General features: G+C 40.0%; 1 protein-coding gene and 2 long non-coding RNA genes across 3 annotated transcripts; 1 reads left to right on the forward strand and 2 right to left on the reverse strand.

Annotated features, from left to right (window-relative positions):
* Positions 1-15,177: 15,177 nt before the first annotated feature.
* LOC127475833 (uncharacterized) lies at positions 15,178-110,434 on the reverse strand. The gene is made up of 4 exons (XR_007906348.1): positions 110,322-110,434; positions 107,542-107,632; positions 38,619-38,762; positions 15,178-15,310 (listed from the first exon to the last, which is right to left on the reverse strand). It is a non-coding gene; the product is annotated as an uncharacterized LOC127475833 (long non-coding RNA).
* Positions 36,964-222,797, forward strand: CA10 (carbonic anhydrase 10). Its single transcript, XM_051798013.1, has 10 exons — positions 36,964-37,210; positions 37,849-38,337; positions 72,787-72,861; positions 110,399-110,541; positions 182,576-182,761; positions 210,622-210,717; positions 212,377-212,449; positions 218,221-218,375; positions 220,586-220,760; positions 221,589-222,797. Exons 2-10 carry the CDS (start codon positions 38,277-38,279, stop codon positions 221,609-221,611), a joined length of 987 nt encoding a protein of 328 aa, XP_051653973.1. The 5' UTR covers positions 36,964-37,210; positions 37,849-38,276; the 3' UTR covers positions 221,612-222,797.
* Positions 131,021-234,849, reverse strand: LOC127475834 (uncharacterized). Its single transcript, XR_007906349.1, has 3 exons — positions 234,640-234,849; positions 132,767-133,441; positions 131,021-131,517 (listed from the first exon to the last, which is right to left on the reverse strand). It is a non-coding gene; the product is annotated as an uncharacterized LOC127475834 (long non-coding RNA).
* Positions 234,850-288,358: the final 53,509 nt, after the last annotated feature.

The following is a 288,358-nucleotide window of genomic DNA, read 5'->3' on the forward strand; positions in this document are numbered from 1 at the left end:
CAGCATTTCACATTGTATGAGCAGTCTCAGCCCCAGACAAAATTCACACAGACTGGTATCCCAGTCTCTTCTTTTCTGCCTTATATTCACACGTGATAATGAAGGAGGAAAGAGACTGTCAAATGCAATAGGAAATCAGGAAGAATATCTTCATATTTCAATTACTTTTACGTATCATTGGGACTGCTTTGCAAATGTCTCCCTTGCAATTTCAGGAAACCATTTAAATCATCCCCTTCCAAGAGCACTAATTCAGACATTCCTACAGCCAGGTATCCCCAGAGTGACTATCTTTGCATTAAACCACTGAAACTCTGAGTGAGGAATTTAGAGCAGCTAAGCTATAAATCTCTTGTTGCATTAAGGGGTTTCTTGTTAAAAAAAGAAGAGGCTTGTTTCTCTCTTGTGATATGACTGAGCACCAGGATCCTTTAGTTTAGGTAATTAACATACCAGTATAAATCTATTTTTTGCCATTCAGTTTCACTCTCAATCCCTGTGACACAATATGAAGATCAGGGAATTTCACAATAAAACTGTCAGTCAACTCAAACAAACTTATAACAAATTACAGGACAGTAAGGGTGCATATAAATGTTGGATAATAAAACTATTTCTAAAGAAGTTCTGAACATCATTAAAAACAACAGATGTGAAGCTATTTTATGCAATATATAAAACATTTTGCCTTTGACAAGATTAATGTGAGGGCTGAGACTTTCATACAAGTGGGTCCAAGAAGCCTTCCTATAAAAATGTCAGCTCCAGTGCAAGAACAACTAAACATGTGAAACACTCTGCTCTTTGGGAAGAACAGAACTAAACTGAAGATGCTGAATAAACCACTGCCAGTTTGGAATGAGGGTGGGGGAAAACAGAACACCTTTCCCACAGTGCTTCAAACATCCCTGGGTTGTGCCCTGTGCTCTTTGGTCACAGAGGCAAACAAGGCTCATTCAACACCTCTGACCTTTGTCAGTGCTATAAGAGATCACAATATTGTTTTATCCATGTTGCAGTTAATCAGATGAAAGGAAGAGGATCATTAGGTTAATTAGGTGAACAAGGCTCCCTAATGGTGATAAGCAGACTGCACTGAGCAGACTTCAGTGGATAAAATACAGTGGCAGCTGCTGGCATGGAGTATCCACAAGTATTTAAATCAGATTCAGCTGAAGAAAGAGTGAAGCCTGATCTAGTGGAGCACATAAGCTAGATACAGCCATCCTGACCTCAGTACTTACCTGCCAATGCCAAAGTCAGGCCTGAAAAGAATTCGTGAAAAAGAGCACAGATTTCACAAGCTTGTTCCACAAACCTCTTCAGAACTTGGAGACACTTCCATTAAGTTCCATGGGCAAAATTTATAGACCTGAGTTACGTCAAGGAGAAATTAAAAGTTGCCTAATTTACCATGTGCAGCTCAGCTTTGACTCAGATTCTATTCTTGAGCATTATATTATGCAAACTACTTCATAAAGCTCTATAATCCCCTTAATGCAGCCCACACTGGTTTAAAAATTAAAAAATCACTATTGTTTCCATTATCCTTTTAATTGGATGATGGCATGACTAATATACAATATAAAAGTCAACTATTTAATCACACATAATCATCCTGTTTTACATTTTATTCATGCCAGGTATTTCTAAATTCAGATGTTATATTGTCAATTAACATAAAATTTGTAGCTCTCAGCTTTTCAGACACACATTTACCTCCGAGTCAGGGAAATACTGAAGCATGACTGAAATGCACGGTAGGAATGCAGTGTAAAAATCAATAATTGCATACCAGAGACTAGAGGTTCTAAACATTTTATTTCAGATTGTTGTGATTCCTCTATGTGTGTGAGAGACACAGAGAGAACACAATGAGCATTAGCCCTAATAACAAGGCTTGTTGCATTGGCATCAGCTGCAACACCCCTGGGAAACCCAGAAATTCCTTTCTGCTTCTCTACAAGAGGTTGAAGGAAGGAAAGAATGCACATAAGCCCCTGCCTTACTAAGCAATTTGATGAGCTGATTCCTATGCTAAATTGAGCACCATATAGTGATGCAGGAAAAAAAAAAAAGGCATCAGAAACTCCTCTAGCAATGCTCAGTCTTCAAGAGAAATTCTTCCTGGCTGAAGCAATTCCCCCATGCAATATTACATTGACTCTGTAAAGATATCATCTGGTATTTTACAGTATTTAAGTGACTGACTACATAAATTATTTGGTTAGAGAAAGGACTACACATGCATCGTAGCAGACAATATCAAAACAGAACAAAAATATCCAAGATTAAGGTACACAGGCAGTTCTTTCTGGATTGCCAGAGAGACCAGACAGTGTGTTCCCAGTTAATGCTCAAGTGTCTTGTCTGAGTCATTTTCTAAAGCATCTCAACTAGAGCTGCTCATTAATTTTTTAATCATTCTTAATAAATATTGATTTGCTAATCACTCTGCGGAAACAGTTATGCTTTTTTTTTTTTTTTCATTTTCTTGTTGTTCAGACAAATTTTCTGTTCTGGCAGAAAAAACATCCAGAACAGAAAACCATTAAGTTGCTGTAAAGCCATGTTTTGACATTTTATAACCAATTTCTTCACACAGACTTCAGAATTACAGAATGGTTTTAATTTTTGTTCTAAATGTAAAAGGACAATATCTCAATGAAATGCCTTGATTAACCCAGTCCCTACCTTTTTATATTCAGTTCACAAACCATTCCAGGGTTTGAACTTTACATTTCTGCTCTGAGAAAAGAAATATTTTTCTTTTTATTATTCATTCTCGCTCCAGCCTGTATTTCCCATTTAAAGATACACTTGTCTATGGTGAAATATTCATGGATCACAATTTATACAAAGAAATTAAACAGAATTCTTCTAAGTTTGTATAAAACATGGTAACATTTGAATGGCAGAGGGAACACTGGATCTGCAGAGCACTCATTTATTTGGGAGGTCAGTGTATAAAACATCTGAAAGACTCCAGTATTTAATAAGAGAAAGTCGAGGTTGAAATATAGAAAACAGTTTGAGTAAGGGAAAGAAGGTAATATTTTTCATAATAAAGTAAGAATAAGTTACATGCAATTGAAACTGTAAAGCCATTACAGAAGGGAGTTGTTAATGTCTATATAAAATTGTTATTAAAAAAAAATTAATTGGCTGTTATTAGAAATAACTAGTAACTGGCTGAGCTGTACAATTCCAAAGCAGTCAGATAAAATTAGTCTTTTCCAAACACAAACAGCTACCATCTACAAAACACATACAACCACATCAGATGTGCAGAGTCGAAGTGCAATCTGAAACAAAACAGAAGGAAAACCAAAACACAGTATTGAGAAAGTAAGACTGCTGAAAACCAGGAAGGCCAAGAGTCTGTAATATTTGTCAAACACAGTTTGTAGAGTAGTCCATCACACAGAGAAATGAACCAGGCTTGGGTGTCACCAGAACTAAAAGAATCAACTACCTAGATGGAGCTGCCATTTAAGAACAAACAAAGAAAAAAAGCTTTGATTGCATTAGGGAGCTTTTGGGGGGGGTTGGATTGTTTTTTCTAGAAACAACTGTATAGCACAGCACATGTAGTTTGTTTTTGAAACTTTTAGGTGAGAAGTGCCTTGAAAAATAAGAGGTTTGTCCGTAAGATATTGGAGCTAAAATCTGGCAGCAGCTCCTGCACAAGCTGTGAAATGTGTGTGGTACTTTTTATGCTCTAGTTGTGCTGGAAGTTCTAGGCTGGTTCCAAAAATGGTTGTGTGAAAGCTAAGGCCTGTGTTAGGCAGAAGGTCAGACAAGATGATCATAGTGGTCCCCTTGGTCCTTAGAACCCCAGAGCAGATGGGAATGGGAATAGTTATGGAGTGTCAGTAGCTCAGACCTTCCCCTGACATGAATACGGAACACAGCCTGTGCTTACAGCTCTGTCAGTGTGTGACAACTGGAAACAGGGCTCAGAGTAGGTGATTAAATTCCCTTGTGACACCAGCATTGTGTAGAAATCAGACTCAAAAGCCACAATTCCCCTTTCCTTTTTGATCCCAGTACTGAAGGTTCCTTCCAGGTTTACATGGATATAAGGGGTCAGGCCCTCTGGTTCCAGAGCCATGTCAGAGTGACTGGACTTCCCAACACACAGAGGTTACCAACAGGATAATTTCCAATCCATTCTGACCTAATCTCTGCCCAGGCTGAAGGAAGAAAAGGAAATTTTCTTGTGCTTCTGTCTGCACTCATTCATTTCCTCCCCAGTCTGGTGCACTCCCTGCTCCACGTGTTCCCCATCAACTGATGGGGATCATCTCTGATCATCTCTGCTAAAAGGGAGGTGAAATAATTGAACTTTGGGACTTTTGCACAGATCAGCTGCCAAACAGCCCCCCATCAATGTCCTCATGAATGTAAAAGCTAAATAACTCCCCCAAAGTACAAAAAAACCCAAACCTGCTGCGACAGGGTTGCTGTCCTGAAGGTAGGTTGTAGAAACCTGAATATTGTTACTGTGCCTGAGAAGGAACAAAAGCCTTCCCTGAGACTGAAACAAATGGTTGTCAGCACCACCACAACACAAAAAAACCATATAATTCTTTGCTTATCTTTCATCTCTTGCAAGTGAATTGGAAAGTGGTCCACAGCATCCTTAAGTACCTTTGTATACAGTTTCTGTTTGCTCATCTGGTTTTATAGGTATGGTGTTTTTCAGAGTGCTACTGTGTTTTGTAGATGCAATAAATCTAAATAAGTATTCATAAAGACTTTGGTTTCCCCAGAATTATTCCCTTTCACAAGCCTGCCTGAGCTCTACCAGAACCATTTTGCCCTAATTAGTATCTTCTGTAAATGCTACTACATGGTGTTGTTTAAGAACTACACATACCATTGACTTCTCCCACTAAAAATATGAGGAATAAAACCAGCCCATGTTGAATCACAGATATCTTAAAACTTGCTCTGGCTGCAATGACAGCTTTTCTCACAACTTCTACCAGTCAGTATGATTTTTTTTTTAATTTAACAATAAGAACAGCCTCAATTTCAAGTTGCAGGCACTGTTCTCGTGTTTGGTGGGTTCTGCTTTTGTTTCCTCAAGAACAATTTTAAAGTATAATTAGTTTTTTAAAAATTTACAGTTTACTCCATATAAGCTTGCTTTCATTTTTGTTTCTTGCTTTGCAAAGTGTGCTGAAATGAATAATCAAACTGTTTTCAGTAAGACTTTCAGTAGGGAAAAATACTGTAAAACTGCACAAACAGTTATGTAGAAACAGACAAAAAAATATTTTGAGTTTGCTAAACAAGCACTGAACTCAAGTCTGCCTCTGCATGAAAAAAAAATGTGAGTTTTTAATAGAAAAGAACTCAAATTTCCTTGTTTATGTAATATAATGTTTAAATCAAAGAGAAAAAAAAATCTATACCATTTTTATGTGAATCAACAGCAGCCAGAACCAGCAACTCCTTGCTCACATGTCAGGCATTCTGGGGCTCCTCTGGGCTGCTGGACTGGCATTTCTCAAGGGTCATATCAAATCAGCAATTCTGCATCCAGAGCCTACAGGAGATCCTACAGGAGATCCCTGAAAAGCCTCCTAGCAAGTATCTCATCACACTGAGATAAAAAGGGATTTGGGTGTCTCGGGCTTGCCTTTGCCCAGGGCATCCACTGGGAGTTCAACAAGTTCTTTTGGTCTGGCTTTATGTTTTGCATAAACTCTTCTGTGCCCTGTGCCTCTTTCCCTCTCTCTCCTCAGCCTGGAGCAGAGGCTGGTACAGTCTCATCACTGTTCCTCTGGGATTATTCCAGGAATTTGCCACACAGTAAATATTCACAGCTCTTTAAGACATTTCTTATTATGTCCAGCATCAGTAAATGCAATTGCACCACCCTGCCTTGATAGCTTTCTACATGCTCTTTCATTCATAAAAATGCCACAGATATTCACAAGTCTGGTTTCAGTGCTCAGAAGAAATCTCATTTCTTTGTGCCTCTTTCTGAAAGTTTAATTTTACTGGGAAATTTTGGCGTTATTTCCCATAAAGCATCAGGAGCAGATGAGAGCAAGTAAAGGTGGCAGGGTGGGTTTAATATCTGCTTCCATGTATAACTTCTGTGAAAGCCATTAAAACACCAAACAGAAAAGCCAAAGTTTCAAAGCCCATGCTAAGAGAGTGCTTCTGTTTCTACTGGAGAAAAAAAAAAGGAGAAACAGGGTTCATCTCTCAGACTGCTATTTTCAAAGGGGTTTTTCTTCACCTGAAAGCAGAGGACTCCTTTGAAAAGGCCAGATTTTAAAATTTATCTCTGAGTTTTTACAGCAATAAGGGTTAATTTTTCTATTGATTTTTCAAGTCAAACCACTTGGGGTTTGACTTTTGGGATGAAGTCAATGACAGAAAATAAACACTGTAAATAAAACTTCTTAGAGTCACATTTAGATACAAATGTGCTATGCATGCAGGGTAGTGAAGTATTCCTGCCTTGAAAATCTACTGCAAAGAGGGAAAAATACAATACATGAACTGAATCAAATAAATACTTCTTTAAATAAATGGCTCTTTTCCTCAGGTCCAGGGAGGAATTAGTAAAGGTTGGGTAAAGGAATGGGAAAAGAAAAAAAACCAAACCAAACCAACAAACAAACAAAAAAAACTAACAAAAAAAAAAAATGAAAAAAAACCACCAAAAAACAAACAAACAGAAAAAAACCATCAACAGAAGAGGCCAAGTGAAAGACAACTGAAGAAAGAGCAGGTGGTACGAAAAGAAAAATATTAAGGAAATATTCAAGGAAAGTGTCAGGAACAGGGTAGAGTCCTGCCTGGTTGCTTCTGCTCCTGCCAGCTGGGCTCTGGCCAGATTTCCTCTCTGAGGAACAGAAACAGCACTGCAAGGAGCACACACAGCCTCCTATCCAGGAAGGATATTCCCAAAGTTTAGCCTTAGGAAATCATGAAGTCTTTGCATGACAAAAATACCACATAGGTCGTCTAGTAGTTTATAAACTATCTCTACTAGTAAGAGACTCTGAGTAGCATGAGCAGATTTCAGAAAAATATCTTGGCTGGCTTCCCCACTGAAGTGCAATTGCCCAAGTGTTCCTTCATAGGAAAGGCACAATTCAGAAAAAGTAATTAAAAAATACATATATGAATCAAAATGATCCTTCCCCTTCAATGGATCCTTAAAGCACCTGTACCCTGAGTGCAAACCCCTCTGTCTTCACTCCAAGGTTGATGTGTTTGCAGGCTGGTGAAGGTTCAGCCACTTGCTAATGCAGTAAATTAGACTGTAGGGAAAAATGAGGGTGACAGCAACCAGCTGTAACAGCAGGCACACAAAATGTAGGTAAACAGTTTAATTACCCAAACATTGTCAGCTCCACAGAGAAGCTGATGAAAGATTAAATTTCTTTTTTAATCCCCTTCCATTTCCCCCATGTGAACATTCACCTCCCAGAAGTTAAACAGACACAAACACAGCCTGACCATTCCTCCTCAGCTTCACCTCACTTCAAATCCACCTCACCCCATCCCCAGTCTTTCTCCTTGTCTTCTGGATGAACAAACGTGTCTGAGGTAAATCAGATTTCCTCTCTGTGCTATGCAGTCGAGTCAAGGGGAAATCAGTCTCTGTGGAAGCTCTTTGCAGCTTGAAAATAGGAGTTTAAGGCTTAAACAATCACACATCCTCCAAAACACCAAAGTGCCACGAGACCTACGGCAGCCACAGGTTCAGGTTTGGTTATACTGATAATTAATTGGCTTCTGGCAACTTCAGCTGAAACACAATTACTTCCACTGCCCTTGTCCCTCCAAAGCCACTGTCACCTTTGAGCCCCTTGCACACCCTGTCATTCCCTTTCCCCTGAGTGCCACCAAACAGCAACAGGTCGTACACTGTGAGTAAGCAGAGCCCATTGTTCAGAGGAAAAAAGGCTTATGGCAAAGCCTCTGCAGAGCTGAAGAAGTAGATTTTACTATGCAAGTGGCAATTGCAGCAGTCTTTACAGAGAGGCTGTTGACAAGCTTTAGGCAAGGTAAAAACAGACAGAGGAAAGCAATTAATTTATTATTTTCCTCAGTAAAGAACAGTGTGTCGGTAATGGCCCATTGTAAGCATGAATAATACTGAAGCTGTGAGCAACATGGTATAATTTTAACATTCTACAGCCTTTTTTAATCAATCTTATTGATGTTCATCACATCCATAAAGCTGAAAAGAATGGGTTTACTAAACTTAAGGAAAATATAAGATCTCATTTTGCGCCTTTCAGTTTCTTCATTATGTTGCCATAATGTCGTCAGTGTAATATATTTCACCCTTTTGCCTCTGTTTTAGCATTCATTTTTTGATTCTGCTGTGATCATGTCTGGTTCTTTGAAGCCATGAGATGAATTATGAATAGTGCTTTAACTCCACTACCACCTCCAGGAGAGGAGCTGAGTGGAAAAGCGTTACCTGCTTTAGGACTGGGAAGCCAACACTAAAAAGCAGAATATCTCACCAGCCTACATACTGCCCCCTAAAGAACTGTGGGACACTAACAGTGAGAGCTACAGTTGGAACCAGTAGAACTGGCTGTAAGAGCCACATGGCTTTGCAGGAAGGCTTTGGCCAAAGATTTGCCAGTTTAGGAACAGGATCACAGAATTGGCAAGGTTAGAAGGGACCTTCAAGATCATCTAGTTCAACCATCAACCCAGCACCAAAGGTGACACTCTGCAGTATAAAATGAGATCCAGGGAACTGTGTTTTTTCTAGAGCAGAGAGGACAAAGAACCTATTGCATCTTTAAACCCCCTGATTACCACAGGACAAAGACTGCAAGAAAAAGTTTACCTAAGCCAGTTTTTCCACAGAAGATCTGCAATGTCCTAGTCTAAGAAGGTAGATCAGCAAGATCTACCTGTAATGGCCAAGATCAACATTGCACATTCTTCTGAGCCAGCATCTCACTCTGCAGTTGAAGGTTTTAACTAGATTATCCAAGGTGGAACAGCTCCACTGGAGGCACATAGATATTTTGTTTATGAATTCAAAAGAGCAAGGTCCAAATCCCTACTTCAAATCAGGCAGAAAAGGCATTTAAACTGGGAGCCTTAAGCCACTGTGGTTTAAGACACTTTTGCCAAAGTGTCTTTCAGAGTTAGGTGGGAAAACAAGTGACTTATTATTGTGCTCATCTCATGTCCTCAGATCTTCTTTCCAAATGCCACCCTCCTCTCACAAACCCAAGAGAGATCACTGCACAGGAGCTGAGATTTAATTGAGAAAACAAACAAAGTTTGAGAACTGAAATATATTGGACTTTGTCAAAGCTTTCTGCCTGAATGGAACATCAGAATCATTTCAGACTTTCCTTGCAACAGACAGAACAGAAATGGGAAAGAAACAAAACAAAATGAAGATGCACACACAGGGAATTGTTGAGTTGATGGATTTTGCTTTACTCAAAAAGTTTGTGTATTACCTGCAAAGTTTTCAAAGTCATCACTGTGCATCTTAAATGAAATTATTCAGAAGCTGTTTGTAACCACATGCTTGCCCTCAATCTGCCTCATCTTAGTTTGTAAATCCTTGGGGAGAATGACACTTTTCTTAAAAACAAAAAAAAAGGCAGAAAACAATGTATTGGAATCTTGCCACTTTCTTATTAAAAATGAGCATCTACGCCCAAGTAGTTGTGTGCAGACAACAGAAATCTGTGAATACATAATTTGAAGCATAACTGCATGCAAATATATTCAACAATTCATCTTGCTTAAGGAGCCTTAGGAAAAAGGCACACTAAACAAAAAGCGTGTGAAGCATTCCAAGTGCATCCTGCTATGTTTGCAGGGATCACTTTTTTTTTTTTTTAAAAAAAAGGCAAAGAATGGGAATTAAATCACCCATTTAATCGTGACTCTGTAAAATGGTGATCCAAAGAGAATGAGACCACAGTTGGATGTTCAGCATCAGTGCTGCTCACAGCCACCCACATTATCCATATGGCCCCACCATGAAAGGGAGGGATGAACACCTCGGGCAAGGAAAAAAAAGGCAGCAACAGTTTATCCCAGCAAAAAGGTTTACATGTAACTACAGCCTAACAAACTACAGATGAAAAATTAAACCCCTAAATGAGCGTTTGAATTATTTAAATCATCCAGATCCATGAGTTCATTTACTTCCATATCAGTTTAAATTGCTACGATTCACTGGTAGATTTTTATCAGCACTTCATGAATTTTAAGGAAATATCATGAAGTTCTGAAGTTTTGTTTGTTAAATCAGGTATTTAGCCTGCTTTTCAATTGATAATATAGGGAAATATGTAGAATTACAAGCTTTCTATACAGGGCAATGAGCAGATTTATGGATTATCTGCCTTGTGCCTGAATCACACAGGCACAGCCCAGTGTCTTTAGTGTAACACACACTTATCCAGACAAAAACCCAAACAAACACATGCATTTCCAAATTAGTACATGCCAACAACCAGTGCCTATCAAAGCTCAACTAGAAATCCAAGCTTTGGGTCCAGCCTTAATACAAATTTATATGTGTTCATAAATGCAATTGTTACATAACATTTATATACCTGTTAGCTTTAGTAAATAACCAGGTGAGACCTCAGAGACTCAAATGTGCACCACATCCCTGCTCTAACAACTGGGAAGGAAACCCAAAAGTGCCCAAAGTCAGGGAACAATTATCACTTTCTACTGTGACCTATCATATGATAATGAAATGTTCCCAAAACTGCACAGGAACTGTTTTTATTTAATCAAAATGCATCACAGTCCCCAAGACTAAAACATTCAGGAACCGTCTGCAGGAAATCTTTCTCATTTAAAGGCAGATGTTTGTCAGACGGTTTTTCATTTGGATAAAGGTCACTGGCTACAGTTGGACAGGTCACTCCGTGCCACACAGCAAATTGTTTCTTTGCCTCCACAGAAGATTTAATATCCTGTGAATCAAAGCATAACAAGCTTTTTGTTTGCTTACAGAGAGCTTTATCACAAGCACACGCCGGCGATTACTGGCAGAACAGACCATGACTGCAGTGAGACAGACAAACCTCTCTGCCCTAAGAGCTCCAAGCAATGGGCTCCAAGCACCTCCTAAGTGGTCACAGCACATGGAAGAAAAGGGATAACTTGGACCATAAGAGTAGGATGGCATTTTTCTGCTGTTCATAACTTTTAGCCCCCGGGGCTTGTCCCACTTTCTCATTCAGTAACCAGAGACCAAACCAGAAGCACTCAACTCCAGGGTATGTGTTTAGACCAACATCTCCCCCTCCTTCACCATTCAACTGCTCTAACCAGAGAGCCATTCACAATTTCAGTGGGTTTGGGATAGGTGGGCCTGTAGGTGACCCAGGTGAGATAACCAGGTATGATATTCTTCTTGGCTGCTTCATGACCTTAATATGTGAGTGTAGTTTGCCCTGCGAGCCACAAAAGCATATCTGGTTAATCCATAAAATGTAAGCACATTCCTCGTGTGCCTGGACATTTTCCTGTCTAAATTTAGGGTAAAAAATGTGTTTAATACTCCTCAAGGAACTCTCTACTCTGGCTTTTACTGCTGGGATTGCAGTGGAAGAGCAGCTGTGAACAAAGGAGAGTTGGGGCTGCTCTTCCTCAATATCTCAACAACATCAGCTATTTTCATGAGTATATCTTACTTTTGCTTATCTTTATTGAATAGTTACATGGAGGGTAAGACATTTCTCTCCCATATCCTCTAACTGATCAGTTTGAAATGCATCAATCTGAACAGCATCAAATGAATAAAACCCATGACAGTGACATTTGTGGTATCAGAGAAAGCACAGAACATCAGAACTTGATGCAATAACAGTGGTTGATTAAAGGCTTAACCTCTCCATTATTTTTGCAGTTGATACAAAATGAACACGAGAACTTTGCTGGCAAAGGCAGAAGACAGAACTCACCCCCAGGTATTCCAGATTAACTACAAAACTTTAAGCTTCCATGATCCTTTACTGCCATTTCTATCCTGTCTCCGTCTTCCCCACCCACCACAAATTCCTGTGCTGTAAGCACACCTGGTGAAAATTCCAGGGAAAACACACCAGTAGAAGAGGCTGAGTCTGTCCCTACTGAAGGGCCACAACCCTAGGTATATGTTTTGAGGTGTTATCAGTCCCTTTAACGCATCAACATTTGGGTTAGATATTAGAAAGAGCAAAAACAAGAGCAAGAGAAGCTTTCTAAAAATGTGCAGATAAATGCAGCAGGTCCTGCTTGTCAGCAGCTGCAAATCCCACATGGGTAGCTGCTTCTCATACTACATTTTGGAGCCCAAAAATCTGTGAACACCAAGTGCCTGTTGAGAAGCTGAAGGCACAGAGATCTTCATGAGCAGAAAGATGAAAGACACCTCCTTAGTCTGCTGCTGAGTGCAACAGAGCAGAAAACCACACCAGCACACAAACAGGGAGAGGGTTTAGAGCAGGATGGCAGAGAGAGCTTTAGGAGCTAATTGGCCATAAATCATCTCATCACACAAAACACCCAGAGAGCAGAAGAGAGTCTTAGTTTAAAATGGTTTTGCAAAAGACAGTAATAATAATCCTACTATTCAATTAGCAGCGTTCTTTAATGACCTTGTGTTCAATCTCAAGGTCTTACATTCACAAAGTGTTCTAGAAGCCTCAGTTACACTCACTCCTCAGACATTTCATCTCAGACATTTTACAGGCAATCACTGATCTCAATTCCACTTGAGTTATTTTTTACAGCACCACGCACTTAAAAGGTATCAAAGTATTAAATATAGTACAACAAACACTGGTACTTAATTCTGTTATATAAAATATTTTCACTGCCATTCCAAAGATAATGGAGATAGCAATTATGATAATAGTGCAGATTACAGACTACAGCACTCATCATTTACCTGCTACAATTTTACCAAGGCAAGCATTCTCTAAGTCTCCACACTGCATGGCTTTTGCAAATCCACTGTTCAGCCTGCTCTGTCTGATGTTAAATGTATTCATACATATTCAAATGAAAACTGAGAAAACTAAGTATGTGACCATGACTGCCTATTGGAATGTGTCTCACACCAAATATATTAACAGGGAGCTTTGGGTTATTTGTATTTCCAGGGCAGTGCTGGGAAGAGGAGCACTGCTAGCCTGGCTGTTCTGGACAGGTTCCAAGGCTGGTAATTGCTTTCTGCATACTGGAATCATCCCTGCATTTAGAGTCAAGACCTCCAGTTCCCAAACACTGTAAGCTAAAGAAGTCTTTGCACCAGCTTGCTGGAAGGACTATCATGTGTTAAATGACTTACAGCATTACAACAGAAAGCAGTGTCACAAGGCACTGTAGTGTGTATTGCAGAGATCAGAAGTCACTAAGAGTAATTTTAAGGTGGCAGTCTAAAAGGGAAAAAAAAGGCCAAAAAATAATAAGGAAAAAAAGGCACCTTCAGTTCTCAGAAACAGCTGTCCTTAAAATTTGTACTATTAAACCAGAAGTAAACCCACAGAGAAAAGGGATTAAAAAAAACCAAAACAAACCCATGTTATCCTTAATGATTTAGTGGACACCCATCATACCGGTCTTGTTGATTCATATTCTTGATTAGCTCAGCCTCAGCATGGAGGAGGAAAACTAAAGAATGAGGGAAAGAGAAGGATTTCACACTTCTCTCCCAAGATCTCTTGTTAATCTCAGGCTTATTGGAGTTTTATTGCCTCAGTTTTAAAGAAACTAAGAACAAAGAAAATGTCCTCATTCCACATCATCGTGTAGGCACCAGATTCTGTCAAAGTGATGTGCCTCTAGGATTTGTTACACAAGTTGACACTTCAACAGGTTTTGAAATAAACTTTAAATGAAATAAGCTGGAAAAGAAAGAAAGAGATTGCAGGGAATGGTCTTCAGTTAGATGAATGAGAGCAGCAGTGCTGGAGATTCCAGAACTAAGTTTCACTTGAGCTAAAGATCCTTCATATTATTTTTTTAAGACAAGAGAAATTCACTGCTCAAAGGAAAAGATTTTTAAGAGTATTTATAGCAGCCTATTTGAGCCATCTACTTGTCAATGGAAGTGGTTCAGTACAGTGCATTTTTTCCAGGCTAATCCTAGAAGTCAAGAAACCTCTTCTAGAAACAAAAAGCAACACCATAACTTAATACACCTAATGCAATTATTAAGCCTCTCTTGGATGCCTGTGTATGTTAAAATAATCTTTTTCCTCCCTGGTATTTGCCAAGCTATTTTTATTGTCTCTTTTAAAAGGTTCTGGAATTTCTAAGTTCACTCATGTTGACCCGTTGGGTTCCAACATCAAACATCTGTGGGGACACAGCATTTGTCCAGCAGAAAACTCTGTTTATCTTATTCAGCCTCAGAAGAAGCAAATTAAAACACTGAGGGAACTCAGTTCCCTTGTCTGTGAAAGGAAGGGAATGACAGAGAAGTTTAATACTTTCTGTTAGTTTTTTCCTTCAGGAAGATCCACTCCTGCTCCTTCCCAAAGAATCTTGACTATATATCAGGGAAGGAAAGAACTGCAAATACAAAACCATGAACATAAGAAAGAAAAAAAAAGGTACCAAACAGCTTCTTTGGGAATCAGTATAAGACAGGACCCTCATCTTTTAATACCACTTCTTTCAAAACAAGTAAACCCTCTTTTAGATCAAGTATCCAAACATCTGCAGCCAGTTAAACAAACTTGACAGTACCTGCTTTGGGGAGCTCTAGCACAGGGAATTTAAATTTTAAATTTCTAAGCAAAATTAAATCTGTTTTCTAGGTACACTTCATGACTACCTGGAACTACACCTCTGAGTAAGAATAGAAGGAATCCACCCAATTTGGGTGGATCATCCAAGATGATTCAGTATGTGTATTGACAAGAACTATGCTAGATGCACGTCCTTTCCATTACAGAGAGAATTATTGATTTTTCCCTGGTTTGTTTAATTTTCTTCCAACTTTATTAGAAAAAAAAAAAAAAGTAAGCTATTATCCAAGGGAGACAGCTGCTGCTCAGAGCAGCGACCACAAAAAAGCATCTAATTTGGTATTAAGTATTCAGGAGGATAACAGTCACTGCACTCCCAGCATATCTTGCAAAGGAAAAAAATATTAAGTGTGCATATTGTGGGAGAAAATGCAGAGACTCACCTACTGCCAATGGCACATCAGAGCAGGGGCTCACAGTGGTCAAAGCAGGATGTAAAACAGCAGTGCAGCTCTTGTTAAGCTCTTCTCACCTTCATGAGATTGTAAAACACAACAGCCTCTTCCTGGGTGGGCAGGTACCTGTGCACACAAACATCAGAGCTCACTTACTCTTCTGCACAAGCCTTTGCAGCCCTCCCAAGGCAGCCTCTCTGTCCCTGTGCCCTCCTCGAGATGTTTTCTTACTTCCATTTTCCTACTTCGAGTAGGACAAGCAGAGAGCACCAGTGTGAGTCCCACACTCAGCAAAGCCTCCACAAGAACCACCAAGAACCAACCCTGCCATGAAATGCAGAGCACTCTCATTTCCCTCATGTGCTACACCTGAGTTCAGACTTCTCCCTTTGAATCACACACTCCCAGATTAGCTTACCATCTTTAAAATGTAAAAAAAATACACATTCACAGAGAAATCCACACCCTGCAAACACTAGGACAGATTTCTTCTAAAATAGCACTGTCTCCTGAACAGAAGTTTTTAAAATATCTGTAATAATAAAGCATTAAGAGAACCCTGCACTGGATAGTGCTGTTTCTCCTCTCCCTCAGTGAAAACGTCCTGCTTAATGGTTCTTCAACCATTTTTCACTTATTCTTTACTCACTAGGCAATTCAAAAGCAGAGCAGTAGAAACCTGTGCCAGGACATCAAGAGACAAAAACTTAAAAAGAAATATCACATATGCAGTACAGAAACTTTTCAATAGCATTTAAAAAGGTAAATACAGACCCAACTCAGGTTGCAGTTTCTGCTTTCCCCACCATGTCATGTGGCACTGAGGACCCACCTGAACCCAATCAAAGCCTTGAGCAGGTCCTCAAAGCCTTTTCCCCAGGTGTTCTGACCCAGAAAATTAACTCCATAACTGCCAAGATACTTAGAAATGCCTGTGGCACCACCTCCAGCTGCTCACCATTCACAGCACTGGGAGAATCCACACCTGAGGAGCCAGTTAGGGCATTTTCCTTTAATAATAACTCAATTCTGCAATAAAATGGGACTAATATGCAAAAAGAAAAGAGGGCAACCTTTTAATAATGACTCATCCTGAGACTTCATATTGCAAAATATTTCAAAAATCTTACATGACAGTGAGAGGTACATTGTAAAATGGCTTCACAATGTTCTTTGAAAATTTGCTCTGTGTCTTTAAGTATTGCAAATAGTGAACTTGCTGCTTAGACTGCAAGAGAAAATTGGCCTCCTAAGGATGTAGGTGGGCATTCCTTTGAGGCTGATGAAGCCATCCAAGCACTTTAGGTGCCTTACTCCACAGAGAGCAGATTCCCAGACTATTTATGCAAATTGCATAAGGTGCTGTCTGCATCTTTTCATGTTTCATAAACACCTCTGTGAATTTAGCCTTGGGTGTAGAACAGGAAAAAAAAATCAACAAAGCGAATTAAAATGAGGCTTCCAAGTGGTATTTTAGTTTTCTTTCTTTTCACATAAAAGTGGGAGATACAATGCTTTACCTTCCTCAAACAAATGCATTCTAGAAGGGCAAAGCATTGTACGCTCTGCTTTTATTGAATTGGATCTCAGAACACTCTCCAACCATAATTAATGAACATCGCCTCGCTGCTCTTCTTTAATCTAGATAAGCATCAGCAATATTTTACACAGCAGGGAATAGGGGAACACAGGTGTTAAGTGGCTTGCCCAAGGTCACACAGCAAGGCTGTACCAGAGCTAGGACTGCAATCAGCTCTGCAGGGCAAGACACCCCTCCACAACTTTTAAAAATGTTGCTGAAGTAACGCTGCTCCTCTGAAATTACAAAGCCTTAAAAGTGCTTCTGTGCAGTCTGTGAATGTCTTTAAAATCCTTCTGGAGAGAAGACCCTCCACTTATATGTTGTACTGCCCTGACATGGGGTTCAGGGCTAAGGAGAATGGAAAGGGCTCAACAGGTGTCCAACAGAGCTGTACCAGCCCCTTCCTGCACCTGAGCATCTGCCCTGACCCAGGAGCTGTGCATGGGAAGAAGGGCAGACCAGAGAAATGGGGTGCACTGAGATATATCACACCACCCAGTAATCCTTCAAAAAATAAGATTCTGGACTGTAATAATTTTTCTATCACACCATCCTGCTTGTGAGACTCCTTTCTTAAATGCAATCCTAATGACCACAGAGAAGTGAAGGGTCCCTGGAAGTTAGGAAGAACTGGCAGATTTGGGGGCCCCTTGTGTCTATTGCTTGGAAATGGGAGAACAATCTACACCAAAAGGGAAAAAAAATACCAAACACCTGTCTGTTATATTTTCTCTCTCCTAGACAGCTTCATGTTATATTGTTAATATAATGACATAGCTTGTTCCATTCTTCAACTGCTTGTCACCTGAACTTGGCAGACTTCAGAAGGCCAAAAATGGAGAGAAGGCAGCCAGTAATTACCTGAAGCAAACCCACCATCTTACAAGCAGGAGAGGTAGAAAACATGAATTACCAAATATCTATCTATCTGTCTGTCTATCTATCTATCTAAAGAAAACAGCAACAGACTAATGACAATATGCTTCTGTTGTTATTATATCACATCAACAGTTACCAGAACCATCCGTTTTAATCAACATTTTTCAAGCAAGAATAAGGAATATGTGTATTCCTTATGATCTTCCAGTCACATCCTTTGTTAGCTGTCCCCTCTTACCCAAATAGTGCTGTATCAGTGTTGGGTGTTCAGTGCAAATGGGATGAAAGCATTTTGTCCTACAAAGGTAAAGCAGGGGGATTTTGTTTTATCTGCTTCCCAGCTACCAGGTAGTTTTTGATACACAGATTTATCCTCCTTTAGCAGTTCCATAATATCTTTCTATACTTCATTAAAAAATAACAAGACTAATTAAGCATCACTTTGAAAATTCATCATCTGCTAGAGGGAGAAATGTTTCCAAATACCATGGAATTATTCAGTTTTCCATATTAGAAAACTGACAGTGTCTGACAGAGGGCTGAGTTTTCAGCTCATTTGACTGGTATAGCTATAACCAGACTGTAGCTGTTGGCATTATTTACCATTGTTTACTACAAGCTAAAACTTTATTCACAAGAATAGTTCTTCATAAATACAAGTAGAGATGCCAAAAAATTAGATTTAAGGCCCTATTGCCTGGAACTGAGCTCTTTATGAATAAGGATTACTCGCAAGAGCAGAAGGTGCCCAAGGAGATCACTAAATCAAAACACAGACTCAAACCCAAAAAGGAATATATTATAATGAGAAGAACAGGAGAAAAGTAAACAGGGCAGACATTTGGAGCTGGAGAAGAGTGGTAAGAGAGAGTAAACTGCACCTCCCACACTCTCAATTGTCTAAAAAGAATAACTTTGCCTGTTGCTGGTAAGAAAGTGAAGTTACTGCTCTGTTAGGACCATCCCATGGTCTCATGCCTTGTCCCCTGCAGAATTCCTCCAGCCTTAAGCCATCTCCTCACATGAATGTCAGAATCAGGTGAAAGGGTGGCTGCAAACAGCTACTTCCAGCAGCTTTTTATGGCAGAGATTTTCTCTTAATCAGGAAAATTCCCCAGTACAGTTCTTAGATCACTTCAACAGACTTTGCACTCTCTGATTGCCACTTGCATCACATAAATTTGCCTAGTAAATTTAAGAGTTTGGTGCTGCATCGTGAAAAGATGCGAATCATCAAAATGAAATGCTGAAAAGCCTTGCAGGTAGAGTAGACAATAAAAATTTAGCTTGTCAAATCCAGCAGGTCCACAAATGCTACATTAGCCTCTGTCATATGGCAAAATTCACAGAAAATAAATTGCAGATGTTGGAAATGTGATCTCTAAGAGGATACTCTTTGACAAGCAGTAAGGGGATTAGAATAAGAAAAATGAGGTTAGGGGAGCTGCATTTCAATCCTTCATAGTTTTGTTGAAAGTAAAAGTCTCCAAACTGACCTTGTGGTTGGATTACTGGGGCAGGTACTGGATCCAAGATGCAATGATTACAGAATGGCTTTTACCCACTTTTTTTCTTCACCAAGACCCCTTGAATCTGAGCATCTAGTTAAGAAACTACAGGAAAGAGAAGTGTGGGAGAGGACTACAGAGAGAAAGTGGGATGCTGCTGGCCTGTCACCCTTGCTGGTAATGGGTCATATCCATTCTCTAGGCACCACATCTTAATGGCAAAAAAGGCACATTTTACAGTGAGAACAGTCTGCTCACAGCCAAACCAGGAAACTGGACAAAATCATGGCTCTTGCTCTATTTGTGGGTTTTCCTCTGATGAAAATAGGGAGTAGAAAGCAAGTAAGAGAGTGTGGAAGCATGCCTGGAGCTTCAAGTTCAGAGATATTCCCAGATCCTTCCTCTCAGGTGCAGCTGATGATAAAACATCACAGGTCACATGCATTAAAAAAATGCACGTATAACTTAAGTCTGATGAAATATTTAATAGGACTGCACTGGAAACCCTAATTACGTGTGGAGAGTTTAAAGTGAACTGTCCAGATTGTGAAGTGACAATTAACCAGCTGTGATGGGGAACAAAGGGAAAATAGCCTCTACTAAGGAAGAAACAGCAAAGGCATTTACATAATTTACACACATTCTGATCATTTGTAAATCAGGGTTGGGAAATACCAAAGCTATTGGCTCCACACAGGGTCACCAGGCATTTGTGTTTATATCCAACACTTGATTCTGAAGCAATATACACAGGTGTAGGTGGGAATGAAAGTCATCCAGAACTTAAGGAACCAGAGAGATGCTGTAAAAATAAAAGAAATCAGCCTTCTATTTACGAGATTAAAAGCTCCCCTTCAAACTGTAACACTCAGACACAATAATATGTTCTGGTTATATCTGAAAGGATTGTGTATTGATACTGAGCATTTCCTAAGGAGATTTTTTTAAAGAATGGTCTCTCATCCTCTTGATTACATCCCATTGGGATAACTCAAAGAATCATGGTTAGTAATGAAATACTAACCGAAAAATACCAACCTTTGTCTGAAAGAGTAATCAGAGTGGAACCATTTGCCCATTCTATATAAAGAATATTTCTTACCTCTCAGCAACTGTCCAATACTTGATTTAAAGCAGGATTTTTTTTCCTCAATTTGATTTGCAATTGGCCAGATCAAGAAAGAGATTTTATTCTTTCTTACTCCTGTGGAAAATTTCTGCCTTTGTACCACCTTCAAATACAGTATCATATTCCTTTTATCAATTCATAATTCAAATAAGGCACCCTTTCTTCTCTATAGGCTTACACCGCCACAATGCACATTAGTTAGAGATGTCAATGTATGCTTTATTACAAAAGTCAAACTAGGCTTTACCCGTAATTTTCTAAATCTCATTAAAGGTTCTTTCATATTGCAGACAGGATAAAGCAGCACTTTAAACTTCATAAATCTCTTTCCGCCGCACAGCCAATCTTTTGCCATCGGTGGCTCCGGCGTCTGACAAAGGGCTGCCTTGGGGGTGAGGCTGCTCCGCTGCAGATAAGGTGCCCTGCAATGAATCACTGTCCTCTGCAAGGGGCTGGCTTCTTAATGAAAGGTCAGAGACCACAGCATGGCTATTTCTCCAGCAGAAAGAGAAACAGGGGCTGCGTTTTCTTTCTCGCTGCCTTCTTTTCCCCGTCTCCTCGCTGAAGGGCTCTCAGGTAGCTGTTCCTGTTCTGGCTCTGTGCTGCACAGGAACGGGGCCTTTGGAGGCTCACCCTGTGTAATGCATTTCTAACGAGGCAGGGCTGCCACAGAATGGGACTGTACACATTCCTGACTTCTTGCAGGAGGGGATCCAGCTCCACTTTTGTTGTTAACATACATTTCTCACAGTAACACAAAGCCTCCCTATTTTAAAATTAGGCTAATACCAAAAGATGTGCCCTGGAGGACATTTCTAATCAGGGATTATCCTGTAGGCCTGTCAATTATGGCACTTTTATTGCTCTTGACTAATTCCACTGCCTTTTCTGAATGGAAATATAATAACGAAAGTTTATCTATATAACTTACCAATTTATATGTGGCAGTCAAGGTTATGTTTCCATTTAAAATTTATTTAGCTTCAGGCTCCTTTTGTAAAGAACTTAAGATCATGACCAAGTACTTTGCAGCGCCAGCATTTTGGTGAGTGCATCTTGGCTCCAGAGTCATTTCACAAGCTAAAATTCCATAACCACTAATCAGAACTAGTTAATTCTTCTCATATAAGTTTGTATTTGCCCAGAAGTCTGGGCACACCTCAAATACTCAGATATGTTTTTATCGTGATAATTTACCTAGTGAAATTTGCAGTTAAAAACTCCAGGGAAGCCATTCACATATCTAGACCAAAAAGACAGTAAAGCTCTAAGAGCTCTAGCTAGCCAAGAAATATTTCCCAACAACATAGTATATAATTGGTATAATCCTGTTTAAAATTATCAAATGCACTCTAGGGAGCCTGCTCCCAGAACAAAGCAATCCAAAACAAATAGACAATCAGGTCCCAGAGATAATCCTTATTGCATTTCACAGCAATTCTTTTTCAAGGGGATCCAAAAGCAGCAGGGCTGCAGAAGTCAACAGGATAAAGGGGAAACCTTCCCTGAGAAACCTCCTTGACTGACAGATGGGAGTGAAGGGGAGATACAGCAGAGCTGAGATTCCAAAGGAAGCAGCTGGTCACTGCTTAATGGGTTTTATCAGGAGTGGAGGATTAGATTTCATTAACCTACACAGATACAGCAGGTACCATTCACCTGAGCAGAGCAGTACATTTGATACTATATCAGACTTACAAGACTGTCGAAGTGTTGTATGGGTCTTGTCCTGATATGAAATTCAAGGAAGAAAGGGAAATAATAAAGGAGAATCTTGAAAGGCAGCTTCTCTCACCTGCTTTTCAATTTCCTTGTTAGAAACTTATATTACATCCCCAGCTCATCTGACCTCATCCTTCCCCTAGAGAAATCTCACGACTTTAAAAGCATCTTTCTAGGCTGGCCAGCTGTTTATTATGTAAGTAGAGAACACACTCCACACAGTATCTGGTGCTTCTGATACCTAAGAATTGCTGCCACAGAACACCAGCCTTTCAGTCTAGAAAGCAATTGCGGAGAGAATCTCTCATTAAAGCATCCTTTGGTCTCAGTGCTCCATCAGATGAGTCACCTGGAATGGCAGCCACAGATCCTTTGCAAGACAAGACAAGAAAGGTTAACACTTTTTAGGGACTGGGATTGTTCCTTCTTTGCTCACTTTTCAAGGGGCATTCCCTTGAACTGATCTATACCATGTCAGACAGCACAGTCTGAGCCTCTCCTGCAGTCATAGCTGAGCAAAGGTGGTGAAAAATTTTAACAGTACAGTTTGGCAGCATTTTCACTGCCCTTAGGTACTGTCCATACCTGTATGAAGGGGAAAGGTGTGCAGTGAAGCCCCGTGAAATTCTCCTACACACAAAATGTTGACTCTGTATTTTCCACAGGGGGAGATGTCCCTGCCACTTTTCTTGCTTAAAATTTTAGAATGCATTCGAAATTCAGAGGAACAGGCAATCTACACCACACTGAACTCAATTCTCATTTATACAATGCTCCATTTATACCAGTCTGTCAGCTTAGGGGACCTCTGCAGCAGGAGTAATTACAGTTATGCACACTTCATGGTCCCATTATTCTGACAAAGTGGCGTAAGGAAGCTCCAATGCAGAAGGAAATCAGGTCTACTTATTTTTTAATACAGTGACTTTAATATGGTTGTGTTTTATCTTCAGTTCTGTCTATATATCTCAGTCCTCTCCTGTGCTTTTGTGTGGTATTTCTATTGCTTGATACTATACTCAGTCTTCTTGGAGTATTGCATCTTTAATAAAATATGAGAACGTTAGGGATGAAGAGTAAGCTCTTAATTCAAGTCACATACTGAGTGACAGGGGAATGAAAGCCTATGTGTTTTGAACTTAGGCCATTTTCATTCTTTCAGATGTACTTGTGGTTCTGCTCTGACTTCAGGTCTGTTCTCAGTACTTTATTTATCAACAGCAACTCCATACTCACTGCATGGTACAGATTTCTTAACTCAGCTCCTGTGTCATCTTAAAGTTTTGAACTGATTTGATTCTTCTTTCTGGCAATATTCCTTGCCATTATCCTCCCCAGTAACAAGAAACTGAAGAAAAAAGTTAGTTTCTCCCTTTAACAATCTTTCTTTCATAAACAAGTGACAGTGATCATGGGAAACTTGATGGGAAATGTTTTGGACTTTTTTTAGCATTCATTCCACCATAATTGCATTTAGGAAATGCTCTTCAAAAATTCCTAGAAAGATTCTAGATCAGTGAAATCCTAGGAAAAAGTCTGCAGCTAGGAATTATTAGAAAGTACTGAGGAAACTCTAGAAAGCTTTTTGACTGGGAAAATCCTAGAAAACCCAGAAAGGTTCTACACTAAGGAACTTCTGAAAAAAAATATGGAGAAATTCAAAGAAAGTAGCAGGGAATTGATCTCTTCTTCATCTTCTGGAGTGCCATACAAAGACATATCTGGGTTATGCATCTTTAAGGAAAATGGAAAAGTTATGCAGCAAAGAGACATCAAGAATAAAAGGGGACTGAAGGGTAAATGAAGAATTAAGAACAGTTACTTTATAAGCATTCTTCATTCTTGTAGGAGAAACCCATTAGTTGCACTTGTTTTCATGCTGCCTTTCCAGGATCCTTAAGTCTCCTCACCACAGAACCCATTTTCTGTGTTGCAGTATCTAACACTGCTTTCCAGTCTCTTTGGTGGAAGCCCACAAACCCACGGGGATGAGATCAGACAAAACTGTGGAGGGGGCTTTAACCACCACAGCTTTCATTTGCATCATCTCTGTGTCATGTCTGGTTCTTGATGAATATCTTGATGCATAACAGCTCTGTAATTACTGTACTTCAGAATTTATAAAGTGTTATAACAGTCCTGGTAATGCTGTGGCCAGAGAGAGACCTTTCAGAAAGAAGAACTGTGCTGACAAAAGAAACTTGACTTCAGCGAATGCAAAGGTGAGGAAGGGCCCTACTTGACAAATCCGAGTTGGCAGCATAAACTATTTTAAAAATAAAAACATGTGAGGGGAAAGCATCTTGGAGAAAAGCTCAAGAGGGAGGCAAGAGAAGAGAAGCAGGTGTTTGACTTCGCCTTCGGTCATGGCAGGCTATGTCTCCTGGCAGATGTTAAAATTTCAGGAGGCTGAAGGCTACTGAGTCAGCCCCTGTGCATGACATGCCCCAAACACTGAAGTAATGGTAAGGAGAGTACTCCTGACAGAGGTCATTTGGAGGGTAAGCATCTCCAGGAGGGAATAAATTTCCCCTAGCTGGGGGCCAGCACACCCCCACCAGGTGGTGAGCAGATGGAGTGTACTCTAATGATCAGAGCCCTCAGTGTGCACCAGTCCACACCACACACCCTTCTGGGGGTGAAGCAGCTCAACACAGCTTATCTCTATTTTCAGAGGAAAAATCCACAGGTAAGAGGCAACGCTGCCAGAAGACAGAACATACACCAAGTGTTTGTCAGGGAAACACAGATCAAAGCCACAGGATTTCCAGTTCCAGCAGTGGAAGTTGTATTTCTTACAGGGTCAGATGATGTGGGGTCCATCTGTGCCAGACTTTGTACATCAGAGCCCATCACCCCGAGAGACTTCGATGCAGGCAGAAGAAATAAAGCACAGGTGAAAGAACTGCCTCAGCCAAGCAGAACAAAAATGCCATGGTAGGAAAAGCCAGGTTGGCTCTGTAAAGCTGGCTTATTCGCTGAAAAAAAATCAGGGTTCTTTTCCTTCTTATTTTCCATTGCTTCCTAAAGAAGAATAAATCCTGTGCTAGAAGCCCATTAGCAGCAACTGTGATTTAAATGACTGCAGGAAACAGGATTCAGATTCAAGAATGAAGGGCATGAATTCTACAAGGCATATTCATGGAAATATATTTTTGTGATGCAAATAGACTGCATGTGAAAGCTTTGCTTCCTGCTGTATCTAAGGGCTCATATCTGACAATTCTGCTAAAGAACAAGGTAATTAATTATCATGCCAGAAAACACTGTAGTGGTGCTGCCCTTCTGCTGCTTCTGTCTGTGGGCAGTTCCACACCAGTTGTTCCAGTTGTCCCTGTGCAATATTTGACTTTTTGAAAGCAACCTCCCAAATACAAATGAATATTCCAGATTAAAATTAAGATTTGAATGGAAATGCATTGTTGAAACGTGACTGTTTAGAAGTGATTTCAGGGGAAAATGGAGTCTTAAGGTTAACCTCATTCTTTATAAAGAGATAAAAATCTTTTTCCTGTGTTCTGGTTCACTACAGGTTCCCTTTTCCAAAGCTTTCTAGCTGCATCCAGGGAAAGAATTTCCTGCATATATATACACATATATATATTCCATTATATAAATACATAATATATCTATATACATACATGCTCCATGTGTAAACAATCAGAGCTCACAGAACATCACAGAAATCAATTTTCCATGAGTTGGTAGCTTTTTATTCTGATTGGCCTTAGATGTCATTGGACATTTAAGTATGTAAATGTTATATGAATTCATAGGTACATCTTCTAATACTGCCATCCCTGAAAGCACATCTATGAGGTAACCTGGTGAGGAACTAATATTAAAAAATAAAAAAATATATTTTAGATTTATCTCTGCTTAAGTGAATACAAGTATACTACACATAGTATATATATTTTACAACTGCATCTTGGGCAGGTAGTAAAAAATACTCTCCTCCATGCATATTTCATGTGTGCAAAGCTGCATTTGTGTATGCAATAAAATAAAGGACCTGTCTATGTACTTCAGCTATAACAGTGTTAGACCATCTAGTCTAGGGCAGGATGATGGTACATTTGATGCAGATTTATATTTCTGGAAATCTGGGGTTGGATCCTTAGTAAAAAAATGGGTGTGGGCTTTAGTAGTCAGAGCAAGCCAGCTCCACTTCCCGGGGCCTGAATGTCTGTATGGAACTGGTTTGTGGTGTGGCAGGAACACTGTTCTCACCTCTAAACTGTTTCTCAGTGTAGAAAAACCAGTAACAGTGGCCTTGACTGTAGACATTTCAGCAGGAGTTTGAACCCTCAGTCATTCCTTCTTAGGCTAATAGGAATTTGTAGGGAATCAGCATGTTAGTGCTGGAATTTCCTGCTGCACTTAGGAGGTCTGTCATCCTAAATGACTTCCTAATATCAGGACTCTGGGGCCCTCCCCTGCTTTACCACTGTAGGCATCATCAGCAAGCAGAAGACAGGACTTAGTTCAAAAGATTTGCTGCACGTTTCAACTCTTTATAACTAACTTAGTAACAAAAATATGTTACCAATCCCTTTCAGAAGGCTATCTACGAGGGTGACTTCACAGCTCGCTGAACCATGCACGACACATTTAATAGGTGGGACAAAAGAAAGACAGGAGTGCTGTAATAGGAACCAAAGGATTTGGATGCATGAATCACACTGAAAAATGTTGCTATTATGGTTACTAAATCCTCTATTGCCTCTTTTTTTTTTTTCCCCAAAACCAGAATAAATATAGAAATGTTTCACTTACTGCAGCACTATTAATATACACGGCTGGAATAGCAACAAGCTGCCTCCTTGCCTTGTCTTCCAGTTGTGCCCTTCTTTACCAATTCTTGTCACTACAGCTCAGTTCAATTGTTACAGAGCCTTCCTCACAATGGTGTGATTTCAAAGTAATTCCCCACTACATCCATAAATTACCAGCCACTGCACGTGCTCCTGTATCTCTGGGGGGAACTAACCAGCGAGTTAATGCGAGAGCGCCTTGCACACGGGAAAACCACCGAAACAAACTGATGCATCTTAAACTTGCTGGTCAATCCCTGTTTGTTTTATGTGTCTGAGCTGCTCAGCTCAGACAGGACAGCAGTTGCAGGCAGAATTTTCAAGGAGAGCTCTCTGCTTGACATGTGAAAGACACCCCTCCTCACCTCGACGTTCACTTCTGCATCGACACTGATGCTGATGAAGGGACTCGTCCAGTGGTTCTAAAGGTTCTAAAATGGATGATTTCTGTGTAACATGCAAGCAATACAGATCATGTTCTATGTGGTATTTCACAGAGCAGTACTGCCCCAGAAATGCACATTTTGAAGCTGTTTCCCTCATGGTGGCAAGCGGTGTTTCAAGGAAAAGAGGCAGAAATCCACACAATGGCAAGACCACAACACCAAGGAATCCCTAATGAGGGTACAGTACAGAGGAGAAGCAGCTGAGAAAAGCTGGCAAGTAAATGCAAAGATAGAATTATTGCAGTGCTAACAGATTGAATGAAATGTGGTGGAAAATGCAACAAATTGGGAAATAAATATTGAAATTCTCAGCTGCTCAGATAGATATGAGTAATATCTATAAATTGGGAATGTATGTAATTCAAGTCAGCTAGCAGCAGATAAAATCCTTAAAAAGACAAGGCTTTTAGTAACCTTTTTACCAGTTAGCAGGCCACTGATCCCTGAGGTCTTTTGCCTTGATCTGCTAACTCATAAACTGCTGTGGCTTAGGATTTTACTTCATTTTACATTTTCCTAGTGACATTTTACATTTTTGTACTGAAGAGGCAAAGTGTGCAGAAAGAAAAAGAGTTTAACTGCTTTCACTAGATGGATCTAGAAATTTTAATAAACTCATTTATAAATTATTGTCTGTAATGCTACTGTACAATGCATAAAGAAATCTAATTAACCACAGTGAGTCTAACAGCACTTCCACTGTCAGTCAACAGAGCTGCTCTATATGATGAAATTATTATGTGTGCTATTTGCTCTATACACAAATTAACATTTTGGATGGTTGCTACCATGATCCTTTTACAGGCTGCCCTTCAAATAAAGTAAAACACATAACAAATGGAATTGAATCTAATTGAATAATGTAATACTAGCCTCAGTGCATTTCTCCCCAATCAAAGATGTAATAGGTTTTGTAATACTAATTATTAACAACTTGCAATTTGTAGAACAGATTTTTAATACTTGAGTTAGGATACCCACCAGCCTGTAGTTTGAAAATTATCTTTTAATTTACTGGGATTACAGATTTTAATATGTGATGAAGTTTCATTCCAACTCCTAAGGCATTTAATAAATTTTGTTAAAACATGGTTCCTGTATTCTGCACCTGCAGCTCTACTGAGAAATTATTGTTATGATTCCATTCAATAGCAGGGCATTTAAATAACATCAACATCTCTGACCCCAAAGAAGAGTCCAATGGCTCTGCAAAAAAAATTTATGTGAGCAAACCATACAAGAAGAGCAGACTGGTGGCTCTTGGTTTTGGTAAAGCTAAGTGTAGAAGAGATGATTGAGATGAAAAAGTAATAACAAAGTTCATAAAGACAACTTAAAAGAAAATGGGATTTACCTGAGGTACAGGAAAACAAGCAGCATGTTCTCCATGTCCCACGTGTGGCAGGGATTGGCTGTGCCAGAAGACATTTAAATGTCCTCAGGCATTTAAAGCTCAGGCATTTAAAGCTCCAGGATCTCCAGCTCCCCAAAAACGGCCTGACTGTGCAGTCAGGACTGTCATGTCATCATGAGTGATCACAGGGGCAGGGCCCAAGAGGTCAGAATCTGATGTTCTTAATCCATTTGCCTCTTTTCTCTTCAGCAAAGTTCTCCACTGCACACTGAGCTGATCCAACACACAATCAAATGCCTAATCTTAATCATATGCCTAAAGAATTCACTGAATGAAAACTTCTACAGGGGCAAAAGTTAGCCCTTATGTCTCCAATACTTGGTTCAGTTTACCACTTATTACCACTTCTATTGATAAAGAGGAAAATTTTCATACTATTGTTAATAAAGTGATTTGCAACATTATGCATGTTTGCTCCAAACACCTTCCAAGTCTTTTTTTCTTGATGCAAAGTATAACTGAAATTGTCGCCTGCATATGCAGCTCACTCATATTAAATGAGGTTTTTTTGTTTCAGTGATACAAAGCAAAAGGACAGGAAGAAAATTGTGGGACATGAAATAACTTGTTCATGGAGGAGTTAAAGTATTCATCAACAGGAGCACTTTGAAAACCCAGGAAATTCTGATCCATCACTTAGCTGTGGGCTTATGTGACATTTACAACAAGCGTGTATATTTTGAGATAGTTGACAATGACATCTTTATGTTTTTGTTATCAAAGCTTCCATCTTACAATCCCCTTTGGTCCTGAGTATTGTTAAAAATGTGCCAGGGTTATGGCTGTTCATACCTTTCCACTTCTAAGTGGTAAAATGATCAGAGAAGAGCAAAGCTTTATGATCCCTTCAAGGTATTTGAAAATGACATTAAATGACGTTTATAAAGATTTCTAAAAGTCAGAAGAGTCTTCTTTTCTTTTTGAGGGTTTGTTCTTATCCTTTTGAATTGTGTTAGATGCCAATTCCTGCACTCTCCTTCTAGAAAAATACAAAGCATAAGCTTCACATGTCCCATAAATCCACTGATAGCACCTGCACATCAGCCATCCTGGACTTCTCTGGAATAACAGCTTTTCTTAGGACCTACAAGGTATTGATCTGCAGAGCTCTCCGAGAGCATTAACTGTTGTATTTTTGCATCTTGCTGAGGAATCTCCCCATTTTACAGAGGAAAAGTGAGGGAGATGAAGCCAATTTAGAACCAGGGCATCAGCACAGGTAATTCATCCTGGAACTTGGAAGATTTAGAGGATGGAGTTAGGATAGGGCTGTTTTCTTCTGCAAATGAACACAAAAGTTCAGTTCACACAGGAGCTGAGGAAGTGCCATAGACTGCAGCTATTCCAGTTTGTTGACTTTGTTGACTATAAACTGCAGTTGTGCCTCTGGAAGCCTCTTACAAAAAAAACCAAAAAAAACAAAAACAAACAAACAAACAAACAAACACCCAAAACCTGAGTGCATCTCTGTTTTAAGCACATGAATGATTCCATTTGCTCAGTTACTTTTGGGATGAATGTTATCCAGCTGGTGAAAGGCTGAATTGAGGCTTAATTCCAAAGGAAATGTGTTACAAATCAAAAGGTTAAAAATCCCATTCACTTTAACGGGAAGAAGCCCAGGCCCACAATTGATGCTTTATGGACATTTGCAACATGTGAAAAGTTGCAGGAAACAACATCTGATGCTAAGTTGAGCATATTAATCTCTGGTTTCAGAATCTTCATATTAAATGATTCTGCATAAAAAAGTATGTACTGGAGAAGTAAGGTATTTTCTTGGAGAATAAAGATCTGTTTAAAGAAAATCTTCACTACAAAATATGACAAATCTAGAGTGAGACATGAAGGACACCAGTTACTAAGTGTGCTTCTCTTCCTTAATTGCTATTCTTAATTGCAGAAAAAGACAGCAATGTATTTCCCACAAAAAGCAAAGTGTTTCATGCATTAATACAGAAAAATCGCAACTAGAAACAGGCAACAATTTTGACAAGATTGTGCCTCATATTCCACATGTGCACAAACCTAAACTACATCCCCACAGAGAAGCCAAGAAATGTGACATTTTTTCCCAGATATACATCCTTTGGCTCCTAGTACAGAGCTCAGGAGAGAACAATTTCTGATGAGTTCATGCACCTCTCCCTGGGCAGTCAGGCAGGAAACAACCTGTGCTCAGAGTTCACCTTTTTCCTGCCAAATGTCTCGGTAGCAAATCTTACCCCAGTGGAAAAGGTTGCCAAGATATCTCTTACATCCAAGTGGGAACATGAGTTTCCAACTCAATCCACCCTGAGAGCAGCATAGCCTTAAAATTTACAGCAGAGCTGCCTTGACTCACACATACATAATATTAATATGGTATTGCAATCACCATTTCTCTATGTGGCATAAGAAATTATATTAAACAGGCACTAGGTGACAACTAGCTGTCAAAATCTGTAATGAGGAACCAGTAAGATCCTTATCAAAATAATTTTCAAGATGTGTGTTCTTTTCTTTTATATTGAGATGACAAAGAATTCTCAATATCAAAAAATACATATTGCTTTTGATCTTTTAATTAATTCAAACTTGCAAGAGACAAGGATGGAGGCAGAAAAACAGAAAGCAAGAAGTTCTCTTTCCTGCTTTGTAGCTACTGCAGGTGGTTTTAGAAATAATCTCCCTTACACCAAGAGGAGTTGCCTGAATGGGGCAGAAATTCTTGCAGAGGTCCTGGGGGAAGGTGTGAGTGCAAAGAGCATCTCAAACCAGCCCACCTGTGCCTGTGAGGCTGAGGGGGCTGGTAAATGAAGGGGACATTAAAGAGGCACCAACAGAGACCAAACAGCCCTGTGTGCCAGAAGGACCCTGCTGGAACACCGGGAGTTTGGCACAACTTACATCCCTCCAGAGAGTCTCTGCTTTGAGTCAAAGGCAAAAGCTGGACTGAAAGAATGTCCCTTCTCATCATCCACCACTCTTGGACTATACTGCAGCCAGTTATTACAAAAAAACCCCACCCTCCCCCAAAATCCTACATTTTTCTTCTTTTTAATTATTTTTAACAGGTAAATTCCTTAATCTACTCCCCAGCTGTGACAAGTACAAATATTTCAAGGACTGTAATCACTGCACCACCTGAATTCAATTTTATCTGGTGACTTTGATACTAGCAAAAAAAAAAATCAGTTTTCCCACTCTACATGCCTGCTCAGAAAAACCCAATTCTGTGGGTGCCAAGCTGCCAAAACTCCAAAGAACCTCCTGAGGTTTATTGAGGAACTGGAGGATCACAGGACATTTTAAACACTTTTGTGATTAAATTCTCACTTCCAGAAAAGCTAAATTACTGAATTTTACCTATGTCTTTTTGAATTGGAGGAATGTTATTTCACAAATACTTGATGTCTTAACACTGCTTGCTGGAGTTCAGACATGAAAAAGGGGTTGGACTGAAAATAAGTCTTTATGACAATGAATAGACTGACTCACATGAAAAACACATTGACTGACTTAATAGTTAAGTGCAAGTCATCTTCCTTCTTATTTTGTTGGGGGTGTTTTTAACTTCAAATAAATTGCATTACTCTACCAGTAAAATGTAAATTCCCCCTCAGTTTTGATAAGGACCATCAATACAAGAAAAGAATTACCTTAATGCCCATTGCACTGATGGGTTCTCAGCGACTGTATCTTTACAATGATATGTTAAATTTTTTATCAGTTTCCTTAGTGAGGTCAGCACTGTTTATAAGCACTGAAGATACCAGAAAATACAGGAAAGCATGGCAGAAACAATACATGTAACAAGAGCACTAAAAATTAAGTGGTAATATTATCACTCAGTATTTATAGTTACATTCTCAGAACCCACCTGTTGATAGTGGCTTTTTAATACTCACTTTCTTAACCTCTGAGCCAAGAAGTTACTTAAGCATCTTTGTACTTTCAGTGGGGCTACCTAAAAGCTTAAAATGAGAGATATGACTGAAAGGACTGAGTTCAGGCATAAACAAATAGGAAGTTGTGGGCACAGACTGCTGACAGGGATGAATTCCCAACAATGCTAAAGGGAGCTTTGAGCCCCATCCTCCTTGGCTGACTGGGACCACTAAACCAGCACATCCCACACATCCAACGAGCTGAGCAGGGAGGGCTGGAACTGGCTGAGTCCTGTGTTTCCTCACCATCACTTCAAAGGAGCCAAGGCATTGGTGAATATTTGCACTCCTGAAGTGGCACAAGCCAATACTGCCTTTCTTCCTGCAAATTATTAACCTGCTTTTACTGAATTCCTCACTGAATTGTAGCCCTTTTTATAAATGCAAGTTAAGGAGATACAGACAGCTTGTCAGAGACCATGCAGTCAATGCTGGCACAATGAGCACTATAAATTGTTTCCTAATCCCATACTTACTTAGTTTGCATGGGATCCCCAGAATTTTTTCTTGCAGTTTTTTTGGAAGTTATTATGATATTTTACTGTCTCATCTAAAGTTGAGAACTTGCATAGAAAAATATTCAAATATAGAGTCTAAACACAAAAGCCCTTTCTGTCTTCTCCAAACAATTCAGTCAATTGTAATAAAAAACTACTAGTGCAAGTTCTACCTGGAATATAAGTGTAAATATAAACATGAGACAAGGAGGCACAGTGTCATGTTTATATGATTTATGGCAGCAAGGTTCAATGCTATCATTATGATAATTTATTGCAGACAACCACTTTAATTTCAACAGTGGTTAAGGCCCAGGTCTGGTACAGATTGGTAAAGTTCCCTGGGCTGGACAACAACAGACTGATGGCTTGGATGATCTTCAAATGCCCATTAGGATTTGGGTGAGCATTCCTTCACCTTAGTGAATCACAGCATTAGCCCTTTCTTTGATTTTGCTGGAACATTGATTTGGGTTCATGCTTGTATCCCAGGCTGTTCCCAGTGGTAATTCAGCAGCTGACTCACAAGTCCTTCCATCATCCCTGCCATGGGGCCAGCAGCCCCTGGGACAGGGGGAAGCAAGGAAGAGCAGGAGCTGTTACAGCTCTGCCAGCTTAATTGCTGGAGACATGCCAGAATCTTTAGGCAACTAGAACAGAAGGGCCTTGCTGATCTGACTTATTCTGACAGAAATGAGCCAGGGAGTGCACAGGAAAGCTGCTGTACCTGATCAGGGGGAACCTTCAGCAGGGCAGGAGTGATGGATGGCAGCAACCTCTCCCATCAACACAGGGTAAGCCACAGTTCAAATCATTTTGCTCAGAAGTTGCCCAGTTCAAAACTGTTTCTACAATTGATCTTTTTTGATCCAAGCTAATTTTGAGTCAAATGAGTCAAATGCTGGCTCTCCTGAGAAGGTATGAACCTTAATTCTGCTTTACTGATCTGGAATGTGTTATGTTGGTATAAGAACTAAGCATGTGGATTTAGAAAACACTTTTTGAACTCTGTTCACGTAGCTGAACTGAAGATTCTTTCTCTGGTCTGAAGAAACTAAATGTCCAGCTTGTAATTAATATATTGAGTACTTTAAACTGACAGGAATCCCAGCCACAGCTTTGAGATAGTAAAATCCTCACAATTAAACTACACAAACATGCTTCAGAGAGCTGTCTAAAACCACTTTGCAGTCATTTTTACCTCTAGACACATGAGTAGTCCAGTGACTTCAGTGCAGCTTAAAGGTTACCAAGATTAAGTTTAAGAAGTTTAGCCAACTGTATAAATTGGAATGGAACTCAAATAAATGCAGTAAATATCAACCCTCTTCATTTTAGTGAGCTACAGGGGTTTTGAATGGGAACTCACACAGTAAAACCTGGATGCTGCAGCCAGCATTTCTGTCTGTTTGGAATGTCCCACCAATGTACACAGGAGAGTGATATTCTGCTCCTACCCCAAATACACCCTACTACATTAAACCATTTCTCTTGGGATCAAATACACTGTACCAAATTCTACAGTGAAAGCCTGATCCAAACCTCATCTCAGTCTGCAGAAATATTCCAATTGATTTCAGTGGGCTTTGGAATAGGCCTGTATTGACATCCATTCAACCTTATTGAACTGAGCTTTCCTGTGGAACTGCAGCAGCCAATATGGCCACAACAACTTCAAAACCAAGCGTGAAGGCCACTGCCAGTCAAATAACATCACAGCAAGTAAATGACAGCAGAACGAACTCATTATCATTTATCTAGATTAAAAAAACCCACAAGTTTCTGAGCTCACTACTCTGTTTTCCAGGTGAAGAAAACTTTCAAGTTGCCTTTGATCCCTCATAGATTTTTTCAGTCTGAGTCATAAACTACTTATTCATCACAGGCCACTGAAACAAGTATAAGGTTTTCATGAGGATGATAAGCTTATCACACTAAAAAGATTCACAAAAATTAATATACTTGGGAGTTTTGGCTACCTGCTAGCAACCAACATCCATGTAATTATTTTCCCTGCCATTAAACTCATATTAAAATCCCACTGACATCTGTAGGATTTGGCATTCTCTCATCACCAACTCAGTTCTTTGCTCACTAAATGGTCAACACACCCTTTTACAACAGATCATCTCACTTGCTCGAGACATTTGGTTTTCCACATGTAATGCCATAATTTCAAGGAGACTAGTCTAGGAACAAGGATGTCTGTGTAAATATAAAAGACAAAATCTCTTTGCGGGTTTCTTATGTTCCGGATTGGGATGTTATTGTAAGAAATTAGTTGGGAAAACCCCAAAAGAGAATGTATAGGCAAATCCATGGAAAACCTTAATCTGTTTGAGCAAAGCAGTTTAGTAAACATCAATGGTAATTTCACTGAGCATTTCCTAAAGCGTGCTTAAATACATCTACACTGGAAATAGAGGGTGCCACTCATGCCTTTTATAATGCCAGAATAGGAGACATTAACCTGGATTTTAATAAGGCATAAAGACGAGAATTGCATAGAATGCTTAAAACTTAAGCACCAAAATGATGCCCATCATTCAGCAATCCTCTCAAGGGAAGAATTCCCTCTTGCTGCACAGCCTCATTGTTTAATAAAAATCCATTGATACGTATGGGAATTCTTTAAGGTAAGCCATTTGTCCCTAAAGCCTTGAATGACTGTGCCTCATGTCCAGCCTCACTCTTCTCACTGGGCAGATGATGGCAATTAATTTGCTAAAATCCTGAGTCTCTTTATAAGCCATGAGAAGAGATAGAGTAAACATCAGCAGAGATTGCTGCAGTGCAATGAGCACTTACACCACCCTGGGAACTAGCAAAACGAACACAAGAATCACACTGACTATTAAGTGCCTGCAGTTCAATTCTTTCTTTCAAAATAGTGATGATTTTGTCCCATCCAGTTGCTTTGAAGCACTCAAGAAATCTGATCTACCACCATTAAATACCATCAGGTATATTTGAAACCTATGACTCCAACACATTTCCCAGAGACAAGGAAAATAACAACGTAGCCTGTGGTTTCTTCTCTTAAAGACGCTCTCCTTCCCCATTCAGAGATCCGGGCATCCTCATTTTGCTAGAATACATACATGTGTTTTAAAAGTATGCCCTAGTTTGGAGAACTGTTTATAAACCAATCTATTTTCAACCCATTATGCATGCATCCCCCGCTGGAGCGTTTGTAATATGACCTCTGCACACCTGCCAAGAGCTGGGATATCAGTTTGATACCCAAAGCATCTCTCTCCCTCCCCCTTCCCTCTGCCTTGCTGGGATCAATGAAGGCACCCGCAGTCGCAGGATACACCTTTTCACACCTGCCCTGAGCCGGGATTTTCGTTCGCAGCCCAAACCCCGCGTCCCCTCCCTTCTTCCACGACATCCCGAGCCACCCGCCGGGCACCGCGGCCCGGGGCAGCCCCTGCCCACCTCCCCGTGCCGCGCAGCCCCCTGACTCCGCCAGCGCTGCCTTGCTGCGCCCACTTTCCCCATCCGCAGCGAGTGGAAACCATCCTCTCCCCGCGCCAGGTGCCCCTCTTAAAAAAAAAAAAAAAAAAAAAAAAAAAGGAATGGGGGAGAAAAATAAAAACCGGACCCACTTTTTTTTTTTTTTTTTTTTTTTTTTTAAACAAAGTGAGCAGCATCCTCTGGAATGCGCTTCCTGAGAAGAAGACAGACCGCGAGGGAAGGAGGGAGGGAAGGGAGGGAGGTCGTGCCTCTCCCCCCCGCCGCCCCCGCTCCGGGCCGGCCCCGGTCCCACCGCAGAGCGGCCCCGCCGCCGCCGCCGCCCGCGCAGGCACCGCCTCCGCGGCGGAGCGCGCCCGGCCCGCGCCCGTGCGCGCCGCCAGCACAGCCCCGCCGGCCCCCGCAGCACCGGCTGCGGCTCGGGGACATGGCGGGACGCAGCCGGGATTAGGGGAGGAGGGGGAAGCCCCCCGAGGAGCGATGGTACCTCCTGACAGCTAAAGGTGGAGGTAGCGGCGGCCGCAGCCCCGGCGGCGCGGAGCGTGACCTCGACCTGTTTTTGGGACTGCGGGCGGGAGCGGCGCGTCCGATGAGCCGAGGAGGATAAGGAGCAGGAGGATTTGGGGGTAAGTAAGGGATTGCCCCAAAACCGACAATTCTTTTTTGTATTATTACCGTTATTCTTTTTTTTTTTTTCGGGCGGGGGGTGGTGGGTAGGATCTGTGCAGAACTATTGTGCCTGGGGGATGCCATCAGCTATGCGTTGCGGCGCAGGTACTTCGCTAACTCTCGGCTGGAGCCTCTCGCTGCCCTTCCACCGCCAACCCGACAAGAAGTTTGGGTCTTATTCTCTTTCCCTCCTTGTTTAAATAAGTTTTAAAATATCGGCGTTCTTAGCGAAGCCGGCCGGCGATGCGCTCAGCCCTCGCTGCTCGCAGGCTCCGGCCGCCCGCCGATGGGATTTAGGGGGACACACACACACCCCCACACACCCACCGTCAAACAACCCCGACCCCGCGTTCCCCGGGGGCCGCGGGGGTGGGCGCGGGGGGCGGCGGGTCCATCCCGGCCGGGGAAGGGGCTCCGTGAGCGGGGCAAGCCCGACCCCTGCAGTCGCCTGTCGGAAGCCGCCGCGGCGCGCCGGGATTGCAGCATCCGCGGCGGGGCTGGGGAGCCGCGCTCGGAGCTGCGGGAGCGGCGGGAGGGGCGGGGGTGGCGAGCGCGTTGCAGCGGGTATTAATCTCTTTTCCGCTCGTTCTTGTAGCAGCAGGAGGGGAATCCCCCTCCCTCCGCCGCCTCCCTCCCCCGGCGATGCCGGCACTGCCCCGCTGAGACGTGCAGAGTTTGGGGTTGACTTGCACCTGGCCGCCCTGGAATAGAGACTCTCCGGATCGGATCGGTTGGGGGTTTGTTGTCTTATGTCGTGTTGGGAAATCTGGTGGATTTTTTTCTCGCTCGTGGAGGAAGAGCCCGGTGCAGGCAGTTGGCTTCGTGGTCTTTTTTGGAGGGCGAAGGAAGGGAAGGGATCTCGCTTGAGCCGTGCGGAGAGAGAGCCCGGACATGTGTTGTCAGCACATCTGGGGAATACAGTCTGCAAGTCTGAAAGGAAATTTGCTGGGATCGTTCAAACTGCGATATTGATCTTTGTTATTTTTTTTCGCCGAGGGATGCACTTGGCATGAGAATCGGAGGATGGAAATTGTTTGGGAGGTGCTTTTTCTTCTGCAAGCGAATTTCATCGTCTGCATTTCAGGTACGCAGCACAGAAAGGGCGAGGGAGGGGGGGAAATACCGTACAGGGTTCCCAGGGTTCCCAGGCTTCCCCTTATTAAGGGGCAAGAGGTACAGTTAAATCAAAATTGTGGTTGAAAAGCACATGAATGATGTGTTGTGAGTGAGTCGTGACAGAAATCCACAAACATCACTTCCCTCTCCCCCTTAATTCCAACACCTGTGTTGTAATTATGATACATTGGTTGCAGTGAATAACCACAGTGTACTGATAAGGAAAAAGGGTGATAATTCGTAATGTACCTGATTGTGATAATTATTCGCAGCATTGCTGTGATCCCGGAATTTCACAGCTCCTGAAGTTCTTAAACTCGGCTGATCTGCAGATCTTAAAGGGTTTGCGGTTTGTTGATGGACTTGTCATGCTCTGCTGCCATAGTTCAGGGTCTGCAAAGAGAGGGATAACAGTGAAGAATGTGCCTCTGCTTTTAAAGTGAGCTTTACTGTGGCTGTGCTCTGAAAATGGATTTTTTTTTTCCTTTAAAAAAAGCCCCATTCAGACAGCTCTGTGGTGGCTGGGATTTCCACCTTTATTTTAAGCTTGCAAAGATCTCTCTCCCCTCCAGTTTGTAGAAGTCAGGTAATTTCAGTTGTCACCAGAGCTTGTCCAATTAATGAATAGGCACAGCCGGGTGTCGAGCATAAAGGATTGGAACAATTTATTCTTGGGGAAAACACTCCCTTCGACTGCAGAAGCCCTGGCTCTCTCGTTAATTTGTCACGTTGGTCGTGCTGGAATAAATATGTTGTGGGAGGCAGGAGCGGGGAGGTGGCCAGTTTTCTAGTTTGGGACACTCCAGGGAGCCCCATGGGGATCCAGGCTGCCTGTGTCTCCTGCTGTTCCACTTCTCTGCAGGCTGACTCTGCCCTCCAGCCATTGCGTAAGTCTGGAAATGGGAACGCAGGCAACGCAGGCAAGGCACTGCCGGGGAGAGCTCGGGGGTCCTGGTGGACATCTCGATGTCCAACCTGGAGGTGTGCAGGGGGAGGGAGCTCCAAAGCTCCCCTGGGACCATGCAGAGGTTGGCCTGGGCCATGTCCCCTCCAACAGCACCTGCAGCATCTCACCCTGGCAGCGCCGGGCCCCACTGCGCTTCCTGCAGCACTTCCCAACCCATCCACCCTTACAGCCCTTGACTGGTGACACTTACACCAACACTGGAGGCTCAGCACCTCTGTTCATTTGTATTGCCTGCACCTGCCCCAAAGCTTTTTTATTCCTGAGCAAATAGCTTTGCTGTCTGCTCACGGTGTACGTCAGCCCTGCTTTTATCCCCACAGACTGGCACCATCTGCTACCGGGCACCCGGGTGACACTGGCAGCACCCCAGGCTGACCTTCCACTTGTGCCCATTGGTACCATCAGAATAATTCACTCTCTCACTTTTTAGAACAGCAAAAACCTGCTGCCTCTTGTCATTTAAATCTCACACTTATCTATTTAGCTCAGCGTGATGTGCCACCTGTCCAGTTCTCCTCAAATTAGGCACTTCCTAAAGTGCCACAGTGAGAATGGAAAACTGAAGCTCATCGCTTTCTTGCCCATTCTGACAGTAATATCCTGAGACAGAAAGAAGCTGTCCCATTCTGTGCAGCTCCTTCTGCCATGCATTCAGCTGTCGGTGTTCCCAGAGCTCCCCCCCTCCTTTCCTCCTCTTCAGAGCCCAGGCTTGTGAACCAGTGGGATCAGTCCTGCAGGGGCTCCCATCGCTCTCCATCTCCCTCTAGCACTAATACCTAACACTGTACAGACTGATACCATCTCTGCTTGCTTTTTCTCTTATTTTGTTCCTTTTTGGGGTGGAATAAAGTGGATAAGTGAATGGTGGGATGCTTCTGCTGCGTGGTTAAAGCTGTGGTTTCAAATAATTTTAACCACACAGAGGATGTGTACATGTTTTAGCCTTTTTTTCTTTTTTTTTTTTTCTTCCTAGGGATTTTTTTTTTTTCAGGAATCCTTACTGTTTGTCATCTTGGTAAAAAGGATTAAGATCTGTAGATATCTGACTGGCACTAATGCTTTGTATCTTTCTTCTGCTCTCCTTTTTACACTATTTTTTCTAATATATGGGATGTCTGGATTACAGTACAAGTGAGAGAAGGTGGTGCAAAGCCTGTTAAGGGTTTGCCTCCACACTGGATTCCAGACACTGTGTATTTTTAGCGCTTCAGCACTGGTTATTCATTCAACATGTTACTTAAAAAACCCATTAGTTGAGCTCTAGTGCTGCAAATTACCAGAATGTAAATTAGAGTGTGTGGTAGTATTTAGTTTCTTTTTTTTTTCCTCATTAAGTCAGTAGTTCCAGCAGTGAAGCCACAAGCCAGATCTCTCGTGCATGGATCTTTCCTGAACATCAGCAAATGCTTGATTCAGGGTCTGTTTAAACCTGTGATGGCCCTCCTACTAATTCCAGTGGTTATTTGGATTAGGGTCTATTAAGGGCTGCTGTTCAAAGGGATGATGTCAGTCACTGAATTCAACAGACTATTAATTTATCATTGCTAACAGACTTATTTATTAAGCAGAGGTTCAATGTTATGTCACGTTGTCTTTTGCTCTGTATTTACATAACATTTAAATATAAATTAAGCTGAATGTAGCACTTGTGCTGTCTTATTTAAAGTAAATAATGAAGTTATACAATTGACTTTTGGTGTCTCACACATGAATTTCTTGGAGACAGTATATGGAAGGTAGTTTAATCTACTAAAAAGAGATGTGCATATATTTTCAAAATATTTTATACCTTATAATTTTATCAGTCAGCTGTGTGTATGAGAGGTTGCTTGGTTTGGAAGAAATGATACTGAGATTTAGGATTTTTTTTTTTTTTTAATTACTGGACCTTGTGTTTGGGAAATAATTTATCTGTGAACATCGTAAACTGAATATTTTTGTTTTCTTGGCATACTGGATTCAGGCTTTTGCTACTTCAAATTGCTTGTTTGAAAAGAAAATGTACTTTCTTTGTGCAGATGCAAATGAGACACAAGAACATGTTGAAGGACCACGAAAACCATTTCTGTCCTTCAGAAAGAAATGAAAACCCTCGTCTACCTTCAAAGTCATATTCCTATGACTACAACTCCTATGAGTTGTAGTCTCTGAGGAAAAATAGTCATGATTTGTATTATGACTTCTGAGGTTTTGTCCTTTTAATTATACTGTTCAGCATGGAAGGAACACAGGGGAGTGGAGGTGAAGATGTCCTGTAGACACAATGCTGGAGTAAGACCTCAGTGGTGGTTGTTCCTTTGAAGATGCAGATAATCATGGTAGAGGGATTACACTGTTTGTATACAAAGAAGATAACTGTTGTTGATACCAGAAGATAACTGGTATGATGTCCAGAATTTCCTCCCTGAGTAATAATACCACCAAAGATTAATTAGCATCAGTGGGGTGGGGTTGTGGAGCCCATAGTGGCAACCACATTTCCTTGCATAGTCATTTGTATGAACCATGAGGGATCTTATTTTTTTGGTGATTCTAGATATTAACAATCAATTTCAAGTAGAAAGCTAGAATGTTGTTTTCAAACCTTTGCAGGATACTTGAATTAAATAAGAAAACGAAGCTGTCATGGGCATTGATAAAGAAGGTCTCCAAGTGTATTTTCTGTTAGTCCATCAAAAAAATAATTTATAAAACCTTAATGGTCAACATCTTTATGCCTTCCTATGAATTGATATACTACCTCTTATAGTTTTGGCTTTTGGCTACTAATATGGAAGTGTTTTATTTTTATCCTTTGCCAAGTCCCCAAGTCACAGAGGGGCAAATCCCCTTCATGATGCAACTTCTTTGGCCTGCTTGGCAGCACACAAGTGTCATAAATCATGTATCATGAGCAACTGAGATGGTGTAAAAAAGGCCTTGTCTACCCAGGAATTGCACTGTGTATTGAGCATCCAATGTGGCATCTCCTGGCACTGAGGGCTGGAGGTGGATTTGGAGCATGGTTGCACTTCATTTTCTGTCTTGCTGCTTCTGCAGTCTCTGAGCTCTTATTACCTGGCATAACACAGAGCTGTCCTGTAGGAACTCTAAATTATGCCAGGGCTTGAATTATCTGTTGAGTGATGGTCTGTAAGGTCTGATAACTCTTTTTCCCATAGTATTGCACAGCCTGAGTAATCCTGTAGAAGAGAAGAATATCAAGGCTCTAATGTCCAACATGAGAAGAGTGAATGGTTCATTGTTATGTTTGGACAAAAATGTTGAAACCAAGTTAATTATCCTCACATAGTGTCACAGAAATAGCTTTTTCTGGCACTTTTAAGTAAGAAATGTAATATCCTAGGGGAAGGAATTATTCATAGCACAGATATATATATATATATATGAGAGAAGGTGATCACTGGGCATACAGGAGGCGTAACATGTACCTGGTAAGGAAGAGCTTTAATCATTAGGATATTCTTTCCTGCTTTATCCCATCTCCACAACTTCATGTATGTGGGCAAACCTTCATGCCTGCACAGAGTTTGTTGATAGAACTGAAAATCCACGTGGATTCACTCCCAAGATGGAGGCCATAGGTTGTTTCCAAAGACTCCCAGTTCCTCATCACTCCAATGCTTTCTCACTTCAGAGTCGTTGCCGCCTTTTCAAAAGGTGTGAAGATGTTTCTACTTTAAAATTCCATGGAAATAGCCTCCTGCAAATGTGTGCTTCACTTCTGTGTGTGTGTGTGTGTGTCTTGTATTTTTCATCATTTTATTTTTATTGTTGGTTTTACAGCTCGAGCGTGCCCAGATAGGCGTTAAAGTGCCAAAAAAACACACATATTTTTAGCTTATGTAAAGGTAGTAGAAGGCAGCGTTTATGAATAGTTTTGCACATATTATGCTGAGCTATTTTCTAGCCAATACACTGACAAAAGGAAACTGGTTATTGCTGCTATTCTTTTCCTAGGTAATGCAGATGCCCAGTTTTCAAAGGGACCTCTTCACCTGGTTGTGTTGCCTCATTGTAATGCAGTTGAACCAGATCCCAAGCCTCCAAGATAAAATGATTAAAATCAGGAATAAACCCCCAGCTCAAATAAGCAGTCACAATTAAAGAGTGTTCTTCAAGATGCAACTGATGTTATAGAGGAGTTTTGCCCTTGATATTCTTGGAAAGTTTGACGTTTTAATTCTACAACAGCTAGATTTTAAATGTAGCAAGGACTGAAATGGCTTTGAATTTGCATTATGAATATTCCTTACATACCAATGAACAAGGAATTCCTGCTTTCCCTAAAAGTCTGTTTTGCTTCTTTGTTGCTATTGGTCAAAGTCTCTCTTTCATTCTTGGTTGAAAGGTGGTAATTTAGCTGAGGAGGAAGCTGCTGTTTTTGTTGTTATGACTGTTTATGGCTAAACTTTACATGGCAAAGACTGAAGTGGATGATTGGCCCATCTGGGCTGTTAATAGAAGACTATATAAAACTGTTCCATCATTATCTCATTACCAGCTCAAGCAGCAGACAAAACTAGATGACAGTTAGTTATGGACAACACTGACATACTGTGATAAGTGTTATTTTGCTCCCATCTTGTTTTTATCTTCACTATACATCATGTTGGAAGGAATAGAAACTAGGAATCAAATTTTAATTGACTTATTTAGAGGCAACACTGCACAGTGGGACTGCATTTCCATTGAAATGCCATCAGAAAGTACAAAAGTGCCTGTCCATACAGAGGAGAATTATCTACCTCAGTGGAATTCTTTTTTCCTAACTGATAAATTGAAACATTAATGGTAAATAAATAGGAAATCAAATTTTTAGAAGGATAATAATCTGGCATTTGAGAGAGGTGAGAATTTGCAGCCACACCTCTTTACAGTTGAATTCAAAGTAGTAGAATACTTTATTGCTGGTTTAACCACTGACAGTTAAAAAGCTGCCAAGGATCTTTTATTGGAATTTCTAGAAGATAAAATAGCAAGTTGTTGTTGTCATAAACATAGAGGACTGAAACACTGTAGACCTATACCCTGTGTAGTGCCTTCCTGGGGATGTAGTCGAGTGCTGGGTGGCTCATGCACATGGGTGCATGTAAGTGCAACCTTTTAATTTGTCCATATGGCAAACATTGTCCTGCAGTGCTTAGCAGGGGACAGCTGAGGTAAGAAGGTGGAGGAAGACCTATATTTACACCCACCTTAAAAGACCTTGGAACTCCCGAAAATGTTATAAAGGGCTTTAGTGTTAATAAGATTTGGGACTTAGAAATTGCAAAAATTGAAATCTTGACAATGAAACGAGCTTGAGATGGCAGATGGCAGGTGTCTGTGCCCCTGTGGAGTGCCAGGTACAGCCTATCCATGATCACAGCCCTAAAATATTTAATTTTCATTTACTCATCTTGAAAAACGGAAGGTGATCAGTTTTCACATATATTGCATTCTAAAATCAACGGTCAGAACTAAAGAAAATAAATGCTTTCATTGTTAGATGTATTTTTCCAGATGAAAACATTTCTGGTTTCAGTTCAAGGATCTGTAACATTTGTATTTCTGTACTAAAAATAGTATTAAACTTAAATGCACCGCAGTTTTATCTTTTCTAATACTGTTGCCAGAAAAATATCCCAGCAGCTGTAATCCACAAATAACTAATTAGAATGTACTTTTTAGCAAGATTGTAAAATAAGTATAGAGATCAGATAATATCAACAGTGGTATTTGTTCATTTGGACAGTCCTTTTTCCTCCCTTTATCATTACTGCTTAATTTTATCAAGCTTGGAAGAGTGAGATGTTTGTCATCTGGGTTTTAAGTGTGGAATGGATGGAGCTGTGCACTGACTGGACCAAAGTGGCTTCTAAGCACAGTGCATGGAGGAGAAAGCTAAGAAACATTATCCTTTTTTTTTTTTTTTCCCTCTAAATGTGTTGACACCTCTATGTTTTGGAAGCAGCATTTGAGTAGATGAATTTAGAGGGAAACATGGGTTTTGAAAAATCATCCTCTTGTCAGTTTTGTGGGTTGTTTCCAATTCAAGTTCTTTCCTGCTGGTAACTACTTTAGTGCCATGTTCTGCTTCAGGAATAATCATCAGAAGAGGGGGTTTTTTTCACTCTGCCTGGGAGCACAGCAGGGCTCCTATGGAATTTAGATTAATAATGCTAAAAGAAAAAGATAATGAGTACTAGTGAAGGGTCTTTTGGTATGTGTGACTGTGGAAAACTGCACTGTTTGAAGTGATGTGGAAATGACCAAGCCCTGTCTGGAGCTGTATTCCCAGTAGGATGGTGGTTGGATATCTGAAGGAGCAGGTCAAGAAGAATTGCTGCTGCCACAGCTAAAATTTGCTTGGCAAGGTGACACACTTGGGCTGCTGGAAAGAGCATTAATTTGCATTTGCCATCACAGCAGAGAAAAGAAACTTTCGCTCTTCAGGAAAAAGACAGAGCTGAAGATTTCTACTTGCAGGTAGAAAAGGATAATGATACTTCACTAGTGTTCCTGGAAGTGAAATTTTATGGAGAATGAGCCATTTGTTTCCACACTGGTGGAATGCCATACAACTTGCAGCTGAACTGTGCTATCTGCCATGTGGGAAGCTGTGGTTATGGAAGGGGAGGGCTGCTGCTGCTGGAAAGGAAAGGGGTTTGATCAACCCTATGTGGATCCTAATCCTGCTGCTGGAAGGGAAAGGTGTTTGATTGACCCTGTGCTGGTCCCAATCCTGCTGCTGGAAGGGAAAGGAGTCTGATTGACCCTATACAGGTCCTAATCCCACTGCTGGGGAGTGTGTGAACAGTGCCTGACATAGAGTTCTCTGAAAGGGAATGTCAGTTTGGATTTATCTAAGAATGAAAGGTATGAATGAGAAGAGCTTTGCATTACATTTCAGTTAAAAAAAAAAAAAAGAATTTTGTTGGCAGAACTTGGAACAGAATGCACAGTGTTGGCCACACTTTCATAGATGGAGAAGCTGAGGTCAAGTGTCGTGAGAAATCAGCAGGAATTTAAGTAGCTGCAGTCCTTCCACTTCACCCTCATTTCTGCCTTGTGACTAAAGGATTATGGAACACCTTGTTTCTGGTCTGGGTATGAGGCTGGATCACCTCAGGCAGTGAGTGCCTGGCTGTTCCTCACATCCCCTGCCTTGCTGACTGCACTATCCAGGATGGCTTTCCAGCCTTTCCGTCGCTGACTGGAGGGACTGGTCACAGCTGGGCGCTCTCAGCAGGTTCAGTGGACAGTGAAACCTGGCAGTCTGGCCTCAGGAAACATAAACCAATGCCTTTCAAACCTCTAGAACTCAAAGCCCAGCTGAACAGTGATTTATGGTCATTTCTGCTCCCTTGGCCCCCTGACTTGGGGCACTTTCCTTCAGCCAGATTTATCCTCAGCCTTTAAGCTCATGTGGCTTCCCCAGAGTGAAGGGTCACAGAATGGGGTCTGGTGTGTCCCCTCAGAGATGGATCCTCCTTTTCTTCCTCTGTACTCTGTAGTTTTTATCCTCATTGTACTAGCAGAGAAGTTATCATGAGGTATAATTATGGTATATTTAACAACTATATCAATCAGCATTTAACTTAAATTGGTTTCCAGGAGGTAGCGTGATATTACGGCAAAATTCAGATCCAGACGAGGTTTCTCCATAAGTCTGTGTTATTTAAATTCTGTTTAAATTATTAACATTCACTCAGTTGGCCTCTTTATGGTTCTGTCGTGACTATGAGTAACGAGTGGGTTCCTCAGAATGCAGCACTTGCCTCCCTCGTGTTTCACATCCCCTCCCTGTGGGTGTGAGTGACAACACACAGTTAAGGGCACTAGAGGTTTTGGCCCTAAATTTTCCTTTGAAATTCGCTCTCTCAGCATCCCAGCAGGTTCCTTTACATCCTGGTGCAGCTGCTGTATATGCAGTGTGCACACATGTGAATTTTTCAGTGGGTGAAATCCTCACCCCAGGGCATTTTGCCCATCATATCTGAACTCCCATTTTTTATTTTCCAGGATGTTCACCTGGATTCACCATTTCTGCTGGGGCTTTTTCTGTTCACATTCATATTGCATATAAGCATTATCTTATTGTCATATTGGGTTTTGTGCCTGATGGAAAACAAAGTAATCTACAAGGACTTCACAGTCTCCTCTCGTTTGCCCAAATGATCCTGAGGGTACTCTGTGGCAGTTAGTAATTCCGAGTGGGATTTAAAGTTATCTGCAGATGCATAATTTTTATCTTCACTGGCCCCTCTGGCATTCTATCCAAGTTGTTAACAATTCATCTTTGCCAGTCTGTAATTGTGCCTTTGCTCTAGAGTCACAGGTATTTAGCTCACTGTGGAACAGGGTGTAAAATAGAGTAATAAATAATATGATTTATTTTATTAGGTAGCATAAGTATGTTTTCATTCTTGGGAGCTAAAAACTGAGTCATCCTCTTTCCATTTTATTGAGATATATTAATACCCAGATTCAGCAAAATGCAAAACTTAAAAAAGACATGTTTAAGTGTTCTGCTCTATCTGAGTATTAATATGTAATTGTATAAAACAACTTAGATTAAGTATGTGCTGAAGTGCTTTGCTGAAGCAAGAAGTGGCAGTGGTATAATTCATGAATAATACAAAATCTTTGGAAAAGACCAGCTAAGATGAGCAGAATTTTTCATTATCTCTCTTTAAATACAGTTGTGTAGCAAATAAGTTTCTCTCCAGGTAAAATCATATCAGTTCTTTGTGTGGTAAAGTGAAGATGCAGACTTTTCCAATATGACTAACATAGTGAGGCTCATAAATAACATTATGAAACAATTTCTACCGTGGGCAAGAAAGTTTGCAGAAGTATTGCACTATTTATAAAAACAGCTGGACAACTCTACAGTCCATTTACATCGTGTTCATGTATTTGGGCTGTATCTACCAAAGGGCACAGAGCCTGCCAGCTTTCTGCTTTCCTCCAGCCATTGTCCTGCTTTGGCTCTACTTGTTGCTTCAGAGACAGCAGCAGGTAACTCTCCCATTTTTAGATCCTTACTCTATGTATAAACCGTACAGACCTTCTGCCTCTACTCTGGTTTTATGTTTTTAAGTACTTATTACTTTGCAATAATAAAAGAGCATTTCTCACTACAAGGTAGTCAGCATCTTCCTTTTAATGCTCCTGAAAAAGAACCTGTGTCTCAGATTTCAGACCACAACTAGTAACAGCTGAATTTAAATCCTTCTTGCAAGATCTCCCTTTTTAATGGCTTCTTTACTGATAGCCTGATAACTGCTGTGAAGGACCAAATGATGAAGTGTGTCTTGATCACATTATATCATCACATTACTGGCCACCTAAGAATTGATTCTAGGCACTGAATAATCCAGAACTTAGAATCTTTGAAATAGAACGTTCTTATGTATAAAAGCAGACTATATGATGTAATACTATTGCATTATTTTTAAAGCTCTTAAATGTTTTGGATATAACTTTCACTGATATTATATAAACTGTACAGAAATAATCTCCTGGCATTTGCTTGGAATGACAGTCATCAATTCCTACACATTTATTTAAAATCTTATGTAGAAACAAAAAGGTATTTGTTTTAGACAGCTTTGTTTTGGACATTTTGCCAGGAAAGAATGCAAGCTTTGCTAATATAGGCTGAAATAAAGTGTAAAATAAAATCTTTGAACAAGCTGTTCACAGAAGGAGCGTGCAGTGGAGTTACTCAGCCCAAAATGTTGGCACTGAGTTTAGTTAAGCATTAAGCAGAGGTCTCTTGGTAAATAGTCCCAGCAGGAACATCCTGTGACCTCTGCTGTGGGGATTCAGGTATGTGAGGGAACCGTGCTTAGGAGCTTTACTAGTCATGTGGTCACAATGATTTTCAATCACTTTGGTTATTGCTGGATTAAAATTGAGGCTGCAGAGATTAATGGTCTGTTGTTACTAATCCACTAAACCCCTGTTCCTAGATCTTTTAAATTGACTGAACCTATAGATTGTTAAGTAACTGAGAGATATGGATTTGTAATGGTTTTAACTATCTTTCTTCATGTTTGGTGTTAGCAGTATCCTGTTATTTATTGCTCTTTGAGACAGTGATCTTGGCTGTTCTTGAGTGGGAGTGAACTTCATAATTTTTTATTTACACTATTCTTTAGCACAGTAAAAGTGTGTATCACTTCTACTGAATGTGGATGGAGAAAGCTTTACTATCTTTAAATATGAGCTGGTATTAGTAGAAGCTAAAATAAGAACTGTAGAAATTAAATGTTGTCTTTACTTTGTTGATACAAATGGTGCCACTGTCCCTAACTGTCAAACCTGTCACTGTCTGCCCTTAACAGGGCTCATTGTCCCCTCAAGTGGGTTTTACTGACATTTGAAGATGATTTGGACAAAATCAAAATGGTTGTTCAAGCTTTTGGGAAATTGTGCTTTCTAAACTATCACAGTATTTGGAGTATCAGGGCCCAGGGCTTTTCCCAGTGAAATTAAAAAGAGGTTGATTTTGGGTCCTTGAAGAATGTAAAATATATTCTTCCAAAAATTATTTCCTTTGATGAAAGGAGTTGAGTACCTGGTGCCTGCCAGAGTGGCGTGGACACACACAATGTCTGCATGACACACAGGAGTTGTTTATTTTGGTTTTGATTGAATAAATAATGGCAACAGCCTAGCTCTAAACAACTAGGTTTGGGTGTTTATTTAAACTGCAATGTGACTATCTCTTTAATAGGAAAGACAGTTGAATAATCATCTAATTACACCTTGCTCTGAATGTGGTTTTGATACCTGTCTTTCTGAAAATAAGCGGAGTGTTCTTGCCTTTGTGTTCACTGCAGGAGATGTGAAACAGTCAAAATAAAGTACAGTTCTGCATTTTATTGCACTTGCATTAATCTGCTTGGGAAAGGGGAGCAATTTACAGTGTATTCTACATGTTTATATCAACATACAGCAAGGTAAAGGGGCTTTATAATTGACTTAAACTCTGACAGGGAATTCCTGTGATTAAAATAAACCCCTTATTTCATGCAACCATCCCTGTTTCTGAACCCTGGTGACTTGGCTTATTCTTTTGCCTTCTGGTTATCTCAGTAATAGTATGTCTTGATTAAGGACTGCAAGGAGCTTTTACATCTGTTCTTGTCACAAAGCTTTGTAGGATAAAGTAGGCCAAAGATACCTCATCATGCAAACTATGGACCCCCAGTTATTTCTTTCCCTCCAGATTTAATATTGTGTTCAAATAAAACTGGCATGGTGGAAGTAAACCCAAAGTACATAAATGAATTTTTGGCAAGCTGTCTTGAGGAAGAAGAAATTAATAATGAAAAAATGAAATGTATATGACTGGATGAAGAAAAGGAAGTTATTGTCCTGCCAGCTAATACTGTCCTTATCCTGTAGGAAATCAGAGTTCACTATCTCAGTAAAACAACAAGCACTTATTGAGGTGAATAGATCAATGAGAATATTCAAAGTTACTGTGAAACTGAAAGGAAAAAGTGACCTCTTTTTTACAGTAGAAATACCCAAAACAGCTAAACACGAGTCTTGTCCTCAGGTCATGTTCTCCAGGAGACTAATTGCAGAGAACTGGACATGAATTCAACTTGCACCATAATAGACTTAACGTTCATAGCCAGGCTTTGAAGCTTCAACTGCACTTTGCATGTGATTTTAGACCTGGGTCTAAGTTCCAGGTCCATGGTGGGGTGGAAAGCACACCCCTGGTCTCTTGCAACTTTAATCTTTCTGGGATTCTGTGAACCCTGGCCTTTAGCTGGCATTTAGGTCTGCCACTGAGCAGTTCTTCCTACCTGACCAGGTCCACAGGGGCTTGTCTGTCCCTAGTCCAGCATCCAGAGTAGTTCTTTATAACCACTGGGTAAGGGAGAAATACTCCTCCATTGGATGGACAGCAGTTTTTACCTGCTTAGCTTGAGTGCAAACTAACAAGCAGCCAGACCCTGTATTTACATAAATCAGCATAACTCAAAGGAGCTGTTCTAGTTTGCTGGAGAAAGGAACGACTCCAGGACGTGGGTCCTTCAGATGTAGGTCCTGGGATGTGGCATTTTGGTGAGTTTGACATTTCCATGAGAAGTAACAGGCCCACTACTCTGTTACACTGAATGTTTTTTGCACGGTTCTAATCCAAGTTTAAGACTGACTTAAATATTGTAACAGTTGCAAAATAAATATGTAGTCTGCTCATTTGGGGGGATTTGTTTTTACAGAGAACCCCATTATGGATGGTCCATTTTTCTAAAGCTCCTGCCATCTCTTGCACTTTTGGTATTGCTGTTTTTTTCTCAGTTGCTCTTGGAGGCAATATTAACAGATGGTATGCATTGCTCATTAAATCTGCATCTACACCTCTCCAAGGACTGCAAAGATGTTGGGAAACAGACCAAGTTACTGCAGTAAATGCTTAGAAGCTTGGAACTTACTGTGCTATTCATAAACAGTTTTCACTGTCGGGGTGTTTTGACCTGTAAAGTAATGAATATATTGGTGAAATAGTTATAATTTAGCCAAGTCCAGGTACAGGCCACTTTCTCACAGACTGAGCAAAATCTCTGTGTTTTCCTTCCTAGTTGCTGTAGTTGTGCTTTGGTAGTGTCATAGCCAACAGCTCTTCCCTTTTATGTTTTAATGCTGGACATGAAACCTATATTTTTTTAATGCCTAATGTTCCACCTCCATTTACATGTGTCACCTGAGGTACCTTTCCTTTTCCCTGAGATCACTTTCTCTGTCATGTTGAGCTCTTCTCTATGTCCTGTCTGCAGTGATGGCCCTTCCAGTGGATGAAATAGAGAGATGTTACTTTTAGGCTTTCTCACCCTGAATGTACCTTTGCTGAAGAGGCAGAGCTCTGATGTGTGAGTCAAAAGGGCATCGTGCCAGTGTGGGATTTGCTTTCCTTGTGCTTCAGATTGCTGGTGAGAGATGCAGAAATCCAACCAGCAGATAAGAATTCTCATTTCAGGCTTCTTTATTACTCTGATTTGGAAGTGATGGGATCTGACTGGCAATCCCAAACACATCAGTGTAACCAGAAATAGGGCGCTCCCTTCTTGTTTCTCTTAAGCTTTTCTTTTCTTTAGTGAAGTGTTGGATCAGAAAGGTTAAGCTGTTGTTGATTCCATGGTTCATGGAAAGTTAGAATTTAGTTCACATTTCTTTCATAGTTGACCCGTGTTAAGGAAGCTGAAAAGTACATTAAGTGGAAGTGAGACCTACCCCTACCACTTTTACAGAAAGAAAACAACCCTTCTGTGTTTGAACTGGTCTAAATGGGCACAGCAAGAAGGAAGAACTCAGCAATCTCTCCTAGTATTTTGTATTTGTGTTTATGATTTTCTCTTGGCTGGGGATATTTCATATTCTGAAAGCAGAGTCTAAATAAAAAAGGGTATTTTAAAATAATCGGTTTCAATGAAGGGCTGCAAAATGCTGTGTAGGCACTCCTAGCATGATATTAACCTGGTTTGTGTTAATTTAGTTAGTTTATTTGGAAGAGGCTGAAGTGAATCCAATAAACCCAGTCTAAATTTAGCCCATACAATTTCTGAGCATAGACAAGAAGACTGTCTACCTTAGATGCACATTTTTTCCTTGTGTTTTACAACAGGCAGATGTTATACTCGTGGAGATTTGCAAAATGAAGGGCCAATATAAAGCAGCATCAAGAAAATAAGAGATTTTTAAAGTTCCTAGTTTAAGAAAATGAAGAGTGGAACAATCAAGAGTGGGACAAAGTGCTCTTTCATATACAGTTAATAGAAGTGATATCTCTAAGCATGAAAATACACCATTGTGTTAATTATCTACATGCCACTGATACTGTATTTGCCAGGAGCACAGTAGGGTTGATCCTGATCCATAGTGGTGCAAGGTAGTAAATTTATCAGTGCTCCACAATTTAAAGTAGTAAAAATGACAACTGAAGCTGCTCCACTGAGTAACTGGAAGACTTGAGCTGTGCTTAGTTCTCCTGGGGGTCCTGCTTCTGATCCCATTAAAACTGCTGAAGTTTTCACCACTAACTTTCACTCTACCAAAATCAGACTGTAGGGGCAGCAAGTGACTTTCCCCTAAGATATTTCAAAGCTTAGGCAGTTTGAGGTTATTCACTTTTGGTCCTGAAGATAATTTTCTTCTCCTCTTTCACCCTCTGTCATTGCTTACACCTGTTCCTTAGTTCTGAGTTAGGAGGGGAAAGGGGCATGAGTAGATCAGTGAGGGATCCACCTTACTGAGAAGCAAAGAGTACTTGGTTGTGAGGGTGGGAATAAAAGAAGAGTGAAGGACCAGATAAAAGAATGAGGATACAGACTAATGGGGAGGATGCTGGCAGTGGAGGACAGCACTGAGACTGGGTGTTTCATTGTGCACTTTGCCAGAAACAAAGGAGAAAGGGCATTGATGGTTCTGCTCCTAAATAGGAATTGTGTTGGTAGCTCCCATAGGAATAAGACAATCTCTTTGTCTGAAGAGTCACAGAGATACAGAGACCTTGACTTTCCAGTCACCAAATCTCCATTATTTTTTTAAAGCCCTTAACTCAGTGCACAGAAACTGTCAGAATATTTGAAGACAAAATTGTTAATAACTTAAATGTGGAAGTTCTCCACTATGTAGCTGTTGACCTTTGAGGAGTCTGACTGCTTACTGAGATTATTTCATTAGTATTTGCACATTGACTTCCTGCCAAAAAGTCAATCTGCTTTTCCTTTGCATGGTTTTGTTATTTTGAAGGTCTTCAGCTGTGGAACAAAATCCACTATGTAACAAAGAGCTGGCAGAGTTGGAAGCTTTCCAGGAAGAGCCTTCCAGGTTAAACTCTGGTGATGCTGAAATATTACAAGTGTTTTATGTGGCCTCCTTTCCCTTGTGCCTTACCCAACATAGCTGTTCCTGAAGAAGGGCAACAGTTAGTTTTAGTTCCCACTGTCCTCAAGAGAATCTTCCACTTGTTACCTACAGGATGGAATTTATTTGAGCTTGGGATCTGGACTTTGCTTTTTTCTTTTATCAGCCTCGAAACAGGTTGTTTTTTCTTAAAGATGTCTATGATGAGCTTAATGATCCCTCTCATGGAGCTGTTTAGTTGTGATATAAATGACAATATGGATCTCATGTCACGTTTAGGTGCTCAGAATTTCTGCATTGTTGAAGACACTTATACAAGGTGTCTAAAATAACATGTAAATGTCCCAATGAACAAAGCACAAGGAAAGGCTGTTTCAGAAAGGGCTGATTTGAAAGCAGATTTACTACTAGTGGCCACCAGGCAAATGTCAATTCATTTCTGATACAGAATCAAAAAGGAGAAAAACAGATGTACATCATCTTTTCTTTTTTCTCTCCTTCCCCTGATTTCCTCCCCAAAACAAAGGGAAGGTCAAAATGTCACCATAAAGATCAGGATGGAGGTAGCAACTTCCCATAGGCAGTTAAAGATGTCTGAACCATGAATGTCCTATTTATTGAGCCTACAGGGCTGAGATCAATTTTTTTATGCTAGACAAAAATTGATGATCCTGTCAAATACTTGGAGCCTGGAGGACAAAGGTATGTTTTATAACTTATCATTAGACCCCGAGTTCCATCCTTTAGTAGATTGGCAAAGCCTGCATTTCACAGGGGACACACTAAAGTAATTCTCATGTTCCAGTCCAGTGGAGTAAACAAACAGCTGCATTCTGCACATGCTGCAGATTCAGGATCAGCTTCCAGGAAAGCCCAATTAGAAGCATATGAAGGCAGCCTGGACTGTCTCCCTGGGATAGGGAATGCATGGCTGGGGGTATTCATCTAGTGCCTGACAGGATGGAGCTCTCCTCCTAATTGGAGCTTTTGGATGCTACTACAACCCAGATGATATTCTGCCCAGTCAGTCAGCACAGCTCCACTGATCTTACTAAATATACATCTGGCTCTAGGCTGTCTCTTCCTAGAGGAGAGGGCCGTGGGCCTTTATTATTCTGTTATTTCCAGGTTAATACAGTGGAACCTCTGGCTCAGGAGTTTCCTAAACCTCCAGCTGTAATGGCTGGAAGCTTTTAGATGAAGGATCTGTCTTTGCTGCCTATTTTTGTATTCTTTTTTCTAACACTTTTGCTGCTTAGTATTGCTGCAGATCAGCAATTCCCAGACTTGTTTGCACCTGCATCCAGGATATGGGATAACAGGAGATAGAGTAGTTTTGAGAATACTTGGCCAGAGAAGGGAGAAGAGTGTGAAAGAGCTGGAACAAGAACTGTCCATGGATGTCCCAGGAGCTTAGAGCTTCACCACTGCTTTCCAGTCTTTCCAGTCTTTGCTAAAAAGCAGCTCAGCTTCAATGTCCCCTGGTTCTGTCCTTGCTGACTGCGGTGCCTGTCCCTGTCTTCAAGTTTCTTTTTACTGCTGCAACTGCTGATCTCTGTACTCACTTCTCCAGGAACATCCCCTCTGCTACCTCCAGAAGCTCTTCACTAACCCACTCTTAAAAGCAGCACTCATGTCTCATGTACTGGGTTCTTCCCAGGTTGTTTGATCTGACCCTGCTGCTGTTCCTTCATATGAATTACATTCCCATCTATTATGGTTGCAAATATTCTGCCCACAGATGTACACCCCATCACACACAGACACAGATTTGCATATGTAAGCACGATAAAAATGGAGTCATCATCTGAGAGAAACAGATTTCCTTGGTTAAGCTCAAAATAAGTCCCAAAGCCTACATCTTATCAAGTGAAGGGCTCTGGGCTGGGTTTTGGTGTCTGCTAAAACTGGCACTTGCTGGCTGGGTGAAGGCAGCTGTGCTGGGTCTTGGGTGGGGAGACAAGCAGACAGCTGGTGTGGAGGAGATTGTGCCCAAATGAGAAGCTGTGGAATGGTGGAAGCAGAGAGAGAAGGGGGAGAAAAATAGGTCTGAGAGCCAGTTAGGTGTTGGAAAAAGAGAGGAAAGATCTAATCTTGTAATCACTCTGGTAGGCACTAAATTATGCTTTTTGTTAGATTCTTTTTTTTTAAGTTTTATTAAAAAACGAGAGGAGAAGCAAGCAAGGAATTCATACACATTTACAATTTAAAGTTATCTTAACACTTCAGAAATACCAGTGCAAGGGTTGTGTGGGAAAAGGCACCAATTTAGCACATTTAGTTTTATTGCAGAGGTTGTGGGATGCAGTGAATAAAGAAAGGGATTGCAGGAAGAGGAAAAGATAGTCACAAAGGTATTTAAGGCTTATCTAGGGAATAGAATTTTATCACTGTCTCTGCCAGAATTTGTGTTGCTTGGCAACACATTTTAATCAAACTTTTCAAGGGTGGTCACTAATTGTGTGTTCCTTGTTTCCTCTGAGGTCTGATTTGCAGAAGTCCTGAGCAGTTACAGCTAAAACAGGTCAATGGGAGAAATACTTTATATGTATCAAATGATCTGCAAGTCTAAATACTGTAAAAAAATATTGGGGCTAACAACTGGCTAAAAAAGGTAGAGAATATCTTTTCCTGACTCTGGCATTCAAGTGCCAGTCATCTGAATTTCTACCAGCTTATCTGACCCAAGAACCATTAGCTTCTTACTTAATTATCAGGTGCTGATCTGGGTTCAGATCATGCTCTGATGAAGTCACTGTGGATTTGTCCAGACTGAGTGGAGAAGAAAGAAAATCAGACCCTTAACAAGACAGCTTTTTGCTACCCTCCACAGCCAGAGAGATCACAGCTTTGTCCTGACAGCAAGTCCTCTGGTTCACTGTGGCTTAGAATGAAGTTGGGAGACCTTTTCCAATCCTAAAGTCCAGGCAGGTCTTTTTGAGGGGAAAGAGAAAACACTGAAATTCATCTTAGTTTTGTCATGTTACTGTAGGATAACAGTAATGTGACTGTGGGCCATATGTAATGAGGTGGCTGCCTTCATCCAGCCCCTAAAGTGCTGCTTAATTTGTGTATTGAGGATCACAGACCATCCAGCTCCTCTAAAGCATGGAGGAGTATTAAAGAATTTCTATATTAGCCTTTTGTAAAAGGATACCAGCATGTGTAGGAGGTAGGTAAAACATGTCATCTTTTAATCCATTAGGAGTGCCTGTGGTTCTTAATTCAAAGCCTAGAGAAACGTAAGCTATTAAAACAGTACTTTCTGTTTCTATAGTACCTTTTACCCCAATATCTCAAAATGTTTTCAGCTCCTTGTTATAAAGAAATAAAGAGATGCTGCTGCTCAGTGTGTACAAACCTCTTTGGGGAGGTCAGAGATGGTTGACTCATAGTTCACTGCCAAATCAGAATAGCCGTGCTTTGCACTGCATTTCACAGAGATAATTGCCCAGACAAACTCTAAAGTAATGAAAAAGCTGCCTTGAGGCTTCCAGGTCCAAATCTTGTATCATTCTTAGTGCAGATTTACATGAGGCAGGGCAGCTTACAGCTGGTTGATACTTGAAGTTGAAATGGGGTAAACGATGACAGTTTTTATTATGTTAGTTAAACCCAATGCAAATGTCTGTGTTAACATTTTAAGTGGATTCTGACCTCGTTTATGTTGATTTATGGTTGAAACTGTGTCTACAAGTTGTGACACTAACCCAGCTAATACTGTACTAGTTTCTATTGATTGACTTCACACGAATTGATGGAGCCTCTGGGTCTGCAGACAAGACTTTGACTTTGTTGGGAAACAGAGCCAGGGAGAAGGATGCTGAGGAACAGATGATGAATAATACAAAATGCCTGTTTAGGATGATAATTATCCTAAGGAAATAGGCCATTGCATGTCCCTAATGTCACTTACTACTGTCAACCACGTTTCACCACAGCACCAGCCACATGAAGCCACACTGAATTCAAGAATGTGGCTGAATGCAGATGGAAGAAAAGTGGTGCTATTATTTAAGCAGTAATTTGAAGTTTAGGGTTAACTTAATTTCCTTAGTTAGTCTATGTTTAGCATTTCTGTGTCACTTTCTTACACGTGGGATGAATGAAAAGTTGTTCAAGGAAGAGGAGAAAGATCGGCACTTGAGATGGGAGGTGACAGGATTTCAGAGTTGTACTTTTTGAGACAGTTAAAATTTGCTGAGCTTCTGGATCACCTTGACATTTACTCAAATCACAGCAGTGTTATCTGTGGGTTCCTGCTGTGTTTAATAGCAACAGAATGGGTAATGCCTAACATTTTAATGTGTGCTTAGCCTCTGATCTGTGACAGGTCTATAATCGTGTGCTGAGAATTCTTTGAAGATGTCTGATGAAAAGTGATTACTGATCACTTTTAGATTATTGACTTAATTTCCGAAATGGAATGTCTGGTCTTTTGGGCTTTTGTTTGTTTTAATCCTCAGTAATGGAGCTTGATGGTCCACAAAACATTTTGTTTGTTTGTTTGTTTGTTTGTTTTTAGAATAGCTATCAAAAAATTAAAGGAAAGGATATGCTGACATCCCTATATCCTTATGTGGTAAAGATAGAGTTTGCTAAATGCCAGTCATGCTGAAGTGTCATTTTACTCATGCCAAATTCACCAAAAAGTCCTGCAATTGGATTAATTAAATGCCATCCAAAGGAGAAAAAGTATTCTTTTACTATGAGCTATTTCTGGGACAGGGGAGAGGAAGGGTGTAGATCTCCCTTCCACTCAAATCCAATCCACTGTTATCTCTACAAAGAGTATTAGAATAAATATTGCCCTATAACTGTCAGGATAAATAGTGAGAGTTATTGGATTGCCGTTGAAGAAAAGCATATTTTTACAAAGCATAAACCCAGAATTTATTAATTTTGCGTAGTCTTCTGGTTCTCTGGGAGTAAACAAACCTTACTTACTTCCCTAATACCAGAGGTGATTTTGTTTACTGTCCTGACATCTCCCACACACTCAGGCTGCTTTCTAAGGGCAGAAAATAAGAAGAAGTGGTGAATATTTGTAAAGTAAATATTGTCACCATTGGGTGAACCTGCTGCTGGAATAGCCCCATATTTAACCAGCTGAGCTGTGCAGCAGTAGTACAAGTCCAGTGCTACATTCCTCATATCTTCTTCAACACAACTGAGGGTTGCAGTTTGAAAAACCACAATTAAGAGAATCCTTTCTCAGAAAGAAAGACTGTGATACAGATGGGTCACAAACCCCCTTGTGTTTGTTCGGGAACGACAGTCAGTGAATATCTGAAGTCATCAGGAGAATTCCTATCAGTTTGAATGTTTCAGAATGCTCCTGGTGTAAGCTGCCATGAGAGCACCATTTATCAAAATGTCTTGTTCTGCAGAGTGCTGTGTCAGTCTTGTTAAATCTTATTAATCATCACTTGTTCAAGAAAACTCTCTGAGTTACATGGACTGCTGGCATTAAGGAGAGTTACAGACTCCAGCTCCTTATTCTGTACCAATAAGAAGACCATAAACAATTTGAGAACCATGAGTTGAAGTGGTGTAACTTTGCAAAATAGACACACACACAGAAAGGATTTGGCCAGAAGTCTCAAGGTCAGCAGAAGTTTGAAGCAGGTTAAACTGCTTGTCCTCCAGCTAAATAATGGGGTCTCCCAAGAGACCTGTATTTTATACTTTCTAACATATGACCTCTACAACTTTTGTGGGCTGCAAAAATTACAGAAGGAAAAAAAATAAAATAAATAAGAGCAGTCTTATCAACATATTGCTGCACTAAGTTGTGTTGGGGAAGAAACAAACAGATGCCACGTACACAGTACCATAAGGATTTAAGAAAACATGATTCCTTTTAGGTATGTGGCTGGATCAACTCCAAGCATGTGTGCAAGGGTGGGGATCAGTCTGACTAGTGTAAAGTAAGTTGGCATCTTCTGGTACTGAGCTTAGTTTCCTGTGCAGCTGAGTGAAAACTTGGCTTTATCACATGCCATTTGCAGTGAAACTGGGCTGGTATGAGGTTGAAAAGTGGATAAAGGGCCCCAGTGTAAGATCCTTTCCATGCATCCGCTTTTGTCATCCAATTTTGCCCCTAAGCATCTGTCTAACAGGGCTCAAAATCAAGTTTACAGAGTCAGTAGTATTGTTCCTTGCATAACTGTACGGTCACCCAGCCAGAGAGAGTGGGCTGTGCTTTGTGTGCATTATTCATCAGCCCTCACTGGGTTCCCCTCGTGGTTACTGTTGTTTCATGAACAGGCATTTATGCCAAGGGGAGAACTAAAAGGAATTCAGTCAGTTTCTCGTGACAATTTTAATGTCTATGAGACAAATGTCAAACTTATTTGATTTGTTTTGACACAAGTAATTGTTTGCTTTAGATTAATTTCAGTTTCCAAATATTTTTTTAAAAACTGCTGATCTCCTCACTAGTTTGCCTGGCATTCATGAGGTTATTTCAAGTAGACTTAAGAGTTTATAGGCTGGCTGAGATTCTAGGCATAAAATTCAGTGTATTCCAACTGGAAGATCAAAGGACTGGAAGTAACTTACTCCCTACAGAGTCAGACTTCTCCCATCAGCATCATCACTGACTTCTGCTTGTCCTTCCCCCCTTTCCTTCTCTACTTGTGCTTCCCAGCATCCAGATACAAAGCAGATCTGTGATCCTGCAGCCATGGAGCCACATGCTTAGCCTGGTGCTGAGACACAGAACAGTCTGTATCTGCTTGGAGACAGATACAGATAGAAATATATACAGAGAGAGAGAGAATGTCCCATGTGACTTCAGGCAAATCATGGTAAAGGAAATGGCCAGTCAGTTGTCAACAGAGTGTGGTTGATACTCCCCTTTCAGCACTGCAGATGTTTTAGGAGGGCAGTCTGATTGGCCAGGCCTTTTTCATCTGTGCCTGCAAGCCTTTCTGCACACATAAATCCAGGGCTTGAGTGGGAAAGGCTGAAGGAGGGAGGTGCAGGAGGTGCTGTGTTCATGAAATAGGTCTATAGATCTGCATATCCCACAGTTCTGGGTTCAGTGCTGGGCACATGTGGCAGACCCAGCAGGCATTTGTTTGTGGATAACCAGGTGCGGGATGTCTGTGTCTCTGGGGGGTGTGGGGTGTTCTTCATGCAGCTGCACAGCACTGGATTTGCCAGAGTTCTCCTGCATCATTCATTGAAGCATTCTCTGATCAAAACTGAATCCAGGAAGAATCTTCACTGGAGGAAACAAAGCTGCTCTGAGCCAGCCTGAATTCAAGGACGTTTCCCTCTCTTTCTGATATTTTGAAAGCTGGTGTGCTGGGCCTCTGGGAGCTGCTGCTGTTGGAGTGCATTGCTTTGTACTGTTGCACTGTGGGGGTGTTTTTGAAGTTGAAAATCTATCCATATCAATAGATGGACAACTGTTTGGTGTTTCTATAATTTAAATGATGTAGGCAATGAGTATTGTTGATGGACTGGTGTAAGAAACCTGGGTAAGAGGTGCAATGCTCTCTGGTTTTTAGAGGACACTGGAAACTATCAGGTGTCTCTGCTTTAGATATGGCAGGTTAATAAGAAAGGAAACACATATATTTAAAATCTATGAGTTCTGTTTTCAGTCCTGAGTTGGTTTTGCCCTCACTGAAAAATAATTCTTTCCTCTTGCTACTGGCAAGAATAATAGACTAAAACTTCTGGAAGAAACAAGGACCACACAGATGAAAAGAAGGAAAGCCAGGAAACCCCTGATGAAATCTTTGCAGTGGCATATTTCTTCTTACAGTTTCCTTGGTGTAGATACATTTTTTAAATTACTACCTTTGGTGGCTTTTTAATTTCTTCTTTATCTGTATCCAAAGTCTCATCTCTCAAAAGACAGGGAGAGCAAGCTATAAATAACAGATATCTAAAGGAAGGTGGTGGGTTTTTTTTTTTCTACCTGGGATTTCTGCATCAATAATTTAGAAAGTGATTAAAATTCTTTGCAAAATGAAGCAGGTACATGCATCACAGCCAGCGTGAAATACCTTCCATCATAACTTCAAAACTAAACAAGAGAGAGAAAAGAAGCACATCCACATCACTGCTTTTGACTCATGGCTGAAGAGGCTGAGAAGGATTAACTGGGGACACCTTTGCAAGGACCAAGAAGCCAAGAGATGTAGTTTGGTTCAGAAGGATCAGCTGCACTCTACAATCACCCAAGGTGGACAGAGCTGCGTTATTTCTAGTCAAGAATATTGTTGGTTGGGATTGGAATAACAGAATAACTGCATCAGAGTGCCAGAGTAGCACTGCTGTCTCAGGAATCAGTCCAGAGAGGGGGAAGGGAATAATTTCTTCCAGGATCAGTGGATAAACACAACTATGGACAGATGGATGGTAGAAGTAATCTCTGAGGGATAGTCCACAGAAATTCAGGGAAGCAAAAATGGTGTGGGGAGAGGTATGGAGAGAGATTTGTCTCCTGGAAAGGTTGGGAACATGACAAAGTAAAAATAAATTTAAAAGTTCTTTTCATCTGGCAAGTGGGATAAACAAACAACACCTCCAAAATGGTAACATTTTTAAGAATATCTTTTGAAAATAGTCTAAAATAAACCACTAAAAGCTGTATGCAGGTGCCATCACTGTAGTAACTAAGCAGTAATTAATGAATTAGGATGTTGATATAATACAACGTGGCTGGCAACTGAGATGAACAAAATGCACTCTTTTCTTATCAGTCTTGTCTCATCCTGGCAGCTGTTCTGACTAGAATGACCTTTCCCTCTTGCTGCTCCTCAGTTCCTTCACTGCAGTTCAATTTTTCCATACTGTTTTCCCACCTCTAATTTTAGAGGCCCAAAAAAAAGCTGCCCTTCCCTTTTTCCAGGTTTGGATAAGCTTTCACCCTAACACTGATGGTTACCCGGAGTAAACAGGTAGCAGTGAAATGTGTACTCCAGTTTATTCATAGGGATTACTCCACTTTGGGTGGTAAGTGGATTGAGGTATTGTAAAGATTACCTAATTTTCTTCTCTACTCTCCTAAACTGCATCTTGTGTTGTAAATTAAATTTACAAGTAAGTAAGTAAGAGTAAGTTAAGGCTGGTAATACACAGCATTCAAGTTTGGTTTGTGGCCAGTTTAATACAAGTGGGATTCTGCTCTTGCACTTTGTTTTCTTAAATGATTTTGGGTTCATCAGTGATGTAGTGGGGAAGTACAACAGCACTTACAACCTGGAATAGCTTTGTATGATGCAGGGCCAGAGTCTCTGCTTGCTTTTTGGGACTCTTAAGAATCATTTCTTTTTGGGAGTTGCTCCAACTTCCCCCAGCTATCTCAGAAGCAAATATCCTTGATTAGTCCTTTTTTCTTGCCTCCAGCGACATACACTTATTTTTCACAGATTTTCCAGGAATGTGAGTGAAGGAAATGTTTATAAAACCCCTGTATTGTTAACATGGCACTTTGTTGTTTGGTAGTACACAGAAACAAAGCTGGTGATGCTAACCCTTTTTGGCAGCTTAAAAGGAATTTAAGTTCATTGCTATTCAAGATTCTTCTATATTTGCCATGTACAGTAATGGGAATAAGCATAAACTGGGCCCTCTGGAAAATCTGCATGAGGTACTAACATTATTTGGAGCAAGTCAAGATCTCTTTAGTCTGAAACAATAATTCCTGTTGGAAAACACATCGTTTGTTAACACAAATCTTGTTAACACCACTGAAAGTACTGCTGCTTACTGGAAGAAAGGCTGTCACTTGCCAATTCAGAAAAATTAGCTACAAAGTTGGGGTTTTTTCGCCTGTTCTGTTAAGAAATGTCTGGTAACTGAGAACCAACTCTTGCTAGAAATAGCTGCAGTGGTGATGGTGAAGAGCAATTGCAAAACAGTCACGTTATGATGGGTTCAATTTTCTGTCATGATGCCACTGCCTGAAATGGATCCATATCTTGGCTTATCCTCTGACATTGGATTTCTTCTTGATGTTGTTATATGGCCAGAAAAACACTTCTTTTGACTTCGTGATCTCAGAAAGCGCCAGGACATAAAGTTTAAGCGCTGAGGATTTAGGTGGCCCAGTGAGCTGTGAGATGATCTGGATTAGTGCCCTGACTGCCAACCCCAGGATGCCTGGAAATCCAGGACTCTGAGTCCAATTCAGTGTGGTCAGAAGAATTTTGCCTCCCCTTTGCCATCAGCTTTTGAAGGATGGTGTTGTTTGTCACGATTACTTTAGTTTCTGTGGAGCTGTGTCAGCTGGGAGAAAAGGACTCCCCTGTGCATCATTTTGTGTTGACTGGGGTGGGAGTTCATGTACATACAAGACCTCCAGGCTGCCACTCCTAGTTCTGCTGAGTTCTTTTCCTCTTATTCAGTTATATGTCCCTTTGTCAAGACAGTGGAAAATGCTCATAATGGTATTACTTAAACATTTTGGATTCTCTGCATAGGATGTAGCTCTGAAATGTTTCCATGCCCCATTCTGGACTGCAAGTTTTTGTGGGCTGTAGAATTCCATGGAATGTGAGGCTGCTGTGTATTTTGTAGGATCAAGCACTTAATGTTGATGCCATGCCATTATTCCTGTGGTTAATTGGAAGACCCTGATTTTTACCCCTTGAGTTTGCCTAAGCCCTGATGAATACTTAAATTCTGGACACGGCGCTCTCATGGGAAGACTGATGAAGAAATAATTTCTCTTTCCTGAAGCCAGAGATTCTGATTGGTAACTTTGCTACTTCTGATTGGTAACTTTGTGTTTAGAGAGTACAGAGAGCAACTGGGGTCAGAAACCTGATGAGTTCAATATCACATGTGCTCCTCAGGAAGGAACTTAGTGGTTTCCTTTTAGAGGAAACACTATTAATTTAGCATTAATAATGTATTGAAACTTTTAAGGCTCCAGGATATTGAGGCCATTTCTTTGAATTTGCTGAGTGTCCCCAAACCACACTGAAGTTGGTGGGAGTGGAGGGCAGGCAGTGCAATGGAAGGAGCTGCTCTGAAGTTAATATCACAGGGCATCTTGCTGCTTCTTACTGCATTATTTTATAAAGCTCCTCAGACTTTAGATCTAGGCATAATTAAACAGCTCATCAGAGAGAGTAGGCTGTTGTGTGTGCTGATGCTCCCATCAGAGCCTCTGGGAAACACCAAATTGTATTAATGTGGTTTTGGGCCCCTGAAACCCTAAACATGCCACCAGTGACTGAGATGAAAGGTGCTGAGTCTCTGGTGTCAGAATTTCCCACCCTGTCTGCAATCAGTACTGTGTTCTAATTGCTGCAATACAGCTGTATTTTCCCCCTGCATTAATTTAATTGCTTTGATTTCATACAGTACTTCAGCTTTGATGCAATTCTGATTCTTGTGCCGTAGAAGGAAGAGAACAATACCTCATTCAAAAGTAATGCGAATCCCACAGATATGAATGGGATCTGAGGAAGCAGAGGCTTGTATCCCTAGTTGATAGTATTTGTGGGTAGAACCTTCACTGTTCTTTCATTCAAAGCTGCTCAGCTTTCCCAGACAGCAGAAAAAACTACATGGAAGTTCCCTGTCTCTCAGTTTTTTCAGAAATGAAGAAATTACAAAAAAAAGTATTGTTTTAAAAATTGAAGGAAATAACATTCAGTGTAACACTGCCCTAGCATTCCAGCCAAGCTAGCCAAAAAGTACTTGGAGAGGGCAAACTATCTTTTACATCATGTGGTCTAACTCTTGCACATGTGTGTTGGTCACATCAAGGGACAGCAGCTTTACAGGGACATCTGGTGTTCTATAAATCGAGTTAGGAACAGTGTGGAGAGTTTTGTGTCCGGTTGGGTGCAGTGATATAAAATAATTCACCCTGCAGTGCAACCCAGCATGTACACTGGTGTATTTATGTGCTCAGGGAAGAAGGAGTCAAAATGGTTTCAACTTTTTCTGACTAAACTTTAGATACAACCCGTGGTTTTGTTCATTTATATTAAAACTTACATAACAGAATTGAGCATATGAGATTTATGGGAAAAGTGCTTATTACAAGTTGGCACCCACCACCCAAGCCCATGTTGGCACAACTCCCTTTAACAGCCTGATAGAGCTTGTTCATCTTGTGTTCTTCATCAGCGTTATTGGGAATGATTCCTGCTTACACATGAGCTTATTTGAATGGTTTTGATAATATTCAGAGGTCAGAAGGCAAGGAAGTTGGTAAATAGTTATATTTCTACCCTCCTCAAAAGCCAGCTGCTCAGGGGCAGTGGCTGCAGCAGTTGGCTGTGCTGTAAATGTTGCCCCACATTGTCACTGCTCCCTGCCCACATGAGCCTGCTCGTGTGAAATCTCACCCTTTGGCCAAGGCCTGTAATTGGAATCTTATCAGGGAACAAAATCACAGTAAATAGAAAATGCACAAAATAGTCAAGTCTCTGTGCCACGGCAGAGTTCCCATGGTAGTGCCTTGCTTTTGCCCTCAGATGTGATAAAATCAGGTCACATTCATTTTCCCTGTGTTGAACACTGCTTGGAATTCACAGCAGCAGTGAGAGCTTTTGCACATGGGGATGGGGGGGAGAAGGATTTACGGAATTGGAAAGTATTAACTTAACGAAAGAGCATTTGCATGTTTTCTGAGCAAAATGTTATCCAAAAAAAAAAAGGGGGGGGGAAATCTGGCATAGCTGATGAAAGCATTTTATTTATTGATCCCCTTATAATCCTTTGTTTTCTTTTTCCTCCCTCATCGTATGGTGATGCATACAATTTATTCCTAAGCAGCCCAACCTTTCTTGTCCTGTAGCTATTAATTTATAAATGATGCTTTATATAGTGCCTCAAGTGTGTGTTGTTAGGGTCTTTTAATATAAAAAAGGCTGCATAAAAACATCTGAAATAACAACTGCAATTATGTACAGACTTGTTTTAAACAAACTAAATATTAATTACAGAGGGCTGAATCTTGAGCTAATTGCATCTGCTTAGTTCCCCTGCTGTCAGGTCCACTTTGTACATGTGTATTCCATTTGCTTTAAGAGGCATTTGTTGGTGGGAGCCAAAAGCTGGTATTTGCATGACTGAAAGTGTTGAAACTTGTATTTTAGATTGAATAAGCCTGTCTTCCCTCCAAATTTTAGGCAACCCACCCTTGGGTTTAACAGTGTACAAAATACCCACATGAAATTTAGTAATCAAAGCTGATTATATTAACTATTAAGTAGCTATATTACCTTAGATTCTGTATATGGAGTTTAGCAAAAATTATTGAAATTTTTCTTTTTTGTTGTTTTTTTTGTTTTTTTTTTAACCACCCTGTACTCTTATCTACAGGACTGAACTTCTATTAGGATTCATGATCTGAAACGCTACAGGGAAATTCCTCTAATTTAAATTTTAATTTTATTTTTATTTTAACCCATTAGGCACAACTGTCTTGGATTACTTGTCAGTGATTTGTCAGAAGACACCTTGAGAGTGATGGAGCTACTCAGAGTGACCTGTGGAACTCTGATGGAAAATCAAGTGGCATTACATAGCAATAGGCTTATGGTAGCTGGGAGAGAACCAGCATAAGGCCTATAAAGTCTGTGGGATACAAAGGGTGGATATAAGTGAAGATCACACCAGCATCTAATACCCTGTAAATATATCTTTCAGTGTTCACCACTGTAAGAGCAGATTTGAGGGTTTATTTTCCTTGTAGCAGACGCTGTGCCATTTTTCTCTCTCATATCAAAGTGTTAGCAATTACTTAATGCCTTGCATTAAGTTTAATATGAAACCAATGGCTCATAGTTGCAGCTGGTTTTCTTTTTAATCTCATAACTATGTAGAAGTGATAAAAATGTTATGTACTTAATGCCAGGGCAATACTAGTCAGGTTATTAGAAGTAAGACTTAGGATGTAACTTAAGTAGGGATGAGCATGCAGAGTGATTAAAACAGCAATCAGAAGAGCTCAGATCAATAAAATTAAGATGAAAAACTAACTGCTGTAAGCCTGATTCTCCCAGTCTAGCATTTTTCATCCATGTGAAATGGCAGTGAAGTGAATGAAGAATCCTGTTCTGGCAGGATTCTACTCTTGGCTCATTCCCAGATGTGAATGACATAAAGGATGGCATCAGATACAAGCCTTTCTATGTTTCATTTAAGTATAGAAAGTAAATAAGTAGTTGTAGAATGGCTTGTTTATATCTTGCAAATAAGCATTTTTACTGAGGGGTGTTCTGTATTAGTTACAGCATTTTATGTCCTGTCACCATCAGCATTCCAACAAGGTGAAGACTCCTTAGCACTGCAAACTGTGTGCAGGTATTGCAGCATCTGCATCGTGGTACCAGGGATCTGAGAAAATGTTATCTGGTCATTGTAAAATAGTTTTACTGACCAAGCAATAGCATCTCTTTTAAACATAATGCTATACCCATTTTAACCTCTAAGCTAGACACAGTTAACTGCTGGCTTTGTGGGATATTGGCATCTCTGCTGTTTGCATTCACTGTGCATTTGTTGATCCTGTTTCCCTACACGTGGAAGCCACTAGGAAACAAGAATGCACAACAACTTGCAGAATTTAGCCTGTAATTTTATGCTCTGCAGTGAGACATACCTCCAATAATCTGACAGGATGAAAGCAACACGTGTCATATCAGCCCCAAATAAATATCCTGTCTCCTCTACAGCAGCTGCACTGAAAGAGATCTGACATAATGGTGTTATATCAGCAGAGCTACTAATCTCAGATACCAGTGATTCCAATGCCAGGGGAGAGAACACTGCACAAATGGAGGTCATTCAATATCCTCCAGCACTTTGGACAAACGTGGCATTTTGGACTGTCCCTGCTAATGGCAGAACACAGTGCTGATGCTAAAAATTGCTGTTGCAAAGCTCCTGGTGCAGGTAATCTGCAGTGTCTGCTCAGATGGGCCTGTTTATCTTGGTACCTTGCAGAAGCAAAAGCCATGGTCTAGGGTTCAGGGGTAAAAGCAAAAGTCTCTGAGATATCACAAACAAAACCTTTCTTTTAGACATTTAACCCTCTTCAGGGAATACAGTATTGCTTTCTAGACCTTTCATCTCGTGCCAACAAGGAGGTGCCCAGGAGGAGCTGCAGTGCTGTGGTAGGACCACAGGAGTGTCAGAGGCCACACAAAAAGCCCACGTGCCTCTTTCTGTGCTCCTCGAGTGGCAGAATTGCAATAAGAGGTACAATAGCATAACTGAAATCAGGAAGATCTTGGGAGAATTTTGCTATTTTCAGTGTCATGAGGTGGCACATATGAAGAATCTTTGTCCTTGGCAACAATTCCTGAGCCATAAGGTTGAACCTGTTTACTCAGGCACAGAGCCATTCTGTCAGATGGGCATTGGTACCCCAATTGTAGAGACCCTGTGCTGTGTGTGCATCAGGTGTAAGTGTCCCAGATAGGATTCCCAGCAAGGATTGGCCATATGGCTGTTCATTCTAATTTTATATTCCCTTGTTCCATTACTAATCCAGGTATGGGTCTGATTATGTTTCAAAAATAGGGAACAGCTTTCTTTCTCCTTTCCTAAGTCCTCTTGCCCTCTTGTGTAACAGAGATCAGAGTAATGGTTTAGGAGAAGTTTTGGGAAGACAGACTTTCCTCCTTGGCCTTACCAGACCTCATCCTTCTGCATTCAGAGAAATGAGAGCTTTCTAAATCTTTTCCCTTTCTAAGTAAAGTCCCCGTAGGCTCCATCAGAGTAAATCTCTGGCACCAAGCTGGATTTCACATGCACAGCAGAGTGGAAATCTGTGTTCAGTCACTCCCTGCACTACTTTACAGGATGTTTTGCCTGAACTGGTATAAAACATTGAGGTTTCAGGGTTCAAGAAAGAGCAGGGCACTGGGGATTGTCTCCCTGGCTGCTCCCACACAACCACCACCTGCTTTGCCTCTTGATTTCTTCAGTGGCCTGTTTTCTGTAAATCAGCAGTACTGCCAGCACTGCTTCTGCTCTACTTTAGACATGGCTGGGGTACAACATCTTACTTTGCTTATTGTACTTCTTGTGTTTCATTTTCACATGAATTGAAGAGATAAGGATCTGATATCTGTGGAATGTGCAGAGTGATGCCAGGTCATGCTCTTGTCTGATAGCTGAAGCAACTGCACAGACATCCAATTACTTAGTACAAAGCTTTGATAATCTAATTTTCTTGCTCATCTCATGCAGTCTGTTCCATACTAATGCAGCAGATTTTAAAAAATTGTCCAAAAAGTCTTATTTTTCCTGCTATTCCTTTTGGAATTAGCTTTACTAAGTATTGGGGTAACACACTGAAGCAGAGCTGCAGAGCCAGAGTCTTTTGATTTTGGTTTAATTTAAACTTTGAATAATGGATTATACTTTTCTTCTGGACTTGGAATGTATCATTTAGATTAGCCACAGAGAGGGAAAAAGCAATGTATTTTTCAACTGTATATGCCTCAATGAATGCTGACAGTAAGCTACTGCATTTGAAAATACCCGTCCTACTCTAAGTCTTAACTTGCTTTTATCTATATATATACTTTTTTCACCCACTTTTAAAATGCATCTGCCTCTGGTAGGCTGAACCAGCTTTAGCTGTGTATATGACTGCACGCTGCACTTTAATGCCATGTAACTTCCTGGGATGTTTTAAGTAGAAGAATTATGGCTGTGCTTTGATGGACTCACTTATTAGTATCCTCTCCCATTGCTGGAGCATCCCAAAATCTTTGAGGACTTCTGTTGCACAGGATAGAGGCATAAAAGTAAGAGTTGAGATCAAAAAAACTGCAGTTCAGACTGGATATGAATAATGTTCTGCTCAGATATTTTGATTGTGGTTTGGGATTTGCCATTTTCCAAATGTTTATGGAGTGTAGTCCAGCACAACAAAGCCATGCACAGTTTGAGTTCTCCAGGCAATATTATAAAAACTAAAATAAGGAAGCAAACATCATCTGCAAACCATAAAGAGTACACAGAGGAACAGTCCCTTCAGTTTAACATGGCACCACTCAGTTCCTGGAACAAGCATCAAGGGCAAATCTACATCCACACATATCCCATTCCATTGGTGTGTCTGGATTTTGGTAAAGCAAAGTGTTGGTCTTTCTGTCAGGATGTTTAATTAACTTCAGCTTGACTTTTGTTTCTGCAGTTTACAGTCATTTAAATCATAAACACTGTTTTGTAACTGATAGAACAGTATGTAATGGTCCTCATCTTGTATCCTTTTTAGCCTGAATTTCATATCCTCGTTATAATTTTTAATGTCAACAACAATTTTTATTATTTTGCTGGAACTTTTCCCAGGGTAATTGTGTCTTTTGTAAATAATATGTGATTTAGAAATGAAACTGCAGCAGAAAGCTGCTAAATCCAGCATCTTCTGTGGCTGCATTTTTATGTTAAGAAATTCTTGGGCCTACTGGAAGAGGCTGAAAGTGTCTTAAAAAGAAGATCAACCCAGAATTTAATTTAATGGTGCACAAGGTAACTGAGCTTTCTGTATCTCAGTGAGAGTTGCTCTAAATAGGAACATATCAAGCAAAATACAAGTGAAGGGAGAACATATTTGCATATCAGCCCTGCTCTTATGGAGATAACTGCACATTTATCTTGCTGTGTGTCTGTGTGCCCTTTGAAAATATTTCCAACTAATGGAGATTTTACATTTTGACCACAAAATTTGCTCCGGTTCCAATTCCCTTCCAGACAAAGAGAAGTAATGACCTTATTAGACCAATCAAGACCTCTCTGCTCTTGGCTTTTCAGGAATTTAGAGAAGTCCTTCAGGCAACAGTCTCATCAGGGGCAAACCTTATCCAGAGCTTGGCCTTTTTATTGCTACAGCCTTCAGAGCATCAATCAGAGCAGCCTTTTCTTGTGCTGCTGCCCTGTGCTCCAAACACAAGTGTACAAGAGCTGCCTGTCCCACACATGGACCAGCAGCAGGGTGGCCATGGGGGGGGATCAGTAACAAGGGCTCCACTGCAGACAGAAAAGATGGAAAAAAACATATTCCTGCCTCAGCATGGCAGCACGAGCCAGGATTTGGGAAGCCACGGGCTGTGCCTTTCTGGTCTGGCTTTGGAACTCAAAGCAGCAGCAGTTACAGACACAGCTGTTGTTGCCTGTGGTTCACTCTGCCACTTCTTCCCCCTCAAAGTGAGACATTATTGGAGAACTTGGGAGAGGAAAGGGAGAAACTGCTTTTCAATCCACAGCTTGGACTCAGGTATTGACCACCGAGCCCACCCCTTTTTCTCTGCATTTTTATCCCATGTTGGAATTCTAGGTGGCATAGAAACCATCAATAGTGCTATAAATCCTCATTTTCTACTTGAATTGTTAAGTTTAGTGATCAATTCTTCAAAAGCAGAGTGTGATTTACTGCATGAGAAACAGGGACAAGGTTCTCTAAGATACAGATGCTTTGCATGATTCTATAAATTGAATAAAAATCACTTAGAAACTTGAGGAATGACTCTTCCTTAGAAGATGGTACCCTGATTAGAGTTTCCAAAGTTTGGCTAATTAAGTCCTATGTTTTGCCTTAATTTTATGGTTTCTTTGATTATTTCTTTCTAGCTCAACAAAATTCACCAAAAATCCATGAAGGCTGGTGGGCTTACAAGGAGGTGGTCCAGGGAAGCTTTGTTCCAGGTAAGTGTAATTTAAAAACTTTAGTCTTTATCGAATTTTTTTTTCACCAGAATTAATATATTTGGATTTGGGGAAGGTTTTTTTAGTTTGGTTTGTTTTATTTATTGCAAAGATTTGAAGTTCACAAGGACTCAACACCACATTATAGTGAAGTATAAACTGGTTTCTGTCAATATATCATCCAAAGACTGTGGCTGTTTTCCAGGAAAGGAATCAGCTTGATGACATTCCTGGTTTCTCTCAGTAAACCTTAAGTGATGCTACTTGGTGAATAGGAAAGGGAGGACTGAAAAGCAGTACTGTTAACTGGATTAACTTATCTGATTCAGCACTTCTAGATTATCACATTTCTACAAATTTAGGAGTACATGAGGACAGGAACCCAATTGAAAATGAGCCCAGCATGCAAGTTTCACTGCTTTTTGTTTTGGAAACAAGAAACAGTGAGTGAAGTAAAATCATAACTTGGCTTCAGTGAGATTTAGTAAATGATAAATAACAAAGAAGCAGCTAAAAGGATTCTGTTCAGTATGTTTTCAGTGCAGTAGAGGTGAATATGCATTAATTTATGTATATTGGCTGTCTCTTAGAAGGTAAAGTAGTGCTCCAAGTTCTATCATGAATGCACCATAAAAATTGCCACATGATCTTGGCTATTGTGTAAGCTATTCCTAAAGACCTGTAGATTTGATCTATTATCAGCTATTTTCACTGTTGTGAGAACTCTAAGAATCTGACAATCAAAATGCTGAATGTCCTGGTAGGAATATTTGTGCAAATGAGGGGAAATATTTCAACCCACAAGTTTCTGGCACGAAATGCCTGTGAAAAGCACGTATGAAAATCAACATCTACAGGCCCGGAGCTTAATTACATATTGGTGTAGCATAAAGTAGCTTTTCAGATTTCCTTGAGATTGGTTTGGGCTGTCAGCGACACTCCAGTGTGTTGTTGTGCATGTTTAGTTCCTAATGCTGGCAGCAGGGGAAGAAACCTGGAGAATACAATCACCTGCTTTCAAGATACTTCAGCCTTCCCAATTTGCATGACTCAGGCAGATGCCCAGGAGAAAATGAATGAAAAAAAAAATATTTGCTGAACAGACCTAAGCTTAAAGTTATTGAGAAAAATAATTCAATTTTCAGGGATGTAAGGAAACGTATGTGATCAGGTAACAGTACTTGTGGTATTCTAGTCTTAATACTGTGAGAAATTTGGGCTTGGGAACACCCTTAGAAGATTAAGGAGAGAACAGTCATGACTCAAGCTTCCAAGAAAGAAAACCTTTTAGACTGGTGTGGAGGGACACCTCCTTTCTGAGAACACCCCATGAGTGGAATATTGGACTAACCTGGCACACATCCTCAAGAACTGGTGCAGAAGGACACAGAAACAGCACCCTTAAGAAGCCATGAAGAAAGCAAGGGTAATTTGGGGACACCTTTCTTTCAGGCTGCTCCCTTTCTTTCAGACTCAGCTCTGCAGCCTGTAACCCTCAGCGGAAGAGAGACATCGCATGAGATTTTACAAAACAAACAACTCTCCTTTTTTTTTTTTTTTCCCAGCAGCACCTAGATTTTGGAGCCTTTGAAAACCATATTTAAAGCATTTCAAGGCTGCATTTATGGTTCTGCTCTCAGACTAACACATCACAAAGGAGATGTTAGTGCATATTAAGTTTACCCATCCTGGTAGCAGCCACGTATCAGATCTCGCCTGAGATGCTAATTAGCACCTGAGAGGTGAGAGCTGCAGGCAGGCTCAGGAGCTACTGCTGAAGTTGCTGACTGATGTGCACTGAAGCAAACAGCTACAGCCATCTGCTAAGATGTTTTCTTTCCACAGCTGTTTGTCCTGACCCAGAGCTGGAAGTTAACACCCCCAAAGATATGAAAAGGGAGTGTTTGTCCAAGAGTCTGTCACTGAAGCTCAAAACTGCCATCTAAGCTGATATGATTGACGTGAATAGAGCTCTTGAGCTGCTTGGGGGAGCCCCCACAAGCACAGAGATGATTAATTGGGGGCAATAGCGTTGTGAAACACAGCAGGAGGAGATGCTGGAGTTTGTCTATCACAGCTTCAGCTGGGTGAATACTTTTCGCCTACTTCAAAGCAAAGTCAGTGTCTCCCTTTGAACTATCACTCCTTTCATGTATAGCTGTGTAAGAATGCATTCAGGAGAGTAGCACAATATGCCCAGGTTAGAATATGCCATTCATAAGTTTTTCTGCTTAATAATCTGTTTCGGATGCATTTAAGTCAAGTCCTAAAAAGTGCTCCAGATCCTGTGCAAATTTGTCGTTGAGCAGTTCATGAAATCAAACCATATTTCACTACATTCCCAAAATTCCAGGCTCCCTATATTCTGGGATAGATTTTAGAAAAAAATTATTTTAAACCACTAATATTTGTCTGGACACGGGGTTTTTTCCTACTGCAAACACTTGCAGTCACTGATGTGTATCTACAGGCAGGAAAGGATGCAGGCAGAGATGAGGTAGAAGACCCTCACACCATCTTTCCCAACTTCCCTGCTTGTGCTGCTCAACAGAGGAGGCAGAAGTGGGAACTGGCAGGTTCTCTCACTACAGGAACTGGCTCAGGTCTGTCTTGGTGCCCAGCCTTGCAAGAGGTGCAGAGTCATCAAGCGCAGGAAGGAAGGTGCATCAAGGCTGGATCTGTGTGTGCTACTAAAGCATAAACCACCCTCCCATCTCTCACCTTCTCTGTAAGCAAAGAACTGCTCTTATGGTTTAAATCATGTAGGCAAACATAGTAGAAAGTAAGTAGTGCTTTAAAATGTTAATCAAATGCAAATTAGGTTCCAAATTAAACTTCAGGGAGTGTTCAAGGATGAAGAAGAAATACTTTCCTTTATACATGGTGATCTGCATAATAATCAAATAATTTATATTATTACAAACTTTCACTACATAGACTTTTTCTGGTACGGAATATCAAAGTAGTTCATGATGGGTTAAAATACATTTAAATAACCTTTTTCTTATCTTTTGTTTGGCTGAGTAGTGCTGTGACTGTGACCATGTTGTGTCACTGAAGTAGTGCAAGCAATTGCAGGGTGGCCAAGACAATCACATTTCAAACTATTCTGTACCATTTCTGGTACTTCAAACAGATGTGCAGAACCTTTGATACTTTACTCTCATGTGTCTGATTGTATTGATTCTTTTCATACTGTTCCTGTTTTTTCATAGCATTATAAAAGTGGGCTCTGCTAGGCATAAAATATAAAGGTGGTTAAATCTAATTTGTGAGCATGGAATTCACTTGCCAAAACTCCATCCCATTGCAGAAACTTTGGACTATGTGTGAGTAAGAGGGCATAAGTGTTTCTTTCCCAGGGAAGATTACTCTCTCTTCAGGATCCTCCCTGAATTACTCCAAGACTAAAGTTACTTTACAAAGTGTTAGTGCTCAGCTGAGAGGAGGAAGTCCATCAAATAAGCAGTGAACATTGCTGAAGGGGCAGATGTTCTTCTCCTTCCTTATAATCAAGGTTGTAAAACATCTCTAATCCCAAATAAAAGTCTACATCCACTATGATTCATTATTGGTTACAGATCACCACATCAAAGGCCACCTGTTCCCCTGAGATTCTGAGATGAGAAATCCCCTGTTCATGGTTCCTTTCACAACTCATTTTACTATAAAAGGGAGAAAGACTGTTGGAGTTTGGTGATGCTGTTCCTGCCCTTTGCAAGGATCACCTTGATGGGATTATGCCCTAACACAGACCAGCTGGCAAAGCTACACTAACTGGAATGAGACATGGGCAGTGATTGAGAAGCACAGAGAAATTCCCTCCAAGGAGGAGATGAATGAATTTGGTAATGATTTACAAGAAAAAGGAGGTCTGAAACAATTGACAAACTTGATAATGAGCGCCAAAACCTCATTTTAAACTTCCTGCTATCACCATGTGCTCTTGTTACGCCCCACAGAGGCAGCTCAAGTGTCCCTGGTTTCTCCTGTGTGAGCTTCAAGATTTGTTTCTATTGCAGCTTTGAGATTTCCTTTTAAACTACACATTTCTTTATGCACTTGTCCAAAAATAGCCTTTGATGGGCGGGTCAGGGTAAGAACCATGAAGTGTTTGTCCACGGCTTGAGACTGAGAGATGCAAAACTTCAAACCCACACCCTTCAGCTCTCAGTTTATGCCATCCTGCAGTCACAGAGGGCTCTGTTTCATACACTGAGACTGCCTGAATATTACAACACAAACCTGCTGATTGCTACTCCTGCACTGCTCGTTTTTCTACTAACTATAAAATTTTTTCTAGTCTTATTTTGGGACTTCAGGAGGCTGCAGCATCACTCACCATCTGGTGCATTCTGCTTGTCAGTGAAAACAGTGGTGCTGTCTGAGCTACAGCAGTGTTTTAAACAGTCTGCACACACTCTTCAAAATCATACAGTCTGGTGCTGACTCTGAAGAATTAACCAGCCATATATAATTATTTATTGGAACAATAATAGCAGTTTTTCTTTTAGAAAGCAGTATATTGGAACAGCTCATTTCTTCAGGGTGATAGAGCATAGATTCTGGAAATCATTCACTTATTGATTTGAACTTAGATTAGTATATATATTTCAGCTTTGGTTGTCAGTTAAAGATAGCTTGAAGGAAATATATTTTGTAACAAATATTTTCTTGGTTTCTTACTTCCTTTGGTGATTCTGCAAAAATTGGCAGTTTTCTTATCATGTAACTAGAAAGGAAACTAGATTTTTTGCTATGTTTTTACATGGAAGTTAAATATAATTCAACATGGACTTTCTCCCTGTCACAGCACCTGGTGGCTCTGTGATTTGGTTCCCACAGCCCCCTCACTGGCAAGGAGCTCAGGACTGAGGGTCACCCTTCACAGGTGCTTTTGTTACTGTCACAAAACTCAAAAACTTTTTGTTTCTGGGTCCTTTCATTCCTTTGAACACCCATCTACACAATCCTTTTCACAAGAGTCTTTTCAATAGAGGAAGTTACTGTCTTAACCATTTCCCAAACAGATCTCTGAATACTGCTTTTCCCTCTAAGCTGCCTTGGCTCCTTCCATGAAAAAACCAAAATTTTAGAGGGCCAGCAGTGTGAACTAACTGCAGTAAAGCACTCTGAAAACCTAAAACTTTAAACCTTGACAAACTTGTGGTTGAACCACAGTTCTTTGCTAACATGGTCTCGGATCCCTTTTCTTTCAACAGCCCAGTTATCTTTCTTAGATATGGTTTTTCCTCCTAGGTTATGATTAGTATCCACAGAAGAAAAATTGCATGTAACAGATGTATCTCAGACTTTGCCTCATTATCCCGACATGACCCAATGATTCAAATTGTCTCCCTGCCTGTTTCCAGCCACACCAGGCACTGCAAAGGTCAAGCCTTCCCTTTATAACCAACACATAAAATAGCAGGTTGTTCCTTGCTGTGTTACCACCTGTCCAGGACCTGCAGGTTCCACCCCCTACGACACAGTGTCCCTCTTCTGCTTCAGGAATGTGTTAATAAAGGAGATCTTCAAGGCAGGAATCTGCAGATCCTTCTCAATTATTGTTCCTCACACTTTGCTGCTAGGTTAGACACCCATTTTGGGGATAGCAGCATTCCAGCATTCAACTTCTTGATGAAGTTGAAAACCCTCCTTCCCACTGTCCCGAAGTGGATGCTGCTCACATCACTAAGTATGGGTTATAAGCACATACACTAAGTATGGGTTATAAGCACAAATAACAATTAAGTACCAGTAATTTTTGAAACAGTTGTAGCAGGTGGCACTACCTCAACCTGCATGGAAGGAAGTTTAAGAGATTTAATACCATTTGGGCATTTATGTCCTCAAACAGGGGAACAGGGTGCAGTATCCAAAAACATCTGTCTCACATACTGTGGAGTCTCCAATCATTACAGAATCTTGAAGACCTGTAGTTACTGTTGGTAAAGCAACTGCTCTTTCTGCAAATTTAATGCAGTTTATTTTTTTTAATGTTATCCAAGTCCACTTTAAGTCTATTAAAAGTGAAAAGCCTGCAACCAAGGGCTGGAGCTTTGGCTATTAATTATGTTTTAGCAGAAGTCTTTTTGTGTGTGTGTGTGTGTGTGTGTGCACATGTTTTTGTACAGGACAGTAGCTCACTACTTCCTACATTAAAAACCCCTTTCTATATGGATTTTCATGGTACAGTTTAAAATAAGTTAGTGTCCTGTGGAGAAAGAAGTCACTGAGAATAGTAAGGAATAGTATTTTTCTGTGGTAATGAGGTTCTTCCCCACTGGTGTGTAATTGGACTTAATCAGAGAAGGGTTACAGTGCTTCAGCCTATGTTTGCTTAAGTACTTCTCCCATAAATCAGTGTGGGATGAGATAGAACTGGAAGGGATTGCACTACAGCATGGAAATAGGGATGATGAGTGGTGCTAAGATGGTGCCTCACTGCTCCTCCTGTCATTATCCCACTTAAAAAAATTACTCTTGTAAAATGCTCTGATGAAGAGAATTATATTTTAAGAGTACTACAATTACAATTTGCAATTGTCAGGTGGGAATCCACCTCCCATTTCACTGAGACTGTTCACATCAGTGACTTCAGGAAGATTATTCCTGTGATGGACTCAGCACCAGTGAGGACTTTATATAAATAAATTTGCAGTTGTTAATTCATACATCTCATTAGTACAATTTAGTGTAGAATTGCCACTTCCTACAGGGAAGAGTATGGTCAACACAGCTACACCCTCATCTGTGTTTAAAATAATCTCCTGTGAACTAAGACCACACCACTGTTCTGGGCACAGTTCACAGAGTAACTGCTTGTTTCTTGTCACTGAAAGCTTTACTGTTCCTTACAAAAAACTTCCCTGTCAAACCCTGACCCCTGCCTAATAAAGAGGTCAAAAAGAAAAGGAAATGAGACTCTTACCTAAAGGTAAATACATCCTGTGGTGTGCAAGTACTCATAGGCTGCTGTGACTTAACTTGTACATAAGGAATCAGAGGACTGTTTGATCATACTATTTATTCAGTAACCTGCTAACCTGACTTTATTTCATCTGTGTATGTGTAGGATTACTTAAGCTCCTCAATTAGGGGACTGACAGAGACTTGATAGTCTGAAACCACTCATTTGTACTCAGTGAAAATTTCCTCTTATAACACCTCTCTAAAAAGGTCAGTTGTGAATTCACTGAACCATGAATCCACTGAACATACCTGGGAGCAAAATCCACGCTCCTCATTTACCACCTCTGCCTACGAGCACCTGGAATTATTATTTGGAGAAGTTTTACTGCTGTTACTTACAGGGATTAAAATACAGCTATCATATAACATCACCCCCACCACAGTATTTCTGGGCACATGCTATTTGTGGTCACTGAAAGATTTACAAGCTCTAACAAAGGAACTCACAATAAAATACAGTCACTTGCTTAATGCATTTCCGGGTACCTGCTGCCCCTGCCAAGCTGTAAATCACATTATGGGGAATGACTCTGTCCAAAAAAGGAACCTTCCTGAATGTTATTGATTGGGGTTTTTTTTTTCTACTACTGAAAATATTACTTAAAATCGTCACCTTTTCGCTTTCTGAATAGAGAGTGGTTTTATATTAGGCCGCTTTTTCATTTTATATTTATAAAATGTACAAAAAAATGCATTAGTGTTTCCAGACCGAGAAGTCACCAACTTTATAGGCAGGACATAAACCCTGAAAATAACAGCATAACATCATAATGGGAAAGCTGACAGGTCGTTAACTACAGCAGAGCAAATGGCACTGCTGTAATTCACATGTGCATGTAGACAAGAGCACAGCCTGCAGCCTTCCAGAGCCTGGGCAGAAGGGAAAAACACTGGAGGATGGAGCACAAAATCACCAGGTCACACTGGAAGTTGTTCACTTGACACATAGCTGATAGATGAACCCCAACACAGAGACTGTTCTTTAGGACCTTTTCCTCCTCCTAATTTATTTTCCCTGTGTGTTTAATATCTCTGAGCTTCAGTTATGGGGGTTTGGGCGAAGATTGAAGGTCTTTACACAGAGAGGTCATTTTACAAATATTAAATGAGGTGTAGGTATAGAAAGATGCATAAGGTGAGTTCAAGGCAGCAGTGTGGAGGCTGGGAGAGAATTAAACAAGCAGTTCAGATATCTGTGTCATCAGGCTGGTCTGCCCAGTGCCACTTGATTAGAAATGAAACAAGATGTGCCTGCAAATCTTTTGGAGAAACCCATGTCTTTTGGCTGACTGAAGTGCAGGGGTGCAGCTGCCCCAGCAGAGAAGCAGCAGTGGGCACAGGGTGGGCACTGTGGGCTTGGCACCTCCTCTATGTGCATCACCAGATATTCCATGGCAAGGGCTCGGGTGAACAGGGCTGAGGAATGTCCCGTGGGTATTTGCAGTGGCATTTTGGCACCATCTCACACCGTGTGACAAGCTCAGAAGTGAGGAAGGAAGGAGGGTGTGCAGGCCAAGTGACAGCCAACTGCAGGGCCACTGCTTCAGTTCAAGAACAAACCCAAAGGCTGAAAGCACTTGCAGTGAAACAGTGACATTTCAATCAGGGATTTTTCCTCCTTGCTTATAAGAAATACCTGGGTCAAGTTGGGTTTAGTAATGTCTCTGAAATCCAGGCAATACTTTGTTCCTACACTGGAATATTTAGGAAGCAAGTCTGGCTGAAGTAGTCCCTACAAAAGCAAGCTGCTGCCAGTTTGGAAAATCCTAGGTTATTACTTTTGTCTGAAAATAGGTCACACTGAAAACAGTGGGATTTGCTTGCTGAGAAGTGTTATATCCCTTGAATAAAGGCCATCAGAAGCTGATTCTTAAAAAAAAAAAAAAAATAAAAAAAAATCAATATTTACAAGATTACATTCCTTTTACAATGGTTTTATTTAAAACCATCTCTTTCCAACATCTTTAAGTGCAGCGAAATTACTTATTTACACAGCTGTGTAGTGCAGCCTCCATCTCTTTTCAAGGGTGTATACACTGCAATTACATTAATTATGTGCTTTTTGAGGAGATCACATTTTAATACCATACCCTTTGTTGCTCAAGGAGGAGAGGGACTGCATGGAAGGAATAAACCTTTGTACTGGGATCATGCTGGTGTTGCCACAGCACTAAGCAGGTACAGGATGAAGGAGCTGCTCAGCTCTGAGAGGAGCTGCTCCTCCAAATCTCAGTCAGATGCATTTAAAGCCGCATCACGGGCCAGCTGCCCCTCTACAACATGCAGCTGGGAGGGATGGCTAATTCCCAGCTTTACTCCCAATTTAGAACTGCAGGATTTAGCTGTTCTGTATGACTCAGAACACAGCAGATGACATAGGAGAGAACACATCAGATTATGTAGTCAACCTTTCTGTATTTTCAAACTGGGCTACACAGGCTGTGCCTACAGAACACTGGTGCATGTCAGGCCATTTTCCAGGAGGGAATTCTGATTCCATTTTGCTTTTCCTATCCAGCAGTTGGGCATCTTCAAATGGCTTTTCCTCCCAGCCTTAAATTAGGCTTTCTTAAAATAAAGAAAGAATAAATGACTGAAGTCTAATAGGATATGGCTAAAACACTTACATTGCATGGCCTTGGCAGGCTCTATTATCCACACACTGACATCTTCAGAATTACTTGGTATTTTAATGTGCATTTAAAATTGGTTAACAGGAGTATAAATTAAAGTAATAGTGAAACTAGTCTCTCAAGATTTTATTGCTCATTGTAATTTTATGTTTATGGGCTTATTGCTGTGTGGCAGGACTTGTGGCATTTTAGTTTTAGAGAGTACAGTAGTAAGAAGATGGTGCCTCACCCAGAGCCTGTGAAACCAATGGAAGTCCTTCCACTTGACTTGAACAGGCTCTGTCTCAGGACCACAGTCACATCATTTTCACTGTGAACAGCTTGGATTTAGTTTCTCAGCTAAGAACACTGTCCAGAGAAAATTCCTTTGTAGATAGAATTTTAAACACTTAATCTCAACTAATTTTACATTATTTTTCATGCAGCTCTTATGGCTAGCTTAGTTAAAAAAATTAATGAAGAGGAAGAAAAAGATGAAAATGGAAATTTTGTATTTGCTGAGATGTGACATGAGTTAAAAGTTGTGTGCAGAGATATGACTCAATTCCTACACCTCTCAGTGCAACCACAGTGGAATTCTGGAGGGGACCAAAGGAAAAGTCCTAACTAAAGTGGCAAAAATTGCATTGAATTAAAAGATGTGAAACTCTTCTCCTGTGCTAATGATGCTCAGGTTTCTGTCTTGTCCTTTGTTCCTAATTCTCTACCTACTCTTTTCACAGCCTTCTCTCAATACAAAAAGTACATTTGGGCAGGCACAGTTACACACTTAAGGAATGATACAGAGCTCCAAGTAATAGCTGTAGAAGAGAACAGAAATTCTCCCAGCTTGTTATATCAAGTCATGAGTATTCGTGTTTATTTGTGTCCATTAATTATAACAAGCACTTTACATTTGCATATTTTTTGCATTAAAACTCTGCCTAAAATACCATTAGATTGTAAAGATAAAGACATGGAGGAGCTCCAGAATGTGAATATTATGAAACACATAAGAAAAAGAAAGTTCCTCAGGTTCCTAAACAGCACCTCTTGATTTAGAAAGTCCAGTCTGAAATGCAGAATATTTTTTTCTAATACTTTCCACTTTCAGAGCTGGTTTAGCAGTCTAAGTCCCAGTGGCTTTTTAAGATTGATGGCCACATCTACAAACTGCATTTAAGTGCTTTAAAATGCAAACGACTGGCCAAGGAAAAGGAGGGAAGTACCTCAGACACACAGTTTCTCCCCAGAGGCTCTGGGAGCTGGGCATCCAACTTGCTTAGGCAAGATGAGAAGATCCCAGGAGGCACCTACTGTATCATTTAGTGCCTGAAGACCATCATAATTCTGTCTGTAGAGTTCCAAAGTACTTAAATCATCTTTAAAGAAGAACTTTAGTGCCTGCAAGAGTATCCTCTATTCTCTTAGGGGTTGAAAGTGGAGTAAATAACTGAAGTATTAGTTAACCCCCCCACCTCCCAAGCCCTTAAATGAAAATTCAGAGAAAGTTAAATTACTTTAAAGCAGAATAGGCAGAAGAAATGGGTTCAAGTGAAAGATGTTCTTGTTTCTTGCCTGCTTCTGGGAAGATTTCTGGTACTCTGTTCCTAATGGGCCCTTCAGGAAGCTGTTACTGAGATAGTGGCATTTAATTTTCGATTTCCTGCTTGACCTTGTTCTGCAACAGGAGTTTGCATTGGTTTTCATGCATAATGTACCTGAAGACACCTTCAGCTACTCAGTACATAACAGTGTTGCTGGACCATATATTTACAGGGAGGATTTTGTGGAGTGTGCTGTTCATAATTGGGGAAGGGGGGATTCTTGGATGCAGGCTCTTAAATACACAAAAGCTGCCGGAATAACATCAGCTGGCTTTAATAAGAAAACATTTTCACAAGTGTTGTAAAGATGTATTTTTGCTTACTAACCACACACCTACAGTCACATTTCCCAAAGTGTATTAAACTGCACAGTCCCATCCTCTGTGTCACATCTGCCTCTGAGAGAAGCAGAGCACTAAATCTTCTGACATGACCTGTCTGCAAACATCCTGTCTGTGGACTGGGCTGCAGAAGGGGGGCACTGGGTTCTTCTTTGCATTCTGTGTGATTTTTACAGACAGAATAGTTTTCAAAAGCCCTGCCATTCTCTGTCCTTGGGTAGAGAGAGGCAGTGAATGAACATTTCTGTCATGTTTTTCTGTCCTAGAAGGCAAAAGGATTGGCTCAAGAACTTCTGTCTTATTTTGTGTCAGTAGAGAGCTCCACTTTCCCTCCAAATAGCCCATTCTGTTGCTTGACATATTTGCTTTTAGAGCCAGAGTCTGCTGTCAAAAACAAGCCAGCCCAGTACATGTTCTATGATTATGAAAGTTTTTACTGTTGTGACTTCTAAAACTGTCTCGAGCTGCAACAGGGGTCCTGCATATTGTAGTGTTAAATATGCAGGAAATTCATATTTTTGGGAAGTGCTTTCCTTTTACAGCAGAAGTTTAACAAATAGAACCAGATTCAAGTGTCCTTATTCAGAGAATCTCTAAATTTGGTATGTGTTTTCACTCCCTAACTTGCCTCTTCGCTTCGTGACAGATATTTTAAGTAAACCCAAGATGATACTGCACCTCACCTCCAAGTGGCTGTGGGTAATCTTCTCCCAGTACAACTTGAATTTCTATTCTCTCCCTGCCATAATTTGCATGAAAGTAACTGTTAAATATATAATTTCATATTATGAACAGACGTAACCCCAAATATAGAGAGAATTTCATATTATGAATGGACATAATCCCAAATATATTTGTATCTCCTCATTTGCTATCTCAGCTAATGCCCAAATTTGTTCATTGTGAGTCTGGATGCACTATAAGCTAAACAGAAATGGTCAAACTTCAGCCTTTTCAAGAGCTCAGTTGGATTTTTCATCCCCCAAACCCCACTGCTTCAGCAGAGACCTTCAGCCACCTGGGGAGCTCCTCAAACCCACCTGCTCCAAAGAAGGAGCAGAAATGCCTTTAAGCATTGCACTGATAAGGGATCAAATTCTGCTTTTTCCTTCTTCTAAAACAACCAAAACCTCCAAACAGACCCAGCTACTGTGTAGTGCAAACCAAAACACCAAAGCCCAGAGAGGATGATCACAATATTACATTTCACCAGCCTCTAACACCTTAAATTAATTGTTCTACTCATCCTGATAACGGGTTTCTGATTTTTTGTTTTTCAAGCAGGTTTTTCATAACTGTTTTCTTTGCTACTTGGCTCTCCATTTGGGGTTCACAGACACATTTATGTGTGCATACACCTATATCTGTAGAGGTTTTTAACGTTTTTAACATTTAAGATTCAAATGTTTGATATACAGAACGTTTATCTACAGCATTCCCTATGTAATACTAGGAAATAATACATGTGTGGTACAAATTAATCTAGTGGTTGAAGAACAGCAGATATAAATTATTCTACAAGACAGAACTTAATTAGTGGATTTTTATGGTGTGTGGAGATGGATAAAGCGCTCCTGGAATGCTGAGGCCTTTGCATGAAGATTGACAAATAATTTCAGGTTGGATTTTTTAATTGCTTTTAAGAGCTGAAACAACCATTGGGATGCACAAGATGTCTTTTCAATAGTCAGTCACCTCATTTATGCATTCTTTTATGGATTTTAGCCTTGTGCTTTTTTTGTGAATATTTTTCTGATAGAATTTGAGCTTTTAAGGATCAGGTTTCTAGAAATAAGCCACAGGAAATTGGGATAATAATATCTAATTCTACATTAATGTCAGCCAAACTTATTGGGAAAACCTGTTGTCTTATTTCTAGATGCAAAAGGTGGGTCATCTTGGAAACTTCTAATGTCTCTGGCACTTTTACCCTGTTTCTTATTATTCCCAAAGAATTTTTACTCTCTTCTTTTTTGTAGTTTCACCACGCTTGGGTACCAGACTGTTTGCAATGAACAGTTCTAGTTTCTTCATATACCTTTGGAATACTCTTATTATTATTTTAAAATAGCTTGTACACTGCCAAGTACTGTATCCAAAACAACATTTTCATTGATAGTTGAATTGGGGCTTTGAGCTTATTTTAAATCTCAAACACAACATGGATCGTTGAATGCCCAAACAACAAACCAGCCTGATTCTACTTTCACTTGCAAAAATACATCCCAGCTTTACAGTTGTAAACTTTGAGAAATTTTGTACATATTTCCAGTATGGAATCCACTGCAGGTAATTAGTTTGACAGAAGATTACAGGAGTTTGGGTATTTGAGAATTACCCAGTAGAGAGCACTGGGGCCAGTCAACAAAGGAAGAAGAGGATGTTTTGGACAGAGGAACAACAAATCCATGTTGTGCAAAGGATAGCAACAGAAAGGCAGAGAGTTACCATTTTCACTCTGATTTAGCAATGCAAGTTGGGATGGGCTCAATCCAACATCCTTCCCAGCTGCTGTGTCTAAAGTTAGGAATGGACTTGTAGGAGGACCAGCAACCCACAATGAAGCCTAAGAATGTCCACAGCAGACTTAGCTGTGAGTGCAAGGTCCGTGAGCAATGGTTTAATGCAAAATTGGGTTTTGCTTTGACTGAAATAAATGGAGAATTTTATTTAGTAAAAACAGCGAGCCCAGAATTTTTTAACTTTCACAAAACTGGCAGCTAAATCCAAGAACATATGTCCAATTTACTGTGTGGGCAAGGCATTTCTACAGAACTCTAAAAATAAGTTGTTGTGTATGTTTTCTGAAGGTGGGAGTGACCTTCTGGAGATACTTGAGCTTTTAGGAATCATCCCCAACAGGAAATTAATGAATCACGTACTGAGTTCACCGTGTTCTGTAGGTATTTCTTGTTCTAAACTTAAAGTCTGTGGGATTAAGCCTCTTCTCACCATTTTTACTTCAGATTTGCCCCAGTATAAAGGGTGTGGGCAGTAATCTGGGTGTGGGGAGTTGCTTTTGGATTCTACCAAACCCAAAACGATAGTAACGAGATATAAAAACAAAACTGGATTGGAAAAATTACAACCTGTTTTTTGTAGGTACACATCATGTATAATCTTGTAAGACTGGTATGTAGCTTCCGTTCTGATCTCCATTTTCAAACTGATTATAAATAAATAAATAAAGTGAAGTAAGATTTCCTTGTTATAAAAGCATCTCAAAGTATGTCAATGCAAAGCACTGACTAGAATCTGCATGTCTGAGGTTTTCACATACATTTTTGTTTCTCAGCTCTGCATAGTGTTGCCATTCAGCCCTGTTAAATGTGACTGTAAGAGTAAAAAATTGATAGTGAGCCTCAAGATTCAGTTCTTGCTACAAGAAAGAAAAGGGTTCAATTTTTCTCTACTGTATAAAATCCTATTTGATGGAGAGAACAGAAAGGTAACATGAGAATCCATCACCTGTTCTCACAGTACTGAAGAGATTCAAGAATGTGGAAGACAGTGTAAATCAGTAGATATTCCTCAGCCATAGACTTTGGAATGGGCCATGTGGAAGTATTCATGAAGGCAAGCCAGAAAGATTGGAGAAAAGGCAAAAGTCCTAAGCAAACACTCCTAGTTCTGCTGCCAGCAAGTCTCCCGAGACTCACACAACCAGTTAGGGGGGGCCCTGGAAGTCTGAGCTTTGGAAAGAAAATCTGCTTCTCTCCAGCTTTCAGAGTGAAGAAATATCAAGCAGAACTTGTTTTGGAATACATGCTATGATTTCATGGGCAAGCTTCCCAGAGATTGTTTGATGGAACAGAGGAGCCTCCTGGCAGCAGGCCAGCTGGCACCCTCAGCAGCACTTCATGATCTTTGGAACCCATGAGAAACAAGCAAAGCTTCCTCCACAGATGGCTACCAGCCTCCTCCTCATCCGTTCCTCAGTCTGGGACTCTGAAATCAATATTTTCATAGGCAGTGCACAATTCCAGCTGCACCTTCCACGGCCGTGCACTCTTCCAGCCTCCAGTGGTATCCATTTCTCCCACTGTCACATGGGCTTAGCCAGTGGTTCCTGGTGTTAAAGTCTTCACCCCCAAATAACAAGGATTCCACTTTCCAAAGTAAGTTATTGCATCATCCAGTTTCTTTTGTCTTCAGGGTACCTTTCTCTCCTCGAGATATCGAAATAGTAACTCAGTTACTAACTTGAAGAACAAATGGTTTTCTAGCTCAAGTTTCTGTGTTTGCCTTTGGTCCTTGCTCTGAGTTCCTTGAACCCATCCTTCAAAACACAGAAAGAATCAATGGTTTCAGAGGGGGACCTCCTACTGCTGGTGAACACCTTTCACAGTGCTATGAAAGCCTAAATTTGTATTTTAGTCTGGCTGGGGCACCATCATATTTGAGTAGAAGAAAAATCAAGATCAATCCTATCTTGCAATTGTATCATGAAACAGCGTTTCAAATGCAGTATTTGCACACTTGAAAATCTGGTTTAGAACATCATAATTAAAAGAATACCAAGGGAAAGGTCACATCAAAGCAATATTGGAGGCCTTGCTCTACCCTCTAATACTAACTAAAGGTATTCTTGCAGTTTGAGTTAAGAAATATCTGCTTCACTTTGATTAGATAATGTTTTCCTTTACTAATTCACGTTATTGCACCAACTTAATTATAAGAAACTGTTTTCCTGGAAACACAGAAGTATAAGCAATAGAAATAAAAACAGAAGTCCCAAAACACCTATACAAAGATACTTGCTCTGGGCTTTGTGTTCTCCAAAGACACTCTGAAAGGACTGTTCCTCAGCTGTCTTTATGAAATAAAGAGATTACAAAGCAACATGGAATAGTGAAAATGCAGCATTTCTGTGTTTTGATATGTACTAAAACTCATCCTCCTTGATCTCTGCTACTGTTTAAATATATTTTCTGTATCCTGTCATTTGTTTACTACCGTGTTTTGTTTAATTTCACTGAAAACCTCTTACATATGGCCAGGAACAGAACCATCACTGGAAAGCTTATTCTTAGAATATTTCAAGGCTGCTTCTGAAAGGGCCCTGCATCCTCTGCCCTGAAAATAACAGAGCAGCTTTTTGTCAGACCTCCAACATGGCACATTTTAAAAGTGCTTATCATTATTTTTAACAATAGAAGCTTGTGACTTTACACACTTCACATACTGCATTCCACATTCTTTCATATATGTCAGAACCAAACTCCAGTGAACGCAATTTCACTGAGTTTTGCCAACTCATCACACATCTTACCAAAGGATAACAACTGAGACCTGGTTTTCTGAGAGTCTGGGGCAGGAGTAAACCCTCCTGCCCTGAGAATATCGAGGCTTTTGTTGTTCTTGTTTCCAAACCGTTGCCACTATCCTAATTAGCTTTTGTGGTGTTTGTCTTTGAAGAGCTAAATAACTGAGGTCTCTTTCAGCTGTCTGGTCTTTGAGATTAATTGTAAACATCTGCCAGCTGGTGAGGACAGTAATTCTTGTGCTTGTTCAGTAGAGCTCCTGATAGGACATTGGTTTATTTATTTTGTAAAGCCCTGCTTTACAATTTCTTTGTAACCTGAGATTCTCTCTCTGGATTTTCCTTTCTTTCCCTCATTAACAGAGGGTTTATATCCATTATAACAAGTGGAAGTAGAAATCAGCAACAAAGCAAAATGCAAATTGTCTTTCAATGCTGTATTTCATTCTTAAGATGGCATCAGTCAGAAGTCTGTGCTTATGCAATCTGTCGAACCTCTTTCTATTGTCAGTGAGAAGAATTAAACGAAACATTTCATTGAAACATGTTCTGTAAGGGAATAAAGTTTTTACAGTATCCCACAAACATTTGGGAAAAGCAAAAATACTTCTTTCAAAGGTCAGTACAAGTAGGAATAGATGGGGACCTACACAAGCAACCTGAGCAGATGGTTAGAAAAAATGAAAGTGGATGGCTGAGAAAAGGTCCCTCTGACATTCACTATTAGAGACAACAGTGGCTGTTAATAAAGCAGAGTTAATTCTATAGCAAGGAGTGAAATATTTAATCAGCAGTACTTCATACATAATTCAATTAACTGCCTTCACTCATCAGTATTAACGAGAGCTGGAGCTTGGATTAATGTGCTTGAGCTCCATAGCAGCACTCCCAGGCTGCTTAAACCCTGCCAAAACTTAATAAAGCACTGCCAGTCAAATTACAGTATCTGTGCCCAATGCATCAATGTGCTGATATTACAAATCATCCTCTGCTCACATCATTGTTTGCTAATTCCTTATTTATGCTGATCTCTGCACTAAACAGTTTAATTAGTGCACAATGGTAGAACAAGTTAAATTTCTTATCCCTTTCTTGGTGACGTCTTTAGGATCATCCAAGTTGCTGAGTAATAAGTATAAATGGTGCCTCCATGTGTTTCCAAACCCTTAATTTTTTAATACATAGATTGCCACAGTGGGATTTCTATTAGTCTGAAAAAGAAAAGTGCTAAATTAATTTCTACTTTGGTTCTGAAGAGCGTTTCTGTTGTGCTGTTCTAGGCATAACACAGAGCTCAGCCCTCAGTTCCCATGAACCACCCTGATTGTGCCATTCCCTGCTGGTAGTACTCCCTGTGCTTTCTCTCCCTCTCCAGGAAGAGAGAAGGGACAATGAAGGTTTACAAAGTATTTTCCTTTCTGCCACTGAGGGATTGGATTCCCAGAAGCTGATGAACCCTCCTCAGCAGAAGCTGAGAAAATGATGCTTTGGCATTGTATCACATTCACCTGTGACCAGCCTCATCCAGGAGCCTTCAAGAAGAGCTAAGCCCAACCTTCCAGAACTGCTGAAACGGGAGGGAGGCAGCCTGAAGCTGCTCATTCCACCTTTAACTCCTCTGAAATAAATCTCTGCTGCTCCTCAAAACCCTTGGCCACGTTTCAGCCAAGGGTGAACTGAGGCCAGACCGCGGCATCCAAAAGGAGATTTGAAAAGTGCTTTGAAATGCAAGTTCTGGAAGCATTACAAGCTGTCAGAAGAATCATAGTGAGATAAATGACATCGCAGAGAAAAATGTGGAAGAGCGTGGCTTTTTTATACATTTTAATCTTAACACAAGAAAAGCAAGGAAGATGTCAGAGAATTACAGGGTTTGTGTACAGCCAAGGGCACGAGAGTTTCAGGAGTCCACAACGTGAGTTTGAGGGAAATTTTGCTGAAAAGTAATTTAGAATTCTAAATCATATTCTGGGGGACAGAAAGGCATGTGCAAGTCACACTGGACTGGATTCTACCTGTATAGACTCTACTTTTTAGTTTGTCTTTTTGACATTTTTCCTGTCAGCTGGAACACATGAAATCCACGGAAATCCAAGGAAATCAATCACCATTGAGTTCCTCGACTCACGAGGTGAAACCAGTTGAGGCTGAATTGGGAGTGGTGTCCTTCTGCTGGGAACTGTAGCACTGTACATGGCATCGAGTCTCTTGAGGACAAGTGAGGATTACAGAATGCAGCACAATACATAAAAGCTACATAAAAGCAAGAGACAGCAGCCAGAATTTCTCAGAACAACAGAGAAACTGGGTCAATCAAAAACTACGTAAGGAGGAATGCTATTTATGCTATATGTTCAGCAAGATGTGCCATCAGAGGATTTAGCAATTCATCCTAAAATATTAGAGGTTAAGACTAAGTTGGATATGTTTTAAAAACAGAAAACAGTGGAGAATCAAACCCTCATTTTTTTAATAAATTCAGCACAACTCCATTAATTTAAACAGATCCTCCTCAGTTTGGCGTTTCCTTACAGTTAATATTTCTCCTTTATCATGTTTTTAATAGGGGGGTTAGCAGCAGAAAACGGAATATTAAGTTGAAAACAAGTATTTCCTGGCCCAGTATCATTATCAGAACCTGTATAAGGGTGGCAGATTTTCAGGGATTCAGCACTGAAAATGCCTTGCAGATGATAAAAGTTTCTCTTAAAGGAGCATAAAATGAGCTACATTCACATGGAAAGAAATAATTCGAATCTGCTGATAAAGTTGAAATCCTCTTTATTTATCCTTTTGCCTTCTATTTAAAATATAAGAAATAAAGACAATCTAAAGGAAAAATACAGTGTCTACACAAAATCTGATTTAACCTAACAAAGAGGCACTCGGGCTTTCAGCCATTTAACAGAGGAAGGAGAAGCACTTTCTAAATCAGTTTCTGAGATTCAGGCACTTTGGTGACATTCAAAATAAAAAATTGACCCAGAAAATCAGCAAACAATACATTATGGGAAAGTGCTAGTGCAAGTAGTATTGCAAAATGGAAACACAGGACTCAGTTATGAATGGACTGCACCGGGATGTTTCTCAGCAGTGGCTCTGTTTGTCAATGAGATAAAAACCTGGCAGCAAATACAGCACTATTGACTCATGAATGATCCTGACAGACTCAGTTTAAAACCAACAGAATAAGAAGCTCTTGAAATTCACTGGAACAAAAGAGAACGTGGTGCTTGCAGAGAGGGGACATGTAGAAAACTGTCCCTTTTCCCCATCTGTAGTTCTAATGGCAATTGTCAAAAAATCTGCAGTCTGTCAGAAGTTTTAATAGTTATATTAAAGAAAAAAAAAAAAAAGAAGAGGAATAGATCCTCCTGACAGTCTTTTCTGTGATTTTTATGCCCTGCACAGGGCAGTGGCACAGGCTCCATGCTGAATGGCACTGTTGGCCACAGCTCCAAAGGCAGCTGTAAATTCACAGATCTCAAGGCTGGAAGATGCTGCCAGATAATGGGTATGGATTTTCTGTACATCACAACTGTGTGTCATCCAGCTACCACCTGTACTGAGCCTAATAATTTGTCTGAATGAAGCAGTACTCTATAAACTTTACTGCTGAGCAAACAGCATGCTCTTGGCAACATCATACTTTGCTCTCCCTTTCGGCTCATCAAAAGATGACTCAATTACCATTTAAAAGTTTTTACTGCCTATGAAGTCAAGGACTGTAAGATTAGTAGTCAGCTTGAAGGTGTTTTGAAAAGAGTAAATGTATCTTAATGTGAAGAACTGACAGGTTTGCATGTAAGTGTTAAAGGACAAGGTGGAAGCCCGTGTTGGTGTTAATTTTAACCAGCAGAATGTGTACAGTGAATAATGGGCAGATGAAAATGAGGGATTCTGTCAGCATCTGAGAGGGGGGGATGATCATCCTGGTAATAAAGAAAACATTGGAACAAGACTGCCTAGTGTAGGCAGTTGCCCAAACTGAGAGACACCCAGATTCAGGGATTGAAAACAGAACTAGAAAGGACAGTTTCTTTTCCTGCTGGAAAAGTCAAGGCAAACAAGACTGGCAATTAGAAACATGCCTGTGAAACTTTGCCTATTTGCTTGCTTAAAACTGTGGCAGGTATTTGGCTCTAAGGTGCTTTTATCTTATGGCAAAAGTTCAGGGAAGCTGCCTTCAAGTTATATCTTGTTTAATGTTGAGCCTAAGTCCAAACTGTGGGTATCATCTTGTTTAAGGAGTGCGAAGAAGCTTATTTCATTTTAAACCTATTTACTGTGCCCAGTGCCACCTGCTCCTGAACAGTCAGTGGCCAGAACAATCACTGCCAACTTCAGGATCTGTGGAATTTGTTTTCCAATGCAAAATTAAGTAGGATTTCTATACAATGCAGAAGTGCTGATGTACAAGGAATAACGAGAACTAGGAAAAAGAAGGAAGAATTTTAAAACTCTTCTGATAAAGTCAGGAGTTTCAATTTGTTTCATTAAACCTCATTCAGGAGCAAACACGAGGATATGTGTGTGCAGATTGAGAAGCTCAGTGTACTTATGAGGTTCTGTAGTTCCATCTTGAGGGGGTTTTTTTTGCCTTGTGAGTGGAAAAAAATTCCTTATTAAATATGAGCCACAGAGCATCCTGTCAGATACTGCTTCACATAGCTGAGTTAGGGAAGAGGTGAGTGTGTATGAGAGCAGGCAGAACAAGACAAGCAATCTGCACTCATCTGACGTCAAAGTAATGCAGCAAAGCTTATCTAATAGATGGTTTGTCACAATCAAATTTTCATGCACCCCATACTACAAAAAGATATTAAATATACAAGACTCAGTTTAAAAACAAACTAAATAAAACTATCCCACGTATCTCAGATTAAGGGTTTCCTGGGTATACACACTAGCAAACTGCAGTAATCATCCTGAATCTTATGTGTTACTTAGAAGCACATTGTGACAGGGATCTGGTGGGAGTTCATATCTGAAATGACAATTATCTTCTCTTAGTTTAGGAATGTCCTCCTAAGATTGAGTGTCCTCACTAGGTGACTGTCTCATAGCTTGGGTGTCCATTTCCTTTGCAGTACCCAAATAAGTCTTCAGCAATCTTAAGGTCTAGGATTTATATGAGCATGAAGGAAATTTCCAGCAAAAGATTTGAGTAGAAGCACCTTCTCCCCCATCACAGAGGGACCAACCATGATTTTACCAGAAACTCCTGAGTAGCTAAAAGTAGTAGAGAGGTCACTCATGTGTGAAAGAGCCACCTCCACCATACACATAAGGGATAATTCCCAGGAGGAAGATTGAATCCATCAGATTGTTCTGGGCTTTTAATTCTGTTAACACCTGCTTTGATTGTGAGCTTAATGCATCTCCAGCCTATGGAGAGCCACGGTTGCCTTGGAAGTGATATGTTTGTTTTGAGTGCAGAAAATGAGGTTCATCTGCTTAATGAGTTACAGAGTGTTTTCAGGCTTTTAAGGAGTCATAAGAAGTGTTACCTCAGGGGAAAAAGAGATCTTAAAAACTGTGCTTCCTACTTCTTCAAAGAAATTTCGAGAACTGGAGATTTCCTAATCACTGGCATCTTTGGAGATGCCCAGGCAGGACTGTGATGAGTGCTGTGGACTGTGGTACATTACTCAGTCCATCTGAACTGCTGTTTCCAGACAACATTTCATAAGAACTTTTGATTTAAAATGCATCACAAAAACCCTTCCACCAGCAGAAGCAGCTTCAGATGGTATCAGAGAAGAAATTTCCCAGAGGTTACAGTTTATGGAGGGTTCTCTTCTGTAAATTGGAGTGTATTTTTTGAAGGAAAAGAAACTGAAAATGGAGAAATTCAGTTGTGAGAACAAAAAACGTAGATTATTCCTCAGCCACCTGCAAATATCTCCTCTGTTTAAAAGGTTGTGTCCACTTTGATTTTATATGCTGCATAGCAAAATTAGAACATGCATGAAACATGCCAAAAAGTAGAAGTTAAAGGGAGAATTTCAGGGCTTGTAAGAGACATGAAGCATAAATATGAAATTAGATGTGGATAGTTTGTTTAGTATCTTTTAGCAAGTGATGTGTATTCAGAATGTACCTGTGATTCAGGAAAGCACTTAAAGTTAAGCGCTAAAATTTTATTTTGTTCCCTTTTGGAGCTGTTAAGATTTTCAACCTTAGGATGTGTTGCTACTGAAATCATCAGACTGAAGTTTCAGAAGAGTGATTATTATTAAAATCACAGTCATAGCAAATCAGGGAAGTAACGAGAACCAGGCATTGTGCAGGCTCTGAAATAACTCACACACAAACATAGCAAAAAGTATCACTGCACATCATAACACAGAGGAGCAAATCGCTGGGCCACGTCCCAAGAAATGATGTATAGAGACCATTTTCCTATTAAATTGGCCACACTTAATGCTACAGAAACTAAATTAATACTCCTCTCATACATTAGGTAGCAGGCTGGTTGTAAGTGGTGCAGGAATTGTCATTATATTGCTCTGCTGGTTTCCTCTGGCAGCATAATAGATATATCTGTTACCCCAGCTGACAACAGCAAATAGTGCAGAACAAAGGAAAGGCATCACTACTGATGGAGGTGAAGCTTCCAATGACAATTTGCCTGCCTGTGAGACTCAGACTTCGACCTGTTTCTCCTGCACAACAATTAAATTGCCAAGGAAAGCTTGGGTAGTCCAGTGCAGACTTTAATAAGACAGTGCAGCCAACACCAGCCATGAGAATATTTTTGTTTGTTTTGCTGAGGGCTTGTGATTCACATTCACTTTTTTACTTAGCAAATATTTCTGAAATAAGCACCTTCCATTTTCCTTACAACATCTTCAGTCTTTTCTGTTAAAGAAATAAGGCACACTGGAGGAAGTTTAGTCACTGCATGTAGCTGATAGTTACTAAACCACTGCTGCTCTTCTGAGTGCAAGCCAAGAGGGGTTTTATTTCCATGTGCACTGCTCCAGTGCAACAAAATTTCTACAGCTCTTTGAAAACAGGGTAGGAACTTCATAAAATACCTTTCTTACAGCTCAGGCTGAAAAGTCACTGTATGTATTGTTGTGAGAGATCAACGTGGAAAGCTTTTCTTATAAGGAAAATTTCTATTTGTCCCACAAGTCTCAAAAAAAAATTCATTCCATTTCCTGCCTGCCTGGGACAGTGCAGAAACTTGGCTAAATAAACCAAAAAGAAATACAATTTTGATTGCAGGAATGATGTTTACTTCCCTTTGGGTCCTTTCAGGTCATACTGAAAAAATTTCTTGATAGTAAACATCTATAGTGAATTTGTACATGGCAATTTTAATAGGTTTCCTGATTACTGACTTGGCTTTGGTAGCTTTGTGTTAGAAATTTAAACAGAAAGAAGAACACTAAATACAGCTAATCTGTACTTACTAAGCCTTCTGGGTATTCTACTAGAAGTGTATAAATAACACTAAAGCACATTGCCATATACCTGAAACACAGACTCTTATAGAAAAATAATCATTATGGCCATGAACAACAGTCTGTCCTCTTCTCCACTGAGAGCACAAACTGAAATCATGTCACCCAACACTAAATGTATTCAGATTTGTGTTTAAAAAGGAGCACTTGGTTTTTTGCTCGTGTTAAAGCCAGGCAGGTGGAAGAGACTGGTCAGTATGTGGGACCACAACCTTTTGGCTGCTGCAGTTTCTCTGCACTTAATAAACCTACTTCAGTAGGTTTATTCAACTAATTCAAATTAAAACTGGAGGGGAAAAAAAAAAACCCAAGCAGGAAATAAAGTCAGAATAATTTTTTTCTTAAAAAAAATTACGTGGGAATGGTTAAGAGGTGGTAGTTCCAAGGCCTAAGGAATTACTGTTAACTAGTTTGATTAGTCCTATTTCCAGGATTACTCTGCTCATATTTTGATTTCTAGAAGTATTAGCCTGTGACACAGAGGTCAACTGAAACTTTTATTTTCAGTGATTATGAAGCCACAGATTTTGCCTCTGGGCAGCTTTTTTTTATTAACTGGTGTATTTGATAATCATATTCATAATAAATTTCAGAGTTGATTTAGGAGCTTGGGTCCATAAGAAGGTACTTCTAGTCATCTTTGCAGTCTTTTCCATGTGCATAGTCATAAATTTTCTAATCAATCTGGATGTAACCATTTAACAATTTTCTTCCTAAACCTCTTTTTGCAGGGCAGGTGTGATTTTAATCTTCTACTGCTAGAAAGACCATCAAATGCTGTATCCACAGGCTGAAATTATTCAGAAAATAAGATGTATTCGGTTCTGTGTGAAGGTCACAAGTAATAAAGCCTCCAAGGCACTATCTTCCAGTGAATCTCTGCTGCCAAAAAGGCAACATACATTATCTTTTACACATCTCCCTTGGAAGCAATTGATGCTCATTCCTTCTGAGCTGTTACAATCTCTGGCAGAGAGAAATAGGCTGTGTTCTGGAGCTGGGGGCCTTCTGTTCCCTCTGTGACAACACTGGCAAGTAGACTATGGTCTTTGTGCCTCTAAGATTTTAGCATTCTGCACCCTGTGCATTGCACCTCTGACTAGTGCCCCCACTGCATTGCTGAAGAGTGTTGGTGCTGCTGTGATGCCCTTCAAGGTGGAGCAGTTGCAGCTCAGAAGATGCTCATGCAGTGCTGTATTTCTCACAGAAATAGTGTCTGGCTGGCTACTGTCATCTTTCACAAGCTGAAATAAGTCACTGTAAGCCACAGGAAGGAAGTGTCACATGGTGACTGCCTTACAAACCTCGTGCCACCTGCCAGCACTGGTCAGATGAGCAGCGTTTTTTGTGGTGCCCTGTGATTGCCACAGAGCCAGGCACACACCCACAGGCTGGGAAAACAGCTGGGGAGGGGGTTCTGCAGAGATCACTGCTGTGCTAAACAGCTTTTCAGTCATAGTTTGTGGGGCTGCTAGTTGGAAATAATAGAGGGTTCTGCTTGCAGTGGCTGTTTGCTCTAACCTTGAGCACACATCTGACATCCACAACTCAGTCACTCCTGCTGGCTTTCTGCACTGAGGCACTTCCATTGTCATGCACATTCCCAAACCCTGTCTTACATCAAGAGGGAGCATCCACTCCTTGCCTGTAACCTGCATCAATCCCTGCTGATGCATTCAGAGCAGATCTGATCTTGTGATTCAGTTCCTAGATTGAGTTGTGCGTTTGCCAGCACTCAGAGGCTTCCAAAGCAATTTGGGGGCAGTCACTCTTTGTGTCTGTCCACGTGTGTGTTAACAGGGAGATCAGGCACAATCAGATTAGGAGCAGCAGTAGCAGTATATCAGAGTCACAGCAGAGATGATAGTGTCACCCTGCAGCTCACAGGAGGTAGCTCCCTGAGCCTCCATCACTAGACTGCCCACACTGTCCTGGCACTCTGGCTCACCCTGGCAGCCTCCCTGAGCTGTGGTCACATAATCCTCCCTGAGCAGCCTGTCCTGGGGGGCTGCTCTCTGACCTGATGCTCAGTCCTGCAGCTACTGGGCCCCTGCCAGCAGCTGGGAGGCTGCTGTGATGCACAGCCCTGCTTCAGTGCACAGCCCCCCTGACTGTCCTGCTCTGGCTCCTTTCTGTCATCCCTGGCCTGTTCTCCCCCATCCATCCAAAGAGCCATTGACAAGGAGACTGAAGGCACTGGACTCAGGGGAAGCACTAAATCAGGTCCTGCCCATGTCAGACTCCCAGCACAGCATGCAGACCCTTTAAGAGCACCAGATCTGCCCTCTCCTGGCTAATTTTTGGCGCAATAATTATGGCAATACTTTGACAGGGTTTAACTCTGCACTTCTGATTTAATAAGATATTGTAGCACTTGAGAAAGCCTTTCCTTAAACAATTCAAGCATTAAAAAAAAAATATCATCCACATCCTTGTCCTCCATACTACAGTTTCTTAGCACTAAAGATCTAGTCCCTGTAATGTAACTAAATCAGGTAGATACAGATACACTTTTACTTATTTTTTGCAGGGTTGGTTTAAAATTTAGAGAGCAAAACAATATGAGAGTAAAGATCAAAGTCTGTGTTCTGTGTTAAGTTCAACATAAATTTCAGCTCTACAGTCTGAATCTGTAGCTGCCCAAATTTCCAGGCTATCTTCATTTTTCCCAAAGTGTGTGGAATGGCAGTGGATCAGTGTGCACACCTGCCTCACACCTCCCACTGCCTCCCTGCACTGCTTTGTAGGGTCCTGGCCATATCCACTCCCATCATTTCCAGCACTCTCTCCTCCCTTTCTCTGCTCCCAAACAATCTGGAGTGTTCATTTTTCAAGAATTGGAGGGGATTGGTTTGTTTACAGACAAAACCAGCTTGAGAACCTTCCCAGTCACTGTCTGCTGGGAGTGCTGCAGAACATTCCTCTGCATCTGACTGCAAAACTTGGAGGTAAATGAAAAAACACTTACTAGTATAATTAAATACACATTTAGGTGAGTATTTAAGAACCTTCACGGCCTTGTAAAAACCAATATATTTGCAAAATGTTTCCCCACTGACAGCAGAACTCAGCAGTTTCCTTTGCTGTACCTCTGTCCAAAAGCAGCCTCAGCAAGATCAGCAAGGTTGTTTGGAAGCTCAGAATTCACAGCACCATTCAAAACTCAATGCATTAATGGATCAAGAGGTTTAAAATATGACCTTGTCAATAAAAAACTCGCATTACATTTGAGCAACACATATGACAGTCCAATGGTAGGGGAGTTCCTAACACTAGCAAGCTCATATACAGTTAAATACAGAAAACTTGTTTAAATAATAGCTATGAAAATTGTGAGTAAGCATGTAGTGTTTACCTTGCATTTGCTACAAAAGCCAAGAGGACCATGGACAGACCAACCTCAACAGCTCTAACAAGCAGAAGCAGGTTTGGAGCTTCAAGAGGGAGTATTTGAATAAGATGAGGTGCCTCCCCAGTTATATTTTATGTTTCATTTTATTCATTTGGTGAAGATAAATAATTTCATTTGTTCTCTGGTTTGTGGGGAATTTACGGATAGCTTTGCACCAGTGCAGTTTCTTTCCTCTTTAAGAAGTTATTCAGTATTTATGTTGTTTATACAGGATTTTTCTGGACTAGACATCACACTGATAGACTTTTCAGATTATGTAAGTGTCCCAGTTTTTCAGACAAAGTGCATCCTTTCCTATCTTCCCTTATCCTCACCTGATTTCAGAGAATACATTTCAGCCCTTCTGAAAATTTGGCCAATAATGACAAGCCTTAAACTCATCATACCAGTGACCACCTGACATTCAGCTGATTAACAATACAGGATTTTTTTGGGTAGGAATGTATTTCCTATGCAGAGTGTTTGTCCTGTGTGTGCACACAGGATACAGACACCACATAATGTGGCATGAAACAAGAAATACCCTGGCACTCAGCTATCCCTTTACATCCCAGACAGGAATTCCCATGTGAGGTGTTTGTCAGGTGTTGTAAAGACCCATCAGATACAAACACTTGTTCAGGAGGAAGGGAGAAGACAGCAAGTGAGACTTCTAGGGAAGATCCTTAGTTATTGGTATCCCACCCAACCAGGTTTATCCTGAGTCAGAGGGACCACAAAGCCCTTTCTGCTCCTGCCTGTTGCATGTGCAGGGTACCAGAAACACCCCAGGAGTATTTCAGATAAATCACTTGGTACAAGAGATCTAAATTGTCCCTAAAGATGCAGGTCTTTCTAGATAAGGATTAAGTTGGTTTGTGTGCTCAGCAGCAGCCCATCTGCAGAGGTTGGGTGCCACATGCCATGTGTACAATGTCAGGGAGGCAGGGACCAGATTCTTCCCTAACAGAAATATCAGACCTTCAGAGCCCTCACCACAGAGGAAAACCAGTAGATCACCAGTGAAAGATCAATCACTGGACAGCAATTAGCTGAACAGTTTGATGTAGCAGCTGAGGAGAGGCCAAGGTTTCTTGCCATTCCAGAATATTTTGTAGTAATGCCTCTGTGTAGAGTTGTGGCTTGGCAGCACCATGTGGAAGTTCTAAGAGATCAGTATTGCCCAGACAACATTTTTTCCCAGCCTCTAAGTGCCTCAAGTCAGCTGTCCTCAGGACTCCTGGCCTTCCCAAAATAATCAAAAGTTACAGAGTTTTGGTAATCTCACTGTGGAAACAGCATCCCCAGGCAGAGCCAGAGCCCTGTGAGATGGGGTCAGAGAAACCTAATTATTCTAGAAAACACCAGAGCACAGAACATCACTGTTCCTGTCGTGAACTGTCATTACAGATACAAACTGCAGCCCTCACTGGTGAACTCTGTGCTTGCTCCTCACTTGTCTTTGCAAGTCAGCAGAGCCAGGGCATTTCTGCATTCCCTGCTGTCATTACCTGTAAGAGTCTTGTGGGAAACCAAAATACTGCAGAGCTACAAGTCATTCTCAAGAGGCTGCCATCACACACAAATGTTTTGGAGAGTGGGACTGGCTAACCTCTGCTAGATGGTCCTTACACCTATCCCTCCAAACTGAACCCCTTAATGCCCTGCAATTTCAGAGTGGGATGCTCATTATATTCATCCTAACAAAGGAAGCACTAACAGATGCAGACATACACTGAATCTGGCAATAAATAGTTAAATTCCAACTCATTACCTGAGAGTTATGTTTGTTCTAGTAACAGGATGCTGTGAAGCACTGGGATACCCAGAAAGAGCACTTTTGATGGAATAAATACGCTGTCTTTTGTTATTTTTTATGTTCCTTCTTTCATTTATATTTTTCAGCAGAAGGATCGATAGTATCCCAGAGACATTAAAATAAAGCTGAATCTACAGAACAGAGCTCAAGGTATCTGCTGGATAAGCAGTCTTTCCCCTTTCCTTAAAACAATAAGTTCCAAATTACTTTTCTCTGAAGAACTTTCTCCTCTGTTCCGATTTCATCTAGGTGAAGAGCTTCCTTCACCTTTCTTCTGGACCTTCTTTAAAATCTTACATCTCACTTGCCCTCAGAACAGTCATTCATTTTAACAGCAGCAGCCATAGTGCCCATTTTCACAGTACAAACAGACAGGCCAAAGATGAAGAAGCACGAGGAGGAAAGATTAGAGATCGCACGATAGCCCAAAATCCAGGCTTCCTGCATTTCAATCCAAAGCCCTGTTTAAAGTCCAGAACGACCATCACAGCTTTTTTTGCATTTCATCTTTTCCCCTTTCAGTCTACACTTAAATCCAGGCCGAACTCTCCCTCTTTTCCACCCCCCAAATTACAATGAGTGTCAGGCAGATGTGCTTAGTTGTGATGCCAACGTGTTCTTCAAGGAGAATCTGTTGAACCCTGGCAGTGATTGATGACTGAGGGACTGACCAGACTTGATTAGGAAGTGCCAGCTGAGTGGCAGGTAATTGGTGCAGCTCATTACTCATAACACATCCTGGGCACTGGTAGCAGAATGAGGGAGCCCAATGTCCCACAGTGGCAGGGGGTCCAGTCCATGTGTACCCTTCTGTGTCTAGTGCTGAGAAAAGAGGGAGAAGGTGTTTCATTCCTCCCCTCCCCTCTTTCATTTTCAGCTCTTTGCCAACAAGGATTTACTTTACCCAAGACTGACACTTTAATGAGCCATTTGTGCCAACTCCACTAAACATTCCAGTTTCTTTTTAGCCTCTAAACCAAACTGTCCTTTAATCTGTTTTTATTTCCACTTCCTGCCATGGTTGTGCTAAACCTTTCAGGAGCAGGAACTTCACTCACATTACATGGAAAGACCATTTTCCCCAAGACTGTAATATCCTTTTGACTGGAATGAGAGAGAAGCACATTATATTTTCACAATAGTAGTAGCCATGGCCCTAGAAGATTGTTACTTGATGTTGCTTAGTTTTGGACCTGGATACACCACTGCCTATGGGTGCACATTCCTGCTGCCATATGAATAATGCAAAAAGAAAAGACAATAGGAAAAGCATCTGTAAGTGCCTTTATAAGCAGCTGACCTATATTTTTCAGAAGCACTAAAGTAGCATTTGATTGTATAGTTTTAATATGTGTGTTAACCCACCACAGTGTGGCAGAGAACAGTGTAATTACATACTGCTGTATAACTACTCTTTATCCCCAAATTAACATAATTTATAGAAGTGAATTAATCTGGTTTAATCACTGTAATGAACAAAGTGGAACTGTGTTCTACACTGGTATCCCAAATGTGTAGATAAAAATAAGTAAAAGCTTTGCAAGGCTAGAGGTCACTAATTGTGATTGCTAAATACTTTTTTCCAGGTAATACTCCCAATTTAAGAAAATGTTTAATTAGGCAGAAATAAGCAGCTATAATTTAAAAGGTAAATTGAAGAGGGCATTGCAGGATGCATCCATTAAACGCATAGCAGAAAACTACCACTTTTAAAAAGAAAATATCTTTCCAGAATCTTAAATCCTAATTTCCCCTTCCCAGTTTTCTGTTCTCTCATTTAACCAGTGGAGTTGTTAAACTTTTCTTGTCATTGAGAATCCTTCATAGAGAGGGAAGATGACATTTGAACAGACCAGTATGGAATTAGGAGTATGGAATTACCAGTATGTAGTATGATGCTGTTTGAGTTCTTCACAATTTTATTGGTTTTACATGTTTCAAGATTTACTGATGGAAATTTTTTTACTATCTCTTGAATAATGGCAATGCTGTCTTACTCTTGAGGATATATTTCATCTATCAACTCTTTGCTTCTCAAAAAGAAATCAGAATACTTTCAGTTCTCAAATTTGAAACCATTGTGATACTGTCTAATATTACTGCAGTCTGGAGGTTTCTGTGACCAATTACTGAGATGAATGCCATTCTATCCTCTGCCATTTCTTTGGTGTCCCTGATTTATCTCTCAAAGCCTTTATGACTACGTTTGGCTTTTATGTAGAAGCAGAGCAGGTCATGTGGTTATCCAGAGGCATTAGGATGATAATTTTCTTCAAGCTGAGTAGGTGGAAATAATTAATGGACTGCTTTATTGATGTACATAGATAGCTGATTCTCTCTGTGGTTTCAATTCCCAGCTTCAATAAAGTAGCTTGAGATTTTATCTGAGGGACCAGTAATTACACAGGGCAGGAATAAGCACTGCACAAACACAATCTGATTGTGTTTTATGCCGTTGCCAGGCCAATGCTAAAGCTTAAAAACATAAACAAAGATCTGCTGCATGAATAAGTTGATGCCTTTCATTTAAACTCAAACTCTGGGGTAACTGGGGAAAAAAAAAAAAACAACTCAGAAAAATCTGTGCTCTTGAAAGTTGAGCAAACTTCAAAGAGGAAGTTGCAGTCTTACTGCAGCACAACACAGAAATAACTTTACTATCTTGACTAGACTCCATCTCGTGTTATTGACAGTGACCAGTAGCAAATACCTTGGAAAAAATAAGCATCTATAAAAATAAACACCATAAAAAGAGGATCACATTTGCTATTTTTTGTCTCTCCAAGACTGATGCAGATTTTAAGTGAGGACTGGTAATTGAAGTCACTGTGGTTTTCATCCTGGAGTTCTGACCAACCCAAATGAATGTTAATTTTCTCAATTTATACTAAATGTCAGTTTTCTGATGCTTGATTTTGAGACAGTCTCTCAGATTCAATCCCCATAAAGAAGCTCCTGTGTGGGAATATCCCTTGGCACCTTGTAAGCAATAGGGGCAAGGATTGATACAGCTTTGCTGTCACAGCCTTTCGTGTGCTCCTCTTACAACTGGTCCTACAGACTCAGTCAAGATTCCTTGATTCTCACACTCTTAAAAAAGTTATTAGTGGCTTTTCAGCCTTTAGAAAATTGTTGTTTGATATCTTTTGGCAGGTCTTATTTCAGTCCTATAATTAACTTGACAGATTCTATCATCTTTTCCATCTTTGTTATTTAGACACCATTTTTTGAAGGAAGCTCCCTTACTTCTGGCCACCTCCTTTATTTCCCTGTTGAAGCTTGCTGCCTTCTTGGCCCTATTTAAACAAAGGCTCAAACCAACCCAGAAGACCTTAACACTTAGTTTCTAATCTGGCAATTGCAGTATCCATTTTACCATTCAGGTGTTCTTTTCTTTTTAAAAAAAAAAACCACTTCATTTTTATCTAGTTCTTCACTGGGTTACACAAAAATTAACTGCATAAGGCTTTTCATTCCTATAGAGATTCAGTGTAGTATGATACCCATGATACAATCATAGAATTATTAAGGTCAGAAAAGAATTCTAAGATCAGAGTCCAACCATCAACCCAAACTCCAGGTCTACCACTAAACCATGTCACTGAGCACCCCATCTGCACATTTTTTGACACAAAAAAAAAAGTGTTGCTTCTGTAGTTACTCCTAAACCAGAGACTTTGCATTGCTCAGACTGAATCAGTTAACACTGGTTGCCTGCCCACAGCCCTTTCACAGCCTCAACCTTTGAGTCCAGCATCATTTTTTCCCCCAAAATGAAGCAGTTAAGATGCCATACACAGCACACACCTATGTTCCCATCCTGGGAGAACTGCTGCCTCCTCTCCCAGCACGGATGCAGCCTGTTCCCATCAACACACACTGCAGGCAATACCATTATGCTTATCTGTGAGTTTGCTGTACCTGCAGAAGGGCATCCTTATGGGGCACTCATTGCTTTCCCCTGGAGAGGGGAGGCTCATATTTATTTAGGCAAATCCTTGGTGCTCATCACCAGGAGAACAGCATTCAATCCTTGCTTTATTGTCCTAGCTGCTATTATTTCACTGTTGTTATGCATAGGTTTGGTAAAAGCCATCAGAATCCCTCATTCTGTTGTGTCATGCTGATACTAGAGCATCTCCATATATCTCAATATAAATTGTTCCCAGTAAATTGAAAAGAGAGCAGCTGCAATAAGATACAGACTGAATAAAGATGTCAGAGATTTCTGCATTGCTATAAAATATAAGTAATGCCTCTCACCATATAACATGCACAAAAGTCTGATGTCCACAGTGCACCAACACACAGAGGAAATAAACTTTGAATTTCCTTTTCTGCCGTGAGAAGGTGGAAGGCATTGATCAGACAAAACCTTATCACCTTATGTCTGTGTAATATGTTTGCAAAGGCTCAGCTCTCAAGTGCTGAAAGTTTAGGGAGATTTATAGAGGGAGGCAGAGACGACACGATCGCTATATATAGACTTTTGGTACAATAACCAGGAGCTGGAGCACCTTGTTAAATGAGATTTTGAGCTGGTATGTGGGCTGCATGCAAACCAGCATGTCAAAGTAGCTCCTGTACAGCACAGGAGCCAGGCTGGTGTCTGAAATGCTTCAGAGGTCCACACAGAGAAGCAGCATATTCCATACACGACTAGATTTTTTATGGAAATACAACAGAATTGTGGGGAAGGAGATGCTGTTTCATTAATGACTTAATCCCTAGTAGAATCTTGTGGTGTAAAAAAAAATTAATATTTTTATATGTTTTCTAGATTCATGCACTGATTTCTTTAGACTAAACAGTTAATTCAGTACTTGAGTTTAATTTAAACCTTGGTTTCCTACACGAACCTCCTTAGCTTTTTCTATTGCAGTTTTTAATACTTTTAGATTACTTTGAGCATCTAAGCAGCAGCACTAATTACTTTAATTAAATGTAATCAGACATTAATATTGCTTAATATCCCCATCCACTAGTTAACTCAGGTGTGCAATCTTAGGCCAGTCATCCTTAATTAACCTTGGGTTGAAGCACCAGCAAAGTCATTCTGATCACTGGGGTAAGTTCACCATTGCTGCACTTTCTGTACTCACAAAGGAAAACCAGCGACAGGCACCTATTGGAGAGGTTGGGAAGCACAAGTGTCCAAGGCATGTGGAAGGAATCAAAGACTGCAGCACAGACTTACCTGTCTGCCCTTTGCAGCACAACACCCCGACTCTGGAACTCCTCCTGGGGACAGGCTGGTGTGACAGGCACAGCACGGAGGGCAAAGTTCCCTGTCAAAACCAGAAATAACATTATAAAACACCCCCTCGTAGCAGGTATTTTCCAGCGAGGCTTTTCTGGGTCAATGCCAGTTACATCATAAATTGTTTAACTACTATCAGCTTGAAGGTAATGGACTGGCCTGTTTGGTTTGCCATTTTATTGCACTTACCATGTCTAGTTTGTTTATTTATTTTTTAAAAGCTTGCTAAAAACTTGTTTCTTACCAATACCAACAGTGTTTCTGACCAGAATGGGGTTTTCTTTTAGTAATACCTTAAACCATTGAAGCAACAGATTTCCCTTTTAATGTTTTCCCTCTTGATCCTACAGCCCTACAGTTTCATCATTAATTCATTTTTTTTAAATAACAACACAGATAATACCACAGGGGAATTTATCAAGGGAAACCAGGCTATCTCAATTAACCTAAACTTTTATTTTAGGTCTCTGTATAAAGAGGGATTTTCTCTCTGACAAAAGCAGAAGTGAGCCCCTATGGTATTTCTCTTTAAAAAAAAAAAAAAAAAAAAACAAACCCAACAAACCACAAATAATTAAGTGCGTGCTGATTTAGTTTTAATTGCACTACACGTATTTTATTCATCTCAAAGCATTAGCCCTATCATTTGGTATACTCTGTGAACTTCCCTAGTCTTGCAAATCAGCAGTGGAAGTGGGAATTGACTGGGAGGGCAAACAGAGGAGTCAGAGAAATTTTAAGACCATGCTGCCAATTCATTTTTCTGGTCACAGAAAGCTTCACTTATTTTTAGAGGCCTTCCACCTGACCTTCTTTGGGGTGGCTACACACTGGGTTCATTATTCAAATAAAAGATTACTGACATTATTTGATGTGGGCATCTGCAATTCTGGGCATTTTTGGGTGCTATTCCCTGATCACTGCTCTCCCAGGGCTGTAAAGCATTACAGTATCCATCCCTCCTTGGAGATTTCATGCAGTTCATACTAAGAGGAGTTCCTGAATTCAGTGTCTGTTTCAGCTGTTAAGAAAAGATATGTCACCAGTGAATTTAAGGTTTTAACAGCACACAGTCACTTTAAATTTGTATGCAAGGAAGCTTTAAACTTTGCTGGCTGCACCATTTCAGTGTTGACTAATAGAGTTCACCTGCATGTGGAGCACCTGTGGCTGCACAGACAGACTGGCACAAAGAAAGGAAAAGTTTCAGCTGAAAATTGAGTTTTCAGGTATTCTGTAATAAAAGTAACATCTGTGGACAATAGCACATGAACTACTGGAGTAAGCAAATACTCAACAGCTGCAAAACACTTTCCATCACCCCTGCACAGACACTCACCCTGAAGTTCTGCTGTGCAAGCAACAGCCAAAGAATCCCCCAGAAAGTTTATCTAGTTTTGTAGAAAAGTTACACAACCCAAAGTTTCACACCTACATGCACTCCAACTTAGAGGGCAAAAAGAACTGAAATCTATAAAACACGTTAGGAAAACACTCACCCAGATCACCCGTTTTCCACCTTCCTCCTCTCCAAGGAATATCCTCCCAATGGTTAAAGTCTACAAAAATGTGAGGGCCAAATCCAGCCACAACTCCAGGTAGCTCCCACTGGAGTACCCAAAAACTGCAAGCAGGAGCACTTATTCACACTGCAAAGCCCCGAATACAGGAACCAAAAAGCTTTTTATAACCCACTGATGGGTTGTTTGCAGCTCCACCCACCGGGAGAAGCACCTGTGCTCCTGCCCCAGGGCCCCAGCAGTCCCCCAGTCTGGGTTTTTAGGCTCTGCCACACCCAGCTGGTGCATTAGAAGAATACTTTGAGGCTTGAAGGCTGTGAAAACATTTGCACCTGTGAAATTTTCACCTGCTACACAAAATTACAGAACAGTTCTGATAAAGTCAAAAGTTGCCTCATGTGCCTTAGACAGGGGCAAAGTGTTCAGACAATCTAGATGTGTCCTTTGTGTGTCTTGTAGTTGCTCTTCACTCATTTAGTCAGAAATTTTTTCAGCACCCAAAGAGAAGTTCAGGTTGATCTTGTCTATAACTGGCAGATTAGATGCAGTGTGACCTTCAGCCTGCAGTTACCTGACAAGAATTAATATGTAGCTACACCACTTTTTTTTCCAATTAGGGGTGCAGAAAGTAACTCAGTTTATCCACAGTCAGGGCCCCTCCATGTTCCAAGCCATTGCACATCCATGGAAAGAATTATTCTTCCTCACTACCTTTCCAGCAAGATTTTCTTTAGATCAAAACTTTGTCTAAAGAAGGGTTTGGGTGAACAGAAATTGGTGAAATGTGTCTGGAGAGCAGTTCTGTTCTCTGGGATCACCATGTGTGAGTTTCAGTTACAACATTTCTGTGATTTGTAATGATTTTTCCCAAATATGAAGGCTTTTAAAAAAGCTGAGTAGAATGGGACAGTTTCAGTCCAAGGACACATTGAATATATGCAAAGTTAGCATAAGGACTAGTGAGTCACATTCCTATTGCTCAGTAAATATTCTATAATAGCAAAGGAGCTATTTGTTATTGAACCTGGGATTACTTCAAAAGAGGAAAAAAAAACCAGCCCAGCCTTCTTTCTTAATACAAAACTATATGAAACATGTTTTAGCCTTTGTGTGTGAAGTTCTGAATTTCAAGTGCTAGATGGGTTCGCCTGTTTTCAGTTAAACCTCTGTGTGCAGACAATCTGACAGTTTGATTACCTGCCCATCTGCCCTGCATGTGTTGCTCCAGTCTTTCCAAACTTTCCTTCAACTTGCACTCTTCTTCTGTTTTGCAGTGCCCTCCTTTTGGGGTTTGGTGAACTCAGCTTGGAATCTTTGCTCTGTTGGGAAAAGACAGTCACCTGTCAATATTGAAACCAGCCATATGATTTTCGATCCCTTCTTAACTCCACTTCGCCTGAACACAGGGGGAAGAAAGGTAGGTGTTCATGTTCTGGTACACAAAATAAAGGAAGTTAGTAGACTTGAAAAACATTTGCTATATTTTATATTTCTAAAGCATTTACTTTCATCTGTCAGCTTTGAGGCAGAATAACAATGTAGTGCGTTTTAAGGACACTCCTCAAATAACTAAATTATCAATTCTATTTGTCCAACTGAAGGGTTGATACTTCAATTCTGAAATTGTTTTATAAATAAAACACCTCGAACCTGTCAGCAGTCTTGGAAACACTCATTAGTTTCTAATGCTTTTGCCTTGCTTCCCTTGTGTGGGGGTGCTTAAAAGGGTATTTTAAAGTTTTTATTGCTTATTCCGTGCAGGCAGTTGTCTCTTATTCAATCTGTAGCACAGAACAATGCAGATGAAAAGGCTCTGTAACTTACAATATCAGAGCAAGCAGAGACTCTAACAAAAGGTTATTTGAAAATGATTTATCTTCCTTCGCTTGTTGTCATGACAAATGAGATATCTGCTGGAAACAGCAGAGATTTTAGGAATTTGCTCTGTACATCACATGGAGGTTCTGGTGGTACATGTGCAAATACATCAGAATTGATGTAAAGCTTCATCACAGAAATGATAAAAAGGTGCTGTTGTTATTACTGAAGGACAGTAATGCTTCCAACTATGGCCTAGATTCCAGGGTAATATATACCTTTTGGTTTTTAAACAGAAAAGTGTTGAGGTTTTTCATTTTGATACCAAAAAAAAAAAGATGAGTTTTATTGACATTGCTGTTTGTGTAAAGGGTTAAATATTTCCCATTATTTATAAGTTACAGAATGACAAAATGAGAAACTCAAGAAGGTGGAAATTGTCAGTGAGTCGAGCCCAGGAGGTTCAGAATATTCAATGTCCTTAGCAATCCTAAGAATTCAACTGGGTTTTTGTACCAGCTCAGAGTGAAGCAAATGCCTGATTATTGATAAAATTTCAGAGGCACTGACAAGCTGGGAGATGCTACATCATTAATGAAGTGTTCTTACCATGCTCACAAATATTATCCTGCAGTGATGGCCTTCAACCATGTCACAAGAACAGGATTTGTGCTGGTTGTGGTTTTTTTCAGAGAGGTTTCTAAAACATTTGAATCAAAATTTTCCTTTGAGAAAAAGATTGCAATATTGATGCCTTGCTAAAAATTCTGTGAGGCTTCAGTGAGGGTTTGCTTTGGCAGGTATTATATTTGTGTTCACTTCTTGGGGAATGTTTTTTGTATGTTAAAAATAGAGGTGTGTTTCAGATGGGCTGAAGCATTTCAGTTTTCAGCGCTCTGAACCAATTGCTACAGCAGCCAAGGAATTTCTTAGACAAGACTTAACTGTGATTATGCTGAACATGAAAGGATTTTATGGAACTGATCCTAAGAAAAATGGTGAATAAATAAAAAAGGGATTTGATGTGGTTTCAAATCGGAGTTATAATAAGCTAGCTTACATGCAGAGTGAACAAGAGAGACAGCTAGATGCACACAGTCAAAATTATAAACCTCTTTTGGAAAGGGTGCTGGGAGGAGAGTCAAGCTGTAAGAGAGCACTAGATGGAAGGAAATGTTCAGTGCAGTTTTCTTGGAAGAGTAACTTCAAATTTTTAACAGATTTTTTTAAAATGAAATTAGAAATCAGCTTTTTCTGAGTTTGAAAAATATTTACTTACTTTTGAAAACAACATTTCTACTTTGTGTTCTTCACTTTTGCAATTAACTTAAGAAGGAACAGGAGTGGTTCACCCACAGGAACAGAATCCAAGACCAGTCTGGAGAAATTCAAATAATACCTGAGTGATATGATCACAGACTTAATAATTCCTCTTTCATTCCCTACCACTCATTTCCCTTGGGCTTTGTTTTTGGGCAGTGAAGAGCATTGCTTAAGTTCTGTAAACCAGTTACATGTCTAATTCTCACTTTCCACCTTGGCAGGCCAAAACTGCTCCAAGCCATTCCATTGTAGAATTTCTACCTAAAGTTTCTACCCTAAGCACATACCTTTCTAGCCTGTTCCTTTGGACAGTTTATTTTGTTTCAGTGTTAGTAATGGAAGCCTTTTAGTAAACCAAATTGAGACTTTCCTACAATTTTTTAGACCACTTGGAAATATAGTAATGATTTTCTTTTTCCTAAAGAAAAGGAAGGATCTGACAGGAGAATATGAAGAACAACATCACTGTTTTCCTGCCCCACAGCCTACAAGGGGAGAAAAGCACACTCTGTGGCCTGTTACACATCAGGTGTCTTAACAGTTACTTCTGGTCTGAGGCTTAGAAGAAAATTTTCCCCATTCTATTCAGGAGCAAAAGAGATGGCAATGCAATTTGCCAAATATTTATACCACTTTGATCCAATTTTTAGCAGTAAAGATTCAGTGAGCAATAATATATTGCTTTACATGCTGCCCAACAACTGCAGGGCGGTATCAGGTCACACGATTTGCAATTCAAGCACCATCAGATGTTATTCTGAATTGTGCTGTGTTATTTTCTGTGTGTGTGATTCTCCATTTCCTGAGAAAGTGGCTCTTCAGGTCCTGAAGGCTGAGCATCATTGATAGAGATAATTGGATTTCAAGATCCAGAATCTCAGCACAAGATACTTAATGAGTTTACATGCAGATAAATTCCCCAGAAGAAATGCTGCTTTTGAGGGAACTCCCCAGGTTTCAGTTCTCTCTCAGGCCCAGCTTTGTCTCCTGATTATCCATTTTAGTGAATTTAGCATGCAGACCCTTTCAGATAAACAGCCCTTTTTTAATAAACAATGCAAACCCTTATTAATTTGCAAATCACACTCCTTCACTCTGTCACAAACAATCACATCGTTTGACTTCCTCTGCCTTTTTGCTTTGGATTCACACGAGCACCAAAGCAATCAGCGACAGCACAACAGAATAACTTCCAGTGTGGTCTGGTGACATTTAGGCAGAAAGCACTGTGGCTTTCAGTCTCCAGGGATTTCCAGCCTGTCATGGATGATTGTGGTGGATGAACAAACCCCCTCCCTTCCCACTGAGCGAATCCTCTGCTGGAATTCCTTCCTCTGTTCACCAGTGCGAGAGCTCTGCCTTTGCTCCCCCAGAATTTGTCCCCTGTCTTACTGTAGCCCATCTGCCTTTGATCTCCTGGTTTTCTCTGGACTTAATTTCAAAGGCCTATTTCCATGATTGTTTAAAACTACACTACAGTTCCTGGCCATAATTTTTTCTTTCTCCTAAAAACCTGTTAAGCAACAGCTTTTGCTTTAGACACTGAGTGCATCCCTGCCAATTAATTAAACCTTGTCACATCAGGGACGCTGTGTCTTACTAATCATTTTAGGTCACACTCAAGGACTTAAATTGTGGCCTAGAGCAGGTAAAACTCTGTTTAAAAATCACTTTATTTTTAAGACAAGGAAGGACATTATACCTGATGTTGACCTCTGGGGAAATAAATAAATCGATGTCTGCTGGCCAAGGACTGTTACAGACATTCTAGAGCTCAGTGTGCATAAATGGAAGCTACTCAGCAAGATCCATACATCTGCCTGCTCACATGGAACATAAATGAATGCAATCACGTATTATTTAAATTAATATCTTTATAAATAATTGGTTCGTTCTGTGCATCACAAGATAACGGCAACATTTAGCAGCTTCTAAACTAAAACAGGATAGGGGAAAAGAGATTTATGAATTGAAATCAGTTAAATGGTTTCTCTGCCAGCTAGCTCTGATTCCATGCTGTTCAATCAATTCAGAGTATTACTAGCATTTTTCTCAAGAGTGCAATATATGACAACTGCCAAGCTTTGCTTTGGTGATTACTAAAAGGACAGATACTGGTGTGAACCATATTTCAGCACTGCAGGAATATAAAAAATGAATTGTTAGAAATGGTCCAGGAGGAATGGATAGCAATAAGACATCAATGTCATCTGTAAACTGACTTGTGATAAATTTTTAGAGGGCTTAATAATATGATTTTTGATTTAGAGTGGCTTTAGAAAGTCAAAAGTCTGATGCAAACATCAAAAACTTTATTGAATAAAAAATGAAATGCATTGCTGCTTAAGTAATTGTTTCTAATGCTTCTACAGTATTTCATGTTCTCAGATGTGTTAGTAAGTGAACATGAAATGAAAGCAGCAGGTAAGCTAACTTGTTTATTCACCCTCATCATTGACTTCAGAACAGGAAAACAATGTTAAGGACTATTTCAGTAGTACTTGCAAACTTTGCTGTTAGTAGACCAGATATAGGGAAAAACAAACATATGTTCAGGGTCTAGATTTACTCTCTGTTGGGACTTCTTTTTCCCTATCACTTCAGTTGCCCTTGAGACTGAATCAGTTTGGAACATGTGAGGACTCAGATGTGCATCTCAATGTGCTCTTAATTCCTGGTTGTCTTTGATAACAGAGCAACACTGAAATCATGAAGGAGCCCTGAATGGGCACAAGAATGTACTTCTACAGCTTCTTCATAGCATAAAGAGTTTTTTGCTCCAGTGTAACTACTCTGCTTGAGATTTAGCCATGTCTAGTGTCATAAAACAAGCTTACTTGTCTGTCATGGGAAGCTTCTTGGGAGATCCTGGGCTTGGCCAGAAGTGATTCAGGGGGGGCTGACTCCACAGGCTCACTGTACCCTGCTTTGGAGCTCTCAATTTGGCAGCAGTACCTTTCAAATTATATGTTAGACCATCTCTCAGCTACAGTTTTATAGTAATTCAGAGCAGCCCATGGTGTCCTTGCAAAGGTGGGTTTGCTGACCCTGGAATTGCACTCAGTGGATGTCACCTGAACCACCAAGGGCTCTGCTGTTATGGACACTGGGCAGTCAATCCATTAGAAAGAAGGGTAAAGACTCTGAGGGATTATTGAAGCTGTGATAACTGATACCAGCCAAAGGTCTTGTCCATTCTTTGTCCCTCCTCATGTTTATTTCAATAAGTTGCTTTCCAGTTTTCAGTTCCTAATGATGAGACTTCAAAAAAAGCAAAGAAGACTGGAGCAGCAGCTGGCCTCCAACTACTAAACAGCTGAGTTAATATTGTTCTTAGTGCCCTGTTTTTATCTTCTAATAGACATTGTGCATTGCTTTTATTTGGATTTATTTCATCCTGCACTTGGGTCTATTTATAAACCTAGGCATTTATTTCAAGCCTTGCAGAAGTAGAAGGCTACTTGTGTTTCCACGTGATTCTGTACTTGGGGCTGTACTCACTGATATGAAAAGACTGAAGATTTTTTCCCCTCACACTGATCCTGCTGTTATAGCAAAGGTGTGCGAGTCTCCTCACACCATGTGCTTTAAATTAAATATAATTTTGGATTTTCGCACTGTTAAAGCACATTCCCTGGTCTCAGAAGGATGATTCATTCTTAGCTTTTCTGTTGTTGTTGTTACAAACATTATTAAATGTATAACATATTGAAACTTAGTAAGATACAGTAATATTTTATTGAAAGTGGGTATTTTTGGCACAGTATCAAAGAAATGTTGTTAACTGAGAGCCCACTGTAATAAATGGGGATGTTCCATGTAATTTTGTACACAGAAGCTGGATCATATAATCAAAATCAAGATATCTGGGGAAGGTGCAGGCAAGCATAAGGTGGTTGTTCAGCTGCCACCAGTTCATCTGGTGGCAAAACACTTGCCATACCAACCAGAAATAATGAGGATCCACATCCTCTCCTACTGGTAAATCCCGGCCCCAACATTTTACAAGTCTGGGTTTGCAGTTCAGTGGCAAAAGGCTGCAACTTACACATATTGGAGACTTCTTTTCCTTTTCAGAAAGCAAATGTTGGTTCAGTTCTGTTCAGTCCTCAGTCCTTTAGGAAGGTGACATCCAGAACTTTAAATAGCTCCATAGCTGTAGTGGCTGCCATCACCGGTGTTTGAAATTGCTCTGGAATTCTGTAACAGTGTGGATTAGGGCACTTGTGTGTGTGGAGAGAGACTTTATAATGTGTGTTGGGTGTCTGCTGCCCATGTAGGCAGGAGATCACTTTGGCTGAAGGTCTGTTTGTGGCAGCAAGGTGCTGATCCAGCTTTCCCAACAGTTCTGCAGGCAGCAGGCACAGGGATTGCTGTTGGCAGCTCTGAAGGGTGAGCTGTCAGGGACTCAGTTCTTGACAAATTAAGGAAGCTGGGGAAAAGGTTTTCTTTTTTTTTTTTTTTTTTTTTAGTAACTCTCCCTTTCATCCATACTGGCTAAATCAAGCAATCACCAGATATTTGGTGGGGGTTTCTGCCTGCCTGGCAGCTGGAGCTGGTACTGTATAATAGGCACTTGTCAATTCTGCTGTGACATAAATGGAACTGCTGCCAGGGTGAGATACAAATTGCCCTGGCACTCAAATGTGCTGTTCAGAATTCTGAGTAGAACTTGGTGTTAGGGAGAAGTGTGAGTTCATTGTTTCTGCTCTCAGTGCTGTTAATCCCCGATGGTTGAAAATTGAAGCAGGCACAGTTTGCTTATAGATAGAAGAATTAAACGACGTATTTTAGGATTAGATTCTGGAAAGGAGCTTAAGGGAAAAAACTGAAAAACAGTCGTCAATGAACTGTATCTAATAATCAAAAACAAATCTGTGGATCAGCAGCTCCTCATCTAACTGGGATCTGGATGGTAGAGCAGTGGGGGCAGTTAAGCTGAGTGTCATCCAACAGGCTGAGGGAAACCATCAGCAGATGATTCTGGAGCAGAGAAGGAAAATGTGCATAAACTGGGGGTAAGAAACTGTTCTTAATGTAAGGAACATTGTATGCCACAGGGTGTTATAGACCTGGCAAGAAAATTGGGAAGATAAAATTATCCTTTGGCATGTACCCTGTTTTATTTGGGATGTGTTGTTCCTGTTCAGAAAGCCACAGGGAATGAGAGCTCATGGTAGTCCTGTTAGATGTGTGGTATCCTTGTGTCACTTAGGTAAGTGTTTGAATCAGGAACTCTTGTTTGTGTTATGTAACTTTGAACTGAATCCATTATAACTGAGCAGTTTTACCTCCAGCCTTTTTATCAAGTTATTGCTTCTGTCCCTGAGCAACAAACAGACCCAAATTATCAAGTTAGGTCTGATAATGGAAATTTTAGTCTTTAAGCTGAAAAGAGAGAATAAAGTTAAACTTCCCTACCAGAAATCACTGGGGAGGTTATTTTAAATACAAAATGTGAAGAAGATGATTAAAATAAACATTTTCTCCTGTAAACTTGCATAGAAGAAGAGTGCATACTGCCCTCTTATTAACAATTCAGTGCCACCTGTCCCAGGGAAGCTGTTCAGAGAAGAGGATGTTGCACAGAACACAGTAATATGGCCTGTTGCCACACATATATTTGGGATACACATTATAGCTGTTGCCTAAAGATCAGGACTCAAAAAAGACTCTTCTGGGCAAATGGATGAGGAGGAAGGGGAAGGAGAAGAGTGGGCAAGTGCTAATAAGTACAAATTGTGTCTCTTTGCTTTCCGTGGGTGTTTGTAAAGGAATGTTTAAAAGGTAAAAAGGAGTGGGTTTGCCCTTTACTCCTGTATCCTTTCTTCTGTACCCCAGCCAGCAGCTGGAGGCAGCATATCAACATCATCATTTGCTGCTGATAGTATTAAATCCATACACTCACATTCTGCAGTGCTCCTTCCCTGCCACACAAAGAGTGCAAAGGAATTCATCACAGGCATGACTTTAAATCACAGCACCTTCCAGGGCTATGCCAGTGGCAGCACAGCTGTGCTGAGGTGGCACTTGAAAGCTCCTTTGAAGATACCTTTTTGCCTTAATTAAGTATTTAGCCTTAACTAAGTTATTTCATCTACTCCTATTTTGTGTAGGGCTATTTAAGACCTCTACCCAAAATAGTGTTCAAATGTGCTGAGCAAAGAAGCCTTTGGGGGGGAAAAAAAGAAGAAAAAAAAGGTTAAAATGCGAATTATTTTGAATCATACAAATGTACTTTTGATGTCATCACAGCCCTTACAAATAAATGTATTTGTGTGTTTGGTTTTGTAAAGCAAATTATTTATGTGATGGACTTTGATAGCTGCTTTTGAGTGACGTAGGCTTTTGATGCAAATACACATTTGTGATCTTTTTTGTGATCTGTTACTAAAAGGGCCAGGCTGCCGTGGTTTCCATAGCCTGAAGATGGATTGGGATGTAAATCCCTGTTTGACACATATGGGGCTATGTACAATTAGAAGCACAGAAACACTGTTAAACAGGTCTCCTGGCTTGATGTTGCCCGGGGACACAGTGAATGCTCCGTGCTCAGAACCTCCCTACAAAGATGGATTTGGCATGGGCAGAAGCAGAGATGTTGGAGAGATGCTCAGATTCATCTGAGCAGGAAAATCCATGCCTCTAAATCTCAACTTTAGGCTTGAAACTTTGGCACTTTATCTTGTCTGTTTGAAATCTTCCCAATGTGAGTGAGCCACTGTTCTGCCCGTGACCAGATGGATGTTGCATCCAGGCTTTTTATAGTGCTTACACCACACTCCTTTTATAGAGATATATTTACAGCAGAATATTCTTTGGAAGCACAGGGATGCATGCCAGTTTTATGTGGAATAGTCCTCTATTATCATGCAAAGTTTTGTGCCATCTACTGACCCATTCCTTACAACCCAAATGTCCCAAGTCCTTGAAGTAGCCACATAATGGTCCTAAATGATTTTTGTATCTTGTTTGATTTTTTTTTTTTTGAGAGGCCTCTTTGTGACGAGTCTTCTGTTAACACAAAGTGTTCCATAGACAGAAGAAATAATGCAGCCTGGTTTTCTACAGAATCTCATTTTAGCTCCTTTACAGCCTCTGTCTCCCATTATCACTTCACTACCGCACAGATCCCCTCCATTAAAAGACAAAAACAGAAAATGCTGTGGCTATTTCCAAGTTCTTTGTGTCAGCAAATGCACCTGCTGACTGCCCAGTTGACTGCTGCTAAAACAGCAATCTGTAGTACCTGAGTTTTACCTGCCTGGTCCTCAGTACAAGGTTGGTTTGGTCTTTGCTTCTACCCAATTTTCACAAAATACTTTTTGACAATGATTTCTTCTGTGTCAAAACTAGAATGAAAGTGGCCAGGAGATACTGGAGTTAGTGTGGGGCAAGTAGGAAACTGTTCCCAAAGCAGTTTGTTACTATTATAATGCAGCATCTTTTGTCAGAGGCACTTACTAAAAGCAGTGTGGGTCTATAAAGGCAGGAGCTATCAAAGGCAAGGATTTAAATGACAAGCAGGGAATTTCACAGGTAAATGCACATTAAGGAAAGGAATTGCATATCCTACAGATTTCCTCTGTTGACATCATCACATCAGAGTTTGGCTGCTGTTTTCTCCAGCAGAAATGCATAATTTTCAATATTTTTCAGGGAATACAGCACTGAGGACTCGTCATCATAAGTTAATAAACTAATGAGAATATAACATTGCCTGGATAAAAATCTTAACAATGTACCCAAGGAGTGTCTCACCCAAGGAGTTTTCCTTCTAGAAAAACTTCCTTTGGAAGATCCTGCAGCATTTGCAGGAAGCACATGATCTGTTGTTTCCTTACAGTTGTGATAAATGTCAGTCAGGGAGGTAAAGCATCACAAAGCCTCCTGAGAACCACTGCAAACTGCAGTGCCAGGACACCTGTAAGGACTGAGCAAGGGCACAGCTCAAATCCTCTCCCAACTCTGTGTTAAGGCTCACAGGCCAGAGGGGCAGGAGAGAATCTGCTCAAAAGTACCAAAGCTCAGAGAACAAGCAGAGTTAAATTGTGAGAACAGGATATCTGAGTTGGCACTGCACAGCTGGCCTGGAGCCCAGCCAGCCATGATGGGCATCTGCACTTGTGTCAATGGTTTGGGGGAAACCTCTGCCCAAACAGCAGGATATTTGAATGGACTGGTATTTTTCCAAATGTCATGTTCTTTAAATGCTGTTTGAAGATGAAGGTTTGCTCAGTTCCCCTTAGAATATCACTGCAAATATCACCAAGATGCTTATATGTGTCCAGCTGCTTTATGACCTCCTGTTCCTCCTCTCCCAAAACACTGCAAGGAAAGAGGAGAAGCTATTTAGCAGGAGGAAATCTGAAGCCATTTTCCTGATGAATGCTCACCTCTGCAAGTGAAGGCGTAATATCCTCATGAAAGGACCAGTCCTTCATTCCCAATGACTGTCATGTTGTCTGTGTGGCTGCCTGGACCACTGATGATTGCCCCTCATCCCCTACAAAAGAAGCAAAAAATATAAAATCAGAAACACAGCTCTGAATATTCTTCTTCACCACAAACTCCAAAATGTTTGTCCATTTGTGCTAATGAAAACTTCCACAAGGGACTGGATAAGAACCCAGAAATAATCACAAGTCAGGAAGTATTTCTCTTGCATGTCCATCATTCTTTGGGTAAAAACCTGTTTCATTCCCAAATCTCTGATAATGCTGCTAATGATTAGGTATTCTCAATCCAGTATCTTTTCTCAGATAGTTCTGGGCTATCTGATTATCTCATTTAAAGGATTATGTATTATTTTGGCCAATGGAATTTGCTCATATCCTTTCCTCCACTTAGACTTGTCTTTTCCTGAAAGCCCTTGAGCTGTAAAACCACACATCATTTCAACATCTGAAATCCTTTGTCTGGTAATGTTGTACCATTTTAGTGCCCAGTTGTGCCCTGCATAACTAATCATGAGGAAAGGGATGTGAACTGTGTACTGAAGAGATTCCTAAAAAGAAGAACTACAGGGAGGAGCAAAAAGCCAGCACTTAGAGTTTTCTTCCTGCCTCTGCCAGATACCATCTGTTATCTTTAGGAGGTCGGGGACTGTGCTTTCCCTGTGAGCAGCATGGAGGTGATGGCTGGAGAGAGGGAGCTGTGCTGCTGAAATGAGCAGCAGCCTTTAACTGAACACTGCACACAGAAATTAGGAACAATATTACAGCATCTGGTGTGTGTAATGGGAGAATAAACCAGCTGTGCTAGGTGAAATATGGAGTACGTCAAATTATTACAACAAACTTTATAAACATTACTGTTAGTCTGACTGCAAACATTTTTTTAATAGCAGGAGAAGACAGAGAGAGAAAGGAGCTCTGCACATCAAATGCTGTGAAAAAGAATGATACTACTGTAAAGAGCACAAGAGCCAGCACCCAATTAGAGCAGACAGAAACTGGCTGCAAACAAGAAGGAAACTGGAGCAGCAATTCCAGAATGAGAAGGATAGTTCTCATCTCAAGATCTGCCATGGTAGCAAGAGGCCACAAAGCATTAAAGAGATATATTTTGCAATTTTTTGCAAAATGAAAGTTACATTTCATTGGCTTTTTATGGTATTTTGAGCCCAATCAATAAGCTTTACGACCTGCATCCTCTGTTGGCTCATTGAAGCTAACTGGGCTATCAGCTTTCTGTCTTGGTGCACTATAGATGGGCAATCACACTTTATTTAATGACTGAAATGGACATCTTTGGTGATACAGGATTCTTCAATGAGATATGTAATTGTTCCCAGCTTATGCAGCTTTTATTGAATTATTATTGAAAACATAATTTCATGCTTGGTTAAGTCATAAATTTAATTCATTTCGCTGGCAAGATACAGTAACAAATATGACACTACCAGTATTGCTTGGAGGAAAGGAGAGGAGGTTCTGTGTAGCCAACGAGTATAAATTAGCTGAGCACTCATTGGTTAACTTTTCAGCATTTTCTGCTCGTGGATTTAAAAGTGCAGGAGAAACTTGTCCATGTCCAGTACATCAGTTTTGACAGAAAGCTGGCACTTGGTTGTAACGTTTAGATTGAGTCTCGTGGGCACATTGCAACCCCAGTTAGCTGGATAAAATGGAATTGCACTGGTTCTGCTTTTTGGTGGCTTCAGGACACAGATGAGTCATTGACTAAGCAAAGGTCTTGTGTCTGCTTTTGTTAACCACATTAATTAATTCATTCATTCATTCATTTACCACAACTGAAAGTTTAACATCTCAGCTGTGTGTGCATCTGTGGGGCACTCTCACAAGTGCCTGCAAAAGGCAGGGGAAAAAGGTAAGAACTCCCTTTTGTCAAAATGAACTCAGTGAGACTTGTCTGAACGTGGACTATGTGCAAGGTACACCCTCTTTTTCCTTTTTAGCCCCAAATCCATGAGAGACTGGGCTGGCTGAAGCCCTGGATTTCTTTAGGCAGGACTGACTGCTTGGAGCAGGAGGCTGGACTGGAAACCTCCAGAAAGCTCTGTCAGCCAGCACGGCCTCGACTGTCTTTAATCCTGACTTCTCTCCAGAAACATTAACTGCTTAACTCTGCTTTAACACAGGCATCTGTGAACAGCCTGAGGAAATGCCTGCTTTTCTTGGTAAGGAAAACTCAGCTTTTAGATGCCTGCAGTTTAATGAAATTAATTTCCCTCTTATTTCTTGAATATAAAGCAATTCAGACTGTGTTTGACACCTCAGAGTAAATGCATTGTAAATGAAAGGCAGCTGGACAAATTTTCAGTGAATTTGATGAGGTGAAAGGGTAAAGCAGTTACTGGAAATACATTTTTTCATAATAGATTGGAATTTATGGAAACCCTTGCTGACTTCACAATTAAACCAGTTATTTAGCATCTGCAACATTATTTGCTTCAAAAGTCATAATTTTTATCCTACTAATTCAACCGATCATCTTAGAAGCACAGTGAAATTGCATTAAATATACTTAATATCATTTTTTCTCTAAAAAATCAAGCTTAATTAGTTTTGCAGCTTTCACAACATAAACATGTATTACAAGCCTTATGGCTTTGACTCTTGCAGGATTTGATTTTAAAGTCCAAGTCCCTCCATTTAGGTGAAGAACCAGAATCAGACACTGATATTTATGCTGCATCCCTAAAAGTAAGTAACACATTAAAATGATTAGACCTTTTATGCCATGGTTGCCCAAATTATGTTTTCTCAAGGAGCCCTACCTACCTACAGAATATTTCATCATTTTTCTGCAAAGAATCTGGTGATATTTTTACTTTAACAAGGTTTTCCTTTCTCAATTTCTGCTCTGACTCTACAGAGGGAATTTTTTTTCTGGCCTGTTGCTGTTTGCAAGTAAGTTTTAATTCAGAACTTTTGGAGGCTCTTTTGTATGGCTTTGAGTTTCTTCACTACCTTTTGAAGTTGAGGATGCAACACACCTCACTGGCCTAATCTTTTATTAACCACATTTTGCTTATTGTACTTTAACATAGAATCTTGTTGCATTCAATGAAGTGGCTTTTGGCAATCAAAGGAAACTATTTGAAGGGGTTAGCAAACAACCTTTGTTCTAGCTGAGAAATTGGTAGATATGTTAAGTAGTATAAATACTGCTAGGGAGTAAAAAACCCTGATTTTTGCCAAACAGTTGAAACAGGAAATAGCTTAATGCATAAAAAAACAGCATAACATAATGAAGCTATATCTTTTAATTATTAAATCTATGTTTCTACAGTAGAACTCACCAAATGTGGGCTTGAGAAATCACTGGAAGTTAAAAAATTATTACCGAGTCAAATACCATAATTTAATGAATTAGCCTGGTTGAAAAATAAGGTAGGTGCTAGAATTTTCCTGGCATGGAAAAGCCACACAACGGCCAAAGTTCTAACTGAAAGGAAAATAATTTTTTTTAAAAAACCACTCAGGGAGTAGTAAATTCATAATTTGTACTGAGTAGGAATTGGCAACCACCTTGTCAATAGCTATAAAACGCCTTATGTGCAGAAATATTTCAGGACATCAAAGACAAAGAAATGTGTTTGGCCCCGTGCCTTTGCATTCAGTATACAATTGATGTCAGCTTTATTTTTCCATTTTTTTAGTTAGCTTTTCTTCCCCATCTTCTCTCTAACAAAGGGCGACAGAGAAGACAAGAAGAGCAGCAAGACTGGACTTTTTATGCAACAGGGAGATGTGTCAGTACCATTGCTTTGTTTGATGTTTTACTGGACACCTTTTTGTGCCTCTGTTCTCGAACTCAGCAGCAACCCAGAAGCTGCCTGCCTTGATATTATGATGTACTTGACCAAAGGAAAAATACCTGCAAAATAACTTTAAAGATATTTGCATTGAATTCAACCATCTTTCTATCTCTGCCTGTTGCAGGAAGAAAAACTACTCTTTTATTCTAAAAAGGCATGACTACTTGCTCCTGGTCTTGCTATCCTTTTAGAAAAGGTTCTTTACAAGTGCAGGTAGTCCTTCTCTATTGCTAAAGGAAGTGCTCTATACCACATTACCTCATTTAAATACTTTCTCGGTGTTGTGCACTTTTTGTTATGTTTGCAGCTGTTTTAAAGCACCTCAGCTGAAGCCTTCAGAAGGCAAATACACACAAATGTCCTTTATGAGCCTTTCTGGCTTTGTCTCTCCCGATCCCTGGCAATTGTCTTTGAATGCATACATCTTCCTTTTCCAGTTCACAAGATTGCCAGCATGGCTCTCAGCAAACAAGGGGGAGTTTTAAAGGATCGGTGGAGTGCCTGTGAAATCATTGCCCTGCATTATTATGGCTTATCTTTCTACTTTCATGGTCTATAGTCCTCATATGGATTTATTTCATCTGTGCTTGCACACAGCCTTGTACCCGGGCCTGCTTAGACTCACCATAAAGCCTCATACTTAAAGGATAATGGTCATGATGGGGGAAGTATACAAGGCAATAAACAGCTTTTGCAGGTGATTAAACACGCTGAAGCAAAGCTGAGGCATTTGAAAAACCCCAAAAGCTGTTTACTGTAAGCTCGGCAACACGTCAGCTGTGTTCAACAAGCCACAACATTAAATAAAAGCTTTTGCCTTGTCTTGGAAGGACTGGGAAGTTTTGTTCACCAAATAGATGTTTCCTTCTCCTTTTTAATAGTGTGGGTGGCTTTCTTTGTGTCACATACAGTTTAACAGGAGATAAGTTCCGGAGTAATTGCTTGGGATAAAAGCAGCAAAATGTCTTTCTTCACATTGCTGTGGAGGTTCTTGATGATAGTCCTTTCCTCCTCTTCCCACCCCACAAGAATCCCCCTTTATTCCCAACTCCTTTTTTTGCTCCCGCTACTACTTCCTTTGTGTGTTTCATGATTTCATTTCTTGGTTGGGTTTTTGGTTTGGATTGTTTTTTTTTTTCTTCTTTTCATTTCAGTGGTATCTTCACCTCCACTCTCCCCAGCACTTCAAAGTTTTCCTGACAAGAATGCCTGAGGCTGGAACATTTAGCTGCTTGAAGGAGGAGGATAGACGCAGGAATCTTATGAGTCACAACACTTTCAGTGCTGGGGAATCTCTCTTACACAAATAGCACTGCTTTTGTAATGATGAGTTGTCTAAAACCAAACAGCCTTTTTTAGCAACAATAATTTACTAAACCGTATGATCTTGAAGAGTATTTTTCTTTAAAACTTAACGCGACTTTTCCTTTATTTTTCTTTATTCCAACTTGCGCTGATTTCTGTGGGGCTTCCTATCAAATGCAGTGAATAAAACTGCACTTACTATTTTCCAGCCCCAACTTACTGGCACTTATAATAGTTGTTAGGTACCACCACGGCTATTTGTGCAAGTCAGACACTTAAGTGATACTATAGTTAACTGCTGGCACGAACTGTATGACAGAGAAATAAGTCAGAGGCCAATAACCCTCACAGAAGACTGTAATTTCCTGTGAATATCAATGGAAGGAAACTTACAGTCTAAAGGAAAGAATATTTAGTATTTTGCAGTGGTTCACAAAGACGTTTTTGCTGTTTATTGCTGAGAATTACGGCGTAGTCTTTCTCATTTATAAATTAGACCTTGAGGCAGTATCTTCTGTGAAAGCAAAATATGAAAGGAGTAATGGAAGTTTGGTAACTAGCTGAGCTTGAAGCTGTATGCTGTAAAGCAGAATTCCTAGATAAAGTGATCGCCAGGAAAAGGTTGGCAGTTCCAGGTAGTGGTTGGTTCTTTCATTTTGTCCTTCAGTCATTTCTACAAGAGCAATGTGTTTGAGGAAAACTAAAATGTACTCATTTATACACAAAAAACCAACCATTAGCATTGTATAAAAAAACCCCTGTGTACATTACATCCTTGTCTCAGATAAATACAAATCCAGTATAATTCTGGATTTGCACCAGTATTACTGAAACACAAATCTATCCTTGAATATCTTTATCCATTGTGCCCTGTTAAGTTTATCTAGGGCAAATCCTGAACCACTGAAATTAAGGCTAAAGAGGGAGAGGTGGCATTCCTTGGCCTCACAGAGAGGTGACCAGAGTGTTCATGTCAAGGCAGCTCCTTGGGAAATGCCTGCAGATGTGTGCACTGGTCTGTGCTGACTCCTTGGGAAGGCAGACTTGGAGCAGACACTGGTGTCCTAAGGAAAGACACACACAGGAAAATGTGTTTCATCTGCAGTGGCTGGAATACACTCCGAGGTAACTGCTCATCCCTGGGTTGTGCTGCACCATCCAGGGAAACATTCCCATGCTGTGTCTGCACAGGGCAGAAAGGGTGAAGTGCAGAGGAGATGTCAGTTCCTGAATAAGGAAATGTGTAACTGACTGTTTCTGTGGATTTTCTGTCTTCCCAGGAAATCCTCAGGTGACATTTGAAGATGCTCTGAAGATTTCAAGTGTCACATTTACAGCAGGAATTAAGGCCAGTGATAGTGAACATATTGAATGAGTTGTTTGTTCCCATTTCAGGTTAGGAAAGAAGCTCTCAGAGACTGATTTGGATTGTTTCTCACAAAGGTTAATCCTCAAACTCTGTTCTCCATTTACTGTTGTCTTGTAATGATGAAGTAAACATATCAGGTAGCTTTTGCCATCTATTGTATACTTTCAGATGTACTCAGAATAATAAAGAGAGCAGATTTGAAGAGATAGAGTAGGATGATTATTTTTCTAATTTTTAAGTCATTTTGAGTTAACCAAGACTGGTTTTGTAAATGCGTTTTCCCTTTTTTTCTTTTTTTTTCAAAGTTGTTACATTTTTCATGCATGAATTTGACCTATGGATTATATAAAACTAAAAGAATCCTTTTCTAATGGACAGTCAGTAAAGCCAGATGCTTTTAGTGGGAGTTCTTGGGTTGAAAGAGATTTGGTGGGGCTTTTTCCCCCTATTGCATTTTCCACCAAAATGTTTCTTGCTCATTTTATTTAAAAACATAAATTCTATTATTTTCTGTACTCTAGGGATGAATATCACAGTAAAGACTATTTGAGGAGAAACAAAGCTATTCCCTTCTTTTAATCTGAAACATAAAGCCATTTCCATTACAGAATTTTCAGAGGAACCTTTGTAAGATTCCTGGGGCCATATTTTCAACATAGTTTCATAACTAATGAAGATTTACAAATGTTCTGAACCCCATTTTCATCAACAGAACTTAGTGCCAGGATATGTCTATGTCTTTCAAAACCACTTCAAGTGTTTATCTGCATCTCAAGGGCTGAATTAGTTTTAAAACTCTGACTCTTAGACTTCTGTGAAGTAAATGATCACTTAAGGCAATGTTGTCCTTCACTAGATTAGACTTCTAATATTGTATCTTCATCTGAATAGATTTTCACTTCAGCCACAGTTAATATGAAATATACTGCATTTTGTATTTGCTGCATGAAAGGAAAATTGATTTATTTCAGGTACTTTATAGACTATTTTATTATTCACATCAAGATCTCATCTAGTCCCTCTGCATTCATATTTTATAGCACTTTAACTGATTGATTTGATTTGACCCAACACTTTGATGGCACCTTTGCTATGGAGGCTGCACACACATAACACAAATCATTTACTTGGTTCTTTTCAAAACTATTTACCTTACCCTTGGGTTATTTTGTGAATTTCTGGGCTTTTGGTTCTGACCAGATTAACCACCAGGCAAATGCAGGTAAAACACAAGTCCCAAGTCCCCTTTCCTCTGGAGTAAAATCCGTAGTCACTCACATCACCATATTTACAGTGCTGTACAATAGGATTGTATTCATATCAATATAGCAAAGACTTCAGAATTTAACCCTGAATTTGTCTAATTTCCAAAGCACCTCCTGGTCCTTGTTTTTTTCTGTCAGGTCTGCTGGGAACAAAGCAGGTCTGGATGAAACCAGAAATGGTTTCCTCTGAAGTCACTGAAGTCAAATGAACAATATTGACTCTCATCCCTGTCTGAACTCATCTATTTTGTGACACAGAAAGGCAAGATAAGTTTTCATTCCCAGAAGCTCAGTGGTTTTCCTGCAATATCTGAGGTAACTGTGATGGTGAGGCAGAAGCAGAGCCTGGATCTCTGCTCCCAAATTAGGTGTTCTGCATTATCCTTCCTCACCATGAAACAAATTAGAAATCTGCTGCCCTTCAGACATGCACTGATCATTTAGAAGCCCTTAATAAACTCCTCAGAAATGGAGCCTAGATATCAATTCTTTAAAAAAAAAAAAAATGTTTATTTTTATAAAAAATAACAAAGTGTGTCTGGGTATATTTTATGATTTCTTTCCCTTTATTGGTTTTGTTTCATTTCTCCATTCTCCTGCATCTCACCAGTGAAGAGAGTTTTGTCTTACCTGGGGATTAGCACAGGATTTGATCCTTCTGGCAGAAAACTTCCTACTGCCTTCACAGTTGTGAATGTGTCTCTTACTGGAATTATGGCTCATTCAGGATGTTCTCTAAATTTAAACCACATTTCCATTTGTGGTTGCTCCCTTACACACACTTTGTGATTTCCCTTACAAATGCAAACCTCTGCCTTAAATATATTAATTATCCCTATAGTAGGTCGTAGTACTGCAATCCCTGAAGCAAGACTTGCTTAATGGTGAAGTTGCAGTGAACTGCACAGCAGAAAGGCAAATTCATCAGCTTTCATTATGAAGACTCACACCTGTCCTGCACGTGTGTAAAATCCTGCTCAGTGAATCTGATTCATGGCACTGGAATTCTCATGTAATAAAAAGAAGTACTAGAGGAATCCTCTAGTAGAAATTGCTGTTATTCTCAAAGCTATCATAAGCTTATAAAGAAATCAGATTATTATCCTAAATTCCAAGATAAAATTTATGCCTCTCTTGTTATGACTTTTAAACAATGCATATACTTTGTTCTAGGTTGACTTAGTAAGGAATGCTACTCCAAACTGTAACTTTACAATTCCCTTTCTAGATCAAGTTTCTTTTTGGTGTTTGGGGTTTTTTTTTCCCAAAAATCTACGTGCTGGAGTACATTCTTCAGCCCAAATCTTTGCATCACAAGGATGAAAATCTGTTGGTGACTGTGTGTTTTCAAAGTGTCGTATTTCTTTACAAATCTTGTTTTGTGTTTAATCTCTGGCTTCGCTTCGGTTTACAAACGTGGTAAAATTATTTTAAATCTAAGAGAAAGGTAAAATAAAGTGTCCAAATAGCAGGTTATAAATACTCAGGCCTTTTTGTAGTGGATGTGCTGAGGGTGGATGACTTATTTCTCTTTGACTGGAAAGCTTTCAACATCTGGCTTTGGCAAACAACAAAGGCCATTCCAAAATGGTTGTGTTTGGGCTGTGACTGTTATATTTACAGTACAGTAGATGTCAAATAACAGTCAAAGTAATTTGGGCATCACGGGAAATAATAGGAGTGATTCCAGTGCTTTCTGTGAAAACCTTCAAATTCCCATTTCATTAAAAATTCCACTCTGCAGCTGGTAGCAGAGATTACCAGGTTTCACCATCTGTGCAGATTAATGTTTCCTAAAGGAGAATGAATGCAACAGATGAGGTGGCTGGCTTTGCAGATCAAACAAAACCCCAAAGTAGAATCCCTTCCCTGACTCTTGCATCTTACACCTGTTTCCTTTTAATCACGTGACTGAATTGTTTAGGGCAAACAAGTCCAGCTTTCCTTAAAGCTGATTAATTTGAAGATTGCAGATCACCAAGATGCTTGTGGGCTTGTAACTGTGTAGAATTAGTGATGGGAAGAGTTAGATTTTATTGCAAATCGGTTGAACACCTCTAGATGTTATTCTGCTCATATCCAAGAAAAATGCCTTCACCCAAACATGCACAGGGATTTAGAGGCATCACAGTGTGTGTGGATTACAGTGAGAAACCACCATGGGGAAGCTCAGTTGCCTCCAACCCACGACCTTGTTGTTTGCAGTCTCATCTCTTTCTTTTTTTACTGGCCATAACTAATCTTTCCAGGGGACTAAGCATGTGATTCATTTAAATTGCGTTTTTAATCAATCCTATGTCACTACATACCTTACAATGTTATAATTTTCAAATTACATTGGCTTCACCGCACATCAAACACGGAAATAAATTCTTGGCAGCGATCGCCGTATTAGGATTCATCAGTAAAATTAATAGAGTTTCTGGGTTTGCCAGGAAATGGGATCATTAATTTGATTATTTCTTGAAGGCAAGAAAGGAAAGCCAGGTATCAGTCCCTGCCTGGGTTTCCTGATATATATTCCTGGCTGGTTCCCTGAAAGACAAGATGTTTTACTCTGCTCTCCAGCGTGCTGGCCGGCAGTCAGATGCTGGTGTCTGAGAGAAGGCAGATCATGGCACAGTGGGGTTGGCAGCCACTCCCAGAGGTGACACACGTTGGAATGGGGAGGGAGGGAGCTGCCCTGTGCAGAGCAGAAGTTGCCAGAGCCTCTCTTGTACTTAAAACAGGCACCCATCCATAAGGAGCAGCAGTAGCACGGGGCATTACCATCCATACGGATTAAACATTAAAAAAACCCAACACCCCAGAAACCAATTACTAATCCAAACATGAAAGTGGGTAATTAAACTCACTGGCAACGTTGGTTCTTGCTCTCCCTTGCATTTTCCTCTTATTGAAACCCAGCTGTTCTTTGGCTGTTGCCAGGGGTAACCAGCAGTGACATTCAAGGTCATCGATGAAAAGCAAGCCTTTCTCCCATGAATATTTTCCACTTTCTTGGAAACTTCATCCTAGAACAAATTTCTTTTAAAACAACATATTTTGGTCAGTATAACACTTGGTTTGTTGGTTTGGGTTTTTTTATTTCCATTCATTACAGTTCTTTGGTCAGGCCATTACTGCTCTTCTGTGTTAATTGTAAAGAGCAATATCCCAAATAGCTCAATGTTCGAGTAATATCTCTCAGAAATGTGTTAGAGTGTCACCCAGGCTGCTCTGTCCTCCTTTAGGACAGGCTGGGGACATCAGACTGCACTTGGAAAGCTTCCCAGAGTCTCCATATCACCAGAGTGCTGTGGCACCAGCAGTCCTCATCCATTTGCATGTATTCTACTTGAGCAGCACCAAAGCTGTTCATTCTGTTATTTTGCATATGTTACAATTGTCTTTTCCCCTTTCTATATCATTGGTGATTCATTTACAGAGCTTTCTGCCAAGCAAATAGTTTATAGGATTCATTAAAGCACTTTCAGAGGTAAAAAGTCAGAGTTTCACGGGAAGATAGGAAAAAGTCCATTCTTCTAGATGGAAATTTTGTGGTGATTCATCATGCAGTTCTACTTTAGATGATTTTCAAGTGGTTAGGGATTTGCTGTGCGGTTTAAACTGGGTTTTATTCTGTTTTTTTTTTAACCTGTATGGGTGCATTGCTCATTTTACACTTTTTATGTAAATAAGCTGCCTGATTGTGAACTAGAGAGAAATTAATGTTTTCAAATATGTTTGATCTTGACTGTGAGCTTCCCATTCAGTGTTCCAAACCAGTATTTTTCTCTAAAAAGATGCTGCTAAAGAAATGAGTAGTTGGGATCGGAGGAACCAAATTACAGCTTTGCTTAGGTGAACATAACTCCTTTTGATGCAAGTGGGAGTTCCACTCGTTTACATGGTGTGTAATTTGGAAAAGAGCATTTTACATCTAGTTTGACCCAGATTTTCCTACACCATATTTGGGAAATAGAGGGAACAATCACAGCAGACATCAGGGTCTGTATTTGGTACCTACCCTGGCTAGAGAGCATAAATTCCAAAGTGTTTTGCAGCCAGCAACTCGGAGGTGAAGAGACCTGTCTGCTTACCTTGGAGGGAATTCTCTGTCTCAGGCTAAGCCCAGATTTTCCAGAGCTGCTTAGGTGGCATCTAAAAGCACTGAAGTGGTTTAGGATGGATTATAGAAAGTGAAAATGACAGTATTTACCTTTTTTACAAGCAGATTATGATGATTAAGTATTAATTGCTTACAGTGTGTAGGTGGATGGGTTTTAAAACTCACCAGAGGGCTTTGCAGTGTTCCCACGAAGTCCCCTCAAAGGATAAATGCCAGGCCTCATCTTAGCAGAACAATTGTCACTGTCAAAGTGTTCCAGGTGCTGGTGTGACAGCTGACATGGCAGGGAATGTGCCTGGATGGGAGCTGGGGCTGGAGCTGTGGGATCAGCCAGGCTGGAATGTCTTTGCAACGGGATGAGTCGGCAGAGGGGTGGAACCTGCACAGGTGGAGCAGGAGGTAAGAAGGATCCAACAACCAGGCATCCCACAAGATAGATGAGATTGTCATATTTTACAGACTAAATACTGTTGTTTTATTCATTCTTCCATGCACATTCATAGCAGTCTCTCAGTGGTGGGAGTCAGAAGGTGCCTATGAAGCACAGCCTGGAGTTTGAGAGAAAGCACAGACGTCCTTCTGAAGCCCAGAGCAGCTAGGTGCAGAAATTCAGAGTGTAGAGCTTAATTGGAGCAGTGTTTGTGCTTCACTGCAGGAGTCAAGGCTGCTCTTCTCTTTTGTTTCATCTTTCCTCTTTCTTCACTTCACAGTTTAAATACTTGCAGTGCATTTTGAGTTCATTTACGTCCTGCAGAAGGTCAATGGCACAAGTTTTTCTTCCATTTCTTCATTAGAACTGACTTCTGGAAGTCTTGCAAGGAAATCTTGTCACTCCTTATTCTGTCAGGAGAGAGACATATTGCAAATACAGTTACTCTCAATTACCTGTAAGGTAACATTTCTCTGAAGGGCCTCATCTTCCACCTGGGTGAGGTGGACATTTGCACCTGTCAAAATGTGCTTGTTTCATGCTGTGAAATATAATTAGTTGGACAATGGAGCAGAGGCTTGTTGCTTTGTGTTTGCACGTGTGACTCATCCCACAAGCCTTCCTGCATCAGTGTTTGTGGGATTGGGTCCTGAATTTGAGAAAAGACTGATAAATACTCTTTTAAACACCTATGACTTCAGAACAATGGATGCTGCTGAAAGGTCAGCACTTCTGAAAATGGTAATTTGTTCACGTGCCAGGGAAATGAAAGGAAGGAGCAGCTTTTGATGGTCAGGGCAGCAATGCCTGTGTGCTCTTGAAATTTCTGGAAAATATATGCATATTCTATTTTACTTTGATTATGGTTGCCACGCACACTTGGCATCACTGATAATATGTGTTAGGAGAACTACTCCTCTGGGCATATTTTGAAAGGGTGGGTCCAACATTAATATAAACTCCATTAACTGTACCATATTTTGATTTGCAGAAGATTAATGGTGTATGTTAGACCCAAACTATCTTTTTTCCCCCCCTTATACAGATTATTGCATTTATTTCAGTGCATTTTTCAAATGAATAATGAAATAGCAGGACATGACCCAGAAACACCTCATAGTTAGCCTTGAATGCAATTCAATAAAGTGCTTTGCTCAGTATTACAGACTTTGAGTAGAATTGAAATTTTCCTGCAATATATCCACGCCTAATGTGACACAAACTGAACATCTTTGCTGACTTGTGAAACAGGATGTTTCCACATGACTGTTGTGCCACTGCCCTCTTTTTAACAAGATTAGGAAATCAATAATAGTCCTGTCAAAAGAATGTAAATGTTTCAAAAGATACTGGGGGATGTTTCTGCCCAGGACTCCATTCAGAAATGAAAAGTATTCTGACTGTATTTCAGGGTCAGAAGGAGTCAGAACCATTTAACTTCTCTAAAATTCAGGGAAGAACTGTTAAAGTACAGGCTGAACGTGACTAATTAGAAAAAAAATAAAACCCCATGAGTTAAGCCTATTTGAAATCCCTATAGACATGTAGTGTGTAAGTCCATGCATATATAGCTACAGTTTTACTCTGACACTACAAGTTTACATTGTTCATTGAATTAGTACAATGCTAAAAAATTCCCAGTGCAGATACATTTAGAAGTGTTTGGGTTAAACATGTCACATCACTGAGCTGACAGACTTCAGCTTTGTTGAACATTCACAAACCAAACCTATTTTCTCACAGCTGTCTTCAATGCCAGAAATCTGTGTTTTTAGAGTATTCCCATGAGAACCTGTTCCACTTCTCTGTTCATCCTACCACTGACTGCATTGTCTTATGCTCAGCTTCTTTTTGGTAGACAACTGACTGATTAGCTGATCAGGGACAGCTGCAAACAAGTCTTCAAGGAAATACAGGCATTTCTAACAGCATATTCTGTCCTTTTTAAACTTTTTCCTTTTATTCCAGTCTAAAATTGGTGAACCTTATGCACATTCCCACATACCCACTTTATCCCATTTAAAAATTGCCATGTTGATACTGTAATTTCATAACAGGACAGATTTGGAGTTTTCTGTATTAAATATGATGAAAGATGTGTCAGTAATAAATATGTTGTTCTAGAGGAGACATGTTCCAGACTAGGGAAAGTGGGACCATAAAAGAAAGGGAAGAATGTCTGGGCTGTGTTTATATTTCACATTCCTCATGTTTATATTTCATGTGAGAAAGTTGTAAAGAAATCTAGAGAACAGATGTAGTGCAGGGAAATGCAGACAAACAGCAAAGACAGTATGGGTTTTCAGATAACTACAGAGAAAGCTATTTTAAGTGTCCAGACATGGTGACAGAAGAACCTAATGGAAGTATTCTGGTTGTGTGGAGAATTGTACTTGAGCATTTGCAATGGTTTCTCAAGGCAGAGGCTTCACTAGCAGAGCAGCCTCGTATAAAACTTTTATATGAAAGTGTCCTGCTCCACCTGTGCAGCCTTTGCAGAGCATTTGCATTATGTAATCCCAAACCACTCCAGCACAGCACAGTGTGGACCCTGTGCCAGGTGCAGGGAGATGCACTTTAAACAGTCCCTGCAGGGGCTGTTTCTGCTTGTCTTCATCTGGGATCAAGGTTAAAGACACGACACAAATCTGCAAAAGGCAAACTATTCCCCAGTCAGCAATTCGGCTTTTAGAACTCTGGCCTTGAAAGCAGAACGATGCAAAGGAGGTCTTAGGCAAAACAGAGGGGAAATTATGGAAAAGCAGCAGTAGACAGATAGATTTGGGAAAAGGGAGCTGTTATCCACCCTTTACCCAGAATTCAGGTTTCATTGAGGCTGCATCTTTATCTGCTGTGTGAAGAAACATCAGGAGAAGCTCAAGGGAAAATACATCTGCACTGTGATTGTCCTTTTTTCCTTCATTTCATCCGTTTTCAGTGGAGTTTACAGACCCAGCACCACGAGTTTACAAGAGGCTTACCCTTATCTCCTTGCCTTTTGAGAGCTGGAACACACCTGCTCATCTCTCATCATGCCCAGCCACCTAAGGGCAGCACAGTTTCCCACTGCCAGAGCAGATCTCCACAGGTACTGGTTAGTGGGTATAACCCCCTTGTAAACCTTCCATCCCATTCTCAGTCCCTGTGTCCACACAGGACCTTCCCAGGTCCCACAGCTGAGGATGTAACACAATCCAAGAGTCAGGTGCTGAGAACACACTTCCCACCTGCACAGATGGACATTCAAGATGTATTTCTTATTACCACTGTGTTCTCAAGTACTTCTTCAGACATCTCACCATGGCAGCTGAGCCCATCCTAATAGACTGTAAGAACTGTCCTGGTGAAAGGATCCCTTTTTCCCTGCATGACCAGCTTCTTATAATCCCATCAAGCCAATACAGTTTCTCATATTTATAAAGGAAAAGGGAGATGCCACTGTAAAAACTTAAGAGCCAAGGGCATGCCTTGAGACACTAGTGGCAAATCACTGCCTTCCTGAGCAGATTTGTTCTGACAGCCCTATATAAAAAATCAGAAATAAAGCCATGAGTTTACACACCACACAGCTGCCACAGTACGTGTGATGATGGCAGGAAAAAAAAAAAAAGAGAAGGAAAGGGGAGAAATCAAGACTGCTGGGAACTTTTCAGAGATGAATTGGAAAAATAAAAGCCACCACTGTATAAGTTTGGCACTGTAAAACTTTCCAGGTAGTTCTGGAAAGTCTTAGAATGGTGAAACAGCCAACACCTGGAGGGTAGTGACGAGCTGAAGCCGTGGGTCTGGCACCCTGGGTTTTGCCATTCTCATGACAGATAGGCATCAGCTGAATATTCTTATTTTTGTCCATTTTAGAAACGAGGTTTTCTTCCATAAAGAGCAGAATTAATTGGAATTCTGCATGTAAAAATGTCTACAGTTTGATTTGTCTCGTGGCCTCCTATGGAAATGGTTTTTTGTCACTGGAACTGGCTGTGTGTCGCCTGTGCAGCCCTTCCAGTTTCATCTGAACTCGGATCAGACTCTTTATGATGTGTTCTGCAAACAGCCAAGCAGGTGTTTGCAAAGACTTCATTTCTAATAACTGGTTTGAAAAGCTACCTATACTCAGCCATGTGTTTTAGCCATAGCATCATTTATATATTTTTTTTTTTTTTTTATCTCTAGTTCCTCAGAAAGCTAGTCTGTTTTTATCAAGGTTATTTTTGGTGTATATTTATATTGGGATGCTCTCCTATGCATTTGTACAGGTATACCTTCTGTATATAATTACAGAGTATCCAAAATAAAAACCCATTTAAAAAAAAAAGTTGAATTTAGTCATGATCTCAGTTTTTGCAGTGCTGTAAAGTCACAATATTCTCACTAGCAGTATTGCTGGCCAGAGTCTGGGCTGATGTGTTCAAGAAGGAAAGGGGAGCAAAGCAAAGAACCAAAAGCACTAGAGGGTGAAATCATATACACATCAGTGCCTGCAGTACAGACATTAGGATTACTCCAGATTTATAGTAATAGAAGCAAAAGTAGTTTTCAATTTTGTGCCCTTTGTCCACTGCTCTTTGTGCTCATCTGCACTCTGCTGGCATCCCTTAAAGCTGTCTCAAGCATCAGTTTGAGAAATGCATTTCCAGAGTGAGCTGAGATGGCAGACAGCTACAGGAAGCATTTTAACAGTTGTTTAAAAAAACAAAAAAATTAGGATGATGGAAGCAGTCTCTTTGGGAAATAGCTTTACATATTTCATAGCACCTGGCTAATAGCGGTGATGCCCAATCCATGTTAGCAGTCCCCAGGCACAACAGAAACACAAACAGTGAGCAGCTGCTTTGTGCAGACCACAAACACATCATCAAAAATTAAAGCAAGGTTCAAGGCTTGTATAATGGAGATTTACAGAGATACAGCAATATTTGGGCAGTTTTCACAAATAGCCCTGCGGTCAGGCTCCTTAAATAAGCTGCTGCTTGTCCTAATTTGATTCCCATAACTACTCTTTGGACAAAGCAAAAGAACACCTAGAAGTTTTAGTTTGATATTCTGGGAGGGTTCTCACCTGGAAACAACACAGACATACCCTGGGTAGCCTGAATAAAATCTAAGGGTCACATTGTCTCTTTTGGAGTCATGGCTAAAAGAGGGAAATACAAGAGAAAAAGCCTTTTTCCCACTCTCTCTCACAAGTAAAGAACACAGGGCCTGTCCTTTAATCTCTTCTGAACCTGAAACTTTATGAATGACTGGGGTTTTTGATAGGAGGACCTTTTGAGATGCTCATCTTGGATGTGCCTCAGAAATTCCTAAACTGGGCTAATCTACCTTCTTAGGAGGGTTAAAATAGAAGCAAATCTTTCTCAGCTCTGCCTGCTCCTTCTGTTTTCCTGCTGCATCTTGGAAGCAAATTAGTGGTGATAACACAACTGAGGCAGAGCAAGCACTGTGACTTGCCCAGAAATAGCAGCATTGTTTGCAGGTTGCACCTGCTCCTCCGAGCTGGAAAACACAGGCATCAAAGCAGTGATACTGTTTATTGCTCTCAAGAGTGTTGATGCCTCCTGGCAATATTTTTCTGAGGGGAAAATGGGAGAGGGAAAAGGATGCATCCCCAAACCTGGTTGTAGGGTTTTACAGCAAAGAATCACTGCAGTGTTGAGAAGATTCGGCAGGAAATAAACTGCTGATGAAGCACACGGGTTTGGAGTGGGGAAAAGGCGAGTGACAATATTTTGTCTGGATGAATCTGTAGATTTTTCTTTCTCAGGCTTATACCATCAGTTAGGAATTGGCCCTAAACCAAATTGTCCACGTCAAACAGGACTAAGTCTTGCTGGGTTAAAATCAAACCCTCTCTAAATTTGATAAGCAAAAAGTGTAGCTCATCTTCACTGACATTTTCTTTGATTTTTGTTTAAAAAAGACTAGATTTTTATGGGATCATTTTTAACTTTTCTATCCTATTTGCTTTTTTAGTATGGCTGAGTAAAGAATGTTTGAAACATGCACTGGAACCATATTAAACTTTAATGAATAAAGTGCTAGAGTACTAGGGGTTTAGTGTTTGGCTAAAAATGTTAGGTCTGAAAAGAGGAGACCAGATTTCCATTTTTATTTACTAATATAAACACTAACATTAATAATTAATCGAGTTTTCTATTAAGGAAGACTTTGTTGTTCAGGGAAAGGATAAAAACAGTGGGCAGAGGAGGATCATGGAGACCAGTGTGACATGGTGCAGACCTGCTTAGTCACCAGTGGAAGCAGCAAGTGGGATTGTCTTCCTGATAACACAGAACTTCAGAAAAACATATTGGTTTTGCAAAAGAATCTTTACAGCTCTTTGTTTGTTTTTAATGCCTCATTTCTATACCTTGGCAGCAGAATGAATAATTGCTACCATTTTGCTTCTGTTTGTGTTTCCTTATAGTCCAACATATTCTGCACCATCAAGATGCAATTCAAACACCAGCAATAAATTAAAGTACCTGCCACGGCACCTTTATTGTTTCTGTGGATTCCATCAGTTGAGGCTGGATGGATGGGACAGGATAAAGAAAAATGCCCACACCAAAAGCTAGGAGGGGGAATTTAAAACTTTCTGACCACCCGAGCTTGTTTCAAATGCTGATTCAGGTTTAAGTCAAATGAAGTGTTACTTGTCAGCTTGGAGCTATCCCAGCAGCTCCAAGTACTGCTGCTTAATGGGTTTGTTTCTGGGATGTTCACCTACAGCTCAGAAAAGGGGAACCAAAGTCCAATTTAGCCCTAGATGTGTGTTATAACAAAAAAATTCATGCTACCTGTGGGCAGGGTTCTAGAGACAGGACAGCAGATCCTGTGTCTGTCACTGTATCCTGACTCAGAGGAGTAATGTATCCCAGATTATCCAGCCTCAGGTAACAGTCCCAAGACATTGAAATGTCTCTTCTTCTCCAATGACCCACTTGAGTAGCTCCTTAGAGAATTTTGCAGGTTGTAAATTATAGGAAGGCAGTAAAATTGTACAAGGAAAGACTAAGGCTCTGATCCTGGATTACACTGCTGAGCTGTAAGAATCATATTACTGGGGATATGGGAAGAAATAAATAGAAAATGAAGCTGAATATCAGGAAAAACTTCCCAACAGTGAGAGCTACTAGACTGTGAGAGAGTCTCCCATGTGGAACAGTAGATGATCTTCATGCTTGAGTCTCAAAACTGAGCTGGACAAAATGTTCTGGGAGGAACATCCTGAGGAAGTCTTGCAAACTGATCTGTTTTTTCTGGTGTACCCAAAGCACCTGTACCCAAAGAATACAAAAACCACTACGGCCTTGAGAGGAATCCCCTGTTCCTTTGCTTTCCTTGTCAGTGATGCTCCTTAACATTGTTATTACATGAGATTAAAAATATTCAGTTAAAATATTTATTTGCTCTCCCACTGTATCAATCAATACATGCTGCAAGAGGAGGAATCTTCATAAACATGTTGGTACATGTCAGTGTCTGAGATAAACAACACACTGCATTTATTTTTCAATCAGAAATTTCTAACACCCCTACTTTATTTGTTCTTCCTGCTAACACGGGGCTTGTAACATTCATCTTAAATGTTTTAGCCTAAAATGTTTAAGTGGGCTCTCTAGCATTTTCCTGGGCAATTTTTGGTTTTATTAATGACGTTCCAGAAACAGTTTATAACCACCCCTATGCATTTCTTTCAAGTTTGATTTTGCAGGTCTAGCCTGCATAGCACAGGGTGTGACAGTTTCTATCTGGTTTTATTTTTATTGCTGAATACAAATGTAGAGTTTGTCTGTGGATATTACTGCTGCCCTGCAGATCTGGGAGTTTTTTATGCTCTGGCTTTTTAATGAGTATGTGTAGTTTTACTTCCAAACGCCTCCTCTGCTGTTTACTGGAGTTGTGAAGTATTTACCAACTTCATGAGATGTGACCAATGCATAAGGAGGAAAAGGGGATCTGATTATTTAAATTGCATGGAAAAATATGCATACTGTCAAAACAAAGAGCATAGGATTGTGTTGTTTCTTACACTCTACAAATCAGGAGTAACTTCACTGAAAATAGTGGGGTAATATCTCTGCAAACCCAATTTAAATACCAGTAAAATCAGATCTCCCAATTTGATGTACAAGAATATAGTGGTTTTAGAGACGACAATTTAATTTGAGAACTGTTTACCTTTTACTTGCTGTCAGCAAAGCTAAAAGTAATTAAAACTGGCATAAAATATTTTCCAAATCCTGGTTACTTTTCTTTCCTGTAACACCACTTCTCACAATCAGTTTCTCTAACTTTATGTGGGTTTTTTTGCAGCAGCAGCGATAGCAAGTTACTCTTTTTACTTCTATTATTCATTATTGTGAGTATGAAACTGCACCGATTGGCAAGGATCTTAGGGAGTGTTTTCCTATCAAATCTGGTTTAAAACTTTCCTTCCTAAGCTGTGTGTTTTGAGCTGATTGAAGCGTGCTGAGGTGGGGATTGGCTCGGGTCACACAGCATAAACTGAGCAACACAGCTCAAAGTGCTCCAGATTTATACCAGTGCAACTGAGTTAATGATCTGGTTCCTAAAGTGGGATTCATCTCCTGTAGATGTAAGTGTTGAGTTTCACTTAGGCTGGGTCAAATGGGCATTTCCATCCTACCTTAACATAGTCAGCAAAGATAGGGGAACAAATTTTACCATCCCTCTCCCCTAAGGATAATGGCAGAGAAGACTATTAGTTTGAAACAAGATAATTAGGTATTAAATAGCAAAAATAAGATTACTTTAGCCCCTAACGTCGGAATAAAAGGGAAAAAAGTAAACAGGACAAACCATCTTCTCAGAAAAAAAAACCTTTTAGCCTTCATTTGGCTGATATTTATGCAACTGCAGAAGTGTTTATGCTGCATACAAGGTGGTGCCACTGGTTATCTTGGCCAGCCCACCCTCCAGCCCCTGGGCCAGGTACAAACCCCTCAGCACTGTGCAGGGGGATGTGGTCACTGCAGTCCCTGAGCTGCACACGTGTGCTGGGAGGTGCTGCTGTTCCTGTCCAGCCTGGGCTTAAATCCTGACACAGAAACATCTCTGGAATGTTACATAACTGGGAAGGGACTTCTGTTGATTTTGTTTGTTTTTTTTTAAAATGATCCAGATTTTGTTTATTAATAATTTGATGTCATTGCTGATGCACAGTGCAGCTTATAAGAAGACAAACTATTTATGCTTTCTTACAGTTATTGCAAGAAAATAAAAGATAGCATTGAGGCTCATCTGATTATATTATACTTCTGTACTTTAAAAGATTTTCCAATTTTATCTATTTATAAAATTACTTGAAGCTGAGGATTAAAGAGAAAGGTTTAAAGCAGAAAAGCTGATTTAAGACTGAAGATCTTTCTTAGCAGCATCCATTTAAAGTTAATCTTTGATCATCTGTGAAGCTGATTACCTAACATATAAAACCTATAAAAATTATCCTCTCTTTTATTATGCAATAGAAATATTGTGTTCTTTTAAATTCAGTCGATCGTGAACACCATTCAGAAAAATCTGTTAACAAAACGATGTGGGAAATGTTAAGAGAGCTGCAAACAGAGCGTGAGGAGGGAAGGAGGAGGGAGGACAGTGGGAAGCTTTGTCATTGTCACTCACAGCAGTGAAATAGAATCCCAGGATCACAGAGAGGGATTGTAAAGCAGAGAGTTCTTTCTCCCGAGATAGTGAAAGGTTTAATATTTAAACCTACTTGACAGAGAACATACAAGAGGTCCATGATACACTCTTAGAGTCTGTCTATTGATTTCACATGCTCCTCTGCCCAGGTATGAAGTGCTCCAGATACTCCTCGACGCATCATTGCCAAAGTAAAAATAAAAAAGTATGTTCAGTTTGCCAGAGATTCTCATTGGGCCTCCTGGGTATTTGCTGCTTCTTTCCCCTCAGTAACTGTGTGATGCCAGCCAACCCTGCTTCTCTAGTCCAGTTGTCCACAACAGCACCAACACCCAGCAAAGGCCCAGACCCTCCCTACAATCCCTTAATAGCAGAAAACTGCTCTACTGTGGTGCAGAGCGTTTCTGCCCCTTGGAAATTCACTTTCTGAGGTGGTCTACACAGAAAGTAGGAAGAGTTTTCTGAAGTTTTCATATCCTCAGACTTACTGGAAAAGGAAAGGTTTTCATAGAATCTTCTACTTTATTCCCAAAAAACCAAAGAAAAGGCAGAGGGAGGGAAAGATGGGGATCAAGGGCAATACTGCTGGTTATCAGAATCCAGGCAAAAATTAAATATTTGAAGAGTCATTTCTCAGTTTATAAATCACTTTATCTCCATCTCTGCACTTCTATTTTACACGTTTGTTTTGAATGATACGAGAGCTTTAAAGTCTTCTCTGCTCCCATCTTATTTATATTGCAAAGGTTCAGTTAGCAAAGTGCTGTGCCAAATATTTGTAAGTCCAGAAGAGTCTTGAGCAGTGAGGAAAGCTGCTGGGTCATCCTGTTTTCTGTACCTTCAGAGTGCTTATCTGTTGCTTTCATATACAAAAGGAAGCAGAATGCATGAAAAGAAAGGCTTATTGTTACTTGAGCTGGAAAACAAAGTCTTGCTTGCCACAGGTTAAGATTTCATCTTATCAAGACATGAAACCTTTCCATCTGATTTCTGTAAGAAGGTGTTTGTCATGCCTTCAGTCACACAAACCCATCCCACTTGGGATTTGGTTTTCATGTCTTTTATGTGCCCCTTGGCTTGAAATTCAGGGCAGACTTAGTTTTACATTTAGGCAAGCTTTGGATAACCATTCCAACATCTAATTTGGACAAAAAAGACTAAGCATAGGATATATCTGGGTAAAATGTGTCACTGGCAGATCAGTGATGTCTTTTGCAAAGTGTTTTCACGTTGTCTGAAATTGCAGCTGTTGAGGTGATTCTGGATAAATCCACTTTGCTCATTAAATGTGGCTTTGCTGGCACAAAAATCTGTCCTGGGGAGTGCATTTCCTGAGCTCAGGTACAGTTAAAGAGGTTGCAGAAGTGCAGGGATCCAGTCAAGGGAATCCAACTGCAGGACAGGGGGTTTTGTGCTGCTTACAGTGCTTAATCCCCTGAAAAGAAGAAAGAGGGGTTCCCAGGCAGGATTTACTGTTTTAAGAACAGATTTTTTCCTATGAGTAGGTCACTTTTGCTATTTTTTTCATGCCTAATCTTTGTTTCTTTACCGTTTTAGGAGGCTTGATATCAATGAGCATTAAATTTCATTTTGTGGGGTTTGTGAGACCTATTTTCTCATAAAAATGCTTCTCAAGGCCTAAAGTTGCTGTCACATCAGAACAAAGATGTACTATTTTGAAAATGCTTATCTCTTTTCTAAAGGACTTGGACTGTTTAAAGAGTTCATGTTTTAAATAGCCCAAATAATTCCGTTTGCTTGCTTAGAGAAATAAAATCTAATTTGCAGTAATTAAAGCACATTAACCTGATTAAAAATTATCTCCATCATCCTATATTTAATACCTATATCAGCTTTGCTGCTGAGGCAGTATTGGTTTACGCTGAGAAGGGATTGCTCTGTCAAATAAGCATGTTCAGCAACAAATAAAATAGTGGGAACTGGAGAAGTTGAAAGCAAAAAAGGAGTTGGTAATTTGAGAAGTGGTTATTTAATTTCTTGTGAGTTTATCTGACCAGCAACAACAGTTTCATAGGAGAAAATGAGGAATATCTTTTAGAGGTAGCTTTAAGTGCTGGAGGGGTTTTCCTCTGAGATGACAACTGAAGGAAGATTCTTGAGAGTGACACATAACCACAACAAACTACTGGAGGCTCAGAAAGCTCCAGCCTGTCCTGGGACAGCTGTTTTACAGTGACATGTGGGAGGGATGCATTTGGCTCCAGCTTCCATATCCACAGCCAGAACAACAAAAAAGAAGTGAACTGGAGTAATGCCAAGAATTTCCAAGAGGCTTAACCTCTGAACTCCAAAAGAAATTTAAACATGTTAAATTCTGTTACTGCTGGTTTAGCACATCTTATTTTTCTAAGTACAACAAAGAAGTGGAAGGTGTGAAATATGGCCCTAGGATTCCATTTTTTTAGAAATGAATGGGATCCTTCTGAGAGGAAGTGTCTATAAACCTGTGAGCTACCACCCTGTGTTAAATATGAGGCATAAGTTATGACCTATAATCACAGAAAGTTTTAGAAAGGGAAGTGGTGTTAATCTTTGTTAGTGCAATAGAAGTGAAAAGAAAACCCTTTTAAGCCTTTTAGATTCACATTCTAACTTTCTGTATTCCTTTTGGAATTTAGAGGTAGGCATTTTTCTCCTGAACACTGACAGAAGTTGTTGGAGCAGAATCACTGCACCACAGTGTGTCGGGCAACCCCAGATTATTCTTTCCAGAGATCAGATTCTGTGTCTTACAGCCTTGCAGGAACCTTACAAAATCAGAGGCATTTCAAGTTTCTGAGTGGAATTCAATCTACCATCTAATTAAGCTGTTAAAAAAAATCTTCTTGGAAGAGAGACAGCAAATAGGTGGGAGATATTTTTACCATCTACAGTTATCTACTCACTGTAACTCACAGTTCAGGTTTCAAAGGAATGTAAATTATGCTTTTTGAGTGAATGGGGAGTTCATTAGTTAAGGAACAATAGGCCATTTCCTGGAGTCATAGATCCTACCTAATACAGAGAGTAAAAAGAAATACATAACCTTATAGGTATCTATTTTTTTCTATATTTCAGTTTCCAGTGAGTAAAAAAGCAAGTGCAGTGTACCCTTCTACCTTATAAACTTGAAGTATATAAAAAATAAATCATTCTCATGCATCATATGCTACTTTTTAAAGGAAAAATATGCATTAAAAGATTTGTTCTATCATAGGTCTGCCTTCTAGCATCAGAGATCAATGTGCAGTCTGATTAAGTTGTGCTCTATAGATTTCTGCAGTCAAGTTCATCAAAGAACCCATTTCTCTTCCTCTAATGATGCTTGAACCTAAAGTTCTTCTCTGAAGTACTTTAATTTTCACTTGGTCATTACAAGAAGACAGTGACTTAATGAACTGCAAATAGGAGAAGAAAGTAACATAAATCATTTTTGCATCCTTTTTTGTGGTATTAGCATAACTCTTCTTTCATCATTTTAATGCCTCCAGTGATTTCTCCACATATGATGGTAAAAATTAAATTATACTGCATTTTTTGCAATCCAGTGTACCAATAAAAATATAAGATCATTAGAATAATCTAGATAAATTAATGTCAGCAGACTGTAATATTATTTTACCTTGTGCTACAGTAACTGTTAGAGTGAATTTCCTGCTGAGATAAAAATCACTAAACATTTATCATAAATAATCAGTAAAAATCTTTAAACTGTTCTTCTGTGAAGACCTGCTCCAAAACACTTATTTGACAAAAATAAGCCACTCATTGCTTGCCTTAGTGCTTCTGACTGAAAGTAGGATTCAGGACTCTAAAGTGTGATAGTAATTTGTTTTCTTTCTGGTCTCTTGTTTCTGGCTTCTCACTGTAGTTTTGTGTAACCTTAAAAATCATGTTGCCATTGTATTTTTCTAAAATAGCAGATTAAATCAGTCGTGGCAAAGAAAATACCTGAAGATGTAAAAACAAAATAAAAGCATGAATCACATCAAAAGGTAGTAAAAAGCAGACTGAAAGGATAAAAATAATTGAGGTGTAATTTTTCTCAGTGTAATGCAGCTGTGCTGGTCTGGAATACATTCCACTGCATGGGAAATTTGGAGCCAGCTGAAAGTGAGAGTGCTGGAGGATTTGCCCAACAACAGGCTGATGTGCTTTGTGAAGCAATACAGAAGCAGTAAAAACCACAAGCAGGTCCTTGGCCATGTTTGGCACATGATGCATGGAAAATCCCAGGGATTTTTTGAGGAAGATGCTTTGCTTCGAAGTCATTAAAACGTTCCTACAAATCCTATACTTCAATTTTTGTGCGAAAATCTGTAGTAATGTCAATAAAGAAAAGGCAGTGCCACACGGTAGGAGAGTAGAAGAGAATGCATTTCTACAGTTTTCACACTTCAATTTTGGAAAAACATTTGTAGTGATGTCAATGGAGAAAAGGCAATGCCACGTGGTAGGAGTGTAGAAGAGTTAATAATCCTTCCAAGTAATTATAAGAGTGTGAAGCACCAACTCTGTGCAAAGGGAGATCTTCACTGGGCTGCTGCCTTACTTTGTACATCCAGAGAGAGGAGGAAGGTATGAAGAAGTGATGTGATTTGGGGGTTTTCAGCTGATCTGGGATTGCCCAGAATTAGATGGTGTTCAGCAACCCCCTGAACGAGGCAGCACTTTGGTGCTCAGCTGTGGCAGTCACACAGGTTGGACCTTCTGGGCTCAGACTTGCCTTCTCTGACCGGGTAACTCATACTGGTGAGAGCAAGACAAAGTTTGAGCATATCAGCCACAGCCCAGACCATTTGAAGATCTAGTGCTGAGCAGAGATTTCCCAGTTGTTTGGCCCATGTATCAAAGTAAAGCAAGGAATTGCTCCTGGGCTGCTCCTCCTGGCTGGATCGAGCAGCAGAGCAGCCCCAACAACACAGGCCAGGGTTTGTGCTTACTACAGAAAGTACTGAGCTTACTGAAGGAAGCTAAAAAAAAACCTCCTAAACATCTGAAAAGGGAAAAGAAGACCCAAATATAGAAATCTGGCAGCTCTTTACAGCAGGAGATGGCACAGGGGTGGCCCCGGGTGGCTGTGGCTGTGACTCAGCCACCCTCTGCCACTCTTCCCTCATTCACCCTCGTCATCCCCTTTGTGCTCTGAAACCACAAGTGAATTTTTTTCCTGATGTTTTACAATATTTTTTTTAATGATGCACTATTTTTTCACCTGTATTTTTGTTTCTACAAAAATCTGCCTTCCCGTTAATGAAAAAAATGTTTTCAAAATATTACATTATTAGTACATTCTCAATACCAGTGGAGTGCTTATTTTAACTCTGAAATGTAGATTATAGGTGATGAGGTCCTTGCACTTTCCCTGTTCTGGAAAGGCTCTGACATATATGTATAAATGAATATTTCCAGTCACTGCAGCCTTTTAAAAAGCTGAAATTAAAAGCTCAGCTTAATTGCGAATGAAAGATTCAAAATTGTCATTTGCACTTTTGCAATGGAATGTTTTGAAAACAGTGAATATTTTTAGCATAAGTGCTCAGTGAAAACTGAAATTCAGTGGCTAAAAAGGGATTATATGTAACTTCTGGAAAATAGGAGTTTTCTGAACTTGGCACTGCTATACTTCAGTCTGTCTAAACAGATTCCTTATAAAACCAGGATGGGGTGAAAAATCACTGCAGTAGCTGAACAAATGGGTCCCCCAGTGGCTTTAGGCATTTGTTATTAAACACAAAATAACATTTAGAGTACTGAGCATCCTCAAAATGAAGGCAATCCTGGGCAATCACCTATACAGGTAATACTCCAACAATAATAACTGTTTAGCTTCATATGCTTTAATGTCTTTTATGCATTTTTCTTCATTTATTTTAGAAAAAGATCTTGTTTCAGTAGTAGCTCCAATGGGAGCTATCACACAGTATTAGGCAACAGAGGCAGCTTAGTCCTAAAGACACACCTTTAAATATCAGGTGGTATGTTTGAACAAACATAAAGCTACTAGAGATTTCAGCTTTATGAAACTGTGTTGTAAATGCAGGATAAACCAGTTCTTTATTAGACTTCCCAGTTACAAAGTACCAAATGTTGTTACTCTTGCTACCACCTGGGATTTGCTCTAATAACCATCAGTGAAGGCAAAGATCTTTTGCCTTTTAATTACACACAGTCCCAGATCACTGACATTATCCAGTGGTATTTAAGACTGGAATGTAATCCTAAAATATAATTTCCATCATTAAAAAATTATTGTTATTCTTTTGTGTGTTTTGTGCAAGGGAATTTTCCTTTCATTTTCAGAAATCTATGCACATGTCTAACTCTGTAATGAGATTGCTATTATTTTACTCAGTGGTCATTGTTACCCTTAAAAGAAAAAAATTTAAGAAATCACAGTCTTCTGTGTCACTCTATAGTCATTATCATAGAATCATAGAATGGCTTGGTTGGAAGGGATCACAGTGTTTCACCTCTGAAATGCAAGTTTAAAATGGTGGGGGTTTTGCCCAGCTTTAAGTGTATCTTACTGATTCTGTAATCTAACTGTAATTTAATTTTCCTGATCAGCCCTTGAGAAGAGCTGGCCAGGCCCAGAGCTCTCAAACCACTGCCCCAGTTTCGATGTTCTGATGACACATAAACACTGCTGTGGGCTGTGTGCACTTGATTCCTCTCACACATTACACTGAAGAGGACTAATATTTTCTGGCAGTAATTCAAAATATAATCTAAGGAAAAGATACTTGCTCATGTGTAATTGAAGACAGAGCTTGTCTGGCCATATCTGTGGAGTTTGTAGTCACATGAAAAAGGAAGGATTCATAGAATCATTGATAGGTTCAGGTAGTGCCCTGGATCCTGACCAATATTCTTGGCTCACTCTTATTATAACACTGTTTTGCTGACAAGCTGAGATGACAGCATTGAAATGTGAGATGGTAGAGTCCCAAAATATCTAATGCACTTACTGTGCTATGCTGTCTATGTTGTAAAAAAAAAATTAAAGAAATTAGAAGTAAAATAAATAATGCCACTTTTCCTGTCATATTTAAATACTGCAGTACATGGCCTTGGCTTCAAATCCTCTCAGGTCATTGTGAGGAGTAACAAAAGACCTGTTTAGAAAATTTCTAGCTAGGGTCTACAAGGAATGGAATAGATTTCCCCTCATTCTCTTATATCCCTCTTGCACCCTCATCAGGCAAGCAAACAGAATTTTTGAGCAAATGCCTCTCACTTATTTTCTGCTCATCCTCCCTGAGAAAAAAAAATCCCAACCTCTTCTTTCTAGGGAATAGAGCTGGCATTAATTGCTGCTTCAAACAGCATATACTTAAACATGGAAATTCGGCCTGAGATGAGACAGTAATGGAAATCATGCCCCAAAAAAGGCAACAACTTTTCTCATAAGGATTCCAGCGCAAAAGAAAAAGAGACAGAGAAAATATGCTACGGGGCACATAAAGAATCGATTCCAAACAAAATGTGTTTCAGAGATTTCCCACAAGGCATCAGCAACTTCTTAATGCAGTTCATTCCCAGATTCCTCCAGGGACTCAGTAAAATAAAGGCAGCTCATTCCACGTCTCCACAGGTCCTTGGGAAGGAGTGCATTAGCATGGACGTGAGGATGCAGAGATGCTCAGAGCTCCCAGAGCAGCCCGGGCACAGTTTGACCGACCACTCATCGACTTTGGGCCCAACAGTTGAGGCTGAGTGAGGGTCAGGAGTCCCTGGGGATGCTGGGGAGCATTTCCTAATTGAAATTCAATGGCAGCTGAGCAGCTCCCTCCCCTGAGTGTCCAAATCTGGAGTCGGGGATGGCTAAATGAGCACAAACAGTCCCAGTGACACAGAACTCTGTTCGTAGCTCTGCAGTCCCCTCTCGCTCCATCTCAGCCCTCTAAACTCGGGAACAGTGCAGAAATCCAGAGGGATTTTAAGGTCTCTCTCAGATTTTTGGCAGACAAAACTAAGCTGTGGCAGTAACTTCAGATTTGGACAAGGTGCTTTTCTCTTTTCTTTATGTTTATTGATTCAGGTCTAAACAGATCTAAAGAGAAACTGTAGGCAATGCAGGAATGAGAAGGGAAGGGCCAGTGCAGGGTGAATCCAACTACATTAAAGTCTTTCTACAATAAATGGCAATTTCTGTTGCAAACTATGGACCAGAAAATCAGTGATTTGCCAAGACCATCCACAAGAACTTATCAAACAAAATGACACATAAAGAAAAAATTGTTTTTTATAAACTTTCCAACATGGCAACTCAAGAGAGTTTTCCAAATCCTGTTTTCAGAGAGTTTAAAAAAAAAATACAAAACCTGTCCTAAATTAAAAGACTTTACAATGTGAAACAGCTTCTGAACTTGAGAAGAAGCAACAGAAAATCCATACAAATTCAAAGCACACAGTAATTCCAGACTCTTGCAGTAGTAGCTTGATCACCCACACACATTTTCTTAAGTCTCTTTAAGGGTTTGGGCTACAGACTATTGAAAATATCCTTATTCCTCATACTATTCCCTATAGGGAAATCATAAAGTGAAGATCTTGGCAAATTTTATCTTTGTACGTATGACTATCCAGAATGTACTTTTTGTTGCAGAACAATAGGACAGTGTTTTTAGTGCCAAGCAAAGAAAAAGCCAAAGCCAGAAAAAATTAATGAATATCTGTAAGTGATTGGAAAAGGTTGGTGTTGGTCACTGCACATAGGTCAGGATGGGGGTTTTCTCATGTAAAGAAGGATAATAAATCAGTACGAAAAAAAGGGTTGTGGATTTGTTCTAAAGAAGTCCAAAAGGTGAAAATACTGCAGAAAAAACAATGATGTTGCAAATATTGCATATGGTTTGTAGAACATCCACTGAAGTTATCATGTCTATCCTTATGCTTTGTAATTTGGTGTTTTTAGGATAAAGGAGATGCCTCTGTTTCTCAAGACTTCTAAGTCAGAAAAATTCCTATGTGTTAGCTAGGTTTCTCTAAAAATTGGGTGTCAAATCCCTGCTAAAGTTCAATGATATCTAATTTCCTCAGGCTCCTCTGAAAAACTCAGTTTCAGTATCCATAAAACTAGTTAGTGGTTTAAATACCATAAAAAGCTAAAAGCAATAGAAGACTTGCTGACCTTCTTGGGCTAATAATGGGCACTTCTCTTCCTGAAAAAAATTAATGAAAAATCACTTACTGATTATAGAAATAGTCAGCATGAAGCCTAAGATCTCCTACCACATTCGCAGAGGACATTATTTTACTCCTGGAGTCAGCCACTAATCAGAGCAGTGAGCAGTTGTGTTCCCCTTTACTATTGTTTAAATACCAGAGGCTCGTGTTTCCTCAGGGCAGCCGTGCATCACACACATGGGGGTTTGTTCATCAGCAGACTGAGCTGCCACTGTGCTGGGGCTCCAACAGCCCTAACTACAGATTGGTAAAGCACAGAAACCTGAACAATCCCTCCCCTGCAGAGGAAATGTGTGTGCTCTGGCAGCCTGCAGCCCCTGCTGCTGCCTCCTCCCAGCTCCGCCTGGATGAAGTTCTCTGGCCAGAGCAGCAGCACACGCTGGGTATTCTTGTAGCATCCAACTGCCAAAAAACCATCCTGTGGTGCTTCTAGAACTGGGCAACCAGCTGTGAGACAGGGATTCAAATGACCTGGAAAGAAAATTTGGCTCCACTGAAATGGATGGCAGAAGTCTCTTTTTCTTCAGCAGAGCCAGGATTTCGTTCCTGGCAGTTGTCAAGCTTCTGTTTGTACAGAATTGTTTTCCTACTGTCGAGTGTTGTTAGATTTGTGGGGGGAGGAGGCTGTTTCTCCTGGAATTGTTTCTGTAACTCAGCCAAGATCTAGAGAATTTATCTACAGCAAACCACTTCCACTTTTAATTTTCAAAGGAAACTTGCAAACTTTTCTTGCCTGGTGCCAAGGAAACGAGGCTCCTTTTTCAGCAGAAAACCTCAGCTTGGATACAATTTTGTAAGCCAAAACAAGATGTCAGTAATAAGGGCTTCAGAAGCAGGAGGATTTATGAAGTTGTTTGCTGAGCCATGGACAGGCCCCGAGGAAAGGGTTTGCATCCAAATCTCAGAGAAGTCAGAGGTCAGCTCGTCCTCCTAACCCAAATCCTGCTCGCTGACAGAACCATCAATGCAACATTAGAATTTGAGAGCTCCTGGTGTGCAGCTTTACGTGCTGGTCATTAAAGAGCTTTGCTGTTGCTGGAGGCTGCAGTGCCCCTGGTGTTATTATTGTTCCTCGTGCTGAGGATCCACATGCCCTGAGATGAGTGTCTTGGTGGCACAAGTGAAATTCTGACTGTCCCCCTCTCTCCCTCAGCCCATGTGCCACGCAGAGATAAGCAGCCCTCAGACACAAAGAGGCAGGCAGGTATATTTTGCAGCTACGTGGAAAACTGCTAAATATTGAGAATAAAATCCTGTTTTCTGTGCTGATGAGAAGGCAGAGGAGCCTGTTGTCCCCCCACAGTAGCAGAGAGCCTTCATGCATCTGGCTCCCTGGGCACTGGGAGTACCTGCAGCTCCAGCCAGGCTACAGCAGAAGTGTTCCAAAGGCCACAAGGAGGAATCACATTCCTAAGGACCCTTTGAAACCACTGGGCACTGAATACCCTTTTTCCCTGCTGGAAAAGCCACTTGTACATGTCAAAGTGCAGTTGGCATGTCTGGTGACCAAGACCTGCTTTTGTGCCACCAGTGTAAACTACCACAGCTTGTAATTCAGCCATAATCATCACTCCTGTCCCTGGCTCAGGGGTAATAAGAAGGAGAGATTTTCTCCAATTCCATTTTTTAATTATTTCAATTGGGGAACAAGTAATCCTTATGCTACTGGAAGGGGTTAAAAGAACAACAAATATTTTAATAATCTGGGTTTGCATTTTAATTTTGTAGACTATCACTTTATTATAAATAGGTTACTTTTCCCTGTTTAGGCTTTAATCCTGCAAATATTAAGGTTATTTAAATAGGTGGGAATTTTCCTTCTTTAGGCTCCTGGTTTGTCTTTCATATGCAGTTTAGTGTCTGTATGTCACAATTCACAAGAAGGACACAGAAGAGTTCTCATTATCCCAACAAATAGGCTATTTATTGCTGGATAGAGTTACCCAGACCTAGTAGACAATGTATCAGATCAAATCACTGGTGTTGACTCGAATTTTATTAGAGTGTTAACCTCTGAGCTTTCCATAGACCGTGTCATTCTTGCTGACAATAAAAGGGGAGAGTCTCAGCCTCTACCTTTATTTAGTTGCACCTACAGTGTATTTTACAAGAAATGTATTTGCCACTGAATGCAGTAACAAATCTTCAAATTTATTGAATAACTTAGGGCAACAACCACTCTCTAAGGAAAGTAACCCTCTATGGAAAAATAAACCACAAGTTTAGAACATGGGGGAAAACCAGTTGATTGCAGCTCTCTAATACTTCATTTATCACTGGAATAGTAATTATAATTCTAACAGAATGGACAGACCACTTTAGAATTATTTTAACAGCCTTTAAAAATTATTCAACTGGTGGAGCACACACTACCAGTGACTTCTATGGGGATACTGCTTTGACAACCATATGTGAGCTGAGTATGGCAACATTCACTATGGTTGGCTTTATTTTCCTTATTCGTGTGGATGTTTGCATAAGGGTTGGAGACTTGTCTGCAGTGCAGATCATTTGGAACTGAAATTTATTGTTCACTTAGCTCCTAAAAAATAATCTAATTTTTCAAGCCAATAGAAAATAGTGTGAATTATTCACCTTGCTTCATTATTATAAGATATTTTATGGTGACACCAGAGAAGTCATTATTTATAACATATAGGATCATCTTTTATCAAATGTTTTCTCCTTTATCTTCTTGTAAACATCTTGAAACTATGAAGCAAATCTTGAATCATCCAGTCAAAAGTGCCCAACAATGATAAATAGTTGCATTATGTGCACAGGATTGCAACTGCAATGTTTCTCTCAAAACTGCATATTAGCTTTTACTTCTGAGAAACAAGACTTTTGATATGAATTCTTCCACAAGTGCTTCACTTTATCATAACACTGAATATCTACCCCGTAGTTTAGAGGCAAATGGAACAAAAAATAGGGCTAGGGCTACTGCAGGCTTCCACTTTTTGAAAGAGAGTGAACCAAAATTAAAACACAGATTTAAGTGTGAGGGAAAACCTATTACTCGGCAGAAATAATCCAGCTGGAGTAGTGAGAGTGTGTGTGAGAGAGACTTGGGGAGTGTCTGTGTGTGTGAGAGATAAATTGTGGGGGTGAGTTTGACTGCAGCAGTCAGACTTTGGTAGATTAATGCAATGGAGAGAAGGTGACTTTTAAAATACCAAACCAGAATTTTTCTTCTGGAATAAGGGCTGCAGCACAACCAAGGATACTGTGACACTGAGTTGGAAAGCTCATTTTGTTTAAAGATAAAGTGCTCACCTGATATGTTACTAGAGGTGGCAAACCAAAAGATAAAAAGTTAAATCTTGGTGAAATCTTCTCGTTTAATTGTTTTTAACCTAATTCAGATCAGAAGTAATTTTCCTAGTTTCTGCAAAATATGTTTTCAGTGAAATAGCTGCTTAGAGGCATCATTCCATGGTGTTTTGGAAACACCACATTCCTCACAATATTAGAGGCTTTGTCTGAAAACTGACCTGCCAGTTGAGTCAAGCCATCTCTCACTTGTAAATTATTCAGGTCCCATTCTGCCATTGTGCTCACAAAGACACCTAAACTACAACGAGTTTTTTTTGTTCAAGTCTTGAAAAAGATGCACCAGGTGAAAATTACGCCATTTTTTCATGTTACACTTTATCATCACATCTTGTTTCTCGCTTTAAAATCCCAGAACGAAATTAATCGGGATTTTACATTTATTTGGAGGCTAGGATTCCATTCTTTGCACTCTCTGCCCTCAGACATGGAGAAAGCCAGAACACCAGGGTTTAAATCAACATTGCTGCTCTATTACTGAGAGCAGAACAAAGTGGAGAGACAGCCTGTTGTATGCATATGAGCCGTTCTGAAAGCAGAACCAACGGGGCATAAATTTAGTTAATATTAGACGAAATATTATCGCTGCAGTAAATGATGAGGCGACGTCTTGCTGATTTAAGTCTCTGAGGAGCACCAAAATTGTACTGTTATGGGCTGTATTGACAGGTTCATGTAAAATTCAGCCCGGCTGCTGCCCCTTGGCAGCCGTTCCCCGCGAGAGAGGACGTGTCAGGGCTCATGGGCACAGTGGTGGCCCTGCCTCAGTGCTCCTGGAATCTCCTCCCTGCCAGGCTGCTGGGTGGGTGCTGTAACATCCTTGTCAAACAGACAGGGGGGGGGAAAGGCCTTCCCACAGGTACTAAGGCTGGCAGATGTTTCCAGTGTTCCTTGCAGAGCGGTGACAGTTGCAGTGAAAAGGAAAGACGGTTCCTGCACAGCTCTGTGGGTGACCTGGGAGGGCTGCAGAGCCACCTCCTATCAAAATATCATGTTGGGGAGGTGGGGAGGGGGGATGTAAGTCGGTATTCCTGATGGATCAGAAAGAAAACTCCATCTTTACAGCCCGTCTTTACAGCTATTAACCATCACTGCTGAGACTCCAAAGCGTGAATAGAACATGAAGCGAAACAAGGCATTAAAATGTTGTTTAGAGTTTTCTCCAAAAGAGCTTTACTTATAAAGTATTTTTTTAAGATGGACTAAAAATACCTGGCTCTTCCAGTTACATTCCAGAAATCAATAGGCAGGAAAGTAAATTACTGTTCCTTCTCTTACATCTCTGCTATTATGGTCTCAGTGGGGTGAAATTACTTTACAGTTAATTAGATTTTTAAAAAATATCGGATGGCTTCTGTATAATTCCCCTGGGTGTTTCTGTACCTCCCCAGCTTTTTAAATCCATTTCCAGGAGATCAGGCATTGATTCTGAGGAGATTTAATAACCCATTGGTAACTGTATAATCACCTGCAGCTGCCACGATAGCACTGGTTAGACTTTCTAATAGCAATAAGCAGCAGGTCAATACTTTCAGTAAAAATATGCACAGCCCAGTCCTATAAAATCATCTGGAGTTTTTAAAATGTGCATCTACTTCAGAGTCAGTACAGCTCCCAAGTGTGCTTTCAAAGCAGATCTCCTCATCTCCACTGACTGAGATTTAGTTCACATCTGGGGAACCCCCCAGAGTGAGAGCAGAGGTGAAAAAGTCTTACATCACTGTGTGTGGGGGCAAGAGCTTTTGGTTTTGCAAATGATGAGGATGTGGGGGGGATTTCAAAGACACCTGAAAACACACTTCTCACAGCAAGATCCTTGTCCAGCAATCTAAAACTTCTGATATGTAAGGCAGTGTGCCACCTCACCCAAGGTCTTGCAGTTAGGAAAAGGTTCTCTATAGCTCGAGATCAACATCAGAGGCAGAGAAAGAGCCCAGAACCATTTTTGGAAGTATCCTGATTTCTCGTTTTTAGCCATCACAACTCTGTGGTTGACATTTTATCTGGGTTGCTTAGGTTGGTACTTTGCCTTGGATTTTAACTTTATGCCATGGATAAAACATGAACTGGGAAAAACCAGTTTAAAATAACCCTCACACAGAAATACTTGCTGCTGTGGCTGGACAGTTTTCACCAGCCATCCCTGGGGATGCCTGAGCACAGTGGTTTAGTTTGTAATACAGAATCTCCTCTTATTTCATCCACTTTCCTTTTGAGTTTGGGGTGAGCTCTTCCAGCAGACGGGCAGCAGCACAAAGACATAGAGTGCAGTTAGCACATCCTTGGGAAACATTCCCCCAGATGCTGTTATTATCCTTAGGTGTTGTGCAATTCATACCAAACAGGTGGACAACTATGACCTGCCAGGATGAGAGACCGCCCTGGAAAACACCCTCACAATACCTGCAATCCTGTGTAATTTAGTGGAGTTTGTAGGAAAATATTTGTTCTCCAGAAATCCCTTTATAGGTAGCAGAGCAAAGGCTTTAGCTGCTTAGCAGAGGAGCATCTGGAGCATCAGGAACTCTGTCGGCATTGGGGAAATCATCCTAATCTTTCCTTTTGTTTGCACTGACATTTTTATAGGGGCTCTTCTTTTTAGCACATCATTGATTGAGCTTGAAATAGCATCATCAACTCAGTGGGAATTACCAGTCATAGACTCCAGCCAAATTCTGCTTTCAGTTATGGCTGGCTGAGTCCACATAATTCTGCTGCAGTTACTGTGTATTTACCTCAGGGTATCAGGGATCAGAATCCATGAATCTGCATTTCCAAGGCAGCATTATATTTATAAACCCTGGATAGTAATTACTGATTGAATTTCATTGTTTAACTGGAGGTTGTTTTCCTCCTGAAGAGAGCTACCCATTATCATTAATTAACACTATTTAATCAGGATGCTGCTTCCCTTCTGATTTCTTTGAATGCTTTTTTACTGAATACTTTCAAACCATAATTTTGTTTCTGTATATTTGACTTTAAATATATGTTCTAGTTCATTACTACTTTTTCCCTTCAGTCTTTATATTACTTCCTTTGTTTGTGTGTAGTTAATTTAGTTGTGATGAACTTGGTTGTTTATGGGGAAAAGAGAGATCTATGCTTGGGGTTAAATGCTTTCCCCTCATTTTAACAGTTATAATTATTGAAGTTGTGTTTTAAATACTAGGGGTTACTCACAACCTTTCTCAGATTTTTATTTTAAAGTCCTGTTTTATGGAGAAACTTTCCCAGTAATATCTGGAGTACAAATTGGAATTTTGTTGTTTTTCATCCCTTCCTCAGTGTACAAGCCTGAGTGGTGATAACGTGGCTTCCCAGGTCCTTGTAATTGCTCCAAGTCCTGCAGTTTGGTATAAGAAGTAGATACACACAAGGAAGTCTTCTGTATTTTAAAAGAAGTGCTTCTTTTCAATGGATATATCAGAAAAAGATGAAAATATGACATGAAAACAGTAAAAGTCCTGTGTTAAAAAGGGAATCCCTCCACGTATTTCTTAAGCCACTCATTATTTCAGTGTGTTTCTTGAGAGTCTGGAATAATTCAGAGTGGCCAAAAAAATGAACAGAACCACGGGTAGCTGCTCAAATGTGTCTTGTTTTCCTTATATTGATGTGTACATTGAGCCCTTTGAATTTCTGAGGGTTAAGTCATACCTTGGCAGATAATAACAGCTTTTTTGGATGCCCTTGGCTGTTTTAGTCAGATTTTCAAAGTAGCTCAGAGAAGTAGGTGGTGTGGAAACCATCACTCTTTTTGAACCCCCAGTAGCTTCTGCTGTTCTCAGGTTGAGTTCCTGCGTTCAAAACACTTCTGCAAATACGGCCCTCGTTGGGTCTCTCAAGACTGATCAGAGCACTGGTGGCATCCACACCCTGGAGAAGACATGAACATCACCCTGAACCTGCTCTGTGCTCAGAGCAAAGGTGCAGTTCCAGCATCTCTATCCCATGGAAGAGCTTGAGTGGTACATCTCAAACCTGTTCCCTTTTCCTGACTTGCTGAAGAGCTCCAGGCTGCCAGCGGTTGCAGGAAATAGCAAAGTGCACGTAAAAACTGCCCGTGTCTGTCAGGTTTGTGACTGGAAGGATGTCTGGCTCTGAGATTATTCAGAAGCAGATGGGAGCCCAGTAGGTGGATAAATGCAAACCTCACCTTCAATGAGCACTTGACAAAGAAAGGTCAGAAATGAGACGCGAGAAAAGAAGTCACAAGTAACAGGGAGCGTGTGCCTGATGACACCAGGGAGGAGGAACTGTCTTTTCTCCACAGATTGACTGTTTCCATATAATAATTTAGCTATCAACCTCTATTCAGTTTTTAAACTACTTTAATACTGACTGACATTTTCTTTAAATTGTAACTTGTGCAATTTAATGATAACCTTTAATTTTCTTCTACCCTTGCGATGTAACGGGAAGCAACAAAAATAGTAAGAACTAAATTGCAGACATTAGACATTTTTATCAGAAGGTAAAAGAAGTGCATTCAGGCTTTATAATGTGGGAGAAATTTAGGTGGCTTTCAACATTTTATTTTCTACAATAACTGCTCTTTGGCACTACTCTGTGCGTGATTAATGTTTTTATTATTGTGTCACGTAAGATCCCTTCTACCCTAGACTGCAGACCTAGTTTTCATGTCCCACTGTCTAGTGGGAACTGAAGTTTCAGAGTTTTCTTGTACAAGACCAAACCGATTACAAGTCCCCATTTACCCATTTGGTCTGTCCACAGACACAGAAAAAGATTTTCTGTGCCGTGGTTTCTTTTGGCACAGAAAAGAAGCCTGGGTCATTTCCATCAGTATGTTTGATGACATGAGGCTTCTGTCTCTCTTTGTTTAGTAATACAGTGCAGAAAATACTCTGCAGAATTGATTAAATATCTATGTGAAATACTGGTATAAGTGCTTTAGATTCCATTTTTTCTGAAATTGTTTGCATGATTGAAAAACAAATCATTCTTCAATGCAGAGACAGTACTTGCCATAGCTTTCATTTTTTCCCCTTTGTCCAATTTTTCTGTGTTGCTTGAGTGTGACAGCTCTGATATCAGAGAGTCTCAGGAACCTGTAACTTTGGAAATAAATCCGAGCACTGGTTTACAGTAACTAAATTTTCCTGCTTTCTAAATTATGCTGCTGGTCCTGTCTCCTGCTCTAAGTTATGTCTCCTGGAAAGCCTGCAGAGAGGAAGGAGCTGGAAGTCAAGGTGTGATTATATAAAGTTACCCAGGAGGTTTAGTTTGCACTTCTGCATTCCCTTGAACGAGCAGGGAACTTCACTGAGGTGAAGGGTTTGATGCTGTGGTTTTACCATGTGTGCACTGGCAGAGCTAATCCCAGCCCATTTATGTATTTAAGCTTGTTTTATTTTGTTCAGCCAGGCTGTTCTCCAGCTTTTTCAAGTATAACTTACTGGAAAAATGTTGTCAAGGGCACCTCAGAAGGCAGTGGGAAGATGATGATCCCTTACAGTGAGGGAATTTCCACTGGGCAGGATTTGGTAAAAGGACATAGAAAGGCACAAAAGTGTGTAACTTTCTGATTAAGTGTTACACAGACCACAAGTCAGCCCAGGCTGAAATTTTAACAATTTAAATGGAAAATTCCTAAGAGCCTTTTCACAGGTGACATTAACCACCGAGCTGTGCTGTTGCCATTGCTGTGGGTACAGTGATGCTGATGTTCAGATTTAGGTCAGCTGATGGCCCAGCACACCCTGCTCACACAGACAGTTCTGAATTGAGATATATACAGAAATATATACAGAAATAGCAGGATGGTTCAGCTTGGTTCACAGAATCAGTCAGTAATGTAAGTTCCTCTCGTTTCCTGGACTGTTTATGGACACATATGGATATGGACACAAGTGACTTAGAGGGATACAAAGATACTTCAGATGACTTGATCTATTTTTCTTCTGAACCAAGTATTTTTCCTTTTTCACTGACTTTGACACCATCTGAGCTCCTACGTGGTTTTTTACTACGATCTGCAACATGTTTAAAAGGTCTGAGGTATTTATCAGACTCTACCCCCTCATGACCCAGCCCTCTCCCAGTCTTTGGCCATCAGCTCCCATGGAACTGATCCTTGGCTCTGTCACAGTGTGTGTGAGGACTGCACCTCATCAGGATCATGAGTCTTCCCCAGGTGTTCCCACTGACATTCCTAGTTGGAAAATGGGGAAATCAGTGGCCCAGAGTGAACTGACAGAAGAATCAGAGCCCTCTGTTCATTCATCTGTACTAAACAATAAAATAACTTTGACCTGAAACCAAGCAGACAAGGCACCTGCTTCCAGTCTCACACCCACATGCACTCCTCTTCCCTCACCCACACCTCCCATGTATCACAGAATCGTGCAAACATGCTTATTTATAGCCTGCTGCAATGTTATTGCTTATTTGCTTGTGCACACAGGCCTAATTAACAGCTATCACTCAATTTATTCTTGATTTAAACTTAATTAACAATATGCTTAAGTAATGATTTTGCTTATGTCTACTAACTGCAGCCAAACTTGTCAAATTATTGCTCCATTAATTTAATTCTTCCTCTTGATTTAGGGAAATTCAATTACTCTGATGCAGTTAGTCATATAGTAAATGTTTTCAAGTTCTCTTCTGTTGCTTAGATACTTCCAGAGTATTTTCTAGATTATTATAATTTGTTGCCAAGGGAATGCATGAGCAAAAAATGATATCTTGATAAACTGTCAGGTGTACCTGGCTATTTCTATACAAGTTCTGTAGCATAACTAACATTAGATTCGTTTCAGCTGTAAGTAATCTACCAAATGTCTTTTCTTCTACAATATCATTTTACAACTGGGGAAGAAAGGGATCAAATAATTGTTGTGACTGATGGTCTTATGTGTCACTGTCAGCACAGCACAGGTTAGCAGGGGATTGTACAGGGTCTGGAGATGGGCAGGAAGGGAAGTATCCTCCAGAAACAGAAGAGGAGCCACCTCCCACCTCTTTTCCCTGCTGGGGGCTAGACCTCAGCAGCTGAGGCTCCAGTGGGAAAAGCTGAATGTTGGAGCACAGGGTGAGGCTTCACCTCTGCACTGTGAGAGAAAGAAGTGTCTCCTTAAACCCCCTCAGTTCTGCCCCACACCACTGCTGTTACACACGTTCCTACCTGGCTGTTTTAAGCATATGTTTATTCAAGTTTTTAGCCGTATGAACCTTATTTAAATAATGGAATTGCAACTGCTCAAATCATTAGTGAATTCTTCCCCCAGACTGGCTGGAGGGAATTCTTTCAAATACGGATCATGTCACCTCAGGCCATTAATATGCTCGAGGACACACTGGCTCGTTCCATATTCTGGTTCCTGGCACCGTGTGAGAGTTTAGGAACAGAGGCACTGTCCTTAAGGTCTCTGAGCTGCTGCACTGGATGACTAATGCCATTCACTTGCTAGTAAAATTCTGACTCTTTGACTGGTTTTTTTAGCTGTGTTCCTCTATTCAGCTGCCTGGAACAAGGCAAGACAGAGATGCTGTTATGTTGTCTCCCAGGACTTGAAAAGAGAGCCCAGTAGCACTGTCTCTATTGATGTAGTGATAGCTGCCTTGTGCATATTGCTGGCACTTCAAAACATACTCTGAATAAGAGTAGGAAAGGACCACGTGGGAATCCAAGCACAAATGTTCTGCCTTAGAGAGCAGAGTGTTGTTTGCTGCCAGCTTTTGAAAGGTTTGTGGTCATTTGGGGGGAATCTTCAGCCATCTCTGCCGCAACGCTCCAGCTCAGGGAAGGCTTGTTTTATTCAGTAGAGCTCAGGATGAGGGCCTGCATTTTCTGAGTGATTAGGCCTCTTAAAATCTCTCTTGATACATAAAATAAATGATATGTGCCTCTGCTGTCACCATTTGAGTTAAAAAAACCTGATTTGAAACTTCCCCAGCTCCCTGCTAGGATATGCTAGGAGAATTCCAAATCGGAGGGTCCTGTCTACACTGAAGTTTATATCAGTTTATTTAACAAAAAATCAGCTTTGTTACATGGATACAACCCTTAAACCCTCTTAAACCATTATCTGTCTGCCTCATGTTTAGTTTCCCTATCAATTAAAAGAAACCCATGTAGACTACTACATAGTTTCCAGATAAAGGCTTAAGCAATTTAAGTAAATTGATTGAGAAGTAACCAGGTCTTACACACACACACACACACATATATATATATATATATACACACATATATATACATGCACACACACTTAGATGTTATGTATTTGGAACACGAAAATGGTGGGAGCTCACAAGGGAAAAAATGGAAAGGGAGAAGTGTTCTAAGAGCTCTAAATTTGGCAGGATGCAGAAGGCAGAGTATTAGGCAAAGGGAAGTCAAACTGTGAGTAAGATTGCTGTGCCAAGAGTTCTGATTAAATGATGCCTGACTGAGCTTTTTCCTGTGAATACCTCACCCCACCTGGTGCACCCAACCTGCCCATCACAGATTTCCCCCAAGACGAAGCAAACTCATCCAGGTAGTGCTGTTCACACATCTGGCTGGGGGAAATTGTGCCTCTTAAACCACAGGCAAAAGCTGTGTCGGGTCTTAACTTGCATATAAATGTGTCTGTACGTGCAGCACTTGCTGAAACTCCCAACAGAAAGCCCTGGCATTTGAACATGATAGATCAGGGCCTGTCCTCGAGACATCCAGAGGGGCACAGTCAGGGCATTACCTTGGGCATTGTGTGATGTCCCCAAAGAGCACTCGGTGTGACCTCTGCTGATGCTCACGGTGCCCCCAGACAGGGGCACAGGCAGGGGCACTGCAGGGAGCTGTGTGGGGGCTGTTGCTGCTGTGATGACATGATGTCATTTCAGTCTAACTGCAGAGCCTTCCTGTCAAATCTAAATAAGATGTGAAGCTTTGCTTAAAGCCAAAAATTTCACAAGAAGTTGAGGTAGGTGGGTGCCTCTTTCCTCAGTAGGAAGAGCCTAATTCCAGCTGTTCTTGCTATAGTTTTGAGTTCAAAACCTAGAATTATTTTTTTTTACAGGATAACCTTCATGTTAATTAGCTTGTGAATGCATAGATCTGCAAAACTCTGCTTTTGCCAATAATCCCCAGATCTCCAGTACTGCCAGGAGAGATTGCATTAAGGGGGGAAAAGAAACCACAATAAAAACAAACAAACAAACAACACCACCATCAAGGAATCTTGAATCTTAAAGAAAAAGAAATACTTGGGTGCAATGAAGTATTTTGTTTCAAATCAAACTACAGGAATGTGGACTAAATTGCCATGAGATCTCCATAGTTTTTAGGTAAATGCATTTGCCTAAATTCGTATTTCAGCATGCCTTTGCTCGCAAGGGGTGAGGAGCCACACACCATTTTTCAACCATGTTGCTTAGGTCAAAAAAAATCCGATTTAATGTCTCATAAGCCTGACTTACATGTGCTCTGCTATAAATGGTCACTGGCTGAGTATTCAAAGCAGGAAACCAAGTGATCTGTACATAAAGAATGACCACTTATCCTCACAAGGCCCCCTTCCCTGTGCACACTGAATGCTTTGTCCTGTGCAAATCCTCAGCTATAAACTCTAGGTCTGATTCTCCTCTCACAACAGTGTAAATCAGAAGTAGTTCCACCAAAGCCAGTGAATTTACACCACAATAAATCCAGCATGAGAAGAGAATCTCTCAGTTCCCCATTGACATGGGTAAAAAGAACACCAGGCTCCATATAAATAAATGGCAAGAAGCTTCTTTGAGTACATTCCAGTTGACAAAAGTTATTTGATAAATACATTTTAATGAGGCCTGTTTAAGCTGTGTTACATTTCACCTGATGTTTATATGGTAATTCTTAGAAACTGGTTTGCTGCATGAAATATAACATACTTTGATGCAGTCATCTATATGTATATGTGAGAACAGGAGGTTGGATGTGCCACATATGGAGAAAATGTACAATTTAGGGTTCCCAAATGGCATCTTTACATAATTGTTAGAAGACTTAGAGGAGATGAATAGCTGTAGTGGTAAAAGAAAAGAAAGGAAATCATAAAGCTAATGATAAATAAATATTTGCACACACATGCCACACAATAATCACTAACTTAACATCAGAAGACAGAGAGGAACAGCTGCTAAATATATTTCCCATAATAAAAAAGTTCATAGGAATCTGAATGTGGCACAGATACCAGATTAGAATTCCTTCCTGTGTTTTGCAAGTATTGTTAAATATTCCCTGAAGTTTTCCTTTCCCATAGATTTTTAGCAGTAAGCAAAAGTTTTTCTTTTTAGAAGTATGTGGATTCTGTGAAGTGACAGATTTTGCTGTAAATAGGATTTTGCTTTAGAACAATAAAGAGCAAATTCCCTAGTTAGCAATCCAGCACATTGCACGGATTGCAAATACCTCAGATATTGGGGCTCTTGGCAAAAATAACATAATTTGACAGTAGTCTGAAAAAGGAGCTCTTGCATGTCAGAGACAGTATGAATCCTCAGCTGCACAGGTTTCAGCAAAGACAGTTTTTAAACAACTTTCTAGTATTAGCTCTCCAGGGCCAATTACCTGCCAGGGGGATCATATTGTTTGTGGCTCCAGGGCTGCCTCTGCCAGCAGCAGCTCCAGGTTCTCTGGCTCAGAACAGGCAGCAGGGACGTGCTCACTGTTGATCTAATTTTATTCCCCTGAAATGCTGCTGTTTAAGTGGGAGCAGAGCAGGTCTGGTACCAACACCTCGTGAAAACCCAGCCCAAAAGTCTGCACATGTTGGTGACAGGGAGCCAAGTGAAGAGAGGAGGGAACAGAGGCCTCTGGGATCTGATGGATGTGCCAGTGTGGATGCAAAGAAATGTCCTCCTTTATCCCCCAAACACTGCAACACACAAGTTAAAATAGAAGAAATTTTCAGCTCTGCTCCACCAGCCCGTAGCAATATGGAAATGTGGTAACCTGCAGCCCAAAATGGAAATTTAAGCAACCCCTGAGACGTTTGCAACAGAGGAGAGGCTCCACCTGTGAATTTATCCTGGGAAAGGGAATGCAGAAAATACCACAGAGCTGAGCTGAGAGCTCCATGGAATTACTCATGTATTAACATTTTGTACGAAGAAATCAACGCTTTGATTTTGCCTCAATTCACATTGAATCGTGTTGCATCTCATCGTTAATAACAGTAATTTTCAGATACCATTAACATTTTTAGAAGCAACTGTTTCCTATTCAGGACTTCCAATGTCATGAGTTGGGGGGGTGGGGGCTTCAAGGGGTGGTGTTTGTTTGTGCCAGAATACACACAATCAGTAAAATCCTTTCTGCTTGACAAGTCAGCTTCGCCCCCCTCATTGCCAGAGTTTTCATTTGAAACCAAACTGTCTAATCTTTCTCTAAAAATTGTTTACTGCTCTTTTATCACCACTTGCTTTCATAAATGCTGTCAGTGCATATGATACCCTCTCTACATCAGAACCTGCTTATAGCTGTATATTCACAAAGGTGATAAAATACATTTGATTTCCACTGAAACAAGCTTAAGGGCGCTGTTTATAGAATATCTCATCCAGTCATATTAATTCCATTTGTGTGGAAGTTAAGCTGTGAATTCCAAACAAAATAATAATCATTCTGCCTCATTGGGGTGAAGGTTGAATCTTAGAGTGTAATCAAGTTCCAGAAAATGGAAACACCCTGTGTCATAAATGAGAAACTGTCTGCATAGTAAATACTGTAATTAAAAAAATGATTAATATTACTAGAATTAATTAATACCAATCAGAATTAATTCTTCCCTGCTGCATACTGTTAACCTGTAAGTGGAATACATGTGGTTTAAAACTTTCAGTGAGCCGACTGCAAGGCTTGAATTAAAATTCCTGGGATGTAACTTTTTTCATTGTAGTGTCTAAGTTGTTGCTGCACAGTGTGTCTGCACCACTGGCTGCCAAACCAGCCCATGGCCACCACCTTCCCAAACCTAGCCCAGGATTCATTTTGCTTAACTCTGGAAGCCAGGGGAGCTTGTACCTCCCTGTTTTTTGTTGGTCAGGTCATGGCTCTGGCCACTTCCCTTCCCCTGACTGGGCTGTGTCAGAGCTCTGCTGTTACCTCTGAAGGTGCTTTACCAGCTCCCTCTTCCAGCCCTACAGCGAAGCAACCTGTGCCCACCACCAAAGAGCCATTGACTCATGGTAGTGTGAGCCTGGAAAGTTGAACTCCAGTCCACATCTTTCCCACTGATCCCTGCAATAGATCTGAAAGCGTGGAACTGGAAAACAAACCCCAAACCACCAAGCTACAGCTCTTTCTAAAGCCTACTGATAATCCTTTGTAGTGTTTGTGATTTGAACTATCACTAACAACTGCATCAGGAGCAGAGACCCTGAAGATAGGCTGGTCACAGATCAGAAGGATATCAGGAAACATGAAGAAGCTCCTTAATTAATTTCTAATCCTTTTTCAGCCTTAATCTTCTTTTTCATAGTAAGATCTGGCATTACACATTTTCTGCACACATGCTTTCTAGATGATGTAGATTAAGTCCTAGGCCTCTGATTTGCTGGAAGCAGCATGTTGGTAGGTTAGGTATTACTGCAGCCTCATAGAGGAATACCCAGGATTATTCTCTCTGGGCTGATATATTCAACCAAAATATTCATTAAAAGTATGGGAAGTTGGTCCAGTCATCCAGAATTTTAATCCATGCTTTGTTCTGTGCTTCAAAAGGATTTGTTCAATCTCTTTGTCATAGCTGGGGCTGTTTTATTTGTGCATTTATTCCAGAATTTGACTTACATATAGCAGTGCTGGGATGGGGGGCTTATAAATGAATACCATGTGGCCAGGGTAGGGGGCACATTTCAGGAATAAGAAAAAAAATACTGCAGATATTTTGAGTACATGTGGTTATCCAGTTATAAACCAAAGGTGAGGGATTTCACCACTAGTTAAGGTATATTTTCTTCTAAATTATTTTGTGAATACAGAAAATAAGTGGATAGGTCTCTTCTACTACCATAACAAATAGAGATGCAAGAAATGTAACCAGCAATCACCCTCCTCCACACTTATCCTGTAGCAGAATCTGAAGCCTCCAGATTTGGGACATTTGACACATATGTTAGAGAATTCTTTCTTTATAAAATTCTGTAGCAGAATAATTTCAGGATCCTATAGAAGGACCATAATGAGCTTTTTTCCGTGCTTTCTAGAGAAGCTTCTAGATTTCCCTATGGTTAAATAGGAATTTTCCATAGAGATAAGGAGGTGTTTTTAATAAGGAGTTAGTCAAATTTAACACCTATCTGGACAACTGTCACCTGATCTTGCTTCTGACACTTCCAACAGGAGAGTATCAGGCTGTAACTGCAGTAGGGAACGGTGTGTTCATCCCTTCCAACTCAGGAACGAAGGTAGGTCAGTGCTGACAATGTGTTTTAAATTGTTCCTGTCTCATATGCTCTTGCAGCACCACCAGATCCACATTTAGATAAGAATTTGTAATCTGTCCCACCGCCTTGATCGGATAAAAAAGGTGTTCACTGCCTTGGATGCAGAATTGTGCTGTGGAAGTGAAAGGCTCAGTGTTTCCTGAGCACCTTCCACTGGGTAGAACACACATATTCCTGATTGAGGCACGTTTCAGGCAGAAAATTGCAGAAAGCATTCAATTCTTCTGCCCAGCATCCCCAAGAATAGAAACACAGAACAGACCAGGTTTACCCAGAAGAGCAGGAGACCCTCAGGGCCTTCCCACACATGTTTAATTCCTGCTGAGGTGCACAGGAACAGGGAGCACAGGAAAAACAGGCTCACAGTTATCACTGTGCTGACTGACCATATGTATGGGACAGTGAGAAAAAAAGAGATCAAACCAACTAACCAAATCACTGAAACATGAAGGAAAAAAGAAATCACTTTGCACAATTACAGATAAAAACATTAGGATTCACATTTTCCTAAGAGTCCAAGGGATATGTTTAGGAGTTTCTGATGATTATTAGGAGCATGGAGTGTTATGACTTATAGAATCCTGTGTACTTAGCACTTCAGAGAATGAGGTCATGTCTGCTAAGGTACCTAAATGTGGAAAAAGTTGACCTAGATCAGTATTTCTCAGACTTTGGGCACGTGTGGATCACTTCTGGTTTATCAATCTCCATGTGCCTGCAGGCCCCTGCACTGGCCTCCACTGCTGACAATTACTGGAGGCAGTTGCTGATCCTACATCTAAGAGGAATTAAGTTCCTGACATGCCTCTTTGTGCCTCATTTCAGCGTGGTGGCATCAGGGCCCAGAGTTTGAGGAACCCTCTTTGGCCTCAAGTACAGAAATTTTATCTTAGAGGCTCCTGGTTTGATTTTATTTTGCTTTTGTGTGACAGGGCGTACAAGGAATGAAAGGCAGGGATTTAGGAGTATTAACTTTTTTTTTTCCAATATATAAATGAAAAAGACAACAAACAACAGTATTTAAACCAGTCTCAAATCCCTTAAAGGTGATTTGGCCATAACATTTCTATTCAGGTTTTCACTCAATACCTATTACTATGTTGTCAATTGTCAGCTTGTATGTATCACATTTTGTTCCATAATCCCTTGGTGGTTCTGTTATGCTTTATCCTCTATAAATTTATGTTGCAAGTCTTTTTTTGTGCTGTGAAAGCATAAGTTGGTAGGGAAAACAGAAAAAAAAAGTATTTTGGTGAAAGAGCTGGAATTATACCTTGAATACACATCCCTGAAACAACATACAAATAGGCACCCATGTGTTTGGATAATTATATGTATATATATGCTTTTAGTCTTGGAATGGATCCATATACATACAAAACCACAGTTTTAATACACGAGCTACACTCACTCTTGAGGTGGAACTTAGAATATCAAAAGCATTTTTCTGTTTCAAACTGGAACATTTTAGAATATTTGCCCCTACATGTATTTCATTATAGTCTGATGTGTGCAAGAATTTTCTGTTGTTTCAATTTTATTTGCTTGCTTTAGTAGCAGCTGGGCTGTCATCACATGAACCTTCTACCCAGCTAACCAAAGAGTCACTCAGGTATGTAGGGGTTTTTCAGGAGGCAGGCTGAGCAGACTGTCTTTGAAGATATTCCTTAATATGGACAAAGGTTTCATGTGTTCAGAGAAAAGTAAAATAAATTCCAACAGTGATGAAAAATATTTTTGCAGTTAGAGGGAAGTTTTTAAATGTTCCATGTTGGGAACATTGGGTTCCCATCACCTTTCCTCTCTGAGCAATGTGATGGGCCATAATGTGATCTTGAAGTTTTGTGTGTACCAGATCTCTCCAGCAAGAAGACCTAAAGCAGAGGTGAGGATGTGTCTGCCTGTTAAATGGTGAAAGTTCTCGAATTATTCTTCTGTACATGAAGAAATCACTAATTGGAAACTCTTTGCAATTAAGAAAAATAGCATCCCCTCACCACCTCTGAGTCCCAAAAGAAAGCACTGCCTTTCTCCACCCTTGATATCTCACATTACCCTTGAAAACTCCTGCACTGTCACTGCTGGTGCTGAGCAAAGCTCCTGGTGAACAGCTCAGCCCATTCCTGGGGATGGAGGGTGTCATTGAGGCTGTTTGCACAATTCAGTTTGCTGGCTGAAATCACCTCTGAAAGGAGGAAATCAGCCACAGAAACCTGTAGGTGTCCATGCCTGTCTGGTTTTTAAATGCAGCAACTTTGGCCCCATGTCCTTATTGCAAATGAATGTCAACAATAGAGGGATAATGGATTAGAGCTCTAGCAAAAACTTCCCTTATAAATTCAGCCATTTGCCAAGTCAGTTGATGCCCTACTTTCAAGACTGTCATAGCAAGCAATTCTGAACAGTCTCTGTTTATTAAAAATGGAGTGCTAAAATCAATATAGCAATATCTTGTTGGAGAAAATTCGATTTATCAACAGGTTTGTCATTTTAAAGATGATTAAAGGACTTGTTTATTAGGCATCATCTAGGCTTTAGAAGTAGTTGGTATGAAAATAATAAGGCATAAGCTACATTAGACTTACAAATCTTTCAGTTATATCAGGGAATGGATATTTTTCTGTAAGTGAAGGCCTGGAAGCATTTTCTATCTTTACTTCAGACTGTGTCAGCCACCAATTACATATTAAAAACAGGTACTGCTCACAGATTTCAGTGGCTCAGGGGCAGCAGAATCTGTGCATTTAAAATTCCAGGTGTGCTGGAATTGCCATTAAACTCTTGTAAGAAATATTTATTCTGATCTGCAGGAGTTAATTTCTGAAAGCTCCAGTTCAGCTTCTGCCTGAGTCCTGTCTGGTTAGTAAGAACATGACCAAATTTAAAGTATTTTTGTGTTCTGCAGGTGAGAACAGCAAATCTGAGTGTGAGAATAAACTCTAAAACTCATCTTCATCAAGGATGAAGAGAGTAAGACTGTCTTTACATTGTCATATGTTCAGTACCTTTCAACTTCTCAGCTATAATTAATCACAAATAGGAACGTGAACACACATGTGCAAACACCCAGAGCTGGGGAAGATGCCTCTTCACAGGCATTTGAGAGCATCCAGCCTCCAGTTTGCATTCTACAGAGAAGGAAAAAGGTACAGAAAACAGGAGGAAAAGCAGTTGCTGATAAAGAGGAATGCTGACCCATAACTGAATATGGACTACTATTTTAAAAGATTCTTCCTGGGAAGATCATAAAGATTAGACATTCCTGAAACTCTTAGAATAAGCACAATAAAACACCTCTTAAAAATGAACTTGTGTCTGGAAAGCTAAGATTCTTTCCAGTTTAAATTTTATCCCTTTTGGAAAAGCATTTTTATATGCTGATTCCTAGATACCTTTATCCCATAACCCTTTCCTCTTTTCCTTAGGATTCTTCTACAAAGGCAGATAAATCTGTACTTTGGTAAGCCCAGTAACCAAGAGAACAGAGGGGAACTGATGGCAAACTGGCAGAGTAGAAAAATTTCTTTTCTAAAAGCCTTTTTCAAAAGAGTTTCTCACCATTACTTTATGATTTGAGGTAGCAAAAGAGGGTTTTTCACTCTGCATGGAACAAGACATGAGTGGGAATGATGTAAGAGGACAAAAGTGCTTCTTGGTATTCAGAACCTTGTTTTTGATTACTTATAGAAACACTCATTTACACAACTGCAGTACATGGAGCTGTACAGGAGATGAGAACGTGGAACAAAGAACCAGCTCTTCCCCCATAGCTGTGCAATCTGTAAACACAGCAGGGAATGGGGGGGGGAAAACCAACCAACTAAACAGAAAAAAAAAGAAAAAAACAAAAGAATAAACATAAACCTCTTGACCAAGGGATTTATGTGCACATCCACCACCCCCACGATGTGCATGCAGAACACCAAGTCTGGAAACATCCAAGGCAGCGAGGTTGGGCTGCTGAGCTCAAGCTCATGCTGTAACCCCAATATTTCCCTGTCTTCCACCCTCCTTGCACAGTGACTTTGAGACACATTTGAATTAGAGGCATACTGGAACACAGAGAAGAATCTAGTTAAGCCAGAAATGATAATTCTTTAGGGAGCTCTGTTGCAAAAAGAGTGTGGCTTTGTAGGGTTGGGGGTTTTTTTAAAGTGCATTGTCAGGAAAAAAAAAAATGAGGAGTCGTGGAATAGAGTGAAGTGTCAGAAAAAGCAAAGATAGGTTCAGGATAGGGGTTGTTTGTTTTTCTTTTTTCTACTGCAGTTCCACTGTTTTCTCAACATAAAACGTACACAAATGCTTCTGAGGCAGATAAAATGGGAAAAGTAAAACAGTCCTGTGTTAAACTGGAACAGTAATATTTGGAGCTGGAAAGGCCAATTTATTCACCTTATTTAAAGAAGTAGAAAAAGCAGGCCAGGACAAAACAGTTCTTTGCTGCTCAAAAAAAAACCACAGTGAAATATGCTACTAGGCAGAATAGCTCATGATTTTTGCATGCCACAAAGGATTTTCCTTGACACATAATGAATTTTATTGAGGTCAAATTTCAAGTTATCTAAATACTAGTTTACCTCCAGAGATACAGGGTTTGGGAAAGTATTTTGCAGTAACTATGTTTTTTTGCCTTGGCAGTGATCTGAGAAGCAGCTTGGTATTGTGAATGCTGCTCTCAAAAACTTACTAAAAAAGCTGATGAAACTTTTGTCCCTTTCATGGCTAAAAAGCTGAGCTTATAGATTCTCCTTTTCATTTCCACTGACTTACAGTCTCAGCAAAGCATTACCATGCTTCTCTGGCTGCACCATGGCTCAGACACTGCAATTTTCCTTGAGCAGGGATCGGTACATGGAATGTCATGGCTGGAGTGGGCAGCAGATCCCAAAAAACAGCAGCAGTCTCTTCATTATTTTATAAAAATGTAAATTTAGAACATCCTGGCGGCGAAAGAACCAGAGAAATAAAGGACTACAACAAATGGCCTTTTCTAGCTCTTGTAAAATTGAATCATTAACCTTAATGATGGTGTGTTTTGATTGTGGTGTGAGACAGATGAGCTGTGAGGGCACATCCTTTACCCTGTGCAGGAAGCTCTGTGCTTCTCAGCCACTCAGCCAGGGATGCACAACAGCAAGAAGGTGCTGCCAAATGACTAATTTAGGCCTGTGTGTGAGGACAGGCATTTCTCTCCTTCTTTCTTTTGGCAGAAGTTAGTAAAAAAGAAAATATTTTATTTTTGTGTATGTATATATAGAAATATATACATATAAATATATATATGTGCAGATAATTAAAGTGGTGAGTGTATTAATGACCTACACAACACCACAGTGTCAATACCTCTTAGCCTGAAAGATACTTCCCAGCCTAATTTAGCACAGCCTTTTTGCTAATGCTACATACAAATAGCAAAGTAGAAGATGCACCAACGGTTTTAAAGAGAATTTAAATCAATCAGCTAGCTGGAGCTCATCTGCTCAGCAGGGAAGGTTCTTTTAAAAGTTGTGTTGAGAATGAAAGTACTGAAGAAAATGTACCAGCAAAATAAAGATCTTAGAAAGTCTGAATACATTTATTAATATGCAGTTGATCAAATGAGTCATTAAGCACCTAATGTCTAAAGTCTGTCTTGCTGTATGGAAAACATAAGGAAAGTGAAACACACACTAATTCCAGTATATGTCCTATAAATTTCCATCTAATCTGGATTCCAGTGGAAAAGCTCTGGCTTTTCAACCAAAGTGCTCTCTGAAAGAAGAGCTCTGAAATCCAGGCAGCTCCAAAGGTCAGTGCATCTCGATATAAGTCACTAAAAAGGAACTCAGTTAGGCCCTCTGGATTTTAACATATTCAGTTTTACGTTTTGAACCCACATAAAAAATGGAAGGAGCAATTTTTCATTGATCTGGATTTCTCACAAGTTTGTTGGCTTCTCTACCATTTACAAGCTTTTGAATATTTATGTAAGCCTTGAGATTTTGAAAAGGCAGCTCTTTTGACATCCCTTTAGCAGAGACAAAAATTATCCTTAGCACGATTTTTTAATGCAGATTCCTCAAACTAAAAATCTCTTTATAGACTGCAAGAGCAAATTAGGGTAATGAGATCTCCAAGCCCCAGTTATTCCCTCACTTACTTATTGACTTGGCCTAATTATAAACTAAGGTTAATAAACTAAAAGGAGCATGCAAATGTAATATTTCCCTCTTTCATGTAATGCTGGTGACTGTGTCACAGCACAGGATGAGACTTGTCATCAGTGGTACAAAGGAGGCTGTGGACATGCAGGATTGTGAACAGTTCTGTGGTCAGACAGTGCAAGTCTGGCTTAGAACACCCCAAAACATCCTTTTTACTCACTGGAGCATGACACAGGTACATGGCACTTCACAACAAAATTGAGTTTTCTGCCAATAAACCAAAGTCAGTCCAGCGTTTGCCACAGTGGAGACACGCCCGTGAATGCTGCCAGAGCACTCACGTGGTTATTGTTAAAACCCCCAACAGTGTGGAGTGTGTGCCCCATTCTGTGTATGGTCACAAAGGATCTGGAATTTGCCAGGATCCTGCCCCTGTTCCACCTGGCTGAAGGTACCTGTGGCTGTTGTGGCCTTACCTGCCAGCTCAGTGCATCTCACACGGGTCCTGCTCTAGGTGAAGCCTCCTGAGGTCCCACTACAACATAACTTTCTTTCACACATTCCCCTTCCACACTCCAGTTTGCCTACAAATATTCTGGTGGTAAGTATCAAGGTACTACACAGAAAAAGTGACCACTGGGATGCAGTCTGCTTTCCTACAGAAAAACATTCTTCAGTATGTCCCTTTTTCACCTCAAACAGCAGGTAGTGGATCCTTCCATCAGGAAGCTCTTGGCATCAAGATACATCCCCCACTTAAAATCCTCACTGGTCCCTCAGCCTTCAACCAGTGCTGGAAGCAGATCCCTTGTCCAGTCTCTAAAGCCAGTTTTTCTACTTGTCTGTTTCAATAATTTGATTTTAATTTTAAAAAAAAAGTCCCAGTGAAAGATATGGGATTAAATTCCCCTGCTGCATATGATATAAACATAGCTGCAATATTTTAGATTAAGGAGAACATGATTTCACTGTAAAGCTGGAGTCAACATGCACAGCAATTATTAATGCCAGACACCATAAATTTGGCTGCATCTGCTTTAGGCTTCATAGTTACTAACAAGCAAAAATCATTGCATTAATGGAGTAGTGGAAATACAATGAAGCACTTTATTACCCCTAAAAGGCAGCATGTGGCTATATAGGCTCTGTGGGGTGTTACCAGTGTCCTTGGAGCAGCTTCATCCCTTCCCATCCTATGGAACATAATTATCTCAGAATAAGCACGACCCTGCGGGTCCTCTATTAAAATTATATTTTATTACAGAATGGAGTATACATTATTGAAGCACATTATTTTGATCACTGAAATTTGACATATTGTGCTTATTAGCCAGTAAGGCTGAATATTTAATTTATGAGGTTCACTCCACATTTTTTACAGATCAGTCACTTAAGGGAAGTAAACAGGCAAAACTGCAGAGGAGTGAATGGGAAAAGTTCTTACTGAAAACGGTGCTTTAAAAGCAGAAAAAAAGTGTGTCATGCCATATGCTGGTACGTGACACATTACATCAGGCAGGTAAATGGGTTAATTGGACTCATTAGCATCATTTCCTTTTTAAAACTTTTCAACTCAGAAGATGAAAAGATTATGTTAATCTTTACACTTCTCTCTTACATTTTACATTTTTCACACGGGCCTTTTTTAATCAAATATTGATGGTGATGCCTGTTGTTCTTCAAAGCCCAGCAATTAGACTGCAGCTCCCTCCCAGTAAGTGGTATTTCCTTATCTTTATTTCCCTCCCTTCCACAGTTTTCTTTTCATAAACACAACATAAAGTCCATTGAATTGTTGCCAGAAAAGGCACTCTGGGTGTTTTGCTGATCTGATGGCCAAGCAACCTGCAGAGCCTGCATCCCCAAACCCTGGGCTGGAGAGCAGACACCTGCTTGACCCCTGGAACAGATCCCACACCTCTGTCCCACAGCTGAATCCACCACTCCTGAAGTTAAACCCACGGATTACAGTCGTGTCACCCAAAACAGATAATTTTGATTTTCTTCCTGGCTGTGGCAATCCCGTGGGATGTAGGTAAAGGCTGTGTGGGATGGGTGGACACTGCTCTCTGCTGGCAGCAAGGAAAGCGTGCAGGAAACAGCTGGAATTTCCCTTAAAATTACCTTCAAAAATAAGGCATTTCCACTATTTCTTTCCATACTATTGCATACAATGATTAAGCATTAGGGCAGAGAAAAGTTATTAAAATAACTCTTCAAATGTACAAATATTCATCAAAAGCACCTAAATAAAACTGGATGTTCTGTAGAAAATAATTATTTAAATACAATTTAAAAATTCTCATGTGTATGTGTCTGTATGTGCATGCACAGAGAATACCTCAGGACAAGGATAGAGCTATGAAAAGTTTGGAAAACTGATAGAACAACTATATCCTATTCGAATATGTCAGTCATCTCTTTAAGAGAAGACTTCAAAAAACAACAGTACCCTTTTAACAACTGTTAAATAACTTAGAAGACTAACTCTGCAAAATAATTTTATTTTCCAGTCTGGGTCCCCTCTAAGAGCAGCTGGAAGGTTCAAGAGAACACCATAAAACTACTTCTAAAACTAACTGCATGCCATGAGCATGATACTAAGAAAATTAATGTTCTTGTGTAGCCACTTCTGTGAAGCAGGGGAATGTCATTCTGGTGCAGAGAGTTAAGCACTCTGCCCTAGCAGGTTACCTTGAAGTTCCAGTTTGGTTCAGTGCTTTGTCACTGGCCCTAAAGTCAGATTTCAAATCACAAGCCCTACCCTGAAGTCCATGTAAACTGTTTTTTAAACTCTGGAGCAGTCTCAGCTTTGCACAAGGGAGATGAAGGTACTTACTCCAGTCCAGTCGATTTAAATCAAGGAGGACAGTCCTTTATATCACAGAATATGGTCTGGTCAAGATACTGTGAACAACTATCAAAAAAACCAAAAAGGTAAACGGAAGGAACTTGCTTGAGGGACTTAGAAACAAATGATTCAGTTTATTACTACGTGGAGAAACCCAAGTTCAAGTGGCCTGAGCTGGAGGGTGAAATTCTCCGTTGGAAGATCCTACCTAAGTATCAGGAAGAAAATAAAGCAACTTGGCACTGATGTTGACTTATCCCAGAGAGACAAAAAACAAACATACATTTGTTTTTGCATTTTTTCTGCTGGACTCCAGGAGGGAACAGTGGAAGCCAATTGGCAGATGATCAAAAATTGGTTATTGCAGGGCATGAAACTGGGGCACAATGACTCCTTCAACTCAATCCTTGGTGATTTGCTTCTCTTCACAGCACTAGGCCTTCACTGGACTATATTTTCCTCCTAAAGAAAGGAACATCTAATATTGCAGATAAGATCCAAGGACACCAGAGCAGGCAGCCACACACAATTGATTTTCTAGCTCCCTTACATTCAGTGCTGCTCCACTGGCAGGTACTGACACAAGTTTAAAAACATTCTTGGAACTAATCTTTAGGCCACTCTTACTTGAAAAAAATCCAAAATGTGTTACTGCACTATTTGTAAAGGCCCCAGGAAGCAAAGAGCCTTGAAGAAAGGTGACAGTGAACTGCAGGCATGGCATGGGACAGAAAGGCAAGGGATCCATCCCCATTCCTTCCCTTTTCCTCTTGCATTCCCTGCTTACATTTCTAGCATGGCTTCACCCTGAAACAGGCTTCTTTTTCTACTGCTTGGGGTTTTGAAGGCTATTTTAAAGCAGACTGTAATGCAAAGATGTAGGACACAAAGGAAGCTCTGCAAAATACTTAGTTCAGGACTATTTGTGGGGACAAAAAAAGACGAAGGGAACGGGATATACAGTTAACTAGGACAAAACAAAAATGCTTCCACAAATGCAGGGTTAAAGAACACCACTGGGAAAAAAATATTTTCAGGATTGTTTTTTGTGGGGCTTTTTTTTTTTGTTTAATTTGGTTTGGGATTTTTTTTTGTTGAGTTTTTTTTTACTTTTTTTCCCTAATGGTCATAAAGATCTGTAAAGTTTCAAGAGTTTGTGTTTCTTATGTATGCACTGACTTTGCCTGTGTTCCACCTTTCAAAGGGCAGAACTGGGACTTTTTGTGGACACAGAACCAGCAAGTTATACCACAGGAGGATTCAGATCTCACTGAGAAATGTAGTCTAGAATATATCAGCAGCATGTGCCTGTGTGGATGCCTTGCATCAAGATAAAGGGAGAGAATAATGCTGCTGGGGAATTATGTGCACAAAGCTCTGTGAAGCAAGAATTAAAAGTAATGAGATTAAATAGAAAATAACTACATCAGGAATATGTTAATAAATTAATTAAAGTCTACCAGAGTTGAACTGTTCCATAATTAAGGGTGAAGCCCATGAACGTGATGTGCTCTCTTCTACTCAGGGATTTTGCCACAGGTAAAATTACCTGTATGAAAATTTTTCTAAATCTATGAGGAAAAATGGGGTCAACTGAGAATGTGGTCTGATCATTAACTTTGATGATTTTAGACTTTGCCGTTTTCTCAAACGAGCTTTATGGATGATTTAATATGTTTTCTTTACTGCAGTCTCATTTCTAGCGCATAAGATATCTTTTTAAAATCTTTTTTAAAAACAAGAGGTCAAGATTTAGTGTTGTTCCCCCCCCCCCCCGATTTGTTTGCTGGGTTTCCATCTTTATATAATTTTCAAGTCAAACTCACACAGAACAAAACAGTTACTTCACAGCAGAGCCAGAAGTGGCACAAAGCCCATCACACTGAAGGACTGAGCACCTGAGATTAGTCTGGCACATTAAGGAAATAGTTATATAGCTCTTAACAGATCTTTTATGTGAGCTTTTTAAACCACCCTGTAACATTTTATCCAGTCTCCACATATAAAAAATAAATGCTGTGCTTTCTGGGGTAGCAGATACTGTTGACTGTTCCAGGCAGAGGCAACCTCTTTCCCATAAGGTGCCCAGCCTTCATACTGTTTATTTTTTAGGGGAATGTGCAACATGCAGAAAATAATATGTCAGTAACCCCTGCAACTGTGACATTCTAGACTTGGAGCTTTGCTTTCCTCAAAACCAACTCAGCTGAGGGTGCAGAATGAGAGTGCACCATCACTTTAAAGGCTCAGTACCATAAATATGGAGAATCCTTCTCTTAGCAGTAAGTTCACATAGGGAACAAGATCAGAAGCTCATTTTCCTGCAGTAGCAGTTAAAACTGTGCATAGGGAAGAGGAATAGTATTTACTGTGGAAAATGAATTTATGGATGCTGAGGATGAACACACTTGTGTGATTCTATGTGCTAACTGTAAATGGTTACGCTTGAAATGTTCACCTCTGAAGGTGATAAGACATTGGTTTTGTGTATAAACCAGACAATATCCTGTACTACAATAAAGAAATTCATATGGTGTTCTGGTGGGCCATCAGCTGTGGAGCCTGGGCAAGTCACAGTCTCCAGGAAATGAAAAAAGTTCCTAAATATTTCAGTCTTTTCATTCAGATGTAATCTGAGTAGATGGAAAATATAAGACACCACTTCCTATAGGAATCAAGTACCCATAAAAGAAGTGCCCACTGAAAGTTGCTGGTGATGGTGGTACATGTTGATACCCTCAAGACACGGGCATGTCCTGAAGGTACAGTTTGGTGGTTTGTGCAGCTACTCTTCCCTTGGGCACACCCTCACAACAAGAAAACCAGTGCTTCACTTACATCAAAGAAGGCACATAAAAGGGCAAGGCCTTGTATTTTTTGTATTGAAGATCTTGGGGTTTGCCCTGCCTGGTGTCCAGTCTGTGTGCCCAGGCAGGAGAATTTCATAGTCTCACTTCCAGTGTTCATCCCTCCCCAGGGGCCAGAAATGAGGAATGTCAGAGGCTTCACTGCATTCCTGGCATTCTCCATCTGCAGCCGTGTGGGGAAATTCTGTTTTGAAACAGTCAATATCATCTCATTACAAGCACTGCATTTTTATGAGGGGGGAAATGAGAAAGACAAATGTTACTCCTGTTCATGAATCTGCCTCTCATCGTTTCCCTTCTCTGCTCTGTGCAGAGTTATTTGATTCATATTAGGGGTTATTTGGGTCACTTTTACCTCGAGAGAGAAAATAATGGCAACCTTATTTGAGATTTGTACCAATTTAAGTAAGGAAATGGATTCTGCATATTTTGCATAGCTGTTAAATTTAACTGAGGGTTCAGTGAAGCATGAGCTTCCAAATGTAAAAGGCTCTAACCATTTCCCCCTATTTGTTTTTAAACTACATTTGTTACTTATGATTAGCAATTTTGTGTCATTCATATGCAGTGTACTGAAACTGAATTCAGTAAACTGACCTTCTTCCACCTATTAAGTTAAACTTGGTATTTAATTATTATGCATGCCAAGTCAAGTAGAAAAACTGAGGAGCATTTATAAATAAAATCATTGTGGGTTTTTGCGATGAGTAGGAATATTTGTGTTTATTACTTCTCGTAGGAAATTTATTACTGCTTATTTTGAATTGGAATAAACACCAAGAAAAAAGAACATCTGTATCAAAGTGTAAAGAACCACAACAATCAAAAGTTGTTTAATCTTATCCATTTAGTTCTAGTGCACAGTCTGTTCAGTGGAACTTTTTACAACATACTGTGCAAGAAAACAGGTCATTTAAACTCAGTAATTAGTATTACAGAGAAAATGACACTGCAGCAATGTTAATTACTATAGTACTGATGTAGTATGAGATATAATACATAATAGTCATGTCTTTAATTTTAAATTGAAGTGCAACAAAGCATATTATTCCTATGTTTTCACTTCTTAAATTAAATGGATCTTATTCAAGTGTACATTTGTATCCATGCAGAATGTTTTTAAATAAATCATAGTTCTGCTTTAACTCAAACTGGCATATTTTACTTTCTAATGGCATAAATTAAGCAACTTCTTGATCTAGAAACTTTCCTATGACAGTGGAAATCATGATAGAATTATATTCCATATGAAAAATTTCCACCATCATTTTCTTTTTCATTACAGCAGCTGTAAATCAGTTTGCAAATGAAGCACAACATTCAGTCTTTTTAAAAATAAAGATGACTCTAAGGGAGCATTACAGCTTTTGGAGGTATAGTAGGACCTAGACACATATGATCAAATTGGAATTCATTCTGTACTGCTATGGCTAAAAGATCTGGCAATTGTACCTATAAAATATTCATAACAAAACAAAGAGACTTGCAGAGCAAGACAGTGAAAATTTTTACCTGGAGCTCCAGGAGGAGTAGAGTTCCCTACTAATGAATAATTATGTCTCTGCTTTTTGCAGCACCTTTACTTTTGGGTAACTTTGTTATAAATATTAAAAGAAGGGAAAAAAGAGGTAAATTCCAGATTTATTCAAGTGTACTTAAATAATTTATGTCAGCTGAAATGTTCCCATTTTCAGTGCGGCAATTTTGTAATGAAGCCATTACTCAGACCTCGCATAAAAAGTGCTCTAAAAGCTTACTTATTTAAAAGTGTAGCAATCCCATTCACCACGCTAACAATGTGCCCCTGGCTAAAATGTGTACATGTGGATTTAGCAAAATATTTGAATATACAATATAAGATAGAAAGGAGAAGTTGGAGCGTTACCTCAAGTCGGTTATTTCCTCTCCAAACAAGATGTGTCGTTACATTTGAACGAAGGTGCGAGAAGAGCAAAATCCTCGAGTACATACAACCAGTTTCTAAGATTTGTGGATTATTTCTTTAAAAATGCCTTTTTTTTTTTCTTTTTCCTCCACCCCTTTTAGGTCAGTGGGACAATGTATAACACAGGGAGACACGTATCTCTACGATTAGACAAAGAGCATTTGGTCAACATCTCTGGAGGGCCGATGACGTACAGTCACCGCCTGGAGGAAATCCGGTTACACTTTGGGAGCGAGGACAGCCAGGGATCAGAGCACCTCCTCAACGGACAGGCCTTCTCTGGGGAGGTAGGTCACCCTCCTGGGAGGTACCAGTGTGAATTACTCGCTTCCCATTTCTGCCTGAAGGTATTTGCAAATTTAATTTGTCGCCGTAAAAAAATGGTTTCCCTGCATCCGTCCTGAAAATCGGGGAATTAGGTTTTGCTTCCTCGCCCCTGCACTGCAAATGGTGTGATTTGTATCTAAAAATGAAAGTGCCGTGTTTATTGTATGCAGAGACACCCTCTGTTCTCATCTGTGCTACTTACAAAGTAATCAAGTCTCTTCTGATGGGTCCTTTATGTCTCTTGTAAACACAAATACGAGATTAACCACAAAGTAATACTGGAAGTGCCTCAAATTCGTATGGAAGTGCTGGTTTTGCTACACACTGGTGTGTAACACTTTACACTGAGTATCATCCTGCCTTTGATTCATGCAAAAATAAGGAGATACTTAATTTCAGAGGTGGTTCCACAGAACTCTGCTCAAGAAATAAAGTTGACTGCACGAGTAATCCCTGGCAGAATTGGAACTCGTGTTTTGAATACATGTCCATAAGTGTCCCAAGAAATACCATAACTTCATGATCCTGATACCTGTTGCAGAATGACCCATTACTCCTGCTGGATAAATATTTATGTGGAGTACTTTTTCCAAGATGTAAATTAGAGTTTGCAGACTTTCTGGGACAAACAGGGCAGAATCTTTCCATTTTTCTTATGTAGGAACATTTTTACATAGAAGAGGTGCATGAGGTTTGCAATACCCCATCCTACTTCAACTTGGGCCACAGGTATGAACTGGCCAGCATGCAACTCTACTCCACTACTCAAAATAATGCTTCAGAATAACTGTATATTAGTGTGGGGATCATTTTTAAAGATAAAATGGACATCCCTGTTACCATTCTTTCAGAATACCAAAAAGAATATTTTTTTGATCATAAAGCACTTATTTTCTTGGAGATGAGTAATCAGCTTGACATGTGTACTCTTCATCACAGACTCTGGTGATGAGTCAGTTAATGTGTGGCATTTTCTTTGGCACTGATCAACAGCAGTTATTTTAGAGTAAGAAATTAATTGCAGAGTTGCCAAATGATGGTGTTATAATTGATGGAAATCATTGGCTTTGTTTTATAAGCTACATAAATGTATAATACAGCCAGTGGCAGCTTTTGCATGAAATTACTCATGTCTGACACAACTGAATTCTGGTTGCCTTCATTAAATTCCATGATAAGTGAATATATAAAGTATGGTTCCTTTAAGAGCTGAAAGTTAAGTATGCTTTAGTAAATAAAGTCTTTACTTTGCTGTTCAGGCTTACAGAAGAGCAATATTCAAACAGAAAGTTGACTGAACAAGAAAGCAAAAATCTAGTTGAAACATACCATTGTACTTGATAAGATGTATCAGCATCATTTCAGATGTTTTTAAAAGAGTTTTTAAGTTAGAAATTCATCGGTCCTAGACTATAACAATGAAAAAATGTAGAGCCTTGTTTGGCAATGTTTAATATTGACACTTAAGTAGGCTCTTCTGCTTTTGAAAGTAGGAGTTCCAAAGCACTATTAATATTTGGTATTTGCTAACAGAGACCTCAAGTCTTAATAAAAGCAGAAAACCCAACTAAGTGGAAACTGCTGTCAGTCAGTCAGGCAGGCACAGCTGGATCTACAGTATGTGCAGGATTCCTGTAGTTATGTGAGTTCCCCCTGCAGTGAATAGGAGGAGATTAGCATCTTCACAGGATGATCAGTCCTGATAGCCAGAGATGCATCTCTTAGGACAGGACAAATCACTTTGTGGAGATGCATCTCCCATGACAACAGAGAACAGACAAACAACAGGTTGAGGAGTTTAGACAAGACACCTTCTTTTCAGATGCTGAGATGGTTCTGTCCTTTGAGGATGTGCTTTTCAAAGTTTCAAAAAGCAGTTTTGGGCAGCTGGACAGGTAAGTTTCAGTAAGGTCCGCTATTAATTACTAATTTGAACCTACATCTACACAGCTAAGTCTTATTTATAGAACACATACTGTTCCCAAAGTACAAGCATAGATGCAAATCAATCATGCTGAACAGAATGGCTGCAAATTTTCAGGGAAAGACAGCAACTAATGGTGTTCTTTGACTGTACATCCACCCATACAAGTGCTGTCTGTGCAAATGAGTGATCTTTGATAAGCTCTCAGCACTAGAAGGTGAATTGTCTACAGTTCCCAACAACTGGAATGAGAAAGCTGTAAACAAGCCAGCTGACTTCCTGATAGAGTGTGTGCTCTATAATGTAACATGTGCTTTCAAGACTGTTGCTGCTAATTACTATTCAATTCTGCACTGAAGAATGCTGTCAGAGGAGATGGGATAAAGAAAAATAACTGCATAGGCTCATTAGTTTAATTTAGCTGGTGCAGGTAAGAATAGCAATGAATGTTTGTTGGCTTAGGCTTTAGCAACCAGAGAAAAATCATTGCAGGGTTGCAGTGTGTGGCTGCTAATTGCACACTGAACTCCCATGGCACTGCCTCCTCACTGCTCTACTCAGTTGGGTTGGACAAACCCACCATGGATTTTACCAAAACCTCTGTTTTGCCACGGAAACAATTCCCAAGGATGAAGTTACCCAAGCAGTGTGATCCATTCCAGTAGGTCACAATCAGATTATTCCTACTACTCCTTCCTCCAATCCCATCCCCATCTCTCCCCTCGTTTTCGCTGAGGTCTCCAAGACTTATTAAATCAGCACATTGCAGAGAGAGGAAGGGAGCCTGGGGAGAGGGCAGGGGAGAGGGCAGCACCTCTCCCTCACAGCACTGGCAAACTTAGATTGGCTCACATGGACCTAAATTAAATCCAGGAGCAGACAAAGCAGAAGCTTTTAAACAGCCCTGATATATCTTGAACCAGCTGCAATGTTCTCTACACATGTGGAAGCCCCACCTAACAGCCATACTAAGGAAGTACTTTGTTTTAGGGCCCCTTATTGCCTAGTAAAGGTGTTCTGCAAAGGGGCAGGCACCAGAGCAAGCTGGAGAGCACTGGAGGGGGACCAGGGCATGAAAAGTAGCCCAGAAATAGCAAATTGCTTCAAAATGTGCTATGGTCTGAATGATACCAAGAGGCTTGTAATTTCTAGGCTTTAACATACAACTATGTGTTAAAGGCTGTCAAGAGAGATCTCCACAACAATCTGGTTACCTTTTAGCCCCAAATTATCACTTTAGTATAGACAGAATAACTGAACAAACATTTAAACAGTTTGAGTGTAAAGGCTTTAAAACTGTGTATCAGATTATCATCAATATGTTTGGCACTGGTAAGTGGGAAGGCAGGCAGGCTTTGGAATGCTTAAATAAATAAATCATTTATTTGTCCCTATGAGGCAAACTTGAGTGTGTTTAGTTCCCTGTTCTTTGCATGAGCATCCTACTGTATTACAACGATTAAAAGAAAATCTTGGCTTAAGCAAAGTCTCCAAGTAAGACACCAATCATTTGTGTCTGCTGCCTAATGCCTCCATGCAAAAGGGGATTTAATGCTTCACAGTCTGTATCATTTAATGAGAAAGACCACTTTCCCTTCAGACAGCAGCAGTACAAACAGCAGAATTGACCAGAGTGCTGTTGTTCAGGCACTGTCTGCCTTGTTAAAATATAAAGGTAACCTCTAAAAAGGTTCATGGTGAATATGGGAGCCTTTAACTTTACCATGTGGCAAAGTCATAAAAATCCAAACCACTTTTTTCTTCTCAGCATAAAAATGAAAAATGTGCTGCAGGAGACCTCCAATCACTTTATGGTTCTGCCTTGTAGCAGCCTTATCAGTGCAAAGGCAGAAAGTCAAGGAGCTTAATTATTTGGGGTTATGCACTTTTCACAAACTCAGTGGCTGGAGACTTTTAAACAAGAGACCACAGTCCAATACACATGAAAAAAAAATAGATTTCTTCTCTTCCCACCCTTCCAAAAACCCAAGGACAGATTATAAACACACAATGACTTCATCTGCTACAGGAGAAGTAAAATGAAAGTGAGAAGAGGATCTAAATAAATGGGTACATATTGCAAGCTGTACACACAGCTTGGAACTGAGATTTACTTTTGCTGCTGCTAAGAAAGCCACTGAGGAAAAAAAAAAGAAATACAAGAAAATGGGAATCAAAGGGAGAAGCTGAACATTCTGAATCATCAGTCTCCTCTGGCTACTGCAAATTCTCTAACTGCAGGCGTGTCTATGTGAGTAGAGAACTTCTAGTGATAGTAAAGGATTACTTATGAGAGAGATCAGTGTCTCAAATCCAACTTGTGATATTTTTGGAAGCAGGACTGTCACATAGAGAGCCTATGAGAACCAGTCAGCCAGCTGAAATAATTTAATCCAGCCTGCTGCAGAATTAGAGTGCTCTGAATTGTTAAATCAGAAACAGTAGCTCTGCCACTGAGACCTTCTGTGCACCCCTGATTTGCCTGTGCAGTTCCAAACAGCCTCCTCAAAACCCTGGTGGTGGGATCATTTATGGAAGAAACCATGGCTTGTCCTTGGATTGTGCTAGTACATAGCCCTTTGTCTTCTTTTGGAGCCTTTTTTGGAAATGGTGCAGGTCCTTTTTAAGTATTTCAGCCAGAAGAGAAGTTTGCTGTACTCCAACACTTATTAATGTTGAAAAATAAGCCTCTGAGGAAAGCACCAGATGAGGGAACACATGTCTAATGGAGGGGGGGAGGGCTTAGTAAAATCTCTATAACCTTCAGATTAATGTTCAGCTTCAAAGGAGAAAGTCAATAGGATAACAAATTAAATTGATATAGAAACAGAATATAAATCAGGAAGAGGTGGTGGTATTGTCATCACTAAAGTATAAGGAGACTGCTCACAGGAGTAATTCAAAACCAGTGGGAGATGAATATGTGCTGCAGTTGTAAGAATTCACTTCTGTCCTCCCTAAATAATGTAGGTGGCTTCACCCAAAATTTTATAAAATATCCATAAAAAGCAGATTTAAAGTCCAAAAGACACATCACAGAATCACAGAATCTTCTGAGCCAGAAGGGACCCACGAGGATCATTGAGTCCAACTCTGAAGCGAATGTCCCATACAGGATTACTGTGTTTTTCTAAAACAAATTCAATTTTATGTTTTAAGTTAAATAGGATTTTATTGCCTGTCAGAAGAACAGAAAATAGGATTGAACAGTATATTAGTACAGACTGAGGAATATTCACACCTGACCGTGGTCTGGTAATTCAAGACCTCTGAATCACCCAATGGAAATTCCCTTTTATCCTCTACTGACTTTTGAAGGAAATGAGGCTCTTAAAGAGAGATCCATTTTGGTAGCAGCCTGCCTGGTCTGTCTCTCCTCCTAAACTACATGAGGATGAAATGACCTCCTCTCCCTCTGCACAGCAGAGCCCTTTGGATTTGAAAGCATCATCCCTAGGGATGCTGCTAGAATGCTGCTGAGATAAGCTGGACAGCAAAGCTTGCAGGAGGCAAACTTGGAAACCTATGTTGTTTTATAAAGTAGAACATATCAAAAACATTTCCTAACATTCCCAAAATACTTCTCAAAATGCAATGAGATGATAAATCAAGATTCTAAGCAAAAGTTTTGTTGACTAAGGAGTCCTTAAGGTGCTAAGGCTTATAAAGGCTTATACACTTACTGTGCTTACTAAGGATTATACACTGACTGTACCTGAAATCAGCAATAAAATGTAGATGACAATAGGACAGTGCAAATGGAAGAGGAAGATAAAAGGTAATGTTTTAATTTACTGTGTATTTTTGTGTCAGATACAGAATGCATTATTCCAGAACCACTGCATGAAATAATATGCAATAATTAACCAAAATCTGCTCTTACAAATATCTGATTTAGATTAAGCAGTCTGTTAAACTGTGGGACTATGGCCTCACTTCCAGGACTGTCACTGAGAGTGAGCAGAAGCCAGAGGAGCAGATCAGGATGCTCTGAGGCTCCAGGCAGAGTAGAAAACCCAAACAAAAACCTTTAAGTTCCATATCAAAATGCAGCTTTTAAACGAGCCTCCTGCTCACAGACACATCCCCCACTGGAGCTGCCACCTGCTATCCCAGGAAGAGCCCTCATTCCCTCTTGGCTCCAGGGAGTGCAGGTATCTGGGAAAGCATCCACACTCCTGCAGTCCTGCAAACTCTGCCTGAACCTCAACAGCTTCAGTGACAGCGAGGAATTGGAAAGTTTGGGGCACCTGCAGATTGAACAAATAAACTTATCCCCCAGTGGCTACATAGGAACATATAAAGGGGAAAGCTACAAAATGTGAAATGTATGCAGCTGCCTGGAGATACTGCAAATAATTTCCCAAAATCTAATAGTGAATATCCGAATGCCAGGTTTTCTTTCTCAGATTTGTCGTATTATTTTGTTCTTAAAGAATTCAGAGTATATGAATTGTACACGTTTAACTGCTACTTTGTTGATGGATAACAAACAGGTGTGCAGATAAAAATGTAAACTAATTGCTGCACACAATTCCATTGACTTGATTTCGTGTTCCATTAGGTTTTTGTAGTTGGTTTTTTCTTTTTGTGACAGATTTTCAGTATGAGGTATATACTTAAAGGGACTATAGACAGAATTAAGGGGAGATGAAATGACAGAGTGGTTCCTTGAAACCAAAAGCTGGAAATGGGTGCAAAGCCAGGCAGTAAAACCATCTAAACATCTGTGGCTTCGTGGCAGCAACAGGAACATTAAGACACCAGTGAGAACAATGTGCTGACATCCAGATAAGCTGTAAGCAGCAAATAGGGCAACGATTAAAATGCAGTTGGTGTTTCTTACCCAGGAAGCCTCTCCTTTTGAACTACTCTATTGGAGAGCACAAGAAAGATGACTTTCCAGGAATATGGAACAGAAAATTTTGTGGTGTATTTTACATCAAAACGCAGTAAACTTCCTGCACTGGCTACGTGTTAAAAATACATCTTAATCCTTAGTGACCTTCAAAAGCAGTTTCTTCTTTAACTCTGTTGAAGTGGAATAGTTGACTTTTAAAACTTATGTTCCTTCCTGTAATTTTTTGGCCTAGACAGTCATCTTCAAGTCATGGGTAATATATTCTTGTTAAATAAAAAATACCCAGAACTCGAGAGCCAGGAGAAGTTATAAAATCAACCCAAGGCGTAGCAACTATAAATCACTGATCATAAATATATAAATATAAAAAATACACAGCAAGTACAACTCATTTTTATATGAATGGCTGCATTGCCAGGCAGCACCAGGGCACTCCTGCAGTCAGGATCTTACATTTAGTGCTCTTGTAGTCATACTGCTATTTTTAAAGGAAAATTAGATTCTAGAAATAGTCTGTTTTATCTTTCCCTTGGGAAAAACCCTTAATTACACAAATCAAGTTATATGATGTCCAAATTTTATATCAACAATAAAGAATTTTATGTCATGTATAATCAGCTGCTCCTATCACAAATACCATTCCTGTTACTTTTTCACCTTTCTAAAACTTGATTAGCAGTGGAAATACAAATAAGGCTTTTATTTTTATTAATTTTTTTTTTTTGGCAAGGGGAAGAATTTACAGTTCATACCATAGGCCTAAGTGTGCATTTTATGATAGGTAAAACAGGAAAAGTTTAATGGTTTTATTTGAAGTAAGCTGTAATGGGATGTTTCTCTTGGTGTATAAGGCTCAGAAATTCAGTTATTGCCCCAACTGGAATCAGGATTGGACCTGATGCAGCTGTAGCTCTTCAAAGATACAAACTAAGAAAAAGATACAGGGGGAGAAATTATGTATTTATGTCTTCAGCAGAAAGACTGACAATAACATATAATTGAAAGGAACAGTCGTTTAATTTTATAATCCCAAACAATCATTAGATACCATCTGGAGATTGAATGATGCTTTAGAACAAGTGTTTAACCCCTTATAAAATTTGAGACTAAATTTCAGGTACCCAAATAGGATTTTGATTTTTGCTTCAGGCTTGCATTTTTTCATTTTGTCAGATTACTGGGGTATTTGTGTGGTCATTGGAGGTGAAAATTCACTTTTCACTGTCACATCAAGTAAATGAAGTTCCATAGATACAGTTTGCTGTATACTGAAATTTAAGAAACTGCACTGGCAGACTTTTAGAGGGGTGGTTTGGGGTTGTTTTTCATTGTCAACACATTACGTGGATGTTCCTTGCCAGAAAACTTTCCTTTGTTGGAAACTACTTTTCTGAATCTTAGGAGCTCTCCATGCATTAGCAGAACTGCAGGAGCTGTCCAGACAAATTGCAGGCTCTGTGACAACGTCAGCTTGTATTAATGTACGTGTGACACAGCAAAATATCTGCTGCAGGGAATAATAATGCTGAATTTCTTAGATACTGAGTGAAACAGATCCCTTTAGTAATAAGTATATTTTTTTGCACATGTTTACTTTTTGGTTACCAACTGTTCTTTTTTTTTGGAGGGAGTGAGAAGTGGAAGAGAGTGTCAATGTACTGAGAGCACAGTCTGTCACCGACTATAATCTAAATCCCTTTGGTGCCTCAATTTTAAAATCCAGCATCATAAAGCAATAAGGTGGAGTTTTTCTGCTTAGAGTAGCAGCTGTAGGATTTGCTCTTTTAAACCACTGGGACATGAAAACATTCAGCTCTCTAAACCTCCAGTGTCACTTATGAACTGTTCGCTTTGCCTCACTCCAAATTATTATCATTTGCTTGTGGTGACTTCACTTGCTTCAGGATGATTCTTCTTTAATTAAACAGTAATTTACCTCTGTAGGCAAAAAAAACTACATTCATTTTGAAATGGCTTTTGTGTTTCATGTCACTTGGTAATCATTTTTCCACTACACTTTCTGTAAGTTTTAACTTTTCCCCCAAATATATGTAAAGTAACATTCCAAAGAAAGCAGGAATCAAGACAAAAGACCTGTACAAAAGCTCTTGGAGCTACTATGGACAACCAGAAAAGAAAATAAAAAGTAAGCATATGAATTTTTATCATTTTTACGATTTACCAAAACAATAAGCAGGGAGCAGTTACTGCAAACAAATTGACTTTGGGATAAAACTGGATGATTTGGTGTTTATTTGCTAACCATGGACATCAGACAGCCAAAACTCCTAATACCCTGTTTGTTAGCCCAGTCTATTCTAACTGGCAGTGCCTGTGGACTGGAGGATGGATGCTGGGGATCAGATCCTAAACAGGAGAGCCCAGAGTTAATGACAAATGAGACACAACACTGAAAATACAACGAAGTTGCTCAGGCCCATTTGGTGCTGAGCACTCACACACCACACGTGTCTCTGTTGCAACAACTCATTAAATGACTAAGTGAAGCAAAACCAACTAGTTCTGAGATCAAGAATGGCCCTTGTACTCAGAGAGTGTCAATTTGGAAACTCTCTTCTTCAGTAATTTTTGTGTTACTCTCTAAAAATGGAAGAGCTTCAGACAATGGACGTGACCCGAACTTTGAACAGTCCAAACTTGTTGCCAAAGTCCTCCTGGGGGAAACGGGAGTTCCTGGCTCATACCCATGGCCAAATCAGGCAGATTTAATTTATTTGGGACCTGAATGCTGGGGGGGAACCACATCCTTTTAGGTCTCAACTCCAGCTCACAACTCTCCCTCCTCCCTTGTGATAATTTCTGCTTTCTAACACTCAGGGGCAGCTGTGAACCCTCACCATCAGCTCTCTGACCTTCAGTTTATTTCTGTAGCTTCTGCTACTCCTTCACTGGGCCTTTGTCCTTCACCTCAGGTTTAACAGTTTCTTATGAGGCATTTTAATATCTTAGTAAAAAGCCAACTAAGTCGTGTCATTTCTAGCTGCCTTTTTATTACATTTTCAGGAAATGCTGGGAGGTTGCAGAGTTACAGTTTTCATTTAGCATGAATGAAACTGTCTTGACCTTCCTCCATCACTGTGGACCTTTCCTGGCATACACTGCCCCCCCAGAAAGTCAAAATACTTTAAATTTGAGGTATTTAATTTTAACCATCTAGGTAATTTCAATACAGACTGAGAAGGATATACTTCTAAATTTTGTTTTCTTTAGGCAAAATTGTGATAGATAATGGAATAGGATATTTTACAAAAAACAAAGGGAAGCAAAATTCAATTCTGTTATCATTTCAGAAGCATTTCTTTCTAAAATTATTACATTTAGAACAGTTGCTCAGGCATAGCTACCCTTAAAATAGCATGTGAGTGATAGCAGCCACAACAGCATCAGTGCTAACACTGTGCAGAATTAGAATTGACAAGGTTAAACCACATTTATTTGAAGTCCATTTTCTTTCCACTTATCTTTTAATATCTCACCTTTATCTGTCTGCATTCTTATCTCTGTATGAACTAACTCAACATTACTGCATACACCTGCCAAGATTTGGTGGATTAAAACTCAGGAGAAATTAATTCATTACATTCAGCTACTTTTCAGTGGTTTGGTTGGGGTTTTTTTTTTTAATCCAACTGTCATGGAAACATTTTGTAACTGACAATTTGCCACAGGCACATTAGAAAAGTACCATATACAAGTTATTACTCTGAAAGTTCTATCAAAGGCAAAGAGAGTTCTGGATTTTAGCAAGAAAGGGCAAGTCCATTACTGGCCATCTCTTTCCATCATCTCAAATTTTATTTACTCTTTCTTATCAAACTACGAACATGCTCCTGCCATCTAGTCCCTGGAAATTCTGCTAATAACAGAACCAGTTGGCAACACAGCCTTAATCTGCTTAACCTTCAGTGTAGGACTGGCCAGAAACAGCTGTCACGTTCTCTCAAATGTGACGTTCCTATGAATCAAAAACCTCTTTTTTTTTTTTTTTTTAATTTTTCAAGCCACGTTCAACGTGAACAGTACACATTTGGCCTATTTTGTTACATAAATTTCTGCTCTTTTCACCTTTAGCAGCTTCTTTCCTGTTTCCTCTGACAGTCAAAGCACAGAGTGATCAAGGCCTGAGCTATCAGTCCCATACAGCACCTCCAACCCAGCTCAATGCTTTGAAGTCTACATCCAAAGCACAGCATGTAGGTATAGTCCCCAGAGGCCCATCATTTTCCATGCTTATACAGGAATTAATCTTGCAGCATCCCTGGTTACAGGAGCTCAGCCACCCAATTCTCATTACCCACTGCTTTTTTTGCCTCCTACCACGTAAGTCTGAAATACCCTGGTGAGGTTGTGCAGAAAAAAGTTTCTTCCTCCTGCTCCAATCCATCAAACTCTCAACTCAGAACTTTCACTGCACTAAAATTCAGTCCATAAAGCATTAGAGGAGCATGGCTTTCAAATTGGGGCTCTGCTAAGATTCTCCAGAAGAATCCCTTTTTTTTTAATATATTTTGAGAGAGCAAAAAGTTTATGGTAATATACATAAATGATGGATTAGCATACTTGCCTGAAATAGGGAATTCTGATTCAGAAAATGATAAAAGACTTCTTAGAACTAACTGTACTAATGTCAAGTGCTTTAAAAGGCAGGTTAGTGTTCATTGCTTGCTCTCATAAAAAACAGGGAAGGGTCAATAAAATATCACAAAAATATGCTACCAATAAAAACATAATTAAAAACACATAAAGCATTTGCAGAACAGTCCACCACAGCTAAAACCTGAAGCCCTCTTAAAACACATTCTTTTGGCAGGACGTGCCTGTACTTCAAAGGCAAAAACTAATAATCAAAGAGACAGGCAGAGCTCTGGTCCCAGTTCTGCACGGTGTGAAATTACTTTGTGGCTTTGAGGTTTGTGGACTGTTCTAGAGACTATTGTGGCACTGACCTGTGGAGCCAGTTTTACTCAAAACACAAATTGCTACACCAAGACTGCTCTGGTTATTCTAGATTTTGGCACATATTGTTCCATTTTCACCTTCAGAGCAGTGGTCACAGTGAGACATTTCCAGAGAGGGGGCTCATGGAGGAGCCTGGGAGAATGTGCTGCTGTGGCTGGAACAGTGCACTCCATCCCTCCCCCTTCCTGCTTTAGGCATGATTGGTGCCACAAAAGAGGCATCAGGCAGGAATAATTCCATGTACATCCAAGGCTGTCCTGACCCTGGGAGCTGGTACCCAGATTGTCCCTTTGGCAGTCTGTCTGTCTGCACAAACATGACTTTATTCACACTCAGCCCTGCTGAGGGGAGGGACAACCCAGGAAAACCAGCTGGTTACTGAAGGTCATGGGGATGGAGGCACCAGGTCTGCAGGGTCTTGGCTGCACCACAAGACAAGCTGGCAGGAAATCAGGCAGGTTTCTGACAGTCTCAGCTTGTCTTTCAGAAAAATTTCTTTGAAATCAAGTTCCCTCCACGAGGTACTTTGGTTTTGACATATAAGCATTTTCCAGCAAAACCCTGTTTCAGCAAAAAAAAAAAATTTAAAAAAATCCCAACTAGTTCTGCTTGTGATCAGTGTAAGGCCTTATTCTGTGTGAAGCCCAAGGGTGTGTTCAGTTAAGAGGGTTTTCACTGTTTGATTTATAGCTTAGAGCCTCCCCATCTACTGTTCCTAAGTTACAAAAAGGCACAATAGAGGAGTTGTTCTTCCTCCTGACTGGTAGAGCCATTCCCTGGGGCAGTTAATTAGAAAGAAAAAAAAAAAATCACCCTTATTCTTCCAGATTCTAATGAATGTCAGTCTGTTCTATTCTCGTAGGATTTTCTTTTAGAAATCCAGGAAAATGATGAAAGGAAAAATGGCAGGGTAAAATAAAAAAAAAAAAAGGTTCCAAAAGCCTTTTTCCTGTGGCCTATTTGAAAATACATTCCTATTTTTTAGATGTACTCAGTACTGAAGATGAACACTTCAAAGTAGATTGGAAATCTTTTGTTAGAATTTTGAGCTTTCGGGCAGCACATTCAGGGTCTATCCCCACAAATCTCCATGTGCATGGACAATCCCATGGAAATAAGTGAAACCATGGGCATGCTGACAGATGTAAAGTTGGGTTGTATGTTTGCAGTGCAGTTGTTACCTCAGGACCACAATACCGTGGGTCACCATACAAGAAAAACAGGATGCAACCCCTAGGATTTAAAATATTTAATCCACCTCAATTTAAAATGTGACATCCACTGTGAATTTATAAATGAACTTCAGTTTTTCTTATTTGATGCACACAAGGTATTACCAAATTATGAAGTACCTAGAAATTGCTAATACTGTAGAAATTACCAAGAGATTAGAGTGAAAAGAGATTTTTTAAGAGGACACAGGCTTCTCTCCTAGCAGAGAACACCACATCGGTTCTGTGATGCCATCCGTCTTTCAAATGATCTTGTAAACTCATCAATATTTTGGTTGTGATCATCAAACAATCTTTGGGCAGCTTGAAGTCGATCAATTTTACCTGTGTGCTGCTAGATGGTGTTCCTTATTTTGTGCTCTGAAAGTGGCAGCTTGTAACTCAGAGTGAATGACCATTGTTAAATCTAAAGATGTACATAGTTTAAAATAAAAAATAAATAAATAAATAAATAAATGGAGAATTCTAGAAAACCATCACTGAGATGAAAATCTGTCCTTTAATGTTTGTGAAGAGGAAAATAAAAGTGCAATGGAGAGCTGGAAGAGACCATCTGTCTCCTTTTAGTGTGTTTTGTTTAGAGTTGGGCCTGAACCAAAAACCTAATTCAGACATGTCCTGTGTTTGGAAGCTGTCATGTCATGGTCCCCTTGGATATTTAGAATTGCTGATGGCTGCTCACAACAGGCACTAATGATACCCCTTGGAATGCTTTTGGCTTTGCAGCCATTAGCACGTTGCCCATTAACTATCAATTATCTCGCAGGGTAATTATTTTGCCGATTTTACAAATGGGGAGGCTGAGACAGAGGGGCTGAGTCAACTGCAGTCATGACAACAGACCACGGCAGGGTGGAGACCAGGACACGAGATTTCACAGTGTTTGCAAAGGACCCAGAGATTTTGGCCACCTCACATCTCAAAATTCATTCCTAGTGGCAGATGGAAACCTTAAACAGGCAGGGCTGGTCACTGTTGCTGCCACAGCAAAGGTTCATCACCCTGAGACACTGCACTGGGCAAACCACAACCCCCAACTGTGTTAAAGGACAGTCATGAATCTCCCATCAGATATACACAACATTCTGCCACCCAGAAGGTCTTCTGCACTTTATACCTGAACCTGCCTCTTACCAGCTACTTTTTAAAGTTCCAAACTTGTAAATGTTAAAGAGGCAGAGAAAAACAATGCCAGATAGAGAAGGTTGTAGTATAGTAAATAATGCCAAATGAATCTCAAAGTACTTTCTTCTGAAATGCAGTAAGACTGTAAGCACTGACAATATTAAAAATCAATGAAGCAGAGAAAATAATTTACAAGATGTATCTTCAAAGTTCGTGGAATGCTGATAGGGTAAATATCTCTTAAAATGTCTCTAAATGTGTAGTAATTTTTCTTTGGATGTATAGCCTCAAATTTATTGAACCATTTAATTATTTTGACAGTCTTCAAACTTTGAGATGTTGATTGATCCTAATCAGGAGATCTGTAACTGGACAACTGTTCATCGAATTGCTGTTAATGAAGCAAACAGAACAACCCTTAACATGCACACATTTCATCTGTACACCTTTCTTACACCATTCATCTGTGAGCAAGTGGAGCCATACCAGTTTCTACAAAGCAAACTACACTATGATAACAATGACATGCTTCCCTTGTAATTTTAATTCATACTGGAAATCTAATTTCCAGCAGTGACACTACATGCAAAAATAAAAGAGCCACTTAGGGCTGTGTGAACACCTCCAGCTGCAGACAGTGAAACTATTGCCCATGACTTGAGAAAGAACAGCACAGCCTTTGAAATCTGAAGCCTTTGAAAGCCAAGTTTTTGGGCCAACTTTTCTCAAATGGTCAGCACAGTGAGAGCTACAAGTTATATATGTGTGTGTATGCATAAATATATATGTGTGTGTGTGTGTGTGTGTGAGGTAAAACCAGCAGAAAGTGAATGCTAAGCTGGTTTGAATGAACAATCCACTGCTAATAGTTGGTTAGGTGAAAATATTTTCCTTTGTTGCTTAAGAAGCTGTCTTTGCTGTTTTGATTCATGAAAAATTTTCCTCCTCCTCCTATTCTGAAGCAATGTGAGCAGCTCCTGCTTTAGGTAGATTGCACCAAGGTCTTTCTTGTTTTTATTACTGTAAGTAGCTTTACCCTTCTCCCCATTTGTTGTTGAAAGTAGAGGAACCAGAAAGAAGAGTGTCTGAGGAGCTGGCAGAGCCCCAGCTGCTGCTTCCCCTGCCTTTGATCCGTTTGCCTCACTGACTGCAGAGGAGTTTGTTCCTCGTTCCTACCTTTCTTTGCTCTGAAGTTTTGTCTGTACTGAGATTAGAGCTTGTTTTAGTGATACAGATGGGCCTGTGTGGTCAAAGGCACTTTGTTGGAGCAGAGTTCCTGGAAGGTACAAGCAGATGCTGCAGAAGTCATTGGCAATTGAGTGATTCCATAACATCACTCCCATAACATTGTCTCATCTACTCTGCAAACTGTGACCTGCAATCCAACCTCAGCCAAAGGGACTGTGGTGTTTTATCTGGGTCTTTTCAAGTAACAGCAACTACACTGTCAAATCAGATCTATTTTTATCCATTGTGAAATGGTTTATTCACCAGACCTCAGGTTGGCCAAGAACAGTGTAAATATGATGAGGGGATAAAACTGCACAGATCTGTGAGCAAACTTCTCTGATGTTCTCAGCCTCCATAACTTGTCCCTGTCCTGCTCATTAAACCCCTGATATCAGGAAGATTTGTGACAGTCACCAGATGCCAGGCCCCAACCCCAAGGTGTTCTCCTTCTACTGAGTAGTAGAAAAATGTGCTGAAAAGTATTTTCTGTGCTATTGTTCCTTACTAAAAATTTAGAAGTTCTAGTAAATATAATAAAAGCATCAACTCATTAATCAAAAGTAGTACTTTCACATATCCCTACTCAGAGTATGAGCAGATCAAGCCTGTGTCAGTTCTCCCAGTTATCTTCTATGAGAAAGGCAGTTCTGTTATCTTTTTTTTTCAAAACAGCACTTTGTAGTGCTTCAGATAACAAAGAATAAACTTCGCTAAAAAAAGTTATGAAATGTAAAAGTTTAGTGCTCCAAAATTGGGAAATGGGAACAGAAAAGATGGTTGTGCATCCAGTAGTTTTCTTGCCCATATAGTCTTTTTTTGCCTCCCTTCTCTGCTGTCTCATCTGATCTGCCACAGAGAGAGATCAAACAGGGTGAATCAAACAAGTCAAAGTAATTCAGGAGGTTGAGGGGTTTTTTCAGCCTCAACATCAATTCTGCTGAATTGCAACATCATTCCTTACATTTAGGTTGTATGTCCCTCTTTCTATGACAAGATAGAATAATGTCTTTAAAACACGGTTAAGTTAATGTGAAATTTGGGTTTGGTGTTTCTGAAATTTATTGATCCTAATTATGCGACAACAAAGCTAAAAATCAGAATGCAAAGACACAGTTTAGTATGAAGAAAAGGTGAGACACTGCAACCTGCCAGAGCAGCTGAACTTATTCTTCTGGGCTTTCAGAAACACTTGCAAGAGCAACCTGTGACATCCTCAGAGCGATGCAGAGGGCAGAGCAGCAGCACTGCCCCTTCCCACTGTGACAGACCCTTGGGAAAGCAGCAGTCTGGTCTCAGGCATATATTCATAACCTCTGAACACCACTGTGACAGGAAACTAGGGGGTGTTTAAGGGCCATTTTCTTCTCTAGGAAATGCACAGTGAGGGAGGGAACAGCTGGATAGCAGTGCTAACTTTAGAAGAGTGGCAGATTTTAAGTGAGGGGAAGAAAGGGGTCAGAAAAGGACAGGGGAGAGGTTTGGTGTTCATAAAAACAGGGGAATATACGGGTCTGGATAAGGGCAAGGAAAACCACGTGGACTTAGGTGGCACAGGCATCATTATAGGGCAGTCTGGTTTTCCATGGCTCAAAGGGAATCCAGCCCATGCTGGGCACAGACATCCACAAGCATGTTTTTGATTTCATCTTTTCATCTGCTGGCACAGCCCAGAGTTGACAGGGGCTACTGGAGCAAAATGTGAGTCTATTAAATGAAGGTGGGTAGCCTCAGTTCTGCACAGAAATACAGACTGACTTGATAAAGCAGCCGAGTTTAGTTGAAATTACAGGGGAAAAGGTAGACAAATTGAAATTTGGACTGGAGCACAAGAGACAACAGCAACTTTATGTCATGTGTTTGAGAGATGCAATGCCCTGAAGTACTAACAAATGCATTTTTACATCTCATCCTGAGAGTCTTACAGATTTTTTTCTGGAAATGTCCTAAAAATCTCAACCTTGATGTTCAAACTCACAATTGTTTTGAGCAAACCTATTTCCCTAGTGAGTTGCCCTCTTTTCTTCTGCAGCAAATTTCTTCTACTTGACTCCCAGTTCTGCACAAAGTGATTTATCAGAGAGATTGCATTTTTTTTTTCCCCTTCTGGAAAGTGTCAGTTTCTGAGCAAGATCAAATAACCTCCTGTGCTTCAGTATTGACTAATTTTAATTATTAAAACCTTTCTCCCAGGAAAAACTCTTCATGCTGTTTGCTGAGAAACCAGCAATTTTTAATAGAATTCAGGGACTTCTTGAGGAGATGAGGGAACACTGGAGACAGAATTCTGACTTTATACTGGGCTCACAGTTCTATAACATTTCTTTATAAGTAGGAAGAACTAGCTTTTTCCTTTGCCTTCTTTCTGTGTGTCTCCCTTTAAACTTGTGATAATGGGCTTTGCAAAGGCTGGAGAAACAGCAGCACGTAATTTGTTGTGCCATAAAACTAAATTGTATATATTTAAATGGATTATAAAGCTAAACACATACTTTGCATATATACTATGCTTATTAAAATCAGAAATCAATATTTTATTAGGAATCATTTCAGTGATACACAGTCCCTATTGAATTAATTTCATATGGAATCCTTTCCTCCCAACAGCCTAGCAAACTGATGTTGTGAAATTGTCAAAGACAAAAAAGAACAGCCACATTCACGTTGGAATTTCTCACATTTAAGTTCTCAGGTTTTCCCATCATTGACAAAATAATTAGATGTTTTAGCAAGGTAATAGAATAATTACACTGTTGCTCCATAACTCAAAAGCTAAAGACAGCACTACCTGCATTTGAAGTCTAACACAGCTTTGCCTACAGACACTACAAACCAGCCTATCTCACCACCACAACAAATTGTTTACTGCAGGATAATGAAATGAAATACATGCTTAATGGTGTAAGCTTGACAAAGTAATAAAGTTATATAGAGAGTCAACATTATCTCCAATTAGGTGTCTACTTTGGTTGAAGAATTCTTAGCATTACAGTTCAAAGAGCTGGATTTTTATCTGCAGTAATTTTCAGCTCCATTTCATCTGTGCACTAACAGAAAGGTTCTTTTTCGCTGTGTGAAAGCCATACCAGAGGATATGGCACATAACAAAGAAATTAAATAAAGGAAGAGGTGGCAGGCACAACATTAGGATTAACTGAAGGAACTACAGCTGGGAGAATTTGTGAACAGTAATTTCATGGGGGGGAAAAATAAGACAAAGCCCCACAGGAGACATTGCTTGTATTAAGTCATCTTTCACCATTCCAGTCACTGTGTACCAACAATCATAAATATCTGCATGATTTTATGAGTTTGGCATGAATTCAAAGCCAACCACAGTATTTGCCACAGCCCAGCATTGCAGCCACACTGGAAACACCCTTCCCTGGCTTCCTGGGAAAGCAGCACCCACCATTCACTCCCAAAAACATCCATCCTCCCAGGGGTGTCGTGGCAGGTGGAGGTGGCTGTGGGGGTGGGAGAGGGGCAGGCACCAGGTCCTGCTCTCTGCCTCCCCTCCTCACTTACCACAGTCACTCGGGTGGGAAAGAACCTCTGAGCCCATCGAGTCCCACCTTGGGCTGATCACCACCCTCAAGTGTCCCCATCAGTGACACCACCAGAGGACACAGAGCTGCACTGAGGCAGAGTTGGAAGCTGGTTCCTGTGGAGCTGCAGCTGTGGTGACCAGTGACAGGACCCCAGGGAATGGCCTGAAGTTGTGTCAGGGGAGGTTTAGGTTGGATCTCAGGCAAAGGTTCTTCCCCCAGAGGGTGGTTGGGCATTGAACAGGCTCCCCAGGGCAGTGGGCACAGCACCAAGGCTGCCAGAGCTCCAGGAGGGTTTGGATGATCCTCTGGGGCACAGGGTGTGACTCTTGGGGATGGTCTTGTGCAGGGCCAGGTGCTGGACTCAATGATCTTTGTGAGTCCCTTCCAACTCAACATGTTCTGTGATTCTGCACCTCTCACAATCCCTCACCTCATTCAGACATTATTCCCCCATGGAAGCCACACTGCACATCCCCACTGAGCTGGTATTTCAGGAGTTCCAGTGGGAGCTGGAAGCAGCAAGAAATGAATGTGTGTGTGTTTTTTGCATGGCAGTCAGGAACATTCTGAAGGTCAGGCCCTTTGCCAGCCAGAGTAAGGAGCTGCTTTCACAGCCTAACTGAGGCCAGGCTTTCTGCCAGCAGAAAATAGTTTACTACATGGACAAAGCAAATTTCAAAGACTTTGAATTGAATCATTGCCCAAATTCACCTTTTCTAATTGCAGACTGTCCAAGAAACTAAAGGTTTCTTCAGGAATTAAGCATTTTAGAGCATGGCACATTCCCTGATTTTCTTTCATTAAGGGAAAATATCTCTTTGGCATCTCAGGTATTTCCATTCCAGTATTTTCAGCATTTCAGCTACATAAATTAACCTGCAAATGAATACAGACTGTGTTTTCTAATGGGAAAAAAAAAAGCTTTGGCTTCTGTTGTCTGATGTAGAAAGTCTGGTGATACAAAATGCAAATGTGACTTTATTGCTGCCCCTTTCACCACCATCAGTCCATGTACTGCATTTGTTAAGCAGTGTTTGCCAATACCTAGCTTTATTTCACCAAAGCTTTCAGAGAGAGCTAAAGGGCTTATTTTATAAAGATAACTGGCTTAGTTATGGCTTCTGAGTGTCAGTTACCTTCCCTACTGAATATAATGCTACTCAAGTCATTCAGAAACAAGAGAGCTTTGTAGTTGTCTGCTTTAAGCTGTACTATCTCATTTGTAGATAATCCATGTCCTCTTGTTTTGTCTGTGCTTGTTTTTTCTCAACTTCAAACTTAACTATTAAACTACAAGTGTAAAACTGTCTCTTACACAATTTACATAAACACCAAAAGGCAGTTACACCTTCCCTCAGCTTTGAAACAAGCTGCCAGGATGCTCTGAAACAAAAAAACAAAACAAAAAACCCCTTATCTTCTGCCTTCAGGGCAGATCTGTGCCTGCTTTCCTCTGAATTTTTGCCTCTGCACCTCCAACAGGAAATCCTGGTGTGAAATTTCTCAGAATCATTTCTAAAAACTTGACTCTAATATATCGTCTCATCTACCACGGCATTAATATCCTAAGGGACCTTTGACAATTCAATAAAACATTCATTCCAGAAATGCTTTTGGCTATTTTGAGTCAAGCTGGGCTTCTTCACGCCTTTCTGTGTTGGAGCCCTCAACTTACATTCAAATAGCAACTTAACATCACTAGCAACTATATCCATTTCAATTTTTTTTCCTCTTCTATCAGGCTTTATGGTGCTGGAAATCAAGTGTCCCACAGTCTCCTGCAAAAACTATTTGTATTTTGACCTTCTTTTTGCACCTTTTATGGGTGATGTGGCACAAATTGTAATTGTAATGGATCAATGACACAGACTGAACTCCATAACATCACATTCATTATTAGATGCTTTCCCCAACACCTTTAATGTTACATTGGAGCATCTCACAACATTGCTACTGGAGAAATGCAGCTATTCCCATGTTGGAGATGGTGAGTTGGACAGAGCTGGGAGGGAGAACTGCTTAAGGGTAGAGGAGTTGAACATAATTTTGTAAAGTCACAGGTGAACAACCCAGTCACTAAAGGGGAAGGAGACTCTTGAGAGAAAACGTGTCGAAAAATCATAGAATTGTTGGAAAAGACATTTAAGGTCATTGAGTCCATCCATTAACCCAGCACTGCCAAGGCCACCACTAAACCATGTCCCCAAGTGCCACATCTGCACGTCCTGTAGGTACTTTATGGGATGGTGACTCCACCACTGCCCTGGGTAGCCTGTTCCAATGCTTGACAGCCCTCTGGGCAAAGGATTTTTCCCTAATATCCAATCTAAACCTCCCCTGGCACAACTTGAGACTATTTCCTCTCATCCTACCACTTGTTACCTGGGAGAAGAGACCAACTCCCCCCTGGCTACAACATCCTTTCAGGTAGTTTTAGAGAGCAGGAAGTTCCCCTTCAGCTTCCTTCTCTTCCAGGTTCTTCTCCTATCCATCCCACACCTGCCAGCAGGGAGTGGGTAAGGAGAGGTCAGCAAGCCCTGCACCGTGGCAGGAGCAGTGATGACACACTGGCTGCCTGTGCTAGGCTGAGATCAGGCAACAAAAGAACATTTGGGAAGGCAGGAAGGAGCTCCTGCCCACATGGGCTGGGCAAAGACTTCCACAAACATCTGACAGACAAGACTTCTTAAAATGCATCCTCAGTGTTATTCTGTGCTTTCCTCACATCCAAACATTGCTGTCATTTTAAGAATATAAAATCCCCTGCTTCGTTTTTGTCACAGAAAAATATCGTTCTTAATTTAACAAGACACTGCCACATTCAAGAGAGCAGGTAAAACTGGCAATTGTCTTATTTCTGCTTCTGGTTTGAAATCCTAACTCTAACCTTTACTTGTTATTTAACACTGGGTATATATTAAACCTCACCATTTTTTCCTACTGATTATGCAACGAGGACAGAAGGGATAAGGCCCAGATCAACAGCTAGATTTTTCACTAGATCAAATTCTCTTAAATTTTTGTGCTTGTTCTTTTATTCATCAGGCTGTGATGTTTCTCTGTCTGCTCTTGCCCATCATTCCCACCCTTTGAACAGAAATGGAGCTACAGATGGTATTTTGGCAAGGTAGACTGAGAGCTGTGGTGGCATCACATGTTTTAGAGAAGGCTTGAACTGCTGATACCTCACTGTTGGTGACCTTGCTCATGTGTCCTTTGGACTCAACGTCTCAGGGCAACCAAGGGAACAACAGAAATAGCATCAATTGTTGCTTCCCCACATTTCTGATTTGCAGGACCCATTTTCTGCTGCTTTCTGGACTGATTGCTAAAGAAATACAGAACTCTCCCAGATATTCAGAGCACCATTATGTAACTGAATCTACCAAATGGAGCGTTTATACTGAGTTCATCATCATGGTGTCTGAGCATCTGTTGTATTTAAAATGAGAAAACAATTTAAAATGCAGTGTTTAGTCAGAAAATCCTGCATAAATCCAGAAACTATGATAGACTCATCTAATAGTGGTTTTTTCCTACATTACCCCTATTCTCTTTTAAGATGCAACTTTTGCAGATGATGGGTTGGGTCAGTGCCAAATTACAGCTTGCAATGAAATTTCCCATCAGCCAAGACATAATCAACATCGAGCATTTGAGCCTCAAACTGCATTTTGATCCTCACACAAAGTGAATGGCAGAACAGTGTCATTTATTTATGTTTACCCAGCTCTGGCTCATCTGCTAACGATGAATGACAAGAGTGGTTGAGTGGCAGGTCAGCCAAAAATACCCACGTTTAGAGCAGTCATGGCTGTCAAAAATTCCCTCAAAGTCACTGAACAACCAGCTCCCAGACACACTGATGCACTTCTGGGGCTCAACTTGGATTTTTCATTCCTTGCATTTCCTACTATGTGGAACAGAACCCAAATGATTGTGAGTTTTGCAACAGCTCCAGCAGCATTTGGATGGCAGGAATCCATCACCTTTTGCTTTTGGGTTTTTTTCAGCCTATCATTTACTTAATTTTTTGGTGTCAGCACAAAGGTGAGAGTTCTAATAGAGAATTCTGAGACATGCACAGCCAATCTGACCTCTTCAGCCAGTAATTTGTACTTTTTACTGTAGTCCTGTGGATGCTTAAGAGAAATATCAAGTTTTAAATATTATCTAAACTAGTCTCATTTACTACTTGCAAATAAATTGACGTAAGATTTAGAAAAGGAAATTAGTATCTAAAAATATTAAAGAGAAAGACAATCTTCTACGTTTTATTTGGGTCACATTTTTTATATTTTCTAGCTGCAATAGTTGCATATAAACAAGGAATAAGTATGTTTTTCTCTATAAGAGCCTCATCAGTGTAAGACACCAGGTCAGCAGCCAAAATGGCATCTAGAGATAACTATTTTAAACCTAAAGCAGGTTATAGCAGATCCTTTTTTTTACCTGTGTTTTTTGTAAGAGCTGTAACACTTGCTGAAAATAACCCAGTGTTCATGACTTCCCAGGGAACCCTGGTTAAAGCTCAAGGTTGAACACCATTTATTGTAAGTTAGTTCTTGTTACCAACTGGTCTAATGGAGTGTTAGACACCATTTGTAGTTTCACTGCTAATTCCTAACATTATTTTTAGTAAAGTAGATTTTGCAGCCAGGTATAGCTAACCCCTGACTGCACTGCCACTTTACTGCACGATCATTATTGCATTTCCCTGCACAGCTCTCTGCTCAGAAGCAGGAGAAAACTGAGTTCCTTCCATGTGTTCTTGATCTTATTCTTTTAAGTAAAAAAAATAATTATAACCTCTTTTATTTATCTAGGATACAGTTGTTGGCATACTGCTGAAAATGGGATGACAAGCCTTTCTATTAAACCAGCAGTTTATATACATTTCCTCTAAATCACAAAATAACTCTCAAAAGCAGTAAAAAACCCCCAAAACTAAACAAAACACAAAACACATTTGTCAGCAACAGCCTAAATAACTTCAGATTTAATAGAACATCAAAGAGATTCAGAGATATAAAATCATTTCAAACAACAGTTTTTTTTGCTTTTCTCCACAGTTTAGTATAACAAAGTTAATATTTTTAATAAAGTCTAATCTTAAAACCACAGTAGTCTGTTAAAATGCCAAGTAAACTGCTGGGAGTATAGATGGTCACGTACAATTGATGTTACCAATTTACTAACAGAGTCAAAGCACCTCTCTGCTGTGGGCTCATAAATAAAGAATAACTGGCAGGTAGATCTGTGGGTTATTTAATCAGGATGTGGGTAAGATCACTTTGTTAAATCCTAACGTTTCACGGCAGAGTATGTGACTGTGAGGAGGAGTTTATTCTTCAAAGACTATCCCTACAAAGACAGGGAAATTTCCCTGTCAGGGAAAAATCACTGCCAGGTGTTGGTCCAAGAAAACAAGACAAATCAGGAGCTCAGGTTCTGAGGAGCCCTGTGCGTGTTCTCACAGCTGGGGCTGGACCTTTGCATGAAGCAGGAGGTACATTTAATTTAATTTAGCACAAATGTAAATAAATTTTGTCGGTCACACAAATTGCCCCGATCTCATACCTGTTTGTTTCCACTAAATTAATACCATAAATAACTCTTGGGTGATACGACCTTACTGCTCTTTCCAAAGGGTTTTACAAGACCTGTAAGAGCAATATTTTAACACTGGAATAGCAATTGTTGTTATTAATAGCTTTTAACTGAGCAAAATTATTTCCCTCACTGGACACCCACCATGTAGAAACTACATTTCTTTTGCTGTTTTCATTAAACTTTGGATAAACAAAAATGTATAATTTTCTTTCTTTAATGAGATCTTAGACACTTCTTACAGGGACTCTGAATCAAAACAAACATTTAACTTGTCTTCTTGGGCAATTTCATTTGCTTTTGTTCCCCGCTGTGCTGGAAACATACTTTGTGCTTGTTCTCAATCAGGTATCCCAACAGTTTATCAGGTAGCACAGCATTATACAAATATTATGGTTACAGATGAGCTGTTCCCTGCTGCCATTTACTTCATGCTTTACCTCCCTTGTCATTTACAAATCAAAATGTTTATGCACTCAATTATAGCACTTGGAGTGAGAATAAAGGGTATTCTATTACTCCCAAGAGAACTATTTACATCTGTGTGTAAAGTATTGTGATACTCTAAATTCCCTCCGTTTTGTATCACTGCATGTCTTGCTGCAGTAGAACTGACAGTGATCTAATGTTTATAAATGCACACGAGTTCTGTAATTCAGAGGGTCTTTGTCCAAGTGAAAAAATTGCAAAGACCTTGCTGAAAAAAAGTCCCTGGAATTTTTGGCACCCATCACCATCGACAGCAAAGCCTGTCCTTCTGCTTAGCCAGAGAGCCTCAGCCAAATGCCACACAGAAAATATCCCACTCCCAGCTCTGCCCAAGGATGCACAATTCAGCCGGGTGAGGGATCAAGAAACACAGCAGCACACATGGTGTGCCAAAACCAGTACAACCAGTATGATCCTGGGAGCCCAGGGCTGAGCTTTACCAAAGCACAGGCAAAGAACAGGTTATTGCCATGATAAACACACATGCACACGTGTTGGGAAGGGAGTTAGGTGTTTTCCCTGGCATGGTCAGAACATGAGCCATAATCTGAGCCCATCTCTATTATTTTGCCCCAAAGGCAGTGCCTGCCAGACTGTCACCAGCTCCTGCTCCTCCCCAGCACCACCAACCTCAAGAGGCTGAAAAGTGCTGTGCCTGCTGCTGGTCCAATGTGCACATTCTTGGGTGATGGAACAAGGGCACTTTCTGGTTTTTTCATCAGCTAAAAGAGAGTAATTAATCTTAATTCTCTTCTTCTTCCTGAGAAATAGAACTTCTGTAGCTGGAGGAAAATAAAGAGCTATCAGTTGTTCTGTGGCAAATTAATCTTAAAGGGGGAATCTTCCCGAGAAAATCAATAGCTTATAACAAGATTCAGGATAGTGTTTGAGCCCTGAAACTCAAACTAGACTCAAGGGGTACTTTCAGCATTGCAAGTCTGCTCCTGTTGTGCTTTGCTTTAAATACAATGTCATCATTTGAAAAGTGAGATTTTCACATGTGAACAATTTTAGTTACGTGGGGCTTCACATTCATGGAAGACTCCAGTGATATTTTATACAGACCACAAGCTTACAGGGATTTTAGGCACTTTAAAGAAATTATTCTCCAAAGAAGAAATTAACACTGAATTATATTTTTTTCCTGTAGTATTCTGTATTTCAGACACCTTTGTTCATTTGTACCTTTCTAAATAAGCCTGTTTCATATGAGAAACTTTGAAAATAATATCCCCTTACATGGTCAACCTTTTTGTAAAAAAAGACAAACCTAATGAATTTAACCATGGTGCCATGGAAACAGCTTTAAAATTAATTTAGGTGCAGGGAAGAAGGATACAACTCTAACACAGAGAAAGTGACAGGTTTGAGAAGAAAAAAAGTCTCTCTTCATTCCACATGGGGATCTTTGTCTGGCCTGTATGTGATTATATGTGTATACACACATACACACACATACACACACTTGAGGGGCTTTATTTCTATAAGCCCCATCAGTAAAAATGAGTTTGATACTGACCCATGGTTTTTTACCCATTCCTGCACTCAGCATTTTGGTTTGTTATATAAAATGAGTTTAGCTGATTCATTGTTATTCTGGGACTTTGTACAGAAGGAATTTTAGTCTAAAGCAGATTTCATCACTTATTTCCTTGATAATTCACAAGCTAGTTTGGTTGTCAGAGTGAAGAGTTGTACATAAAAAGAAAAATATATTACTAAACCTAAAAATTTCAGTGAGAGCACAGTCCCCAGAACTGTGATGTTATCAAAGTTCAGTAGTACCACAAAGTGATGACTAATGAGCCTTATAACCTCTCTGTGCTGTGGAGCAAATGCTCTCATTAGTTCTTCATGAGACCTTCATTTGTCCTGCATTCTGGTTGTCAGAATTCAGTAGAGAACTCCATTGGCTCCTTTGACATTTTTATTTTTTGGTTTTCATTCCAGTTTGGTTTGTTTGCTTACCTTTAAAAAATGCCAATTTCTAATTGGCATCTGAAAACTCAGATCTTTGGGTGAAATAAAGCTGACCAGCCTTTCAGCTACTTAGAAGTACTTAACTGCCTCAAGAATTCATTGAAGTTGTTAATTTTTTTATTTTTTTTTTAAATGGCTACAAATTGCAATGTAAATGGTAACAGTGTCCAGTGATCCCAGACAAGCCAAATACTGTGGTTCTGTTCTGGGTAAGACATTTACATATACAGAGAGAGAGAGAGAGAGAAGAACTGTACCTTCATAATTTAAAAGTTCCAGCAAATCATAAAACCAAAAAGCAAAAGAGAAACTGTGGGAGCTGAGGAGAAACTGGTTAACAATAATACTGTAGGAGCCTTTATAACCAAATTTGTAAAATCTGGGGCCAATGAATATTAGTATCTTGAATTCTGCAAGTGCTGGTTTTAACAGTTCCAAACCCATATCCCATATGTTTCTTCAAATATTTCAACCCCTGACTCCTCTGTGTTTGGCTTGAGGCTGAAAAGTAGAGATTACTTGGTGCCTATGGCATGTGCTGGTGGAACAGGGAAATGATGTCAACCCCTGCAGTGCAATTCATAACTGGATGTGGGTAAATTCACTTACTGGCAATTTAGAAGAAAACATGCTGGTGCTGTGCCAGCTGGAGCCAGATGGTGACTGAAATTATTAAAATCACGCGTGCTGCAAATGCCTGAAAAATCACACTGTTATAAAATACCCTCAACATGGATGGGATCTTGATACAAACCAATGGGTGTATGGAGAGTATTTACAAACACTGGATGCTGTGATTTGTTGTTGGTTCATTGTGATCTTTGACTTCCCTGTTTTCCAGGTTCAGCTGATCCACTATAACCACGAGCTGTACACGAATGTCACAGAAGCTGCAAAGAGCCCTAATGGGTTGGTGGTAGTTTCCATATTCATGAAAGTAAGTAGTCAGTGTTATTGGTTCCTAATATATAGACAGTAGGTTTCTTTTCCCTGAACTGTAAATGTAGGAGTTAGACTCTTCCTTATAGTCTAGCAATGCCTAGAGGCTCTGATCTGGAATCCAGAGGCAGCACTGTCCTGAACTGAGCACACCATCTCTGCTCCGAAGTATTTGCAATGTGAGGGAAATTAAAAGGGATAAGGGAGGAGAAAAAAAAACCCTGACATCATAAACATCACTCATAACACTGTAATGGCTATGACAAATGTTACTAGCTTTGCAGATTTAGTGTTTCTTCATGAAACGTTATTCATTCAGTTAAAAGTAAATCTCTCCCAGCAGGTTGAGGTGCTGAGCAGGAGAGAGTTTGCTCTTTGGACACAAGTTGATGTTTCAAAGTCAGCAAAATCAGTTTCTTTCATAATGTTATTTGAAACCTCTTAAACTGTCCAAACTCAAAGAACACTAAAAGTCTGACTTTTAATACCTTGCATTTCACAGAGCTAGAAAGACGTGAATTTTTGTCATCTTGTAGTCTCCATCCTGTTGCATTCAAGACATAGTTAATTCTATAACTTAGTGATCTAGCAGTGAACTCAAGACTTCATAACCTACTCAAACCTCTCTAATTACATTCAAGAAACCTTTTCTCTGATTTTATATGAAGAATGAAGTTCCCTCCTCGAAATGTTGTTAATAATCTGCCATTATGTATATGTTTAATCAGTCTAAAAAAGCATGTACTTCTGAATAAGTGCTTCATGCTGGAAGAAATAACTTCCATCATCACACCTGACATATTGGATATCTGTTACTTCCCTTTAGTACTCTAATCCCATTTCATAAAGCTCCTGACAAAACACTGACCTCAGAATTAAAATGTGCATTTCACAGAGCATATTGAATAATTAGATACAAAAGGGCAATTTTCACACAGGCCTAATATCTAAGAAAGATGTTTAGGCTACTTTTTCTTTTTTTCATCCAAAATGTATTGTATCATGACCCAACAATGTGACTCGAATTCATGAAAAGGGGAAAAATTGAAGGAAGGCTTCAAAGTAGCCTGGAAAAGAGAAGACAGAGGGAATCTTTTCAATGTCTAGAAGTATCTGAAGGGAGGGTCAGAGGATGGACCAAGCTTTGCTTGGCGCTGATGAGCAATAGGACAAGAGGAAAAGAGGGAGAACCTGATAGACAGGAAGTTCCACCTGAACATGAAGTGTTCCCTCATATGTTACCCACATGTAAAACAAAGGAAGACAGCTTTCATTTGAAATAGTCTGCTACAAGGAAATTATATTTATCAATAAATAGAAAAATAATAGAATACTATATGAAAATCCTGCCTAATTCTACCAACCACCTGCAAATCCCATCACAGCTGTTGGAGAAAAAAACCCTGTGCTCATGGTTTTATTCAGGCATCAATTTCTATTCACCCTGTTCTCCCTTCCCTATTTTGGGGGGATTTATTTTTGGATACCAACTTTCTACCAGTGTTTCTTAGAAAAACAACTAAGTAATTATTTCCTCTTCCCATAAGAGTTGGGGGGGGAAAAAAGGCAGATCCAATTTGGAGGAGTGTCAGGAGTGAGCACGGAAAGGAAATGTTTGTGAGAAGGCTTTGCCATTGTTTCATTTTCTCTTCTGTAGGTATCTGAATCATCAAATCCATTTCTAAATCGTATGCTTAACAGAGACACCATAACGAGAATAACGTATAAAAGTAAGTTTCTTTTCATTTCCTCTGGCTAACAGCTGCATGATTTCTGTATCAAATACTGGATTTAGTGATCCACTGAAACAGAAGGCACTTGGTCATGGGCAAAAGTTCCAAGTTTGCGTTGCCAGCAACTCTGCATGATAAACTCAAGAGCGGGAAAAATCCAGTTAGGTCATCACTTTATCAAGTGAATTCCAAACTTCAAAGTCTATTTTATGTCTGAAAAAGCAATAGATTAATGAAATTATGTTTGACACATACACATACTGTATTCACACAGGATGCTCAGGAGAAACTGCCCACTGTTAGCAATGAAAGGGACATGCAGAGCAGCCTGGATCATATCAAATCAAGTGTGTCTAGATGGTGCATCTTTAACTGTGGATTTAGTATTCATCAAGGTTTGCTTTTTGTACAGAAAAGTTACGACATTCCTATTCAACTATTGCTACGTTTAATGGATATAGAAAGAGGTTGTTAGCACAGCTTGTATGTTTGTTGTATTTGCATTTGGAAAGCCTTTAATTGATGATGCCCTATAATTTCATGTTAGTGTATTGACCTTGTGGTTGTCTAGAGCTTAATTAGGATAATTTAGAGAAAGTAATGAAAAATACATGTATCTCAATGCAACAAATTAAACCTCTTAATCCTGAAAATCTCATTCCCTTTGTCAAATATTCACTTGAATTCTGAACTGCCATTAAGTCAATAAGTTCAACAATACCAGAAATTAACTTTTAGAAAGTACACAGCAAACTGAAAAAACTAATAGTTGCTTGTCCTGTCCTACAACACACACACCTTCCATCCCACTGATGTTTCTCTGATTTTACCTGACAGTTAACAAATCTTGTTACATCTTTGGTCCAAATAAGACACTTTTGTAATGATAAAACTCAGTTCTCCACAGTACCTATGGAAAGACAGGCAACAGAGGGTTCCCCTCAGAATGTTTCTTCCAGATTGTTCCATCAGTGTAAAATGTCATCTTCTCTGCATGGAAGCAAGAGATTAGCTCCATTTTTCAACTGCCTGTCTTGATTCCTTGGAAAAACACAGCAATGCTGTTCTCTAAGAGCTTCCTGCCTACCAGTGCTGCCACTGCAGCATCCTGGAGACAGGACATTATTATGCTTTTTCCAGCTCTTTCACTGACAAATTCCCCATTCCCAGCTTCAACCTACGGACCAGCCAGAAGTTCCCTGACTGTTCCACTGCAGAAGTTGCTGTTCCCAGCATACAGACACTGCTGGGTCTCACACACCGAGTAAGAGAAGGCTGTTGCTCCGTGTTTCCCAGCACAGCAGCTGCACCTCACACCTTCCAGGTGTGTCACAGCCCTGTCGGTGCTCCTTGGCCCCACATGCTGCAGTGGACAGGCTGTGATTAGGGACATACAGCTCCACAGGGCAGGAAGGCACCTGCAGCATCTTTCTTCTTGCCAGTGTGAGCCTGGAACCATCACCCACAGCAGCAGCCAAGTACAGCTTCCTAATACCAAATATTTCATTGGTATGCTGCACTTACAAGAGGACACTCCTCCTCTCTGGAGCTGTCAGCATCCTACAACCCTTCATTGCTCGTTTTGTCTCCTTACAAGAAAAATGCAGTTCCCATCACACCTCATTTGGGTTTGCTAAATGAAATTTCGCATGAAGATGAACACGTAACATAAGGCTGCAAAATCAGTGATTAACTGTTTTAATTTTTAACCACTGTTTTTGGTAACAAGTTTATCTGCTAAAATGAAACCCTTTGTAGACACAATGCACATGATATTCTGCAGGGCATTGGGTTACTTACTGTAGTAACAAGTATTGACTGGGAATTTTTAGTGTAAATTGGGAACGCGAAAGTGTTATTGAAAGTAATTTTGCAGTTGTCTTGCATGATGGATTATAGCATCATTGCTGAAAACTAATTTTACCTCTTACATTGCAAGGATTTCTATTCTGCCTTTAGCTGCTGGAGCTTTTCAGGTTGTGCTTTAGGGGTCCACTCCTGAAGTCAATACTCAACACGGTGCTGACAAAATGACCAGGCCCAGTGCTCAACAGGAGCGTGGAGGGAATGATGAGTGGAGCATTGGTTCAGAGTCAGGACAGTTTATAATATAAATAGAGTACTTTTTTTAAAGAGCAGCAACAAAATTGAGAGCTGTCTTTGCTGCCACGTGAAATTTCCATGGGCAAAATGCATTACAAGGGAAATTTCTACCCTTAGATATTAATGGCTACAGTGAAGTGAAGTGGACCCCAAGGAATTTTTAAGCAGATTTTAAATGCTTATTTTATTCTGTTATCACAGCCCAAAGAATCTACTGTGAGCTGGTTGAAACAAGGGTTCTTTCAAGCATGCTTTAGTCAGAAGCTAAGTGAATATCTCTAAAGAAAAACTGCTTTGTTATTCCTCTTTAAGTGCCATTCAAGGGGATAAGTTAGCTTTCTTTCAGAACAGTTATGCTACATGAGCTTTCATCCAGTTTGCTTAATATTGGATTCCCAAAATTCCATATGAAAATTTGGGCTTGTCATTCTCCTCCAAAATACTGCCACAAGTTCAGCTAGGCAGAAAAGCTATAAAATTCTGAATTGCCTCAGATTCAGTCTTTAGTTATTTTAGAGATAATATATAAGTGAATAAAGTATTCTGATTTTAAGAGACTATCCTGAAAATCTTAACATGCAGATTTCTGGGGGGAAAAAAAATCTGGAAAAATAAAATAATAATAATTTTTCCAGGTTCATGTTTCAGTGTGTTCTCTGAAGGACTCAGTTCCTGCAGCTCCTGTCACAAGCAGTAAAGGCTCAGCACTCCCCAAGCAGATCCCCAAGGGTGTGAACACCTTGGGTGTTCAGAATGACTCCCTGTCAGCCCAGGTCCAAGAGACTGGGGAAAGCTGGTAAGCAGGGAAACTCTGCCTCAGGATTAAAAGCTGAGGATCTCTACATTCTTATCCTGTAAATCTGACATAGGTCCTTTTCTGAGTTATCATGATATGAACTTCAAAATCAAATGTCCCTTCCTTCACTCAGTAAACAACATATTCCCTGTAAGTAGTGTTGTTTTACAGAGAACATACAGAGAATTTGCTGTGAAAACTGACCCCACACGCCTGTTGCAAACCTAGGGATAAAAGGATTTCCATCGTTTGCTAAGTAAATTGTCAGAGTCAAGGCCTTTATGTAAATGAATACAAAATCTAATGAAATCTAATTTGTATAGAGAAGAGTTCATGGGTTCAGAAATCACCCTAAGGCAGCAGCAGATCAAGATAAACAGATTGTGGGCTGTAGACAGGAATGATGCTGAGAATCTAGCAAATGCTGGATGGGTTTGCTAAAAGAAGTTTATCACTGGCAAGAGATCACATGGGATGATTTTGACCATTTTGAACTACATATTTGCAATAAATATAAGACAAGACTTTGAAGTGCTGCAGTGTGGTTTTAATGCCAACCCACCAATTCTGTTTTCAGTTCTAGAATAGGAAACTTTTATCAGGATGTGGGGAAAAGGCAGATCTGTTCGTGGGGAAAGTGTTGATAACCAAATCCTTATTGTAAAGTATTTTCTCATGGAATCATCTGACTTCCCAGGGGAATATAACCTATATACAGGCATTAATAAATACTGCTTTCACTTGGACAAACTCTTGTTTCATTCACCCCTATCTTCCACTCTTCCTGAAGTGATACTTAGCTCCAGTTTTCCATTTCAATATCCCTCTTCTGTATTAATCTTCAGTTAGATTTCCATCTCCTAGTAAACATTCAGGGCAAATTCTACCTGGTTTAAATAATTTTAGCCCAACCAAAGCCACTACGACTGTGAGAAAGCAGATTTGGTCCTTGGAGGTTGCAACAATCTATTCTGCCTGACTCTGTGCCATTTGGAGCTAACACACCACTCTCCATGGTTCATAAATGATGAACAGGATGTTCATGTGGGGAAGGGAGAAGTGTGTGATGACTCATTGAAAACTGGCATAAAAAAAAAAGCATTAATTCTCTTCTGATGCAATCCTAGCAAAGTTACCAGTGCACTGCAGATGATGTTTTTAATGAATAGGACACAGGTGTATTCAGTCAGCTCTAGCTGTTCAAGCTGAGCTGCAGTTTGACTGATTTCACACTTCTGTCTAGAAAATTTGGGTTTAGAAAGACTGTCACAGGCCATGGGCCAGTGAAGACTGAGCATGTTAAAAAAGGTGACAGTCAGCCACTTACAGGCAGACACTAAGAGCACTTGCCCCTCTGCCTGAGGATCCAGCCAGCACTGCCATCACCCTCGAGCTGCAAGAACGTGGCAGAAGGGTCTGTTCCTGACCAACACCAGGGGACAGGCCAAGATTTTATTCTGTAAAATAACAAACGTGCTTAAAATATGAAATAACTGTAAGGCACTGGTCAATGAGGCAGAAAAGTTACACTCTCACCTTGACACTTTAACTGATGCTGTAGCTGCTGATATTGCTACCCCAGAACCCTGTACCATGCTGACTGCACTGTGTTAAAATAAAAAACAAGGTCACATTTGCTTTGCCTGTGTTCTTTGATTTTCTGTTGCCCAAAACAGTAGTCTGCAGTCCTTTTTTATTTTTCCATTAGACTGTAGGAGACAAGCCTTTTGCTCATCTAAGTTTTGTCCTTCAGCTATAATATGTTAAATTCAGGTTAAATTACTCTTCTTTTTTTTTTTATAAACTTCCTTTCTCTGCAAATCAAGACCAGCTCATCTTGTGCACTGAAAGGGGAAATACACCTCAACATGCAGCTTTCCTTGCCTATATTTTAGTGCTCACTCTGCAAATGAACCTAATTGAAGACAACACACACGAGTGAAAGTGTGCAAAGAGATCTCAGGAGGTTACAGCTCGTAACCACCCCAGCTTTCTCTGAGACACACACTAACAGCAGTGTATAAGCAATAAAGTATGTATATCCCAGAGTATTTCCTATGGAAGAACTCCTACAGCCTAGGATTTGGCAGGGAAATCTCAGTTTTAGTTTTGACAGCACTGCCAAAAATATTGTAGGGCCGGCATTGCCCAAGGGAAACAGTGCACGTGGGGTAGAAAAGGTTGGGGGACTTTGATGAATTTTGAAAGATAGAACCACATCTCGTTATGTTTTGGTGCATATCCACAGAGTGAATTCTGTTGCAGAGGGATACCTCGTTCATTCCCAAGGAGATTCACAATAAAAGCAGGGACCCTGGTATTTCTGGAATATTTTCCACCCCGATTTTAGCATTCTCAGTGAGCTCCCACTGCATCCACCCCCACTGTGCACATGAAAGGCCAGCAGGCTCCATCAAGCAGCTTTATTATCATGCATTAACCTTAACTTCCTCCTGTGCTAGAAGAGCAATTAAGTTTTAACACTCTTGGCCTTCCCGAGGCTTTGTGGAGCAAAAATTGTTAATCACTCCAAAATATGGAAAGTGCACATTCTCCAAAGGCTGCTGCATCTCAATCAATAACTGCAACTTCAAGAAGCTTTTAACTCCCGCTCTTAAATGAGATTCAGAGTTTCCCTGTGAATTCCTGTGCTCAACTCACAGGGGTGCAGCTCAACCCAAGCAGGATTAGTGACTTTGTGTTGCTTTTTCTTGTCCAAACTGGAGCATCCAGATGTGTACATCTGTTAAACCTCACACCTTGGTAAAACTAAAGGCCGTGTTCTGGAATAAGGATACATCAAAAGGGTTGTGTATTTTTTGGTGAAGCTTTTGTTTTACCCCAGTTGTTTTCCTTCTTTATTCTCCAGATGATGCATACTTACTACAGGGGCTTAATATTGAGGAACTTTATCCAGAGACATCTAGTTTCATTACGTATGATGGGTCAATGACAATTCCACCCTGCTATGAAACAGCAAGCTGGATAATAATGAACAAACCTGTCTACATAACAAGAATGCAGGTAAAATCATTTAAAAATTACTCAGTCTAACGTAGGTACAAAGTAATACTTTAAATATATATTCATAGCTTTACATTAAAAAATAGATTCAACCTTTTGCTGTAGGGATCTCTGCATGCATTTTATACAGTTTGTTAAAGCATTGAAGGGTTGTTTTTTTTTTTCAAAATGGAAATATTAACTGTTTAGAGCTCCATCAGTATCTTTAAGGTGGGCCCTACTGAGTGGTTTCCAGCAGTCTCTTCTGAACTAAATTATTCTGTGATGCTGTGAATAGTTATTTGGGGATTCTAGAACAACTACAGCAGTGTTGCACTAAAATAACTGAGGTTATTAATTATAATAGAGGCCATTCTTAGGTCAGAATAAATTTGTGTTGATAGTACATTAATAGGACAGTGATACAATATCTGGGGCCTCCTTGAATAAAAATCAGCTAATGCCTTCTGGTACAGAATAAAATGACAGGATAGACACAGCAAATACCTTCAGAAAAATCAGATTGATATACTGAAGTCCCTATTAGAGACAAGCTGGATAAATCATGCAAGAGAAAAGACAATTTCGCAGTCAAAATTACACTGTTGAGAAAACACACCAGTGGAAAAGTCTCAGACTGCATTTCTGTACTACTTGCTTACAATCCAAGGCCTGACATCAGAAAACAGCAAATTTAACACCAATCACAGTCTTCTTCGGAGTTTCCATCAGTGAGGTGCCTACAGAGCTGTGAGCTGAACTAAAACCTACCCTCCTGCATACCAGAACCCCAAAGGAATACTCAAACCACCATCTGCCTGCCCCAAGCATGCAGCAGAAGCAATCTGGCCTGAGAAATGAAATGAGGAACAATAAAACAACCCTAGATATCACTTTGGGATTTAGAATCATATTAACATTGTAGATAAGATGACTTTTAAAAGCCTGAGATGTTTTATTTTTGTGATATTCCTTCTGTCCAGTTTTGTCTGGATGTAGAGAAAGCACTTTGTTTCTTTTCTAAATGGGTAATTTGGGAGAAGGACACAGCTGAAGCACAGGCAAACAATGCTGAATATTCTGTACTTTTCAAACACAGGACCTGAATATTTTCCTACAAGCAACGTTTTTAGTCCCAGCCCTGATGTACAAAAAAAGGATTAGAAAATTTCTAGAGTCTGTGCCACTACCTATGGGTTATAATCTCATGATACTTACTCCTTGTCATGCTTTAATGGTTAGTTACATCCTCCATTATTAGTGCTGCAAATTGATTTCGTGGAGTAGTTACTAATTACATTGGGTACTCAGGCTGAAAAGGGAAGGCACAGCTCGAGTTTTCCCTGGAAGTTGTTAAAGATTTTCAGTATATAAAGCCCAGCTACTGGATTTCTCCATTTAAGCATTAAATGCCATAAGCAAACCTCTTAAATTGTATGCTGACATGGAAAATATTTTCTTTTTATGATTTTAAACCAAAATATTTTAAGGATTTCTCATTTACGGATTGCAGTATTTTTAACCTCTCTGGTTTTGCTTGACTTTACCCAACTAATGTGCCTTTAGCACAGTTACCATAAGAACCACTGCTGCCTGCAACCAACCACTGCTGGATACAGGGGATGACTCGAATTCCCTCTGATCTGTAAAACCATCCCCAAACGAGGCCAGAGTCTGCTGTAAGAACAATAATAGTCACAGCACAGACAATATCGTGACAAACCTGTCAAGAGACAGAGGATCTCCGTTTTTAACATCATTAATTTCATGACTCCAGCAGCAGGACTGTCAGTTTTCCTTCCATCCTGACTGCCCCTACCTGCTTCTTAAGTAACATCAACCAAAACTGTGGCTTCTCGACTGAAAGCTACACTAATAGCTACAAAACTTGGGAAATTAGCTCTTGTCATTCATAAAGTTCATTTTCCCTGCACCAGCTGCTGCCATCCAGTACTGTGGATTCCATTTGTTTCCTGCTCAGCCAAGGATACCTCATACCATTTTCATTTACTCCACACAAAACTATTTTGGTTTGAAATGGGGCTCAGAAGCAGAGGACCACAGAAGGAACAGTTTTAACTCTTTCAAACCCACCTCTGAGTACAAACTGCTGAAATTCTCTTTTGCTTTCACATATTAACTGTCCTATTTAATAGTGTCTTGTGTTGTTGTTTTTTTTACTTGCAGGAAAGACCAGCACTAACCCCCCCCTTGTTTTGTATTTTGTACAGATGCATTCTTTACGACTGCTAAGCCAGAATCAGCCATCACAGATATTTCTGAGCATGAGTGACAATTTCAGACCAGTCCAGCCTCTCAACAACCGATGTATCCGAACTAACATCAACTTTAGTTTACAGGGAAAAGATTGTCCAAACAATAGAGCACAGAAACTACAGTATAGAGGTAGGTTCTGCCTCCAGAATAACCCTTTCTATGCCTAGACTGAGCTCTTTTCTTCAAGAAATCAAAGCACATAAAGCACACAAATAAAAACACTTAAAACTCCAGATCTGGGGGAATAATGGTATCAGTCAAACATTACATGTTGGAAACAGATGAGGAAACATGCCCAGAAACATGTAGGAAACATGACAAAGAAAAAAAGTCTGGGACATCTAATGTGTTTTTAAAAGCAGATGGGACAGTTTTCTTGCCTCATTTTAAAGTCTTCTCACCTTACCAAGTGCATTTTGCTCTGTTTTGCCCACCCACAAAGGGGGATGAGCTAATCTTGGTGACAACTGATCTCAAAAGAATATATTTCACTTTAGAGGTGCACCACCCTAGCAAGCACTCAAATGGAGAAGTGTGGTGTCAGCACGATGGATATTAAACAATGAACCAACTCAGTCACCTGCAGGTAGAGCCTGACACTGCCACAGCTGCAGCTCACAACGGGGCTTTAGTGTGTCTCATGCACCTCTCAGCCTGTGCACACAGCTGTGTTGCCTGAAATAATGGTGTAAAAGTGCCTTCTCAGCATTAATATTATGGTTATGAAGGAACAGTACTGAAGGTTGGAAAAGAAAGCCCATTTTCAGCAGCGATGCAATGGCTGAGTTAAAACACTGCAAAGAAACAGTCATTCAGACTTAATTCTCTTCCAGAAAGAGGAGGGAACTGAACCTCCTGGCTTTTTAAAGACATTTTAAGTGCCTAGTACCCTGTTAAATCCAACCAGTTTCGTATTTGGAGTTTGCTGAAGCCTAATGGGTTTTGTTTCTCTTTCAGTAAATGAATGGCTCCTCAAGTAAGTAAGACAGAGCTGGCAGAACCCGTAACCTCAGTGGAATGCTGCTGCTGGGAACTGGCATCACCTGGAATGTACCAAACCTCACCCTCTGGGTTCACAACAGCACGTGCTGTGGGAAAAGAGCTGCCATGCTGGAAACTCAACTGAAAATTCATTCGTATGATCGGTGGAAATTAAAAAATTAAAAAAAAAAACACACACACAAAAAAAAAAGTAAAAAGACAGTATTACAGTAAATGTGATTACAATTTTCCTGAACTAATTTAGAGTCACAAAGAAAGACTTTTCAGCCTTTGTACATATGAAATTCTTCCTCTTTTCCCCCCCTCCCTCAATTAAAAAAGACAAAAAAAAAAGAAAGAAAAAAGGTGGCTCGGTACAGCATCAAAGTGGAGTTGTGTTCTGTGTGCCAAGTAACCCTTGGAAAGCTCTCATTATTTCACTATCATTAATGGATCCTGACAAGACAGAACAAGACTACTGTAAAGGAAACATATTTCTAGGTTATGATCTTTCTGTTAATTTAATTAAAAAAAGGGACAGACTTTGAGAGATAAGTATTGTAAATATATCACTGCAGAATATAAAGGAAATTGAAATATTTCCCTCTGTCACATATCTGTAGTAGGATTTGCCAAAATCAGAATTGATCCATTTTCTGTTTCTTGTTTTACAACAGGTCATACGTTGTGTTGGTTACTATTAACAACTCAATAAATGTGTTTAACAAATTAATTTAGTAAACTTGCTTTGATTTATTTTTTCCTTTCTGAAATAATAAGCCTCTGCTACTTGTGGCTGCATTATTTGTGTTTTTCTTTTGTTTTTTTTTTTTAACTTCCCTTTTCTTTTTGCAGCCAGTTTAAGTGAGTTAATGACAATTAGGAATGCACTTAGAGCTGGTATAACTTTAACTCCACTTTATGGTCCATCATTAACAGGAACTGGGCTCAGAAGCAGAAAGCACTTGAAACATATCTCAGTTTAAAATTGCCATTTTCCTTGCTGAAGCCATTATTGGGACAAACATTCAATCCTGTAAATTGGTGGTGGAAAGGGATATTTTTTCTTTACAGATAAAGCAGGAGCTGACCAAGTAAAAGCAAATGCCTTTTTTCTTGTTTATAATGGTCATTCACTGTGTTTGGTTACTGTCAAGAACTCAATAAATGTGTTTAACAAGTTCACATAGCTCATGTTTCACCTTCTTGCATACTGAGGGATTTTTTAATTTATTTTTTTTTTTAATCTGGAGAGGGAACAAACCTCAGGATATTCCATCCCTAATGCTCACTTTATAACCCATAACACATTGAAGTTGACAGAAAATACCAACTAATTGTTTATACCAAATGGAAGAACAGGCACTACAAGTGTGAGGGAACTGAACCACTCTAAGGCAGTTCTAGAAACACATTATTTCATCTGTGGCTGAAGAGAACAGTGCAAGCACCATCAGACAGGGAAGTCCAGAGTCTACTGCAGGAAAAGGTTTGGAAAGATCGCAGCTCCTAAAGTGAGATCATGCACGGACTGGAGTTCAGGGGACCCTCAGAGTCAGGATGTGGATGCAGATGGAAACCTGGGAAGAACCTGAAGTTGTCAACAGCTCAGTTGCTCAGTGCAAGGTGCAGAGAAGGCACCAGTGGAGGGGCTGTGACACAGGGGGGTCGTGTCTGCAGCAGGGTCAGGGTTGGTGGCCCCGGCCCAGGATCCTGGTAACACACTCACATGGTACCTGATCCTCCAGTTATTTCATTTTAAGTGTTTCAGATGAACTCCCTGGACCAGTGTAACACTGTGCAGTGATGTGGAAAATCCACAACACGACCACAGAAGTGTCACACAGCAAGTATTACACTGCAGATTAACATCGTCTAACTCTGCTGCTGAAATACAGCAAAATTGTCACCTGAGCTTCACCCAGCTGATAAAACTGAAAAAAATTGCAGGTGATGTGCATTCAGTATTTTTGAGTTGCCACAATGATCTGTAAGTTTTAAACTAGTTTCTACTACTGGTTTGGGTGGTTTGGGGTCTTTGAAGCTTCTCCCAGGTTGTAAAGTTACTGAGAGCATAAAATCCACAATGTTTCAATCTATTTTTTGGACAAATATCTGGCAGTTGTTGGTCCAAGTTTGTCAGTGACAGAAGGTAGGGAAGATAAGCCAGGCCTCCATTATAAAACTTTTAATAAGTAATAAAACCTATTTTCTATTTTACTGAAAGCTGATTGAAGGGATTTAGGGAGAGGGAGAGATATGATAGAAAGGACTAGTCCTAGGAAGGAGTCATGCTGTGCTTTGGATAAGCCTGCAATATAGGAGCCCTGCAAGCAGAAATGAAGCAATCATACAGGAACACCACAAATATATTTGTCAACATTTCCAACCCCATTTCGTGAGCTAACGAACTCTATCTTTCCATGAATTGTTTAGGTTTTTGTTCCAATCATGTAATGCAGTGGAAATAGACCAAACTAAAGCTTAGAATTAAATATTTTGCACATTCCTCCTGACATTTCAGTAGTGCTCACGTTTAGACACCTGGCTCCAGTTTTTCAAATCAGGCATGTGGCTCTGTCAGGAGACACTGAGCATCCAAAGGAAGCCACACCTTATCACAAAGCAAAGAGAAAGTAATAGCCAAGTTTCATAAGATCAGTTTTTCCTTTCATTTAATCCAAAAGAAAAAAAAATATTCCTATGCAGAAAGTAACTAAAGGAGATCTGTGGGACAAAGGCAGAAAGCAAAGACCTTCAGCACAACGGGACCTATGGATACCATGCATGTCTTTCCACCATTCTGTTCCAGCTTTAAAAGCCAAACCAGCAAGCAAACACCTCAAGGATCTGCCTAGAATCTTGGGTATTTTATTGTAAAACAAACTCCTACGAAACAAAAAAACATCCTTTCTCACCATTTAAAACATCTCACGTTTTTCCCGAGTAGATACTCTGGGAAGAGAGGGGACAAGGGAAATTGTGCTGAAAAATTGAGACCTGAGATCAAGGCACTGGGAACAATTACACTTGGAGGTGTGAAAGGTTGTACTCCCTGTTCTGATCCAAACACTCAAACACAGACAAAGAACTCAATCAAAAAGCAAAGTTGGCCAGCAAAGACCACAACAACTTAAAAAAAAAAAAAATCAGCCAAATTCTTGTTTTTATGAATAGAACTGCTTGCTCTGAGTGTCCACACACTGTTCCTCATCTTGGTCTTAAGAAATGTCAACACTAATTGCTGCTCATGTGACATTAGTTTGTCAGGCACCAGAGACACTGGGGACCCAGTGGAAAAGAGCTGCCAATACCAACATGATTTTCAGGTACTTTGGATCCAACAGCATATGTCAAACCTTTCAGAATATTTATTATAAAACAAAGAAAAAACCTGGGATAATACTTCAGAATTTTTCCTGCTTTTGGCAGATCCTGCCTTTATTTTCCCCATGTTGGTTTTAACCCTTGCTACTTCCAATATCAGCCTTCTTTTGCAAAACTCTAAGTAGCTCTAAACAATGCAGTAAAGGTTGACCCTACAGAATCACACTGCTGCCATAAAATATGAGAGTTGACAAGTCTCTTGATATTAGCTATTGCTGGAATCAACACATTTCAGCTGCCATTAAAAAAATTTAAATACTAATTTAAAAAGAGTTGGTGCATCTATTAAGTGGTGAAGACAAGCTGGATAGCAGGATATGACTGTACCCAGCACGCCAAGACCAGAAAGCAAATAAAACCCCTCCAACCTTTAAGGCATTCCTCATCATGTTAAATATCAAGGAGGAGGGGTTCATTTTTTTATTTTACTTTTTAAAGTTCTCAGGGTTAAAGTTACTGAAATTCCATCACAGTCTGAAACTAAAGCTGAAACTTCCTGTTGTTGCTTTCAGGAGCTGAACCTTCCCTGAAAGTCAAGAACTGAGAGAAAACTGTAATTAGTCAACATATTTTATTGCAAATACCAGATTTTTAGTAAAAAGGCAGATGTTTTGCACATTCTACTGTACATCACAGCTTTTGTAGTGGACACTGCCCCAAAAAATCTCAGATATTTGGTTCCTAAACTCAAATCATCACATATTTTTCAGGGACATAAGTCATAACTGCTCCACGTTTGGATTTTTTCTTTATTAGATTTTATTCCCTAGATATAGTGGTTGACAAAGCATGGAGAGTTTGCTGTAAGAGATGCTGATTTACTAGCAAATGGTTCAGCACAGTTCTCAACAGCACACCGTAAAATTATTCAAGGAGCCTGTTTGTATGGCAAAGAACAAGCACCATTTATAATGTAAAACATAATGCAGGCAAACATTTTCTGTTTCCTACAGTGTCAGGCTTCTATTCTAATAACTAAAGATGTGTCAAACACATATTCAGAGCAGAAAATGAAAAACAGGATAATAAATCTTCTAAAGACAGAAAATAACACTTAGTATTTAAATAGAGAAAAAAAAAATCCTTAGAAGATACATTAGAAAAATAGAAACAAACAAAAAAAAATGGATGTAGTTTATGAATTTATGCAGATACCCCCACCCTGTAAGGGAAGAAAGAGTTGGATTAAAAGCAAATCCAAGTGGAGCAAAGTTACAGATGAGAAGTGCTACAGTGCCCCAGAAGGAAGGTGAAGGCTGTGAACTTCAGCCTTGGCTGTTCTCAGCACAAGGAGACAGCCACCACCTCACAAAGAGATCCCATTTTCTGAGGATTCAGGTGTTTGCCCCCACAGCACATGTTCAAACGCACCAGGGTGAGGTTTGGCCTTGGTCAAGGGAAAGTGAAGCTGAGTCAAGGTCAGAACATCCTTCCCAACTCCTTGATGATTGTCCTGGATGTGCCTCCTCAAGGCTGTACTGGGTGATTTTGTGAACCCACCTCTAGGGTTCTGCAAAAAAAAAATCACAGCCTCACACTCCACTTCATTTGCTCCACACCTATGGCTTTAGTGAGACGATTTGGAAGTCCATTCTGCAAAACCAGCCTAAAGGGCTCCTGGATAAGTGCCAGATTTAATGTGCAAGGTGAGAAAATGATTGTAAACTACACATGGTAAAGAGGTGGGCACATGTCACCATGATGAGGAAACATTAATATTCAAATATGTGCTAAAAATATTATGAAGGTATGTTAAGACAACATAGAAAATCATAAGCATGACAGCAGAAAACAGAATTTGGGAGAATCACAAGGGGAAAAGATTGATCTTTTTCCCCTCTGTCCTGAATTTTCCCACTAATGATACAGCAATATAGCAGCAAGCTGATTCCAGCTTTCTGCCTCCTTTCAGGCATAATTTAAATTTGACAGCAATACGAATAGTGACAGTCTCAGACATTCATGCCAAAGTTTTGCAATACTGGAGGTTTCACTCATTAAACATTTATTTATATCTGTGTTCTATGAGCTGCAGAAAGAGATACCAAAATGGATCTCCATTGACAAACATTTCACCCAACTGCTGTCCATGTTCCTCCAACACAGATGGCCACTTGCACTAAAAACTAAATCACTGAAACTCTGCCATCCTGCAAACAGTGGCCTCTCCTGAAAGCATGTGAACTATCAAAAGCAAACATCTCCTCTGGAGATCTTAAATCATCTAGCTCAGGCTACAGACCAACAGGACTTGGGATTTTAAAAGGCTTGAGGAATCCCTACGTAATTCAGAATATAAATGATGAAGTACAGAATAATTCCAACCTTTAACTTTCAGAAATTGACTCTTCCCCCTCCCTCCTTACGTGTCACTTGTCTTACAGAGAGAGAGAGCTTCTTCATAGGGGACATTCCTGTCAGCATGGGAAACACCAGAGGACATAGTGGTTATCGAGGAATAATTTCTGTGGGGACAACAACTGAAATAACACAGCTCTGCCTTTTGGAAGGCTGATACAGCCAATGAAACAAAACATAAAGCAAAATAAAACAAACCCCCAAACTAGAGCACATGGAATTCACAGAGTCTTCTAAAATACAGGTTATTTCTGCTAAAGAGCTATCAAACTGTTTTTTCATCACACTGCACCAAGGAGGCAGCACACAGGGGCTTCAATGGCATGTGGGGCACAGCTTCACTGAGGATACACAACCTTGGTACTGGCTTTCAGCTCAGAGCCCACCCACCTCCCTCCTACCCTGTGTCATTCTGGCTCTGGCAGCTCACCCAGCTCTAATTATTAGTGTGTCTTTCAGACTCTTCTATTCCCATGTACTTTCCATGCACAGCAAAATAATTATCACCAGGACAGGGATATATTTTCCCACCAACCATTTAGAGCACCATTTTCTCATTGTCTGTTTAAACAGTAATTAGCTCTGTCTTTAAAAAGAAAAAAATAAAATTCTGAACTAGACAGAAGAGGCTGGCTCATAAAGCAGTTACAGCACTGTCTGGATTTCCATGACAGGCAAACAGCAGCTGCCTTTGCACTGAGGGTGACGTTACAGGGAAGCCACGGTGTGTGACTGTCACTCAGGGGGTTTGCTGTGCTTTTGTGTGAGTTACACCTCGCAGGAGGCTCATCTGCACGGGGCACAGCCTGAGGCTGTGAGCCAGAAAGCAAGAGAATCTCCAGCAGCCTGAGAGCCAGCCCACAGAAACACATCAAACAGCTGATCAGTGGAGCCACCACTGGGATTCACCACCTCCCCACCCCACAGAAACAACAGGGATCACACCCACTGCCACCACCAGGGCACAACACCGGGAATATCAGGCATGCCCGCTGCTGCCCTGCCCATGTACACCCAAGCTGGTTTTCATCACACAGATTTGGGCATAGAGTCAAATAATCATACAATCAGTTGGGTTGGAAGGGACCTCCAAGATCATCAAAGTCCAATCCTTGATCCAACCCCGCTGTGGTTCCCAGCCCATGGCACTGATGCCACATTCAGTCTTGTCTTAAAAACCTCCAGGGACAGAGAATCCACCACTTCCCTGGGCAGCCCATTCCAATGTCTGATCACCCTCTCTGTAAAAAATTCTTCCTAATATCTAACCTAAACCTCCCCTGGCACAGCTTAAGACCGAGCCCTCTTGTCTTGCTGATGGTTGCCTGGGAAAAGAGACCAACCCCACCTGGCTACAACCTCCTTTCAGGGAGTTGTAGAGAGTGAGGAGGTCTCCCCTGAGCCTCCTCTTCTCCAGGCTGAACAGCCCCAGCTCCCTCAGCCTCTCTTCATAGGACTTGTGCTCCAGTCCCTTCCCCAGCCTTGTTGCTTTTCTCTGGACCTGCTCCAGCCCCTCCATGTCCTTCCTGAGCTGAGGGCCCAGAGCTGGACACAGCACTCCAGGGGTGGCCTCACCAGCTCTGAGTCCTTGGACCTGTTGGCCACCCTGTTCCTGCTCCAGGCCAGGATCCATTGGCCTTCTTGGCCACCTGGGCACACTCTGGCTCATGTTCAGCTTCCTGTCCATCCAAACTCCCAGCTCCCTCCCTGCCTGGCTGCTCTCCAGCCCCTCTGTCCCAGCCTGTGGGGCTGCAGGGGGTTGTTGTGGCATCAGCCACAGCAGAGAGCAAAAGGCACAAGCTGGTTACTGCTGGCCTGTCCTGCCACCCACACCTCCAACAGGGATTGTCCCTCAGTGAGGGAGAAGCAAACCAGCTTGTTCTTCCCTCCCTCTCAGAGTGTTTGCACACACACATCAACTCTAGTTTCCAACACAGACGTGTTTCTGCCAAAGCACACACTCCTTATTCTGATGTGTGATTGTCAGTCACGACCAGTGCAACAAACCCATGTAAACAAAAGACCTGGGAAATCTGGGGCCAGGTTGGAGTTGGGAGAAGTTGTAGCCAGCAATAACTAAACTGCTTGTGCTCTATTTACAGCTCCTTGATGCTGAACTGTCATTTGGAAAGGACTGTGATTCTGCTACCCACATGAAATGGATGAAAAGGAAACATCTCAAAGACAGGAATAATGTTAAATTAATGTTAGACTGTAACAGCTTTCTTCTTTGTGAGATTTGTTTACATGATGATTGTGAATTTTTTTAATGTTTTATTACCTCTTCAATTTTAACATCTCAGAATAATAGAATCACGTTCTTTTTCCTCATACCTGTTATTTATTTCAAGTTTTATGATAAATTTTCACAAGATAATGAGAAAGTTGCTTGTTTGAGGCATTTAAGGGAAGAACATGTCCTACAAAAATGACATTAAAGTTCCTTACAGAAATGATCCCTCAAAGTTACTCTGTCAAGGAAGAAGGGAACATATTTGAGATCACCTTCATGCTTCTCAAAGACAAAAACAAAAGAAGAAACTCCTCCAAGCTTTACAGCCTTAAAAATAAATTTTCTTTTAACAGAATTTACCTGTAGTTGATTTACAAAACAGAGCACAGGAATAACGTTCTCTGCAAGCAGCACCATAAATACCGTGAAATGACTAACAAGAGACACATAGCAATGGAACCTGGTTGCTTTTATAGTCTAGGATTTGTCACTGTGAATCAGAAGGTATTGGGAAAGGGCAGTAAAGTTTGGTGAGTGATTGTGACAGGTTGGAGCTTGGCAAGGTAAGCAAGCTCTCTGAGTTTCAGGAGTGGGCATCTTATCATGACAGGTGGAAGGAAGAAAGAGAGGGGAAAAAAAACCCAGACAAGATTGACTTCAAGATGTTTCTCTTAATGAAAGTTTTCCTGTCAACAGTCATTCCAATGCTAATGTCAACATTTTTTTGGAAGAAGTAGTACCCTGTAACATTCATTAGGGATGTCATAAGCATTCCACAACATATGGTGTCTCAAATCCAATTACTTTTCTATTCGAACCATGACCTTGAATAGGTTTTTAAAGGAGGAAAGAACACAGAAACAAAGCCCCTTTTGCTTATTTGATGGCTTCGTGGCATACTACTGAAATGCAGAATTATGTCAAATTGTTTTGCTTTCTGTTTTTTTCCTAATCTAAAAAAGTTATGGAAGCTTATTTTCAAAAAAGTAGTGGTGGCGACAACTTCTTTCCGAGACTAATTGCACAGTAAAAGCACTGTCTACATAAAAAAGGGAATTTTGAAATACTTTAAGCATCCATTGGCTGGATTTCAAGTATCAATAATTTTGAAGGCTGACACTGGAGTTCTCTATATCCTGCATAGCCTGAAGTTCAAATCCCTCTCTCTGCTGTGATAATCTCACAACCCAGATGTAAGAGAGGCCCCCACTGACCAGGATTCCCTTATTCCAGCTCCCTCCTCTGTGTCATTTCTGGACATGACTCTTCCCAGTTCAATCCATGCAAGAAAAGGACAGAAGACTTCCAAGTGTTTCTAGGACTAGAATTAAGGCCCTACATCTGGTTAATTCAGGAAGCAAAAGAAACCCTTTCCTCTGTAATTTACCTTTTGAAAGCACTAACTTCACTCAAAGATTATTTGGCAATACTTTTTTGCCAGATAAAGTTTTCTTCTGTGCCCATCTTCCCCTATATTATTTTAACAAAAAGCTCCAAGGATATTTTGCTTATGTGAAGATCTAAAAATCTGACCCATTCTATGTCAAACACATTATGCCTCCAGAAAATAAGTTCTTTATAAATATAAATGATATCTGATAGAACTTCTCCTCTTGCCACAAGAATAAGGATATCACTGTGCTGCTAACACAAATCCATACAGAAATAATACTGGTATAGAAAACTTACAACTACTTGTCATGCTTCTACAAGTTCTTCCTAAACCAGATCATATTGGTACATTGTAAACACTCATGCCTTTAATGGTACAATTAAATCTAGAGCAATTACTGCAGATAGTGAAAAACTGTGGTAACTGAGCTTTGCTGAAATGTCTAAAATCATTCTTGCAGTTTAATGCATTTAAATATGTAATTATGTTTAGCATATGTCCATTTATTATGCACAGTCACTGGAAATCAAGTTCACTTTGAATATATTTTCTAATTGATATTTAGAAACACTGGTAGACAAAATAAGTGCTGGGGTCATACTAATGCAGAGAAAAATACATTAACCTAAACCTCTGTTACCCTTTTTAATGACAAGAACGTTAATTCAAGACATTCACTCATGAAAATATTCATCATTTTCCTCTTAACTTTAAAGTAACCTACAAGCTACAGAAAGATCAAATATTATTAATATTTTAGAAAAAGAAATATTGATGAAAGAAAAATCCTGGGGAAAAAAAAGAACCCAGGGTATATACCATGCAAAAAAATGGACTGAAAGAGCTGACTTGTCTCAATAGCCATCAGGATTGTTCATGGGAATAGAGCTCAACAAGAGAGGCCAACTTTTAAAATATTCCACATTTGCAGTGTTATTTATGATGTGAACTTCGCAGAACGAGGAGCTGACAAGCAGTGCAGGAGGAAATATCATCATTCATAATCAGTTTTTTGGGATTTCCCCACATCCTGGGGGCCTGGGAGATGTTTGTTCCACCAGAGGCTGTCCTTGCAACCTGTGACAAATCTCTGCCCCCTCTTAGGTCCCTGTTCACACCTAAAAAAAGGTGATAAAACCTTGGCACAACAGGGAAGGGCTGATGTAAGAACCACCCTGTGCACAATTCAGATGCTGCAGTAATGGAAGTCTTTATAAAGTTTGGGATAGATCTGCAGCACAGGCACAGCCAGATCTGTGCAATATTTCCCATCACTGTAGGGTTGGTTTTTTCAAATGATACCTCCAGTGAGAGAAACCCAATCCCAGCCAGTGCCACGAGGAACTGTTGGATCTGCCTGACCAGCAGGAACTGAGCTCTCAAACTGAGCCAGCACTCTTTAGGTAACAACTTCTAACATTTAGGTAATTATGTGAATTTTCCAGATGCCTTCAAAATTACAGACCACCCTTTCCAGATGAGTAACCAAGGCAGACTTCAATGACTAGTACAGAGCTACTCAAAAAGAGTAATTCCACCCAAATGCCAAGTTCTGTGCCTAGGTTGCACCTTCAGATTGTAATTTTCCATTTCCAGCCCATTGCACTCCTTGCATATTTTTCTCTGCATCTTCCCACTCCCTGTAGTGAACATAAAGATAAGTGCACTGAAAAGCTTGCTGAGCAAGATCAGATAGCGTAGAATATGTGTGTGTGTATATATATATAAGATACCAAAGTCTGTTTCATCCAAGCTCAGAGCAGACTTTCATAAAATCCACAAACAGCAAGATAAACAAAATATTATGAGAAAAGGAAAATGTTACTTTAAAAGCAAAAAATGTAAGGTTAGGGATTAAAAAACAAAAAGAATAGTAAAATGAAACAAGTGTTAAATAAAAACAGGAGGAACTGTTCTTGTGTCATGTGGTTCAGAATAACTGAAGTGAGACAGCAACAAATGTTTCTATTAAGATTGAATACTGGCCTTTCAGGCTGCTGTTTAATACGGGCAAAACATACAGAGGACAGAACTAACAATGTCTGACAGCAAATAGAAGAGGAACACAAATTCATGCTTAACAAGAAAACCAGTGGAAGTGATATGACTCACCTTAATTAACAATACTTTTAAGAAATACTCAATGTCTGCACAGTTTTTAGAGGTAGGAGGTGATTTGTCTGAGGGGGACAGGAATACAGAAACATGAGTGCCTGATGTATTGTGAAACAAAGACATCTCTTCTTCAGCTCCTGCATCATCTTTCACTGTGCTCAAGAGCCGTTGCCATGAGACAAATGTTGCTGGATTTTTTTTTTTTTGCATGCATTTGGAGGCCCAAGTTCAGCAGTGATTGATTTTTGATGGTGACTCTACAGAGACCACACAATATGCCAGTGCAAAAACAAATTACAGAGCAACACTTACCGAAGAACCAAAAGTGTGAAGCACCACAGAATACCTCACCATTTTGTTTAACTAAAGCTCTACAGCCTGACCATGATGTAATTGTAGGACAGCGCTATCCTACCCTATGTAGTAACACTCCTCCCCAAATCCCTAAACATTGTTTTTATTTTCTTTGTTATTTATTGCATCCTTTAACTGGACAAGACTGAGAAGGCCTTTTCTCACAAACTGTCACAATTGCTTTAGTTTTTATTTTCTGTCAGCAGCTGTGCAATAACTGTTGTTGCCCAAGGTTGAAATTCATGCCCTAGCATTTTATAGCAGTAGAAGTGGTAACTCCTTTCTCCCAGAGGCATCCCAGCACCCCAGAAATATCTGCATTTGATCCCACTGGGAAAAAAAGTCTCTCTAAGTGGTTACCATTTTGTGCTTCTTAAAATGGAAAAGAGATACAGAAATTCAAAATTTAGGGGCTATGAGAGAATACTGTCAGTCCACCTGGAAATGGTAACGAGAAAAACTGGCATTAAGGCCCAAGACACTCCACGCAAACCTGCTGTGTACCTACAAATGCATCAGAAACCAGCTAAAATTAATGCATCTGATCACACACACTGCTGTCACTCTTGTTAACAAATGAAAAATAACACAGAATCTTGTCACTGGCATATCCCATATCACTGAAACCTCACCAGCTGATACCCAGGACACTGCACTGCCCCATCCCTTCCATCCACCTGGTACATTCATAAACCTGGAAAAGGACACAGAAGTCCTCCATTCACCTTCTCCACTAACATCAAATGCAAGGGAGGCAACACAAGCAAGACCTTAATTTAATTTCATTCGACACTTGAAACTAGAGCCAAAGCCAGCACAATGCTTATATTCATTTATAAAGTATCAGAGATGGGCGGATAATTTCAGGAGTAAAGACATTAAAAGCCTCTTGAGCTGGGACCAGCCAGTGCTCTCAGGGGCTGAGTTACAGGCAATGCTTCAAACCTGGTGTCACCTTCTTCCCTCACATTTTCATGGGGTATCTGTGGTCTTATTCAGGTAAGACAGTCAAATCCTAGGCCAAGCCTTTCTTTTGGAAGGCCCCAAAGAGCAAAGACATCATAACCTACTCATCACCATTCATGAAGCACTCCCCAGTTCCCACCAAGAGGGTGCAGCAGGGATCCTGATTTGACCACAGAGTCTCATGAATCCCAATGCCAAAACTGCTGAAAGAATGATGTTACCTGCAGGAGGTTGGACTCCGGTGAATCAGCGTTGTATCCTCAATCCGTGTTATCTGGACGTGAAGAAGGATCCCTTCAGATTTCTGAAACTTTGTCATGCAAAGCAGATGAGCAGGAGCTCAGGTCCTAAAGACAAACCAAAAATGAACAGAGATCAGAGAGAAACACAGTCCTAATTGAAGATCTATCACCAACATTTGAGAAGCAGCTTTTTTTCTCCACCTTCACTGTGTCAGCCAAAACTTATTTCAGGACACTTTCCTGGACAGAAAAGCCCAAGAACCTACAAACTTGTCAGAATCTGTGTGAAGACTCAAAGATTTGGTGAAACAGAACTTTTCCATATACACCCACACAGTATGTCTGCACTGTAGGACATAAACCAAACAGTCCAGGTCTGAAAAAAAATAGCAAAGCCAAGCCACTGTTGTGTCCCCACATAAACCCCCCCAAGTCAGCATATTTGAAGTTTATCTGAGCACTGCAAGCAGAGTTGCACTTACTTATTTCTTTAATAGCATCTTTTCTTTTCCTTGTATGTTCTGATTTGCTTCTTAATTCCACCAACCTAAATTTTGCAGACTAAAGTACAAGATGAACACTTGTAAAAATCTCATTAAATTATTACCTTGTGCTTTACAGTATTACACAAGTTAAAATCAACTACAGATTTCTCCTAATTCTGTGAGGGCTTTTTGTATTCACCTGTGTGCCCATTTCCCAAGGAACCAGTGTCAATAGAGATAGCAAATCTTCTCTCCCCTACTGCTCCAAACACTGTAACATCTATTGATGTATTTTTATACACACATACAAAGTGCCATACATGTGGCAGTCATTGATTGTTCTGTAATGGTTAGGGGGATTCATATATCACAGCTCTGCCATACAGATGTTATCATCTTCATCTTGTGTTTTCAGAGCCCTGAGGATTTTCATTTTTTAGGTTGCTACCATAATTTCTCATGTTGTCAGTTCCAAACATGTGTATTGACAAGACTGTCAAGAAGTTGCTTTTTGTGCATTTATTTTCTCTCCTTCAGTTAATTCAAAGCTTTTGAAATTATGAGAAGGATAATTCATCCTTTAAGGTGTAAATAAATCCAATGGAGACAATGCACTAAAATTTATTTCAGTTATAGTACAATTAGTTGTTTCTTTCCAGTGGAGCTTTATTTTTACATGGTCCATTGACAGTAAACCAATACCCAGCTTTTTGGTCCAGGACTTAGGGAGAACTCAATGGATGATTTCATTAAATAAGTTCCTATAGCAAAGTCATCATTATGTGTTATAAATACTGTATCTTAGCACACTTTGTTTACTACTCCTCATCACAGACACCATCATAATGAAAAACACCATGGGTGAATTTCTAGAGAAAGAACTGTAAATAAACTGTAAATTTATGTGATACCTCCTCACAACAACTCTTTAGACTAAGAATGAGAAATATCAGATTTATCAGAGCTGTAAAATTTATATCAGTAGGACATGCAGGTGGGAGAGGGAGGTGTTAGGGTAAGATGATCAGCTGAGAAGGAGGCAGGTTAGTCCTCAAGAATAACAGCAATAATCCAGTAACAAAACAGGGGTTTAGTTGAAACCAAACAGGTCATGACAATCACAAAACTCTCATAATTTGTTAATAATCTTAATGTCTAACCAAGCTGATTATTTAGCAATATTCAAGATCTCACCTAGGATGAGCCTCCACGAGTAACCAAACCTTCCCATTTTCCTTTCATTTATTTACAAAGGGGTGGGGTAGAGTTTTTCAGACATGAAGCAGTTTCCACAAAATAGGCTTTTCTCGACTTGAGAATAAACTTACTACAAGAAGTGTTTCTTGAAGGTTGATCTTTATTTTCAGTGACCACATGAAAAACATGCCAGCTCTAGAGAACATTTACCTCCTGGTGACTTCAATAGTCACCATAACTCTCTGTTAAAAGGGAAATCTGTACTTACTGTGGATTATTTCTGACCATGTAACAACCAACCACTCCTGGCCTGCACACGTATGCAAAGCAAATTCTACCACAAATGTCTGTGTTTGTCATAAACAGCTGCTGATATTTATGACAAAATTTTCAAGCCATCACACCCCCAAGGTGAGACAAACATTTGTTGTTTTTACTGTTCAGAAGCAATGAGAGTGGACACCTTCCTGCAAGTTCCTTTAGGCTAAATCTAATAAATTCAGTGGGAATTATTCCATTCACACACTCACCCAGCCCAGAACTGAAATATCATCTCTGAAACACCCCCTAAAACCCTTATTTTTCAGGTTGAAAAAAGTATTTCATGCTAGTCTCACCTGAAAAAGCATTTTAGTTTGGCTGTATTACCATTAACAACCTAGACAGCTTAAGCTAAATACGATGTAGCAAGAGTTAAAATGGCTGGAGCTCCCCCCAAAATACAGCAAGTGTGCATTTTGATCAGATGATGTTGAACACACTGCTGAAAAGCAAAGTTGTTCTACCAAGCAACAAAAAACCATCCTAAAGCCCTGACCTGGTGCCAGCAGTGACGTCCATGGAGCATCTTGTGGGCTGCATTAAGGTAAAGCAGCAGCAGCTGATCCCACTATGGAAGGGCAGAGGATCCAGGCTGGGCAGTTTGCTTGCATCAACATCTGCCTCAATCTTCTCTTTTTGATTAAAAATCCCTCCAGACTAAGCTCCCCCCCAAATGTGCCTTTAAACAGCAAGTTAAAAGGTTCCTTTAAAGTTACAGCTGCTGATGCCTAAATCTCTCCTTTCCTGATGGCATTATGCAGATCTATGAGAAGGATTTCCATGTCCTCCGTGCAGAGGAAAGAACTGATGTTCCCAATTAAGGCTTTTAATTCTTATGGCTCCAGAAAAGTTCAAATCTCTACCAGCAACATCTTTTTCTTTACATATTCTGAAAACATGGTCAGGCTGACCTTCAATCTTCTTTGCTTTCTGCACTTATCTCCTTTTTCTCCTTGTGATTCTGTGTCTGTTCCCTTTCAGAATAGTTCATGTCCTCAATTTCCCCCCGTGATTTGATCCCCACAATCTTTTTAGTGTTAAGGTTTGAGCACTATGGGATGCAATCTTGATTTCCCAGCAAAAGTTCTGGAGGATTAAGGACAGTATTCCTCAATTTGTTTCAAGGTAAACACTTACTTGGTTTTGTTTGTTTTTAAAGAGTGGGTCATATAATCTCTCCAGAAAGTAGAGTCTAATAATTAATTTCTTAATACTGGACTAAAAAAAAAAAAAATAAATAAAAGTCACTCTTTCTTTCCAGGAATAAATACGATCACCACTAAAAAAAAAATATAAAAGGCATTTAGGGAATAAGTTGGGGAGATCACTATAAAAGGTGATTTATATTTCCTCTTTTAAAAACACAAACATGGTGGGGGACATCAGTTTTCCTAAAGGAGGGACAGGTTCTCAGGCATCAAGCAGCAGCTAATTGTGTGGCCTTAACTCAGCAGCTACACAATTCCTGCCACAGACTTATTTTAATGATGCTAAAAATGAGTGATTTAATCCAGCTAGGTTGGATATTTCAGTATTTAAGGAGGAAAACCAAACAAATCAGATCCTACATTCCTACTCACCAAGCAGATCAGCTGAGTACAGACAACACATTTAGCCATTGACCCTGTAGGGTATTTTACAAATTGTAGAAATATTTTTATTATAGGAGAGGTAATTGGAATGTCTTCTCTTTCCAAGTCAATTCCAATGGTATATACATTATTAAAAATTAATGATTAAGTATTAATACCTGAACAACATAGGTTATAAATAAGGTATGAGGACTGGATATTAGTTTTCACATTCTGAATGTCTCTCTTGTGACTAAAGGGTCTAAAGTACACCATAACTTCAATGTATATTTTATTAATACAATAAGTCTATCTGACTATATGATATATTGATGTTATGCTTGAGATACCAGTAAGTGTACAGGGTAATACTCCATAACACAATTAATACCAAGGGCAACATTTCTTGGGTGCTGAAGGAGTTGGTAAATAGAGCTGCAGAGTGAAACAAAAGGTGTTGTAGCAAAACTGACACCTTAAAAGCATATTTTGAAAGCATTAAGTATTGCTACAAATGATTACTGGAGGAAATAAAACACAGTTTGCAAGGATCTAGTTCTTCTCTTCAAAGGGAAGATGATGAAAGAGGAGAGTTTAGGGTGTCTCTTCACCCTTTTAGAAGAACTCCTTCAGAAGTAAAATAATGATGTGTCCTAAGAGGTAAGTCAGCAGGCAAACCATAACATCATGATCAATGTACTGCTGCCTAAAACACCTCACTTATCCCTCCTGTCTCCTCTTTCAAAACAGAACAATGTGGCAAACATTTTTCAGAAAAAAAGGTCCATGCTGGGGAAGCACAAACCTTCCTGTTCTATCTCAAAGCACTGAGGAATCTCATCCTAAATCTTGTCTTCACTTAGAGTACTGACTGTGGTTGTCTCTGCCTGAACCACTGAACTATCAAAAAAAATTTTTATTCAGAGCATGAGGACCTTGGAATAAGATCACTCAAGTATTTGTGAGCCAAAGGACTGGGCTTGCAGGTACAGGTTACATTCAGGTCACTGCTCAGTTTGCTGTTGAACTCAGCATTCAAAAGGGCAGTGCCACTTTTCTGCATTCAGCAAGGAGAGCATCCAAATTCACTGCTCAGTTATTCACAGCAAATAATCCCAATGCAAATAATAGACATTGAGTTACATCTTCACCACAGCTCATTTTCAGACTGGGAGTGGTTTTTGCTTTTTCTTGTATGAAAAAAAATCATGCAGGTTTGAATTAATTTACTTTGTATTCGTGGTAGAGAAAACCTTTTCTTATTCCCTTTCAATTTAGAAGAAAAACAGCAGGACCATGAGGGAGGAGAAAATCTGAGGAATTCCTATAGAGCAAAATGCAAGTTCACAAATGTAGCCTCCTTCATGGTTCCCCCTCTGTGGGTATGTGACATTGGTGGTATTTGTAATTATACATCTATCAGCAGCAGCACAAAACATTTAATTATATTTCTGACACATTTATTTCCATACTCTCTGATTCCCTTAAGTTCTAGATATAATCACTCTGTTGGACTCCAGCCTTCTATAAATCACTTGCTCAACATGGATTGTCACTTCATTTCTATAAGCCAGAAAATCCACAGTGAAGCTGGAGGTACCAAACCCCCCTTTCTCAGCAGCTTCTTTACATCTCAGGCACACACCTGGATGACATTAAAACATCTAACCTCCTGCTGCAAACACCCTGGTACCCACCTAGAGCTTCCTTAGTGCTCCCTCTCCCTCACATTTATGCTGGAGAGAGTAAAGGTGCTCAGCTCTAAATATCAGATTTCTTTCCTGAGCACAGAAACATCCCCTTTGTTTTTGTTTTTAAGGGCTTGGAGCCTTTATGACACCAAAACCTCTCCATAATTTTTTTTGAGTTAAAATAGGGGAGGTCACCCCCTCAAAGTTTCCGTAGAAGATAAAAATCTTCACTTTTCTGCAAGTAAAACAAAAATGTTTGTCAGTTACTTAGAGGAGAATGTAAGGGGGAAAGTACTCAGCATTTGAAATTCTAGGAAAAACACTTCTTTCAAGCTGTGTTTGGCTGAGTAGTGACCTAAGAGAGGCAGAAGGTGTCTGTTGTTTTGGTATTTGTTAAAACAGTGTCTACTGTGTAAACAACAAGTATAAATATTTTTCCTAATGCAGTCAAAAACTGATTTTTATTTGGTGGCAGCTTCAACAATTCTGAATTCTGTAAGAGTCGAGAGTAACCACAATTATGATCAGTATGGCAAGGGATTAAAAAACCCTTCTTATAAAAAACATCAAGGTACACCCTTGAATTAACATGCACAATGCACATGTCATCACTCTGTTACAGGCATCATGGTTTGTGACCATATTTATACAGAGAGAACAAATGAGCCACTGAGCAAGTGTTCTCAGAAATTTAAGTTTTACTTTACACAGCACTGGATTTATAGGACCTGTACTGGCCAGAAGATCAAACATAAGGCAACATAAGGGGAAAATATATGTATCTGGTATTCAAAAGAAGTAGCAGTACGACATCCCCTGTGAACCACACTGTGCAGTATTACTTTAATTGCTGCAGAGGGGAAATCTCCACCTTGAGAGACAAGAAGTGAGTGAACTTCACAAGTGTGATTGACTCAGAACCCCAAGAGAACAGAAGAATGAAACTCAAGTGTCCTGAGATCCACATAAAGCTGCTGCCAGCAGTACAAACCCAGCCTTGGTGCTGTGTGGGAGATTCTGGAGCCCAGGGGATACCTTAAATGAACAGAGAACACCAAGGAGGGCACCCCAACAGCCTGCAAAACTCACCACACCGAGGTGGGTGGTGGGTGATGTGCTGCACCTCCATCTGCCACAACAGTGACACGCTGGACTGTCCATATGGGAACAGGTGACCACTCTCAAACTGAACAAACGTAGATCTGCACAACTTTTCTGTTTTTAAACAGGCAGCTTGAGCATCTTCTAGAAAAATCAACCTTGCAAACCAGCAAGTGTTATGGTTTGCTGGATTTTTGGCAGCCACCTGGCTTCAAAACAATTGGTTGCTAAAATATTGTCTGCAATCATCATTTAAGGAACATATCCTTATACATTTCTAGCTCACCCTGAACAGCCAGAGGTTTCATGTAGCACAGACAGAAAAAGAAAAAAGAGAGACATGAACTGCAAGAAAAACCCACAAACAAGGCACAAATTTGATAGCACTGTAGCAATGTATTCAAATGAACTATTGCCCTGCTACCATCCCAACAGGTCCCACAAAAACACATCTGCATTCCTACTTGATAAGTTATCCACAGCATTCCTAAATCAGTGAGCTTACTGTTGTTTATGAGCAAAACCAGGTACAACACGACAATAAACTTATATAAATCTGCATACTTTAATAAGGTAATTAATTTATAAAGTAGATTCTACAACAAGGGAAGTAAAAATATATTGATGCAAAGGGAAATTTAAATGTTTAGGTATAACTCAAAGTCTGGTTTTCTACTGCATGCAGTAAGAATTTTCAGGGTTGTTTTACAAAGGATACACAGATTGGATTTCAAGTCAATATATGCAAGCATTGATTTGGTAGTACAAGAAACTTAAGTTTTCTTGCCACAGCAAAAAAGCTTTGAGGAAGGAGGAACTTGTATCCTGTGTCAGTCCCCAAGGTATCAATTTAGAGCTCTTTGTAGCCCTGTGCATAAAGCACCTTTGACTTTTCTTCTCCCCTTTTCTCACTTAAATGGTTTTCATTCTACTCCTGTATGGAAGCATCACTGTAGCTACAGGACAGACCTGGCCCATTTCAGCTCCTTAGGTTTCCAGGCAACGATTTTGGAAACACACCTTAAACTGCATAAGCCAACTCTGAATTTGGAAGCAGCCTTTAACTTCAACCACAGCCTTTTTCCAGTCACCCCCTCCCCAGCCTGTTCAGCCTTGTATCTGAAGAAGCACTTGAGAGACACACGAGTTAGATCAGGAAGCCAAACTGAAATATGCCCATCAAAAATACATATTTAGTTTTAACCTGGCTCCCTAAGGAAATGCCTCTGCTCACACAAAGGATGAGGCAAGACAAGCCCAGAAGTGCCACCTTCAGCCCTCACAGAGTTAGTGAAATTACAGCTTTACTAACTTGACAGGAACAGCACATACACTTGTTTGTCCAATTGTGATGGGATTAAATGGAGCAGAGTACTTGTTTTGGACTCCCACTAAGCACTTAGTTCTTCCTCAGGTATTCAGACAAATAACAGCAGAGTCTGCATTGACATAAACAGACAAAACAAGGAAGGCTGAGCAATGTGACCTAAATAAAATATGAGTTGTTTCAGACCTGCAAGGAATCCCCAATGATACAAACTCTTAGATTAAATGCTAGGAAAAACAAAAAAAATTCTATTAAGCCCTAATCTGTGTCCATCAGAGGGTCATTACATCTCCCTCAGTAAATTCTAAAGGTGCTTCAAGTGCCATTTCAGGGGCACTTTAGTGCTTCTTGGCACCTTGGTAATAGTGCTGAAACAAACAGAAGTGAAGGCATATTTTAAATACTACATAAGTCTTCCCTAACCCCAAAGACCACTGGAAAACAGGTGAGGGTGGAGGGTGTGTAAGGCAAAAAAAGATTAAAAGAAAAATTAAGAGACTTCTTATAAAATGTCAAAACTCCTAAAGGATTTCCCATTTTGCCAGTGCCCCAGACAGACCATTTTTTCCAGCAAAGGTTTGGCCCCTGATGGGCATTTAAGAGTCTTTCCCTGCAATAACAAAATCTGGTTTTGCAAAGTAAATAGCTTTGTATTCAAGCCCCTTCCATTATTTCATTCACCTTTGGCACAGACCAAGAAATCGAAGACAATGGAGAAGTATGTGCTGAACATATTTAGGTTACAAACTAAAAAACTTACTCTGCCAGCACATGGATGATATTTTAAGAGACATAAGTAAGCATATAACTGGATGCTCACAACTCAAGAGTCCAACAGCACGAGGAGCTACAGCAGGCCAGGAAAAATGTTATAGTTATAGGAGCAGAGAGATCTATAACATTATTAGACTCCAGTTGCCTTCCTACCACACCACTCTTTCAGATGAGCTTCTAAGCACTTGAAAGCATGATCTTATCTAAAACATTAAATGCTAGAATGGCTCTTTATTCCTCCATAATTTAGAATCACAGTAGTAAGATTGGTGTCTGCTTTGAAAGCCTTGTACCTTTTAAGAGCCAGATGGGGAGTTCTAGGACAAGATTTCAGTTTTCAGTGTGGACTCTGAATTTGTGTTAAGGGCTGAGTCGAGTTATTTTATTCATTTTTGCTGTGGTTTCATTTATTTTATGTAATTATTTTTAAAACATACATAATCAGAAGTTTATCAAAGTCCCTGCACACAAGATATACCAGGTCATACTTTGTTAATGACCACACTTATCACCTCTAGAATTCACAGAAAGATGGAACAGTCTTATCACTTGATTATCTCAAGATCCCTTATCCTACTGTATAGGACCAGTAGATAAACCTTGTACAATCTACAAGTGATCTACAATCTACAAGCACAGTTGAAGACAGACAGGGGAAGGGGGATGTTAGAGCTGGTGGCTGAAATTCATATGCACTGATAAGAAAAAAAAAGTGCTGTTAGAGAAACAGTATTGGTGTGGTCAGCAGGGGCTCTTAGTACCTTAGACAGTCTGGGAGACACTGCCTTATGGCTGTACCCATGACCTGTGAGAGAGTCACACTCTAAGCAAGACTTAAGCTCTGGGCTCTGGATTGTCCTAAAAATAATTAATTCCATAAAAAGAGAACCCATCTCAAGCTCCCCAAAACACCCAGTTTCAATTCTGCAAGACCACATCCACAACCTTCCCCCAAACACTTTGTCTTGTCCACAAGGGCCCCACGTTCACCCTTGTCTTACTCATCCTTCTTATTGCCTCTTTCTCTCTCCAAACCCAGATTCCCTCCCTTGGAGGATCCACATGGCCAGGTCATGTTTCCATGTCCTTATTTCATCATCTTCCTTGTAAAAACAGATCCTGGGGCTGTTTCTGAGTGTTGCAGAGCAGCCAACTAACCACTCCCTCAGAACCTTCCTGTGCACAGCACAGATCACCCAAAACACCATCATCAAGGCTTCATAAACAACAATTTATCACCAGTTCATTGTCATATGTTCATTACATTATGGTGTTGCACAAAACAATTTGCTTATATTTTGCTTTCAAATAATCCCTGTGCTTATTGCTGATGTTCAAGCACTATTTTGCAAGCTTCCTAGTTAGATTTTATGTCAGATTAGCATCAGATTTAAGCACCCTATAAAAGAACCCATCCTCCACAGGGAATTCCCAAATCACGGACACAAATTGTAATGCAGAGGATAAAGAAATTACCCTCTTACCATATAAATTGGATTAGATAATCACAAATTTATCATGCACAGTCACAGAGATGTATCTCAGAATTTTAAAAGACTGAGATTCTTCAAAGCCCACAGAAGAACAAGAGAGAATGGAAATGCACATCATTAGTTGCTTTGTGCAATTCTCCCTTGACATCTCCAAGTTGGTTTTCCCATCAGCACTGAAACAGTGTCTTAGTTTACCAAAACAGCCTCTAGTTCTAAGTCTGGTCTCATCTAAATCCATCTGTCATAAGTGTTACTTTTGCCTCAATGACTACATGTGGTTTGCAATTACTTCATACTCAGTGATAAATCAGCAATGGAAACAACGATCTTGGATCAAATTTCACTAAATGCAAACAATGTACACAATGTACAAAAAGCTGTCTGGTTTTAAATTCTGTTACTCTCCTGACTATACACTAATACCTTTCTTGGAAGTTCACTACTCTCTTCACTGATTAAAAAAAAAAAAAGCAAACAAACTAAAATCCCACACACCAAAAAAAACCCCCACAGAGATACATAGGAATTAAAATTTTCTCACGGCAGAGTTTTTCTGAATATTGTCTTGGGCAAAGCTGTGACTGAAAGAGCTCAGGCAGAACTCAGGTCCTGCTGCCAATTTATCCATAACACCTTGTAATGCTGTCATGCAACACACCACCTCTGCCAATGTTTTGTTTGCTTCTCAGCCTGAAACTGTTTCTCTTCTCATTCAAAACTCTCATCAAAATACAACATAGCAAAGGATCTCTATCTGCACCCTTTGTATCCACATTTGGGCTGTGTATGAAGAAATGAACGTCCAAAATGGTGCCCTAGAAATACACTGACAAAGAATAGAGTTAATAAGCAATAATTTACAGAAGAACTAGGGTAAAATATTTATTTAACTTTACAGAAAGATCTTTGGTATTTTAAACTATTCATAAAGTGTTTAATTGATGTATGTTTCATTTCAATATAAGTTCTGCCACTCAAAAAAAAAAAACACAGCTCATGACAGAACTTCCAGGGCACAGGGAGCTTTACCCTTCTCCTGCTGTCCATCACACTCAACCTGTGAAGTGCAGCTCAGAGACCCAGTGTGTATCATCACAGGAACAGGAGACACGCTAGAGAACATGAATAAATGCATTTTCCATTAAAGATAATGACTTTTTAATTCAGTGGGAGTTAGATCAGACTGTAACTAGGAATCAAAGTCCACAAAACCCCAGATTGAACTAACCAACACACAGCCACACTGCTACAGAACTCCAACTCCCATAAAAAGTCTTCCTTTGTTGAAAAGCTGGTATTTATGCATTCGAGTCATCTAGAAGACTGAAGAACATAAATTATTCCACCACACATTGGCAGTAAATTTGCATTTATTCAACTGGCTTCGGATCTGATTGTTTCAGGTGGCAGAATAGGAAAAACTTGTTTGACTAAATCTTAAAGTTTTGCCATCTGTTCACAAGCAATTTGCCAACAGAAAGACTCCAAAATTCATTTAGCATTTGTCAGGAGTTGCTCGCTCTATTATTGATTGTGCATGACTGTAAGACAAAAAGTAGCTCATGACCTGCCCGGGTTACAACTGACAAATGATCAGACTCACAAGTGTGAGTTAGGGAGGAATTCAAGTGGATAAAATAAATACACAGTAGCAACAACGCCAGCCCTCCCACAGACTCAAATAAATAAGCAAAAGGTTTTATTCTTGCAGTGGTTTGAGCTGAGAATTTACCTCTTCACAAAATAAGGGAACACTCACAACTAGCAACAATTCTGACTGCAAAGGAATTGATTCTGTGAGTAAGAAACTGGGGCCAAGAACAAAACCTGAACACTGTGAACCACTGAGCAAAACCAACTTGCCAAATGCCTACATGGAGCTGAATGTGGCACCCCAACTTGGCTTCATTTTTTTGATAGGAAATATCCTTTCATTCACAAATTCAAGTGGGTCTCATTCATGCTGGCTCTGCCAGATTCGTCCAACAGAGAAAAAAATGAATATATAACAGCACATCAGGCAATTCAGGGTAGTACATGCAAAGGTGTCTTCAGGGAAAAAAAACCCAAACAAACAAGGGGAATGCAGCCAACTTATTGAAAGTTTTCCACATCTCAAATATTCAAAATATCAAGATGGAAAATAAAAATATTTCCAAATCTAAAAATGTTTCAATTAAAATTGTCTGTGCACTTCATTGTGAAGGATTCAAAATCCTAAGAAAGCACCCAAATACAAGAGAGGGACTCAGCTGTTTCCAAGACCACCACAACAGATATTCCATTTTTAGTTTTTGCCAGCTGGCTCATAGACTACATCATCTTCTAAGCTGTTGGAGCATTTCTAATGGCTCAACATTCTTAAAATCCAATGATACTAATTATAATAGGGACTTGAATTATAATTTAGCTGTAGAACAAAATGTTACCAAAAACTGGATGCAGAAAGACACTTCAGATTCCTGTGCTCAGGAAGAAATTCTTGCTGATTTTAGCTGAATGGTCAGCAGGTAACATGAAAAGAAGTAGGAGTTGAAAATATTAACTTGTCTTTATTCCAAAGGCTTACTCATTTAAGAAATCTGACCCCCTCACAAAAATATATAAATTATTTCTTCAGAAACTGATAAAGAAGGCTTGAAAAGGAGTGAACACTAGTGGTAATTGCCTCTAAAATTCCAGCCAGATGATTAAATTTGTAGTTGCTTGGAGCATCCTTAATTGCAACTAATGCTTTCCAAAATAAGAGGTGAATTAAAATGGACACTTCTTCATTCAAATGAGGGCTTCTCCTCTTTTTATTATTCCAGTCAGTTTAACAAATGAATAAAAATGCAGACAGGGCAGAGGACAAGCACTGCAGCACCCGAATGAAAACTAACTTCCAATATATTTGTCATTTCACTTGCAAGTGGTAGCAATTCCTGCATTTTTGTACACTACTGGAGAGTCAGAAAACACCCCCTTAAACTCCTTAACGAAAAAAGCTTCTTAAGAAGTGTAAGTTTTACTCAACACTGACGTTCCTCCCAACATAGAGAGATAAGGACAGGGCTGTACAATGTCCTGGGGAGGACAACTCCTCAGCAGAGCCTCTCAAACCCTCCTGGCTCTGCACTGATTAACTGAAAACAGGTACAAGTCAAAAACACTTGTCAAATAACCCTCTGTCTGTTTGCAGGCCCTGGCACATGGTAATTCACCCAGACTCCTGCTCAGTCTGTGTGCATACCCAAACAGGTCATTATCTTTACATTTCCTGCACACACAACATTAATCCACAGACAGGTAGATTTTAAGGAGAAAGAGACTTCCAGCCTAATAAAGTCTATGTTAATAGCAACAACAACGATAAAAACTATCTCAAAAAGTACATTTAAAACAGATATATTTCAGAAAAAGAAGTCTTTATGAAGATACAATACTACTTCAGGCATTATTTTAAAGTCTTCCTCATAGACTTGTCTACACAGAACCCACCACAAGATTTCAGGTGTTTTAGGTATCCAATGCATTAAAGTATTTTATTAGGTCTTATGTATATTTATTTTTTTTATTTGAGTATTACAGTGGTTGCAGAGAAAGGGAACTATTTCCATTCCAGCTTCAGTTGATTTGCAGACAGAACCAACTCCTTTCATCCAGTAGTAGAAGCAATTACAGGGAAAAAAAAAAAAAAGAAAAAAAGAATGACTAGGCCAACAATCTGTTTTACCATGAAATCCAAATTTTGGGATGCAGAGATGAGGGCAGATGTGGACTGAAAAAACAAAAAAGGCATAAATGACAAAGCTTAATAATGTTACATCTTTGCCAAGATCTTTGCTTGTTCTTATCAATTGCATAAGGCACCAGAACAAGTATTTAAGACTTGTTCCTTGTTTTAAGGGCCCTTTAAATCACCCAAGGCAGTCTTTAGGACCAGGATCTCACAGGCAGCTCTTCCTTCATCAATCAGATCCTATTGTATTTGACAACTATTGTATAGCACAGATAATACTTCTCCAAGTCTGAACAAAATAAATAAAATGTGCTGAGGTCAACGCCACAATAACAGGAAAGACTAAGGCTCACAGAAACAAGGAAAGCCTTCAACACAAAGTGATCTGGTATTTTATGGGAAGTTCAAGAAGAAAATAAAAATGAAAACAAAATACAACAACAAAAAGAAGTAACCCTAAGAAATTCAGGATATTCTCCATTAAATGCTGTCACTGCCACGTTGACAGATGATGTACTGGATGGTAAATCACATTAGAAATGGACTATAAAAACAACTTGTTTGTGCAGTTATGGAAATGGTGTATTTTGGAAGTGTGTCATTCTATCCCAAGCCAAAATACAATTAGCAAATTTAAAGTTATATTGCAGCTCTTCATAAAGAAAAACAGTTCAACATTCAGAGTATGGACAGTTTGCAGAAAGTATATTGTGAACACATTTCTTCGTTATCTCTGCAGAGGCAATTCTGATTCAGGAATAAAAATAATAAAATTAAATTTAAAAAAAATGTGGAAAATATATACACACACAACTGCTCTGTCAGTGGAGACTTAATATTTGATGATGGCACTTCATGGGGACTTCAGGGGTTGTTGTTTGTTTGTTTTGTCTTTGACAGTTGCACTCAGGATGGAGAAATCAACTTTCAGGAAGATGAGTCTTGCTCCAAATTCAGCACTGAGGCTGGAAATTACTGCATGCACATGTGTATATGCACATAAATATGATAGGGGGGGTGTGTATGTGTATATATATATATATATATATCATTGTAGTTTTACTACAGAACCTTTTAATCTATTTGCAAGGTACCAGGAAGATGGGAGAAAGCCACTGCTGCTCCTCTCTGCATGTATGGCCATGATCCACCTTCCCAAAAGTGTTCATTGCCTCTTTTTCTTTTTTTTTAATCTTTTCCCTCCACAGGCAGCTATTTACATACAGCTTTCAATTTGCTGGAAAATCTTAAAACAAACATATGCACAGCCTGCAAATTGAGAACATCCTCAGTGAGATGGAACAAGAATATGGTCTGGATGTACAGCTTGGTTTTAAAGTAAATGACAAGGTCAGAATCATTTACCGAAATGGGCTGTTTAATCATCCTCTCAAAGCACTTAACATTTTGTTTAACTTACAGAGGGGGGGAAAAAATAATCCAGGCAGGAAAAAAAAAAAAATATGTTGTGTGTTGGCTTAGAAGAGCCTGTGAACAGGATTGCTTGATACTCTCTAAACAGGAAACCTGACTTCAATTCATTCAGTTGAACATAGAGGGAAAAAATTTAAAATTTCCATCTGGAAGAGTGGATGAGAAAAAATATGAAGACATATTTAAGTCTTTATTTTGGTAACATTTGAGAATATCTGTATCCCCTCAGCCCATATGGTGCATCAATAAGACCTACACTTCTGGTGCATCAGCCACTGTGAGTTAGGTGATGCCACTTCCTGAGAATCACCTGAGCCTCATAAAACATCAGTTTGTTATTTTAGGTATAAATAATCCAGGGTTACACAGTTACAACCTGATTCAAAGGACTATTAATCAGTGGCACAGTGGCAAAAAGCTCAGCAGAATGATCCATTACAGACAATGAATTCTTCCAGCAGATTCTCCAAGTTTCACAGTTTCCAGATGGCTCATCAAGAACACAGAGACCACAGATCTGCTCAGGTTTGCAGACTGACTAACAGAAGAGCAAGCAAAGCAGGGGCAGTACAGGCAGAGTCTGGTAAAGCCAACCTGGATCTTTCAATAGTCACTGAGATTACTGCCCCAATGTTTTAAAATTTCAAGCAAAAGACCATCAACCTCCAATCACCCAGCACAAAGTTGCCTAAGTCAGTTTTGCACACTGCTGCAACTGGTGTCAGTAGTTGCTCACTAAGCAAAGATAGTTAATTATAATAATAGTAAGATTACATTTAACTATTTATTTCCATCAACTACACAGTTATCCATGCAGGAAGGGAAGAACCTGTGAGGACTGTGGATGGCTGCAGTGTGAAAATACCACTTTCCTGTAACTGGTAGGAGGGTTTGATTCACTTAATCTAATTTCTCCCCACAGCCAGAAAATATAATCAGACATGCACCTGAGGGAGAGGCATCCTGTCTGAAATATAGGGTTGATTCTAATTTTTTTCAAAAAAATCAGAGAAGCCACCCAAACACACACACAGAGGCCAATCCTTTAAAGGCAGGAGCAAACTCGCTGGTACACAAGTGGCCAAAGGCTGTAGCTGTTCATTTGCTTGGGCTGAGAACAGGCACACTGGAGACATCAATGGTCAGACACCTGCCTATGGCACATTCCTTTTCACACAGGAGTTACAAGTCTCTGAGGAATGGGCTCTGTAATGAAAATGCCAGCACAGCCTCCACTAAAGCAACCCTCAGATGTGCTACTTAAACGGAGGGAATCACAATGTCCAAGAAAATGATACACTGGGGAACCAGTAAAGATGATTAGTGAGGCTTGGCACGAGGAGTTAGGCAGACACACTTTTGGAAGAACCTACTCCTTGCCAGATTTATTCTGACACGCCATCAGTATTCAGGTGGCACCAATTACAGCCTTATCAGCCACACTATATTGTAATCAAACCATGTTCCACCGTGGTGACATCCTGACCAGGGTTTATCAATGCCACTGTGATGTCTGTCACACACTACCTGTAACACCAGCACAGTTCAGTCTTTTTCACTGGATACATAAATTGCCTAATTTTGTCATTAGTAAGTCAAAGTCTTCACCCATCATTTTCTTCATTTGTACAAACTAAGATTGTATTATAAGAGTGGTTTTGACCAACATGTCATCAGTAAAAGATTTAAGTTAATTGCCACTGACTGTATGAGAAAAGCTGTCAGCCTTCCTCAATTTCATTTTGCAGGTGAATGACAAAGTAATGACTCTGGCTGATGGATACATTGAGAAAGACAGTAAGATGCAGATTACACTTTAAAAAGTACAAGATGCTAGCAAAATAATAATTCACTTTTGAACTGTATTGGTTATTTTAGTTATGTTTGGACACAGAATGTACTTAATATTTTAGTGATCTGCATTTTGATAGATATTTATCATGCACACAAACCTGTGGGACCACAGCAGCTTTTCTTTGTGTTTGGAAACTGCTCAGTGATACTGAACAAAACCCTTCCAACAAAACATTTATCTTCAGAAACTGTAGCAAGACAAAGAGAAAAAAGGATTTTTAAACAATAGATAGCCCACCCAAACTCCTTTTCATTTACAGGAATGGAACAGACTGAATTACCTAATCACACACAAAGAGAGTTTGGCTTCTTGTTGGGGTCTATTTTTCACTGCAAAACTAGTTTAGGTAATTGTCATCTGGGTTTGTCTACTCCAAGACTGAGCAGCCTTCTACCAGAGAATTAATAAATACATGTTCATTGCCAGTAGTGGGGGATCCTCAGTGTCCATTAGTCTGAACCACCCAGGATGGGCATCTGGGGAATGGGGTGGAACATGCTGGAAATGGGATAATCACAGCACAGCACTAGCTGTTAAAATTGCCTTACTTTCTATATGTATCTCTGGCACACACCTGGGTACCTCCACAACAGCTCAGTACTGGGACTCCTCTGGCATAAAGAGACAGGGAACACACAGCACCTGCTCCAAACCTACTTCCACTTTCATCCAAGGACACACTGGAGTGTCTGGTGTTTGTCTCAGATCCAACCAAACCACGAGCAGCCAGTGAGAAATTCAGACAGAGACACAATGATTAGCATAAATGTTACCTCATAAATATCTAAGTGTACACATAAGTGTATGCACTCTTATTTACATGTTAATGTATGACTGAATGATGTCACCAAGGAATCCCAAGAACATAAGGAGTTACTGAAATTGTCTTTAAGAATGAATTTCTGATTATTTCTCGCCACACTCCAGTCTGGTAGGAGAAGAGTTCCTTGGGATTACAACTCCCAGGTGAAATCCTTACCCCACAGACAACCAGGAAATCTTTGTACTGGCTCTTTAAAGGGCAAGACTTCACAGTTGGTAAAGTAGTATGTCCTCTCAAACTTCCTCAATCCAATTTCTGATTGTTTAGGCAGTTACTTATGCCTTCTTAGTGATTTGCTGACTTCACTCCCCACCATTTGGATTGCTCTGTGTTTAGGTGTATCGAGGAAGCCACATGTTTCTGTATCACACATTTTGGGATTCATTACAGGGAAAATTCAAAACAATAAAATCAGAAATTGAAAGGCTGCCACACTGTGAGAAGCAAGGAAAGCATCCATGCCATCCAGAACAAGATGCTGAATGTCTGAATAATGAAGAAACTGTCATAGATTTCCCTGCTAATAGGAAAAGGCTATCTTCCAGAACATTGCCCAAACAATTATTCCATTCTTGTAAGAGGGGAAAACCAGCAAAACAACAACATATCAGCTGTTCAGGCTGCCTATTTTTAGGAAAATGCATTTCACTTCTCTGGAAAGGGCTTTTTATAATTCACATTCCTAATGAAAAAAAAGTCATCTTTTCTTAATCAAGTTGTACAGCTAATCAAATGATTAATCACTTTGACTGTTATATGAAAATTAGTCCCTATTACATACATTTAAATTTGGGAGATTATAAGCTACATAAATTTGAAATTTAAAAAAAAAAAAACTAAAACAAACTAAATCCTCACCACTTCTCTGTTTGCTTGCAGCCAGACTGAAACAAAACTTTACATGAAGACAAAGGAGGAAATTGCTCTTCGGAACTCCACACAATTAAGTTTATGAAAGACCTAAGCAGTGGACTGGATTCGGCAATTAAGGCTTTTTTCAAGTAATTTATAACAAGGCTGATTACCATTGCCTTTCTGGATATAAATATAGATAAATCTCTGAACAGAAGGATGCAGTGCCAATTCAAGATACCCTTGCCAGTTGGATTTTGCCAGAATAGCACTGAAGGACTCATTTCCTGGGAAACCAATTTATGAAAAGCATAAAACCTTTCATATCCTAAACAAATATTAAAATGAAACGATAACTTAATGACTTGTTAATTATTGTCCTGAATGCTTATTTCTGTTTTGAAGCTTTGGAATCATAAACAAAGAACTGAAAAGAATTAATCTGAGGGCTATTGGTGCAAACCCATCAGAGATTTTATTAAACAATAGAGCAGCCATGAACACAGCTAAGTCTCTGCTATTATAGATATATATATATATATGTACTTTTGAAAGACATGACATATGGAATTGTTTCAGCAGCAATAGCCTCCTTTAGGGTTTGATCTTGCACTCATTGATGTGAGTAACTAAGTCCCCACTGACTTCAGTTGTGCAGCATCAGGGATTTAGGAACTCAACTACTGTAACCCATTTATTTCAGATTCCTAAATGCACTATTCACCACAGGCATTAAAGGCAGTTTAAAAGAGTGGGACAAATAAAGAAAAAAAAAAAAATCAGACTGGTAGTCTGTTCCATGAGAAGCCATTTCAATGAAGAACTTAAAGCCCTCTCTGTTTCCCAGTTGGAAACTGCTGGGGAAGCCCCAGTGAGGTTTGTCTTTGGCATCTCAGCTCAGCCACAAAAGGATTTATTCTGGAACATGCTGCTGCAGAAGCTGCTTAGGAAAACATGTGTATGAGTTAGAGAAATACAATCAGAACATGATGCAGAGTAGATTTCTCTGTAAGACACACTGAGGTACCACAATAAACAGGAATAGATACATGTCTCTGCATCTTTCTGTGATTCCATTTCCTCCAACTTTATACCAAAAGGCAACTTCTTGTCTTTATATTAAAAACTTTTTCCCCCTCTTTTTTAAACTTCCATCATATAAGTGCTCCTCTTCATGAATATTTTTCCTTTTTACATCTTCATTTTTGGGTCAGTTATGTAAGACTGTGTACAGTCCTGTTTGCAATATTTAATTAAAATCCAAGTATAATAACAGCAGTAAAGCCAGGCCAGGGGCTCACCTGCAGTGCCTGAGCACCCAGACCAGTGTGCAGGGTTCAAAGTCAATGCCTTCCCAAACCTCCCATTAATAGCAGGTGGCTGTCAAATATTTCAGACAACAACCCAGAGCTTCCATCATATGTTAAGCTTAAAAAGGATGTAGCAGGGAAGTAAGGAAAGTTTATGTTGTGACTTTTGATATATGTGATAATTGCAGTGATTGACAAGAGTCTGAGGAACAAGCAGGAAGCTCTGGAGGTTTATAATGCACTGACATTTGCAGGCGAGGATGACTGTCACAATTGTCAGAACTTTAATAAATATGTTAACTTTCCAACTCCTGCAATAATGAGATCTCTTCTGCTTTCTGATATTTTGTTATCAAAACTCCATTATCTGTCCTTCCCAGCCCAACATACAATGAAACATTTACAATGAGTCACCTTTTTAAATGTGATCAGAAAAAAAAACCCTGACATTTCAGGCCCGACTCTAAGGTGGGCTGAGCACCAGAAATGCTTATGGAAATAAAGGGAAACCTCAAAAGCTTCAGAGCTTCAATTCCACCCCACTCTTCACATGGGCCAGATCAGCAGGAATTATGCTCAGAATAAAGCAGAACTTTCTTCTGCAAATCTAGGTTTGAATTTCCCCAAAGCTTGACCTATTTTTTGTTTTGGTCATCCCTCACTTACAATGAAAATCCAGGATTTACATCAGAAGCTTACAGAATCCCCAAAGTAGTTAGAGTTTTTCAAGAACAAAGCAGGCAGAGCAACACTCCAGAGGGCTTTTCTCACTTATAAACTGCCTTATACAGCAAAGACTAGTTTAACTCTTCTCTCTACCTTCACACAGAACTGAGCCCTTCAGAGTTTGACAAGTGTCAGATTTACCAAAGACCAAAAGGTTATAAATGCAGAAATAAAAGATAAAACACCTCAGCCAATTTAGTGCAGAACTGTAAAGCAGCACTACCCAAAGCAGCCTCCCACAACATACTGGCCACAAAGAATAATTAGATCATCTCTAAATCTAAATCACTGCTATTATTTTAGAGATCATGCTACAACAGAAGACATTAGCTGTGATTAAGGAGACTAAGGAGCTCTCAAATCAAATGTGAGAAATTGCTTTCACACGAGCCACGACTGCTCATCACACAGCAGAACTACAGGAGAGCAGCTGAAGCAGCAGAGACAGAAAATAAAGTACTTCCATGCATTCCCTGTTACACAAAGGGTCAATAAAAGACCCTTCCCACCAATTATTTCTTCCCATGTGTGAAAAACTACTGGGGTCTGGGACTCTGGGAGAAGGTACGTTATCATTTCTTGGCAGTGCTTATAGCACTGAGCTCCCTACCTGAATTTCCACTTTAGTGAGGTAAAAAAGGTAATTGGGAAGTTGTTCTTACTAAAATATCCAGGGAAACAACTTCAGAGAAAGAGTTTTCCCCTCTCCCCAAAAAGAGGAAAAAAACCCAGGTTTTAAAGTGTGCATAAGCAAGGAGAAGGATGCAAAGCCTGAGATAAAGCCATATAGCATTTCCCCAGCCTAAACATCATCGTTCTTCTCTTAATATAATAAAGACATTAACATTTAAACCAGAACTTGACCAGAGTGCACAGATAAGATTTAAATTTTGAAAATTCAGCTCAAGTTGCTGCTTTGAAAATTGCTGTATTCATACCATCAGGGTTGGTTGTTGTTGCTGGGTTCTTTTTAAATGAAAAAATCAAGCATCTAATCAGCTTGAAATTATTTTTGATTCCCTCTTCAGTTTAAAACAACAAAATGAAAAACAGAAGCAGCACAGAGCTAGTGTTAAGGAAAAAAAACCCCAGTGTTTTGACAAATAGCACCCACTATTTCAGGTGGGAAATGGGATTTGCATAAAATCTATTATAATTTTAATGTGTGGGGGGTTTATTTTGCTTAACAACCTCCACAGGTATATAAATTAAATTACAGATCTGCTGCATGTGTTATTAAATGAAAGTCTGGAGTTGTGCTGGAAACTGAGCTACAGGTTTCTCTGACACAGTTCAGGAAAAAAAATACAGAATAATTCCTAAAACAGCAGAGTATGAGGCAACCACATAGGAAGAAATTACATTCCTGCCTGCTTTCAAGGGGCAATTCCTTCCCACAGGTCCAAAAATAATGTTCATTTTGCCAAAGGCCCCATAAGTGCAACTTTGTGCCAAGATGTTATAAGAGGCATTGGGAGGCCAGAATTGCTTTTGTGGTTCAGGTGAGTAGCCAAGTTAGAGTTTAATGTAAAACACTCACCTCTCAGCCTTACTTCTTCTCTACTTTTTATCACTCTTAAAATATCACAGTTTACAGCTTCTCTTCCCTAATAATAATTTAAATCTAAATATATTTTTTTTGTTGATCAAGTCTCATTAAGCCAATAAAAATATTAATTAGCTGTCACCATACAGCATCACCATTTCATTGCACAAGCACATCATATCAACATAACCTATCAATACAACCATATAGATTGCCCCTGTTTCTTGTCTTGGAAATTCTCATTTTAAATGAAATATTTTCTGTAATTAAGAGAATTGGTTATTTTGCTCACAATGACAGCACTGAAACATCATTAACCCTAAAACCAGCATAATTATAATTAATTTTTTGCTGGTTTGCTATTACTTTATTGTTCTAAGCCACATTCACCCATTTATGTAATGCAGTTCATAAAAAAATAAGTTCTACATAGATCAGATTTATTAGATTCCCTCATCATGCAACATATGTATAAAATCAGTACATGTCAGTATTCCTGTGCAATTGTAAAGCACTAAGTCATCCTGACATACAGTATGTTACTGACATAATAATTGTGAATTATTTCTTTTAAACTAACAAATTTCCGTAATATTCCACTAACAAAGAGCAGATTTGTTCTGGAAATCTATGGAGGAACCATTTCTGCAAAACCTTCAACAGTTAAAAGGACAAGAAAAAAAAAATCAGCAGGTTCCTGCAATATTCTCTCAGAAACATCACACAGTCCCAAAGTTCCTTTATGCTTGGCTGCAAAATATTTGATGTCAAGACTGTTATTTTCATTGTAGCACAGTGAAAGGTCTAGGGATAATTTTTGCAAGTTAAAACACATTAAAGGCACATGTAATCTTACTTTCTCAGTCTGAGCTAGAATTTAAAAAGACATATTTGTGCTTAAATTCTTGATCCTTCTGCCTCTAACTCCAAATATCTCTAAAGTGTAATAAGTCCCACTGGTCTAATTTCAGGTTACCAGCTCATTGGTTCCTGTTAACAAGACAATTTTCCCAAGCATTTTTCAAGTCTACTTATTTAATAGCGTTATCATTGTCTTCCAGCTGTGTTAATGGACTCCACAAAAATAGACCTTTGTAATGAATATGCCTGCTCTCACCTCAGTTTTTAAACTCCTTGAAGAATTAGGTCCTTAAAGCTGAAAAAGTAATTCACATGTCAAGTCCTGCTGCCACTGAACTCAAGAGTCCTGTTGGCCTCAATATCTGCCCGATGTAATCAAGAGTAAGAACCTCATTATTGCCCAGATCTTTGCTTTGTGCTATAATGCATTTCTCACATAACAAGCAGAAAACCTTCCTTCTGCTCAATGCACAATCCTCTGCCTTTGCATTCCACCAGCACAGCACATCCTGAGGGACCTCCCCAGCTTACTCATTTACCACCAATTCCCCTTAAAAGTCGAGAGGGAAATAAATGCTCTTTCTTATCTGCTTGCTGCTTCAAAATCAATCCCTCAGATACCCAAACAAATAAATTGCTATTTCATCAAAGGACAGAAGGAAATAAGTTACTGGCTACTCATGACTTATGAGGCATCTTCAGGTAAAGTAATCCTGCTGAATATTTCATCCAATTATGATTCACATACCTCAGCCAACTGTATCAGACAGAAGATGAGGATAGACATTATCTTTGATGAAATGTCTGAATATCCAGTACAACAGTATACTGCAATATCAAAACACATAATCAAATAGTTATTGCATTGAACAGGCAGACTTATGGTTTCAAGAAATCAATGCAATAGATTCAGAGACAATTTAATGTGAAAGACTCGATCGTGTTGCTTGTAGTCTGGTTCTGAGACATTGCCTTGGAATTAAAGAGCATGAGCTGCATCCACAGCTTGTTCTATACAGCATTAGGATGGAATGTGGATCTCCCACATAAGGAAACCAGTAGGATTGTCACACTTAGAAACATCACAAGTACTGTGGAATGCAAAAACCCTTTCCCTCCAAATTACATGTCTTAGTAGGCGGTGATGCATCATACTGGAAGAGCCTGTGAGTACCCAGACCTTGAACAGAATTAATGTTGAATCTCCCTTTCACCAAATAAAATAACTTACTGGACTTTGATCCTCCTGAATCCCATCACCAACAGCTAATGAAAAGCTGTCTAAAAGCAACAAGAAAAATTTGAGGGAAAGATTAGATTCTACCTACTCATCTTCCAGGTAGGTCTGGTTTAAGAAAACCAGAGACCACTAAAGTTATCCCTACAGCACACAGCCAGCAGGGCAGTGAAGATGATGTTACTACTGATTACACTCTGTAGGGATGGACAGAGGAGCAGAAATCAAACCAATAAAGTGGAGAGGGATAAGGAGACTGCTTGGAGACACCAAGAGAAATCTCAAGTAGGGAAAGGTTTAACTCTACTACTCTTAAGGGTGCAGGGATGACCCTTCCATGGCAATTTTCTCTATTGTCTTGGATTTTTTTCCTGCACTTCAGTAAATACACCATCCCACGTAGTCTGAAGAGACTGACACACAGCTGGGTAGGAATCATTAGCTAATGGCACCCAGATGCTTGACAGCCTTACACAGAGCACTCAATAATGCACATTATCGAGAGAGAGGGAGCAGGAGTTGAAATTTAACAGCAGCTCAGCCCTTAAAAATAAATAAAATCCTTCCGTACAGTTTGACTTTTTCCTCACTGAATTCTCTCTAGAGCTATTTTTAGCCAGCCCAGCTGCAGAAGCTGGTGCAAAACATCAATACAATCTGTAAAGCCAAACCTCCCCGTGTCAATGGCACTGACAGACAGGGCTGCCCTCCTCCGAGGCACCTTTCTGCCTAAAAAGGAGCTGGCAGAGCAGCATTTTGTTTCTTTAGAGGAAGGGAATAATGAGCACTTTCCACAGGACACCGAGGGCCAGAATATACACAGAGGTCTTTGGTTTCCCAGCTTTAAAAGCCCCTGCACAGCCCTCCAGGGAGGGGTTCTCCCCGAGGCACCAGTGGCCACAGCAGGACTGGCATGAGGGTACCACCATCACTGGGCAATACCCCCCACACAGCCCCTTCCCAGGCTCCTCACAGCCTCCACCTGAGCCTCACCAGTTGCCAGGCAACAGCCACACTGGGATTTTCTACATATGAAAAATAAAAAAAATTACAAAAAAATTAAGTAGAAAAAAAACTTGAGCTGGAAAAAACTCCACCATTCTTCCTGGTGTTTCTTGATGTAACAGCCCAAAACACACTTGACAGGCTTGGGGAACCCACACTGGAGACAAGATCAGGAGGGAAGCCTCAAAATATTTTATACCTTCTACTCCTCCAATGCTTTTAGATTATTATTATAGCCTATCTACAATACACTTTCCAATGTGATGTTTAATGGCATGTTTTTCTTGCTTCATTTTGCTTTGGCGTCAGATATTTTTCTCATCTACTTGAGAGAAATGAGTATGCAGGGAATCAGAGGGAGAAAATATGTGGAACCAAAGTTGTCACTGTCTCTAGACATTGGTTTTGATAAAGAACTGATAGGGGAATTTAAGATGTTCTGGATTTTAGAAGGGAAAAAAATGCTCTTACTGTTATTCAGGGGCAATGAGGGAACACGGAGTCTAGGAAGAGTTAGACTCTTATTAGACAATCCCCACATGATGCTTTCTTGTTACTGGTCATCTTATTCTTGAAAACTAAGAAAAATATTTGTTTATTTTTAAATCAAAGGCCTTACATTATTGCACCAATTTAACCAGTTATTTTCTTGCAAGAGGAGACCATAAACAACAAAACCCAGCCTGGACACAAAACACAAATCTCTACGTTGATCTCGCTGCTCTTGAAGAAACTCACATCCCTTTCACCGTGCTTAGGCACATCTACACCACGTCAGCCTCAAGCAAACCAGAAGCAGGAATACTAAAATATTTTCATATTGTTTCTAACTCACTCAACAGAAAGGATTGCTAGAAATTTCAGAAAGATGGGCTGCAAGTCTTTCAGCTTATTTGTCATAGCTGGTTCAGAAGCAAAATTCTGACTGAAACCCCTTTCTTGTCACTCCACCCCCTCAGAACATTTAGAATTAGACAGGTTTTGATAAACCAGCCACAGAAAGTGGAAACTTTAAATAAGAAGGTTTCTAAACTTGCCTAACTTTCTTTAAAACAAAGTAATATTCTACTTCAGCTGTCATTTCCAGCATTTACATAATAATGCAAGTTAGAATGCCATTAACTACCTCTCCAGTGCAACAACAAACAGCCTGTATAGAAGCACGTTGTTGATTTCAGTCACTTCTTCCATACCCACATGAGAATTTTAAACAAATAACTTCATCTTAAGTGGAATTTCATGGCTTTGGCACGTCATTCCAAAAGCATGCACAGACACAAAGCAATCACAAGACATTTTATACCTTCATTCATATGTAAAGTTGGAACGAGGAATTCTCTAAAACCACACAACATCTGTATTTCCATAACTTGATATTTTTGTATGAATATTTTGACAAGCAGTCCTTGAGTATTACCATTTTTAATGACAAGAGACAAGGGGAGGAGGAGCAGACTGCAGATGTTGATCTGCAAATTAATGCTAAATATTTTTTCCCTCCTGGAGGTTTATCATATTATGACATGAAACTTTCTCAGAAAGAAACAGGTATAATGCAGGTCTGAATATCTGTGGAAAGTTCCAGTGTACCTGCCACATTATTGCCTTTAATGAGAAGGACAGCAAAGCAGCTCAGACTCAGGATATTACATCCCCCATTCCTCATGAATTCTGTGTGTTTAGAGCTAGGAGGCACAAAGGTAATGGAGTTAGAAACTTGCATTTTACCAGCATGTCTGGAAGGAAGGACAGTCATTGATACAAGCAGTTTGTTTCTAATGGGCCTTCCTGTGGAAAATTAAAACTCCAGCTCTGCAAATCTTACCAGTCAGAAGCTTCTACACTCTATTTTTGGCCTAATTCACTAACAAAGTGAGGCTTAAGCAATTACAGTACCTGTGTTTCTATCAGTCCTTGTAGTAATAACTTAACCTGTTATCCGGCCTTAATAAAGTCAGTGCAGGGGTTACAATCTCAAAGATATTAATTTCCCATAAGTTTAATGAAATAATGGATAACTCCATCTCAGGTACAACATGTTCTTCCACTGCAAATCCTTCAAGGTACTTTAACAGAAAATGGGATGTAGTTTTACTTATTTACCAGCCTATATTTTCCTGTCTGATCATAGTTACCATTAGTGCAGCTGTTGGCTTGACACCACTTCAGAGATACAGCTCACTCTAAAGGCATAGAAATACCAGTCTTTTTGCAGTGACCTTCCCTGGTGAATATCTCCTGTGTGCTAGCCCTAATAGCCATTGGGAGGGGATTTTTGTGTATGGGTTTAATTAAATTCTTTTCCCATTTTCTTAACCAGTCTTTAATTTCCAGCAAAAACACCTAATATTTAATTTTTTAACAAGTGTTTTTGCAAGAGTTATTGTCCTTGATAGCACAATAGCAAGAAACTACAGAATATGCTACTTTTGACTTTTCACCTGTGTGATAATTTTGAAATAATAAATATCCAAGGAACACAATCCCCCCCATGCCACAATGGTTTTGAGCTAAAGGCTGGTGCTGCACACAGATTATTGAGATCTTTGGAAGAGATATAAATGTTTTAGCCAGGGAAAGGTCAGGAATATGCCCACCTCCACTTGTGTCCTCTGGGGTGTGTTACATCACCTATTATTACTTCAAACAGTTTTCATCATTACAAGTTTCACATCCAACTTTAGGTAGCTCATGCAACTCAACACCATGTGTGTTCTAGTCATTAAAATTGCATACAGGAATTCTACCAAGGACTAGCACTTATTCCAAAGAGTAACTGGGAGTAGGGAAATAGTTGTTAAATGCTACCAAACAAGGAAGCAAGAAGTTGCTCAGCCTGATATACCAGAAAATGCATCTATTTCACATCACTGCCTTTTTGCATATTGGGCCTCTGGAGTCATCTGTAAATGACACCTCAAATTGCTGTGACCATCCAAGGCTGCTGGACCCAGACCAGACACGACCTCACCCCAGCATTTCCCCTTAAATTGCTCTCAGACTCACTGGGCCCAGCAGAGCTGACAGTTCATCACAATTTGGGCAGGGAGCATTTGGCAGATTGTTCCTGCAGTGGGAGGCAAAACAAATGAACTCCATTTTCACAGGATCAAAGGTTTATATGTTGAAGGGAGACGTGGGCACCTTGCTAGCGTGAGGAAGCAATAAAATGTGAGTTATTATCGCAACAGATTTTGCTTCAGAACATTATATGATAGTTTGGGACTTTGCAAGTTGCAGCTCATGAATAGTAAACTGTGATTGATTTGTTTTCCCCACATGGCATCAAATCATCATCATGATATGAGCTCAGCAAAGGCTGCTTTTAATGGAGTGAAGAACTACAGAGATTTCTCAAACTAATGTGGAATAGGAAATCTGGTACATTGAAGATACGCTACTAATTATGTAATTAACAGAATCATCCTTCTTAAATCACTGTGCTTTTAATAGGAAAAGTCTCCACTAGTTTTGATGTTAAGCCTCACTCTCACTCATATCCTCACACAGGGCATTGACCCCACTTTCTTTTTTATGCACTGCCCCCAGCTGCAGATTTTATTTGCCATTATGAAAAGAAGAACAGCAGAGAAGGGCATCTGATCTAAAGCAGGTAACACTCCCATACAGTGCACAAGAGAGCACCCAAGCTGGGGAGGCAGACCCCAGGCTCAGGGAGAAGGATGCCTAAATACTGGGTATTAACTGTGGAGCATCCACAGTAACATCTCTGTGATCTAAGCCTGGGGATTTGCTTAAGAAAATCCAAGAGATCTGTGGCCCAGCAAAAGCCAAATCCAGGTATTTCAAATCCCCCATTCCTGTCTCTCTTTCCTTTCCTTTAATACTGTGACAGTTATTAAGAAAAAGAAATATATATATATAGTTATAGTTATGAAAGAAAGGAATAAAATCACAAAAAAAAAAGCCTCACTGGAAATAGCAATTTCTTTATAAATCTCTTTATAAAGAAAACTTCATTCTTGAACAGGCCTGAATTGTGAGAAAACACACCAGGCCTATGTAAGGTGACAGCTATCATCCAATCTGCAGAGGAAGAAGTGATTATGAATTCTATTTTCCCATTGACACGTAGTGAATACCATGATATTTCTGAGTTATAGCTCTCCTACAGAAGTCCTGTATAGGAGCTCTGAATGCTTAATGAAACAGAATCACCTTTAAACAGTATCTTCTTTCTCGTGCATCCCTCAACCCCTTCTTCCAATTCCAAACAACTCTGAATTTCTAATAAGTTTGCTCACAATCACCATATCCCAAGTCAAGAGGTGTGTTGGTAACATGTTAGTTCAGACAAACACTGCACTGTTGCCTTTGAGGAGGTGACCTACCACCATAATGTGATCATGATGTGGACCAGGGAATCACTATATGCTCTATTTCTACACAAAGTCCAAAAGGTTTGTTTTCCAGGAGTGGAAATCACCTGCTTCAGCCTCTCACAGGGAAACTTTTATTAACCTTTTGTCTGTTGAAAAGTTTGACTCCACTGAAACCACACAAGTTACGAAAATACAGTTGAAAATACACGAAGTATTCATGTTTTTTCCAGCCATGAGGTTTGCCGTGTAAAAGCAAAGCAAACACATGAGGGCAGTTCAACACAGTCTGCAGTGGTTTCAGGAGCAGCAGCGAGCAGAGGAATGCTAAAATCCTCAGTTCTCATCCTCTTCTACAAAAATCTTTCTGCAGCCTTAGTAAACAAGGGTAAGTCACACAAAGATTTGCTCAGCATCTGTTGATAGCTCTAAGTACTCAGCACTTTAAAAAAAAAAAAAAAGTCAGATTTTGTCTACAAAGAAGGATCTCTTTAAGTGTCATTAATCTGGTGGTTGTTCTAACCTCCTCTGCCAGAACTTGAGGATAATAAACAAAGAAATGTCATAAGGAAAGGGAAGTATATCTTTATAAAAACTCTCTCCCTCATTTGCAATGTGAAACGATACTGGAAAAATGCTCTGTTATCACCCACTGCCCCCAGGATATAAACAGAGAATTTTAATGGATTCATGCAGGAAATTCATGGAAGTTTATCCTCTGTAAACAGCTCTTCTTCCTATTCTATCAAAAGCTATTTCAGCATCAAGCAGCACAACCACCTCCCCTGGTGAATCCAATTTTGTATCTGCAATCACTGCTCCCAGATGGTGGATATTATCAGTCAAGGATCTGTTTTTAATAACAACTTGTTTGATCTGTACAGCCTATTGCAAGGAGCAGATCCCTCAGGCACAAAATACTTTTCACTAATATTTTGCAATTATCATAAAAAGGGGCTGTACTAAACCCAGTCTTGAAGAGATTCTTCACAAGTTTAATTCAAAAAGAGCAGAAAACAAAACCAGATGCTACATTAGAACCAGAAGAACTCCATGCCTTCCAGACCTTTTTAGCAGTGGTCTTACTTAAGGAGGGGTAAATAAAATATCCATAAATACACGGACACCACCTGGGCCACCCAAATTTTGTCCTTTAGTTTTCCAGCTGTGGAGGTGTTTTTTCTGCAGTCCATTTTACAGTTTCTTGTTCACAGTCAGGGCTTTAAATTCAGCTAAATTTTTAACATCAGGAAAAAAAAATATATATATATAATGAGTTTTATACACCTTTGCCACAGGAGATGTGGTGTGAACTGAAAAGTTTAAGTACCACAGGTTGTCCTGTACTGGTGAACCCACTCAGGAAATTATATGGAATAAAGAAAAGTGAACATAATTTTGTTAGTTAAGCCCTCTTGAATTTATGGGAGAAAACTTGTCTTCCTCACTTTTTATTAGCAGCATCTTTTAAAATGCATAACTCCATCAAGGCTCTCTTCCTGCAGTGTCACTGGTCTTGAACACGGGAGGTTCAAATGAAAACCAGAGGAAAAAAAAGAAAAAAAGAGTAAAACTGAAATGTATTAAGACCCAAAAATAAACAAAATTAACTGTCAGGTCTCTTCAACCACATTTTCACAGAGATGAGAACCATACCTTTGAGAATGTGTTTAGTATGTGACCAGGATTTATTAAACAACTTTCCCAGCAGCAAGAAATAGAGTATCACCAATGTAACTTCATATTCTCTAATTTGGTCAGTACACAATATTTTAAATTAAAAAAATTTTAATTTAAAATTTTAAATTTTAAATTAAATTTTAAATATCATTTTTTTCTTTCCAATATACCATTTAATACTAAAAACAGATTCCAATTACATCTCTTCCTGTAACTTGCCTGAACACATTTGGAAGAATTTAGTGTAGAAAACTAATAGAAGGCTAAGTCAGTTTAAAGCTAGTCTGGCTCTTGGATTTACAGATGGGTGGCAACATTTCTTTATCAGTCCCACTGGCAAATGTTGAATTCTGGAAGTCTGGATTTCTAGCCAACATATCCCCTGAGCCTGTTTTTGCCAGAAATGAGAGAGCTTTTCATGCTCCATCAGTTCATGGCACATTTGCAGCTATCAGGAGAAGGAGCCATAGTCCATGACACCTACTGAAAACAACCTGTGGATTTTTTCTGAATTCTAGGAAACTCTAAAGAAACTCAGGATTTAAAAATTGGTTGTTCTCCAGATTTATAATTCTGTAAAAATGCAAGTCTTATTCTACTGAGTGCAGTGTAAATGAATGGAGCTTCCCAGACCAACCTGCAATTCAATGCTTAGGGGTTTGTTTGTATATACACATACAAGCACACATTTTATACATACATTCATATATAAATATAAATGAAGTCAGTTCCCAATTTCATATCAGCATGCTTTGAATTTTAATAAATCTCTTCAGGGCAATTTCAGGTTATGAATACAGAAGACAAGTTCTGTGACACATTTTCAGAGCTATATTCTCATTTAAGCATCCTTTATTTCCTGCCCTTCAATTTAAGTATAAAAACCCTTCCTGGTTTCCTGTTAGATCAGACTCTTGATCAGAAACCAATAAGAAGTAAAAACACAAAAACATTTACCCTGCAATGAATCAACTCTCTATATGGAAGTGGATCACCTGTCAATACATAGTAACATGTAGTGCAAAACAGACAGTATGATAAGAATTTTAAGAACTTGAATTTAAAAAAAAAAAAATAAAAGCACATCAGAATTAGTGTTCACAGAAGATCAGATGTGTCCCAGCACAAAGGGATGGGGAGGTATGCAAAGCAACAAGTAAGAAATTCTAAGTATATTCTTAATACCGAGAATTGTCAGTTAAAAGCTTGTAAGTAGGATTTTTTTCTTTTAAAAGGAGTCAAGGCATTGTGGTTGAGTCAGCAATCATGAAAAGCCCTGCCCTCAGGGTACACACAACTGCACAGAGCAGCACAGGGAGGGTGAAGGGGCTGATCACACAGAAGAAAAGTCTATTCAAGATTCATGTACCTTCTCCATGGAGACACACATCAATGTTCTTTATTTGTAAGACCTGGGTGTACACTCAGAACTCTGTCCTGATGGGTTAGGACAGCAAGAAGGGTGTGTTACAACATCAATATTTCTGCCCTGATAACACAGGGGATCTCATAGAGCTCAGTTCTGCCTGTGCAGTTCCCTCATGTTCTTGTGTACCCATGTCACAGAAAAAACTAACTACTTGCAAAGATAGGATGGGTGGATTTTGCATCAGTGCCTATAAATTTGAAGCAGAAAAAAATACCGGGTTTTGGGATACAGAGAGCTGCATTATCAGTCAGCTGCCCTCACTCCAAGGGACCCCAGTTTCTCCACTTCATCAAAGCATTCAGTTTGTGGAACAAACAGTGAATTTGTGCAGCTCCTCATCACAAAGCTCTGCTGCCCAGTTCCCTCAGTCACTCCTGCCCCCAGGAAAGATCACTCAAGAAACCAAAAACCCATGTAATTAAGGGTGCTATTACCCAATGGCCATGGCATTAGGTAATCTTAGTTTATAATGGTGACATTATTCATCTTTCCAGGAGCTTACCAATGTATACAAACCCTTGAAATAATTTTGTGTTTCTATTACAGACTTTTAATCAAAGTCCTTTCACTGAAATCCAGCCAACTCATTTCCCACTATTATAAAAGCCCGTGAAACGCTTGGTTTTTATTATGTGATGATACCTTTTACAAAAGCTTAGCAAAACAACAGTAACCACTAAAACAGCTCCTTAAGAGAGGCTCAAATCTACGCCTAGTAAAAGGGTTTATAATTATAGCTGCATTCATCAAAACAAATCTATTAAGTAAACAAATTGCAAGCACAGAATGTTCAGCTCTTATGGAGCTTTCCTTTATGGTTAGCCCAGCACTGGCAGAATTGGACACATTAAAACTCTTCCAAACTGTGAAGGAGAAATTCCTCTCATGAGTGAAGTCATGCAGATGACTCCCAGCTGGATAATTTTCATTTTTCATGTTGATATTTCTTGTGCTCGGGGGACATTGGCAGCACAGCATGCAATGGATGGGGAAAAAGCTGAGACCACCACTCTTAATAGCCCCTAAATTCTTTAAAAAAATTGGTTCCAGCTCATGTGTGTGTATATATATACACACATATAATATAAATATAATACACATATAAAATATATGTAAAAATAAAGTGGATTTGGGCATTCCTTACTGGTTAAAGAGGTTGAGAGAGAGAGAACTGCAAGGGATACCACAGGACGCAAGGAGATGGGGATCTGTGCTCCTCAGGCTCATCAGAAGCCTTTGCTGCAGAAGAACTTGCTCTCACAAAAGTTATCTGAACACTCTGATCCCCAATTCCCTAAGAAGGCCAAACAGACCCACAAGGAGAAAGACTGAGACGTGGTGGGAGAGAACAGTTTCACTGCTTTCCCCAGCACATCTATTTATTCAGGGAAAATTACTCCCCACTCCCAATTAAAAGCTTACCAGGTTCAGATTTCACATACTAGTCTCCCTTTGAGTTTTTTGAACAGATGGTCACAATAAGAAGCCGCCTTAATTCCGTGGATAAAAATGCCCCTTTGTTGCAGGGAAGAGAAACATTTTTCCAACCACTTTTATCTTTTGTCATAACTGAGCAGCAACTGAAACAAGGGAAAGGGACCTGCAGATCTCCAGGCTTGCAGGTTTCTGGAGTTATTTTTGCAACCCAAAAACCCAAATGTGGTCTTTGGATTAGAGGACAGAAATGGGATCAGCAGCTGGAGAGTCATTTTCATGGCTCAGGGGATTTGCTGTGCACCACTGGTCAAATCTCTTAACCACTTGCTTGTATAATCAGGTTGCTAACACTTCATAGCCCTTACTGTGATGGGGGTAAAGCATTATTAAGGCACTTAAAAGATACCCAGAGCAAGGCACTCAGAGTAAATACAAACTATACAATTACTGGCCTAACAGCATTGTAGTCCTCAGCATTTACTGTGTTACTGGTGAGAGTTAGGACATGATCCCTCTGGTTTTGGTTTTTGGAGCTCTAAAGCCACCTTGACACCGTGACAGGTTTCTCAGTGCTGCCCTGCCTGGTCTCAGCAACGAGGCAGGAAATTTCTGGTGCAGAGCAATAGGAGTTTGTCACAGGTCACCACCACAGGATTTGTGTCTAATTCCCCCACTGAAAACACACCACAGGTGTACTCACTGACTGTGTAGCCTATTGTTGCTGCATGTTTGGCTTTGTTCTGTGGTTTGTTGCTCTTTTTTGGTTTGGTTTTTTGGTTTTGGGGGGGAGGGGGGGGTTGGGGTTCTTTTGTTTGTTTTGTTTTTCCCCAAGCACAACATTTGATAGTCCCAAGTTTTTTTCCAAAATTCAAGAGCACTCAAACCCCACAAGTTTTTACTTAACCTCTATGAAACAGTAAAGGTTATAAGCTGGTCTATTTGAGAAGCAATTTCCTCCTTCCCTATCCCTGATTAACCAGCCTGTCCTCAGCCTGGCACCAACCAAGTGTCTAAGGAAGAACAGGTCTAGAACACTCCTGGGGTAGGTCCATTCTCTAATGCAAGTGCCTGATTTCCTGAGCTATTTCCCCTTCTTTTCCATGTTTCTGGTGGGTCAGAATAGGACAGAGAGTTGACTGTACATGGGAAATTCCTTAGGAAGTTTAAGCCAGTAAGGAAAGCTTAACTACCCTCTAACTTAGGAGATATACAAAGGTAAACCATCTATGAGTTTCTTGGAGTGCTCCCAGCACTCCAAAACTGATGGTACTTCAAACCCTTGCTCTACCATTGCCACACCCTTGAGAGAAACCAGCAAGAGCCATCAAGAGAGGAAGAGGTTTTCCATTAAGCTATCAAAACTATCAAAAACCCCTGTTCTTCTCAGCTGGCAGCAGAGAAAGAAAGGTTGCCTGTGTTTTTCTGGCAGTTTTTAAAGAAGAAATTCACAGTTTAGAGTCTCAAAATAACTTTAATCCCAGGCACATTAAAAAAATACCCCAATGCTATGACAACACAGGAGAGTTAGCAAGAGATAAGCAAATTTCATTTAATACATTTTCACAGGAGAACACACTGCTACACCAAATTCCATACAGCCAGCTCTGCATTTATAAACCATGAGCAAAGTCATGAAGATTAGATTACTTTTTTTTGCCCCTTTTATTTAAAACTGAGATTCCCATGGTTCCAAGAGCTCAGATTTTAGTGAGATCAGCAAGCCCTGCTAGACTGCCATCACTGCAATCAGCTTAACTGCCAAGGAACGTGCAGCAAAGCAGTCCCAGACTCCTTCCCCTCTGCTCAGTTAACTTCATTTCTGTGGCTGCCTGCTGCCTTTTTTTTAAAAGTTGAGTTATTGCACCAAGCCCTGAGGTGGCTGCCTGGGTGTAAAAATAGCCGTGGTGTTTCCTAGGTACCCACAGAAACAACCTAACACTCATTTCTTCAGGAAATGAGAGTGTTATCCCCATCTTGCAGGAGACATGGGGAAGCACCACTAGTTTAAATGACTTGCTCAAGGTCACAGAACAAAAATTAGCAAGTCCAAACCTGAGTCCACTTCTTCTGTTCCCCAGCCCGTGGTGATCTCTCTGCCCTGATCCTGTATCCCTGCAGCTCTAATGTTTCTATAACTACTAGTATTTTTACATACAGATTAGCAGCTATGAAAAGATCCAAACTAAGAAGCAACATTAAAATTTACTACTTTTGACCAGAAGCATCAATACCCATTTTTTTTTTTTTTGCAGTGGGGATCCCACTAGATCCCACATAATATTGTCACTGGTTGCCACTTGAAATCCCTTTGGCTGTCAGAGCCCATCAGTTCAGCAGTTGATGTATAGCTGTTGGAGATTATTTGACATTTGCTGCTTCAACCTCGACTCTTTAAATAAAAGAAAATTCTCTTAATACCACTGAGGTGGTTCCTCCAGGTAGTACAGGAATAGGTAAAGCTATCTAAATGCACATGAGCTGATTTAATCATATTTGTTAAAAGGAAGGGGGAAAAAAAAGAAATTAAAGAAAAGTGAAACAAAGCTGATCCCTTAACCAGGAAAAAAAGAAAAAGAAACCACATGAATTTATTTTATAACTGCAGGCTAAAGTCATATTAACTTCATTGAAATTGCAGTATATGCTGGTACCAGAAGGAATTACTGCAAAAGGCTCAAATCCTAAATCAAGCCCTGCTTCAAATAAAGTCACTGGTGACAGGAGAAAATACTCTGAAGATGTGTAACCCTGATGGATACACAAATAATGGGAAGGGTTGGCCCTGCACCTGCATAGAGGTGACCAGTACTAAATTGCCTACAACAATGTAATTGTCCCATAACATTACTCAGATTTTTAAACCAGAATCTGCTGAAACAGCACAACTTTTCACATTTCATGAGAGCTGCATTAAAGGCTCCATTTGCTGTAAATGAATTCTGTTCATGTCATCAAGTCTGACCTTCCATCCCTCTTCCATATCTTTCTATACACATTATGTCATTAATCTCCAAAGCATCACCTACAGTCCACATGTGCTATTTAACATCACTACAATACTGCAGAGCACTTAGTTTCATCATCCCAGCATAACTAAAATTTGAATTTCTGGAGAAAAATATTGTGATTTAGCAATATTCAGGTTTTTGTCATGGCTGTTGAAATATTACATTGAAGAGTTAGATTTTCCTCCCAGAAATCAATAAGGATGCTTTGAATTTACATTACAGCAAAGCCTAAACAGAAAAAAAACCCAGCACCCATTTACTTGTGTTCATTGTCACAGAGCAAGTTTGACAGTGGTTGAAAAGATCTGGTTTTGTGACCTGGGGATCAGTTTCTCACATGGAAGGATCAATGCATTCTGAATAAACTTCATTTTTCTTCAGCTTCACTCTACATACAAATAAAAATCACTTTGCAAGAGTTTGGTCCAGACCACAGGACAAGAGGAGTCCACCCACTGCTGCAGGGCATCACCCAGAGTAAAAATATTTGGGAAGCAAACCAGATCTTCTGGATATTTAACTCCATAGACTTTCAGCAGAGATTTGTATCTTATTTATCTTCAGACTAAAACTTCACTCTTGACACTAACTAATACTTCAAAACATACTTGTATTTCTGGACTGATGCACAGCTGTATCCCATTGCCTCTGGGGAGCACAATGCACACGGAATTTGGGAAGCTGTGCTCAGCTGAGCCTCACTTGAGCCCAGGTTTTATAATGGACAAGAGAAGAAAGATAAGCTAACACTGAAAAACAGGTGCAGCACCCGATTTGAGCCACTTTTTTTGTTTGAAAAATCTTTTTAAGAATCCTCAGGAGAACTCTAATTGCCATTGCAAACACGGTGAAGCAATGGGTTCCAACAAAATTTAACATTTATATTTTAAATGGACAAGCTGCAGAACAGGTAAAGTCCTTAACTGCACCTAAACAGCAGTACTGGCAGAAGACTGAGAAAACACTTAAAATGTTTTCAGGGCAGGGGAAGAAAAAAAAAATATGACTGCTGATTTAAAATCCCTTTTATGGTTACATTTATTGCTGTTCTTATTGTAATGTCTAGGCTTGCTCTGCTGCATGAGCCTCAGGCCTCTCTTCCCATCAACTTCAAACAGGGAATTTATTACAGAAATAAGTGTGGCTTTCACCCAAAAAAGTACACTCAGAACAGTGCTAACTGTGAGCAGCCCTAAATACAGAATGCTCACAGCATAGCCCATTAAAAGCCAACCTAACCAAGCTAATAAGCAACATCCCAGCTACTGAAAACACTCAACAGCATATATTTTCTTTACAAAGCTGCAATTTATTTTCAAATCATCAATGTCATCATGTGTGAAAAGAAGTCCAGCTGTCCAGAGGTTGGATGTTTTGCTGGTGCCAACAGGTCCCTACCCTCTCTGTGCATCTGGTGGAACCCTTATTAATGGGACATCAGTTGGATTTCAGGTGCACAGGATCAGAACAAACAGGAATAAATGGTGTAGCATGCCTAGGGACAGGCTGCCTTTCAAGCCAGTGACAGCTGAAACAGCCTGGCTTTGGTATCTTTAAGGGTCAGAGATAAAATGGGCCCTCAGCAGCTGGAGAGGAGTCCCAGGGCAGGGGATGTTTTTAACCTCTGCTGTGAGTTTCCAACAGAGGAGAACAGGAGATGATAAAAATGAGGATGTAACGAGCCACTGTGTCTTGATGGCTCGAGATAGACTTGACACTGCCAGGACAGCCATATCAGCCTGAAATTGTGCCAGCTCTATTAGGGAGCACAAACCACACTCCATTCAATGTCAAAAAGGAAACAAAATAGAGATGTGCTCTGGGTACCAGCTATGGCAGAGATACAGATAAGGAGTGTTCTGCATTCAGCTCTGAATCTGAGCTTTTCACTTTCCTGACCTTGGTGACAGTTTGGATCCCACAAAACTGAGAGGATTTAATGCGATACCTTATTCCTGTAATTCCTTGTAATTAAAGAAATGAAACAAAATACTGGTTCTTTAGTCTTTTCATAACTGCCATATTCCAATCAAGAGAAAGCTATTTCTTTCAAGACTTTCATGTCTACTATGCCTTGAGTCCTATTCTATAGGTCTAAACTTGAGACATCTGTAAAACAAGATGGAGATTCTGGCACTGTTACAGTTCATATTTAGGCTTTTCAGACTTGAGGAATTTTTTTACTGGGGAAAAAAATAAAATCAATATTTAGAGCTGACACTTATTTGAGCTGTTTATTATATATTACTAATTTATTGTTAGATTCAAATTTTTCACTAGGTCCAGAGGTGCTTCTTTGACATCCCACACTGTCATCTGACCTCTTGAGATCTGATTTCTCCCTCTGTTTTACTCTCCTGCATTGCCACAGGGCCACCCCTGTCTCCCTACTCCACTACATGGCCTTTTTGTCCACTCTCCACACAAATCTGGACCAGAACATCGAGCTGACGGGTCCAGGAAAGGAAACAGCACTGCAAGTTTCTGGCTGCAGAGAAGAGGAAAAGACCCACATGGGGAATAAAAAACCAGCAGGCACATCAATTGATTCTTTTTTTTCTCCAGTTATTCATTAAAATATGCATATATTTAGCCTATCAATATCATACAGGCTCCTCAAACAACCAGAAAATGTCATTCTTTCTGATTTCAGTCTGGCACAAGTTTAAACTTGCGCAAATTGATCACCCCAGAAATAACAATGCCATGACAACAGTTCAGGGAAAGGAGCTAGAAAGCCTCTGTATGGTGTTACAGCACAGACTCAAAGCTAATGGAAATACTCAAAAACAAGTTAGACTTGCTCCTGCTGCTATTTGTATAGTTGACTGTTTTCCCAGACTCACAAGGTAATTAGTGTATTTACAAACATGCTGCTTAAAAGCAGAGACCCCTCACTCCCTGCTTTGATTCTGGAGCAAAGTGCAGCTGCCCAAAGCACACCCAGTCCAGTTAATCTGTACATCCCTGGTCATGTCCTCACTGTCCCACCGTGACAGCTCACATCAGACAAGAACAGACTGGACATCTCACTGGGTGCTTTGTATTTTAATAGTGTCATGGGTAGCTCTGGCTATTCTATAAGTTTAAAAAGTGACCCAATAAACCCCTCCTCATCAGTATGTTAGAAGGTAGCAACAAGTTGTGCTGCTCAACTCAGTTATATCAAGGTTCCTATACCTGAAACACAATCTGGATCCAGTCTGTTCCTCATACTGTTATCTTCCCTCAAGACATGATAGGGGAAAGTATAGCCTGTTCTTCCTGTGCTTCCCCAAACTTCTTTTGCAACCATTTCTTCTAGAAGGTGACACAGGGTGACCACTAAGTACCAGATACACTCTTCATCCCTATTTTGGGGGACAAAAGTGCCTTCTACTGCACATGGAAGGGAACAACAAGGAGGCACTTAAAGGCTGAATCCCATCTCTAGCAGGACAACAAGCCTGTGGGCTGGATCAGAGCCTTCCAAAGAGATGGGCACAAGCACAGGCAGCCAAGAGACTCTGCACACACGTGGAGTGGAGGCTGTGAGCAGGATTTCCAACCAAGCTCACCTGAAAGGCTGCCCACTCCAGAGCAGCACACCCCTGCTTCAGAGGATGTCAGCCTCTGCAGCATATCCTTAACTTCCATTCATTCCTGCAGCCACATGAAGTGATGCCTGACCTCTGTAGATTAAGAGAAGCAGAGTGAGATGCAGAGAGAGGTGTTTTAATGCCGTGATCACGCTGTGTGGGCTCTCAAATCCCTACAGAAGAGGCCAACACTAACTGTTGTTTCTGTAACAGTTTCATCAAAATCAGCACACAGCACCACAAGCCAACTCTGATAACACTCCCATATCCATTCACACAGCAAGAAAAATGGGGAGAAAGGAGAGGAGCTATTTTGCAGGATGTGAAAATGGAGCCTATAGCAGTGACGTACTGCAGAACTTGTTATTTTCTCTGTAGAAATATTTCATGTCATGCCTCTGACCCGTGAAAATAGTTTAACAGGGAACATTCCAAACTGATTTTTACAGTTATTTTTTTGGCCTCAGGACTGAAGTATAAAAGTAACCAGACAATTTGTGCAGCTTCTGGTAAAAGAGATGAAATAAAAGAAAAGGTTGCTATTAAACAGCTTTATAGTGACTACAGTATGCTGGAATCACCATACGTATATTAATATAATACTGCTGCCTTCCACTTGCCTCAGCCCTAAAGTGATAAACTGGAAAAAGTTATCCCAGCAATTACCTGAAGCAGTGAAGAGTATATTTACATACAGCACAGGGCATTTGTGGGGTTTAGTGAGGGAATACCATTTAAGCAAACACATGCACATTTTACATATACATTGCACAGCACCTTTCTCTGCCTGCTGTACCATTTATATTTTATAGGAATCTTCGCAGCTCTAGGAGCCCAGTGTTAATTTAAACACTGCATCCTGCAGAGAAGGATGTCATTTGGATGTTTTTGCTCTGTGATTGCCATCTTGTGGCCACAGAAACCTGTCCTGCTCCCTGTTTGCTGCTCCAAAACAAACCCATCCTGGAAAAGGTAACCTTTTGGCTACTCCTTGAGCTGCAAGGGATGATTTAGAGCTTTGGCTGTCCAAAAGACAGGTTGTGGTGTCTTGGTGAACAGCTCAGCCAAAGCCCCCAGCCCTGTGCACGTAAATATTGGTGAGGAAGGATGAAGGGGCAGGGGCTGACTCTGCTTTCCCAAGAGCAGGGGAACTGCCTCTGCTTGGTACCTCTAATGATATGTTGAAGTCATCGTTTGATGACAAATTAAGCATAGCTGAGGTCACACTGTAAGTCACTATAAGAAAAGAATTCAGCAATTCCCACAATACAACCCTTTATCCTTACATCATCCCACCTGGGAAAGCACACATATATTGCTTTAAGTGCCATTTAGTATCTGTTGATTGAAACCACATAAAACACTGTTTGATGAGCATCTAGTTGTGCTTAAAAAAATACATCTCTTCAAATATATACATTTCAGAATATATTGGCTGGAATTCACACGCTGCTACACAGCGTAAGCAGAGAAAAAATAAATAATTTTATTAAAATTACTACCCACAGAGTGCCTTGCCGTGAGTTTAGGGCATTTCATAGAGAGAGACACCACATATCTGAAGCCAAATGAGACTTTTCTGCTGTGGTTATAAAATTTATCATGCAAAACATCATTTTATCCATGCCACCAACTGAGTATTTTGATCCTTGCTCTCAGACTCATTGTGTAGTTTAGCACATCTCCAGCATGAAATATGAATACATTGTAATTCCAACAACCACAAAACCCAGAGGCTGGAGCTTGGAAGGATTCCCAGCAAGAACTGCGAGGCAGAAAAATCACCCAAACTCTTCAATGCTCATTAAAGGGACAAATGTAATTCAGTCTTAAATTTCACTAACAGGTTTCAACCAAAAGGGAGCCTTAAGGCTTCCTAAAGCAGAGCTGAAAGGTTAAACAAACAAACCCAACAACAACTTCTCCTTTAGAAAGTGCTCTCTAGATTGGGCACCCTTCTAGATCCCAAAGTTTGATGAACCTCCTTTTGTGTTCTGGTCTTTTCTGAAAGCATCCACCTTACCCACCCCACAAGAGATTTTTATTTTAAGAATTCTTATTTTAATATGCGCTTGCAGGTGCTATACAGAAAAAATAGTTGAAAAAAACCACCACCTCTATATCCCAAGGACTCATGAGAAGGGAGACACATGCAGGTAAAGGCTCTTCCTTGGCTCTCCCAACAGGTGTTCTACCCCAGTTTTTGTATCCTCTAGGGCTTCTCTGATTCTGCCCAATTATGCCAGTTCTAGCAATAAATTATAGCAGCCTACACATCTTACCCCTTCTGTGGGTATACATAGACCACTATGGCTACAGTAAAATACCACAAGACATTTTTCCCTAGGTCATCCCCATTCTGGGATCTTCTAGCCTCTTTTAGCCCCTCCTTTTCCAAAGAAATGTCTGGAGAAACAGAAACATCTGTTAATGGTACCAAACCCTTTCAGCCAGGGAATGGCATCTGCAATCTCACAGCACAGATCAATATGTAAGTGTCTTCAGAACGAAAACAACTTAATTATTCCACCCAAGGCTCACACACAAAGAACAGACTCGGTTTAATTATTTTTGGGGAGACCATTTATTTGTTCAAAGAAGAAAAAAACCAAGACCAAATACATTAGGTAGAGCTTTGTCTTTAGATCAGCACTAACCCACCGAGCACAAACCAGGAGGGAATTTAATGCTTCAGGCTCACCCTCATTTACCTCCTCAGAGGCAGGAGAGAGAAAAATCTACAGTTAATCCTGTTGCAAATTGCAAATGGAGAAAGGACCACACATGTACACACACAAACAGCATTTTCCTCCTCCCTTCAGGAGCTCTCAGCCTCTCCTCCCTGCTCTCACTATTGAGCTGAGCAGAGGACTTTGAGACCTTAAAGTTCCCTCCTCCCCCCTGGAGAACAACAATCCATATGAAGTTCACAAAGAAGCAGCACAAAGCTTCAGGCTGGCAATTTTTCCCCATCTCTTTCTAAAGCTCCTGTGTGAGCAGTGAGAACATCGAGCTTGGGTTGCAATCCAAGCTGCTCCTTATTCATCTCCCTTATGACATTTGTAGCTTCGACACCCAGCCAAACCCACCCAATTAGTGAGTCTCTCCTACAGCACAGATACTCCAGAATGCTCAGATCAGACTCAACTTGTTTGCAGACGAAAGGCAGCAGAACATTAAGTGTGGATTTCCCTCTTTGTGAAAAAGGGACTTCAATTGTAAAAAAAAAAAAAAAAAAAAAAAAAAATAAAGCTTTGCAGTACATTAGGAAAAAGTGAGGAAAAGCTGTATTTGAAGAGGCAATTAGTAACAGATGTAATCAAAACAGCCACTCACAATACCACATCAGATCTGAGGCAGCTGTGCCTCAGAAATCCAGGGACAGAGCAGCGAAGGGCAATGAGGGAGCCCAGGGCCATCCCTGCATCCACACATCCCCAGTGCTGCACAGGAGCCAGCAACCACTACTGTCTCTGCTTCAGGAATTCCCTGAAAACAACAGGGGGTGCTGTTTTAACCCTTAAAAGCTTACTTTTAAGTGACCTAAACTGAAGAACTTCTTACAATAGACAGAACTCGGATCCACTGGACAGAAGAAGGTTGTTAAGAGGGGTCTATAAACACCCTCCACACACAGTTGCACCCTTGCAGAGCAGGGTCTTTCCTCCAGCCTTGGAGCCTCATCCCTCAAGTTCTTCAGAAAAACAACTCCTTCAGTCCCCTGAGAGGACAAGCAGCAGCCTGCCCCCCGTTACCCCAATATCAGCTGTCCCCACTGGGCCCTGCTCCCTCCCCAGGGAGGAGGCAGCTCCAGGGATCAGGCTGGTCCCTCTCCCCTTTGGAACAACCAGAAGAAGGCAAAGACAATCTTCCCCTCGACTGCCCAGACACACCCTTCCCTAAAGGAAATTAAACACACAAACCTCAAAGCAAATAGAGCTGATATATTCCATCAAAGTCCTATTCAGAAAGGTTCTCTCGAGTTCAAGGAAAGCGAGGGCTCAGAGTTGAGAGTCATAATTAAAATCAAGCTTTGGAGGCTGTGGATGGCTGGGATTGGAACAAACACCCTCTGACCTCACGACCACTTTATCCCCAAGGAATGGAGATCTTGGAATTATCTCTCAGTCTCCTGGCAATCAAACATCAAGGGGGCAAAGTCACAGAGACACACCGTGGTCACTCCCCAGCCCCAGGGAGAAGTGACAGTGCAGCATCCAGAGGATTTACCCCACAGAAGTGAGGGGGACATTAACAATTCCAGCAATGAGCATTGTTTAAACAAAGTAACACAAAGGTCTCCCTCTGAGGGACCACACAAATCATAAGCTGCCTTTCTCAAGGATGTTCAAAATGCAACAATGAAACTTCTATCAAAGAAAGATAAACACTGACATGGGATTAGCCATGTCCAGCACTTTGACATGTGATGTGATCCAAAATTATTGTGAGCAGCAGGAACAGTGAAAGAAATCCTAAGTACACTGATGTTGTTTTCCCTTTAATTTCAAGAGGTCCAGAAACAGAAAAAAATTAGTCTTTTCCTCCAGATTCTCCCTTTCAAGTGTGACCTCAGACACATCAGAAAGAGGGTTAGTTCCATTTTGTGTATGATTTCCTTGGAAGATTTTCCCACCTCTTGTAAGATTAGGGCAAAAAACCCACCCTCCAAATTATTTACTATTAATTTAGTTGGAAGAGGAGAACAGAAGGCAAACATCTTTCCTAATAAGCTTCCAGTATTCTGTCAGTGATGTTGACTGTTGCTACTAGTAACACATCCTGTCAAGCAAAGCATTTCTTTTAATTGGCTTTTTGTGTGTGTGTGACCAGTTTGTTTCTGCAGATCTTTTACACATCAACATAAGGCAAGAACTACAGTGCTTGAAAGCCAGGTTACTGTGAACCACCAAAGGTGACAGTCTTCTTGAAATTATTTAAGTGACTTTTTTTTTCTACCAATAACAGCATCCATAATATCACCTGATAACCTTTTCTTTGATCAGCTTTTTGACTGCCCCTAACTCAGCACTGGTGTAGGATCGAGGTCTGTGTTTAATCTGGCTACCTAGTTTAAATTAGAACTACTTCATCATGACTATATTACATTCCAAAGGACTGGGCTGGTACCTGTTTCACTTACCTAGGCCAGCAGTAATTAAAACATTTTTCCTCTCTGATACAAGTTTCTTTATAAAGATTAAATGCCATTCTTATAATACAAATGATCACACCTAGAGGTTGTGTGTTCTCTGACACATAGCTAATCCACTGAGGTCTAATGTGGTGAAAATAAAACATTACATATATTTTCTATAAGGGTTAAAAGTTCAGAGTACAAAACCACAGTGTGATACAGCAAACAAAAAAAATGAGAAAGAGCAAAGAGTGCAAACAGAAATAAGAAATAAAAAGTGAAATGAGAAAGAAATCAAAGGAAAACAATTAATTGCCTCTATGACCAGGCTCAGTTTACAGCCTGAGCCTCCTGTTCACACTGACAGACCCCTGTTCAGGGGCAGCACTTTGCTCACACCACCCCTGGCACTGCTTCAAACAGCATTTGCTGTTAAATGCTTGTCAACATGCAAAGGGATCAGGACAGATTTCTCATAATGAATTTACTTCTGGTAACACAATATTATCTCAAACACTCCAAACAACCAAAAAAGGATCATTATTTCTTAAGAAAAAATACCAAAACAACCACACACACACCAAAAAAAAAAATAAAGAAACAAAAGGACTCAACCAAAATTTCTCTAAAAGCTTCATTTGGTCTGAGGAGATAAAAAAAAGCCAAAACAACACAAAAACCAAACCCACAAACCACATAATGGGGAATGGGAAATGGTTGGTCTGGGTCCTTTTATTCCCATTTTTGCATTATGCAACATCCTGATTCCAAACCAAATATTTAGAAAATTGATTTTCCATTGAAAAGTTCAGTAAGATGAACAGGAAAACACAAGTGCCATCATGTGGCACCAAAGTGTGTAAAACTCATTTATTTTCTCTAAATGTATAGTATTATTAAACACATACACATAATAGGAAAATCTTATAATTAAAAATATCTGTAAATATGTCCCAGAAATCCTCTGAGCTTACAATGTCAAATTTCAGGACTATCACCCCACAATTAATTCAGTGTGTTACAGAAATGGATTGTAGTCCCACTCTATCACCAGCTTCAGAATATTTCATCATAAAGGTTATTTTTTTTCCTGAAGATTTTTTATCCAAAGAGACAACAAACCAGAAGCAGTGTGGAACAGGTGCTTCTCTAGACACCAGAAAGCCCGAGTCAATTATGTGCATAACTATGAGCAATTCTAACTTTGAAGAGACTTCAAATGAGGAAATATAGTATGGAATTAAAATCAAGTTTTAAAAATGACATTTAAAATTTATTTTCTTTTAGGTTTTTTTCCTTCTACTGCTCCAGATGAGTCTTTGTATTCCTACTGTACCCCCTCCTGTGACAGGCAACCACAGCATAATTATCCCTTTTATCAAACCATAAGTTTTATCTTAGTACCAGATAATGTTTCTATCTTCCACAACTACAACAGGAAGCCTGTTTCTAAACCTCATTACATCAACTATTACAAACATCTTTCTTCTTTCATCATAAGTTTGTCTATAAACAGTGACATGGATAAATAATTGTTTCTTCCCATCACTGTTGTCCTTCTATTTGGATACCACATTTATTTACTCTTCTGAGAGAACTTTGCCCAGGACATCACCAGCTTCTCAAACTCATGATATCAGAATTTCCTTGCAGCCCTTTATGTTCATTACCCACTCAGGTTCCATTTCCCTGCCCAAATTTCCAATATTAATACACAGATATTGCTGGGTAACCACTTTTCCCTGACCTTAGGCAGAACTTGGAAGCAAGGCATTGTATGTACACAAGAGAGCATTAAATGGGTATAGATTATGAAGCAAAAGTGTTCAACAGTAACAAATACACAGTGATCGATCAACCAATTTTCTGGGCAGATGAAATTTGGGGCAATTAATTTTAGTTGCAAAAAACAAGATAAAGTGTTAATTGAAAGCACTACAATGTTGTTCACCTGTTTATTTTTCCATTATCTAGAATGGAAATGGATGCACTTCATTTAGAGCTTCTAATTTACACATGTTAATCTTATTAATATATACAGATTACTGAAAATCTTCAGGTTTCACTTGTGTGACCATGTGGATTTCCAGACTGCCACATAAGCTCTGAATCCTGGCTCACAAAATGAGACTGACCTCAGCAGCAAGCTCCATCAGATGGATTTCTTTTTCTGAATTAAGAAAATCATCCTCCCCTTTTCGAAGTAGCATTTATAATTTTAGTTGCTTGCAATATTCAAGTGTACTGCTTATGTACAAACAGCACATAGAGAAAATTTTGCCCAGATTCTATGTGTATGAAAACATTTCTAGAACCTTATCAGATTGTATTTGATATGATCTCTCAGGCATTAACTAGCCTTCATTTAAAAGTCTTATTTAAAAGTGCAAACTCTTAATTAGATTTCACTAAATGCACTTTTCCCTGTCTTTTATATAACATATAAAAACCAGACTTGACTGTCTGTGTCTTGCAAGACTAAGAGACCACTGCGAAGATTTTCAGTGGGAGCTTTTAGAAAGAGCAAACCACAAACCAACAGGTTCTGCTAATGAAAGATGCTGCTATGCCACAACACAAGCCTCATGGAGAGGCTGTCCATGAAGATACATCAGTCCTTTGCCTAGAGTTTGAAGACCCTTGTAGTGATAAAGTGACTGACATTATTCAGCTGGTTCTCTAACCTGTATTTACACCAGCTCTGAAAATACCAGTGTTTTCCCAGGTGCACTGCCCTTTTCCCAGGCTCTGTCATTATTAGCTTGTTACACCCCAGTGATTTCAAAACCCTAACTTTTTGTTCCTGTCATATTCGCTATTTTATAATCTTTAAAAGAAAAGGGAAAGGAAGTCCATAGTAGCCTATAAAATATTATTTACTCAATAGGTGGATGGTTTCTTTCAAGCAGTCACTACCTACCTTCCACAGCTACAAATAGAAATGATGAAGTACAAGAAACCTTCACACAATTCTTCTGAAAAATGCAGCATTTCTGTGAACAATAACTACCTCCAATATCTCTTTTCTCATTCCCATAAAAACTTCTATTACCCTTTTTCCTTCCCGTAAGAAGATGGGAGAGCACGTGTGCCAGTGGCTACGCTGTGCATCAGCACAAGAACATGGTGTAGCACTGGAGCCTGTACACTCAATTTCTGACTTAATCAACAAATAAAACCAACATGAAAAGGGGGAAAAAAAAAAAGTTGGAAGATGGAGATCCCAATCTTCGAGGTAATGTGCTTGCACAGAAAAGGAAAGATCACAGAGGGGCTTTTCCCATCCATACGAATATCTACTTAGCACTTAGAGCAAAAAACAGGCAACTATGTTGTCTGAGTAGTATGTTCCTGTGAGGTTTAGTCTGGAGCACAGGGGATGTAGATAATATGTGTGGACAGAGTGTCAATAAAATGCACAGGTGAGTTACTCCTGTGACAGAAACCATCCCCACCGTGCTCCCTCCAAAAGAGCTCAATACCTTCATTCCTAACTGCAAAAACGCTGATATCCACAGTTGGAAGGCTCTATCAAACCAGAGTTGCTCCATTAGCAATAAATGAGAAGTTAAACACTTGCCAGGTCTGGGGATTTAGATAAGGAACATGAAGTGGTTTTATCAAACTAATTTCTTCATTTAACGAATGAAGATTCCTGAGTCCTGTGCATTTGGAATCACACTCTTACAGTTTTATCTTTAAGAAGTAAAAAAGATGATTGCAGAGGGCTAAGGCAGGTTTACTTTCCTGGTGTTCTTCAGAATGGATATCTTGCATGATTGAGCAGAGCTTTGTTCAACTCTCAAAGCAATTTACTAGAATTGAGAACAGAACGTTTGGTAGAGCAACTTGTTCAGTCCTGGATTATTACTTCTTATTCCAAAACAATTACAATAAAGGGAAAATGGGTTATGCTCCTGTAAAAATATGACTCTTTCCAAATAGCAGCAGAGAAACACATGGATACATAATCACAACCAGAGAGCCCACTAAAGAAAACAGAGTCAGTCCATATTTTGCCAAGTACCACCAAATTAAAACTCACTGAGTTCTTAATTTTTAATAATTTTAAAAGAGCTATGTGAAGTAGGATATATGCCCTACAGTAATCAGAAATGTGCTTTTTCCCATTCTGTGTTATTAGCTCCAGTTCCATGCAGGCTGGAAGTAGCTGGTGCAACATTGAACCACAATACAAGCAGAGCCAGGGTATTGCTTGGGATTGAACCTCTGATTATTGGATCAAAGAAAATGAAAAGCCATTGCTTTGCACTGCATTTGTTCCACTGAGAAAGGATTTCTCTCAGCTCTGGAAACAGGAACTTTCAATTAAAATGCTCTAGGCTGTGTTCCTCATAGCACTGCATACTATTTACTCTCTAGAACTGCAAATAGGGGGAGGAAAGCAGATTCAATTTTCAGAGGTTTCTGCAACTGTAAATGAAGCCTATTTGGAAAATTGAGACCTCATCAGCTTCTGTCTGAGGAGGGAAAGCGAGGGATAAATTCATTTCAAGTCTGTGATAAGGTTGTTGAATGAAATGAAATACAATAAAAATCATTTAGCAGTCAGAGAAAATATAAAGAGAGACAGCGAGGTTTGAACTCTTAAGCTCTTCATTCAGGCAAATAGTCAGCAGAGTTTTAACCTTTATATAAATATCTTGCTTTCCGAAATTTACTAAGCCAACAGCACATCATATATACACAATGAAGTCACATTACCAACACCTAAATACTGTTCTGTACCACAGGGTTTGATAGGACCCCCAAAGCCCACAGAGCTCCACATTTCCCTAACACACTTGTCTATCTACAGCACTTGGAACAACCTAGGGCAAGTGAGACTTGAAAAAACAGCCTGTGATGCTTGTGGATTTATAGGGATCAAGGAGATCTAGAGATGCATCCACATGTGGGTCTGTCAGTGCATGCCAAGGACGGATTCCAATGCTCCAGGCATTTACCAGTGACAGGTTCCTTCAAGGGAAGGCATTCCTACATGGCAGGAGGATGATAAACAGGCTTGTAGGAGGATACAGTAAATTATCCCCTTCTCACAAAATTCTTCTGCATAACAGTCTCTTCAGCAGAGCTTGAATCCTCCCCACCTGTGGCTTCACCTCAAGGTGCCTCACCTGAGAATATTTTGGCCCACAAGGCACTGGCTGTTCCCAAGGCTTCATAAAAACACTGAATGTTTGCAAAAGTCACTTTACCAAAAGACAAAGGGCCACATTCCTTAACCTTCACAGTGCACAGATGTAAATGACAACAAAGTACAAGTACAAAGTATAGGAAAGACAGAAAAGGAGCAAACTCTGAGGATAAATGGATATTTTAACATCTGTGTTTCTCTCTCATTTACATCTCTGGGCAGAGACTGCCAGCAAGGCAGCTAATTAGTGCCAAATCTGGTGAGCAATTTTTGGATGATGAGTATACCTATCTATAAAGAAACAAAATGAGACCAGCAGTTTATTTTGCAGGCTGCAATGAGCAGCCATCAGGTGGTGATTATTTTCTGTCTATGAATTAGAAACTGTCTGGGAGAACTAAAAATATTTGGAATCCATGCCCCACCTTACCTCCTGAGCCAGTTTTGGGCTACCTGCACTTCCTTGGTGTGTCCAAGCCCAGCAATAAACACACACTTTGCAAGTCAGAATAAATTGCAGAGCGGTACTTGTAGCAACATGCCAGCTTTACAGAGGTTTTTCTCTCTCCAATAGATAGATCTATATATAAATTAATTAGGTGAGGTTGAAGTGCTGCTTGTTGAATATTAAAGTGTCTGCTTTTGCTGCCCGTTTGTGCAGAGGAGCACGGGCAGTGCCAGGCTGCTGCAGTGCCAGGTTGCTGCAGTTTGTATGCCAGCCATGTACCAAAACAATTACATTCCAATGAAGCTGACATCACTCACCCTCCTGCACTGGAGCTGTTCATCAGATGTCTTACCTCTGCCATGTATCACTTGATTCTCTCTGAATTCATCTACTGGGTCATGAAACCTGCTCATTTTAAGTTTTTAGAAGATCGTTACAGTTTTTTAACCTTCTTCCATACTCTTCAAATGACTTTAGAGTCTAACTCAAAGCTAAACAGCAGAATAGATTAACTTACCACCTCAGAACGAGAGACAAAGCTGAAGAAAATGGATTTCCTTTTCTGAAATATAACCTTGCAAGCCTTTACAGGGCAGACAACACACTTTAGCTTTGTGCTTGCCTACTGCCTACAGCAAAGGGGCTCTGGTCTATGGCTAGGCTTGCAGATGCTATCTTAATATACAGTAAAATTACACAAGAGAGAGGAATTCAGGCCTTACTTGGGAGAAGTTGAAAATGGAATTATGTATATGTGCATAGAAACAAGATAAGCCCCAGGTAAAACAGAAAGCAGAACAAAAGAGGAGAGGAAAAAATCCAGCCATGCAACCAGTCCTTGAACAGGCTCCTTTACCCAACTTCCCTGCAAGGCCATGCTAAGGCCTCCCAACTGTTCCTCCAGGGATACATCACTCCTGCCCTCCCCACCTATGTCATCATTACAAAATCAAATTTTGCTTGAACACTGGAAAAAATCTGGAAACAGCCTTAGTCCATACATGCATTCCTTGGACTGCTTCTAGGACTACTTCTTGGATTTTAAAAAAATTCCAAGTTCTGTGTCATGACCAAAACTGCTGCAAAGAGACATCACAGTGGTGTGTTCAGGGGAAGAGACTGTTCAGTGTCTTTCCCCTTCCAGGTAGCAGCACATGAGGTTATTAAAGATTTACCTCTTCTAGCTCCAGTCCCAGGTTACAATTAACATCCTGAGCCACAGGAGCTTTTCAAAAGCTATAAATTCTACCTGGGGCACAGAAATCTACTCTTTGCCTTTATCCCATTTGGCCTAGTTATATTAAAAAGAAAGAAGTGAGGTTGGAAAGTAAAGATGTAGAGGGAGAAAAATAGAATTTATCAAGATGAAAAGGCTTCAGCCCAGCAAATGAGTTTTCTGCAGCAGTTCTCAAAAGCAAGAGTGGCAGAGCCAGCATCCCTCAGTAGGGCTGATGGACCAGGGAATCCTAATCCCACAGGGAGCTGCAGGCAGAACAGCCCATAGGATCATAACCAAGCATGACTGTGGGGTTGGTTTGGCAGAAACCAATACCCTTTTTTTTTTTCAAAGCCATGTTTCTATTCAGTTGGAAAAAAACTTATGAGAATGAGAACCTTTCTGCCTGAGCAGAGAAACAAGAAGGGGGGGAATAAATACCCCATATCAGAGCTGTGTGGTTTTACATACAATTAGGCAAGAACATGAGAAATACTTACATTTTGACTTGAACCTTAAAGAACATCTTGTTTCCTTGGGTAGCAAAGTTCAGTAGAGAGAACACTTACCCACACCAAGTACTCTGCATATGGTTCTTCTGAGTAAGAGCACCAGAAGGCTCTTTTTATAAAAACCCTGATGTCTTTTTTTTTTTCTGCTGAAGTTTTCACAAGTATTTGCACATAAAATCATGAAGCTCCTTTGCAGAGCTAAAACAAGGGTTTTTTCCTGACAAAATAAGAGGCCTTTTTCATGCTTATGAACCATCTATTGCTCTTTTAGCTTTAGAGGGACCACAGCAGCAAAACCACCACCAGATCAGGACTAATTAGGATACTGATTTCAGGAGTTCTTAATATTAAGTGTTGAGGACCCACGAATTTCCTAATTACAGCAACGCAATGAGGTGTTTTTGTTTTTGGTTTTTTTTAACTTT

The sequence above is a fragment of the Manacus candei genome, unplaced genomic scaffold (assembly GCF_025592945.1).
Source record: "Manacus candei isolate 608988 ecotype Guabito, Panama unplaced genomic scaffold, ASM2559294v1 h1tg000047l, whole genome shotgun sequence".
NCBI classification, from domain to species: Eukaryota; Metazoa; Chordata; class Aves; order Passeriformes; family Pipridae; genus Manacus; species Manacus candei.

Bases quoted from the DNA above. Each gene is read 5' to 3' on its own strand.
- CA10 (XM_051798013.1), top strand. From the start codon at position 38,277: ATGGAAATTGTTTGGGAGGTGCTTTTTCTTCTGCAAGCGAATTTCATC. The intron at 38,338-72,786 runs GTACGCAGCACA...ATTTCTTTCTAG, and splicing joins TTTCATCGTCTGCATTTCAG to CTCAACAAAATTCACCAAAA. The intron at 220,761-221,588 runs GTAGGTTCTGCC...TTTCTCTTTCAG, and splicing joins ACAGAAACTACAGTATAGAG to TAAATGAATGGCTCCTCAAG.